The sequence below is a fragment of the Corylus avellana genome, chromosome 11 (genome assembly GCF_965113065.1).
Source record: "Corylus avellana chromosome 11, dhCorAvel1.hap1.2, whole genome shotgun sequence".
NCBI lineage: Eukaryota > Viridiplantae > Streptophyta > Magnoliopsida > Fagales > Betulaceae > Corylus > Corylus avellana.
In genome coordinates, this window is record NC_142500.1 from 915,029 (window position 1) to 1,194,289 (window position 279,261).

Consider the following 279,261-nt stretch of genomic DNA (forward strand, 5'->3'; position numbering starts at 1 on the left):
CAAAAAAATAAATAAATAAATAAATCTTTTTTTCTTTCTTATTCTGTAATGATGAACCATCTAACAGGCCTAGTGTTCCTAGCCGGTGCTCAACAGCCAAATGAAATTTAGGGTGTAAATATAATATACAGAAATGTTGTAGAACAAAGAATGATTTGACCAAATAATGTGGCACCAATTGCGATTCAAGCAATATAAATCTTTTGTCTTTTGTTTCTTTAGAAAGCACAGAGGGCTTAGCTGTCCCCAAATACTTTACTTGCATGTAACGTGCTTTGGCCACCTACTACTTTTATTTTGGTGCATAATCATCAATCAACACGCCTTAAACATATCATCAAAATTATAAGTATAAAATTAATTTCCATTATCTTTTTTTATTTTTATTTGATGCATTTCCCACATATTCTTTTATTTTACTTTATTTTAAGTATTTTAGTTGGAAGTGATCAGTTAAGTCAACCCATGGTCATAATTAGGGGATTTTTGATAAACCCATAGTCAGGATTATACAAGAAATTTACTTTAATTTTTCAATGAAATTGTTTCCCAATCATGATGATGTACTTATGTTGTATATATACACGTTAAATTATCATTTATTACAAAAATTTAAACCAGAATAAAAGTAAAAATTTAATTATTTAATTAATATTTTAACAAAACACACATAAACTCTCTAAGGGATATCATATTCCCTCCTGCCTTTTTTTTCAAAAAAAATTGTTTGGGGTATTACAACGTCTATTACAAACTTCTACAAAATGACATAACAATTCAATTTTTATGAAAATGAGTGACTCGTAAATTATCATGTCATAATTTATATTTTAGTGGTTGATATAATAAATGTTGCATTAATTGACACTATGTGTCGTATAAACTATCACATGACGACTTATCACTCAGACTGTCGCATTACTTGTAAATGACTTGTATAAAGCAAAAAACTCAGCAATCTTTTGAAAAAGCTTTTCAGATTTGCCACCCAAGTTTTCAATTTCACTTCAATCTACTAGATGCTTCCAAGTATATTTTTTTGTCTTCCAATGGTTTGCATTATATATTCTCTCTCTCCTTCAAAATTCAAATGAAATACTGACAAGCATTTGATAACAAATGCATGATATAAAGGAGGGAGAGATGCTATATTCCAAGCATTTTGATTTTTGATGTTCACTGTTTGAATTATTGAATTGTTGCCGCAGCCTGAAAATATTCAAATCACGCGCCAACCTGTTGGCCAGAGCGTCGTGCCAATTTTTCCATTATTGAAAAAAATCAAAGGGCGCCCGCATGTATACTCTGAGAATTTGTCCTTGTGGTTTTACCCATATTCCTTTAGAATATACTTTGAAGGAGCATCTGACATTATAATAAAATACTTCTCTTTATATGTCATAACAAACAAAAATAGGTTTTTTACTTTTGTTTTTTATACGTCTTTTATTGTTAGTATTGTTGTAGTTTTATGTAATGGAAGTATATGTCTGAGCCCATCAGGCCCATAAGACAGTCGGCCCGAATGCGGCTCAAAGGACTAGCAAGCTCACCAAAACCCAATTTTGTGTGAAGCATATGTCTAGGATGGAAATTTCATATCAGGCAACCATCATCTATAGAAAATAATGAATGCACCCGCTTAGAAAAGATAGTTCACCAAAGAAAGGATGATCAAATTCACGTACAATTGAATGCCAAATTAATGGTCGTTTGGACGACAATTTTCTTATGAAGACACACGACATAATGACATAAATGATGTTTAACCTATATAAGGTCAGTAAAAGGCTAGATCCAGGAATGCTCTCATGACTCATTCTCTCGTTTTTTTTCATCTATGTCTCTTATTTTTCACCTCATAACTTTAAACATCAAAGATGGCACCGCCGCCCTCATCCCCCTTTGCACGTGTCATTATGACGTTTGATTGTCTTGTAAGCATCTCAAATCGACAACTAGACATGAGTGATCACTGGTTGATTTTATGTATTAACATTTTACATTGTAACAAATAAACCATTGTAGTTTCAAGATGAACATATAAATCATTGTGATATGCCTCAATAATAAAATGGTTTTTTGGTACAAATTTCAATCAGTTTCTAACATAGCCCTTATGAAATTACAAAATTATCTTCAAATAAAACATATAAAAATGGTTTGGGTAGGGTGGAGGGGTCGGCCACCTTCAAAAATCAAATTTTGAATGTAGTTCGACCACCCTCATAATCGGGCAGAGAGGGTAGTTAAACTACACGGACCGATGTAACAATTTTCCCTTGATTTTGTTGTTATCGTTGTTCAAGATGGTCAACATATAATTCTATCAATACTTGGTTGAACATGTATGAAACCTCGATTGTTTACTTATTGCTCATGAGGGTGTTACTTTTTTAACAATATGTTTCTTATAAATTGATGTAGTAGTAGTTTATATAGTATTCAACTATAAAATTGACGTGACAATTCACTTTACACTTACTAATATCAACTACTAATATGTGAATTACCACGTAACAATTTACATGACACTCATTTTTATAAAATATAAACTGCCTTGTAAATTATATAAAAAATTATAATAAAAATTAGAGTATTATAAGCAAGAGCGAACCTAACAAAGAGAGAAAGGGCAACCCCGTGTGGCGGTGCCTAAAATTTTATTTATGGCTGGTTATTAATATGCCTACTTGTCATATCATTACCCACCCTAACAAAGAAAAGTTGTCCCTAAATTTGTATTAATTAGAGTTTTTCTTTTTTGTCTTTTTAGGTAATCCGTATTAGTTCTCAAAAAGTAGTTCAATTGAATGGGAACACACTTAATGAAGCGGAAGTCACTAGTTTGAATCTCCATCCCTCTCTTATGCGACATGTAAAAAAAAAAAAAAAAAAAAAGTAATCCGTATTAGAATCAAATGGCAATAAAAAGCTTCCTTATTTTGTAGTCAACAATTTCCCACGAATCTAGCATTACTCTACTCTGTAATCTCTTATTCTCTTATTACCAATCATTTCGTGCCACGTACAAAGATAAGTTACTGCAATTGTGTTGCTCTCTCCGCAAATGCGGCCAACACGTAACGCTTACGTGGCGTCTATCCGACACATGAACAATCACTGTGCAACTTTCCCCAGTTGCCCACATTAGCAATATTTAACAATTTCACATAAAATAACAACTAGAATCCGTTGGGTTCCACCTAAAGCTTATAGTTGGAAATTTTTTCTTACGAGAAAGAATTTTTGTTTTTTTGTATATTTAACTAGTATGAAAAATTAAAGAAAAATAATTGCGAGCTCTGATGGCAGCATGGTGACCTTTGCCTCCTACAGTGGATTTAGATGAACTCTAGCAAAAGAAAACTTTTTATCATGACCATTATGATAACACATATTTTATAGTCCTTAATCAATAATCGATACATAAGTAAAAATATAAAAAAAAAACACACAAAAATAAGTTGGACCAAAATACACTAAATTTTATGGTGATAAAATCATAAAGAGTTAACCTTCCATCTCTAGGTTTTAGTTTTGAATTCAAAAATGAATTTTGAGGCATTAAAAAGGGGTTTTGAAGCATTAGAAACGTGTTTTATAGCATTAGAAACGAGATTTGATGCATTAGAAACGGGTTTTGAGGCAGATCATGGCTTGCGGGGTTTGAGGCATTCACCGCTGGGCAGACCCGTGGGTCCGGCCAGACCGACTACAAGTTTTTGTTATCTGATTTAGTGTAATTGTTCTCACTTTTATTTCTTGTATTTTTCTTAAGTTGATGTGTCACGTAGTAATTGAAGTTGCAAAAGGGTATTATTAGGATGAATTTGATAGTAGGGGCTCTCCTCTAATAATAGTAAAGAATAAACGGTAAAAATATTATTTAAAAAATAATTATAATTTTACAAAAGAAAAACTATTTTACAAAAATTAAAACAAAATATTTTTAATTTAATCTTGTTTTTATTTTTATTGTACCAAAAAACATCATAAAATTTATGGACAAAACAAAAAAGACCTTATAAATGTATAGAACAGGATCCTCTCACATTCAAGATTAGGATTTTTAAGAAGAAATCTTAGAGCTATAAATGAAATATCTGTCCACTAACAAAAAATAATAGCAAAATATTATTTTATATTAAAAAATAATAATAATAAATAAGGGGTGGTGGTTGGCCACCCCATTGGGGGTTTCTGGACCACCCTAGTTAGGGCTGGGGCTGGGGTGGCTTCAGCCACCCTAGACTCATGGCACCACCCCCAAAGGCCAAATTTTTGTTTTTTTTTTAAAAAAAATTCATAAAAATAAAATAAAATTCGTTTGGCTATTGGAAGTGGCCGGACCACCCCCAAGAGCCACCCCGCCTCCGATGTGGGTGGCCAACCATCTTTTATTATTTTATTTTATATTTTTTTAATATAAAATAATATTTTATTATTATTTTTTTTGTTAGTAAACATGTGTCTATTTGTAGGTATTTCTAGCCATAAACTCTCGAATGCAAAATGGCCCGTAGAGAATCCTATTCCATAAATGTATATAATTCTCTCTCGACCGACGGCAGTATTAGAAGTGTATATAATTAACACTGTTTAAAGAGATCTTTTATCCGTGGAAGAACATAGCTTTTTCTCTTTCCCATCAAGGCTCTGCTCCATATAATAGACCAGAGCACAACCTTCTTTCTCTCTCTGTGTCTCTGTGATACGGTTTTTGCATAGCAAAAATGTCGAGCGGCGAAGAGCCTGTGGAGGACATGAATGGGGATTCGTTTCAGAAGTTGAATCAGAGGGTTAAGGATCGGTCTAAGGTAATTGGTAAATCTGTGAAATCTACTGGTTTTGAATCGTGGGTTGTGTTTTTTATTGGTTTTGGCGATCTGGGTCTGTTTTGTTTTGTAGAAAGTGGCTCAAACCAAGGAGATCCTGTCCAAACAGGCCGTTAAGATTGCCAAACAGGCCGAGGAACACGAAAGGTTCATTAACAAGGTGGCCTCTCCGTTTCTAAGATAATTAATTTGATGGGGTTGATTCATTGATGTTGCGATGTAAATAAACCACGTTTAATCATTTTTGGGTGTTAATATTTGGATTGGATTTTGATATCTAGGTTACTCATCTTATGGGAGTTCTCAGTTTTGGCGGGTTTTGCTTTCTATTGGGAGCGAGTGAGTATAGCTGTTTGATTGATAGAATGCACTACTACTATTGCTGTTGAAAACCTTATTTTGATTTTTTTGGTCTGTTCTTTAAATCTTCTTCATCAGGACCCCAAGATATTCGCTACGTATATTGCTTGTTTTATGTTATCTTTGTTCCTCTCCGGTGGATATACTATCGGTTCAAGAAATGGCATTACTATCTTTTGGTAAGCTTTACCATCTCTGAAGAATTTCTTGTATTGCTTAAGTGTATGTATTCATGTATTTATTGATTTGTAAAGCTTAATTGGCTCTTTCGGCAATGGAATTTTGAGTTTTGGTGGTGTCATAGTTCGATCATATTGTTACTAGAATAATTTAAAGTAAAGTGATATATTTGTGTGAAATCATGATATTGCACCCATGATTTGTACGTAGTTCAAATTGAAGGTCTGTTGCAAAGGTGATGAGAAGATCAACAAAGATTCGGGTTGAGTTACTGGGAAAAGAATTCTTGGCGTAACATTTAACAAAAAATATGCAGAAATAACTGAGTTTGATTTTTCTTTTCTTTCATTTTCCCATCGTTTGTATTGTTTCTTAACTTCATAGTAGAACTGGAAACCATATAAGAAGATAGAAAGAGGATAGGAAATACGAGAGTAATTTGTGAGGGGAGTTTGAATAAAGATTTTGGTGTAGCGGAATTTCCAAGTCTCTATGTATGTCCGTTTTACATTAGTTAGCCTCTTCATAATTTTATCTTTGCCCCCTTTAATCCAAAGCTTCTACAGATCATCTTATATACTCTTTAAGATCTCAAAATTTGAGACTGCTGTACACACATGCATACAAATTTCATTATTGAAGTACCCTAAGAAAGTTACATAATTTTTCTTGTGTCTCAGGATTTTTGCTACTATGCCAATACAATCTTCTTGGTCGACCTTCTTTTGTATCCAAGGAATGAAAAGCTTTTTCTGGTTTGTTTCTCATTTGCTGAGGTGAGCGAGTAGTCCAGGGGTCTCTGCACCTTTATGGGAAAATGATTTACTTGTCCACTTTTTATCTCATTTGGATAGTACTGCAGGGGCCGTTAGCATGGGCATTGATTGTTTGGCGCTGTAGCTTGGTTTTCAGTTCTCTTGACAAACTTGTTAGTGTCCTTATACATCTTTTACCCGGTAAGCTGAACCTTCTTTGTTTAGGTGGCCTTCTTTATATGGTACCTTTAAACAATGATGGTCTAATGATTTTATTGCGGAAAAAGAAAAAAAGACAACCAAATACAGCTACAGCTAGTCTACTGGGTTCCTCCAAAAGATAGGCAAAGTTTATGATGTATAGTACATCCCTTGCGGTGTTTATTAGTAAGTACTAAGATACCTAATGCAATGTTTTTCTTTTCAGGTATAGTTTTCTTTACCATTCGATGGTGGGATCCATCAACCTTTGCAGCCATGCACCCGGAAGGAACTTCTGGCAGAGTTTCTTGGCCGTATGTAGAAGACAAATCCTATCTTTGGACATGGCTGTTTGTGGTTCCGTTAATTGCGTATACCCTATGGCAGATTCTCTATTTTCTCATTGTCGATGTCCTGCGTCGACAAAGGCTATTAAGAGATCCTGAAGTCATGACTTCTTACAGGTAGTCAACTCTCCATCTCTCTCTCAAAGAATCCCACTATTGATCAATCATTTTTTGTATGGTTAGAACTGTTTACAAAGTTTAATTTGCTGCTTTCTTTTGTTGGATAATATTTTGCACTCCCCTTCCCCAATTCTTCTTCTGTTTTGCTGAGTTTTTGGGTTGGCAGGGAACTCTCAAAAAAAGCACAGAAAGCAAACAATCTTTGGTGGCGCTTAAGTGGTTTGCTTGGGGATCAAAATCGCTTGTTCATGTACATTGTGCTCCAAGCCATATTTACTGTAGCAACCATGGCACTCGCTGTCCCCATCTTCTTGTCATATAGATTGCATATGATTTTCCAAATTCTCAAGGTTTCTGCATCTGTGTGGTATGGTGGAAGCTTTCTGCTAGAGGTAATGCCTAGGCAGGTGATTCTCAAGGAGCAGAAGAAATCTGAGATGCACCCAACACAACAGCATGATCAATCCTCAAATGTGACGGAAAATACCATAAAAACCAGTAACTCTACTGAGACCAACCAGTCCTGACAGTTCGGTGATCTCCCAAGTAGTCACATAGACAAACTAGTCATACAGTTGATAGAACTTGTTTTGTAATAGTTTTACATGTGTGTTTTTAACAGATCAATGCTAAGGATTAGTTTGTTTAGTTCAATTTTGGGGATGTGAATAATTTTCATTTGCTATAAGCACCTTTACAGAGATTGACTAAGACTTTATTCCATGGTTGATTGGGATTGTCATATCAGTATTATGTTTGTGGGATAAAATATGATTTCTACCATTATTGTCAATATATATATATATTCAATGACATTACTTGTAAAGTAAAAGATGTTTTCCTCCATTTCAATTTATTAAATTGATATTTGTTTAGAGCATGTGTTTATATGTTCTGTTAAAAATGCATATAAGATGTCAGTATAATACTTTTTTCAATCCAATTGGAAAGAAAAGTTAGAAAACTTAGTTTGTCAATAATGGCATTCCTTTAGATTAAAACAGAACCTTACCAATAGAAAATGTCTCTTTATCTTTGTCATTAATCAAAAGATCTACTTTATTTTTTTGTCTTTACTTATTTTTTTGGGTGAATTTCAAGCTGTGACGACCCAATGTAATTTGATTATAATATTCAATTCGTGACAAAAATGCCATAACTTATGACCTGAGAACGTTAACATTGAACTCTGTACTTGTAATTTTTCTCTAAAAATTTAACAGAACTCACAAAAAAAAATGTTATTTAATAAACTCTCTGCTCGTTAAATTTAACATATGTCAAATTCTCTCCCTAAATATAAAGCAGCAAAGAAATGAAAGTTACTTAATTTTTTAATGATATTTCTCTCTTCCAAAGTGAAAGGCAAAGTGTAAAGAAGAAGAACAAATAATGGTGATGTAAATTTTGTAAATTTTTTATTGGTTTCACCAATAAAAAAACAATATTTAGTTAAAGTAAATAAATATTTAGAAAATTTGATGTTTAGTGATTTTAAAAAGTAGTTATCTAAATCAACAAAAGTAGATTTTAGAGTTAAGTTTATAAATTTTTTGAAGAGCTCAATAAAAATGCTCCGAGAAAACTAATTTGTACATAAAGTTGTACTATTTTGCTGCCATATTCACTTGTTATTCGTTATTTATTTATGATGGTGTTGGTGTTCATCCTTTTGAGAGGTTTGCGAGCTGAGACTACACAGGACAAACATGCGTGTGGAGAGACACATCTTCAATAATTCTGAGATACATATTAGAAGATTCTATCTGAAATCATAAAAAATAAAATAAAAAAATAAAAAAAGGTTATTACATCGCATTTAAAAACAAATTGCTTTCACATACAACAAATATTGGCCTATGACATGTATTTTCAGTTGCTAATTACAATAAAAACCCTCACTACAAGACCTGAAAACCCAGTAAGAAAAAATAAAATTTAAAATTTAAAATTTAAAAAGGAAAGGCCGATGCCGGTACGACAGATACCGAACGCCGATGCCCCATAAAGCTGCACATTATCACATTAATCGTGATATGGCTTCTTAACAAATACCCCTGGTGTTGATATAACGCAAGGGGAAAAATGAATTGACCCAGAAGATAAACCAAGACACCTCTGGGTTGATGGAGTATGTACTATACACATGAATGAACAAAAACAATAAGACTATATGCACATGTTTTAGCACATCGATTGATGAGTGATGTGCGGCGGATCCCACGGGCAGCGATGAGAACAAGATTTGAGTAGCCAAAACCATAATTATGACCATCACTCTGCGCGTGGAAGCAAGAACCCAAACCCCGAGTTTTCACGAATTAAGGGAGGAGGATCGATGTCGGCTATATCTACTTGTTGCATTGACTTGGAGATGTCATCCACGGAGAATGGGATGCTGCATTAATATGTATATAATGCAAGTAAACATATAATAAATTGTGGATATCAATGGAGATAGAAAATTGAATGAAAAGGGGGGGTAAAATGTAAAAACAGTACCTTGAGTCATCATCTAATAGGAACGAACTACTGACAGCATTGCTCGAGTCCTCAGTCATCATAACTCTCATGCGCGAAATAACCTGTAAAAATTAGAGAAGAGTCTGTATGACATACAAATATCTGAAAAACAGAACTTTCAGAAGCCCAAAGGCAATGAAATATGGTAAAACTAAAAACTATTCCCTGCTAGTCAAACTCAACTTACATCTGAAGACACACTGTGAGTGCCATATTTGTCATCCCAATACATTGTACTGATTCTGTATAACTGTTGTATGCTGAGCACCTGAACAAGCAGGCAAGGAGCAAGCAATAACATTGAGAAAATAACCAAGAAAAGGAACATGAATCAAAGTTCAGTATTGAGTAATTTTAGAGAGAAGAGGCACTAACAGGACAAAGTTCCTTGGTTATTTCATTCAAACTCTTCTTTGGTTTTTGATGTATGACCTGAATCGTTAAATAATTGAAAGAAAAGAGCCGGTTAGCAAATAAAAAATAATATAACAACTATGAGTTATTTGGTATGGACGGCTATACACATGAATCTTACTAGGAATCCAACAGCCTGCCTAATATGCTTCAGTTCATCCCAAGCTGAGCCTGCATACTGTAAACGAGAGGATTTCAGTAAGAGATATGAAAGAGTGCAGGGGATAAAGGTCACACAATTTTGCATAGTGCTCACTTCCTCAGTAGCCTCGTAGCACCAATGTTCTAATTCAGCCAGACCCGCTTTTACATACTCCCCATTACTAAATGAACAGCACTCGCGCCGCAAAAGAAGACTGCAGCAGGAAGGAAAATTTTGTTTTTTTTATAGGAATTGACTAGTAGCTTATGACTGCAAGATAAGACTAAATGCAATGCAAGAGAGAGAGAGACTGGACACATCTACCTGTTGAATAGCTGAACATTGATGAATGAGAATATCTGAGTGAACACTTTACGGACCAAGAACGGAGGCACCTGTGAAGCCAGACCATATTAGAGAATATTAATGTTCCATCAAAGAAAACAATTGCAGACATTCTAGGTGAAACTGCAGAACTCACATAGTTTGCTTTCATTGTCTTCAAAAAATTGTCTAAGCTTTTAACAATGCTCTGCCAATGAGCAATTAAAGCCTGCTGAGCAACGGCATTAGCTTGGGAACGCCCTTTCACTAAACTTGCCCGTGATGTCCTGGGCGCCTGTGTAATATTGAACAAACAAATGAAAACAAATATATATTTTGCTTGTTATCCTACTTGTTTCTTGTTATGCCCTCCCCTCAAGAAGTGGGATCAACACATCAAAAGTCACTATCATACCCAACCGCTTTTGGAGTGTCTGCATATATAATGCCAAGTAAGGAGATGTGCGTGTTGGTGTTGTGAGTGATTTCATGGCACAGGAAAAAAAACTCTTAATTTTCCTTTTTGTTTTGACACTTCGAGGATTTCATGAGTTGCCTCTTCATCTAAACCATGGTTTTTGACCTTCCAATAAGGACAACAGAAGTCGGGCTTTCTCCACAGCATTTTAAAAAGGGATGTCCAAAGGAATTCAAATGAATGTTTCTAATTTTGCTAATACAAGAACATGGAAATATAGTGGATATTATGTATCTACTGATATTGATGATTGCTGATCAACATAACAAGCCATCATTAGACTGCTTCAATCAGTTGCCTTGTACTGTCTAGTGAAAGTAATATAAATTGTAGCATGCACAATAAAATAATATTAGTGAAAGTAATATCAATTGTAGCATGCACAATAAAATAATATTAAGAGCTACCTGGATACATAATCCAAGTAAGGGAGAGATCTCTTTCTTCAGATTGTCTCTTATCATTCCATATATCTTCTCAAGGAAGGCAGTAAGCTGCTGCTTAAACAATAATGCTGGATACTTGGCCTCAACTTGCCGCAAGTCATCAAGTCTACCAAGCCCTCGTCCGTTGAGAAATGATGAGAGCCCAGCACTTTGAGGAGATGCCCTTAAACCCTAGAATTCACACGGAGGGAAAAGGAAAAATAGGAAAAATAAATAAGAAACGATAAGAAATAAAACCCCAGAAGAAACATTTATGAGTTTATATGATTGATTCATACTTGAGACACCCTTCCGAAAAGAGAAGATGTTGCAGTTCTCCGCCGTTGTGGAGTCAAGCTAGCTGCTCCACTTGCTTTGAGGGTGTGTTGTAGGAGAAACAATAAAGTTGATGTATTACATAACCAATAGGCTAACACATCATTGTTATCTGGGACCTTCAATAAATAAAACTCACCAGCATTAGAAACATGAAACGCTATTTTGGATAAATTTCAGCATAGAAGAGTTGAAACTTGAATATAATTCGGTAAATGGACATATACATATCTTACAAAACCGACAAAACTGAAACTTACCTCTAAGGCTGAAGCTATCGTTTGAATGATACGATCAAAAACACTAGTTCTTTCAACTTCAAACGACCTCCAGTGAAGAAGGCATTTGTATATGACACAAGCAGCAATTGGTTTGCCCGCAGAAAATCCCAAATCTTGAGATATGCATTTGACCAGAAGCTCCTGGTTCTCCTGTATCACAAAAGCAGAGTACCAAGAAACAAATCAGAAAAAGAAAAAGAAATGCCAAACAAGATTTTAACTATTCATCTGAGATACATATTGTTCACGGATGACAATGGCCACTTACCTGCTGCTTCTCATTAAGAGATTTCTGTGGTTTTTCCTCTGATTCAGGTTCACGTGCATTTGATATAGCAAGATTCATATCCTGAAACAAATAAGTGAGTCAAGTGACCATAAGAATTAACAGTTCTTCCATCCTTAAATTTTTTATTATATTATCAGAAGGAACGATGTCCTCTTACTGATGCAACCTTGGCTTCTCCATTCTGAACATTCCCATTCTCTGGTGTTCTCTGTAAAATTCAAGAAACAACACGTATGTCTATTGATTAGTATATTATAATGCAAGGAAATTATAATAAATAGTGAAAATTCCATTGATACCTGAATAATCGTAGTCTTTGATCTCACAGACAAAGCTTTCCCAGTTGGTGACATGGTCAGTGCCTGCTGTCGAAGTACTTGATTCTCCGACTCTGAATTGGAAAGTTTCTCTTCTAACCTGAATAATAATAAATATGCCAACGTCAGAAACAATTTAAAATCTTAGCAAAACAAATATGTTTATGCAGGCAAGAGACAGAAAATGGGATGCTCTTGCATGCAGATAAACATGGGATGCTCTCTCTCTCTCTCTCTCTCTCTCTCTCTCTCTCACCTGAATAATAATAAATATGCCAACTTCAGAAACAGTTTAAAATTTTAGCAAAACAAATATGTTTATGCAGGCAAGAGAGAGAATGGGATGCTCTTGTTCGAACTACGCATGGGATGCCTCTCTCTCTCTCTCTCTCTCTCTCTCTCACACACACACCTGAATAATAATAAATATGCCAACTTCAGAAACAGTTTATGCCAACTTCAGAAACAGTTTAAAATTTTAGCAAAACAAATATGTTTATGCAGGCAAGAGAGAGAATGGGATGCTCTTGCTCGAACTACACATGGGATGCTTCTCTCTCTCTCTCTCTCTCTCTCATGTGGTTCAACTAGTACTTTTAGTTTTACCCAAGGATACAGCATACAAGGCGAAAAGACCAAATAACTTGACCATAGTGGACAATTAGGATCCAACTAATGCAGCTGGACTCAACTACACAGATAGAAAAGAAGGTGGGTTGAGTCGATCAGGTATGAGGTCATTACTGTAATTACTATGATAACAATACTTGAGAACTATACAGTTTAGTTCTAACGAGTGCTTACAAACCTCTGCACGGATTCCTGAAGCTGATCCACTTTTTGTTCTGAATCTTCAAGTTTTTTAGCCAGCTCAGCATTTCTAGCCTCAGCATCCGTAGAAGCTTTCTTGGCCTCCTCTGCTGCCTGTCTTTCTGATAGGAGTAAAGCCTGCACAGTGAGCAAGGTTCATTAAGTCGGTGGAACCCACAGGTTCCATCTCTAAGTCACTCAGGTAAATAATGTTAAACGTGATAATGAGATGATGATATGATATTCAAGGAGTGGTGGAATGATTATGTCACGTGAAGAAATGAGAAGCTGTTGCATAAGAGTTGGGAAGCTAAAGGGAAAGGCAGCAGGAGCATGACAGTTAATTCTGTTAGGAGGTATTGCAGCATGTGTATAATAGAAGCTGTTATAGTAGTTGTTGGTAGTTAGTTGCAAAAGTTGTTACAGTTAGTTGTAAACAATTGTAAGCCTAATTGCCTTGACTGCTAAGCTTATATAAGGCTAGTTGAGTGCAAGAAGGGGTATCTTTTTGAGAAGTGTACAAACATTGTATGGAGATTAGCCATCTCGAATTGGCCAAGTTGTTCAATAAGAAGAAGTCATCCATTTCTCTCTCAAAGTCTCTTACTCACATTCTTTCTCTCTCATTTTCCTTTCTAATTCTGGTTTGGCAGTAACTTTCCTGTTACAAGTGGTATCAGAGCCATTTGTTTTCTTTTCATGGAAACTAGGTCAATGGGGCAGAATGCGGATTTGGTGCAGTTCAGGAAGGAGTTTAAGCAGTTGAAGGATGATATTGAAGAGAGGAATGCAAGACTGGAAAGGAAGCAGGATGATCAGTTTGCTTTTATAAGTGCAAGGCAGGATCGTTTGGAGGTGAAGTTGGATGAGAGGTTGGATCAGTTGTTGAGTTCCATTAAAGATTTGCAGAAGGGAACAGGACAGAAAGATAAAAGTGTATCTCTTAATTCTATGGAGGCCAATTTTGGTTCAACTTCAAAAGGAGGAAGGTATGCAGGAGATGGTGGAGGATTTCATACAGAAGATGGTGCAGAATTTCATGCAGGAGATGGATTCTACACTAAGTCTATTCGGTTGGAGTTTCCAAAATTTAATGGGGAGGATCCATTAAATTGGTGTTACAAGGCTGAACAGTTCTTTGATCATTATTCTACACCGGACACTCAAAAGCTGAAGATTTCTTCTTTTCATATGGAAGGTACAGCTTTAATTTGGTTTCAAGAATTACATAAGTCACATTCTTTTTCTACTTGGACTGAATTTACTCAAGCATTACAAACTAGATTTGGTATGGGGTCTTATGATGATCCAATGGAAACCTTGTCTAAATTGAAGCAAGGGGGATTTTTGGAAGAATATAAAAAACAGTTTGAAGTGCTAGCCAATAGAGTGGTTGATTTGCCTGAAGCACATAAACTGAGTTGCTTTATGGGGGGGTTAAAAGATGAAATTAGATTGGCAGTAAAGATGTTCAAACCTAAGACTTTGGTGGATGCTTATTCTTTAGCCAAAATCCAAGAGGATTATATGTTCAATTTCAGAAGGAGCACTAAACCCCAATGGAATGTACTTCCTTATAATAATGCTGCCAGGAATTTTGGGGGGGAGAATAAGACTACTGGTTTGTTGGGGGGAAAAGTCAATCTCTTTGCTCAGCAAAAGAATGTGGAGAATGTTGCTAATGGTAATATTCAGATTAAGACTAATCCTCCTGTTTACAGTAAGGCAGTGTTACCAGTGCAGAAAATTTCTAATGCTGAAATGATGGATAGAAGGAAAAAAGGCTTATGTTACACCTGTGATGCTAAGTGGAGCCGTGGCCATGTGTGTGCTTCACCGAGATTATTTTTGATTGAGGAGGTTGAAGAGAAGGTGGACAAGCTGCAAGAGGGAGAAGAGGAACCAGACCCAGGTGATTTTTTTTTAGAAGAATTTCCTGAAATTTCTTTGCATGCCATTATTGGAAATCCTACTCCTAAGACCATGAGGATTTTAGGTATGATAAAGAATCAAAAAGTAATAATTTTGATTGATTCTGGAAGCACACATAACTTTTTTGATCAAGAAAAGGTAAAAGGAATAGGAATACAGCCTGTGGTTAATGAATCTATCAAAGTGAAGGTAGCTAATGGAGATGAGATTGTGAGTCCTGGTAAATGTAAGAACACAAAGGTTAAGCTGCAAGGTTATACTTTTGTTATTGATCTTTATATTTTACCTCTGGCTGGTTGTGATATGGTACTTGGTATTCAGTGGTTGAGGACTTTAGGGCCTATATTGTGGGATTTTCTTAATCTTACTATGCAATTTGTCTATGAGGAAAGAACCTGTTTGTTGGAAGGGTTGGCTGCTAATCTGAATTTTAGTGTAGAAGATGATGAATCTTTTAAACTAAGTAGAGGTGAGAACAAGGGTGTCTTGTTGCAGCTTTTGGGTGATGAGATTAAACAGAAGCAGGGGAATGACTTTGGGAAGAATCAGAACACGAAAGTTGGTCCTATGGCTCAGTTATTGGAAGAATTTGCAGACATCTTTGCAGATCCTAAGGAGCTGCCTCCTAAAAGATCTCATGATCATGCAATTCCTTTGAAGGAGGGTGCACAGCCTGTTTCAGTGAGGCCTTACCGATACCCTTTTTATCAAAAGGAGGAGATAGAGAAGATTGTGAAGGAGTTGCTGCAATCTGGAGTGATTAGATGCAGTCAAAGCTCTTTCTCTTCTCCAGTGTTACTTGTGAGGAAGGCAGATGGCAGCTGGAGGATGTGTATGGATTATAGAGCCTTAAATCAGGTAACTATCAAGGATAAATTTCCTATACCAGTTGTAGATGAGTTGTTAGATGAATTGTGGGGAGCTAAATGGTTTTCTAAATTGGATTTGAAATCTGGTTATCATCAGATTAGGGTGGTTGAGAAAGACATCCATAAGACTGCATTCCGCACTCATGAGGGTCACTATGAGTTTTTGGTGATGCCCTTTGGCCTTACTAATGCTCCCTCTACTTTTCAAAGCCTTATGAATCATGTTTTTAAACCTTATCTCAGAAAATTCATCTTAGTTTTTTTTGATGATATTCTGGTTTTTAGTAAGGATTTGGAAACTCATAAGCAACACTTAAGAATCACTTTGGATTTGTTAAGGCAGAATCAGCTGTATGCTAGAATGTCCAAGTGTAAGTTTGGTTGTGAGGAAGTGGAGTATCTTGGTCATGTGATTTCTTCTTCAGGAGTTCAGGCTGACCATGAGAAGATTAAAGCTATGGTGGAGTGGCCCTTTCCTAAAACTCTCAAATCTTTGAGAGGATTTTTGGGACTCACTGGTTACTATAGAAAATTTATTAAAGGGTATGGATCTATTGCAGGCCCTTTGACAGCTATGTTGAAGAAAAATGCTTTTTCTTGGGAGGAATCAGCTGTTGAAGCCTTTAACAAACTCAAGGCTGCCATGACAGCAGCTCCAGTTTTAGCACTTCCTAATTTTTCCCAACCTTTTGTGATTGAATGTGATGCTAGTGGCATGGGCATTGGGGCAGTTTTAATGCAATCCAACAGGCCAATTGCGTTCTTGAGTAAAGCCTTGAAAGGGAAAGCTGTCCATATGTCCACTTATGAGAAGGAATTGTTTGCTTTAGTGACAGCTATTCAAAAGTGGAGGCCTTATTTGCTTGGGAGACCATTCATTGTTAAAACCGACCATCAAAGTCTGAAGTTTCTCTTAGAACAGAAGGTGGGCACCCCTTTTCAGCAGAAATGGATCACTAAGTTGATTGGTTATGACTTTACAGTGGAGTACAAGAAAGGAGTGGAGAATAGGGTGGCAGATGCCCTATCAAGAAGGGATGATTGGGAACCTGAGATAACATTATCTCTTCTATCCATACCTACTATTAGTTGGATAAATGATTTAAGGGCTGAGTATGAAACTGATGAGCAGCTAAAGGCTTTAATGGAACAATGGAGGACAGGAGAGTTAGATCCAAACAAGTTTCTCCTTAGGGATAAGTTGCTGTTTTATAAGAAGAGGTTATACATTGGGAGTTCTCAGGCCATAAGAGCACAAGTTTTGCATTTTGTGCATAGTGATCCAATTGCAGGCCATTCAGGGTTTGAAAAAACATTGCAAAGAGCCAAGAGGGATTTTTATTGGAAGGGGATGACTACTGATCTCAAGAAGTTTATTAGAGAGTGTGCAGTTTGTCAACAATCTAAGTATGAGAATATGTCTCCAGCTGGCTTGTTGCAGCCTCTTCCCATTCCTAGCAAAGTGTGGACTGATGTGTCTATGGATTTTGTGGAAGGACTACCAATTTCTCAAGGGAAATCAATGATCTTGGTGGTAGTAGACAGATTGTCTAAGTATGGCCATTTTATTGCTCTTTCTCATCCCTATACAGCTATTAAAGTAGCTCAAGTGTTTGTTCAAGAGGTCATCAGATTACATGGAATGCCTACTTCCATTGTTTCAGATCGAGACCCTATTTTTACTAGTGTCTTTTGGAGGGAGTTATTCAAGCTGCAGGGTACTACTTTAAAGTTTAGTACTAGTTATCATCCTCAAACTGATGGCCAAACTGAGATTGTTAATAAGTGTGTGGAGACTTATTTGAGGTGTTTTGTGCAAGAGCGGCCTAAGCAATGGTTGTCTTGGTTGCCATGGGCAGAGTATTGGTATAATACTACTTGGCATGCTTCTACTAAGATGACACCTTTTGAAGCTGTTTATGGCATTCCCCCTCCACGGTTACTCACCTACATTCCGGGGACTACAAAGTTGGATGCTGTAGATGAAGTTCTTCGATCCAGAGAGCAGATTCTGTCTTTGTTAAGGAGTAATCTGCAGCAAGCTCAACAGAGGATGAAAAGGTATGCTGATTTGAGGAGATCAGAGAGAGAATTTGAGGTAGGGCAGATGGTTTATCTAAGGCTGCAGCCCTATAGACAACAATCTGTGGTTACTAGAAGATCTTTGAAGTTATCCCCTAGGTTTTATGGTCCATTTCAGATCATTCGCAGGGTGGGGAAGGTAGCCTATGAGTTAGATCTTCCAGTGGCAGCTCGGATTCATCCAGTTTTTCATGTATCTCAGTTGAAGTTGAAGTTGGGTAACAAGAATTTTCTTATTCCTAAACTACCTCCAGTGGATGTGCATGGGGTCCCTCAGCCAGAACCCTTGAAAATTTTGGCTAGGAGGAGTAAGCAGCAAGGTCGTCGTGCAATTACTGAAATTCTAGTTCAGTGGGTTGGCCAAACTGTTGATGATGCTTCTTGGGAGGACTTGTTTGCTTTACAGCATGCTTATCCGCACCTTGTGGGCAAGGTGCTTTAGAGAGGAAGGCTATGTCACGTGAAGAAATGAGAAGCTGTTGCATAAGAGTTGGGAAGCTAAAGGGAAAGGCAGCAGGAGCATGACAGTTAATTCTGTTAGGAGGTATTGCAGCATGTGTATAATAGAAGCTGTTATAGTAGTTGTTGGTAGTTAGTTGCAAAAGTTGTTACAGTTAGTTGTAAACAATTGTAAGCCTAATTGCCTTGACTGCTAAGCTTATATAAGGCTAGTTGAGTGCAAGAAGGGGTATCTTTTTGAGAAGTGTACAAACATTGTATGGAGATTAGCCATCTCGAATTGGCCAAGTTGTTCAATAAGAAGAAGTCATCCATTTCTCTCTCAAAGTCTCTTACTCACATTCTTTCTCTCTCATTTTCCTTTCTAATTCTGGTTTGGCAGTAACTTTCCTGTTACAGATTATCACATTTTTTGGGTTCTAAGAGTCGAATATAACACTGCTAAACCACCCCTTAACCACCTGAACCAAGGGACAACAGCAATAAACCAAAAGTTGTTATTATGACTACCATTTCAACTTCATATGATTCCAAGCACACGGGAAAATGGACAGCTTGATCAACTCAAATTAAGCCAAAGAAAAGACGAAATCCACTTGTATGTACCAAGCTGAAGGTTCAAGCATGTCAAGATTGGTCACATAATTAAGTAATGCTAATTACAGAAAATTTAATTTTATGAAAGAACGAGCACTAGCTCCAGCAATTGGACCTCATAGTCACTTATCCATTAAATAGACATGTCCCTCAAGACTCATTATAACTTAGTTGTTCTAGTTTAGGAAAACAACGTTTTCATTTGTTCATTTTAGTATATAGATATCACAAATTCAAAGAACACATAGGAGGAAACCATATATATGCATCAATCATTATCATCCAAGCTAGCTGGATACCTTTAAACTCTCCACCTCAGCAGTTAAAGAATCAATCTTTCCTGTGTCTTGGACTACAACAGGAGTCTCCTTGATGACTGGAGGTGCTTCTTCAATAGCTTTCCGAGCTGCTTCTCGTTCTTGGATAACCCTGGCATTTGCTTCTTCTACTTGAATTTGCATTGCATGCAAAGTATCCTGTAACTTTGAAATTTCCTGGGCCTTTTCCTCTTCCAAATCAGTCTGTGTTCAATTTAACATAAAATTAAATCATAATGCAAGTCAGTTGTGGCGCAGATAATATCACCAATCTAGATCATACCATACTTGATGCTGAATTACAATATTAAATAAATAAATAAAAAGTTACCCTTAATCTCTTCTCAAACTGCAAACGCCATGAAAGTTCTTCCACGCGCTTTTCTAGTTTGTCTTTTGCTTCTTTAAGCGCCCCAGTTTCTCTTGCAGCCTGAATTGATTTACACCAATGGTTACCACCTGAATACATTCCTCGTACACAATTGATGAAGCATTACATCTTAAAAAATATGATACCATTTTGAGTTGTCTGAGCTCTCTCCGGGCAACCCTTTGCCTCCAACCACACTGAGTAACTAGTGCAGCCTTCTGGAGACTCTTATAATAAGAATATGCTATGTAGCAACGCAAATGAGCCTGCAATCCACCAACAAAGATCAATCACTCACTATTAATTTCTTTAACAAGTTTCACTCACTATTAATTCTATGTAGTTACTAGTTTTGCAGCATGCATATAACACTTGTGAGATCTCCTTTTCTGCACTCTAAGATAAATGTATTTGGAAGATTAGTGATGACAGGACCTGGACAATAATTGCTGCCTTAGTTTGTTTTCTGAATCTGAATTCATTGCGAGCAGTCATTGCCCTTAACCCTGTCTGCAATGTAATTGCAGACAACCACACTGTTAAGTAGGATTTCTGGACAATGTATCTTTGGAAATTCTTCTGTATTGTCAGAGCTGCCGCTTCTCGGCGTAGTTGCTCAAAGAGTTTGCGAGCCAATATACCTAATTAAAATTGAGAACGATAAAATTGGATAAAATTGGTTATAATCTAGATCTGGATTTTGATGGGCTAAAAGAAGCAGTTAATAGAATAATAATAAAATATACAAGGCGGCAAAGTGTATATATCCCTTGGTTATAAATATGGTATGTTAATATTTCTATTTAAATAATGCCATCATGACTATCTCCAGCATAATTGGAGAAAATATGTTATGACAAACTATAGAAGCTTTATGCACCATAAATAATTATCTCTCTTTACATCCCATCTTACTCTTTTTATTTTTTTCCTAAGCATTACATCCAATCTTGATTATCGAACCACCCCTCCCCCCAAAGCACACATGCAACTAACTCGCACACAAGCACATGTGCACATAAGAGTGAAAAGAAGGAAAACCATACTCCATTGATCAGATAAAAAAAATGGTTGGGTGTGGTTTGAGCTTGAGCTAATATCTGCTCAGTAAACTTTGAGCTTGGTTGATTTTGAAAGATCAGGGAAAATACTAGAGGAGGTTTTCATTGTAATGTGGTTTCAAAAGATGATTAGACATGTGGCCTTAGAAGAAGGGACAAGATATTACATTTTATAGAATTTCCAAACTAATATAAATTGCAAAGGAGAAAAAAAAGCAACTGAAGTCAAATATGTCATTAACTATGACCAGATGTTCAGAATGGACGTCCTACACAGCGTTGATTCAAAGAGAACTTGAAGATACCTCGCAAACAAGACTGCAATTGAATTGCAGCTTTGCGTAGCGCAACAAATTCCTTGCGTGCAATATATGTACGACTTTGTCTTTGAATGATTTTAGCTGCATTTCCAAGCACCTCTGATCTTCTAGCATCCAACTCAGCCATCTGACCAGCCCTTAGGAAGACTTTTGCCTTGCCTATCTGTGAAGCCAACAAAGTATGACATCGGAAATACACAGATGGCAAAATGCCTCGCACATAATGCTGATTAGTGATGAATAACTAAGCAAGACATGTATATATGAAATAGAACAAACATTTGGAAACCTCAAATTACAACTTCAACATGTGCTTCACTTTGAAAAGACATTTAGAAATCCAGTGAGATTCTTAAGACAGTGGGCCAGTTGAGTCAGGCAGCCCACCCTGACCAGCCCCTACTAGGGCAGGGACACAAGACTGAAAATCACGGTAGAAGCAAGGATGGTCCAACCCTACCTACTAGCATCAGGTAAAGGACAGGTTTGGGTCTTGGTCAATCCATGTTGGAACTCACTGTGGGTATACACTAATTTTAAGCTTTGTCTCATGGAGAATTTCAAGACTTTTTGAACTTTCATACTGTGAAGGGAAGTCACATTTTTACCGTCAAAAGTAGAACAGAAAATGGCATATGATGAATTGTTGTAAGGTATCATCTCTCTGTCACTCATTTTATTCAAGATTGACATAGGTGTTTAGCAGTGCATGCAAGGAAGGAACAGGCAATCAGATAGTAGTGTCAGAATATTTGAATAAAATCATAAACCCAGATGGGGACTGGCTCCATTGGCCCCAGGTCGTGATCTTATTTAACCCAACATTGCCTTGATGCAAGTTTCAGACAGGGATAAGTTGTCCCCGTGGCAGACAGGGTCAGGGAAGAGCCTCTTTGTCTCAACCCAACCCATAATCACATAGTAGCATCATCAAGATAAGTCACAACGAGATATGTGAATTACCTGATAACCTTTCAATCCTTTTTTATCCATAATCATCTGGCATGCAACTTTCTCATCGTGGCTGTTCATGAAGAAGTAATAAGAGATATTTCAGAAGCAATAACAGTATGTACTGAGAATAAAAGGATTTAAAGAAGAAAAGATGAAGCCAGAAAGAAAGAAAAACATGATGTGCGATTCACACTTGTTACTTAGATAAAGGTAACTAGGCAGTGGAGCCATAAAATCTAGAAAATAAAATATCTAGACTTACTTTCCTTCCAAAACTTCTGGAGCAAGAACACCAAAGCGGTGAAGAAACTCATAAAATGTTCGTCGAGTAGGATATCCAGCACAGCTAATTCTGATTGCCTCAAGAACACCCTACAAGAAATAATGTAAACAAATGAAATTTACAAACTGGACAGGATTATAAACAAAAATGTTGAGCATTGCAGGTTTCACCAAATATATATGTACAAAAAAATAAATGAAGCAAAAGGTATACTCAGATTATACTTACACCACAGCGTAATTGTTGGATAACATTGAGACTCTCAAAAATAGCAGGTTTGAGGACATTGTTGGGCTTCACACATCTGATATAATGAGGTTCTGTTGAACTCAAGGTCTCCATTAAAGATTGAAGTTGTAACTGCATTTTTGAGAACACGTCTCACTTAATTGTCAGAGAACAACAGATATCCAAAAATTTGAGTTAAGAATGTCAACTACATATTACACACTTAAATTTGATCTCAGGCATATACACAATTTAATGTATCAAGAAGTTTCCTACAACACCCACAAGCTTGAAAAGATTGTGCCACTCTATCTAGAAGTATTGTTGCATTTTGAAAATGGACTCTAAGCAACATCATGTTCATCAAGTGCGACAACATGACAATGTCATGTGCTGGCATGTTAGTCGAGTCATAATATACTCCAACAACATGACTAATTCTATTAAAAAAACACTATGTTCTAGACCAGATCCTATGGCCTTCCCTCTTATTGATTTCCATAAATATAAGTTTGTAGATAATACAAGACTATCATCCACCAACTGAGATTTACATGCTTTTGCAATAGAAATTGAAAGCTGCAAACAGGGATTTTCATTGAAAGGAAAAGGGCGAAAAGAAAAAGGCAGTGTCAAGATCATTTCAAATGAATACTAAAAAAGAGATGATATAAATAAATCTCCTGGCTGCAAGCCTCAAAAGTCATGGGACGAAAAAGTGATGAAGAAGTCAAAGGGCCACAATAAGGATATACCTAAAGTTCGGGAAATTCATCAATACTGCTTGGATTTTCTCTACCCAATATGTTACCGAAGTTATTGTCATAAAACTCTGGTCAGCATTATATTAGTATTTCTTTCTGTCCTAGCAGCTGCTAAATTGGTCTCAATTATGTATAGGCTTTATTTTGTGGGCATCCTTGGGTCAATTTTTATATGGGTCTTTTAAATCCAGTGATACATCCAAGTCCTACGGGGTGCTAGCAATCACATGCAGCCCATATGAATATTTTGAGGTAAATGAAGAAAACATTTGAAAGCCAAATAATATTGCAGGCTCCGTGACGCATCTTCTCTTGGGTCTGACGCTGCCTAAAAACCGCGGGTGTTATGCTTAAGGATCCCAACATGATACTAGGTTGATTTTCATTTTTCTGTACTTCAGCCTCAACATTGATCCTTCCCCATGAACAAACCCCTCATCTGAACATCCAAACACTGAAAGAAAAAAAATGCATGCAGAGAATTTGTGACTAACTTCTCAGTCTTAATAAATTTTGGCCATCAAAATTTGTTAGATTTTGATCGCAAACCTGCTCTTCTATGTCAGCTAAGTTTCAGAACTATACTTGATTGATTTTAGTTCTCTCTGAGATGCATGTGAGACTAGACTATCCTACGCCAATGCTATTGATTATGTTTGGTAATTGATACACTAAGCAGCCATACTTAGTGAAGGTATTCAAAATAATCTTATTGCCCACAGTTCCCCATTCCACAAAACAAATCCGAATATTATTAACTTCTATCTAGTATCTACTTTCTAATTTAGGCAGAATTTACAAGTGTGGAATAATCATTTGGACAGCGGTTGATTATGCCATTCTAGTAAAAATTTGGCACTGTTCTAAAGTCTACACAGAACGGCAGAACCTGAGATGCAGGAGTATCTTCATCTGGCATTCAAATTATCTTTAACCTTGGCCCAGCTGAATTACTTGTCACAAAGCATAGACTTCTATTTCAGGGTCATTATTTATTTTTCTTCTTTTCCTATGGATCATTAATTGAGTTAATTGCAACCCAGGGATCAATTGTAAGCCATTTGAACTTCAGCAGAATAAATTAAAGCAACACCTAATACATTAACTTAATCCAGATGCTCTGCTAGGATAAGAACAGTGATACCTTAAAGCGAGAGCCAATGGAAGAAAATTTCGATGACTTTGATGATTCCTCTGGAAGTGGAGGAAATAGACCTGCCACAAAAGAGCACTTGGATGCCGTCAACAGGTCCTGATGTTCTGCCACCACATAATCTTTGTTTTTATCGAGGAACAGATCAGCCAGATAGTTCACCTGGAAAAATAGAAATATTTAGGCAAATATCATAGCGAAATACAGATATATGGAACACATATAACAGGGAAAGTATGTTTACCTCTCCTGCATAGTGAGATATAGTAAAACTGGTACGAGAAAGCTTAGGTTTGATAAAGCGCTTGTGGTTTTTGAATGTCTGGTACAACTTCTGAGCAAATGTTTCATGTGTAGATTTAGGAAACATGCTGTGTTAAGCAACCAAACAAAAATGAGTACAAAAAAAGAAGAATTTGAATTGTGCAAACATGGCTAGAAGTGTGTGTGGATATCACCCTAATCATAATGAGACTTTCATCATAAAATCATGTAAAGATAAGAATTCAAGCCCATTGAAGTTAGAAGCAATGATGGCTAAAGTAAAATTAAATAATTAGCTGCTTACCAGGCTTCATCAAGAAGTGCAATAATTCCTCCAGGTTTCTGCAAATAAGTGAATTGGTTGTAATGAAATGATACATCAAAAGCACAAGATAAAAGTGAAACTTGGTTATAAAGAAATATAGTGCAATTGGCAGTGAGTATGACAAGCATATAAATTGTATTGAGCAAATGATATTCTTCACATGAGCAGAACCGATATAAATAAACACAATGCAGCAAGCAACAATAAAAACACCTTCTCAATCAGATCCAAAACGTCTTGGTTATCTACAAATTCTATGTAACTCCAATTGATTTCTTCTTTCGTATATTCTTCTTGTTCCATTTTGAAGACATGCTGCAAACATGCAATTACCACAAAAAAGTAAGCAGGGGTAGAAATTTATCCAGAATAGGGAGCATGAGTTATGCCAGGAGTTGCCAAACCTGATTGAAATGCTGTTGCAGTTTCTCGTTTGTAAAGTTGATACAGAACTGCTCAAAACTATTCAACATAGAAATTTGTCAGATATACAGCTAGATAAATTGCAAAGGATATTAAAATTTGATTACTTACCTGTTATGTTTAAAACTCTCAAACCCATAAATATCAAGAACTCCAATTAATGATTTTGAGTTTGGATCTTGCCCAATTGAAATGTTAATTTTGTCCACAATCCTGTAGACGATGATGAAAAACTTGTTAGAGCCCAAATACTGAGGAAACAGGATTTAAAACACATTAACTTGTTTGGTCTTTAGAAGTGTCAATTTTGTGTATTACTATTGATGATTATATCATGTTGTGGGGGCATGTGCACACAAACACAAAGGGGCAATGTTAAGGAAATCCCATTACCAATCAAACAAACGAGAATAGATGGTTTTTGCAAAGGCGTCCCTGCTGCCCAATGCAGCAACAGGATCAAGTGTTCTTGTAATAATCTCTTCTGGTGTCACCATTGCACGCTTAATCAGCGCATCTTCCAAGCTCTTGGCATCACACCTACCATACAACATAAGTCAATAAAGGTGTATGACTCCATTAATTAATCATTAAGAAAAATGCATCACAAATGAAGAAAAAGATTAAACAGGGCGTACTTAAGCAGTTCAGCTGTCACATTAAGATGGAACCTAGACGTCTCATCTTTAATGACAGAAGAGTCAATCTCCTTTCCCTTTGCAAAGTCAATATTTCCAAGATGCAGAATTGCAGCTACAACCCTAAAAATGGCATCCTGAATGGAAACTTTTATTACAAATAATCTGAATGCAATAGCAACACAAACGATTTCTTAGAATTACTGGGCAGACTGACCTGCTCTTCCTCACTGATTCCAACTATATCCATAGCCCTTCTGGTTGCAAGATATTCATGGGCATCATCCACTCCGTCCAGCTCATAGCAGGTGGATTGATTCAAGTAATGGAATGATTTAGGGTTTTCCAATTTATACCTCTCTCTATCCTGAAATTAAGAGAAACAGTGACGACAGCTTATAAATACAGTCAAGCCACTTGATTTGAGAACATGGGCACATTTCAAAAACAAAATAGAGCATAAATACCTCAGGTGGTGCCGCACAGAGAAGGTAAAAGCAATGGTAGTTTCTTTCAGGATTTGAAATTTGGCAAACACGAGATCTTTCAAGCAAATAAGTTCGTACAGCAGCCCCAGATATCCTCCCACTCTTGTCGAATTGGATCTCAACAAATTTACCAAAACGACTGTGTTGTGATACCAGGAAAACATAAAGTAAGATAAGCTCCTTTGAACAAGTTGAACTCATATAACCGACATTCATGAACAGTAACTGTATTATAGCTCAAGTACAATAATATATCAAAATAATCGCTATTTAAGAGCCCAGAGTTTCCAAATCTGGGACAGACTAGCAAGTGAAAACAATTTAACCATGAACCAATCCTTGGTCCATTAGATTCAACCACCTATGTTTTTTCCGATGCTGTTTCAGGGCAAAAGAGAAATAAGGGGGGCAGGTGAGGGGAGACAAATGACCTTTTCATCTAAACCTTCCCTAATCTCCTGATATACTAATGTAGTGACATTAGAATGCACCTCACATATTGTACGGAGGTTTAACATTTTGTTATTTTATAACTGTCAATATTCATGGGTTGTCCAACTTTTGCCATCCTTTGCGGGGAAGTTGAAGTGGTTAGTTCGCAATTTACAGTTCAGCCTCTGGACAAAGCATTAGAGAAGTGATTATTTTGACAAACCTCACATGAACAAATACTCACCTTGAGTTGTTGTTCCTAACAGTTTTGGCATTGCCAAATGCTTCAAGAACTGGATTGGACTGTACAAATTAATCGAACAGAACACATCGAGTCAGGCAACAATTCCATCCTCCAAAAATTTATCAAAGCTAGCAGATAGTTTTAGTAACTAGAGTTCTAAGCCAGAAAAAAAAATTAAAAAAATAAAATAAAATTTGTTATCTTAATCTTACTTCTAGAACTTGTTGTTCAACCGTCCGCCCTTCTACTCCAGATCGACCCCCGAGATATGCAAGATAGCGCATAAGCATCTTTGTTGTCTCAGTCTTACCAGCACCACTCTCTCCACTAACCAGAATTGAGTTGCTCTTTCCCTCATTGATCATTGCCCTGTTAAACATAAGTAAGCAACAAAAGCATTAAAACAAAAGAAAGTAATGACATCTAAGAATGTACATGTCAAATACCTGTATGCAACATCTGCAACTGCAAAAACATGAGGGCTTAGCTCTCCAAATCCAGCTCCTTTATATTGCTCCATCATGTGAGTATCATACAAATGCGGTAATCTTTGAAATGGGTTTACAGCAATCAGGATATTTCCAGTGTATGTCTGGGAAGATGGTCAAAAAATAGTATAATAAGACTATCCACAACTTTCCTCTTTTATTTGATTCAAAATCTACTTTATTACATAGTCTACAAAAGAGGGGAAGAATATGTCAAAAGTCTTACATAAATTTCATTAAGTTCATATCGAGTCGCCAAGTTATGCAAAACTCCAGGTTCATGTAAATAAGAAAGCTTTGTCATGTCATCTACACCTCCAGGAGGAGCCTCAGTGTCCTTTGGAAACACTTTTGAGATATTCGTGACAACCTGCATCATATTTTCTAGTCAGTGAAAATTATAAAACCATAGATCAGAACTGTTTATATGATATCAAATCAGACAATAACTGAATTTATTGGTACCATTCGACCCAGAAACCAATAAATTTGACACTAACAAGTGTAGTAATCAAGTTACGGTACAGGTATCTGTCATAAAAAATGCTGACACAATAACAATACTTGCATTTGGAAGTTAAGTAACACAAATTCTATGAAACAGAGCAGCTAATCTGACTCACAGTTTTCCCATTTGTGGTCTTCACATGAACTTCTTCACCATTTATTCGGAAGACTTCTCCATCAATCCATGCCAGTGATGGATCTTCAACCCATACATGAGAACCTACAATGATGTTATCTGGTCCAGCCTACAAATACAGCAAATAATACATATAAAGAAGATGCATCAATCCCAACATCAAAAAATACTCGAAAGAAGTAAAAAAATACAACTGTTCTACTAAGTATATGCATAAGGAAATAGTTGAAAGAATTAACATGAACTGGTGACAATTTTGTCTTATCCCCAAGATTTGATAGATGCCAAAGAGGTGATGAGCAAAATTAATGACCAATACATGTCATAATACCCAAAAGAGTTTACATATTTGAGAAACAGGAGTTGATTTCAAAATGTTTGAATCACAATCCAAATCACACACAGTGGAAACTGCTTGAGATAGCTATATAAAGTATTGTCTTAATCTTTTTTCTTCTTCTAGTTAGGTGTATTTCTTGTATACTCCATGTGTGCTTCGGGTGTGCCTTTGCACTTTTTAATAAATTTGCGTTTGCTTATAAAAAATAAAAATAAATAAATAAAGCGATATAAAGTATTTAATCAATAATTGTTGAACAATATCTTCAAGACACAAACACGAATAGGAGGATCAGATGAAGAACTTATCAGTGGCAAAGTAATTTCTATAGCAGATACTAATATGTTGGTCGGACTCTAACCGTATAATAACAATGGTATGAGAAACCATGAATTCTTGAACTTTTGTTTTTGTTAAAAGCCACTCTTACTTGACACAATGCTTCTTCAGCCTTGTGACCCAGCATGCATGTGAGGCATTCAAAATAAAGTAACAATTGTTACCCTTGCAATTTCAAACCACCAAAGATTATGTGAAAAGACAAGCAACTAGCAAGACTAATTGCAATCCCCAAACTTACTGATGTGGCAACATTATGGCAGACACCGCTATGGCATCCCCTATTTCATTTTCCATCATTGACATGGTAGATACCGCGAGACAACAGTTACATATCTCTGCCTCACCTACCACCCACCGCTCCCCAAGGGTTCCATTTCTTAAGTCACAAGCGTTCGATAAGTGGCAATTCCACTATCATGCACAGACACTGCTACACAATTCAAACAACTTGAACTCAAAACCCTTACTCTTGAGGCACAACCATAAAACCCCATATTTTCTTTTTAAGCAAAATGGTGAACCTAATCCCATTAATTTCAACCGTGACCTTGCCACACCAGCTCGTACCAACGTCTTGTACATGTCACATATGAAAATGATTCTCACCCTAATATCTAATTCAATCAATCTCATTTGCCTACGGCAAAGCTGAATTCAGCGCCAATCCCTTGAACTTATGCCAATCACATAGTCATGGAGTTTTAACTTCATTATTGATAAGTAGAGTGGGTTTTCTTTAATTTTCAATAGGATTTTTCTCTATTGTAATTTCTATATACTCAAATTCCACAAAGCATATACTAAACCTATAATTTCACAGTGCATGTGATGAAATATGAATGACTTTGCAACATTGCTTTAGCTTACACTTTCCCCAATAAACAAACTTCAGGAAAACAATGAAAAACAAAAAAAAAATCCTAAACTATACTAGAAATCATCGAATTTTTATACCATAATATAATTACAATAAAAATTAAACAAAATAGAGTAACTTCATGTACAAGCTCATATTCCAAACCGCCGATTCAACTCAGCCAATCAACGAGGCAAAGAAATAAACCAAACAGCCAAATGAAGAAAAACAAAAATACAGATCAATATTCTCTTTTCCTATTGCTTTGTAGTTACCATAACGATTGCAGCAAAGTAGCGATCTTCCTCTCTAACTCATCCGAGGCAGGACCGAGTCGAACAGAACCGGACTCAGTGAGTCAGATCGGACTGGTAGCTTTCAAATTTCAACGGCAATTTGAGCTGAAGAAGACGATAATTAGAAGAATACAAAGTTCTAGCGAGGTTTCGATTTTCTTTTCCCTTTCCTTGTTTTTTTTTTCGTTTTGGTTTCTCTCTCTCTCTCTCTCTCTCTTCAAGAAAATGAGGTGTGGAGGCTTATATACGAAAAGCAAGTTTGAGCTTCTTTCTGTCTCTTTCTCTCTCTAGAGCTCTTGCTGGTGTGGTGTGTGTGTGTGCCTTTCTCTCTCTAAAATTCTTTTTCTTTTTTTTTATTTATTACTTTCTCGGAGGTCAGGTGGGGACTGTTGCAAGGAGGGGCTAGTTGGACATTCGTGCTCTCCACAAACCTTGGTCGTCATGTCCAAAACCGACATTAGTGAGCTAATTAGGTACAAAAATCTGAATTTTTTTTGTGTTTTTAGGCACACGTTTGCCTATATTTACGGGACTACCCTCCTTTCTAAATAGCAACTAGGATACCGTAGACTTTGTAGTCAACGTGTGACTTCTCATATTACCTACTAAAATGTAACCGTTCAAGTGATATTTATTTTTTATAAAATGTAAATTATCGCGTAAATTTGTAAAAAAATGTGTAGTATCCTCGATATTTTTCAAAAATTAATGATATATACAACACTTTCATATCATTTTTATATAATTTTATTGATTAACACTGTCAATCAATCTTTGTATTTTTTTAATAATAGTTTATTGACAGTATCACGTCAACAAAATAGAATCAAATTGTTATTTTAGCATATCACTTTTCCAAATAGCATTACTTTTGAATTTCTAATGACACAAGCAAGTGGGTTAGAATGATTGTTGCATAGTGTTAGTAAAAAATGAAGTATTTTAATATGAAGCTAATGAACAAAAAAAAAAAAAAATCACAAAATTGTTGTACATATAAGTACTACACATAATAATCCTTCTTTTTTTTTTTCCTAGCAAGCATATGCATAATTGATGTATAGTCCTTATGATTCTTGCATTGATTATAGGAGATATGATTCCTTACAACTTTTATCTTTTTATTTTTTCTTTTAAAATGTTGAATCAAGTGGGTTACTATATTTTTATCTGTAATTTTGATGATGTTTAGATTACTGATTATCATCATATTATATTATGATTGCTTTAATTTGATTAAGCCAGCTTGAGTGACTTTTCCAAACTCTAAAGTCTAACCCATTAAGTCATGACCTTGACATTCTAATGAAGGGACACTCAACCCTTTAAATATATATATTATATATTTTCTGTTTTTTCTTGGAAGAATAATCAAGCTTCTATTAGTGGCAAGAGTCATCCACTCCATGAAAACTCTCCATCTACTATATAATGAAAAATGCTTGAAATATTTAGTTTATTTTATAAATTAATATTGCAGTTTATATTTGAATGGTTAATGTGGTAAATATCACAAGAATTATTACATTAGTTTTCAAACATGATAAATATCATGTGAACTGTTACGTTATAATCCACATTTTTGTGATATGGACCATCACGTCAGTTTGTAAATGACCGATAACACTCTTAGCAATACTCATATTTAATTCTTGACCATATTTCATCCTCAAGTTACTTTAGTTAATTGAAAAATGCTATAGAAGTCTCGTAGGTATGAATTTTTTATCAAATTACTTCCCGAAGCTTAAATATTATCGATTTATCAACTTTGACTCGTGTTCCCTTATTTTTTTAAAAAAAATATTGAATTATAAATATAAATATCAAAACGGAGGTGGTTCTAGTTTTTTTTTTTTTTTTTTTTGTATTTATGTTTGTAATATATTTTTTGATATTTATTTTTTAAAAAAATAAAAAATAAAATGATCTATTTGATAATAATTTGAACTTTAAGAAGTAAATCTATAAAATTTAAATCTGAAAATATAATTTGATTAAAAAAGAAGAAGTCATACTTCGAGGAGCTTGACCATTTTTCCCTTTTATTAAGCAAAACTCTTCATATTTATTTCCATTACTCCAGGGCATATTTGTAATTCCACATAATTCAATAAAGTTATTTCTAAATATGCTTTCCGACAAAGAAGTAAGAAAGGAATTGAAGATCTTTGGCGACGTCTACAATCCGAATCCGCCTACGATTCGCTGGCTCCTTAAATTTTTTATCTAAATATTTGGGCGCGAGGAACTTCCAGTGTAAACACTCGGACCAGATCATTATGTTTTAAGGTTATTATGATATTAGGGATTTTTAAAAAATTATATATATATATATATATATATCTTTTTACCTATTCACCGTTTATTTCCGTACAACTTTTTTGCAAATAAAATGTAGATGCAAGCCAACATATCTCTAGATATTATGTGGATTTGTTTATTGGTTCTTGAAATTTATAAATAATAATTACATTTTAATTCAATAATGATTTAAAAAGTTACATTAACTTTATGAGGATAAAAAAATAATAATACCATGATCCTAGCATTACTTTTAAAGACTAATCTAATAACTAACTCACGGTATCATATTAACAAAATGAAATAAAAATGTAATCACATTTCGTGTGGGTGGGTCAAAAAATTAATTTGAAATTCTCAACTTTCATTTCACTATCATTATACTAGACAATGTTTAACAACTTTAATTTTATTTTATATATATATATATAAAAATTAATTCAAAGACGAATGGACATTGTCGAATAAGTAATTACTTAAAGAGTAGTATAGAAACTACATTTTTATTTTACTACTATTTTACCCCATTGACGTGACGGTGACTGTTAAACGGCTCTTAATTTTTTGTAAAACAAATGCTAATTGTCACTTAGAACATTTTTAACATTCACTTTAAAATAGAAGTTTTGTTAAAATTTAGTCAGTATAACCCTTTTTTGAGTTCCAGTTGACACTTTAAAATATAAGTTTTCCTAAAATATGCTACCGTGAAAGTTTACTGTGGCAACTTGTAAGATTTTTTAAATTATTTTTTCTCTCTCCCGCTCCCTCAATAAAAATAATATTTAATTAGAGTAGAAAGTTAAAATAACTATGTGTAATGAAAAATTAATAGCTAAAATAGAAAGGTATTTTCAATAGCTAAAATAACAACTTTGCGTGAGATGCTGTACACATCACCAAAATGCTACGGCAGTGTGTTTGCTGAGTCGTTTACGTTTGGGTGTGAGTGACTAGAAGCAAGACATTTTGATTACATGGAAATGTTAAAAAAATAAAATGACAGAGAACAAAGAATGTACGACACTCCGCGCATGTGGGCGGAGTAGGCACAGATGGAATTTCCGAAATTGGCCCCAAGTTTCAACAGCACGACATGGATCTCGTCAAATTGAGACCGAAAGGAACCGTCCATAGCTTTTTAGTTTCTCTCGCTGACTAAGCGTGTTTTGCTGCTGAAGAAATTTAAGGAATCCTACGTGGCAGCATCCCATGGTGAACTTTTTACCTAAAAAAATGTTACGTACATTCTCGGCATATTTTGAATTAGAATCATTTTCGGTTTATTTAAATATTTAATGAGTATTTTTATCTTATTAAAAAGTTAAAAAATAAATTAAATATTCTAAAAATAATTCTGTTTTTATATTTTTAAATGACCACTCTCAACAAATTACCATTAAATTTGAAATTTAATAATCATTTTCGTCGCCACGGCACCACGTCATAAAGTGTGCACTTGAGGTAGGATTTCTCATTTTTAATTGCTTTGCTCTAAATAAAATTTTTAAAAAACAAAATTGCTTTGCTCGAGCATTTCAACTTCCTCGTCATTTTTCTTACATTTAAGAATTTAAACTACTTTTTGCTTTTCTATGTCAAAATACACCACAATAGCTTCATTTAATAATTTCCTATATCATTAAAATATTTATTTTTTTAATTATATCATATATATGAGAGGAGAAATAAGAGAGAATTATGAGACATGAGAGGAGAGAGGAGAGAAAAGAGATAATTGTTTTTTTTTATTTATTTTAATAATTATAAGGATTGCAATCATAATGTCTATAGTTCATTTAGGGAGTCTGCTGTATAATTTTTTTACAATTTTTTGAACATATTTTCTAAACTTAGGAAACAGACTCCCTTCTGAAAATGCTTAATGAAGGGGGAAAAGAGAGTAGGTGAGTGCTTAAATTTAATTTACAGCGCTGGAAATATTGCCTCAGTAAATAGTTTATGATTTTGAAATGTTATCTTCCCCTGGGGGATAAGCATATTCCGGATAAGTCCTTCAGCAAATTTGTTTGGATCCACCGAACATCAGGGCAAAAGATTAAAAAACAGATATTTATACATGTCGTAAATGAAAAGCAGAAATAGAAAAGGGTCTCTCCATTTTAAGTTTTTAACTTTTAAGTGAAATAGTGAGGAAGTATTTTATGGTTAATATTAACTTTTATAAAGTTAATGGTATATATATTATCACATGATAATACGATGTATATATGGTGTCATGTCATTTACAAATAACATACAACAAAACAGAAGAATCTTAATTGTACAATGGTTTATCTCTATTTCACTTTAAATGAAGAGGATCATGAATCCATGATCTCCACCAAAGGCGATAATGTTCAAGCATAAAACTAAGAATTAGCTATAAAATAATGTGAAATAATTTATCATAAAAATAGCTACTTGCTACAAAGTCATGGAGAACGAGGGAGTGGTGTTGGAATTATTTCATATCAGTTGTGGAATAGGCTGGTGGTCAGTTTATAAGTGTGAGGAAAAACTTCACCTCTTGAGCTAACTTTTGAGGTTGAGAAATATCCAAGACCACCCAACACAACAGATGGTTGGCTTGCCCATTCCACTTGGGGTGGCCAACCACTTCTAAAAATTAGAAATAATAAGCTGATCTATCATAAAAGGATAGCCGTGTCCATGGAGGCTGGAGCCCCTCCTTTAATCGGCGATAACCTTTCCTCTTATAACATGCACAACCACTATGCCAGACAGAGTATGACACTGTCTCACCGGTTATGATATAGCTCTTCTTGAAATATCATTGTCACATTGAGTTTAGAGTTCGGTTCAAGTGTGAGAGGTGATATATGATGTTACACAAGTTTACCTCCTTTACAATTACGGCAAATATCGTTATAGGCCTATTTAGTGCAGGTTTAGGTGTGCGTTTAAAGGGCCTAAAAATGTATTTAACACTCAAAAAATCTATTTTTTTTTTTTAAAAAAAAAAAAGAAGAAGTGAAACTTCAGTTTAGCCCCCTGAGCTTCCACGCGATTCGACAAACCCCAAAACTTTTAAATCTCTCACCTTGGACCCCTAAACTTTTAATTGCTCTCAATGTGGACCCCTCTATCAGATTTTAAACGTTACATAACGTTTTTACTCATAACTTTTGCATAAAATTCAAACTTTACCCTTAATTCCAAAACGTTTTTTTATTTAAAAAAAGGAAAATCATAGATATTTTGGTATTTCTAACGGCTAAAATTGACGGAAGTGGTCCACATTGAGAGCAATTGAAAGTTCAATGGTCTAAATTAAGAGATTTGAAAGTTTGGGGGGCTTGTCAAATCGCGTGGAAGTTCAGGAGGCTAAAGTGAGGTTTTTTAAAAAAAAAAAAAACACATGTTTGATAAAAATAATAGAAAACACTTTTAAGGGTCAAAAAACTTGAAAATTACAAAAATATACTTTTGACAAAAGCTTAAAAATAAAAATTTTGCTAAAAAGTAATTTTTAACTCAAAAACTTTATTTATCAAACGCAATTTCAAACATGCTATTAGACTTTTGGGTTTGATAACTCCGGAACAGACCGAACCAGCCAAATAGTAAGAGGTGGATTTTGGAAAGTATCATCACAAAAAATGAAACAAAACCACCGTCCCCTGCGACTTAATTTCTTTGATTCCATGTACGTAGCAGTTTCAAGTGGTTAAAGCTGCGTATAGATCGCTTGCACTGAGGTGGTGCATGTATGCCATGTCAAGTCAAGGGCCTCAAAACGGTGTTCATTTTTTAAAGTGATATGTCTCATTCCACTATAGCACATCTCCTCATTAAAACTCGTATCAAAGTTTTAAAAACTAATTAATTTTGGAAATATTAATTTCTCTCTCTCTAAAAATTGCTGCAATTTAATAACAATTCATTTGGAAATAAGAAGTAGGAGATCAATGCTTCCAAGGACCGATTAAGTTTTTATATTCAATATTTTATTAACATCTAATTTTCAATTGATAATTTGGTTAATCCGTTTACTCTATTTTGTGACATTATTGATTTTAGGTAGGATTTTATCAATTTTAATTTTAAAAAACTTATTTTTATAAGTAATACATGCATTTGGAAAAGAATCAAGTATTTTTATATAATTTAAGATGTGTCAATTTATCTTAAAACTTTTAGTTCTGAAAATAAATATGAACTATCAATATCATTATAGATATTATGTTTTAGGAAACACCGTTTATAAAAAGAAAATTATATTATGACTAGAATAAAATAAAATTTAAAAACCTGATTTGTGAAAGAAAATATTTCGAATTCACTTTAATTATCTAATAATTTCAACCTGCACAAAGAAAAGAAAGGCAAATTAGTTATAAATTTCTTGCTCTTAATTGTAGAAATATTTTCAAATATCAAATGAAAAATAAAAATATAAGTGTTTAATTGAGTTTTTGGTAACGGTGATGAACATATTAAATTGTTAGGATGAATTATAATTGGGGAAATTTAATTAGATCCCAAATTTGTCAATGACTGTCTGTATATGGGATAAAATACGATCCAAATCCAAAGTCAAACAGAAATAACTTGCTAATCTTGGACTTTTAAAAGTCCGTACATGGTCTGAGCAGGAGCAAAAATTGCGACGAAATCCCCAAACATCGTCGTCGTAAAAAGACAAAAATCAGTTGGCACATTAGTTCAGACAGTCCTATTAAGGCTGAAGACCAAACACGATACCCGCCGCCACCCGCTACTGCGCATCTGATTCTGATCTCACCCATCTCTCTCTGAGCCTGAGAAATGGCAACGGCTTCGGTGTTCTACTCCTCTCTTTCCTCTTTCTCTCATAAATCTAAACCGTTTTACCAAAGCCCAGCGGGCAAACAACGACCTTCGCCCACTTTTATATCCTGCACCTCCTCCACATTCGATTCCACCCCTTCGGCTCTGAAGACGCGGCGCGCCGCCGATGAGAACATCAAGGACGAGGCTCGGCGCCAGCGCGAGGACTCGAGCCGCCACGGCGAGTTCAGGGCCAAGTACGTGCCGTTCAACTCGGGGATCGACTCGCCCGAGTCGTACTCGCTCGACGAGATCGTGTACCGGAGCCAATCCGGGGGGCTGCTGGACGTGCAGCACGACATGGACGCGCTGAAGAGGTACGACGGCGCGTACTGGCGCGCGCTGTTCGACTCGCGGGTGGGGAAGACCACCTGGCCGTACGGATCGGGCGTGTGGAGCAAGAAGGAGTGGGTGCTACCGGAGATCGACCCGGACGATATCGTCTCGGCGTTCGAGGGAAACTCGAACCTCTTCTGGGCTGAGCGTTTCGGCAAACAGTTTCTGGGCATGAACGATTTGTGGGTTAAGCACTGTGGAATCAGTCATACCGGTAGCTTCAAGGACCTGGGCATGACGGTCCTGGTCAGTCAAGTGAACCGCCTCCGGAAGCTCAATCGACCGGTCTTCGGAGTGGGCTGTGCCTCTACCGGAGACACATCCGCGGCGCTCTCAGCTTACTGCGCGGCCGCGGGGATCCCCTCGATCGTGTTTTTGCCGGCCAACAAGATCTCCATCGCGCAATTGGTCCAGCCAATTGCCAACGGAGCGTTTGTGCTGAGCATCGACACGGACTTCGATGGGTGCATGAAGCTGATTCGCGAGGTCACCTCCGAATTGCCCATCTACTTGGCGAACTCGCTGAATAGTTTGCGCTTGGAGGGCCAGAAGACGGCGGCGATAGAGATTCTGCAACAGTTCGACTGGGAAGTGCCCGATTGGGTCATCGTGCCCGGTGGCAACCTGGGGAATATCTACGCTTTCTACAAGGGGTTCAAAATGTGCCAAGAATTGGGTCTCGTGGATCGGATTCCGAGGCTCGTGTGCGCTCAGGCCAAGAACGCCAACCCACTTTACTTGTACTACAAGTCAGGGTGGAAGGAGTTCAAGCCCGTGAAGGCGAACACCACCTTCGCGAGCGCTATCCAGATCGGAGACCCGGTTTCGATCGACAGAGCCGTGTATGCGCTCAAGAGCTCAAATGGGATCGTTGAGGAGGCGACGGAGCAGGAGCTCATGGACGCCATGGCGCACGCGGACTCGACGGGGATGTTCATTTGTCCGCATACTGGGGTGGCTTTGGCTGCTCTGATTAAGCTCAGGCGTAGTGGGGTTATAGCGCCGACTGATCGGACGGTGGTGGTGAGCACTGCACACGGGCTGAAGTTTACCCAGGCCAAGATCGATTATCACTCCAAGGCAATTAAGAATATGGAGTGCCGGTTCGCCAATCCCCCCGTGCAAGTGAAGGCGGACCTGGGGTCGGTCATGGATGTGCTGCAGAAGCATTTGAAGAATCCTCCCAACTAGGATTTGACCACCTTTGTGGGTAAAATGATTGAGTTCAAGCTTTTGGACCTTTGGTTGTGCAGGTTTTTTGAAAACGTTTTTTTTGTACAATGGTTTTCCCTCTGAAAATTTCCAAAGTAGCTGAAAACGTTTCGTTGGTCTAGGATGATGGATATAGGTCCCACGAATTTTACTGTTCAAATGGGACTAAATTGTTAGAGATTCTCCACCTTTTCCCCCAAATCTATGGCGGTGGCTGTTGGCCGTTGGTATGCAATATGTTGGGTGTATAGTATACACGATTCCATCATCATTGCCTTTCAACCTTTTTCCCACATGCTTGGCAGGTTGGCATGGTTTACTGTATTGACCATGTGGTGGTGTCTTTTCATTAAGTTTAATAAAGAATGGAACGTGACGATATTGTTGTAAAGAAATGATTTACAGTCATTCAGACATCACTTACAAAAGCATGTCATTGAATTGACAGAGGCTTGGGAGAATGCCTTGATCAATGATTTACCTTTGCTTTTCTTTGACAGAGATGAGAGACAAAAGGTATGTGCACTAAATGTCTAAATCCACTAAATTTCTTCGTAACTGTAGATAATAATAGATCCTCAAAAACAAAAGCAAAACAACAAATACCAAATAATAGATCCACTAAATGTCTAAATCTAAATCAAAACAAAGGATCAACAACAAAGATCCACAAAATCAAACATAGAGTTGAAGGTTGAAGCGAATTGGGTTCAAGACACGACTTCCAGACCACTCTTTCAAGACACGACTTCCACACCACTCTTTAAAGCAGCTTCAACTGTAAGATCTTGCTCTCCCTTTTTCTAGAATGTGCGTTTCAGGTAACATGGAGTGTGCTTTGTGTTTCCTAAGCATGATGTAAAAAATATGTATATAATATTGGGGTTGTGGGCGGGTGGGTCGGCTACCCAATATCCGCCCTGAATGGACGGATATTTTTAAGCCCCATCCACACGTCCGGTGTAATGGGGAAAAAAATCAAGTGCAACTCACCCAAAACGTTGAAAAGGTCCATGTTTTGATCACTGGCTGAAAGATGCCGGAAAGCAGGGTACTACCAGGATGCCCATACTCATTGCAGTTTAAAAATAAGTAACGAATAAAGTCAATCAGAGGATTAAATACCAAGTAAACCAAATATTTTCTTGAGATCAATATGATAAACAGCAGCACAATAAGTTAGTCCTAACATATAACAACACGAATCTTTGATGTCAGCACTCTCCACACTCAGGAATAATCGTAAAGTGATATGCTCTTGTCATCTGACACACTAGCAAGCCGGCCGGTTCGTACACCACTCCCCCCTGGTGGTCGAAATGCCACTCCCCAGACCTGGTCTGTATGATTACTCATGGTCTGCACAGCTGCCCTCATAGAAAGATCCCAGAGCCTCACAGTTCTGTCACTTGAGCCTGTTGCAATAGCTGCTCCATCTGGGCTTACATCCACACTCAATACCCAGCTTTCATGTCCTGACATGGCTCCAACCAGGGATTTCCCTTCAGCATCATACATGTGCACATGCATATCATCTGAGGCTGTAAAGAGTAGCCGTGGTTCAATAGGGGAGTACACCAGAGACCTCACGGGCATAAAGTGCCCTTCCAGGTGGTGTAAAAATTTGGCACGGGCTACATCAAAAATAGAAATGGTGCCATCCATTGAGCCACAAGCGAGTCGTTTCCCATCAGAACTCCAGGCAACTGATAGGACAAACTTCTTGCTCCCACTTTTATCAGAGGGCTTGGGACCTTCTGGGCGAGGAATAGGTAGAGTGGCAATCAAATCCCAAGTGGCAGTATCCCAAAGCTTGATTGATGCACTACCCCCACCAGCAACTGCTAGGGTGGAACCCTGAAAGCAAGCTACTGTTAGCATAAGTTTGAACAAATGTTCAAAAGACGATGATTGGCTTTCTAGTTTCCACTTAGATCATAAGAGTTACTAAAGAACAACACTTGTTCATCTTGTAAATAAGCGGCCACATATCTTAAGCAGATGCAATCATATCTTTAGAGTAGACAAGAAAGAGTGAAAACATTGTTTCCTAGATAGCTTAATTTCTATAAGGAGATAGAACTAATCCACTCACAAAGGCAACCCCCTCCCCCCAAAAAAACACCCAAAAGAATGCAATATGCATCCTTTGAACACCTGATCTAACATAGAGGACGTGGTTCCGATAAAATAGATTGTAATGTGTCAGAAATTATCCATGCATTTGACACCATTCATATATTTTTAAGAGCATAACAGCACACATGCTGTTTAATATCATCTTCCACCAGCTTCTCATTCTCCCCACACTATCTTCTCTCTTTTAGATATTTTAAATTGCACGGCTACTCAAGAACGGGCTGTAAGTGTTCAAGCTTCTTACAAACTGAAATTAGCAGCCTATAAATAGGAACTTAAGCTCCAAGAATTGACTGACGTGCGAGCTATCCCAAAACTCTTGGTGTGAGTGAGCAAAGCGCCAGTGCCTAGTCTCTTGTCTGGGTGAGACATCTGTCTATGTTCATTTTTCTTGTATCCTTGTTATCTAAAATGTATTCTTAAATAAGAGTTATTTTCAAATCAAGAACTATTTTGGCCACTTTTTTCCCAAGAATTTTAAACCTGTGGAGAAAACACACCTCTCCATTCAAGAACATAAAAACACACACTGGAATTCAAAGATATACGTGCAAGAAATATGTTGCTTTTCTGTACAAATGAGTCAAATGACTACTTATAGGTACACTCCCCAAACAGGTATACCTTAATCACTCAACAAAGACAACTGCACAGTACAATAGACAATTCCAACTCTCGCAGTCATGTTACACTTCTAACATTGCTGATAATACGGAACCTAAGGCCTCCAAAATCTGTCTGTAGGCTGCCCCTGTCAGTTCTCGAGGCAACTTTTAAAGGTTCACATTAGTCTAGAATGGAACTTTAAGAAGCCAGCACAGAAGATGGTGAGAACTCTAGGAAGAAAAGAAACACGGGTGACTCTCAAAATGCAAGTTAAGTTTCTGCAAAAGCAAAGGTAAATATTCCTTACAAGTTTCGGCAGACAAAAGATAGATATTTGAAAATCTGGGATGCTTAATAAGCACATATTACACAAGTTAGACCAGAAAACCAATCTACCGGTCCATCCACAATGCTCCTCTCATGAACTACTTGTAGTTAGCAACAAGGATTTGGCTTAGCTGCGGTAAAATATCTACAGCACTCCTGTAGTTTCTTTCCCATTGGAAAATTAGAAACTAAAATTGAGTCAATTTGTTGCTTGATATGGGGGAGTACAGATAAGCACCTAAGCCAAATCCAATTTTTCTGTACAGCACCTACCAACAAAACCTGAACTCCCCCATATCAAGCAACAAATTGACTAACGCTATTGCCGCCAACCAACCTTGGAAGAAAGTACACATTGGTCATCTTAAAGCACTAAGCACCAAAAGAACTACAACACCCAGAAAAGATATACAGCATTTAAGCTCAAAAAATAGGATTTGAGAAAAAAAAATTGAAATATAACTTCACATTCATAAAAATACCATCCCTTTTGAATCAGACCCCACTGAGCAAAACGTAGCACAAAGAAAGCCTAAAATCCAAAACTTTAACTCACTTCCCGTAATCTCAGCAACCAAACAAATAGAGAACAATCGAAAGAGCAAAAGGTTGATTGGTTCCATTACCTGGGGATTGAAGCGCAATTGCCAGACTTCAGAGGGTGGAGCTTCGAGAGTGGCGATGGTGGCGTTGGTGTCGACGTCGAAGACCCGAACAAAGCTGTCGAGAGAAGCCGAGGCGGCGATGAGCCCCGACGGGTGAGCCGCCACCGACGCCACCCCCAGGCAGTGGCCCGTGTTGGTGCGGTCCAGAACCAGCTCGTCGGAGCTCCAGAGCCTCACGGTCTCGTCCAGAGACCCGGTCAGTAGCAGCGCCGATCGGGTCTCGGTCGCCGGGACCCACGTGGCCGCCCACACAGAGTCATCGTGTGCGTTCTCGACGGATTTCAGGCCCGCGAGCTTCATTGCCGGTACAATAACGAACCCTAGTCCGATGCTTTCTACTGCCTTTTTGCTCTAGGAGTTGGGATTGTTTTACGCTGCACGGAATGTGAAATTCGGGCAGGTCATGGTGCCACTTATACCGGGCAGTTTTTAAGTGTTTACCCCACCTCCTCCCAGACTCTCAGTATTGGCATCCATTCCCTAAAGTTCTAACTTCTATTTAAATTTGGATTGAAATATATATATAATAGTAATTTTAGCTAATTTTACATAAGAATATGCTATAGATATTTATTGGATTTTTCTCTAATGATGGTTTTAAATGTTACCTAGTGTAAAAAAAATAAAAGTGTAGCATTCCTTTTCATGTTGACTTACGCTTTGGAATCCTCCGCCTTGACCACTAAAGAGAGAGAAAAAAAAGTACATATAACATATGATGGTAATTTTTATTGTCACGTGACTCCATCAATAAATAAGCACTTAAAATTATGTATAACAATTTAAAAAATAAAATTAAAAAAAAAACAAAAAAACAAAAAAAATTGTTTAGGCTGGGTTAGAGTAGTAGAGTATCAATCCAGATTTTAATTATTACTGAAACTCAATGTTAGTTTAGTTTACAAATAGATAAGGCCAATATGAGGTAGTTTTAGGAGATTTTATAAATTTATATAGAAATGACAAATGCATATACGTATCACAAGAAGTAATTCTACAGGTTCCTCTTGTATCCCTCCAAAAATGATGTGCCTCTTAAAATCACCATTGAGCTTGTGATTGATCATTATTGAATTTTGATAAAATGATAATTTTAAAAATCACCTAATTTTTTGAGCGACACAAGAAGAATTTGTAAAATTACTCCAAGACAAGTGGTCTAACTTTAACCACAACTGATGACTTGCCTTAAAAAATCTGTGAGATGGTGGTTCGTGTCAATGTGGTAAGTGCTAGCCCAGTAAAAAAGAGTCGTGTGGGTTAGTGGCGTAAGTCCAGTGAAATAAATTATGCATTTTCTTATGAGATTACAAATTTTTGTTTAGCACAACTTTTTATCAACTAAAAGCTTTTTTTAAAAAAAAAGTTTTTTAACGCAATTTCAACTGGACTCTAAAATGCATTATCCACAAACTATAAACACAGTTTGGAAAAACAGAAAACAGCATCCAAACAATATCTAAATTACCAAAAACATCATCTCAACCTCAAACAATACAAACTTGAATCCATGCACTGATACACTCTTAAAAGTAAGGCTCTAGGAGGTAAAGACAAAAAAAAAACATTACAACCAGAGCCAAAAGCCGATGATGATATGGGCATACATATTAAATAGTGCAGCATGCTCACTATAAAACCACAAAAGAAATTCGAGCCTGAAATCAAAAAACACAATCAGAGCCCAATAACTATTGGGACACGTGTCCCAATCTCAACGAGTCCACCTAAGCCAAATCCTACCTATACATTACAGTTTAATAAAATAAATCCATGCAAATATCAATTCAAACCCACATTTTATCTTCATTCCGGGGCTCCAAAAGGTGATAAAAAAACACAATCGGAGCTCCATCTCTTCAAATCTTTCCTGTGTACCAATCAATATATACTCTCTAAATGATATATGCTATAATGTGTGTGGAAAATTAAATTGGGCCTGAGCCCATAAGTGCCTATTGGCCAGGGCCAGGACTGAGGCCCATCTTTTCTTTCTCTCTGTAGGAATTCATCTTCTCGAGCCTCCAACCATCGCGGAGCCTAGCGATGAACGTTTCGGCCTTAACATTCACATCTGGGCTCGGGCAGAAAACCGACCCTGCACCGTCCATCGCGTTGACCGTCTCATCCAACGACTCCTTATTCGCGTCAGCGTCCCCCAGCTCAGGGGACCCACAGCGAGAGCTCTGAGCGCTCCGCACCCTAAAAGAAACCTCGGGCGCAACGAACCTCATCTCCGGCATCTTAAAAGGCGGAGGCGGAGGCAGAGGCGGCATTGGTATCACCGGAATCCGTCCCCCGACGCCGTTCACATTCTCCTCCCAGGTGTTCTCCCTTGTCGGCAACGGTGGCCGGCCGGCGGTGCTATAGCTCGAACCTCGCCGACGTGAATGTTCAGGCGGTGGAGGTGGAGCAGGAATCTTTCGCTCTGACGATCTTGAAAATCTAACCGGCGGTGGAGGAGGCGGCGGAGGCGGTGGCGTAGAGACCGAGTGAACTTTCTTTCTTTTGCTTCCCTTTCTGAACAGACTATGGAAAACGGACGGTGGAGGAGGTGGCGGCGGTGGCGGTCTGGTATGGCGAACCGGTTCAGCTGGAGACTGAACCTGTTCATCGAAGACGTTTGTCTTGATCTTGTTCCTCTTTCGCTTTCTCTGTTTGTACAGCGAATTCCAGGCCATTGCTAGCTCTTTCTTGAAACTGCTCTTACTACGCTCGCTCTTCCCGTGCTTCTGCTCCGAACGGATTCTCGCCGGCGATGGCGGCGGTATCGGTGGAGGTGGCGGAGGAGGCCTGGTTTGCGTCGATTCGGTGTCGTCGTCGTTGCGCCTAACAGTACGATACGTTCGTTTCGGTAAATGATGAACCGCCTGCGGCGGCGTCGGAGGCGGAGGTGGCGATTTCGGTGGTGGTGGTGGATGTGAAGAAGAAGAACGAAGTGCAAAGGTATCTACCGGAATTATCTTCTCGGGCTCTTCCGGTTCGTTTCGGTGTCTAAGGGACTGGTACTTGTTGATTTCGAAATCATCGAAGAACCGGAACTGGAACCGATCATCACCCGTCTCCCACAACGACTCTTGCCTCAGATCCGGGTACGAGCTGCTGCTTCTCTTCAACCGGGTCACACCGGTCGCCGGTGCCCCACTCGGAGTGTCATAGATCTTTGTTTCGGAGTACCGAAACCATTGCTGCGAAGTTGATTGCTCTCCCTCTCCTTCATTTGTTTTGTTTGAAGCACTCGAAGCATTGGCGGTTTCTTCTGGGAGTAATCCATCGTCGTTTTTTCTAGCGAAAATTCCACAAAGAATAGCGAAGAGGACGAGGAAGATGTTGAGCGAGTCCCAGCTTTTCTTAACCGTGTTGGGTCGGAGAACATGGGAGGTGAGAGAGAGAAATGGACGGACTGCGAAGAAAAGGAAAGCAAATGCGATGATCGGCACGAGAACGATGAGTAGTGGTGGGGAGAGAAGAGGAGTCGACGATGAGCGGCCACGGGGAGGCATGGAGGTGGTGGGTGGTGTGTTTGCGTTTAGTTGCAGCAGAGGTTTGAGTCCTGGGTCCTCCTGGCTTTGCTTGGGGAGAAAGACAGTGGGGTTTGGATAGCCTGGCTTTGGAAGACAGACAGAGACATTCTTTTCTGTATATAATAGAATACTCGCATTCAAACCAGATGGTGCGCGTTTTAAAGTGTAAATGTGATGCATTAGGTTGGAGTAATGCTATCCAATCACCTTTCCACTCCCTCTCAACATTTTTTTTTTTTTTTTTCTAACTAAAAAATTAATTTCTATGCACTGAATATTAATGAGACACCATATTATAGACATTGAAATGATGGAAGGAAAATAATGAGGCGGTGAATAGAATTACTCATTAGGTTGTGTTGTTAACGGGATCGGACTGGCTCAAATATAATTGTGAGAGACTTTTAATGGAGCCAACACGTCGACAATTTGAGACCTGTTCATGCACGTGAGTTTTGTGTCAAATGACCTCATGCAACCCTTTTAATGCCAAATACTCTCGACAAGAGTGATGTTAAAAACTATATTTTTATCTTACAATTATCCAATATTTCATATTAACTAGTGGCTAATTATTAATATTACAACAACATAATAAAATAAAAGTGTGATTTATAATATTACTATTATCCAAAGCAATAGCAAGCGTTGTATTTGACGGTATACTTTGAGAATAATGTTATAAGTTACTCTCGTGTCTGTCTTATGTTACTCTAAAAGTAATATAGTTTCTAAAATTATTATTAGGTTTGTAATTGATCATTATTAAATTTTAATTAAATTATGATTTTAAAACTACTTCATTTATACAGTGACATAAAAATAATAAAAGAGTTACTTTTAGAATTACCGTAAATAGATTTGGTAATATATGTTCATATTTTAAAGTCAAATGACTGGACTAAAGTGGGAGGAGTGGTGAGGTTGAAGACTGAGCTATCATGAAAACAAGAATTAAAAATGGAAAAAATATAATTTAGCCATCGAAATTATCAGCAATTTTCATTTTAACCCCATAATGTTCAAAAAATAATAAAGTAACTCACAAACTATTAACCAGTGGCAATTTGGTCACTTCGTTAGTTATTACCGTCAAATAGGATAGAAAAATTCAATACTACGTCGTTTTGATAAGGTTAACTTACTAAAATACTATTTTGGAAAAAAAAATCAATTTAAAAAATACCCCCCAAAATGAAGTTGTTTTGAGGGTAAAAAAAAAAGGTGATTTAGGGGTGGCTTGTCGGCCACCCCATAGGCCATGGGGGTGGCCGGCGAGCCACCCCCAGGCTTGTGGGGGTGGCCACCATACCTATGGGTGTGGCTGGGGGCCACCCCACAGGCCTGGGGTGGCGGGCGAGCTACCCTTAAATTACCATTTTTTTTTTTTTCTTCAAAACGACATCGTTTTTGGGGGGTATTTTTTTTAAAAAAATTTTAATGGCATTTTAGTAACTTAACTTCAAAAAATGATGTTGTGGGGCTAAAATGAAAATAATTGATAGTTTGGGGGGATTAAATTATATTTTTCCCATTAAAAATACATATTAAATGCATTTGAATCATAAATAATAATTTTTTTTTTTTTCCTTGTCATTTTTCGCCCAAGATTTACCTGTTAAAACATCTCATCAAGAATGATGCCATATTTTTCTCAAAAAGTATAATTGAGGAGTGAGGAGTTGCTCATGAACAAGATTGGAATTGTCCCTGCCTGAATTGTAGCTCAAATAATCCCCATTGCAAACCTCTATTATATTCAGTACAATTGGGACAAGCAATCTTCCAACATGTCGTTTTGTGACTTCTGTCCAAATTTGTGTTGTCGTTGTCAGAAAAAAAAAAAAAAAAAAAAAAAAAACTCGATTTTTCTATTCGAGAATAAGTTGATTACGTATACACAATCCTCCACATATGACGCTACTGTGCTCCCGTACAAAGACAATTTTTCCTGCGTTGAATTATTGGAGCGTGGCCGTAATGATTGAAATCATGAGCTTTACAACACAACACGAAGAACATGTCAAAAGGGTGAAAAATCAACACTTTTTCCCTTTTTATTATTCACACTTGTTTTTGTCTTTGGACAATTAAATATCTACGACTACTTTTATTATTAACATTACTACAATTATCATTGAGTAGTTGGCGCCTTCATATTCTCATCCCATCAATTACCTTTTTAATTCTAAAAGGTTTACGTTCTATTTGTATCCTACTATTTGTATCCTATTAAGAATGATGTGGTTATTAAAATTATTCTTTGATCAAAATTTAATAATGATCAATTATATGTTCAATGATAATTTTAATAGTCACATTATTTTTAGTAAAACACAAGTAGGCCTTCTAACATTATTCATCAATTACCCCCCAAAAAAAAAAAAATTGTTAAATTGGTTTTTAATTTTTATAGTTTGAAATCATGACAAGTAGCTCTTTATAATATGTATGTATAAACAAATAAAGAATTTTACATATTATAAAATTATATATTAAAAAAAAAAAGAAAAAAGAAGGGTTGGCATGGAATGGGGCAAGAGGGTGGGTTGCCCAACCATCTCTAAAGCCTTGAGGGTGGTTGGCCACTCTCTAGCCCAACTTTTTTTTTTTTTTTGGAAAAATTTTAAAGATGGATTTACAATTCTATAATGAACTACCATACAATTTGAAAAGACCCGTAAATTTTAAAACTTATTAATTTCACCCTTTAAATTTTCAATTTGATGTAATATATCACTTCCGTCAACTTTTTTTTACATTAAACGTGATGAAATAACCTTTATACTCTTGAAACTTTTATAAAATTCTAAATTTACTATTAATTTCAAAAAATTAAAAATTAAAGGGTAATTTGATCTTTTTAGTAGTTTGCATTAAGGTTTAATGACAAAAATTAACGGATTGGTTAATTGCATCAAATTAAAAGTTTATGAAATGAAATTAAGAGCTTTTAAAATTTGAAATTTTTTTCTCAAAACGCATAATAGTACAAGAGTTCTAAGTGAAGTTAATATATATATATATATATATATATATATATATATATTTGATACATGCCAACCAAACGAAGCTTTTGTGGGTGGGAGCATTTGGGAAGGGAAGGGCTGAAGCGTGACAAGTACTAGTCCTTCAAAATCATGGCAAAAGCACCAACCACTAACAACTTCTCTGAAGAAGAAAAAAAATAAAAATAAAAGAAAGATATAATTTGAAGGCTAGCGCTTATCTCACTCCTGTCCCACACACGGCGTCCTTTATCGCACAATTCAAAAACAAAACGACCCCATGTCTCTCAAGTCTCAACCAAACTTTCTGCAGAATGTTCTCCTTTCTATGTTGTACTCCATCTAATCACACTTTGCATACGTGGCGAAGCCAGAACTTTACCCGATTCTTATAAAAGAAACGTTCTTCACAAATTCAAAGTTTGTCCGACAAAAATAAGTGTACAAAGTGACCGTGCCACTTCATAAGACGTAATTCTTAGCCACTTAAGCTACCTAAAAAAAATAAAAAAAATTGGGTGTTAGAGCTTGAGACTAAAGGTTAATTTTGTAGCGTTATTGCAACTTGAAGTGGGGCCTTGTTTATTGGAAAATCAAATTAAAGAGTAAAGAGACAGCTAGGGCAAGGATAGCCACGAAGTGTCCTCTAAGCCTAACAAACAGCTAGCGTCACGTGAGATTGAAATTTCCCATTTCAATCGACTCCACCACAAGAATTCTCAATCATTTTCTTTAACAAAAAAAAAAAAAAAACAGATTATCCCCTAAATTCAACAATCTTACACAAAAACTAGCCGAGCACGGGGTTTTCATTTGAATTGGACAAGATTTTAATCCTAATCATTATCATAATTAGTGGGAAGCTTTCAAGTTTCAACAACCATTGGACTTTGGCAAAATCAACACTACACGAAAGGCAAGAGAAAAAAAAAAAGAAAAAAGATGCTTCTACACTCACGCAATACCTAAGCATTATGTGTGTAATAGCTATAATTTGAACCATGTACTTAAAATAAATGAATTTTTAAAAAATCATATTATTTTCTTTGGTGTCTTATCTTTGGGCCATGATACTAAGAACGCCGACATGTATGACTGTTTATGCACGCCAATTTTTTTTTTTTTTTTTTAATAATTATAATAATAAAACATTATATTTTATTATTTTAAAATATCAAATCACCCCGGCGTACATCACACCGGGCGTGATGTTTAACATCACCCCTTATCTTTACATCTATTGTCACCTCTCTTTTTATTATTGAGATGCCTCTTCTTCACAGTCAAGTGTATATCGTACTATCTATTTTGTTATTGTTTCATCGCAAAGGGTGATCAAACCACTCTCAATTGATGATGGGGTGTGATTGAATCACCTCTGACCATTGAGATTAAACTTTTCCCCCCCTTCGTTGATAACAACCGCCATTTTATTTTTTAAATTTATTTCCTTTTTCTTTTTAATTTTAAGTAATATATATGTTGATGGGATAAGAATGTACATGTGACAATATTGTATTGGTCTTACATGGCAGCCTCCACGGGTGGCTAATGGCAACCTACTCACAATTAGCGTATATTTGACATGCAATATCATAGAAAAAAAAAGTGAGATTCGAACTAATGACTTCCGTTTCATAAGACATGATCCCAAGCCAATTGAGTTACCTCTTAAAAACGAAAGCGTACAATTTTAAAAGGTTAAACTATAATTTTAAAAGTTAAATCGTGAATTTGTCAAACACATAACTGAAATTTTTTTTTTCTCTAAAATCACTATTTTTAAATGAAATCGTTGATGGAAAAGAGGCAAACATAGGACGCGAAACCATGTCTTGTTCTTTATTTACCTAAACGACGTCGCATTCTCTGTGAGAAGAGACATACTAGACCAGATTGGATAGAGCAAAACCCTAAACCCCAAAATCACTTGCGGAGCTCTCTCTCTCCCTCACAGTTAAGCTCGCAATCAGAGAGAGATGGTGTGGTTTCAGTGCGAGGATTGCGGAGAGGATCTGAAGAAGCCGAAGCTGCCAAATCACTTCAGGACTTGCTCCGCTAGCAAGGTCTTCTCTTAAAATTTCAAAAACCCCAGTGCCCTCATCCCCTGGAAAGTGTGGTTCACATAATTGCATGAACCCATAAAACAATAATCCTAACATAGGGGTTTTTGATTATGTTTGAATTGAATTCATTTTTTGTCTTGTTTTCATCGTGCAGTTTTCGTGTATTGATTGCGGGCAAACATTCGGGCAGCAGAGCGTTCAGGGCCACACGCAGTGTATTTCCGAGGCGGTGCGTCTCTCATTCACGCCTTCTCTTTGTAATTTTCAATGCGTTGATTGGATTATTTGATGGTAAAGAGATCGATTGAATCGCTAAGAAACGTAATGTATTGGTTTTTGGCTATGAATCAAATGTTACTGCCAAATGCTGGAAAGTTTGTAAATGGCCTGCTCTGTTGCTACATATGCTGTGTTTCTTTTCAAGTTACTTTGGTGTGTGTGATTACATTTCCCCACTGGGGCAGAAGATTTTTCGAAATCCTATGTGTATTAGGCTAAATTTTTCTTTTATTATTAGGAAGGAATGGGTTTCTATTTTACCTGCTACTGTTATCATATTGTTTGTCGACTTGGTTATGAGCATTGATGAATGCTACTGGATCTGGCAGGATAATGTCATTTTGTTTGTCTCTTTTTTATTTTTCAGGAGAAATATGGTCCTAAGGGCCAAGGGAAAGCTTCAAATGGTCCAACTGCCAAAGCCAACAAGGGTTCAAAGCAACAAACCGATATTGATATAAATGTTGGGTTATCTGAGCGCCCACCATGGTTCTGTAGGTGTGTTTTTATCCTTTTGATCTTATTATCCTAATTATGAGCATCTTTCTTTAATCATCAAATCAGGTAGGGGGCCTTATTCAAATGATACGTATAACTTTAACACTCCATTTCTTTAATTTCTGCACGAATCTAATTACAATGATCATCATGCGGGGTTTTCTGTGTAATAAATAATTTTAGAGAGTATTTGGAAGATTAGTAGATTCATTTTCAGACCCAACAGATGACTTGCGGCTATTCTCGTGATTGGATCTGAGTTATTGTTCCTCAAATGTATCTCTGTATTTTCAGTCTCTGTAATACCAGTGCTACTAGTAAGCAGGCCCTGCTTCTCCATGCTGAAGGAAAGAAGCACAGGGCAAAAGCCCGAGCTTTCCATGCTTCGAAACAACCGCCTAAGCAGACAGAAGAATCCAATCAAGATACAAAACTTCCAACTGGAGACACCCAAAAAGATGAACTGCTTGACAATGAACATTCAAAGGAACCGAAATTGCAAGATCTACCTGAAGCTGATACTGAGCATTACAACTCAGAAGCAGATAAAGGAACTTCACCATCAAAGAAAAAGAGAAAACTTGATGCATCTGTGAACGATAGTTCAAAGAAAAAGACCAAGGATGATATTTCAGGTGACTTAGGCAATGGGGAAGTAATTCATGGCGAAGCAAAGGAAACAAAGAGTCAGTTGAAGAACGATAAGATGGCAGAACCTAGATCAAACAAAGAACAAACCAAGAAGAAAATAAAGTGGAAGAAGTTGATCACGTCAGCCTTGAAGTCTGTATGTATCTTTAATAATAATCTCTTTATATTTCCTTTTCAATGCAACAAATTGTTCCCATCATGGTCAATTGGTCATGCATATCTCTGTTTTTTAATTTTTATTTTTATTTTTACTGTGTATACATTTCTCCTTGGCTACATGTTTTTAGTTTGCGTTGATGATGTGGCATGAAAAAAAGATCCACTGCCTATCCCACATGGGGACTAAGATACATACATAATGCAGAATACTTTCTATTACAATGAATTTTGATATTATATTTGTGCTGTTTATCAAGTACACAATTTAAGTTTACTCTCTATCTTCTGCTGGGAGGCAGAATCCTGACGGAGTCCTGAAGATGAGGAGGCTCAGAAAACTTGTTCTCAAGGCTCTACAGGAATCTGGCATAACAGAAGATGAAACCAAACTCAATGATACTCTTGAGGACAAGGTCAGCCCATCTAATGGACCATGCTTTGTGTTTATTCATTTTATGGTTTTGGTATGAGTTGAACTTGACATGGCCCTAATAATTTTATGATTTTCTTGCTTGGTGCCAGATCAATTCAAGCTCCAGATTCACCGTAGAGAACAAGTACGTCCGTCTGGTGGGCAAAGCTTGAAACACATTTTTGAGTTGCATAGAAAGGAATTCCTAGCATCTTTCGGTGTAATTTCTCCAATGCAGCCTTTGCAGGCATTTGCCTATATTACATGTAATCAAAGACTTAAGCTGGGCTGGTCCTTTTGCTCCTGGCTTCCATTTCTTGGTCTTGGTTGAGTTTTTGCTGTTATTTATATTTCTTTGTCATTTATTCTGCTAGAAAAGTTTACAGAAGAAATATTTTGATCTTCATTCTTGCCAAGAAATCAAAATTTTGTGATGTCATATAATAATCTTATAGAAGACGGTGCATTTTCTTCTTCTTCCCTTTTTTTCCCAGGAAAAAAGAAACAAAAATAGCAGCATCAAGGCAGGTCTTTCCCACTTTCTAGGAGAAGGAGAGAGGCAACTACTAACTAGTGAGAGGTGGGAATTCTACTAGCAGGGCGTCTGGAGGTGGTCCATTTTGTCGCATGGTGGGGCAAAAAAATTGGCACTTTTGTTAACTTTCTAAGATGAGGAAGAAGGGTGAGGAGGGTATTCAAGAGAGGCGTTTGTGGTTTTGTTACAATTTAAGCTTGGGTTTTGCACACGCAAACTTCCTTAAATGGCGATTGTTGCGAGATTTGAAAATGCGATTTAAAAAAACTCAATTAAGATTTTAGTAAAATTGCAGCTTAGCATTTTAAATTGTAATTTAACCTTTAAAATCGTGTGTTTTAAAAATGCATCCATTATATGCAATTTGAAAATATGTATTTTCATCATTTTCAAATCACAGTTTTTAAAATGCACTCCCAATCGGCATATTTTTTACTATTTGAATTAAAATTGTGCTTTTGGTTTAAGATATCGTAATGCCCAATGCACCATATAAGCTATCCAAACAAAGCATCACTCTATAATTGATACCAAACTGGAAAATTCTGCAAACATGTGTTCTATCTCACAATCATAACTACTAGATGAATCAACCAGGTTTTCTCCAAGAATGAACCACAAATATTTTCAGGGATCATTGGGTTGCTGTTTTAAGGAGCGGGGATGACATTCGGCCATGGATAAGGCTTCTGGAAAGCATTTATGAACCCATTGGTTTCCTTGCACGTGAACTGAGGTTTTTTGTTTTTGTTTTTTTCTATTCAATACAGGGGAGGGGTAAGGGGAAACACATGAACTGAGCTTTAAATAATCTATCATACACATTTATGAAATCTTGTGTACAGTTTACATGAAAACAATTTTTCTTGTATCTGTCCATACAAATGCAGAATATCTATAAGAGGGAAGTTTGGATTGTATCATCTAATCTCAAATTTTTGGGGAACCGCCTTGGGACTATATGTTTTTCTCATCTCTTCTGCCGTGTTATCTACATGTCCACGAAATCTCAATAATAGAGTGGCAGCGGCTAAAAGAAAAAATAAGCTGCTATGACCAACACCACAGTGAAAACCAGTGCCTGCAACGACAATAAAAATTATGCTACTTCAATATAGAGAACCTTTACACTGCAGAAAACATAAGAAAGGGTGAATATAATGCATTTTTAACAATTCTATCCAACAGCACTCACTTTAGATGTTTGATATCCTAGATTGTGACAATGTTGGGTCGATGAACTATAAAGGCTTTGTATATGTGCTAGATCCCATGTTGATTGTGTATTTTATAAGTAATTCCAAGGAGTTTCAATTATAATTTTGACTAATATTTTTAAGATAATATGCAGATATAAGTAACACTTTCTTGGGTCATGGCCTTTTTTTTAAAAAAATATATATATAAGATAGCATTTTTTTTAATAGAGGGGGAAGTGTTAAATCAACACTTATTCTAGCTTTATAGGAATGAATGAATTTAATAATTTAATTAATATTCTAACAGGAAGAGAGAATAGTTACTGCAATTGCTGAGGCTGCTAGTCCTGCTCGCTCCCTCGGATCCCTGCGGTAGTGATTTCCAAAATAGAGCATTGTCGCGTAGTACCAAAGTAGAGGGAATGCAAATCCTAAAAGAAATCTGTTACCCCAAAAAAAGCCATTAGATGAAGAAATATGCAGTTGGAGGAGAGACAAGAAACATGATATACTTACGAAAACCATCCTATCCCACAGCCGAAGCATGGAAGCGGCTTGTCGTAAAACCCAAGTTGGGAGTCTTCTGGATCTTTCATCAGGGTGTACCTGCCCTTTTCCCGGCCCACAGCATCTATTACATGTCCTACCATCACCACAAAACCTCTCACTTGTCTGGACAAAAAAATTCATAAAGAGACCAACTTGATATGAAGATTTTGTTACATCATCAATTCAGAGATCTCGCATTTGTCAGATCAAGCAGAAATTTCAATGAAAATGACACAAGCAACAAGTTTTGACAAAATTAATGCAATGAAAGTAATGAACTTTCATGTCCTGATAAATTACATAACCAGAAGTGACGAAAATAGGATCAAGCTTTTGTTTAGTTTCCCTTATCCATTCCAAAGCAAGCTTTTGTTGCTTGGCTGGCTATGAGAGAAGCTTTGTCTACAGGAGATGAGCTCTTATGGTGGGGCTATAAAGGTGATGTGCAATGTGCTTTCTGTCGGCATGGGATTGAAGATAGAGACCACTTATTTTTTTCTTGTGTAGTTTTAGTAACAAAGTACGTTATGGAGCTATCCCACCTACAAGCTGGGATGCTATTGTGTCTGTTGGGTTGCAGCAATGGAGGGGAAGAACGATGAAGGCCCACCTTTGTCATTTGGTTTATGGGTCTGCAATCTATAATATTTGGATAAATAGGAATGCACTGCATCATGGAGATCATCCAAACACAGTGGAGCAAGTCATAAAGCAGATCACGTGGGAAGTCAAAACGCGGCTTCTTGTTAAAGCAAAGTTCAAGACAAGAAAGGGGAATGAAGTACTCTGTGGTTTATGGGGTATTGATGGAGTTGTGGTGTGATTTTTCTGTACATAGATTTCTGATATACACTTGGTGTGATACTGATATAAAGTTTGTTTAGTGGGTTGGTATAGTTCTGTTTTAGTGGTTAAAGTAGCTTTAGTGATTGCTAAAGCTTTCTTCGTAATGTGATACGTTGTTTGTTATTGAAAAGTTTACTCATTCATAAATAATAATAATAAAAAAGGATTTACTTTATAAATCGATCTTTGATAGGTAAACACATATAGGTACAAATAGGATTTCTAGCAGTGGTGCCAGAACTAAATAGGAAGAATGATAAACTTAATGGAACATGGACAAAGTAGCCAAAACAAAAGGCATAATGATATATAATTCACTTAAATGGAGAGGCGCATTGACATTTACGAAGAGGATTCTCAACTTTTCTCATTATGCATTTAGTGCAAATAGGATGAATACCTTTAATTACTGAAATATATCGAGCAGATGATCTCAAAAGTTCAAGATGCTTATCAGAGGCTGATCTATCCAACTCAAGGCCATTTCTAGCAGTCTCTGCAACAAGAAGTGCAATTTATAGTTAGGACGTATAAATGTCATATTTACTATTTGTTTATTAACCATGTTCAGCATGCATCAGTAATGCTTTTAAAGAGGGCAGAAGATTCATGTAGAAAGCTCACAAACATGGTAACTTTTCATGTAGGAAGTGATGGCTTTGGGCATGTTATTTTGTGGGCAGCACAGGTGTAATGTCAAGGTAGATTAAATTAAGGCTTCAGGCACATTGCTCGTGCATATCACATCAAATACCATGATATCACAGTGTTTTTCATTTAGTTCTTATTTTTAGCATCCTGTAAATTACATGCACCCTCATCCCAGCTTATATGAGCAAAATCAAGATCTCTAAAAGGGTAAAAACATGAAGAAGAACAAAAAACAAGAAAGGACCATAGAACACGCCTAATATGTTTCCAATACAATGAATATGAGTCTATCCAATGACATGTAACAATTAGCGCAAAAATAAACAAAGACATATTATTCAGAGAACTTGAGTACTTTGATCCATTGTGCTAGAGAAGATGTATTCTGCAGGTTGAAGTCCTCTGTTCTGCTGCAGCCCTAACAGGATACCTGTTTTTCAAGTTTAAAGGAGCATTACAGATTTCATAGTATCTCAACAAATTTGTGATAATGCAATCACTCGTTCCCCAGTATGTTGGAGAAAGAACAGAAGAGCAAAATTGAAAAAATGGAATCTTGCAACTATTGGGTTGGTGCGATTAATGGCTTCACCAAACCTCTAGCATTTGTTAGACATATTGTATTCAGCAATTACATAATTGAAAACTTCATTTGTTTTTTCTTAGACATTTTACCTAAAGCGGTGCATCATTTCCATACCGCGTGTACATAACAGAAAAGTTCCACAAGGAATTTTTCCCAATGTTTGCATAACAAAATATAAACTTCACTGAAGCACAAGAAGGAAAGTGTATTCTGATGGGTTAAACATTTTCCTAATAAAAGTGTGAATCATTCCCATGAGACATGTGCGCAGCAAGGATTAGATAGTGAATGCCTAACAATGAGGTGTGCCTTCTTCTTCTTCTTCTTTCTTCCTTTCTGTGGGTGCATTAAGGAAGTTGAGTCTATTATCTATTTACAGCTTCTTAGAATTTCAGCTATACAGGCACAGCAAAAACACCACCATGCTCCAAAGTCCAATCAACACAGGGAAAAAGAGAAAAGTATTCAGAATAATAACCCCAAAGAAATTGTTTAACCATAATTTGGCCGGCAATAAAGCATAACCCTCATGCACATAGGCGCTAAAACAAAAGTGTGTGATGATGCCTATCTCATTACTATCAAGTGTATAACTAACAATAAGCCATATGTTGTCTTCTATTATTGCGTTTGGAACTTTTTCTTTCAACCTCCAGAGCATAGATTGCTGCGTAAAGAGTCAGTGCACAGAAGTGAATCTAAAAGCCTTTGCCCGTATGGTAAGCAATCAAAGGGATCAAAGATTTCAATATATGCTCTTAACCATGAAATTCCTATATAACACGGAGGACATAAATACCACAAACAATTAGAACAAATCTTATTACACCCATCAATCACTGAGCCAAAATTTCGCTAAATCACACAAAAAAACCCCATAATTCAGAACTCAATTTACACTATACCCAGAAGATTAGAACAATCATTCAATCAAAACAACCGAGAAAAAAAAAATGCACAAAAGAATGAAACTTGCCTGTCAAAAACAGGAACTGAGCAATAAAAGTTAGTTTCTTTTCTGAGCTCCTGACCTCTTCCTTCAGATCAGAAATATGGAAAAAGAAACAAAAATATGTATATTTGCAACTGGGAATAGCTTTCAAGTGACAAGCAAGGATCCCTTCAACATTAAACAAATGAAAGCTGAGCAAAATTGACCACTCCTTTGTCTCGTACACGAAATATACAATTGTTCATAATTATCAAGTTTATTCAACTCACCATTTTCTTTAGAAAATTCCCAAAAAGAAAAAAGGAAAGAAAAAAAAAAAACAAAAACAAAAGAAAATATTTTGAGGACCTGTACGTCAAGACCTCTCTTTATTGAGGTAGGTAGCTGAGCCGTGAAGTTTGATTGGGTAAAAGTGCCAAAAGACCACTATGCCCTTGTTTGACTTTCATTTTTCTTTAGAATCCTGGATTTTTATTGGTGAATGCCTCCACTGGGTGAGAAATCGTTTTCCTATTCTCTGACCCCTTTGTTGTTGCCGACTCGACAGCAAATAATTGGATTGCCAGTTCGAGAATATCCCCTATCTGCCTATCTCCAATAATATTATAATTTTCCTTTATAATTATAAATAACAGTTTAGTAATTAGCAATGTAAAGTCTATTTTTTATTTTATAATTATTTTATAATGTTGATATGACAATTATAATTCATCTTTAAATTAGCCATGATTAAAAAAAATAATTCTAAAAGTTCATTGTGAGACTGCAGTTACTAAATTATTAAATTTTCAGTAATTACTAAATTATTAAATTTGAGTAATGTTAAAGCCTATATTTTTATCTTATAATTATCTCATAATACTAACATGACAATCTTAATTAACCCTTAAATTAGTTATTGTTTAAAAAAAAATTAAAAATTAATTAAAACTAATGTATTTGAAATAATTATGAAATAGAAATATAATTTTTTAAATTACTCATAAATTTTATCTATCTAATTTTATTGCTTAACTTTTTCTCTACTAAAATATTGATACCTCTAATTTTTTAAACCTAGCCCAAAAAAAATAATACCCCTATTTTGTAATTTTTATTGGTAAGTGGGTTTTGGAAGATTCTGTCAGTCTCAATCCCTATCAGAGTGTTGTTCTTCTTAATCATATATTGAAACAATAAATTATTGTTATCATTATTGTAGAAGCAAAAGACAAACGTGTTATTTTATGAAATTGTCTTCTAATTTTTTTTTTTATTTATGTTAAAAACATGAAACAAAAGAGAAATAACCATCTATTAGAGTCGCTAGAATGAAATTATGCAATGGGTTCGAATCTCGAGCAATTTGGACCAGATAAATGCTAGGGGTTAATATATATATATATATATATATATATATATATATTTGACTTATCTCATTTTATAAATTAACTATTAAATTTATAGATTTATATGGACTCTATATAAGTTAATGATAGACCCCACAAATTTAATGATTGATTTATTAATAATAGAATAATGTTAAGTACCATCTTTTTATCTTCCTAAAATCTTCTTAAAACTGATGTAGCTTTTAAAATCACCATTAAATTTTAAGTGAATCATATTTGAATTTTGATTCAATGGTGATTTTGAAAGTCACATCAACTTTATGAGAATTTTAGGAGAATAAAAAGATGGTACCTAACATTACTCATGAGAATATGAGCTGAATATAAAAAATTTATTGACCCTACACATTTTTCATTATATAATTCACCCGGCAAAAAAAATAATTGACTGACCAAGACCTATTGGAGCTGGTGACTTTGATAAAAAGTCTTTGATATTCAGTGTTTCAATACCAAGCAATTGAATAACAAAATAAATGAAAATCTGAATCATTATCAAATGTGTCATATGATGGGGACTCTTGCCCCTTTACACCATTCATTTGGTGTGGTGCACCAAATCCAAATGTATGCATAACCCACTCGATAAGGACATCTCTCATGATGAATCCCCACATATTTGAGCCAACCTTGCTTCTTCTTCTTCTTCTTCTTCATTTTTTTTTTTTTAGAAAAAAAGAATTATTTAATTTTTTGAAGATTTTATATGCAGTTAAACATAGGACCATCAGGCAAGTAATAATTAGAGTAAAGATTGCCGTTGGCCATAATTCAACATCAACAGGGTTTGATTATATTTGATAGGTGCTTACCTTTTTTTTTTTTTTTTTTTCTTTTCTTTTCTGGTGGGCTTGCCAAGTTCAAAGCATTGGAAAAAGCTGTAACTGTTGGTGGTTGCCAAGTTGGTTTCAAAATATGGATTAAGCTTTGGGTCCGGTTGGAATTTGATTCATTGAAATTGGAATGAGAAGTGCTAGGGAGCCAAATAAATTAAAAAAAAAAAAAATTGAAACTAACGTGGCAGACCGTGAGTTACAGACAAGAGAGAAAGATTTTCATTTTTTTAATTTACAAACCATTGCTACGTCAGTTTATAAATTTGACGTCAATAATCTGTTACGGTGGCCACCCACGTTAAAAAAAAAAAGGGGGGGAAGGGGGGTGCTGGCAAAAAAAAAAGAGAAGTGTTTTTAGAAAATTTTAGAGTTACGGTGTTTTAGGAAATTTGATTCAATTCCAATAAAGAAATTTGATCATATCTATGTTGCCACCGGACCAGGCTTAAATGCGGTAGTTTTATGGTGCTGTAGTCTAAAAAAAAAAAAAAATTAAAAAATCTAAAAAAAAAAAAAAAAAGGAAAAGAAACCTTTGATTTTTCTTTTTTATTTTTCTTTTAGTTTTTTAATAGTTTCAGGTTTTTAATATTTAATAAATTTTATATTAATCATTTAAAAAAAAAAAAAATTATTGCTCAAAACGACCCCGGGTCGTTTTGGACTACAGCACCATGCGGTAGTTTAAGCCTGATCCGTTTCCACCAAACGAGAGAATAAGAATATTCCTAATAATACATATTCCAATTCTTAAGAAATCACATTTTAAATGTACCAATCGTAGCCCGGCCAAGTGTAATTTTACTCATAAAAAAAAAAAAAAAAAATTAAAAAAAAAAAAAAAAAAACCTGATATGTATATCATTGAGTCTTGATTTGAGGACAAGCAGACCACTTTTATGATTGGCGTTGGGTTGTTATGAAAAGTGGGTTTTTTAAGCAGCTGCTGATAATTGATATGCAGAATTGGTGGTTATATGGTGATTTTAATTAATTGAACCACTTTTATCATCTCCAAGCAAAGTCAAAAGTGCACTGCATCTCTCTTGCTTAGCTTGGAAGAACATTTTAGGACATAAAGAATATCTAACTTTTCTCTGTGAATATTTGGTATAAATGCATGTACTCTCCTACTGTTTTCTAATAATACGTGGATATTATTTTAAAAGAATTGAGTTAAAGAAATAAGAGCTACTTTCTTTTTTATTTTCTTTTTATTTTTTATTTTTTATAAAATAATACTCACTTAGGAATAAGAGAACACAAGAGCACAAAACATTCCCCTTTGGTATATGTGTATCAATCCGTGGAAGATTGAAAATGAATCCTTATTAACAACACATTGACTTGTTTGTTAATGTTTTTTAGAGGGTATTTTTTGTTTTAAAAAAGTATTATGACGTGACATAAAAGTAAAAGTAATTTTGACTATTTTGTAAGAGTTTTGTATCTTGAATTGTTTATTAATGTTTTTGTTTTGAAACAATAAATCAAAAGAGAGAATGAAAAAACGTTCACAAACAAAGCTGTTATGAAACAAATCTTTAAAACGGCAAGACCGCCTTATAAAATTTACCTTCACCTTAAAAAAGTCTGAGTGTCGCTTAACTCAAAGTAAAATTCTTATAATTCAATCTATGAAACTGGCATCGGTCTTAGAGTATACAATTCTCACATGTATTTTTAATAGAATTAGCAAAATATGTAATTTTCATTCACATGCATTTTTAAATACATTGATTTAATATACGGAATTGAAAAATAAAAAATAAAAAAATTTATCCCAAAAAGTTTATTTGCCGAGGCAGTACCGCAGTAGGCCCAGAGATAGGCCTGTCGAACGCTAACTGGGCTTGTTTCAAGCCCAAAACAACGTAGCCCAAGAATGGAACAGTCCAAGCCCGTAAAAGTCCCTCCACCCACACGACATTCTCCGTAGATCCACCAGTACTCTCTGGAACGCCACTTTCCGGACCCAACGTACAACCCTGCATTGCACAGGCAATGTTCGCTACTTTTCTTTCGCCTTCTTGTTCAAAGTTGGTTCTTTTTTCTGCGTGCGCGTGATTTTCAGGACAATTGAGAATGAGTTCGAACGGTAATGTCAGTGAAATCAGTGGCAGCGATCAGAATCATGGCGGCGTAATAGACATATATCCTCTGAGTTGCTACTACTTTGGATCCAAAGAAGCCAGTCCCTTTAAAGACGAGACCTTGGCCGATCGTACTCAGAGAATGAAGTCCAAGTACACCCTCCAACACACAAACTCACAATCTCTCACTCACTATGTTTGCTCAACTGGGTGTGTTTTGTTTTCATTGAATTATTGGTTTTTTTTTTTGAACTTTCTTTTGTTGTTATTTTGTTTAGCTATGCTGCTTATGGGTTGAGGACTTGTGTGAAAGCTGTGATTCTGGTTAGTCATCTAGTCTTTATCGTGATGATTTCTCTTTTGGTTTTTAATTTTATATTTTGCTTGTGCTGCTCTGTAATTTTTTTGTACTTTAATTCATCTTTTTCTTTGTTTTCATTTTGTTTCTGTATATGGGTTTAAAATTGTTTTCCGAGAGTGGCCATTTTGAGTTTTGTTGGAATAGAGGTTAACGATTTAATATTTGCTTATTAATCTCAACGATGACACCAGCTCAGCTCCTCTTAAACCACTTGCTATCTGTGATACTAGTCCTGCTTGAAGTACTTGTTGAGTATAATATCGATTCTGCCTAAAATAGTTTTTGATGTGAGATGATACGAATTATGAAACCTGCATCATTTACTGATTTGGCATTCTAGGCCCGCATAAAGGGTTGGTGTAAGACTACAAATCTAGATGGATTTGCTTGCAGAATTTTATGGTTTATATAATATAGCTCTGAGTTAGACAGACACATTATGCATATACATTTTTTTTTTTTTTTTTATTAAGTAATTTTGAGTTCTGTTCAAAATTGAATCTTTTTATTCAACTTGTTACCCTCTCAAGGTGGAGGTGACAATATGGACAATTGACATCTTTTATGAAAATTCTCTTTTCTTGATTGATAATTTTTATAATCTCTAAGGTTTCTCTTAAAATAGCATATGATTTTGACAATTTGTTTTCCATTGAGTACAAAATGATACTATAGTGAAAGGATGTGGCTGTTGTTAAATCAGGTTGAGTTGTTCAACCATCCTCATTTGTTGCTGTTGCAAGTAAGAAATTCCATCTTCAAGCTTCCTGGTGGCCGCTTAAGACCAGGTGAATCAGGTAAATTGACAGCTCATCAAATTTCATACAGGGAGGGGGAATTTCTGTTCAGTTGTCGGATATTGTTACAAGGGTTTACTGAACTAGGAACCTTTTGAATTGAATGTCCAGATATTGATGGATTGAGACGTAAGCTGTCGAGAAAGCTTTCTGTCGATGAAAGCGGTGGTGAGACTGAATGGGAGGTATCAAAGTCTTTTGAAATTTAGATTGTGTTTATATTGCAGTGTTATCATCACAGAAAGTTAATATGAATTATGAATCAATGTTAGGTGGGAGAATGCCTTGGGATGTGGTGGAGGCCTGACTTTGAAACATTACTGTATCCATACTTGCCACCTAATGTAAAAAAGCCTAAGGTAGTCGATCCGCTTAAACCACCTCCTTCGAGTTTTGATGCCATAGAGAACTTATTTCTAATGCTTTTCTTGTCTGTAGGAGTGCACAAAACTCTTTCTTGTGAGATTGCCAGTTAGTCGGAGGTTCATAGTACCTAAAAACCTAAAATTGCTGGCAGTTCCATTGTGCCAGATACATGAAAATCACAAGGTAATGAACTTCATATTCTTGCTAGACATTGATGATGTGCGATGGAGATTGAATCAGTCCATTGTGATTCACTTAGATTTGAGGCTTGTTATAGATTGCTTTCAACTCGTTTTGTATTTCTTATCACTTCTTTGAGATAAGAACTTTTTCAGATTTCAACAATTAACCAACTTTTGTGTGCTTAAATGCCATCTGAAATCCCATGATTGATATGATCTCCTTGGACATCCAACTTCGCTCTTAGATAAAGGTGAGAGCCAGGTTTGATTTGTTTCAATTGTTGCATTGCAGACATACGGACCGGTCATATCGGGCGTGCCGCAGCTGCTATCCAAATTTTCATTCAACATCATTGAATCTTAAAATCAACCTCTATATGTCAAGTATATGGGATCATGAAGAAGGATGTGTGTGAAGAAGGTTTTTTAACTGCGGCATTAATTCCATGGAATCTGGACTGGCACTTGTATATATGTTGGTTTTCTATAGTTTACCAAAGGTGGTGAAACCGCAATATAAATCTTACTTTTATGCTTTGGCGTGACTATTTTCTTCTACTATGTAAATGCCTGAATTAATGGGTATAATCGAAGTTTTGAAGATTATGGAAAGACAATAGCAGAATTACAGCTAGATTGTTGTCTATAATAGTTTTCATACTTCTAGTGTTCATGATTTTCTTGATCTTTTAACTTTTTCTTGATAGATGTTCCTCTTGTGTACTTTTTCGAGTATTTGGGTTGCACCTTTTTGCATTTAATGAAATTTGTGTACTAGAAGTCTAAATAGATGTTTCTAAGGTTTCTGAGAATGCCAGGAGCAAAAGAGCTGCATCTCCATGGTTGCTTTAGTGTTTACTCCATGGCAGGCACTCGGATGATTCCAAAACCCTTTTTTTTCCCCTCTCTTTGTAAAATATTGATTTAGGCCTCGAATTTTGTTTGATTAGGGACATCATTTTCATACATGTTAGCCAGCCCCCTTTTCCTTTTGTGAACTTTCCCCCTACTTTCCCTCAACAGGAAGTCAAGATTTTGATGGATGCTATGTGCATTACATGGTTATATATGAAAAGTCATGCTCTATACATTATGCTTCCTTTCATTGGATCATTCAGAGAAGGTGCTAACGGTAATTAGAATTGACACTGAAAGTTACAGTTGGATGTGATGGGAGAGTAAGCGCGTATGTGGTGACTGATGATGATGATGATGTTGATGATAGTTATGTGTAGGCGGCGGCTATGGTGTGTCTAGTGGTTGTGGGGGATGATAAAATGTTGATGGTGGTTGTGGCTGTAGACAGCATTTAAACCCAACTAGCTAAAGGTTATTTTGGTCATTCGCTGGTAAAAATGTAACTGGATCCGGCTAGCTACTTTAGCTCAAAAATTAGTGAGCTGCTAAAGTTTTGGCTAGCCGATATGCAAATTCAATGAAAATGTAGTTGCATCTGACTAGCTACATTAACCTAAATATTTGTGAGCTGTTAGAGGGCTCTTTACTCTTGATAAAACATCATATGACTTTGAAATGTATGTGCTTTAAAATAAAAAATAAAAAAAATGAAATAGTGCAAATATATAGTTAAATAAGAGTGTAAGATGTAAATATTTTTGAAAAGTGTGATTTTATCGAAAATTGAGAGAAATTCTGCTAAGCAAGATGTGAATGCTTGTTGACTAAAATATATTTCAGATTATGGTTATCACTTTTATTTCTTCTATCTTTTCCGTGTTCCCTCTAATTTGCCTCACATAACAATTGTAATTTCTTAGACCCCATTTCCCCATCTCCATAAAAAGGAAAATCTAAGAGCATATTCATTAGGGTAGACCAATCGCTCGTAATAGCTAAATTTGACTATTATTAGCCTTTTTTTCCCAAGTAGAATGGTCAAATGTAGATTATATTTGGTATTGGTTTCAAAAAGTTTTTTTTTTTTCTTTATAAAACCAAAAAACATGTTTTTCTTGAAACACTTAACAAGCAATTGACTTTTCAAAAAACAAACGCAACGCACTTTATTAGAGATTTCTTCGTACCTTCTTATAGGAATGTTTAGAGAAAAGATATACTTAATTTTTCAGGCATAAGGCAACTTCTTATTTATGAAAATATTAGAAGAAAAAAAAAAGAAAAAAAAGAAAAGTGGTCGCACAAGCACCTCCAACAAAGAAGCGGGGTTGTTGCCAATCATTTGTGTTGAATAAAGGTTATTGCGTGACCATTTTTGTTGGATAACCATCCCTAAATTTTAAAGGTGGCCACATTGGCACCTCTGTTTTGGTTAAAGGTGCCGATTGTGACCATTGCAATAAGACAATGGTCGCCCCAATTGGCAGGGGCTATGTGACCACCTCAACCCTATTTTATTTTTTAAAAAAAATTATTTTTATAAGCAATAATATATTTTACCAAAGTAAGCATGTTTAGTATTTTATTTACTTGAAAATACAAATTACATTTCAATAAGTTTAATAAACAAATTCTGAAGTCCACAAAAAAGAAATATATTCTTACGTGTAAACACACATATTTTCAAACCATTAATTATAAACATACACTAATAATGCTTTGCTTTTTTCCACGTCTGTCATATCATGGTTTGTACGCATTTAAATCATTACACACTTTTCTTTGCACGAGCTTAATTAATGAACAGAAAATCAACGTAACAAAGTAAAGAAAACAAAAACAATTAACAGTAATTGATCATTTTTTCTTTTTCTTTTTCTAGTCAATGCCATTAATAATTAATTTTTCCAAATTGATCATAGAACCAATGATGGAGAATAGGATCTGTCTAGTTCATTTTGGACTGAAAAATATTTAGATAATGGTCAAAAGATCTTAGGGCTATAAATTGGACATCTGTCCCACTAATATAAATAATAGGGTAAAGTTCATTTAACCACTTCAAACTACTGTTCAATTGACAATCTACCCCATAAACTATCAATTACGACAATTTATTCTCATACTAAAACAATGACAATGTGTCATCCAATGTTAACAAAATGATGAAATTACCCCTATAAAATTTTCACTAAAACAAAAATACCCTTAAAAATTTGAAAAAAAAAAATAAATTTTAGTATTTTTATTTTTATTTTAGTAAGGGTAATTTCATCATTTTGTTAAAATTCGAGGTACATGATCATTGTTTTGGTAGTTTGGGGGGTAAATTGTCGCAATCGATAGTTTAAAGGGTAAATTATCATTGAAGTGGTAGTTTGAGAAAGTTAAGTGGACTTTATCCTAAATAATAAAAAAAATATTATTTATACTTTATAAATAATTAAAAATTAAAATAATAAAATTGAAAAATATTTTATAACTAGGGAGTGATGCGGCCTAAGGTGGTCAAAGTCATCTCATGGCCCATGAAAGTAGTTCGACTACCCCCATTGGCCAAATTAAAAAAGAAAATAAAAAATAGTTTTATTTGGCCAATGGGATGGTCCTGCCACCCCAAGGCCAAACGATTTTATTTTTTATTTTTTAAGATTAGCCCTTGGGGTGGGTTTAGGATCATGACGACCACTGATGGGTTGGTTCCACCATGCATCATGCATGTCCTTGTTCAATAAAAGCGTCAGCAGTTTTGGTTGGTTCCACCATGCATCATGCATGTCCTTGTTAAGTAAAAGCGGCAACAGTTTTATCTTATTTCCTCGGGAGGAGAGTAAAAAGGGACAGACATTTCGGAGGAAAGCCGATGCACAGCAATCAACATTATTGTATCAGCTCACAGCGGGCAAAATGGATGATGGTGGGGGAGCCACGCGGCCATGCCCCCTGAGCTTAGCCAGTAGGTGCAACCAAGTTAATAGACCCTCATATTATTAATCACTCAGCCACCTTTTTGTCCAACCCGAGTTCACTGTGTCCGATGTGTTATCGTTTTTATTATAACTTCTTTACAAATTGATATAGTGATAACGCTAATCATTAACATATGAATTATGATATAGAAATTTAAATGACACTTGTCAATTTATTAACTAACGTAATTATAAATAAATTATAGTAGACGAGCCTCTTCCTAACTACTCCTAAATCATGTCGGGTTTGAGACTTATCCAAAGCATGATTAAATGTACATGGGTGTGACATTTCACTTATTTGAATTAATTATGTGGATATAATTTATTAAATCTTAAAAGAAGTACTATCATAATGAGTACAATCAAAGTATAATTAAATCGATCTTTAATATTATAATTTACATTACAAACTATGCTTAGTTGAGGCAACCTATAGATTTGAGTAAAATATTTTTAAATTCTTATGTATGATCATAATATTAAGTTATTAAATATTGATAGGCGAGTTTAGTTGCTTAAAAAATAAAAATTATATGTGTTTTTTTGGTGCTTTCTTAGTGTCATATTCGTTTAAAGTGGATATTATTTTATATAAAAAAAATTACCCTTATTTATCTCACTTAATTTTAAAAAAATAATATACACGTAAAACTGTAAAAAGAGTAATACTATGTACCATCTTTTTATCCTCTTAAATCTGATGTTGCTTTCAAAATCACCATTAAATTTTAGATGAATCATACTTGAATTTTGATCAAATGATAATTTTAAAAGCTATATTAACTTTATGAAAATAAAAAGAAGGTTTCTAACCTTACTCATAAAAAAAATACTAAAAAAACACTTAAAACATTCTCCTTATAGGAAATATTAATTGGTTTATTAACCATGAAATGATTTAGCATATGTCGCTAATTAAAGGCATTAATTACATTGTCACCATAGAGTAGGATGAAATCCCATGCTCTAGTTGTAATAGTAGTAGATATTTAATATTTTCAGAGACAGAGTGACGTGGCCCCTGTGTCCTTCCCTGAGCACCATTATTCCATGTACTTTCACCAGCATGAATGCCTGGACACGAATACGTTAGTCCTGCAAGCAGCTTTATTTAGCCCAACGGTTCATCAGTGTCTGAATCTGTGTCTTGAGATTTGAACACGTATTCATTCTCTCCTCCCTCAAATTTTTTAAAATATAAAATTCTTATATTTTAAAATTTAATGTCTTTATTACATCTAACTAACGATCTAAATAAATACAAAAATTTATGTATTAACAACACAATTAATTATAGTTTTTAACTTACCCACATGCCTTTGTAACACATAAACCACTTCTTTTATTTGAACCATTAGAAATAATGAAGGGTTCAAATTTAAAAATCTGATAATTTTATATGAGAAATGTTAGGTGTTTTTCTAGTGTTCTCATGGTATTATCCAAACTGTGATGTGCCTTTTAAAATCACTAATATATTAAAAGTCAATAATGATAATCTAAAATTCAACGATAATTTTAAAAATCACATCACAATTGAGAGGATACCAAGAGAACACTAAAAGAATACCTAACATTTTTATATTTTAAAAAATTTGAGGGGATCATAATCTCTCATCTCAACGGATTGAGATTTCCTATTATTTTAAAATCTGAATCATTCATTATATCTAACGGTCCAAGCATATGTACAAGTTTATGTTACGAAAACAAATAATTTTAATTTTTAACATGTCAAACTCAATAATACACAAAAAAAAAAAAAAAAAAAATTATATTGATTTATACCATTGGATAGAATAATCCAAATTTCATTTAGAACATTGTTGTCTATCTTTTTCAATGCCATTTTCTCGGAAAATAAAAACAAGTGCGAACGCAGACTCATCGGGCTGTTATCATGTGTTCAATGTCAATGACTCAATAGCCTAGTAGGACCAAAGACACGGTGGTCCATCGCGTTTTAAACAATTTGGCATAATGGTCTAAAGTGTGGTCTCCGGGAAGTTGCTGACCGGCCATGGTCGTCAACTCGCCCTGAGGCTCAAGTCTTTTGATTCTGTTTTGTTTTGGTTTGAAAAGTATTGTGAAGTGATGCAAAGACGAAAATTATTTTTTGTATTTTCACGAGGTTTATATGTTTGAATTGTTTGTTAATATTTTTGTTTTATAAATAATAAACAAAATAAAAATTATAATAAACAAAACCGTACTTTTCTTTAAATACAAATGACAAGCAACTCACTTTTTTATAAATGCTTCATTTTTTTCTCGAGTAATTCTCTCGTCCTCTTAATTTTTAAAATTATCATTAATAAATTGGTCAAGAGAAATTCTCAAATGTATAAAAGAGTAATGTTATGTACTTTTTTTTCTTTTTTTTTTTCTTTTTTTTTTTTTATCTTTTTAAATTTTTTTTAAAGTTGATGTGGCTTTTAAAATTATAATTAAATTTTAGATGAATCGTACTTAAATTTTGATTTAATGGTGATTTTGAAAGCCACATCAATTTTGTCCCCAAGAGATAGCTCAATCGGCTGAGACTACACTTAATGAAGTGGAGGTCACTAGTTCGAATCCTCCTCCCCCCTTTTGTGCAGACATGTCAAAAAAATAAGAAAGTCACATCAGCTTTAAAATAATAAAAAAATGATATCTAGCCTTACTCAAAATATTAATGAAAAGTTGGCTAGATTATGTAAATATTCAATTAAAAAAAAAAAAGAAGCTAAATAGTCATTGTTATTAGGTAGACAAAATTTCAAATGCACGGTCCCACCATGTAAGAACCATACATAAGATGAGATGTTCAAATGTCGTATAGTTGTTAGAAATACCTTTTTTACAAAAAAAAAATAAAAAAAATAATATATATATATTTTTTACACAAAAGAGAAAGATATTCGAACTAGTGATCTCCACTTTATTAAACATAGTCCTAACTAATTGATCTATCTCTTGAGACAAAAAAGAAAAAGAGAAATGCTAAAGGCCCAACTTTTTTGCCCAACAAAAGTTCAACTTTTACCTTTTATTTTTTTTAAAAAAAAACCAAAATGAAAAATGGAAAAAATGTCTGAAGCAACCCTATCTATTTTTGGCCTTTCTTTTATTTAGTATTTTTTTAAAAATGAAAAATAGTATTTTTCTTCATAATAATGACATTTTCTTAAAAAAAATGACATTATTATGAAAAAAATACCATTTTTCATTTTTTAAAAAATACCAAATAAAAGGAAGACAAAAAATAGATAGGGTTGCTTTAAACATTTCTTTCATTTTTTATTTTATTTTATTTTTTAAAAATAAATAAGGCAAAAGTTAGACTTTTGTTGGGCAAAAAAGTTGGATCCCTATCATTCCTCAAAGAAAAATAACTGTTCACAAACATTATACGGTAATAAAAATCCAGAAATAGTAAATTGTATAATTCTTCTTCAACTTGTTCTTTTTACTTGAATGGGGAAAAAACTTTATTCTTTTTTCTTTTCCTGAAAAGTTAAAAAAAAAAAAAAAAAAAAAAAGAAAGAAAAAGAAGAAAAGGAAAAAGATGGCGCGCGGGTAAAGGAGGAAAAGTAAACGAAAGTCCAAGTCTCATCTTCTTCCTGGATTCTTTCTGGTAATGGTGACCGCCTGACCGGTCTTCACCAACCAGCCAATAACAGCTCTAGTCTAAAGCTTTCTTATTTAAAACAATTTATTGATCTCTCTCCTCTGAAACCCTAGCTTGATTGCCATTCATATCCCTCAGCAAAGGCTCGCTACGCGAGGTAGAGAGAGAGAGAGAGAGAGAGAGAGCAGAATGAAGAAGGGAAACTTGATGCGTAACCTCAAGCTCACTCTCCCTCATCCGGATGAGGTGTCCTTGGCCAATTTCCTGTAGCTCACTCTATCTCTGCCTTTCCATAATGTTGTGTATGCGTTTTAGTGTTTCGTTTTTTGGCTTATTGTGGTTGGTTGTGGGTTCGTGGTAGGACTCAGAGCGGTACGTTTGTGGATGGAGATCTGCTCGTGAACAGGGACGGGGTTCGGATCGTCTCTCAGACCGAAGTTGAAGCAGTAAGATTTGATGTTTTGGTTTCAGTCTCTGAAATTTTTGTTTCTTTCTCAGCTCAGTGTTCTTGCATTTGATTACTGGAATATCATTCTGGGAAAAAAAGGGTATGTATGATGTTTCCTTATCTGCAATCCGGGTGTTTGGAATTTTAGCTCCTCTGTGTTCAAATTAAGCATCACTCGCATATGGGGTACTTGTGATACTTCTTTTTCTGCAATCTGTTTGAGATCCACTGGTCTGTGCGTTTCGTATTTGTCAAATAATGTGTTCAATATATGTTATGCCCTGAGTTTTTCCCTGCATGAGATTTTCTTTGTTTTTGTTTCATATTTGCAGCCACCCCCCATCCAGCCAGCAGACAACCAGTTGAGTTTAGCAGACATAGACTCGATTAAAGTTATCGGAAAAGGAGCTGGCGGAATTGTGCAATTGGTGCAGCACAAATGGACTGGCCAGTTTTTTGCATTAAAGGTAGTGGAAAATTTAACACTTATCATGATTCTTTTTTTGTTTTAATGTCATTCACCCTCTAAATTTCCAGTGAAATATCTTGTTAATGTAATTTAACAAAGTGAGTGTCCTTATCGACTTCTCCTAGTTCGGAGTTCGTGCAGTATCTACACAACTGTGTTAATTTTTTATGTCTCTTCTTTGCAAGGTAATGTGTTGAGCATTGTCACAAGCATTGCATTGGGGATCCAAAACTTATGAAGCTTGTTCAGTTGGGAATAAAGAATAGAGTAGAGAGTTTTTTAATCTATTTATAGTTCATTCATAATCTAACTCTTGTTTTATCATTTCATCATTCATCCTCTGTGTTTCCAGCCAAAGTATCCTCTTTTGCCTTATACCGTATTTTGAATTTTAGATCGAAATTTTGTTTACCCAAAAATGGATGTTCAAAAGGTTGCAAACCTTGGGCTTTACATTTTCGAGATGAGTGTTGAGATCTCTTTCTAAGCCTCCTCATATTTCTACAATCTAATGTAATCCATTTGGTTTACTTTTTTTTTTTTTTTTTTTTTTTTCTTTTTTTTAAAATAAAATAAAAATTGAAAATTTCATTAAAAGCGAAAGGCGAAACCCTGGGTAACACGAGAAGTATATAAGAGAAATACCTAGCAAGAATGAGAAAAATGAACAAGGAAATTATGAAAGCTAAGCATCAAAGGAGATAAAAAGCGCAGTTGTCCAAATATAAGGAGTATTAAAAAATAGAGCACACTCTCGTTTGCTTTTTAGTGACATCAGTGCTACATTATTTCATCCGAACTCAATGGAAACAATTTCATAGTTCTTATAGTCCATTAAAAGAATTATTTAGTTCTTCCTTTCAATCTTAATAGTTTTTGTTTTGAAATCTTGCAATGAATTTGGGCCCTAAAATAATTGCTGTTAACCAATCCTTTCAAACAGATATCTCAAATTTTACACTTCTGTTTGTTACTCTATGACACTATGAGTCAAGGTTCCTTCAACCAGCGTGAAAGGCTACTTCCATGTGGAATTGTTTATCCTTATGCTTTTGCATATTTTTGAGCCGCCCAACTATATACTGTTATTGAACATTTATGCTTGTTCTATTGTTTGCACATGTCTTCCTCACTTTCTCATCAGTTCTTATGTGTTCTCCTATGTTCAGGTCATTCAAATGAATATTGATGAGTCTTACCGCAGGCAAATTGCTCAGGAATTGAAAATTAATCAGTCAGCACAGTGTCCATATGTTGTTGTCTGTTACCAGTCTTTCTATGATAATGGTGTCATTTCAATCATCTTAGAGTACATGGATGGTGGATCTCTGTTAGATCTTTTGAAAAAGGTCAAAACAATTCCAGAGCCATATCTTGCTGCCATCTCTAAGCAGGTGGGGAATTTGAAAATCATTGACTTGTTTGGAACTCTATCTATAACAAATATCATTAAATCATGTTATTTTCCTGCTCTTCCTATTCTTCATTTTATGTAGGTTCTGAAGGGTTTGCTGTATCTTCATCATGAAAAACACGTTATCCATAGGGACTTAAAACCCTCTAATTTGTTGATAAATCATAGAGGTGATGTCAAGATTACTGACTTTGGTGTGAGTGCAATACTGGAAAGCACCTCTGGGCAGGCAAATACTTTTGTTGGCACATTCAACTATATGTCTGTGAGTAACTTAATTAACAACTCTTATGGAAGTTTTGATTTTCTCTTGTTTGTTACATTTCTGCCCCTTCTATCTGTTAATAAGCGTTCCTGTTTTTTGTATACATGGAATTTACCATTTGTTTTTGTGCAATGTGTTTTATAGCCAGAGAGAATTATTGGAGGCAGATATAACAGTAAAAGTGACATATGGAGTTTGGGACTAGTGTTGCTCGAGTGTGCAACAGGTAAATTCCCATTTCTACCACCAGAGCAGGGTGAAGGATGGACTAACTTCTATGAGCTCATGGAAGCTATTGTTGAAAAACCACCACCTTCTGCACCTTCAGATCAATTTTCTCAGCAGTTCTGCTCATTTATTTCTGCATGGTAAACATTAAATTTTGCAGTTTTCAGTAGCTAAGTTTTTTAAGAGTCTGAACAGACTTTGTTATGTTTCATTACGTGTGTGGAGAAGAAAAGAAACAAATAGGCTATTGTTCACTTGTGATGTTCATTCGTATTCATATGGCACTAGTCACGTCTGTGGTTAATGTCAAAGCTAAAGGAAATTGCATCTTACCTTCGCTGGTCTTTCATTCCCTGCCATTCCTGCCCTTTCCAAAAACAATGGAAAGAATGATCAACGAAAAAGTCTTCTTCAGCTTTCTACATTCCAATAGATTATTGATTGTTGTATTGCATGTTACTCAAGTTGGTTAACATATTTGACATTTGGGTGCTTTCTTTTTATCCTGAACTTTTGCAACTCCTGATCTTATGAGTTTATGTACCTATCTTTTGGATCTTTTGTTTATTTCAGTGTACAAAAAAATCCAGAAGATAGACAGTCAGCACATGAACTTATGGTATGTATAATCCCTGTGTCTATTTTCCATCTTTATAACAAATAAAGTAGGATGTGTGCTTAGTGATATTCCAAATCTGATGGCATTTTATTGTTGTTAAACCCAGACTCACCCTTTCATCAATATGTATGGAGACTTGGACATCGATCTCAAATCTTACTTCACCAGTGCAGGATCTCCACTTGCAACCTTATAAGACTTATCTGGTATGTCCAAGTCTTGATTTTCAATGCTGGACTTGAAAGTATACATGTCTTGATTATATGGGCTATGTTGTACTAATGAGTGTATAGACAAGCACTGAGAAATGCATGCACTGGTATGCAGTTAGCATTAGGATTCTGTTGCATCTATATTAAGGAATAAATTACTTAGTGTGATGAAGTACAATTTAGCTTTTTGTTCCCCACCCTCTTTTTTTGCTGCTTAAGAAAAAATATTTTGAACTCAAAGCTTTCTCTGATAATTCTTGAAATTAGTTTTCTTAATTGGAACCGATGAGAATTATTTTTGGGTGAGTTACATAAGTCCCCCCAGAGTTTGACAGTAGCTTTAAATCAAACCCTATATATTACTTTGAGGGAAATTTTAATGTTCCCCATCTGTACATATTTGTTAAAGAATGACAAATGGAGGGTTTGCGACTTGCACAGAGTTGCATCTAGGCAGAAAGAGACCAAGAAAACTTACGCTGTTTTGTGAAAATAATAAGGCCAAAAAGGGCTTGCAAAACTTTCTCCACTATCACTGCCAATGACCACCGGAACAATGTCCACAACTTCTTGCTTTCAACTCTCAAATGCTCTCACTCTCACAACAAATCTTAGGGCTGGCAAAAAAATTAGAAAAAATACTACCAGTAAAGAAAATCCTCCTAACAAATCTTAGGGCTGGCAAACTCCTTGCTAGCCATCAAGGTAAAAGCCTGCAAGCTGTATTTTGTAAGTAAGCCAATTCATTTTTTGCAATTTGGTTTAAAATCGCACTTTTAGCCTATTCACAATAACAAATGCACCCTTAAAGTGGCAACTTGTAAGGTACTTCAATCATGATGAAGGTAAAAAAAAAAAATTAATAGGTAAAATCCATCCATAATTGGTAGCCATCAAGGTAAAAGCCTGCAAGCTGGCTCTGGGTAACACTAACAATGCGGCAGCATTTTCAGTACAGTTCACAGGCTGCACTCTGACATCCACCATGTGCTTGCTGCACTTGCATTTTGCATCCCATGCAGTTGGGTATGGGACTAATGCTAATGAGACTAAGTATTAGCTGATTAAAGATTTGTGGAGTGAGAGTGGGTATAGAAGGATTCAAAGGAACACTGAGGTTGAGGAAGACGTTTGTGGTATTACCATGAGAGGTTTTTCTCTTTGGATGAATTTATGAAGGGTTTGTTTCTTATGAATATTGACATGCAAGCTTTTATCGTACAAAAAGAAAGGAGAATATCAAATCCTTGGATGCCGTGACCCCATCTAGGGTGGGGGTTGCTGTCATGGCTATCCCAGCAACCACCGCAACCCCCTTAACATAACCTCCACGTGACACCTTAAAATCTTAGTCCCATGTTGGAAAAATGAGTTGCCCACAATGAGTGGGTGAATTATAAAGATATTATGGGTTCTAAGTCTCACGTTGGTCCCTTACTAGGTGAGATTGGACTTTATAAGTAATTCTAGAAAGCTCTAATTGCAACTTGACTAATCATTTTAGAGTAATAACGCAGATGTTGGCTAGTGTAGATGTTGGTTAGTGCTTTCCCTAGGTACTATACCCCACCCCTTTATTAGGGGGTTTGGGGTGGTTACGACCCTCCAATAGAGGGGGCAGCCGTGACCACCCTAGAGTGTGGTAGTTGCTTAATTATGTCCCTTAAATTGGGGGTATTTTTGGCTCAAGAAATTATTCATGTGCATGTGATAGACACGTGATATTTTCCATCCAAAATCAAGCCAAATTTGATAAGGGGGGCAATTCAAAACATTTTTGTAGTTGTCGCAAGTTGTAGTTTGTAGGTGCAAGTGAGATTGGGATGGTAGTTTAAGGGATTAAAGTATAATTAACTATTGTCTTGGTCTTTTGGAAGGTTGTGGAAGTATAAAGATGTTTGAGTGGTGGGAGTCATGCTATTTACTCAAGTAGTAAGAGGTTATATATATGTTTTGAGTGCATGGAAGGTAGAGATTGTAGAGGTGGGGATGGGGGTTGCGGTGGTCATGGCAATGGAGTCTTGGTAATTATAGAGAGAATGATGGTGGGTTTGATGAAGGGACAAAGTATGGTGGAGTTGGCAAAAAGGTGAGCACTAAAAAAGGTGGAGTCGGCAATAGGTGGTGATGATGGACGAGTAGTGGATCATTGCGGAGAAAGGCGTTGGGGGGTACTTTCTCCCATTTTTTCTTTTTAAAACCAAAGTGAGCAATATGTGATTGGATCTGGGTACAGATAAAAAAAACAGTAATTAAATATAACGATTACAATCAAAATTTATGGCTGAATTGTATGGGTCATAGAGAAACTTTTGATTCCGTTTATCTATTTGGTTGATACTAACATATGATATATTCAAGTTATCCATGACGTTACTTATAAAAAAAAAAAGTTATCCATGACGTCTGGCACAACACTGTTTAATAAATCTTTTGCCTTACAGAAGCAGGGAATGATTAGATAACTAGCATTAGTCATTCTGCTTTTTGCTCTGGCCTATTTAGTATGTAGGCTGCCCAGGTAATGTGCTTGGGCACTTGCTGCCTTCCAAGTTTTTTTTTTTTTTTTTTTTTTTTTTTTTTTTTTCTCTGGATTTTCCTCACCATCTTTCACTAAAAACAAATTGTTCATATAGAGTAGGAGTGTGCAGTGCGTTTAGTGACAAATAGAGTTACCATCTGATTTGGGACTAACGAATATAATTCTTTGCTTTTGGTAGAGTTCCGACTGGCAAACGTACTAGCATATATAACAGAGAATGAAAAAAGACAGCTTGCCAGAAGTTTTGAAGACCTGGTGAATGATTTCTAGAGGTCTGTGACTGGAATAAAGGGTATCTCGAGCCCACCGGTGAGACCATTTTTAAGGATTGGCAGTCGGAGCATTCCAACCCTGTAGATTTGGAATGTGAAGAGGAAAAGTATGATAGAGTTGAGGTTTTATGATTGCAAGGAAAGGCAGTGTGCTTGTATTCTTGCCTGAATATCACAGCATGTGATCTATTGGTTAAACCTATGGAAATAATGACTACGAAATTATCCTTGAGGATGTCCTGATAAGCTTTGTCTAGAGGTGCAAATGCGTCAGCTTATGTTTGAAAACTGCAATTTTCCATTTTCATTATGTTCTAGAAACTGTCTTTTTTTCTTATATTAAAAAAATAAAAGAAGTATTTGCTTTTTTCTTTTTTGTGGGGATTAGACTGTTCTCACTGATTTTGGGCTGTTTTTACTGGTCCTGTTCTATTATTTGATTGAGAACAACATTGTCCCACCCTTTGTCAGGAGTTTTCGCACACATCTTCGCTCAAGAAGAATTTCGGTCTTAACTCGGTTTGGAAGCGTGATTGTCGAAACCAATCTTATTAGAAGGCGAATGTTAAATAATTTTCAAAATTAATATATACATATAACTTTTTTTTTTTTTTGATAAACTTGCAACTTTCATTGAATTAATCAGTTGGACAGAGCATTGAGCTCTGATACAATAATCTCATGAAAACAATCAGGTGGTTCGTGCATCCACGCCCTCTCCTCCTCCTGCTTCGCGGCCAACCTAGCTAAGACATGAGCAGCTTGATTGGTCTCTCTGCAGGCATAGACCATTTTTGAACATGGGAAAGCTGCTAACTCAGTCCGAATATCCTCCACAAGATGTCCCCTACGGCTCCAATCCGGCTCCCTGGAATTTACGCCATCTACAATAGTCTTAGCATCCCCTTCCAGGCAGACCTGCCACAGCCCCAGCTCCCTTGCCAACTGAATGGCCATTATGGCTGCCCAAGCTTCAGCAGACGATGGATCAATAGTACCTTGTTGGGAAACACACCGAGCTGCAACCAGACGTCCCAAATGATCACGGATGACTGCTCCCAAACCCACTCGATCATTTTGCTTTCCAATGGCCGCATCCCGCATCCCAATTCACCTTATGCCAACCATACGAAGGAGCCGTCCACTTACTAGGGGAAGAAACTTCCATCGCTGCCCGAGAATTATGATTCTCCGTTTGTACTTCATGAAACTCTCTCAAGGCTTCTGAGGCACTGACAAGTAAGGCAGTTGGGTGTGAGAACAAATCTTCATTTATTACCGCATTCCTCCGTAACCATATTCTGCGGGCAACAATCACAAACAATTGGAACTCTTCCTTCCCGCATCTACTTAGCATCTCTTCAGCTACCCAATTGGAACTCTTCCTTCCCGCATCTGCTTAGCATCTCTTCAGCTACCCTTAGAAAGTCAGAGTGCACGTATGAACATTTCTAAAAGTTCATGCAGCCCCCACCCCATACTTCACATGCCTAGGGCACAACCAAAGTATGTGATAGATGAATTCTTCCTCAGTCCCGCAGATAGGGTAGGTCGGGTCAGTGAGTATTTTCCGTCTTACCAGATTTAAGCACGTAGGCAATATATCTTGACAGGCCCGCCATAAGCATATTAACTCTGTTGTGCATATAACTGCAAAGCATAGTGAACTGCTTTGTGGATAATAAAAGCAATAGACATAATAAAAGCAGCAATTTTGATTTTTTGCTTTTATTATTTTTCTAACTGAACTCTATAGTATCACAAGCATCCCAGGCGAAAAAACGAAAAAGAAATGAAAGGCTGAACCATGTTACTGATTATAGTGATATTATCTCTAAAATAGTGCTAGGTTTTTCTTATAAACTTCCTTTGAGCTTTCAAGTCAATAACTATTACGGTGATGTTGTCTTTGCTTCCCTTCTGTAGAGCAAGCCTTGAGAGGTACTCTGCTGCAGCTTGTGCTGCAGGATCAACACCACCACCTCTTTCTGCAGGTAGAGCACTGCCATGCTTTTTGTGCCACACAAGGATCCTCTTTCGTGCAACATCACAGGCCTCCTCGTTTGTCATGACATCCCATAAGCCATCGCTGGCCAAAATAAGGCACTCATCCTGCTTTGCCCGAGGAACCAACATCACTTCTGGATCCGGAATAACCCATGGTTTCAAGTATCTATCACCTGAGCACCGACCATAGAGACAATCAGAATTCAGACAGATCACCTTCTTCAGCATGGAATTAGGACATCTAAATCAAAGTGGTATATTACTTTTTCCGTATTTAAACTAGGAGGAGCTTCAACTTAAACCAAATACTCATTTGCATAAATAATAGTTTCGGCTTTCCAAATAATACCGAAACTGTGCCGATGTTACGGCGTTAACAAGATGCCATTGTATAATTGACACAAGCTTATAGCAATGTCAATTTGTCTCGTGATGCCAGTCCACTCTGCTCATACATTTTCTTGCCAATCATCCACTGATGTTGCTGAGGTTGTAAAAGGCATGCCCGTGCTTAAATATGAGATTTCGGAAACATTTGAACGAGATCAAGGATTAAAGATGCATACCGATGGACCGGGAAGTTGCGAGAACGCCATGAACACGGGATCCATTCCATTGTATGACCCTGCCTCCTGCAGCTTCTATCCTTGCATATTCATCTTCTCTATTTGGCTGAAAGCAGCATGAAGGTATCCTCTTAGGAAGGGCATTCCCATTTTGAACGCCTATGAATAAGTGCAAAACTACAAAGACATGCCTTACTTTGTGATCTACTGACAATGGCATAGGTACTTTTCCACGACACAAGACTGCTCTTGAATCCCCACAATTTGCAACTACTATGTGGGTTGAACATAAAATGGCAACCACGGCAGTAGACCCAGCAGTTTCAGGGGCAATAGGTTCTTGAAAAACCTCTGATGCATCACCGTTGCTTCCATTACTGCCTCGGTGAACTTCCCCAATTTCAGCATCAGCTTTGAGAAAACAATTCAAGATGGCTTTCTTCCACAGCTCCTGCCAACTATTCCCAATGCTTCTTCCATCAGACAGGCTCACTTTTGTGATTTCTATCTCCTCCATCAAAGCCAAATGGAGACGTTCGTGGCAATAATTTGCAACCTATGAAAACAATTAAAGCCCCCTCAATGAAATCAATCAACTTTGAACAAACACACATGTATCATCTGAACATAATTAGAAGGCAAGTAGCGCAAGGCATACCTGAAAGCCACCATGTCCATCATAGACACCAAAGAAATGGGCCGTTGATTGACTTAAATGATGATTATTCATACCATTACAAACATGGTCATTCAACAGCATTTGAGTAGGAACTTGGGAAAATCGGGGCACAACTGCAACAGCATCTTCCATCTCCGGCCTCCTTCCGCGCATAGTTGTGAAACCCCAAAGGGGTGGACAAACCTGTTCAAAAACGTTTTGGCTACTAGCTCTACATATCTTCTTTTCCTGCAGCAACTCATGAGGTGCAGTAAATAATTTTGGATCAGATCCATTAGATCTAGTGCCTTCCTTACCCTCAGGATCCAACACCATTGCGGAAGGATCTTGTGCGTGCTGCACCTCAACATCCACCGTGACAATGTTATCACCTTCATTTTGAGTGACCAAATTTGATACTGTGGTTCCTCCTCCCCTGTTTTTTTCATCTTCAGATTCTGATACCACTCCAATTCCACAATGAAAATGATTACTACCGTAACCATAATTTCTACATGAAATTGACTCATAATAAGGTGGATTTGCCTTCGTTGTAGGTATTGATAACAGGGGAGTTGTGTTTGCCAGAAGCTTGAGCCCATTGATTTCCATCTGTGTTGTTACTACTGACTCATTACAGATAATATCATATCCCTTTTTTCCTTGTAGCAGAAAAACTCAAAACTTTCCAAACCCCCCAGAATAAACTACTACTCTTCAACTAGTTTATCTCAATTCTAATATGGGTTGGACATGTAAATTGCCTTTACAAGACTCACTTATTAACAAAAAGACAAGAAGAAAAAAAAAAATCTATGATCTGAAATAGAACCAACCTAGAAGCTTGTACAAAGTGCAAACAAATTGGAGCTAGGAAGCAAGGAAATTATGAACTGTTGGGAAAAAAAAAAGGGATTTAAACTTCCATTATGTGAGAATCAAATAATATACTGAACCCACATGCTAGATATATATATATATATAGACACTACAAAACCTCTGAGGCTTCTCTATCTAACCCCCAAGAACCAGTGGGAGACAGTGACTAAAATGAGATACAAATCATTTACTTCTACCACTTTAACCAACCCTTTGATCCATATAAAAAAAAAAAGGAAAAATATGAACCTGACCAGATAGATATGAGAAAAAAAAAGTCTCTGAATCTAACAAACACAAGAAAGACAGAAAAAACCACAAAAACAAAACAGAGAATCCTTGAAGAAACAGGTAACAAAGGGGTTACCTGGATCTGAGGCAACCCATTTGAGTTTCTTGCTCCTTAGTTACTTCCATGTTTCCAATAAGTCACACCACCAACTCTGTCATCACTCTCAGCACCTGCGACCTCTCATTCTAGAATCTCTCAAAACACGAAGAACTTCTGAAAAAAAAAACACTCTTTCTGAAACATTGTCAACACTTTCTGTTAAAAAAAAAAAAAAAACGAAACTACAGGCAACAAGAATGAATATGTATATGTACGAGCAGCTGTTCCTTACCGTTTCAGTACACTGCATTGAAGCGTGAGGAAGGAGAAGTGGCCAAGGAGGAGGAACCGTATAAAGCTTACAAATGCAAGAATTACGTTAATAATAAAAAGCAGAAACGCACGTGTCCAACAGGGAGATACGTATCCGATTTGTTGAGAAACACACGTAACCCCCTTCGTGGTGGGGAATTACAGAGAGCCGAATTAACTATTAGTACTCAAAAAATAAAAAAATTGAAAAAAAATAAAAAAATAAAAAAAAATAAAAAAAAAAGAAAGAGGAAAGTACACAAAGCTATTTGGGTGAAATAGAGAGAAGTGATCTCATCGTCAAGATTTTTTATTTATTTATTTATTTTTGAATTTTAATAATATTATGTCATTTAAAAATTTTAAATAACATAACAATATATATATTATTAAATTTTATTATAAGGAGTAAATATGGATGATTCCAATAATATCAGTAATTTGCACCGCAATAAACTTTACAAATAAACTAAATTGGGAAACTAATAAAAAATAAATGAGCTTAAGAGATGAAAAGTTTGTGACATGTCGTGTGGGGCATGGCTATGCACACCCTTGTATAATAGTTAAAATAATCTCATAAATAAAAATCTTCTGGAAATATCCAACTTAAAGAAATGTTTCCCACTCACAAAAAAAAAAAGAAAAAAAAAAAGAGAAATGTTTCGTGCCACGTAATCCAGATGAAATGTTACAGGAAATAATTATATAAATTTATCAATGGGCTTGTTTTTGAAAAGGACAAAAATTTTATTGGAGTAATTTCGTCATTTTTTTTTTTTTTAAATTAGGCCTATATTGTCATTGTTTTGATAATTTGTGAAGTAAATTATCGCAATTGATAGTTTAGAGAGTAAATTGTCATTGAAGTGGTAATTTGAATGACTTAAATAGACTTTACCCTTTTATTTATTCTTTTAAGTATAGATTATTTGGTTATAGAAGGGCCCATTAAGCCCAACCAAGAGGCCCTTGAAATCCAAGTAAGTCTATAGTTTTGGTCCACCACATCCCACATATAAGCTCAAGCACTAACCTCTTTCCTTTGGTGGCCGTCAACTTACCGGGATGTAAGGACTATAAAAAGGGGAAATCAACATTACAACTACACAAATTAGGAAAATTAAAAAAAAAAAAATTTTAAAAAAGTTACAACTACCCACGTTTTCTCTTCTTTACTCTCTTTTTATTGGGTTTCTTCTCTTGACTTAGACATTTCGGAGGTTGGCCCCATTTGGTCGGTATCACCTTGTAAATTTTCCTTGTTTTACAGGTGACCCCGTTGCCGACCTGACTATCCGAAATGTTGGTATCAACACATATTTTTCTTTTGGAAAAAAATATACATATCCCCCTCAAACTATCACCCCAATGATAATGTTCTCCTCAAACTATCAATTGTACCTCAAAGGACAATTGGGAAGTGTTACACTACTCTCATTCAACAGAATCGTTATACAAAATGTTTTATGCTGTGGCCTGTCCTGACCGGAAAAGGCTCGTGGCAATCCCCCGCTGGATAAATTGCAATCAACCACAGGCTGGATGAACACATCCATGCAACAGAAATTAGCAAATTACAGTGCAAAAGTGGATGTGTTTAGATGCAATAATGGAGGTAGCCCATGCTTATCACCACATTAAACGAATAAAATTGCTACTTTCTATAATATCCACACAAGTTCTGCCCCTCATTTGTTTGATTACCCTGACACATACAGGGTAAAATTCGAGCTAAAAGAATGCAGCTGAATTTACTGAAGTTCATTGAAGGCACTGATTCAGATTCTTTGGGGCCACAATCCCCTCGAATGACAAAAGCCACGAAAGCCTGCAGTCAAAAAGCCAAGGGAAATATAGGTGTCCTCATACAAATGAGACACAAAACTAGAGTACACTGGCAGAAATAAACTATTTGTTGTGATTGCTCAAAATGGATTCAGTAAAAGGCAGATATAAAGCAATGTCCTTTAAAACCACCTACCAGCATAAATGGAAAATGAGAACAAAATAAAACACTACCAGCATCATGCAGTGTTTTGAAATCTCAACTACATTAACAACATTTACTGTAATTATGAAATGGGTAAGAGAAATTATCCTTTGAAGCAAGAAACTAGTAGTTTCTGGTGAGGCAGAAGAGCCAACCATACATAAGGTGAGCCTTGAGAATGATCTGAGCATCAAGTTCAGCTACATAATTTCAAGGGATGAATCTCTCTATTTTGAGTCTAATGTCATACACCAAGCCGTAACGATACTGTGTTGCCTTAGAGCATAGAGATAAATGCCTTTAAATGAAACACAGATCAAAACTTCAAACAAATCTAAAACATGATAAGAGTTGACTAAAGGCCAGAGCTTAAAGACTTACCTCAGCCATAAAAAGCTGCTTGCAAATTAATCACATTTAGGAAGGTGACACATTCCAGGTAAAAAGTTTAACCCTGTCAAGTAATGACAATGGTCCCTGCAATCATCATGAGCTTTAGTTCAAAAATAAAATCCCAGAGTCATCATCAACTATAATGGCTTATGGGCTTTCCAGGGAAAAAAAAAAAAAAAATAAAAAAATCACAAAAACATAGCTTATCAATAGTCCAAATCAGTGGCATGACTTCTAAAGAATAAGAGGCCGAACAAATATGGGCAAGAAAAAAATTACCATCAGCTAGCCTGAGAGATTATGAAAAAATTAGAAACCTGAAAATACACCAAAAGTAACATAAAGTACGAATGAAACCAAGTGAAGAGCAAAAACCAAAAGTGTCATTTATTTGTTTGATGAAAGCCTGGCTATGATTATAATCAGATTGTTACATAGTGAAATCTACTTTCTCAAGAAAAGAATCCTTGATGAACAAAACCTAGAATGAGATAATGCATTTACCACAACTTTAACTGTAGAAGACGACAGAAGCAAATTATCCTCAAGGAATCAGAAACTGAAAGTTATGGAAAGAAGGAAATACCTCAGTACACAAGTAAGCCGGCCAGGAGAGAATGGAATAAAAAGCTGATTTTATTGGAAATATAAAATGTATGTACAAGAGGAATACAAGAGGCACTGTTCTCTCACTTGTGACAGCTACAGCCAGGATCCAGTGTTTGCTAAAGATATAATTGCTAGGACGTACTAACTTGTACCTTGAACAAAAATTTACAGTCGAAGTCACCAACTTAATACAGGAGCAAAATCCAAAACATCCGAAAGGTTCACTCGAAATCAACTTGTGCAGAGTCTACAAAAGAATTTATATAACCTAATTGTGATCCCGATAGCCAAATGACTATCCATAACGGGTCATTTCTTGACAACAGCGACTTTTTCTCGTGTGTCAATGGTATAATGAACAAGACTATACAAAGAAAGCAACTTCAAACCATCATGTTTAAGTCCGAAAGGTCATCCATTGGAATTTGAAGGCCCATGAAGTCATTATCTTGCAATGCATCATCATCAATGTTCAACCATGAACCCAGATCCTGGCCTTGTTCATCAAGATCATCAGGCACACCTAGTACATCCATTCCCGGTAGCTGTAGATGGGATAAATCAAGAGGCTCATGCTCATCCAATACATCCAAGCCATACTCATCTTTTCCCTTGACATTGCTACGTGTAGCAATTTCATTTGACTTTGATACAGAAGGCAATGCTGATTTGGGTTGCTCTGATATCTTGCCAACAAGGCCATTTACGGAAACAGATAGCTGAGTTGTCCTCTGCTTAGGTTTCGTTTTAGATTTTCTTTCCCCCTTAACATTGGATAAAGCGGGTCGACCAATTTTAGTAGTCCCATTTCTAGATAAGATCTCTCTGCTGTGTCCCTTTCCATCTCTGTCCCTCTCACTTCTCTTTCCTTTGGCACTACTTGATAGAGAACTACCAATGCCTGATGGGGCACTCGAAGTACCAATAGTGCCACCAACATCGTCAAGTAACAACTCCCTCTTCTTCACCCTGTTTGACCATGTATCTTCTCTACCACTACCAGTAGTTTGTTCAGACAAGTGATTTACAGGAGTAAGCACATCCATCGAATTAATATCCTGGTTGTCCAGATTCTGACTAAACTGTGAAGGGCTTTGCTGTGAACCCATGGAAGCTGCAAAGAAATGAAAAAACAACAATCCACAACTTAATCATGACTCATGACCACAAAACAAAAAGGACAAAAGAAATTTGCCAACTGTATAAACCCCACCAAGACCTTTTTCCAAGTGAACACATTGGAAATAAAAACACATTTTCAAAGATATACAGAGCATTAAGCAGAATGCCACTATTTTGCCCATAAGGCATCATAGGAAATACCAGAAAACCTACCTTCCAGAGAACGGATGGAGGCATATGGTTTGGTTGATTCACCCTCTGTGGTAGTATCAGCTTGTCGTGCACCATCAAGGTTGAAAGTCCCAGAAAGAAACATGTCCTTAAATAAGGGCTCGCTGAAGCAGCTCTTTCCTGTATCTTTAAATTTATGACATCGTTCTAATGTCCGTTTAACAAATGCTGAGGCAGCTTGCTTGGCAGATTTGTTACTGGAACCCTTCCCACTGGTTCCATGAGTACCCCAACAAGTCTATAAAACAACAACTGTATTAAATTCAATCTACCATGTTTCCAAATCAAACTTACAAAACAGAACTCCAGCAGCATTTAACAATATGATAGCCACGGCATGATAGCCAATTTTTTTTTTTCAATATAATCTAGACAACCTCAACTAATATTAATTTTTTAAAAAAAGGCACCAAGAAATAGTAGGAAAATACATAACTAAACATGGGATGAATATACATATCAAATACACACAGAAACCAAAGAAGAGAGAGAGTACATTTCAAACACAAGTCATCCACCAGGGTCAGTATATTCGGATCAAAAGCTGCTGCTTCGAACTTACAAAACCAGATGATACACCATTTTTGATAACAACTTTTCAACTAAACATCCATTTGTATAATTCTCAAGATTTTATTATTTTTTATTTATCCAGTAGAGGTAAGTTTGTATCTAAAGAGAAACAAAAAAAGAAGGCTCTCTATAAAAACATGTGCTTAGAGACCTTAACTGCCAGCTTTTTTAACAGATTGGCCCGTGGCTTTCTCTTAATTTTTTTCATGAATACCACTCCTCAATTGAGTCAAAGCTAAAATTTAACAATGACAAACTACTAGCAATACTCTGCGATCCAGTAGGTCTTAGGCTCAAATCTTATTGAGAAGAACAAACAAAAGGTTCCAAAAAAGAAGAAGACAGGAACAGATTTACATCCACTTATTAAGAGTAATAAATGGCACAAGCAGCACTACTAACAGTCAAGCTAGCAGCGTCTATGGGCAGTTATCCTCTCATTCTAGAAGGAGACCCATATTGCCTCCCAGGCCATAAACCATCCCAGGCTCGCCACAGATTGGCACATAAATCCAATTTTCTCCGACCTGCACAATCACCTCCTCTTCTTCAAAAGCTGGACTGCATCTAAAATTAGCAGAAGTGCTAATTCAAGAGCACATCAAGCAGCAAGATGGGCCGCTTCCCACCAAATTATTGGAAGCTTTCCCACAAATTCCTTACCTGTATTATCCTTTAGAATTAAGAATGGAAAGGATCTCCCCCTCCAGCCTGTTTCCTTTGTATTGCTCAAGAAAAAAAAATTGGCACAAGCAACACCCTCTAACCAAAACCAAGGGCCTTGGCCCATTTCAGTACACATGGTTTTCATATGGAACCAATAATAATTGTCAATGACAATCACACTTGAAGCAAATCTACAAGTAATGCAGGAAAACCATCATTAAATCTGATTTTGTTTTTAATTGCAAGCAATAGATTTGAGCCACAGTGTCCGCTTCATGATGGTTGTGTTTTACCATTAGGCCAAGACAATTGTCTATTATAAACAGCACAGTTTAGAAGTTCCTTGACACCTAAAATATATTACTTTTCCATTTTTTTTTTCTTTCTTAATGAATTTTTCCCCTTCCTCCATCTTAACGCTAAAGATTCTCATCTTCAAAAATGGAAGGGTAGTCAACAATATCTTTCCCTCTAAAAAGGAAAAATGGAAACTGATAAGATCATCCTTACTAGATAAATTTTAGGAAACTTTCCAATAGTTGATATTACTCCAGGAAATGCAGTAATATGGTACTTAATAAACCTGGATCGAAAGGCTTGAGATGCTCTCTCTTCTATTCTTTCTTCTTTTCTTCTACTATTTGCTTCTTTCTTCTGTATAGTCCAACCTTACACCTACTTAATCCAGCTCTATGCAAAATAGGTGCTTTGCATAGGGTCTAGTTCCTTTAGCACTGGAATGGCAATGGCATGAGTTGGTTGTATCAAGAGAAGTTGCATGCAAGCCGTTGACTGAGAGGTGTCACAATTTGACTCATTGGAATTCACTTAGCTTGCTCTTCATTCTATTATATAAAAAGTAGTCCTGCTCAAACTGGACTGGGATCAACCAGTAGTACATCCCACTCTTGCTCAGCGAAGGAAAACCCTTACACCTACTTTCACCCCAAATCCCTAATATCCCATCTCTAACCAAACGCCTGCTTCGAGCCCACCCTAAGTAGTTAAAGGAAGCTTTATTTTTCGTTTTAAGGGGCTGCCAAAATTAATTTTTCATTGTAGTTTTTTTCTTCTTTTCACAAAACATCATTCTAGCTCTTGGTTATGCCCAGGCAAAGTTGTTACATCAAGATTTGCATGCAAACAAAGACGACGGGAGTGATACTAAATTGAAGACAAAAGAAGGGGATGAACATTACGAAGATTACCATATACTTTTCACAGGCCATTCCAACAAGTTTGTCAAGGGCACGTTGTTCAAACTCCCTACACAAGAATACATGTTTTTGTTTACACTTGATGAACAAAAACTTCAGTGAAAGAAAGAATTTATCACGACAGAAGAATATAATTATTACTTTTCTTGGAGATCTTTCATGGCTGAGGCAGACTTCAACAGTCTATCTAGAAAGCCTTTCTTCTTGGAAACCTAATGCATCAACAAACATATTCATATGATTACTATCTTAAGAATATAATTTAGCTCAGTGCAAGAAGGAAAGTCCAGTTATAAACGAAGTCATGATACATGAAAAATGAATATTTTTTTCCCCTATCCAACTTCAAATCTTTTTTTTCATATGATCACTATCTTAAGAATAGAGTTTAGCTCAGTGCAAGAAGAAAAGTTCAGTTATAAACATCGTCATGACACATGAAAAATGAATATTCTTTTTTCATATCCAACTCCAAAGATTTTCTTTTCAATTTTTTTTTTTTACTGATAAGTACATTTCCAACTCTAAATCCTGTTCAACTAAAATAGGTATAGGCATATTTCCATTACATAAGAATATTAAATGCTAACCATAAGAGGATTGGAAGTTGAAAATGAACACAATAAAGAAAAGAGATACTCAATTTGATGTAAGGGCTTTTGTAATAGTATCAAGTACCTGTCCTTGGTACTTCTCCTCTAATCTACTGATTTCGTCACTGATTCCTTCATCCTCCATCTGTGCCATGTCAGGCTGAATAACAAACCACATGCAATAAACATTATACATAAACAGACCTTAACAACAAAGCTAAAAAAGCATGACATAAAGCATTCCAGCATCTCAAGAAAAAAGGCCTATGCACTTTTTTATGAATTGATATTACCTATCAAAGAAAAAAGAAAAAGAGAAAACCCCATAATCTTCACATTATCAACCCCCAACCCCCCCAAAAAAAAACAGAAAAGGGAAGAAGTTTCAAGGAGAGAGCGTTTTAATGATGATATCACGTGGAAACCAAACATTTGGGAAAAAAAAAAAAAGGAGCTGATAAATAAAAATGTCTACATAACTACTGACGTCAGATGTTCAACAGAACAGAGACCATAGCATATTAAAAAAAAATGTAAAGTTAGTGCGAAAGTTCTTGTAGACGTAAACTTACCACAGGTTCTGGAAAAATACCAACACTTCGAACTTCCAGGAGAAGTTTTTCATTTATCTGCATATTATCATACTGAAATTCTGAACATGCCATGTTAGGCATCAATGGTTGGTCCGAATGTAAGCCATTTGGAGAAAGACCAAAGCTTGAGTTCATCCCTGTGCTTAGGATGTCCACTAAATTGCTTTCAGGTTCATCATGCTCTGCCTTCCCAGTTATCCTATAACCATTAAAAGCAGTAGGCCCAGCAAACTGAAAGCTAACCAGTGACTGGTGATTCAAACTATTTGGTTCCAACTCTCCATCCAGCTCAAATTCAGTTCCATAGTCATTATATTTGAGGTCTGCATTTCCATTACTACAATCCTCTTCTGATATTAGAGCTGCTATGAGTCTCTGACATAAGGGAATCAGACTATGATCCCCTGTGCCCGGTACTAACTGTTCTGCAAGTAGTTCGATGCTTGTTGTTTCAGTAGCAAGCCCCATCTCTTTTTCTTGTTCAATCAACCCAAATCCATTAGGAACAGTATTGCAACCAACAACATTAGAATGAACTAGGGTTGGCGTAGGGGCAATGGAATCAAGATTTCCCTACCGATAAAACAAAAAAGAAAAAGAAAAGAAAATTAGAATAGGTCAAAAACATGATAGGATTTTGCCTAAGAAAACAGTGATACTCCTCAGTCTTGAACTCTATACATCAAAAAAATCATAATTTAATTTCCACTGATAAGAAACCATGAAATTCATTGAAAAGGCAAGTATGTTACTCCAACCCACATCCACAATAGAAATTTTTTCAAAAAATGGTACTTAAGTGACAAAGGAATATCATACTGGCTGAAAAGGTGACACTTAAACATGTGGCTATTATGCTTCAAATTCCAAACATTGGGACCAACATCCTAAGAATGGGCACTGTCAGGCATAATACAACCTTGATGCAGTGATACAACTTCAAACGATGAAACAAAGAAGCAAGAAATAGATAGATAAAAAAGGAGATAAAAAGTCAAAAATAAGCAAAATATAAAGAGCTCCAACTCAATAGAAAACGATTTAAACGTCTTTTTTTAAATTCTATTTGAATTTCCTATCATCAACGAAAATTGTATCCACAGCACAATCCTATGATCATATAAAAAGATCTAAGGGTAGATATTTCATCTACCAAAATCAACCACAATGTAAGAATTACTTTATAATATATTTTTTTGGTAAGTATCAAATTGCACGATTTACTAAAGTGAGTTACATAGGACAGCCTTTCTATCAGTCAGTTTATAGTTTCCTTAGTAGAAATAGGTGGTGGGTTATAGTTTTAGAGAAAACTGGGTGCTGGAAATTTTCTGGCATTAACAAATTAGAGATTTTAAGGTATGTTTGGAATGGATAGTTGCGGTCAAAAGGTTGAGAACAAATCGAGGGTTGAGGGTTTCAAAGGTATGGCAGAATGGATATGGATTGGGGTTGAAAAGGAAGAAAATGGAGAAGAATATTGAATCCAGGGGAATGAACAGTGCATGTGAATAGTAATGTGAACATAACCAAGGAAAAGAGAAGAGAAGAAAGAGTCTAGACATACAAGTCTTCCATAAACCAAAGTACTCAATTTCTATTATTCAATTCTCGCTTACTTGAGCACGATGACACACCAATATAGACTCTAGATCATAACTTCTTCTAATGGGACTAGAACTCCACTTCTTTTTGTTAAGTAATGTATATACAATCAAAGAGTAGAGGGTCGCAACCAGGGAGTACACAAGAAAACCACTAAATTATAGAGACAGGAAAATTTAATTCTAAAAACTCCGAAAAATTAGAAACAGTCACACTACCACTCTCCATAAATACAAAGTTTGTAGCATCATCCTCTTCATTTCTAACAATCCATTCTCACAATCGTCAAAGTTCCTTGCGTTCCGCTCTCTCCAAAGACACCACATCAAACACAAAGAAGCCAGCCCCCATATGTTCAAAGCATTACGGTTGCCCAACTGCCCCCTCCAACTTCCCAACAAATCCCTCACCCTGTGAGACATAACCCAAGCAACACCAAACAACTAGAGAAGTGCACTCCACAACTCTGTAGCAACCTCACAATGAAGGAGTAAATGATCTATTGACTCTCCACCTTTCTTACATATACAGCACCACTCCGTCACAATAATATTCCTCTTTCCTAAATTATCCAAGTTAATATTTGTCCTAAAGTCGCCATCCACACAAAGAACGCCACTTGCGACGGACTAGAACTCTACTTCGACTAGTAAACAAACTCCAAATAAGTATCCATCAAGTCAAGGGGATCGCTTCCTTAGTATTTCAATTTGTTAACATATGAGATCATGCTGCCAACTTATCGATACCACATTTTTAACACAATAATGATCGCAACATCAGTCTGTGAGACAAGATTAATATATCTCATGTAGTCTTTAGAACTAGAAAAGGTGGGCCATTACTTGTTGCTTTAAGAAAGCAATGTCTGCATCAGATATATAACCAAAAAACAGCTCCATCTGCCTCCAAAAAGAGCTGGAAAGGGCACGAGCTGCAGTGACAAACAAATCAATTAACCCAAAAACTACAAGTATTTTAGAAGTAAGATGGATTCAAAATTCAGTGAGAACATTACCATGATTAATAACAGCATTTGCAGCAGCCAATAGCTCCTCATGTCCATCATCTGACCCAACTAAACAAGACAAACCAAAATTGATTAGCATAGGAAAAAGTAACCATAGAAAATCAAGGGTTCATAAATATTTTCTAAGAAGTTTGTAGTTCAACTACCGAGAAAATCTGCTGCTGCATTTATCGCTGTATGCTTTTGACGCGGATAGGCTTTACGGTCAGAAAGTTTCCTAGTTGGTGGACGACCTGCCTTGCTGAATAAAAGATTTCATAAAACTATTAGATTTTAATCCATGTGGCCCGAGACTACAAAATGGGATATAAATTTGTTAGACAACCAGCAAAATGCATGTAGGACAAAAATGTTTGACCTTTCAGTCTTATCAAAACCAAGTCTTGCACTTCTGAGCTGTTTTGCTGTTCCCACATTGCCAAGCTTCTCAACTGTCATTGGCATGAGAGATCTTGTGGAAGTAAAACCTCGCCCAGTCCTCCCTTGCCTCCGAACACCATCTCCAAGCTCTTCCCCAGCAACTGGCTTATTCTTTCTTGATGGTAGGACCAGAGAGGACACTTTTGTTACATTCTGTCCAGCTTTCTCATCTATCTCATCAGATTTTCTGCACTTATCTCTGGATTTAGTTTCCACAGCCCCTGACTCCTCGCTTTCAGATAAGGTGGCTGAAGACAACGGATCACTTTTTAATTTCACTTGCTGAGGAGAACTTCCAGGCATGCGTTTGGCAAATCCCAACCCAATGTCATTACCAGTAACATCAGACCCAGTATCCAGATTAGGAGTTTCATCATTACTCGAAACAATAGGAACACGATTTGTTCGTCTTGCAGTACGGGAGGTCTTCTGTTGGCTAGCCCAGTGAACAACAGGCGGGGATGAAGACCGTGTTGATGTCATGCGTTTGCGATTATTGACTCCAACAGCAGCAGGGGGCTTGTTTGTACAATTAGAAATCTCCCAATCATTCTGAACATTTGCTCTATGGACAACAGGGGACAACTTGGGTGCAACGCCTGAACCTGATCTCGGAGCCCGGACAGATGCATTCATTTTCGTGTTTGAGGTAGGACTAGCAGAATTAAAATCATCCCGAACATTTGTCCTGAGCGCCGCAAAAAATAAAGAGAATGTAAATAAATATACGATTTTATCATTAAGAAAACAAAAACAAAAGGAATCAGAGTAAAAGGAGCTTTCATTAGTAAACTGAAGGCTAACATAATAGAAAAAGGAAAGCAATTATAATATTGTTAAGTGGATGAAATTACTAAAAACAAACTTGAAAATTAAGGATGCTGTACATACTTATTGACGGTTCTAACATTCACCCTTTCCTTATCTGATCCAATAGGACGATCTCTCCTATCATTTGTAAGGGAATTATTCTCGGGGTCAGTCCTAGGGATGGAGGAACGCATGCCCAAGCCAGTCTGTTGCGAGATACCATCTGATTTTCCAACTCCAACAGCTCCATTAAGGACTCCTGGCCTATATAGAGATACATATCAATATCACCTCTTAGATGACAAACTACAAATGATAATTGTCAAAACACAAATTAATTCAAGTTTGTTTCACAAAGGTTAGAGCCAAATGTTCAAAGGAACAACACTTGAAGCAGAGACCCTAATATCTAAATTTCCCCTACACTTAATTTTGTCTTCATTTAAGGCAAACCTTTTTCCCTCTATACAATTAGGCGAAAGCCTTGAGGAAAGAACAATTTCATTCTTCACAATTCAAATTATGTGTTGAATTCTATTCCCAGAATGTTAACCAATCACCATTGCTTCCAAAGAGCCACAACATCTAAACAGAGATTTACTAGGACAATGCTTTAACAATATGGCATAATAGACCAAGTCAGTTTCTGATTTGAAAAATAAAAAAGGAATACTTTAAGTTTAAGAAATTGTAAATATATTTTCCTGCACTTCAGTAAATTTGAAGTGTCATATGAACCACGGCTACATCCTATGGCAATAGTTCAGGCACCTCAAGCATTGAGGTGTAACCATAGGTAATTTAATCATTAATATCAAGCATTGAGGTGCTTTCCTTGACCTCGAGGGTAGCCTATATAAGGATAATACAGCATTATATGAAGACACATACAGAAAACGTAATAAATGAATTGAATATAAAAGAATGGACAAAAGTTCACCATATACGTGTGTCATTACTTCCCCTATTCTACCCCCTTGTCTTCTTAATCAATTACTACTATAAAAAATATGCTAATTGATATTTTTTTACTAGTCTTATTGTAAAAAAGTATAAGAATAATATACTTTTCAATAACAGCCTCAGAAGCATAAAATAGAAGCTCTAACCCTTTTGAAAGTCTAGATTTCCTAATAAGAATAAGAATAATATATAAGGGGGGAAAGGCAAAAAGGAAAAATATTATTTTGATAAGTAAAAGAAATAAAGATCGTAGAAAAGAAATAAATAATGAAATTGCAGTATAAAGAACATCGTCTTCATTATCAATCCTATCTAGCACCACAATATTCTCACAGAAGCCTTGAACATATTGTCATGAGTTCTTCAACTATGACCAGTTCTGGAGTTTTAATATTAGTCAGTAAAGGCTCATAATGATTATAAAGGCCAACTGTGCCCTACAGAGGGCTATGTTCCAATGTTTCTTCCTAGGAAAAAAATAAATAAATCCTACAACAAAATGGCAACTAAACATACCAGCACTGCCAAGTGGATGCATTTAATAGATGCTATTGTGCTAAGGGTTCAAATAGACACTATGGATAAATGCATGAATAGACGTAAGAAGTCATACCTGAAACCATGGGATTCATTACTTAATCTTGACCGGGCATCAGCGACAGGCCTTTGCTGTATTCCCTGTTTAGGTTCCCGGTAGCCATCAATTGGTTTATTTGACAATGTACTTGGAGAAACATCTGGCTTTATCCCAGAACGCTTCTTCTTCATTTTTGACTTCTCCCAACCATCAACACCAATAGGTAATGTTCGATCCTCAGCCTGAACTGCACCACCATTTGCAATCCTTAGCATTTCCCTCTCCCTATCTACAACCCCAGATGGCCTGACAAGAGCATTACTCCGCACATCCATCTAGATTTAAAAGAATACAGACAATGTGCATGTTAGACATAAAGTTGGGTACACCAAATATACATTTTTAAAGCAAAAAAGTCCATTAGAACAACAAATATATAATATAACAACAATAGGAACAGTATAGCCTAATAGGTGCACATATAAATTCATGCAATCACATGTACATATAAACTCGAGAACTACAAAGTAAATAAGACACCTGATAAAACCAAACTAAATAAAATTATATAAAGAACAATAAGTATCATATGCTCTCACCTAATCTGGAAAATAACAAAAAGAAATCAAACTAAGTGATAATCGTAAAAGGAAAAATTAACTGAAAGAGAGCTTCCATGTACAAAAGAATCATATCCGCACCGATAACCATATTGCCATCTTGCCATCCGGTGCTTGTCAAAAAGCAAAAAGCCAAACACACACACACATACAGAGAGAGAGAGAGAGAGAGAGAGAGAGAGAGAGAACAGGAAGCACAATGAAAAAATAAAATAGTTTTTGCAAGTTAATTAAATGAGATATTCATCCCAAGTTACATACTCTCACATCCACCAAAGAAGTTCGAGTGCGCTTGTTTGGGACAGCATTTTTAGTCCGTTCTTCTGGTTTTTGCTGCTCAAGTTCAAAACCACTGGTGACGGTGTGACTCTGAATTCCGATTTTACCTACATTTGGCCCTTGGACTGACCGATCACTTGACAACACACCAGACCGGTCACTAGAAAAACTTTCTGATCGAGATCTCTTCTTTGACAGTATGCTTGGGAAGCATTTGTTGAAGACACATAAGGATTCATCGAAAATTTTCACCCGTGCCCTGCTAAATATTACAGTGTTATAACTAGTTACAACTTCAATCTAAAATGCAAAGTATATGAAGAACTACCTCGCCTTAACATGGCTTTCATGAAGACAAGCCTTTACTCGTTTGATTTCCTCTGGTAACGGAGATGGTAGCTGCTTGCCTTTTGAAGAACTGGATGGAGAATCATCTGGTGAAACGCCTAGTAAACCACCCACGTAACGTTTAAATTCCACTTGACGACTAGACTTATGCTCTGTAACCAGTGTCTTCGGATCAAAACGCAAGCATTGGAAGAAGTTCACTACATCTCCTTGTGTTACTGCAGAACTGCTTCTCAACATGTTCGGGAGAGAAGATAGAATTGGATTCTCCATGCTCTCACGAAAGCTACCTGATCTGTCCAATGGACCAGCAATGTGGGATCCACGCTGCCCACTGGTGTACAATGGTCTATCTGGACTACCAGAAGGCATATCAAATTTGCTAGATGTTGCCATTGCATTAGTTTCCACTCATCCTCTGTGTCACAAACCCAGAAAACATAGTGGTGCATGACAAAGTTGTAGTACTATAGCACATAAAGGCGAAATTAATGCAAATATTTACAATGACCGCCTGATCCAGAGAATGCTCCTGCAATGGTGAAAACAAATCCACATCCAAATTACATGACATGTAGGGGGTTCACATCTTAAGTTCCTCAATGATAAAGATATAACTTGAAACAAGAAGTAGATTTGAGGTTCAAATGAACCACCAAATGTTCATTGCAGAAAATGTTTGAGCATGCACTGTGTGAGCCCAAGTAAAAAATTAGAAAAAAAAAATGTCTTTGTGAATAAGAGCAATAACAAAAAGCATAGAGCTCCTAAAATCTATGATATCACCCAGTTTCACACCTTCATGATCCAAAACAGAAGGGACTACAATATCCTCCACAGATATCTGGATTCTGTTTTTTTTTCCTATAGATTATAGAATTTGTCAAATTTTTAAAGTGGATGGATGGGAAATCCGAAAAGTAAATAAATAAATAAATAAAACCAATAAATAAAAATAATAAAAATAAATAAAGGAACACAGGAGCGTGCCGACACACACACACAACAAATAAAGAGATTGCTAATGGACTCCCAAAAAATAAATAAATAAAACCAGCACTCGTCTTCTTAGCATTCAGCTGATTGCCAGAAAAGGGTACTTCCGTACTTTCATAAACAAAGAAGGTTCAAATTAAGCAAATCCTTGAAACTGCTATGTATTACTTCGTTTTCAGTTGGTGTACCTCTAGCCTCTAACAAATTCATCTCTTCTAAATTTTCTTGTACTGCCACTTTTTCATCTAGATGCACTCTTTGCTATGCACTTTTTTTAAGCGTATATAACTTGTTATCCATGCATTGCAAATCAACTCAAAATTGACTCATAATCTAAGCGATTTCATAGTCTTTGCAAACTTGTTTGAAGATTTTGTCAATCAAAGTAAGTTAACATATTCAAAAAACTAACAAGCTTATTATTAAATACCATGCTATCAAGCTCCTAAAATTTGTCTTGTCCCTGAGTAGGAACAAGCAAAAAAGTGCCACAAAACTAATATCCCAGAAAACTTAAGCAACTACCTCCTCGTAAAATTATCTTTGCAGCGATTCTCTATAATGCAAACCTGTTGTCATCAATATTAAATTTGTTACAACTAGTGTAAAATATTACTGAGTTCAGACATGGCGACTTACATGCTGCATTGATAACAAAGGAAATCAGAACCCGGACTCCAATCTTGAACTGTTTTATAATGAGATATAGCAAATTTACAATCCCCACACCCCCACCCCCTTGGTCAAGGAGAGCATAAATAGATCAAGAATAACAAACCATTGTGCATTTGATTAATGTTAGTCACATAATAAAATTCAGCTATGGCTCACCCTCTTAGCCCTTAATCTCAGCTCCTTAAATATAATTGGCAATTAACTAAGTTCAAAAACACCAAAATGACCAGAACCAAAATTACAATTGCCTGCACCCAACCAATGGCTGCAATTGTACTACCACAATTGACATGGCGGGTCATACCATTAATTTTGAAAGCTACCTTGCAACATCAGTTGGCACATACTTTCTCTAAAAAACAGTCGGTATGAGTAGCAATTTTGTTAATGATCTTTCCTCATTTGAAAAACAAGTTCACTTCCTAAGTTATCATTCACCATTCAAATCACGCCCAATGAGGGCACAAGAAAATTTTCCTACATTTTCTCTATCTGTGATTGTTTAAATTCCTCCGTTTCCTAAAATCATTCTAATATAGTTTCAAAATAAAATTAAATACTCTTGAAGTTTTAAACCACTGTCTTCTTTTCAAATTTTCGATATTTTTTTCTCAATCTGAGTTCATTTAAAAAAAAATCGCAAACCAAAAAAGGAAACCCTAGGAATTAAATCAACAGGAAACCCCAGAAATCGAACCAAAAAAATCTGCCTTCAATTACCCAACAAGAAAAATTAGAAAAAAAAAATGAAACCCTAGAAGTTAAATCAGCACATATTAAAATACACATAAATTTGTATACCTTTTCAATTGGGGTATCAGTGTCGATGCTTTTTCTCGCGTGCGACGACTCTGAGATTTGGAGATTCAATAACTGGTTCCGAATTGGGTATTTTGGGGTTAGTACGAGTTGGAGCTCGAAATCGAAGGTTCGTACAAAGCCATGGAGGACGAAGCACCCTGTGTTTTGATCGGCAACGAAATTGGCTATACCGAAGTTACCGTTATGCCCATGCTTTGTTTTGATGAGGATTTAAGAGTGGGTTTTGGAGTGGGGGCATAAATGGAAGTGAAAAGTTGAGCCGGCTCGATCAGCTTAGAGTTTGTATGTGATATTGTGATTATAACTATTTTGATTATATGACTACGAAGATCATCAGACGATGTTTGCCGATGTGAGAGGTAAAAATCATAGTCTGATTTTTTTTTTTTTTTTTTTTTTTTTGTCATGAGATAAATATTTCATTTAAAATACAAAATATACAAATAAGGGATGGAGAGCCCAAAAATTATCCAAAAATAGTCAATATAATGTCAAAAAAATTTTAAAAAACACAAACAAATTGGAAATGAGTCAAACAACGGCCCATTGACTAAGAAAGTTGCTGGTTTGCTAATGCTTTTTAAAATGTTTTTTTTTTTTTTTTTTTAATATGATGTAATATAAATGTACAAATAACTTTGTGTTGAGTTATTTGAAGTAGTCTTAAAAAGCACTAGCGAACGAGTCTAAATAGTCCAAAGGTTGACTTGCTTTAAATGACATTTACATACTTACAACGACGGTAGAAAATCTTAGTTATCTTAGCGAAAAATATTACACTGAAATCAACTAACTTAAAATCAATGAAGAGAAACTCCACTACAATAGCCGATAAGAGAGGTGTTCAACAATTACTGTGCAGGAAAAATCAATTCTTGTTGTTTGAATTTTTTGTAATAAGCAATGCAAGTTGTGTTGTCTATTACCAAGACTAATTAGTTACATAAAAATGTAGGGTGAGAATTATTAATCCTCTAGATTTTAAAATTTTGATTGTTAAGTTGATTTTTTTTTTTTTTTTTTTTTTTGAGAATTATAGTGTCATAATTCAAGTATAGTTTGAGAATTATATAGGAAATATAAAAAATTATTATCAATGTAAACAAGTACATTCAATTTTATTGAAAAAAAAATCTACATAAAGTTAAGAGTAATGCTACACATAATTAATAATAGTTGGTATAGCTATATATAAAATTATCTTAATCAGTTTTCCTATTATACAATATACAGTCAAAATCGTGTACAATTATGCTTATTATGAGTATATACTTTCAATAATCATTGACTTTGAAAATCTTAACATTCCAACAAGCTCTGAAAACGAAGTCATAAAAGCAGAAAAATGGAAAGTGATGGCTTGGTTGTGATTGTAGAAACAAGGAAATTGATGTGGTTTCATTAGTATATGCACACAAAAAATGGCTTTGATGATAGCAACGGACTTCCATGGTTGTTATGGTGCTAAATTAACCTTTTTAATCTAAATTGATTAGGTTTATGGATTGGCCATAGTCATATTTATATAAATGTTTCATGTTGTACTTATGGAAATAGTAATTAAGATATTGGTTTGAAATCTGCTCGGCAAATTTCACACTGAGGAGGACTTGAAATCGCTAAGAATACTGGCTTAGAAGCCCGTCGGGGTGAGCCAGCAAGGGATACCTATGATATTTAAGTCAATTGAAAACTTTTTAAAATGAAAAACCCTTCTTCCTTGAGAGGAATCAGTTATGGAATTAATGTGTTTGTTTCGAATGAATGAATAGAGTGCGTACCTCTTATTTCCTCTGGTAGAAGGTCATTTCTATTTTGTACTACTCTGAGATGTTGTCTTCCGACTGAATTACACATGCAAGGCCACCGGCTTTGATAAAAGGTGTCCCCAATAACCCTTCTTTGTCACAAGCTAGGTGGAATTAAATGCCAACTATCCTTGTGACAGGATGATCGCGGTGCTCTCATACCATCTTTGGCATGGATTCTTAAAGAAAGTTGCTAACACATTGAGGTTTGAACCATTTTAAGTAACTGGAGTGCTTGGACACTTTGCATTATAAAATGATTCTTTTGCAACTGCCCAAATAACGTTGTTAGACCAATCTGAGCCTAGGCCGGTCAATACCCAAAATGGGCTACCTGACTCAGACCAAGGGAGATAACATATAGACATTTTAGGCATAAATGAAAAGGATAGTAAGATTTAAAAGTAATGTGATAACAATAACATAAAAAAACAAGTACAACTTAATTAGGTCATTGGAGCTAGTCTTTTGATTGTCAATTATAAAACATTTCCACAAGTGCAAAACCATAATAACTCTCAACAAAAAGATAACAAGACATTGTCCATGCATTAGAAAATGCCTAAAGTAAGAGAAATCATGGAATAAAATAGCTTTCTTAAGCCCGTTAGACGGAATATGATTCTTTCTATTTAAAGTGAAATAGAGATAAATCATTTTATAGTTTAGATTGGATTTCACATATATAATGGTATATATGTTGCCACATACCGAATATGTTATCTTGTTATTTAAAATTTTTAAATGACATGGTACCATATACACGGTTAGATGTAACAAAACAAATTTTAGATCGTGAAATAAAATGAAGAGTATCACGATTGTTGTCATTGGTTCTTGTAATAATGATCGGTGTATGTTGTTTCTTACAAAAAAAGCCCATATATTTTAATACTTTTGATTCAAAAAAATTAGTATTAACTTTTAGAATTTCACACAAGATTTCAAATAATATATGATGCATTATGTACTTTCCTATGAAATTGAAAATATTTATTTATATTTTTAGCAATTTGAATGAGACATAGATTTGTTGTATTTTGGGATCCCTCCTCCTTCCTTTGCCCTCTTTTAGCAAAGGTATGTGAGAGAGGCCCCCCTTCCCTCGCAAAGGCTCCCCTATTTGGATAAGGAAGACCCTCTCACTATTCTTTTGATATTAGCCTTACTCCCTCTTCTTAGGATAGATAATAAAAGATATACCGACTTCTTTGGATGGGATCAAGTCTTTAGAGCCCCAAATCAAATTTGGGCTAGCTTAGGCTCCCACTATTTCATCTTGAAATCCTATATAAAATAGGATCCTCTCAATTTCATTTGAAATGAACAATACTCATATCACGATCAGGATTTAAAGTTGATGCATCTAACAGTGTATATGACACCTTGTAATTTTTTTTTTTTTAAAAAAAAAGAAGTGCCAACATGACATCATGTACACCCAAGGGCGGAACTAGAACGTTTTGTTTCGGGGGCAAAATTTTTTTAAAAAATTATTGAGGTGACAAAAGTTAATTTTTTAAAGGTATATTTAGAAAAAAATTTAAAAAAATGGGGACCACCCTATGGCTTGGGGGGTTTCTCCCCCCCCCCCCCCCAAGCCAAGGGGTGTATACACCGTTAGATGAACAAACTTTAAATACCATTAATTTCATTTGAAATAAAGAGAATCTTTGTCTATTTCACTGTTTTCACATAATAGCACAATCTCCATCAAGTGAAATGGAAATGAACTATTTTATAGATCATATTAATTTTCACAGGTTTAATAATCTATATGTTGCTACGCTCATTAAAACTTTTAAATGACATGACAACATATACACCAATAAACGCAACATAATAAGTGAAATGAAAATGAGTCATTTCATTGTTAGAATTTAATATTACTATATTTAACAGTGTAGATGATGCCACATGATAAATATGTTTGCGTTCCACTCAAAAAATTTAAATGGTGTATCATCACTTACACCATTAGATACAACATTAAATCTTGATCATAAAATGACTAATCTCCATTTCACTTCCTTGTCCGTTAAGGAAATAAAAAAGACATAATGATTACATAACATTTCTACAAGACCTTATTCCTCAATCTTTGGAAACAACAACTTGATTTCATATTTTGCTCACTAGGCTGTCCATACATACAATACCAGTTATCAGAAGGTTTATCTTCAATACAGCCATGAAAGCATTTCACAGCTTCCTAGACTATCATGAAGAACAAAACAAAACTGAAAAAGCATAGAAAAAGGCCAGCAACTGCCACAAGCGAAGGCATGAGTATGCCAACCTGGGTAGTCAGGACCAGAATATGGCTTAAAAATTCCTACCTGATGCAAAAACTTCCAATTAGAACTACTACTCATGCTACAAACCAACCTACCAAGGGCCATTCCTGAAGTTCCTCACCTGTACACTTAGAAGTCCTGCAACACTATGCCAGTCAAGTTCATTTATAATGCAGAAACGGGCAAAACCTGACCCAAAAATAAGCAGGTATACCCACCAGGGCCACCATCTTCGTAAGAGGGCTCGACTATCCGTTCCACGAGAAGCTTTACATGGTAAGGGTTGGCTGCTCTTCACTGTGACATGGCATCCTCTGATGACACAAGCACATTAGTTTCTAGGTCGTCAGCAGAGTAGTCCACTCCAGAATCACCTAGCAAGGAACATCATCCATTAAAAACCACTACTCAATATGATAAACAAAAAAGGAAAAAAAAGAAGAAAAAAAAAGAAGAGAGAGAGTTCGTAATGCTAGCAGTGGATTGTGATCTATTACTGTGGGAAGAGTCGGTGGATGACCGCTTTGGTGAAGTGCTCCCCTTCAAATCTACAAAAGTTTAATAAACTAAAAAGGATCAGTGTCGGCCATGATAAAGGTACACAAGCAGATCTATCAAAATCAGAGTCTGTGGATCATTATGCATGACACATAAATACAGGCTGCAATACCATTTGCACGTAGCACTTGCTATTTTTGACATAATGGAAAAAGAAATATTAATAACAAGATCAGACAGATCTTAAGCAAGACTGGGATGTAAGTTAATTAACGAAACCATGATGATGCAAGCCTGCCTCATCCTAAGAGAATACCTTTACCCAGAATTCTTTTTTAACCTTCCGTGTTAAATTTTCAGGGCAAGTTAATATGGTTGTTTGGAACATTGAACATATAAAACTTCCAAGTGTGAAGTCTTGTCAGATAGGCCAATGATTTTATAGTTTCTGGCTCATGTGCAGTGCACAAGCATCATTTAGGCAAATAATGTTTTTTTTAGATAAGTAGTAAACCAATCTCATTAAAAGCGTAAAGCGCTCCTTAGTACACATAAAATATACAAAAGGAACCACCTAGCTTGCATGGGCAAAACAAACAAGGAAGTCACTATAACTATTTAGGCAAATAATGTTTTACAACTAGTTAACCAACTCTTACAAGAAAATGTAAATACCAAGTAGAAGAAGTAGCAAAGTGTAATAGAGAGGGAAATGAAAAAGTTGGGAGAAATTTATGCTGAAGTAGAAAGAAGTTCCCATACCAAAAGAATTATGCATCCCTTTGACAGCCTCAAAGTTCTTGTACGTATAACCAACAAAATTGAGATCTTTAGGAGTCAAAAGCATCTGTCAACAAAGTTATTGATAATATAAGATGCCTTATTCATCCAAAAATATATATAAAAAAAGTAAGATGCCTTGCTATAAAGTACACCACATAGCGTTAAGTCAGAACATATTAGAGTCAGCTTGATTTTATCATATGGATACTGACGAAATAAATAAATTTCTTAAGTGGATAGGCAACATTAGTTGACGAAGTTATGATGTAGGCTAAGGTATAGATGCACTGGAGTCTAAGGATTGAATATATGTCCATCAAGTCAGAACAGATGGATTACAAATTTAGCCCAAAATTCCATGTCCTTATTCTGAATACTGTTAATTGTATATTCTTAGTGCTCTCCTTTTTTTTCTTTTTTCTTTTTTAATAAAAGGAGTACATAATGCCAAGAAGAAATCTATATCAGGCAAAATTGGAAAGTTTAAATCGCCAATTTTTGAAATAGGCAATTTCAGAAAATTGGGGACCTAACCAAACTATTATATGGAGTCAATTTTAGGTTCTATTAGCACAATTTCAAATTCTTATCATAACTCATAGCATGACCACTCTTTGTTCTGTTTAAATTGATAAATATTACTCTCCAATGTTCTGTCACACACAATGGAGCCATCTGATTTTGTAAAATATAAAATCGCATACTTCTTACATGCACGTGATGTTTGGACAATATTGCCAGAATAACTAGAAAAAGATCATTTTTTGGTTAGTTTCATGCTTTTCATTTTATCAACTTCCTGATACTCTTTCATTTATCTATATATTCCAAACTCATACTTCACTCCTACCTAAGAAGTCTAGTTACTGTCGTTGGTTCAACTACATTTTGGGTGATGTTTTGGTTCTTTGACGTAATTGAGAAATACTTACAAACAAACAACATGAATAAATTACTTAATTTATGCCAATTAGGTTTTCATCATTCTCTCTGCCAAAAGATTGCATACCTTCCTTGTTGGTCCGGATCCACGTCTTGATGGTGTAGGAGGATCTACCTATAGGAATTAGAGGATTTGTCATGGCTATGGTACATGAAAGGTGTCATACCGGACATAAGTAAAGATCTAGAAAATCCATTTAAATGGAATAAAAAAGCAATCAAATATCATAAACATGTTGAAAAAAAAAAAAAAAAAAATTAAGGACAACTGCCAGTTACTTTTCACTTACATAATTGCTTAATTATAATGTTTGAATACCAAATTCATTAGGAACCCAACCAGCATGAGCACATATCATAAATTTTAAACAAATTTGCAAAGGCAGGTCTCCAGTTTGGAAATTTACTAATTTTAATTACATAAAACAGAATATTCTCATTAAAAAAAAAGGTTTCATTACCTTAGAAGCTGAGTAAATAATCCAAATCTTAATTTTTTTAAAAGAAAAAAAAAAATCCAATGTTTTTAAAAATGGAACATAAAATCCTAGTATACAGAGATATATTGACCTCACATATGCCTACACATCTATATATGTCAACTTCATATATCGCCAAGGAAACCGCAAAAAGAAAAGTTCTATCCTTTTTATTATCAAGGATAGAAAAACCCTTGTCTCATTTAACATGTAACTAGAAATAAATACATTAAATTGAAAGTCAAATACAACCAATGGTCTTTTACCAATGATCAAGGGTGGTAACACCTTTACCTCATCAAATTTCATAAAATTTTGTGTATCAAGTTCCCCATTAACTTCTGGTTTAAACGCTGCCTCCATTTCATAGAGTTTGTCCCATACCACATCTTTGAACCAGGGATGTGCCTGACAATGTTTCATTAATAATACTTTTTAGTTACAATAATATTGGAATGAAAAATTTAACGTAGTGCAGTAAATAAAAGAAAATTAAGCATACTTTAATTTGGTCTGCCCCTCCAGTGCCAAGCCTATGTTCAACATCACAAAGCAATCTACAGATCAGATCCTTCGCTTCAGGTGTCAATCTCACCTCCGGAAATTTTAAATGATTTTTCCAATGCACAATCTAACATACATTAACCAATATGTCAATTATAAAATACCAAATAACCTTAAAATGACTAACTTTCCGCAATAATTAACAAAACTAACAATGCATTACAAACTTCTATAGAATCAATCAAGAGAAATTCTAGATGCTCTAAAAAATATAAAGGACTAGGGTTTGGGGTTGGGGTCCAGAATTTGTTGATGCTTAATTGTGCCATCTTAGGAAAATGACTTTGGCGTTATGTGCAAAAAAAAAAGGAGAGAGTAATGGTTGACACTAAATTTGACGGTTCATGGGGTGGGTGGTGTTCCAATGAACCACTTGGGTTGCATGAGGTAGTTTTATGGAATAATATCAAGAGGCATTGGGGGTTGTTTGCAAGTCACACCAGATTTGAGGTAGGAGAAGGTGCCAAGGTGAGTTTCTGGCATGATGGACAAGGCCCTTAAGGAGACTTTTCCAGGTTTATTTGGTATTGGTTGCGTTAAAGATGCTTATGTAGCGGCTCACTTGGAGCTTTTTGGTAGGTCTAATCAATGAAACGTAAGCTTTATTAGAGATGCTCATGATTAGGAGGTTGATGTTTTCGCCTCTTTTTTAATTTGTTGTACTCAGTTAGAGTAAGATGGGAAGGTGAAGACAAGCTTTGGTGGATCCCCTCTAAAAAAGGTTGTTTGTTGTTAGCTCCTTCTATAAGGTCCTTGTTTGTACTGGTGGCATTCCTTTTACTTTGAAGAGTATTTGGTGGATCAAGGTTCTATTAAGAGTAGCTTTCTTCACTTGGTTGGCGACCCTAAGAAAAGTTCTTACCATGGACAATCTTAGGAAGAAGCATGTCATTGTAGTTGATTGGTGTTGCATGCATAAGAGAGATGGGGAGTCAGTGGACCATCTTCTTTTCCATTGTGAGGTAGCTAGTGCATTATAAAGCGCACTTTTAAGCCGTTTTGGGCTCTTTTGGTTATGCCTAGAAGAGTAGTTGATTTGTATGCTTGTTGGTGAACGGGAGGTAACTCTCATAGTGCTGTTGTGTAGAATATGGTGCCTTCTTGTCTTTTGAGGTATCTCTGGAAGGAACGTAATGATAGATGTTTGAAGGACCGGAGATGTCTTTTTTTTTTTTAATACTCTGCATACTTGGACAACTACGTTGGTGCTAAGCTTTCATTAATTCTTTGTTCTCTTTTTTTTGCTAGTTAGTTGTTTCTCTTATATACTTCCTATGTACTTAGGTTACGCCTTCAGCTTTTTAATGATATTTCAATTACTTATCAAAGATGAAAAAAATAAAAAGACTAGGAGAAGGAACACCAAAGCAAATAAGGGAAAACATCTAATGAACGGCTCAAAGGTACAAAGAGGAGCAGATAAAAAAGAACACATGAGAGGAAAGCATCATGAAAAATGACGAGGGCCTACCACCGTTCAAAATAGGATAACCCGAAAGCTAATTAGACATCACATGTTTGAGCTCAAAAGTTATAATCAAACAAGTACTCATAGCAAATTAACCTTTCTGCAAGTTGTCACTGGATCATCAGAATAAAATGGGGGATATCCAACAAGCATCTCATACATTATTGCACCAAGTGACCACCTGCAACCAGGCAACTGGATAAGAATTCATGAAAGGATTAAACAAAGAACTCCATTTTACTCATAAAAAAAAGGTGGGAAAAATCTATGTAGTATGTGTGCCTCTCTCTCTCTCTCTTAGTATGTATGTGTTGTCCCCACAATGATATATAAAACCTGTCTTCAACCACCAAAACTCAACCATAAAGAAGAACATGTAGTATTAGTCAGACAATTATAAAATGGTTTTTTCAGTTTTTTAATTGTGAGGCCATATCCAACTCTTTCTAGACAGTGCAAGAAACAATGTAAAGTAGAATCTGCCAACATTTTGGACCTGATCATAATTTAAGGTACAAAATGCTGGTGTAGAGCACAATAACTGATTCCACAATATTCTCACACCCCATCTTATGTCTTAATTACTTCTAGTGCTTTAGCATACATCAAAGTAGATGGTTATCAAATGCCGAATTACCAAAGTTCATGGCCACTTTGACAATTAACACCAACTCTTTCGAAAACATTACTTTGATTTTGGTTGAAACTTTAAATGCTATTCATCAACAGGTTTACAACTGGTGCATCTTACAAAACATAGTTCAATTTCAAATAAATGTGTTTTGCTTCTTAGAACAGATCTTTACTGACAAAACACACAGTGTACCATTTTTCAGCTACTACTGCAACCCCATAACACAGCATTGTGAAGTGAAACAGAATAACTGTTGCATTCACTCATTAACATAAGAACAAAATTCAATACAGAGAAAATATACAGACACCAATCACGTTGTATGAATTTCACGAAAGTGCCATCCCTTTTTATAAACCACTTACCAGTCACACTCCAAGCCATATCCTTTCTTTAACAATACTTCAGGAGCAATATAATCTGGGGTGCCAACTGTTGAATATGCCTGTAATTAAAACAAGAAAAAATATATAAGACAGCATGAAAGCAAATACCTTTAAGAAATTTATTTTTTAGAATAAAAACATGCAATTATATAACTACAACACTCATGTAACACAACTTAGATCTTCAATGAGTTAGTAACCAATCCAATGACCAAGACAATAACAATGTGTGCTGTGTTCTAAGCACTGAAAATAACCAATACGAGAAAGATTTTGCAGATAGATACAAAGCCTACCAAGATCAGTATGTTCCTTCGAAAACCTCATTATTTTTCTTATATCAATAACATTTCATTGGGCCATCGTTTCTCAAGCATATGCAGTCTCAGAATTTCATGTTATTCTTCTTTTAATATCAAATATTGTATCTATAACTTTACACACATGAATTAGAAAAATCAAAACTGTAAACATGTTTTGCCTGCACATATTCAGGTATGAGATATAGCGAAATGCCACTTCTGTACAACACTGAAAATTGATATTTTCCTACCAATTTCCTCCTGTTTATCTGCCAATGCTGAAGTTGTTCAAGGGGGCTTTTCCAACGCCTCCCAGTTTTAGTATCTGGAAAGCATCCATCAATATCCATTGTATCATTCAAGTTCTCATCATCCAGGACTTCATTTTCATTTATAGAAGATAAATTGGAGCAGTCAAGAGGCTTGCAGAGGCCAAAATCAGAGAGCTTCATGTGACCATTTTTATCCAACAGGAGGTTGTCAGGTTTTATATCTCTGTAAAAATCATGGTCGCCAAAGCAAAATGAAAGTCACACTTATACCAAGTCAAAATTGTAATCCGCGTAAAGACTCTACAGTTCCTACTAACTACATTGGAAAAAATGTCGCCAACAGGAGACTACCAACCTGTGAACGTAGTTATGTCTATGAATAGACTCTATGGCCAGAACACTTTGAGCAATGTAAAATCTAGCAACAGTTTCGGTCAAAGTTTCTTCTCTCATGAGCAAAGTCATCATGTCACCACCAGGAAGATATTCCATAATTAGATACAAGAATTCAGCATCTTGAAAGGAATAATAGAGTTTCACAATGAAATGACTGGCAACTTCTGCAAGCAAATTTCTTTCAGCTCTAACATGTTCAACCTATGTTGTAAATAGACAATCAGTTAGTGTAAACAAATTTATGCAACTAGTATATGAAGTTACTTTGTAGGAACTATGGAAACATTGGGGAAAAAAAAAATCTTCAGAATTATTTGACCAGGACCAGGACAATCATGCTTGTTGCATAAGGGCTCAAACTACAATAACATTCACCCTCTTCAAGCAGAAAAGCAGCATAAGAACAAGGAGCGCCTACCACCACCTTAAAATTTCACAAATTGTACTAAACGTTTAACCTAGGAAAGAACATCTAGTTATTGATGATGACAAAGAGGAAACTATATCTCATATATCCTAGTTTTAAAGTATGTAGCAATTAAGCACCCCCCCCCCCCCCCCAAAAAAACCCAAATCTATTTCCTCATCTCTCCCAAGAATGCATAAATATAAAGCAATGAAAGCAAGTGAAACAGGAAGGAAAACTGACCCTTTACCAGGTCAATTTGTTTGCCAATCCAGCGTTGTACAGAAAAGAGACTAATTGGACAGTTCAACTATCTCTATGATCACCAAAAGCAGTTAAGAATGGCCAATCTTACAAACTTTATAAAGCTCAAAATTTTATTGCAAGGCAAAGTAGAGGAAACACAGAGCCCACAGCATTCTTTAAGTAAATTTAACAGTACTAGGAAATGAGACAGTTAATGCTGTGAAAATAAATATGCAAGTCTCATATATATTAAGTGGCAGAATGGTCTAAAGAGTACAACATGAAAGTTTAAGTACGCTTCTTAAAATAAGTTAAAAATAAATTTTAAGAATGCCAGATCTCACCTGCCCCCTGCTGAGCATTTCTGATTTCTTTAACTTTTTCATGGCATAAATATTGCCTGATTTCTTCTCCTGACACAGCCTAACCTGTAAAAGATTAATTCATAAGCATCCAATATTGAATAGAAGCTAGAAAAATGTAGAAAAACACCCCAGGACAAATGAATCAAATAACCAGTACATTCTAACCAAAAGCAACTCAAGGCAGTTGAAAATCCAGTCAGGAAAAACAAGATAACAGGGTCAACATTGTCATAAATGCCTAAATGGCAATGTTGGATATCCAGTCAAAATGTACCAAAGAATGTGAAGTACAACTGACAATTTTGGTGGAGATACAAGAAAGATTGAGGAGGAACAAGAACTAGTTTTTTTTTTTTTAAGTAATCAAGGTATCATTAAAAGTGTAAGGCACCCCAAGTACACAGGAAGCATACACGAAAAAAACAAGAAAATCATGAAAATTTAGGAAGAGGAACGAAAACTATAGTAAGCTGCTCAACATTACTTTTACAATTTTTTGTTGTTTTCGCCAGTCAAATTGTACTTTAATGATGGTTTCTATCTAATTTTTCCTATCTAAGAGAATGTAGGTTCTTGCTCAAGTTTAAATAAGAAGCCCTGACTGTCTTCAATGGAAGACAGTGTTCAGGCCAGTTAATATAATTGCAATTCAATTTCCAAGAGACATTTGTGTCCTCCCTAAAATAGGAATTTACCCATCTCAACTATATGTTGGGACTCGTGCAGTCCAAGTTCAATGCATTGACCCATCTCAATTATAAGTTGGGTTCCATCAACCTCCTCTTTCACCCAAAACTCTTCAAGAAACAAAATATCATAGCCTTCACCTTGATCTTTATTGCGGACTATAAGCTTACGGACACCACCAGCACCTCAATTAAGCCATCACTACCTATTGCCTTGAAGAGCACCAGTACCATGCCCCTCCAAAACCTCCACCAACATCATGTCAGAACCGTGTAGGGGCCATCATGCATCTACACCATGCTCACCATGGCTACCAATGATTTGTCCTCCCACCTCTACTTTCATCAATGCTATCACTACCTCCTAAAATGCATTACTACCAATACTTCCCCCAGCATAACATCATCACCAATGTCATTGACAATACCTCCATCACCATCATGCCCTGCCCTGCCCTGCCCTGCCCTCCAACTGTCACCACCAAAGTACTTCCACCATGGCTGCCTCCACCTCCACCTTTGCTTCATGGCAGATTTTCATTTATTATGTATAAAGATCTCTCTGAGAAGTGGCTTTGCCTTTGGCAGTACATCTCAAGTCTCATTAAAGAGGCTCTAAAGTAAATCAGATTCTAGACTTTCTTGAGATGGTGAACCACTAAAAGATTGCTATTATAATTTTTCTTACGGAAAAAAGCTTATTAGGATCTCTTAGTTACACCTTAGTTCCATTCCTATATATTAGTACCTTAGGATTTACCTTTATTCCTGATGGGGTTGATTAGTGGAAAAGTCAAATTATTTTGAAATAATTAGATTGTTTTTACATATAAAGGTATCATGTTATTTTTTTTAGACATCACTCCCTTTTAAGACAATAATTCACAGATATAATATAAACCAAGCTTAACACTGTACACAAGACTGATAAGCTTATAGACAATCTTTTCAAATGTTAACATGTTATGCGACAATAAAGTTACATGGACGTCTCTAACCTCTCCAAAGGCCCCTCTCCCAATTATGGTCAGAAGGTCAAAGTCATCAACACAAATCTTGTGCCTTTTAAGTCGCATATAATGGGTCTCTTTGCGCTCTAAATCCTTCAGTAGGTTGATTTGTTCCTCTTGTGACACATCTGAAGATGCCAACGTCTTCTCCAACACCGAGCGCCTGCAAAGAATAAAATTAAAATAGGAAACATAACAATCAAACGCTAAACAAGAAAATTCATCCTCTAATAAGTATTAGTTTTGCTCAGAGAACAAGGACTGAAACTTTTTTTTGATAAGGGGTGGGATTCGATTTGTTGACCTCCACTTCATGAGGCATGGTCTCTAGCCGATAGAACAAGGACTAACATTTTAAAGCATAGAAGAACAAATCACAAGATTCGCAATGCAATACAAGTGTCTGTCCATGTGCACATATGCACGTGTGCATGTATGAAGCAAGAAGACCAGAATATCCGACAAATAAAGTGCCTAGCAAACATGAGGGGCAATTTGGAAATGAGGCATGAGGGATCCATCATGGAAATAACAAGAGAAGACAAGCATCTATACTTGAATCCCAAAAGTCCATGCCCATGAGCTTTGGAAAGATAAAAAATAAGCCTTGTTCTACAAAGTGCAACGAAGTCGTAAGGATAGTTTTTGGCACTGTTGGTTCTATTAATTTGGCACCATTTGTTTTCATTTTCACAATAACTTAATTTGTTTCCTATTATATCTCATCCATAACATTTAACTTAATTAGATTATAACAAACCCTTTACAGAATTTATTCTGAATAAAGACTCACTGATAAATACATTATGGGATTCAGAACCATTGTTAGACAGCTGAAAAGTAGAATCTCTTCTAACTACTTTGAAAAGCCCTTGCGCATCCAAATTAGAGTTTTTAGCTATACCTTTCACCTTTGATATTTAAGGGGATGACCACTTTCATTAGCTCATAGTTTTGATATTATAGAATGTCACAATTGTCAATATCAGGTATACTTATGAAATTCTCTCAAAGCAATTCGAAAAAAGTTTAACATTCAGAGTCCCACCTCACTAATGGCCTTCTAGCCTAGTGGTACTTCTCCAGTTCTCCTCTCATTTAGAAAGGAGGTTCACCGTCCAACAAAGTGGATAATAATAAGGGAGATATGGGATTTTTCTATTGATTGGAGGGGGGGGGGGGGGGGGGGGGAGGGAGATGGATTTGCAAATAAATGTTATCCACCCCCCACAAAAGCTAGACCACATTAATCGCGAATTTCATTACAAAACCATTTTCCTTTTACGATCAAAACTCTAACTTCAACCATAACAAACCCAGAACACAGCCCAGTCTCTCATAGCTCAGAAGATGACAAGATTAAACCGCCACCAACGCCTAAGAATTAAAATTTCACTCTCTCTCTCTCGCTTGTTGGCTAAGCACATAACATCTCAGTTACAAACATAACATATTGAGCACAAAATCACCATGTTCCAAAATCAACCAAATATTGGTTAGCAGACCAAAAAACGAAATGGAAGATCTTGGAATTAATAAGAAACAAATGGAGGAAAACCCAAAACGGTACCTCTCCTTGCGTTCCTGGATGTGCTTCATCTGAGCCTTGTAGTGGTTTTCGATGAACTGCTTGGCCGCAGCCACCCTCTCCATGGTCAAGCTTGACCCCACCGTCCCCTCCTCCTCCGCCACGGGCCGCACCCCGTCCTCCTCCGCCTCCTGATGGTTCTCCATACCCCCTCTCTCAAAACGCTCTCTCTCTCTCTCTTTCTCTAAATATTGCTTGGGTCTGTGTATGTGTGTGAATTTTGATGATGGTGACAACGAAGCAACACCCAGAGGACCTTAAAAAAAAACAAAAGACAGTCTCTTTTTCTTCCTTCAACGTCTATTTTGTCTGTCTGACACGTGGGGACAGTGGATTGGTGTGTCTCAGGGCTTCCAACAGTTGGACTTGGGCGACCCTGACCAACTCCAGTTATTAACGTGGGCCACTGTTCATTGCAGCCTTATCACACGGTTTGAAATCGTCGATGTTTTCCATATTAAATCTCTGGCTGATCGAACAGTCTGTAGGCTGTGTAATACTACCATTAATGGGCCTAACTCCTGTGTTTCTTTCATTATAGGATCGGTCTGAAGCAAACGTCATCCATGAGATCAACCATAAAAATAAAAATAAATTATAGAACTTGAACGGTGATTGTGTCAAAGTAAAGTAGTTCATTATACAAGAACACGCAATAATGGAACATATGATTTTTTTTTTCTTCTGAGCGAACCATATGATTTGGGAAACTATCAAATTGGTTGTTATTAATATGATATTAAAAATTATTATTAAATTTTGGATCGAATAATTCATGATATATTAATAGAAATTTGTATTATCACATCACAAAATAAACACTTAAAAGTACATGTAATATTTATTGTAATAAGACCAATAAATTGTCTAACTTGTATTTTGATTGTGTCTAACATGACAGTATTATTTGGATAGTCCAATTAATTTGTAAATTTACGTAATATTTATCACGCTAACTACTATACATTGTCACCTAGACTGAGATGTTAGATTGCAAGGAGGGGAGAAAACTAATTGTAGCAGTGTCCTAGTCTCAACTTTCAGAAATATTGCATAAGTATGCATAACATAAAACCAGAAGTAACAAATGATCTTCTGAAGGTAGAACGAGAAGGAAAGAAGATAATCTAGACAGATGACTATGTTAATTTTGCTCAGCATTAATCATCTTTAACACCATGTGCCTTGCATGCTCTGCAACTCAATCAGCTTCAAGGAGGGTGAATGTAAGCTGAAGTGTGCAGCTGCTACTTCAAGGTTGAGATTTCATTCAGATCTTCAAATCTTCAGACAAAACTATGAAACAGAATGGAGAACTTCCATACATATGATGGTTTGGCAGATTTTTTTAGAAGCCCCTGTTTTGGGAATAGAACTCCCAAAACGCATAAGTGCAGAAACCCCAATTGGTGCCAGACAGAAACAGTGCAGAGACCATAAAATTTGCTATTCACCTCACATATATTCTTAGCAGCCAACTAAGGATCTACAATATATGGAGAGGAATGCTACTCTTTACTATCCATTTATCATAATTATTTATACCGAATTTCAAACGAAAAAATAAAAGAAAAGTCTCTTAAAACACGCTACCAATTAAATGAATGCGAAGAGTAATACTTTTCATGTATGAAAACAACTTTTGCAGACCAAGTTAACATTTGGTACTCAATTGATTGAGTCAATCACTTTCTAGACTCCCCTATAAATGCCAAGAAAAGGTTAGTTGACGTCAAAAGATCATAAAGGAAACGGTGTGCTTAGCTCAGGGAACAATGGGTCAAATGCTGTGGGGCAAAAGAAAAGAAGCCTGGAATCGAAGCGCGTTGCCATCAAACACAAAAAGTAAGGCAAATTCAAACAGCAACAGGGGGCTGTAACATCAAAAAATGGGGGCTCTGATCTGATGTACCCTAAAGAACAACTCTGTCAAACCTAGCTAGTTATAAGGGCCCTGCAAATCTCTAATGAAGGATTGATAAGGCAAGATGCTTATATATAAATATATAGTACCAGCTTGTATCAGAAACAGATGGAGATCAGAGTGTTTAGTAAAAACTATCAATCTATTTATTATTAGAGGGTCAAAAATATATTTTACACAAACCCATTCTTATTGTACGAATATGACTATAACAAGCCATAGCCAAAAAATGAATGACAAAAATCAGAGTACAAGAACTATAACAAACCCAGATCAACTATAACAAACCCAGATCAACTATAACGAGTGCCTGCCTGCCCATGGTGTAACAAATCGTGAGCAATCTGATCTCTAGCCTGTATCGAACTCGCAGACCTCAAACCATTTTCAGCGACCATTTCGTCATCAAAAAGCTCAAATTTCAGCTCCGGATCAATCTCTTCATTTCTCATCTCACAGATGTTGTGTAGGACACAGCAAGCCCCAAGAACCATAGGCAATTCTTGGAGTTTCACCTCTGTCCTCTTCTGCAAGCAAGACCACCTCCCTTTCAACCTCGCAAACGCATCCTTGGCAACCTTCTGAACCTCCAAAGTCTTCTCGTTGAAAGCGTGCTGACACCAAGTGAGGTTCTGGTGGGCGTAAGGAACCAAAACCCAGTCGGTGAGAGGGTACCCGGAATTCCCAACAACCCAAACGTCCTTCAAGAGCCCCATCTGGACCCTCTGGCTCAGAGCAGAGTTCTCCAACACCTCGTCGTCGGGCATCGAACCGGGCCAACCAATGCAAACATCGGTGAACACTCCCTTCGGATCAACAACTCCTTGAACCGTTATCGAGTAAGAGCTCTTTTGGTTCCTCTCCGTATGCCTCTTGTTGAAATAAGCAGCCACATTCACCTTCGGCGCGATGATAGGAACATGGGTCGTGTACATCGACCCACCAACGTTGGGTATCCCTGAAACTGATTTGAATTCGTCCTTAATCACCCTCATTCTGTTCTCGTCAGGCCACTGAACATACTTGGGCATTAGGACATTCCGAATCGCTGTGCAAACTTCAAGTACGAGCTTGTGACAAGTTGATATACCCAACCCGAACCGCTTCGACACGAGCCGTAGAGGCTCACCGGTGGCCAATCTCCACACGCAAACCGCCACGCGTTGGCGAACAGGGATAGCGTCGCGAAGCATCGTGTTCTTCTTCGTGACGACAGATTCGAGCTCGTCGCAGATCATGTTGAACGTGGCCTTGCTCATACGAAACGCGCGGCGAAATTCTTCGTCTGGGAAGTCTGGGTGGTTGTGCTGATCCCACCAGTCCTTGGACCGGTCCTTCACCCAGAGCCGACGGTGGTGCTGTTGCGGCGGACTGTTCGATCCGGCATTTCCCGCCGCAACAGCGGCGGCGGCGGTGGATGCGGAAGTGGAGCGGCGGGCCCGCTTAGTCCTCACGGTGTCCAAATTGTCGACATCAGCGTAATGATTTTGGAGTTGGGAATAATACTCGGTCGTAGCTTGAATCTTTTGCTCGTGGTTAGCCTCGAAGAGGGACTTATCTTGCTGAGTCTCCATGACCCACCGTTCTTGTTCTCGCTCTTGGTTCTCCTGCTCATCCAACAAGATGATCGAAGTGAGAATGTCCCTCAACGCGGTCTTCGTCGTTTCCTCCTTATCGCTAACATCGTCGTCCTTTCTTTGCCTTTTTTTGGGGTTAGCGTTCACATTGAAATTCTCCTCCATATCTTGGAACAAACTGTAGAAATGTGAACAATCTTCTTGACTAAGAAATGGGGAAGAGCTAATTTCCATCACCAAGTGTCAGAGAGAGAGGGAGAGAAAGTGTATGATGAAAGGTCTGAACAAGAGAATGTGAACACGAGTTGATTTGAATTTGGTTAGACCGGTGGAATATGGGGATATATATATCCGGGCAAGGAAGCGTGTGCGGAGGTGTGAACGCGCTGTGTGTAAGGCTTTGACGGTGACTTGACTTTGGAGATAATTTGGATCCATCCGGAGGCTTACGCGGTCGGAGAGCTGATGGTTTTTGTGGGGTTTAATCAACACGTTGGCAAAAAGTGGAAGGATGTGGAGAAGTTTCGCTTTTGGACGGTGAAGTAAGGAAGGGAGAGGGAAAGAGCCGCCTCCTAAAAGTGATGAAGAGTAAAGGGGAATATTTATCTTAAAGAAGCTCTGAGAATCAGTCTATTAATTTACAACAACCCTTTTATTTATCTTATTTCTCTTTCTATGGAAAACTTTAAATTAAATTTGGACCGTTAAAAAAATTATAGTACATATAAGAGCACATAATTTTTAATATTTTTTAATTAGTATATGAGAAACACATGGGTTTGTAATAAAATTATTATTATTATATATATATATCACATGCTCATAAGATACATAGCAATATTATAAAAAGGGTTTGAATAAATTTCTTAGATAAAATTTATGTCCTATTCAAAATGGGTTGAAAAATAGTATTTCAATTCAATCTATTAAATTAATATATGTTAAGGACGCCATTATTATAAATTCATATGAGAATCATATATTTTAAATTATATATCAATTTAATAAACTAAACTGCACAAAATTCCTCCAATACCATTTCTAGGAAAATTTTTATCTTTTATAAAAATGTTATTTCTATAGTATTCGGCTGCTAACAACTTTTGTTGGCCAAATGTCCATGAGTTCCCCAAAGAAAAATGTATTTGCACTAGAAGCCTTCAACTTGTTCTTAGAATGTTTTCTTCTTGTCCACTTGATGAAACCACTGATTGACATTTTTCATTAATTAATTCCATTAGTGAGCACGACTATGACTGTATTACATTAAATTGACATATTATTTATATCTTTCCAATTTTTCGAGAATAATCAAACTACATTAAATTGTAGGTCGGACAAGCCCAGGACCATGCATCTTAATTAAAATAAATACTCACAATCTCTTAATTATACCACAAACAATCATTAACAACAACACAATCTCCATTAAATCAACACATCAAACCACAACTTCAAAATATTTATACAACACTCACATAACCCACACACTTGCTACTTTATTTGTTAATATTTTTTTTTTTTTCCCTATTTTTCATGGCATTTGTTTATTCTCAAGTATTACACAACCTATCTCGAGCCTCCTTGAGTGTTGAACCCAGCTGCTCAAGACAGATGGGTCGTATAGTCCACTTTCTTAAGTTGTTTAGATTTCTATGAAATTTGAGTCACTTAATTGTAGTAAATCTCAATCATCATAAATAAGATATGAAATTTATGGAAAATTATTGGGGTACTATGTATTTCATTATGGTACTATTACTCACGTGGAAGTGAAAAATTAAGCGATACAAATTTTCAAATAAATTTAATTGTTTAGTGATTAACATGGTAAATGTCACATAAACTACCATGTTAGTTTGTAAGGAACTTATAATTAAAGATGTAATATTCTTAGCAACACTCGAGATTTATAGCTGATTATGACAACTGAAACATATCAAAATAAATATTCCAACCTTAACAATCACTTTTAACATTTTGAGTACAAATGATTTTCTTAAAACATGCATTTGAAATTCGCAGATTCTAGGATTTGAATTAAAGATTAATGGCTTATGGTAGGGTTGAGCGTCAGTCGGTAATGTCGGTTTCGGTAGAAAATTTTTATTTTCGCCTTTCGAATCGACAATGTCGGTAAAGTCGATTATTTCACCAATTTATTCCTCCAAATTTTATTTTATTTCACATTTTGAACCGAATGGCGGTCGGTAAAGCCGGTGTCAGTAATGTCAGTATGTGGAAAAGTGGCAAATTTGTCGGTAAAGTCGATAGGTAAAGTCGGTTCAATTAAAAAACCTCTTCCGCCTATTGAACCGAAAAATTATATATAAAAAAAAAATAATCATGCCGCCTATTGAACCAAAAAATTCAGAATAAACAAAATCATGCCGCCTACCGTCCTCCATCTAGTCGGTAACGGTCGGAATTCGGTTAGTCAGTAATTTGCTCAGCCCTAACTTATGGCATACTCAATGAATAAACCCCGCAAAGTGAGCTTCATTGATCCATTTGGTTAGCCCAAGCAAGCCCACTTTCAATAAGCTCTCTAGACCGACTTAACACAACCAAGCCCAAATAGACGGCCGCACAAACGATAGAGAGATGTCGAGTCCACAATAGTTGGATGATTGCCACTTGGACTCCTAAGGCCCATTAGTTCTCGACGGCAAAGGAACGTTTGCATATAATAGAGGGAGGGTCATGTAATGAAATCAATTATCACATGGACCCTCCCCCCTACCCAACCAAGCGTAGAAAAACACTTACTCACGAGATACACACTATTTTATTACCGTGCATAACAATGATAAACAATATAATCGAAAAGAGAGAGAGATTAAGAGAGAGTCGAGACACAAATTTAACGTGGTTCAGCAATGTGTCTACGTCCATAGAGAGTGCAGCTGTATTTTAATATCAATAATTCATTGTTACATCATAACATATATATAGAAAAACCCAAAACCCTAATTGTACTAGCGTATTTTGAAAATTCTCAAAATACCCCGTACGTGAACATCGCAACTCCACTCCCGTCCACTTAACCTTTTACTAGTGTTCTAATATGAGCCACTAGTTTCAACACATCATTATGGCCAAAACACCTTTCTTCTACTAATATTGATTTAAGCATTGGAGTGGCCCTTATTGGATCACGATTTGACACTTTTGCTTAATTTTCCTTCTCTTCACATGTTCTCTCAATTAAAAATTTAGCGTGCAATAAACTGATTATTCGGCTCCATTATAATTATAAAACTCACAATATTTGTTTTAAAACAAGATATTTACTATTTGCCATGAAGTGAGTCAAAGATATATATCTCATTTGACTAAACTAATTAATAGAAGTGCATTAATGCACGAGAAGGACCAAACAAAAATAAATGTTAGCTACTACCGCGTGTAGCATACCAATATTGTCAAATGTCAACCCTTTGACACCCACGTTTATCAACATTTTTGATTGCGACCCCTCGAATCATTTTTTGGCAATTTATCAAAACATTCCTATCACAATTATTGTACAAACAATGATAGGGTGGTTGTAAGTTGTAACCCTTTTTTTTTTTTTGAAAAATCAAATTTAGTCTTTTAAGTTCTCAAGTTATTTCAAATTAGTCTATGAATTTTTAATTTTGACAATTAAGTCCTTAAATTTCTCTTTAATCTAATTTTAAATACTCAATTTATCATATGATGAATTAACAATGTGCTATGTCACGTGAGTTGGTTGATGTCACTACATGTATTACGTGACACATTTGAGTGATGATAAATATCACGCCGGGCGTGCATGACGACTGATTTAATATTTTAAAATATTAAAATATAATATTTTAATATTTTAATTATAAAAAATAAAAAATTTAGCCGGTCGTACACGGCGTGATATGAATCATCACTCGACACATTTACTTTAAATTTGATATATATATATAGAGAGAAGGGGGGGTCAACTACTCTTCATTTGGTGGGAGGATTGCCCCTCAACAGATGAGGGGTGGTGATGGGCCACTCTTGTAATGGGCGGCCTTCGATCAGGCTTCTAACACATTAGGCCTAAATTTTATTTGAACAAGTGGCTTTCATATTTATTTATTTATTTTTAGGTCACTCATATTACTTCTTCAGGCCCATAATGATGTGAATCTGTGATCCTTGCTGATTGTACCCAAAAGGACAAGGGATCTCAAAATATCAAGGTTATGTTTGGTACGAGTATTATAAAAAATAAATAGCTGTTATTAAAAATTGAAAAAGTGGAATGGACAACTCATTATTTTTACAGGTTTTCTCTATTTTTCATTACATCTTAAAAGAAAAAGGGACGCGAGCGTGAGTGCATAGTACTTCATGCTGGTGTAAATAGTAACTAAAAAAATATTAAAAGGTGTTGAATAAGAAACTTTTGATTACTGTTTACATTAGCGTGAGGTATTGTCACTTTGACGTGCGTAATATCACCGCTCTTTAAAGAATCATCAAAACTACAGCTGTGATTTGGAATACAGTCCTCTTTATTTTAAATGAAATAAAATGAAAAATTCAAAGTTAATATATTTAACTGTTTATATAAAGTAAATGTTAGGATGTAGGCATTAGATGTAGGAAGTTTACATTCTAACAATTAGAAATGAGTGGTTAATAAATAATAATAAATATCCTGAGCCAAGAACAATTTATTTATTATTTCTGGATGAAAATTGCGAGCCAGGAAAAGGAAGGAGACGAGTGGTTAAGTAATTATTGGCTTCTGGGTTCACCAAAAAAGAAAAAAAAAAAAAAAACATCAATAGGGAAAACCCAGGTGAGCTGCTACTCTTCCATGGCTTCTCTTCTCAGTGTACCACCCACTGCTCCTCTGCGACACAAGGTGATTTTGTCATTTCACTGTCTGAAAGTCTCTCACCAATTCTTCCTTTTTATAGCTTTTTAAGCTGCAACAAATCGATGATTTTCTTGTTTTATATTTGGCTGATTTAGGGTAGAGCTCAATTTTTTTTTGGGGGGTAATCATAGCGCAAAAGGTCATAAATAGAGAAAACTCATCTGGGTTTTGTTTTTGGGGTTAAGGTTGTTGCTGGGAATTTTAGCAGTCTCATTTCTGAGTCAAATTGGTCTTTGGGTTTTGACTCCATCTTTTGTAATGGTTACAGTAGGTAGTGGGCAGGGAATGGTGCCATCGACGTAACCAAACAGATTGCCACCTTTAAGATGAGGGACAATTTGAGGAAGCCAAGTAGGATAATTGTCTTGAGTGAGCTTAATGGGATTGAAATTTTTGAAGGTTATAATGGTAGAAGTTGAGGGAACGGTGGAAGCCATGAGAGGGGAGGTTTGCGGAAGAGAAGAGGAAAAACCAGGAAAAATAAAATAAAAAAAATTGACGTTAGTCTGTTGGAGCTCTGATACCATGTGTAATCTCAAGAATATCTGATGTGCTACCTTACCTTCAATTGGTATAGGCAGTTTGTATATATAGAGAGAATCGGTTTACAATGTTACTGCAAGATTGTTACATACTTGCTTCTAGGATTACAATTCTATCTTGAACTATTTACAAACAATATTATCTCATCTAAAGAGGTTGTATTTAAACATTCCTCTTATCTTGTATATCTTGAATATTTGAATTCAAAATTGTTGATGAGGGATTATCCTTTACAGATAATAATGAAAAGGAGAAATTTCAGATTGTTGCACCTCTTCCGTTTGCTGTTGATATTTCACTAATACATAATAGAGGTATTTTAGGATTAAAATACTTAGAGATAATATAGAATTAGAGATAATATTATCATTAGAAGTAATTTATTTCTTGATTTGAGAGGTGTTAGGGTTCTTCGAACTACAACTTCCTTCCACTTCCATTGCAGGTGAATCGTGTGGGCGTCATCATACCACACAAAAGTTACCAGACTAGTGTGAGGAATGGGAGATTGCATGGGCTTAGTTTGGTGACAAAAGCTAAGATGGCTGTTGAAGGAGACGTACTCGAGCAAGAGTCAGTTGGTGCCAATGATAAAAGTGGTAATTCTTCTTTTCATATTCCAGCAAAAAGGTTGATAGTAAATATAGATTATTATCCACCAAAAAGGTTGATTTGTTTTTCTTTTGGCTGCTATTGCTTCAGATTATGGAGTTGTGAGTGTTCACCATGTTGGAATTCTCTGTGAAAACCTTGAAAGGTCGCTTGAATTCTATCAGAATCTTCTGGGTATGTTATGTTATTTTTCCATGCTAATGTTTGCTTGATATGCTCTGTTTAATAGGAGAAGATAATTTTGACAGTTTTTTTTTTTTTTTTTTTTCAATTGTAAATTAGGTCTGGAAATAAATGAGGCCAGGCCAGATGATAAGCTCCCTTACAGAGGTGCTTGGTTGTGGGTGGGTTCTGAGATGATTCATCTGATGGAGCTACCCAATCCTGACCCCTTAACCGGACGAGCTGAACATGGCGGCCGAGATCGTCATACTTGTATTGCAATTAGGGATGTTTCTAAGCTGAAAGCAATCCTTGATAAAGCTGGTAAGTTTTACTTTTCTCAAGTTTGTCAGCTTTTCCTAGTAAAACAATGTCACCATATAGTAGAGTTTTGAAAAAGTGAGCTTTTAAAATAGAAAAAAAAAATGTGACCTTTTAGCTAAAAATAGAGCAAATTTGTTAAGCCGGATTTGAATGCGCTGATGCAAAAGGGAGGGGTTCACAAAAAACAAAAGACGACGCTTGGTTGCAGCTCTCTTTGGCTAACAGATCAGCACAGAAGTTAACTCTGTGCCAGTGTTGGATTGAGGCAAAAAGGGTGGGCTTGGGATGACTTGGACATCTTGAGTTCGATTCCGCACTATAAGCTTCTTTAGAATACCTGATACACGGTTATAGCGGATGGGTTGTATATCTGGAGTTTACTTCCCAAAAGCTATTAAAAATAAATAAAAAATTACGATTATCAATCTCAGAGGGGGGGTTAGGACTGCTTGGGCATCCAGTTCAACTTGAAGTTGTCAGATTCCAAGATCAGTGCCAATGAAAGACCCTTCCTTAAAGTTTAAACCCCCATAGTTCAGCTGCTATGCATGTTGTTACTCCAATGTGAAAGGAGAACCCTTAACCCATTCCCATTGTAATCTCCTAGAATTCCCTGCACCCATCCAGGGTTCCCCTTTAGCTGGCCAATCGGTGTTAAAAGTTTGAAGGTATTTAAAGAATGCGTATTTTTTGTTCACTATGTTTTGCAGGTATTACCTACACACTTAGCCGTTCTGGGAGGCCAGCAATCTTTACACGAGATCCAGATGCAAATGCTCTAGAATTTACCCAAGTGGAATGACTGAAATATTTAAACAGATGCAGCAGGAGCTTGTAATATCAGCCAAAACTACATGTACAGATAATTGAATAACTTAAATAAATGTAACCTACAATGGTTTTGTAAGCCATTGGTGTTGAAATTGCTATATATACAGAGTAATGGGAATTATATGAGCCAAACCAGCTTGTTCAGCAGAACATATAAACATATTTCCAAGGTGGGGCAGACTTAGCTAGAATACCATCATTATCTTGTAATTGGTATCAGAAAACATGAAGATAAGGTAAATGGTAACCGGAAGAATTCAATGGATTCTTGTAATCTAGGCACGTGAAAATGTCACACGTGACCTCCACTCCTGAATGGCAGAACGTAATGTATGGTTTGGAGTCAACGTAAGATGGTGGAGGCTAAGCTGTGTCACTGGTGATACATTATGTTTCTTGAGCCATGCCTTGATTGCTTCATACTCGTAAGTAAAACCATCAGCAGCAATGTGTGGGTCATGCATGATTTCCTGCGTTATGCATGGAGGAAAGCAGTACATGATGAGATGCATGCATACTCTCACATAACAAAGTTTATGAATCAAAACCTATCTAATAAAGGGCAGTTTTTTACCTGTAAGATTGGACAGAAGTAGTGGTTTGGTGCATAAATATTATCGCTTTCTACTTTCAAACTTCCATTTGCAAGTTCACTAAGTCTTTTGAGGACTGGCAGAACTTCGGTATCAAGATCTGGTCTATCCCTGCATCTGGGTTCTGAACACTTGAGAGCAATTCGAGCTAATTCCTCCGTTTCAGCCAACGGCCAATCTCTGATCGACTTATCTAGAATGTCAGGAAAGGAGCCGTTTGTAATGGCATTTTCAACAATCGATAGAAGCCGATTTGGTTGTCGACCTGTTAACAATTGGAGGGTCATGACTGCAAAGGCATATAAATCTGATTTGGGTCGGATGGTTCCTGTTCTCAGATACTCTGGGTCCATGTAGCAGAATGTGCCAGCAATGATTGAGTCTCTGTATTCCGTGATGTTGTCAGGCACAACATCATTAAGGAGTTTAGCGAGCCCAACATCCCCAATTTTGCTCACATAATTTCTGCCTAACAAGATATTACCTGGTTTTAAATCTCGATGAACAATTGGCTTTGAGTTATGTAAGAATGCAAGTCCACAACCTATTTCAAAAACCGACTGGAACCGAACAAACCAAGGAAGTGGCGGTTTTCCATTTCGGTGGAAAATATAATCCTCCAAACTTCCATTTTCCAAATATTCATAGACCAGGGAACCATTCTCAGGACAGGCTCCAAGCAACAAAACCACGTTGGGATGGCGTAGCTGGCTTAGGACTTCAATCTGCAAAGAATTGGGAGAAAACATAAGGAAACGCTTGCATCATAATTGCAGCAACAAGCCAAGATTTAGGAAATTCAGTACCAAAGTAATTTGCAATTGAGTATTCATTGGAAAATGCCATGAAAAGCACAGGTTACCAAATTCAACAGGAGTTCTATGATTAATTAGTAAGTCATTTGAGAATCAGTTTGACTGGTGGCATTCCCAGTATGATACAAGGTTAAAAAAAGGGGCGTAAAAGAAAACTGAAAAAAAAAAAAAAAAAAAAGAAGAAGCATGTAACAGGAGGGTGTGCCCGCAAAGGATTCAAATGGAGACAACCTATCTCGGCTAACTACTTAGTTTCACACTGTTTCACTGGGGGGAGGGGAGGGAAAGGAAAAGAAAGGGAACATAGGGGTTTTCCTATGTTTGGTTGGGTGGAATGGGAGGGAAGTGGAGGGAGATCAAAGGTATTCCCTCCCCCTCCTGGACCAACATTTTGTTTCCACCCAAATGCAAGGAAGAGAAGACAGAAATACCATGTTGCAATGTTTAATTGTTGTAGGGCCCACAAAACAATCTCCTTTCTCTCCCATTTCCTAGACAATCAAACTCCATCTCCTTAAGGGAAAATAACATTCCCTTCCTTCCCCTTCCCCCTTCTTTCTTTCCTTTAGCTTCTTTCCCCCTATTGCAAGCAAACATAGGTTAGGCAATTTTAGGGAGCTCAATGGACAATGTGGGGAGATTTCCCTGATATTCATGATATTGTAAGGATATTTGACTTGGAATAAATCACAGAGGATCCTGAACACAGTGAGTTTTTGCACACTTTAATTTCTGAAACAAATTCAAGAACTTCAACAAAGTACCCAAGATAGTAGACAGACAGGAGAGATCAATTTGTTTAGAAACATAACTGTGACTGAAATTTGAAAAGGATTACAAGCAAAAGGTACCTCTTTCAGAAACTCCTCTTTCTTGCCAACGGCGTCATGGCTTAGAACCTTAACAGCTACTGGGGTGTGATTAAGAGTGCACTTGTAAACTTTTCCATATCCACCTTCACCAATCACATTATCCTGAGAGAAGAATTCCGTTGCTACCTCTATTTCATTTCTAGTATATCTTCTGTACCTCATGTCATTAGAGAATAGTGAATCAACAATTCTCTGTTTCTCTATGGACTCTTTGAGGGCATTCCATTCAGCTATCTGCCTTTCATAAGACTCTTTAGCCAGTAAGCGTTTTGCCTCTTCAACCTCACTTATAGCTTCCAAATACTTAGCTTTCTCTTCAGCAGCAATTTTCCTCAAAGTTTCTTCTCTTTCCAGGGTGGCATTCACTCTTCTAGCATCTTCAAGGCATTCAGTAGAAAGTAACTCGACCTGCAAATCGAAGAACCAGTGGTAAAAGGGTCCATGGTATGTGATGTGAGATAGTCCTAACTTCTTCTCCAAGATCCTTTTTATAGGTTCACTATAAATCTGCAAATTCGCTAACATAATACAAAATTTTGGATGTCAAGTATACTAATGTGATTTTGAAATATATTACAAACCGGGTTAATACATAAAAGAAATCCTAAAATACTGATTTTTCATTTAAGTTTGAAACCCTACATACCTACAGATCTTTGGAACACCATAGAATGATCAAACTCACACAATATTATTATTTAATAATTATTATTTTGCTAAGAGATCGCACTCTTACTTTGTTTTTTGCATGAACCAGCTCTTCACACGCTCGTTTGTACATGGTGATGGTATTTTGAATTTCTAGTCGCAGTTCTTCTTCTTCAGCCTGCACATCTGACTACACAAAAGGCACTTCATATTATACCCAAACAAAGAAAAAATCTACAATAGAATATGCAAGTGTTCTAAATTTCTCAAAAATATTTTACCTGCTCCATTTTTGTAGAGAAGGAATTGCAGCACTTAATAGTACTAGTTTCAAAATCATCTCCAAAGTTGTGATAATTCCTTTCCTGAACTACACTGGCATTTCTTAAAGAATCAATATGTGTTGATGCTAGAGAGTTTAAGTAACTAAGCTGTGACATTGATTCTCTGCAGTTGTAGTGAACTTCCGGTTCTACAGAAGGAGAATGAAGCCCCGACATTTGTTCATTAATGTCACTAGAACCTTCTCCATATACTCTTTGAGTATGCATTTCACTATTAGAATTGGTCTCTGTAAGAGGAACAGAAAATAAAATAAAATTAAAGACATGACAAATTTGTTGCCTGAAATAGCATGCACTTACAACTTACCACTAGTTGATGAGGTATCAGCTGGATTTTTGACGGTTTTGTCTCTAGATACAATATAAATATCACAACTGCCTGTAGCACATCTCAGAACATCTGCTGGTACCGCTGGTCCCTTTACGCTCCTAAAAGAAATTGTGATAAATCTCAGAAGTAGCACCAAAACAGTTGACGTAGCCAAAACTTGCAAATCAATTTGTGCTTCTACATATAACCTTATAAACTCTCATGATTAAAACCCTCCTGATAAGTTATTGTGCACTCTTACAAGCAAAGAAGCAGCATATGTACTAGACTAACATAGTTTCTAACACTGATATCTTCTCTTGAGTTCTACAGGTGTTCTTAGGTTGCACCCTCTGGTGTCCCCAACAAAACTGATATTACTCGTAGAAAATAGCACAACACTGTTTTCACTATTAGATATCACAGATAGATATATTTCTAACCCTATAGATTAGAAGTATCATAAACATTTAAGAAAAAGAATGCATGGTACTTGGAGTAAGAACGATACCATACCTCCTAACGAAATTTGAGGAGCAGGAGCCAAACACCAAACTCTTAATCCCTGATTCAGATATATATCTAAGAAGTGCAGAAGCGGGATCATCATCTTCCAGCAGCAAAGTTTCCATCTACAGTAAGTTACACAATAACATTCATGCTTCCTCACAAGCTGAACATGAACAGAACCTATGTTGGAGAGACGACGAGCTCACCTTATTTGTCTTGCATAGTTTCTTAAATGGCACAAAGATTTCTTCAAAATTTGCTTTCACGTCCTCCATGTACATTGCTACCACACTCTCATCCAGTTCTTCAATAGGGGTACGCTCTCCCGCTGTAGAAAACACGAACCCGACGCGGTAACATTGAATTAACTCACCATAGCACATCTTATGAGTTATCAAAATCAGTGTCCAATTTCTAACACCTTTCGACCTATGATCACCTAGAGTGTCCAATTTCTAACACCTTTCACTTGTGATAGTGCTGAGGTAATGAATATAATCCATTTAATTAAGAATATCAGTAATGATTTTAAGAACTACACCGCAGAGTTATCCTAAAAAACCTAGAGGATTCTGATCCATTACCTACCTACTTTGTATTTTTCTTAGGGGAATTTGGTTAATTTCAAAAAAAATAGTAGCCATATAGCATCTTGGAAAATTCACCTTAGCAGAAGTACGTCATGATATTTAGCACAATCTGGTACACATTTTAATTTCCTCAGGTCTTTAATACTGAAATATCTAGTTTCCCTTCTTTTCTCACATTTTCTTAGCAGCCAAGCAAAGCCTTCTAAACAATTAATCCAAGAAAATCAGCGGAATATAGGACTTAATCAAGCTGACAAGGAAAACATTAGAATCTTACAATACATTTCGGTTGAAGTGAAAAACTCCCAAGTTTTCATTTTTCACAACACTTACTCGGCAACCGAACAGAGTCAGAAAGAAAGAAAGAAAAAGTACTTGGAGTTGGGATTGAGGTGATTTTAGGCATGACGTGGACTAAGATAAACCGATCAGCTTGGGGCATGAGATTCTCCACCGCCCACCGAACGGCGCGTCGGCTTCCCTTGCCTCCTCCGCCGCCGACGCTGCCGTTCACGGCAACTGCCACGGACGTCATCGTTTCGTCGCCGAGTCAACGCCACCGCAAGGCCCAGGTGGAGCTGTAACAAACAAAAATAATTGAGTTCGAGAGGAGCTTTTGAAGTTAAACAGATAGATCTTAAGGCTGTCTTCGTGGACTGGGAAGTTCGCTCTCGGCTGACTTGGCAATGATAGGGAATTTTTTGTTTTTATTTTTATTTTTTTTTTCCCTAAAAAAAATAAAAAAATCTGAACCGTTGGAAACTATCTTTATGCATTTAAGAATATTTTATGTCTTGTATTGCTGGTAAATATTTTTGTTTGAAAATAAAAAATAATTTTTTTTTTTTTAACAAATATAAGCTCATAATTTTGGAAGAGCACTACCCAAATTGCATAGCTCCTATATATCTTCTTTGTTCAATTATTTTGAGAAATATAAAAAAGAGAAGAAGAAAAAAAAAAACTCACTTAACTAAGCCACCAAAATTTGAAAGAAAAAAAACGTTCTAGGAATTTTTGAAGTATGACTTTTTCTTAAAGTATTAATTGTGATAAAAATAGATCATTTCGCCTTCCTTTCGTTAATTTTATAATCATTATTCTAATAATTCCCGTTTAGTTATTATGCATTTTCATCAGGCTTATCAACATTACACTCAATTTTTCATTTTAATTTATGATTTTGAAGCGAGAAGTTACATATTTCACACTCGTTAACGTGACTTATTTTAAATGGCTTCCCATGTCAACCATATAAAAAATTAAAAAAAAAAAAAAACAAAATAAAGTCACTTAAACAAGCAACTTGATCAACTGATGTGAAATATATATTTTTAAAAAATTAGCAGCTCTAATCATATGATGACACGTGCCAATAAGTTATATAAAAAAAAAGAACAAGTCTAGCCGTTTTATTATGAGAAAATTAAAATAAAAAAAATAAAATAAAAAAAATTTATTGTGCAATTGTGTAAAAGAGTAACAATAAATAAAATAGTTCCCAAGAGGTAGCTTAATCAATTAGGACCACGCCTAATGAAGCGGAAGTTACTAGTTCGAATCCTCCTCCTCCCTCTTATGCGGACATTTAAAAAAAATAAATAAATAAATAAAAAATAATGAGAGAAGAAAAGGAAAAGGTAATCGCACTTCCTTGATCCTTCAATGGAGAAAGGAAGGATGTTCCATTGAAGATTTCTTGTAAACATATTGCTTTTGATGCTTTGAAGCTATTGCGTATTGGTCCAAATAATCAAAACGATGACGCCGTGCAGATTTCTTGGAAGGTCCAACATGTCGGCCAATCAAACTGATTTTCCATGTTTCCCGGTTCGCCGCCCTCCAGATAGAAAACAGAACATATAGTAACGGTGGATCGATATGGACCCTGATCAATTATTTAACAAATATAAGAAAAATGCAACAGACAATTGAAAAATTAAAAAAAAAAACATAAATGCATATTTACGAAGGAATGTTATTTATGGGTACGTAAATAAATTAAAGACTAGGAAAAAAAAAAATCAATCATATATATATATATATATATATATATATATATATGTCAAAACTTCATTATAATAAGGAAGTCGAAAAACAGAAAATTAACAAGGTATTTTCATCTATATATATCTTGAAGAAGGATCTACCGATATATATATATATATATATATATAGTTGGTGCAGAGTGTAGAAAGAGATTAGAGAAGGAGAGGTGGGGTGGTGGGTACGCGACAGATAGAGAGTAAGCACACAGAGCTTCAAGCGTTGAGAGTCCACGCAAGAAAAAACACTTTGAGTGCTCACTCTCTTCTGTCACCTTCCCAAAATTTCCATACAAACCCGTATATATGAAATATTGATACGATCATTTTTGGTTGCACCAGAGAATAATATATATATATATATATATATATATATATATATATATATAAGCCTTCTTCCAAGCACGATAGCTTGCCCAAAGCAGCGGGATGATCATTTTCGCCATGGAAACAAAGAAAGAAAGAAACTTTGATTTGATTGTGTGAAAGGATGGTGGTTTCCACTACTTAATTTATAGAAAGTGGGAAGAGGTGGAGAAGTGTTCAATAATTATAACGGAATATATGTGGCTTAAACCAATCCAAGTATAATAACAAACCGACTGAAATTTCCTTATAACCGATATGAATGAAATTTTAACCTAACCGGTATAAGGATGGTGGTTTCCACTACTTAATTTATAGAAAGTGGGAAGAGGCGGAGAAGTGTTCAATAATTATAATGGAATATATGTGGTTTAAACCTATCTAAGTATAATAACAAACCGACTGAAATTTCCTCCTAACCGGTATAGAGGAAATATCTTCCAACTTATTTAAAATAATGTAAGTATTTATAAACATTTAAAACGTTAGTCTAAAATAGTAAACTGTTATTAATGACCTTACTCATTTAATTTGCGTTTTAAATGTTTATAAACACTTGACATTATTTTAAATGGGTTGGATGATATTTCCTTCATATTGGTTTGAAAGAAATTTCTGTCCATAACAAACATTGACGAGGACGAATAATATGTTGTTCATTGACACCGTGCGTGGCCTTTACCTCTTATTGACCTCCCTCTTTACTAGTTTAACAATATTAACTTCCCGTAAACTTGGGTTTTTTGTCATGGCGTTACAAAGTTTATAGTATACACAGCGTAATTAAGTAGTCATATACAGTTGAAAAGGTGACCGTTTACCATATACCAACAATGCTTGTCATTTGAATTATTACAATTTTTATTATAAATTGACGTGGCAATCTACACATCACTTATTATACAATCATTCAATTGATGTAGCAATCAGTCTATGTGGCACCAGGGCTTCCACTTCACCGTCTCAGCCCGCCTTATTTGTTGCTGCCTTTGCACCAACAGCGCCAACCATCCCGTCTCCTCATAATTTTCGTTTGTAAACATGGTAAGTGTCATATAGTCTGCTATATTGATTTACAAGTAAAGTATAGTAAAAATTGTAGTATTTGTAGCAACACTTGTATAATAAAATTTATTGAGCTTGAGTTGAGTGAAGAGAATTTTGACAATTGTTAATGTTATTGGGCTTGCCTTCTTTGAATCACAGGCTATGGAATATTAGTTTCCATTATGGCTGTCGTTTTAGAAGAAGAATAATAATAGAAGGAAATTTTTGTTACGCTTGAATTAGGAAACATCAAAACAAAAAATAAAAAATAAAAACCCTCCAAAATACATGGCAAACAAAGCTAATTTGCTATGTCGGAATCATTCACAAATGTGAATTTGACAAAGTCTAAGCGACAATATAGTAAACGACGAATGTTGCGCCCCAAAAAGAGATTTTTTTTTTTTTTTCTAATACCCCAAAAAGAGATTACTATGGGAGAAAGGAGCATATGGTATATATGCTTTTTGTTATTAAACAAAACACTGTGCCCACATCCATTGAAATTGGTCACAGAAATCACTATGAAAAAGGAAAGGTGGAAAGACGTCATGCCTTTTTTACATTGCCTTGTATTGAGTATGTTAAGTCTTGTTTGTTTTTTCTTAGATTTGATGCTCCTCTAGGACCTCCACGTGTATGATATATTAAGGTAATTGAAAGTCAAAAGAGCATTTTAAGCATTAAACAATACTCAGATTCGTAACCCTAAAAGCTAATAATCAATCGAATTATCATATTGAGGGGAATGAAATGCTAAATTCTCTTTAGTTTTGTTAGTTTATGCCTCTGATTTTTTTTATTTTTTTTGAAATAATATTATATTTTACCTACTTGTGTTTGTGTTAGCGTAATCTCTACTGCATCCAACAATCTCGGCAAATCTCGGTGGTTCGTTTGACTACTTCTTTGAGATTGGGTCCTATCTCGGTAGAAGGGGATGCTCTCCTTGTTATTTTAGCTATTAATGGCCCTGCCCTTTTTTTTTTTTTTTTTTTCTTAGTCTTTTGCAAACTATATTTCTGATATTAGTTTAACTCTTTCTTCCTTTTAAGGTTGGAATGCTTTAAAAGTGTCTCGATGTGCCAATTTTAGGGCACATACTTTAGTTAAATGGGCCACTTCCAATCATGTTTTTTTAAGTATTCTCACAGAATTTCCCATTTTCTCTTTCATTCGAATCAGAAATTAGAAAAATCCTCTCCTATAACCATTTTCCTTATTCAATTAAAAAAAAAAAGAAACTCGGCAAATATCTGTTTTCTCACTATATTTATATCCAACACTTGGTGTATAATGTATATGAAGTGTGGCGAAATATTATCTATTGATTTTAAAGTTTTGAAGACCAAATTGAAATTTCTCAAACACACACACATAAATATTGTATTTATAGACTTTAGGAAAGACAGAAATTGAAACTCCAAACAACCTCGAACCAAGTCATACTATATGTAGGACTTTTATCCTCATTTTATCTCTATAACTTTTAAAATCACCATTAAATTTTTGGGATTAATCGATCATTATTGAATTTTGATCAAATGATAATTTTAAAAATCACGTCACCTTTGAGAGGACAAAAGAGAACATAAGTATTCGGTATAGCGTAGCTCGCCTGGAACCTCATTGGGCAGACCTATTCCAAGCACAGCACTATCACCTGGATGGCCCTCAATTCGAATTGGCAGATGTTATCCCTACACCGCGAGTCTCTGTTAGCTTTGCGTGCTTGAAGTCTCTGCTTTTAGAGCAGCTATAAGGATAGCTATATTAATGCATAACATAACCCCTTGGAACTCTGCTTTCATGAACAAAAAGCACGAAATATATACGTGTAATGTGAAGCTTGAGATATGGGTGCAAAAGAACTCTAACAATCATCTCATCCGTGTATATACATACGAACACCTAACAATTTTCAAAAACTGGGTGGGCTCCTAATGTTGTCTACATTATATACATATTCTTTTAATATAACCTAACAAGGGGGGTAAACAAGAAAATTAAAAGGATACAAACTATAGGGTAAGATAGGTTCTTATCATGGTTGCTCCAGTAGGATCAGAAAGAAGATGTCTGATAAGGCACATTCTCAAATCATTCGATGCTATAACAAACATATAAAAGGCAAACAATACGAGGTCAGCTGAAGAGAGGGTGGAGCCAAGAAATCCCTGCCACATCCTGCAAGTAGAACAGATCATCAATTATACCATACACCAATTAAAAAACCCAAGCGTGTCAAACTTATCTTCAACAATTTTTTTTTTTTTTTTTTTAATGACGAAAAATCCCTTCAAGGCAAGGCTCCTTAGAGACCCATCTCTATCGGGTAAATTCCGAATACACGACTAAACTGGCAAGAACTATGTATTAGGTAATTGAGGAGACTCGAATAGTCGACTTCGTGGTATTACACTGAACAAGCGACCATTCAAGTTAACCCTTACGGGCATATTGTAAGTTCTAGTAGAGAAGGAAATTAAGTTCGCCATTTCATCTTTGAACAATTAAGTCAGCAATATCTCCCACCAACATTTTTTGATATCCTATAATAAAAAAAAAAAATTCTTGGTACTAATAAACTGCCGCTAGTCTCACAAGCTTAAATTGATGAGAAATTGCGAACTTAATCATTTAATATTACTTTTAATATTCTTTCTTATGTGTGGGTTCAAACTTTCCTCAAGATTTTTTTTTACTTTAAATGAAAGGTGCATATAAGACTACTTGTTTTGATATAATAATAAACTATAAGTTGTCACAAAGGCTTAAACAAGTAAACAAATGATGAAATTAATCATTTAACCATTACTAGCTACTTAATTACCAAAATTAGGTCAAGGACATTATAGCATTCAAAGGTTCAAAATGATCATATCTGGATATAGTCCCCTTAGAAGTCCTTGACAATCATAATCTGAGAAGCACATCAAGTAGCTCTTTTCTGTGTAAATCAATCATTAACTAAATAATTTTAACTCAAACTGCAGCATGAACACACATTTATCACTGGCATTACTAGTATTGCAAGTTGACCTCATAAACCATCAGTAGCATAGATGGTCAGTGCTCACTAGCATTACTATTCCTCTCAAGACTATAACAAACGCCCAGAGACTAGCATTCCAGTGACTCTCACTTCGACTACCACCTCAATTACGATGAAGATGCCCCTTCAAGCTTATCTTGGAAGCCATAGAATACACAAGACTCAATTCAAGTTGAAAATAATAAATCTAATTGCTTGCTATCCTTACTCCTTTAAATATAGCGATTATGAAGTATATGGAGTGGAAGGAAGCAAGTGCTGTCTCCTTTCTGTACACTTGGAACAGGAATTTTGTAGCTAACCCCAAGAACCTGGAGCACAGGCTTTATCGAGTTCTATGCATATGCATTACATAAACGTATGTACAACACATGCTATGTGTGTGTGTCTATATATATATATCATCAACTGAGACATCTGCATCATTCTAGGAAGACTCATATAGAAACACTTGTAAAAATATCTACTAGACAAATGATAGGATCATACCAATTGGGTAACCGGAAGAACGTACGGAAGAATGTCCTAATGCCCTCAATATCCAGTTGCACAATCAGCGCTAGTCCAAAGAGAAAGAATGCCCTCTGGCGTTTTCTTTCTTGTGGCCAAAGGGAGTTCCAAGCTGAAATGGAAATATAAAGAAATAATAAAATACAAATGATGAATCACTAACCAAATCTCATAGAATATGCCTGTAAGAAAAGGGTAAACCATTATAACAGTTTACAAGCTTCATAAAATGGACACAAGTCTCAGAAGCAAGGGAAGCAAAAACATACCGGAAGAAAGATATGGACTTCCTTTTCAGAAGTGCAATTCTAAATGAAAGCACAATAGATTACTTCAACGAGTTACTAATATAGTTTGTAAGCAAACATGCTCAGATCCATAAATAAAATGTAGCCAATCGCTCTCATGTTATAAGAACTTATAAATATTTTATGACTTATATATATATGACCTAAAGAGTCACTCGTGTGAGGTATCTCTCTAGGAAATATAAGGTATTCTGCAAGCAATAGGCTCTCCAAGTACCAACTGGAAGGCCAGAAGCCTAGAAACATGAATTGCTAAAACAAGCAGGAAGGGGAAAAATTTCTCTGCAGCCCTGAAAATCTGAGGCCCAAAAAAATCATGAAGGTGTAAATGTACAAAGTATGGAAATGAGTTAAATCGACCTGAAAGAATGATTTTTACCACTAAATAAAGAATGTTCTCCCCCACCTCCCCACCCGGGACACCCAAAAAAATCTCCACTTACATACCTTGCATTGAGATGTTCCCATTATATTTGTCACGACTAAGAGTATCTGTAGAATGACCATGCGTCAAAATATTTGCAATTACGGAAGCATATTTTGGAGCTTCTGACAGAGATCTCACAACTGAATACCCTGTTTAGTGAAGGTAGAAATATAAGCCCATTTAGTTTAAATAGATTAAATAACAACATTGTCAAATTCATCTATTTCCTTACCTGTGGCTGGATGCACCATACTGGCAGCAGAACCAAATGCAAGGTTTTTTTGCTCTGTATTTGGTAAGGATCCGCCAACTGGGATATATGACCATTCCTGCAAAAAGATCGTAAAATTATGCCCTTAATCCTATAGAAGTAAAAAATATGCATCTTGAGAGTGCGATTTGGTAGTAGTTGCAAGAATCTTGATTTATAAAACAGGAATATTGCCAAATCCAAAGCACTTCGTTTATAAAATATAAGCATTGAGCATGCAAAATCCTTATCAAAATGTTTCTTAAAGTATCTGATTAGAATGTTTTTTTCAAAATATGTTAATCAGGTTAATACTGATATGGCAAGTAATATGGGAGACAGAATGTGATTCCATTTTATGTTAATTCCACAAATCCACTTCAGTTGTTATATTGTTTAGCTAGAATAAGTAAATTTCTGTTATAAAATTACACAACTTAAAACACTATTGGGGATGGTACATGCTATCATGCACATAAAGATGGGAAATTATATGTAATACAACAAGCAGTTTTCTTTTCCTGAACAAAATATGCAGACATGATTGGTCTACTATATGGTGGTGGCATGAAGCCACGTACTGGCATTAGATAAAAAAAGATAAGATAAATATGTTCATTCGTCTAATTAAAAATTTGAGCACCAGAGTTTGGCCACAAATATTACCTCTTCATAAGTTTTTATAATTCGGATCCCCATTGTCTGTAACCTTGACAAGAGTTTTTCCTTCAATAAATTGAAGGGCATTGCATCTTTTGAAGCCAGACAAGTTTCCTGCAATTCACTTTCTCTAAATACCTTACACATAATTCTGACAAGTGATGTAATAAACAGAACTGAAATACATTGAGTAAACCTCAAAGAACACTCTTGTTGGAGACATGGGCATAGCATAAAGAAATGTCGGATATTCTGCCTCTACATATGGAACTTTTTGTTTCATGTACTCTCTGTAGTCCATGAAAACCATAAGGCTGGGATCATATGGATTGTTTTCTACCTGAAATTGTAAGAATTGACAGAGCTAAGAAAAACAAGCGACAGGATATGAGGAACTTTTTGTAACAAGCAGATAGATGTGGGAAGATCTACAATGAATACAATAATTCATATAGTACAATCTACATTCCTACCTCAACCTCCACACCATAAGCCGTTTGGACAGACACCTTTGGACCACCCACCTCATACTGCAACAATTTCCCTGAAGCTGCCCCTGACGCAACAGTGGCAAGCCTATAACACCATGTTAGAAGTTTGAAACAAGGTACAACAGCAAAATTAAAGATCTTCATTTATTCCACATTAAGCACATAAAAGTAAGAATATCCCATTGTACCTGCAGGGAACAACAATATCGTTTTCACAGGCCACAAGGCTGTGGCCATTAGTAGCTTCAACAATCCTTTCCACTCTGGAACTAAGATATGAAACACCTGACTCGACACACCTAGGGAAATTAATATGTATCATATATCTATAGAATACCATATCAATGAGTACTAGAATAACACAACATAAATCATAGTGAGAAGAAATTGCAACCTGTCTTACCTTCTTAACAACTCCTCATGGAGCAAATGTCGACTTACACGTCCATAGGCACGACCAATCATAATGGGATCATTGTCATCAAGATACACAATGGTATCCCGCCAAACATGTTCAATACACCCTTCAAGGCCAAGATCTGAAAACAGAATAAAGCAGGTTGAACTTAGATATGGATGCAACCACGTTTTGAGAGTGTTAAATATATTGTTAATATATTGGAGAGCGGAAGAATGAGAGAGAGCAGAAGAATATAATGGACTACATTGTATATTCTCTTCAATATAACAGAGAGTTTTGCCAAATCCACTCCACTCCACTCCATAGATAGTGAACACAGATTCTTGTTTCATATTCCATTCCTTTCGGTCAAAAACACAGGCTGCTGGTGGGGCAGGGAGAATGGCTTCTTCCGCTTTACAACCGGAATAAGGAACCTTAGAATTAAACTTGATGTATAGAGCTCTCCAGTAACATGAATGTCCTAATCTCCTAGATTGGGAGTGAAATAATGATAAGTACTAACTTAATTTTTTTTTTTTAAAAAAAAAAAAAAATCATTGTTTCAGAAAGGGCACATTTAAACATAGCTAGCTAATTTAAAATTTCCATGGTGAGAAAAAATATATAAGAACGCTTGGCGACAGTAACTGAATATGGTAGATAGACGAGAGACAATTTGGAATAAAACAGCCCACCTCGGAATTTGCTCTATTGGAAACGGCTATGTGCATATAATCAAAAGTTGGTGTTCCTATTCACATTCACTAACAAACAACATTGTAGATAAAAGAGGTGCTTCTTTGTTAGACAAAAAATGGTACCTTTAAATTCATCCTCCCACACGCCATAATTATTTGTAAAAGGGAGATCTGGACCAATAAGTCCAACTTTTAGTCCTAACTTGGCTGACTCTGCAGCCAGAGCAAGCCCAGCTGGACCACAACCGATCACCACCAAATCCAGTACATTCTCCCCTATTGATATAGCTGGCAACTGCAATAATAGTTCACAGTACTTAAGTTGATGATCAAAAAGATACAACAAACTAATTAACATCAAATCAGGCTAGAAGTAAAACATGAAACTAGAAACGTAAATCATATAAATAAAAATGCTAGAAATATAGAAAAGAGTTTACTTCCATTTTTTGAACAAACTGACTAACGCGCCACACGTGAAATTTTATATTTAATGTTGAAACAACAATTAAACAAAAGGCTTAAGCTTATGAGTTTGTACCCAATTATTTTATATTTGTTAAATTACAATTGTCCCAAAGGCTTAAGCTTTAATACTGATAAAGAACATGAATTTAATTATTTAATTGATACTTTCACAATATCAACCACTCTGTTGTGACTATTATATATCGGAGGTGGGACTTAACTAATTAGAACAAGTGTTAACTCCAACAAATAAGCTTTGTCGAAGTGGTGTTCTTTATTTTAGCTATTTTGTTTTCTTTTATTATTATTATTTTAACTACCTACTTACATCTGATTCTCTATATTAGGTATCCACTTTTATTGTTTCATTTAAATATCCTTTCTCAAAGATTAGGAGAGAGAATGTCATAGATTAAAAAATACTTTGATTTTATATTTTATGAGCCATTCACTCACCAAATATTTGTCCAAATTACTTAGTGGAATGCAACTCCTTTTTGTTCCAATTTTAGCATCCTGGCTAGCCAAAATGACATTTGGCTACCCGGATGAGAATGCTAGAATCCAATAACTTTTCATTACACAAACTTTTCAGTCCGTCACAACCAAATTCATCTAATATGTAGTTCATGTAACACACAAAAGAAAAAAACTCATATATCTTCAAAACCCTACCACGCACCAGAATTTCTGATTTTGCAAGTCTGAATGTGCATGAAAACAAACATAAGAAAAACTAACATGTACACTTACCTTATCCGCGAGCTTAGACTGCTTTTCCATGAGCTTGCTCTGCTGCATTTGGACAAAGAGGAGCTCGGACCCACCGGCCTTGACATAGTCTTCGTCGTCAGCGAAACCTTCTTTGAAATCGACGGCCACGCAGCTCTCGCTCCCCGCACTCGCGCTCACCCGAACAAAATGGCGGTACAAACCGCACCGGCGAAACAAAGGTTGTTTTCTGGTCAGCGTTATTCCCGGCGACCTCAGAGCAGGCCAAAACGGCACCGTCATTGACGCGAAGTTTCGAGCTCCGAGTCCAAGGCACTCCATCTCTGACTTGTTGATTCTTTCTTCCTTTGTTCCTTCACGAGCCTGGCATTGACTGCGCCCTCACCGTGTGCTTTGAACGCTTGCTGAGAGTGAAATGAGAAGAAATAATGGGATTATCAGAGTCTCTCTCTCTCTCTCTCTCTTCTTCTTCTTCTTCTCTTTTCCGTGTTCGAAACTCTGTTTTGGAGATAACAGAGTGAGCTTGGGGATAGGGAAGGGTGTTTATATGGTGAATTAGATTTGCTGAGCTGCACAACTGCCATTGGTAAGCCGACACGTGGGATGGGAGGATTGGCTGGATCTCCGTATAGCCAATTAGCCACCCTTATCAAAAACGAGTCGTTTTCGCTTCCGGACCTCCTTGCGTGGCATTTTTTTGGGATATTGCGTTCCGGATCCGTACGGGTTCGTCACCTTGCCAATCATAAACGACTCCTTCGCGGCCATAGTCGCTTCCCGCAGGTTTTTATTTTTTTATTTTTTTATTTTTTAACATAAGAGAAAGAGAGGAGAGATTCGAACTAGTGACCACTATTTCATTAGGCGTAATTTATAACTGATTGAGCTTTTCGCAAGTTCTACAATACTGTAATGTTACACAAATTTTATTTTTATAAATTTATAAATTTAATATATCAACCCTAAATTTGTAAAATCACGTAAATCTCATACAAATTCAATAATGAGTTGATTACTACTATATAAATTGTTGAAAAATAATAAATTTTCTCATTCATCAATTTGCAAAGGCGAAATTTTCAATGTTGGAAATGAGAATCTTGAGTTCAACTTATTTTCATTTGCGTTTGGCCAGAGGCAGAGCTATGAATTAAGGGGCAACATTAGAATAATAAAATTATATTTTTATTTTATAATATATAAAAACATGATGAATACAAATTAAAATATTTTATTATTAAATTTTTATAACACAAAAATATGTCTTCATAATATAAAATACTTATCATTTATATATAAGGCCTATATGACCCATCTTTTTATTGAATGCTTATCCTTTAAATTTTGCTATCTTTTTGTTCACCTAAATTTACTGTCCTTCAAATACGCAACCCCGCAAGAGAAAGTATAGAAAATAGCATTTATATAGACAATGAAAATTGAAAAATATTTTTATTGAAAAAATATTTATATTGTTTTGTTACTAGACAATGAAAAATCTAGAGACCTACTAAACTATGATCATGTTTAAAATTGTATTAGAAAATATAACTTTTGTCCATAAAATTTTATTAGAAAGTTCTACCATAATGTGATTTAAATTTTTTTTAAAAAAATAATAATAATGGTAGTGAGAATTTAGGAGGTGTTAGGCTGCATGGAGACACACAACATACTTTTTGGAGAGATTATAACTGACAAAAACCCAACAAAAGAATAACTAAAAAAATAATAATGTGATTGGAGGTTGCTGCCTAGACTACAAGACACACTCTTTTCTTTATATTAAGAGGAGAAGTGCTAAAGAGTTAGAGAGAATTGTTCATAATTTTTATAAAATGATGTAGCAAAATTTTAAAATGAAAATTATGAGTGGCTGAAATTCTGCCACGCCAGTTTGGAAAAAATTATGAACAATTCTTTTTGAGTCTCTAGTACTTATCTGTGAAGCCACCTCACCTACTTCATATTCCGGGAAATGTTAGGCATTCTTCTAGTGTTCTCATGGTGTCCTCTTAATTGTGATTGGCTTTTAAAATTATCGTTGAATTTGAGATTATCATTATTGACTTTTAATTTATTGATAATTTTAAAAGTCATATCACAGTTGAGAGAACACTAAAAAAACACTAGAATAAGCATTTTCCTCCCTATCCCTTATTAATCTACACCTCACCATATGTAATTAATGTTTCCACCTACTCAAGAGACTTTAGCGATACCTCAGTATCGGATCCTCTAGATACTTCACGCAGCCACAAACCAACAAGCAACGACACTTCAAAAATTCCAATGAGATGCCAGGAAGACGGGCAAGCCAAAAGGAGTCAAGAGACTTTAGTCTTTAGCAATACCTCAGTACCGGATCCTCTAGATACTTCCCGCAGCCACAAACCAACAAGCAACGACACTTCAAAAATTCCAATGAGATGCCAGGATGACAGGGGCAAGCCAAAAGGAGGAGGAGGAGGACAGGAAGAGGGGCTATGGCTTTAAAATTTTAAAAACTACCTTCTAAATTTTTGTTTTCAAAATTTTTGAAGGGGTGCGCCCGCCCGTAAGTATCTTCGCCATTGCATTTGGCCCGCGAAACAATGAGACATGTTACACAATTATATTTTTTATAAATTCAATAGATTAATCATTAGATATGTGAATTCATGTGAATCTCATATAAACTTAATGATAGATTCATCCATTTATTATGAAAAATTGTTGAAAATAAATGAATTTTATCATTTATTCTACTACACAATTATATTTTTTGTGTAGTAGATAATGATGTGTTTTCACTAAAAAAAGAAGAAGATAATTAAGTGGTTTTTTTTAATTAAAATAAAAAACGTCCCATGTTAAATACCGAATAGCTATTTTATCAAATATTTAATTGCATTTTAAAAAAATATTATTAATTATGTTTTGAAATTGCTATTTTTTTTATAACAAAAAAAAATCACATCCTATGAGTTCACTAGCTATAGAGAAAGTTTTAAGAAAAATAATAACTTTCAAAGTAGCCAAAATAAATAAATTCCAAAAGCGAATACTGAGAAAAAAAAATTGAAGACATATATTGAAGAATCAGTTGATCATATATCGTATTTCAAGCCAATAAAACTTGTAAACGGGTGAAAATCTAGAACTGTTAACCGCTTTCAACCGCTAACTATTAGGCGATTAGTGGTTAGCGGTTATTGAGTTTTTGAAAACCGCCACTAACTACTAGGCGATTAGTGGTTAGCAGTTATCGAGTTTTTGAAAACCGCTTATATATATATAGTTTTATTATATATATTTATTTGTATATTGTGTACAAAACTACAAGTGAAGTGATGATTTACAATAATTATTGTAATTTTATTTGTATTATATGTTGTGTAGATTCGTAGAATGTGACCAACAAAGATTTTGGTATATAGCTAATTTTAATGCTAAAATGACCATGAAAGGAAATTGTTTAAAGTGAGCCCAAAATCGGCCAATAAAAGGCAAAAAAAAAAAAAAAAAAAACGGTTATTTGGATGCGGTTAACCGTTAACAAGGTGGTTAACCGCCTAGCGTTTAGCGGAGGCGGTTAGTAAAATTTACTAACCTCCTAAGCAGTTGTGGTTATTAATTTTAGCCACTAACCGCTAACCGTAACCGTCTTTTCACCCCTAAACATAAGTGAAAGAAAGCAATTACGAGTTAGGTTGAAAAAGGCAATTGCATAGGAATTCACAAAAAAGTGGTTGTGTAAAAATAATGTGTACTTGGAGCCCCTCATCTTTTTATGGAGTATTTTCTTGTGTGATGGTTGTTTTGAGGGATTAGGATCCCCTTTCATTATCGAGAGAATTGGAGAATCTCTAATTTGTAATCATGGCCATTCATTTTTATCCAACAATCCATATGATGCCACGTGTCCCACTTAAATTAAATAATAAAATATTAATTATTTTTTAAAAAAATTAAAATTAAAATCAAATAAAAAAAAAGGTAGGGTGGCCGGCCACCTCCTCTAGGGTGGCTGAAGCTACCCCTAGGCCCTTGAGATGGCCAGGGCCAACAAAATTTCAAATTTATTTTTATTATTATTATTTTTTTATTTTTTTATTTGGCCCTTGGGCAGTTGGGGGTGGCCGAAGCCACCCTCATGGCCCAAGGACCAAACCCAATTTAATTAATCGTAGATTATGTTAATTTATTAAAGTAGTATGACAAGACAAAGTAACGGATTCCGTTAAGTTACTAAACGAAAATTGATTTTAGAGAGTAAACTGTCATTTTGGCCTACCCTGAGGACCTATAAATTATTTTTTATATCACATAGAGTGATTTATAATTTAGGCCAACTATAGAGACCTATAAATTATTTGTTATACCACATAAAGTGATTTATATATATATATATATTTGACATGTCCACACAAGGAAAGGGGGAGGGGAGATTCGAACTAATGACCTCCGCTTCATTAGGCGTGGTCCACAGCCGATTGAACTACCCATTGGAAACAAAGTGATTTATAATTTAAGCCAACCACATAGACCAATTTTACATTTATTCCAATTTATTATTTAGACCATACTCTATTAGGCAATTATTCCCATGTGCCACAAAAATATTAGGATGTTAGGGTACACGTGGCCCAATTAGGATCTTTTGTATACGTTTATTTCTTAGACGAGTACGCATTTTGCCCATGTCGTAATTGGTCCTCACTTGCTTGTACTGTTGCTTGCCAAAGGGGCCTTATTAGGCCAATCCCCAACAGGAGGGCTCCTGCATTGCAATAACCTTAGGAATTAGGATAGGAAAATGATTGAGTATCACAATTTAGAACTCTTGTATTGCTTAAGAAATTTGTATAGTTCCACGATAATAATACTCTTAAGTATACTTTTTTTTTTTGATATGTTCATACCAGTGGGAAGGGAGGATTCGAATTAGTGACTACCGCTTCATGAGGCGTGATCTCTAGTCGATTGAGCTATCTCTTAAGGACTCATAAGGACATATTTGATGCATATTAATAGATCAAGGAATATAATAACTATTATGTTATTTGATTGGGCCGCTATTATTAGGAATGACTATTTATATGGAATAACTTTTTATTTTTTATTTTTTTGTGCAAAAAAAGAAAAGAAAAAATTAGAGTTAAAATGTTTTAGAAAATTCAGTTAAAATATGATTCAGTTTTAGTTAGAAAATTTGGCTGGTCATTTTATTCCAACTTCTAATATTCATAATTTATCCGATTTAATCCCCCATGACATGGCAAGCTCTGATTGGAAAAAATGACGAGGGGTCAATACGGTGCCGTTTCATGGTAGTTCAATATCGTTGAAAGCGCCACGAGCAACCCTGGAAACCAAACTGATACCAGAGTCAGAGCACAGAAAATTAGGCTTTGGCAGCAGGACACCGAGAGAGAGCGAGAGATAGAGAGACATGGGAAACCCGAAACAAAAGTGGACATCGGAGGAAGAAGAAGCGCTACGGGCGGGAGTGGCCAAGCACGGCACTGGAAAATGGAAGGACATCCAGAGAGACCCTGAGTTCAATCCCTTTCTCTCTTCTCGCTCCAACATTGATCTCAAGGTCTTTCTCTCCATCTCTTCCTCTGTCTACACGTAGTATGTATGTATTTGTTTATGTGTGTATGTGGGTTTGCATAGCTGGTTTTCATGAACACGCAAAACCCAGAATTTTGAGTAACTACAAGAAATGAACGAGTCTTTATGATTCGTAAGCTGTAGGACTGAATGTTATTCTTAATTTTGGAATTTTATATTTGAACCCAGAAGAGATTTGTATAGGTTTCGATAAACCCACAAAACCCACAAATTTTGAGTAACTGCAAGAAAACAGCGTCCCTTTCTGATTCATAAGCTATAGGAATGAATGTTGTTCTTGATTTTGGCCTTGTATATTTGAACCCAGAAGAGATTTGTGCAAGTAATATAGCCTGCCTTCATAGTATATGAAAACCATCGAACTGGCATCGTTGGTTGTTAATTTAGGGAGTTTTTATGCTGAGCTTGAAGATTTTTGACTGGTAATGACTATGAAAATCACTGGGAACCGATTTACTCTTCATTGAATAAGCTACCAAGTAGTTCCTTTCAGTGCTATTAGTTGATCATAACTTGTATCAACATTCACAATGTTCGTATTTAAGTTTACCCTTTTTCTAGTGGGTTTCCTTATGATTAATGATCAGTGTGGAAATACACCATGATGATTATTTGAGGATTTGACATGTAAGGAAGTGATGTGGACCATGTAGAAAGTTGGTTTAGTTCATTGACATAAGGTGAAGTCTCTATTTTTTTCTTCTCGGCAATGCAACATCTGACTGACTGGGATGCAATGTTAAACTTCTTTCTTTCATTCCCCTTTTTGCTTTATAAATTAAGACCCATTTATCATGGATCTTAATCTCTCTCTCTTTCTATTACTTTCGGCCAATGAATGAGCTATGCAACCTTGAATTTGAGGTGTGTTGGCTGAAAATTTTTACTGTATCTGTGAAAAAATGGTAAACCTCTAGGTCATAAAATCTAAATGAGATGATTAGCCCATCGAATCAAGTTAGAGAGCACCGGTGTTGTGAGTTATCATGGTATTTCAGATGTTTGGGCTAAAGTGGGTTATGCTTAGACAAGTGGTGGATCTTTTGGCGAGTTGGAATAGAAGGGTCGGCCGGAATGATATCAGTATTGTTTGGAATGCAATTCCTCCTTTTTAATGTGGTGCATTTGGAGAGAAAGGAACGCTTGAAACTTCGATGATCGAGAGAGAATGAGCACTGATCTACGGACTTGTTTTCTTAAATCTGTATTTGAGTAGATCTCTTCTACTGCCTTTCTCCATGTCTCTAGCTATGCTATTTTTGTTCTCTTTTGTCTCACTCTTGATTGCTGGGTGTTTCTCTTGTACTTCTAGTGTACTTGGTTGCGCCCTTGTGCTTTTAATGAATTTCCTTTACTTATTAAAAAAAAAAAAGAAAAAAAAGAAGAAGCTAATTTGCACAAGCCCAGCCATGGAAGCTTGTTTTATAAATCATTTTTATTGATGGAGAGGTTGCAAAAGGAGAGGAACCATATCTTGAACTGGCAATTGAGAATCAGATCTGGTTTCTGTTCAGTTGGCTACATCCGGTAAGTTTAGATATAGCTCACTTCATAGTTGTTACAACCCTCAGAGTCACTGCCTGCTGGACTCTTGCTGACGCAATGATTGTAGATGTTACAACATGGTTCCCTCCCCCTCACCTATTGTGTATTTTGAGGGCATTATTGAGTTTATGTGATGGGCAAGTCTGTACTCCATAGTTTACAACGAGTCATTGAGGTTATGCTATAGTTCAGAACGCAGTGCAACCATATAGTGTAATTGTTTGTGCATTTCAGTTAATTTAACTTCTGCACTACCCACTGGAATTAGGGGTGAAAATCTAGAACCGCTTACCGCTAATCACTTTTGAAAGCGGTTATTAGCGGTTAGCGGTTATTGGGTTTTTGAAAGCCGCTAACCGCTTTTTTTAAATATATATGTAGCTTTATTATATCTATATTTCATATAATATATTTATTTGTATATTTCATATAATATATATAGTTTTATTATATATATTTATTTGTATGTTGTGTACAAGACTACAAGTGAAGTGATGATTTACAATAATTGTTGTAATTTTATTTGTATTATATGTTGTGTAGATTCGTAGAAGGTGACCAAAAAGGATTTTGGTATATAGCAATTTTTAATGCTAAAATGGCAATGAAAAGGAAAAAAGAAATTGTTTAAAGTGAGCAAAAAACGTTCAAAATGAGCCCAAAACCGGCCAAAAAAAAAAAAAGCCCAATAAAAGGCCCAAAAAAAGCGGTTATCCGGATGCGGTTAACCGCTAACCGGGCGGTTAACCGCCTAGTGGTTAGCGGAGGCGGTTAGTAAAATTTACTAACCGCCTAAGCGGTTGAATTTTACTAACCGCAACTGCCTTTTCATCCCTAACTTGAATGAAGCTTCATTTCATAATTTAAAAGGAAGGGGTGTGGGGGGGAGTAGATGCCACTAATGTGGTATCACAACATGTATTTATTGCGGCAAATATTTTGTGTGTGCTATATGCTCTCATTGTTTTCTGCTTGAATAGGATAAATGGAGGAATTTGAGTGTTAGCGCCAATGGCCAAGGCCCCCGGGAAAAATCACGGACACCAAAAACAAAACTTAACCAGGAGGCTCCCGCTACTCCATCATCCATTGCACAGACCCCCACTGCAGCTCCAGTTGCACATGATGCTGTGGCTGATCCAAATATGGATGATTCTTCAAAGAGCTTAATGGATGGAAAAAATGCTTCAAGGTATGGCACCTAGTTTTCTCTTTCCTTTGCTGCCAATAAGTTTCTTATGCCTTTTATTTTCGTATCCAAAAAATTATGCAGGTAACTCCATGATGCTGTATGGTATACTATGAAGTTTTCACTGCATATATTTGCATATCTGCTGAGTGATTGGAATTTTTCTGAATGTCAAAAGGTGAGGAATGATGAGTGGGAAACACGGGTTTGCAATATGGAAGAAGACAGCTTTTTAGAATCTTATAAATTCCTGCAAGCATTGTGATAGGATGGTTGGTTAACAAGTCGGGGGGAAAGGGTATGCAGTAAATGTATCTTGAAGCCAAAGACTCTTGTTTCAATTGACCGGTAGATATGAGATGGCAACCATTTGCTTAAAACTATAAGACAGTCCTTCCTTTAAGCATATAAGGTTGTTTGTCATCAGTTATCCAAAAATAACTTGCTGCATTCAGTGTTTTGAAATAGTTATGTATGTAACTTCTATATGGACAAGAGTTATTATATCTTGATCCCTCACTTTAAGAACCTATGTGGTCTCTTGCCCGCAATTAATGTGCATGGATTCATGACGTGCTTTGTTAAATATCCCTATTGAAAGAACCTCTATTCAATGAAAATAATTCTAAATGAGGCACGAATGAAAGGCCTGTAGCTAATTGTTGTGTGTACTGTGGATGTGTTATGTGGTAAATTTGCACATTGATGCAATTGTACAGAATGGCATGATCCGGGTTTGCTTTGCATTCCGTGGGCTTATTTACATCCTCTTCCTAGAATAATATATGATGATGATGTTTGTTTAGACTCAGTCACAAGTTATACTCTATATTTCCCATCCATTCAAGCCCATCTATCAGTCACACCTTTTTAAGGATCAGAGGAATCCTGTGCAAGTAATCACCAAGAGGTCTCATTTCAGAAAATATGTTGATGAAAATTAGAAAAAATTTTCCTTTTGCTTTTCTCAAAACAATTTAAGTGGTAACTCATGATATATGAAACCCATGCACACAGTCATAAAACAGAAAGACTTCCTTATATGTCTACAGTTGGTATGCAGTGTCTTGTTCCAACTTTCAATAATTCCCAAGAGCCTTACATTCCCCTATTATGTTTTTAGCTTCACTTTTCTCAATCGTTTTCCTGTTATGTTTAACATATTCCATCATTTGTGACCAGGTACAATGAAATGATTTTTGAAGCACTTTCAACCTCGAAAGAGCCAAATGGACTGGAGACTGGTAAAATTGTTAGCTTTATTGAGGTATGATTCATTTTTTCCCTGTATATCATTGTTAGTTAATACATCATGGAGGAACTTATTAATTTGGTTTACAAAGAAATATCTCTAAGATTCTGCTGATGCCAAAACTTTATGTAGGCTTATGACAAAAGGAAATGAATAGAGGCAGCTGCTATATTTTCTCTCATTAAACTCAAGTTTCAAAATAGAATTGAATTTCACTGGTACACAACATATCCAACTCCAAAGTTTGCACGAAAACTTAAAGAAAATTTTGATTTTAGAAAATCTCAGGTCTAAGTACCACTGGACATTTTCTCTTTAATTCAGGTTAAAAAAATAATAATTTCTGAAAACATGTAAAATTCATGCTTAACACATGCAAGACAAATGGGAACTGGCGTTCCTAATGGTGGATGGGTGAGTAACGCATAAGAACCTGCTGTTGGGAGGAGGTGTTAATATTCTTTAGCTTCTATGTCACATTTTAATCACCATTACTCCACTTGTTAAGTTTGGGAGAAATGATGAATGTCCTTTTTCCTTAATATTATGGCAGCAAAGGCATGAGGTTCCACAGAATTTTAGGAGGTTGTTAAGTACAAGGTTGAGAAGGCTGGTTGCACAAGACAAACTTGAAAAGGTGATTGGGTTTATGCTTTTCAATGCAGATTATTCATTAATTATTCTACACCATGAATATTTCTCTTGCTGGCTCACATCATATATATATATATATATATATAAACAATACAATTTCAAATTGGCTGGTGTATACTTCTAGTGCATTGTGCTCAAAGTGTAATGTAATGTTGGATTTGCCATTTGGTCAATATGACTGCTTTAATTTACTTTTCATCCCTTAAGAACTGATCTATTGCAAGACCAAGCTATTCATTTGCTTCAGTGCCCAGCTAACTAGGCTTATTTATTTGGTTCCTTCATTATGAACACTTATTATTTCTGAAGATCAATGAGGAACTTGAGAAGATTTGGGTCATCATTATTTCCTAGTCATTCAAGTTCCTCTCAGGTCTTGGGAACTAAGAGCTAGAGATTGCGTTGTGAAACTTGTTTTCACAAGTTATTGTTACGAAATATAGGATGAGAACTAGTTTACCCAAACAAATTGAATATCAAGGTTATGAACATAAATTTTGGACTATTTATATTCATTTGTTATCGTTAAACCCCCATTGTTGTGACCCTTACTTACCGAAGTAGGGAGCAAGTGCATGTTGCACAAGTGGATGGAGAATTGCTATGTATGGTGAGAAGTTTGTGTTTTTTTTTTTTTTTTTTTTTTTCCGGTCTATGCAGTGTTCCATGTATTGAATAACATCCACTAGTAGCGGTGGGCATCGACTCAATCAGGTTGGAAATGCCTACCCTCCGACTTTCAACCTGACGGAGGTTGCAAGTCTGAGTTTCCTTCTGAGCTGACCTGCACCTCAGGGGGGTGCCGAGCTGGGCTGCACTGACAAGGGTTTTGACTTTAAAGAAATAGAGGAATCAGAGAGATTGAGGGAACAGAGGGAACGAAAAGAGAGGGAAAGCACCTGTGAAAGTTTGAGGTGTGCTAGGTCTTCTGAAAAGAAAGTATTTATATAAAGATGTTAAGTTGGGTCAGAAGCCGAAAAATGGCACCTACAACCGACATCTAACCTGAGACGTGTCAGAAGCCGACCAATCAGGTCGGGGGGCACTGATGACATTAGAAATGGAAACAAGTCGTTATAGCAGAAGGGAAGACCATGGCCCTATTACCGCTAGGGTAACCTAAAATGGTTAAATATATGAAGTTGAATTATCTTATGATCAAAATGCAGGTCCAAAACTGTTACAAGATGAAAAGTGATGCCTCATCTGGGACACCCGGGACACCCACCGCAAAGGCTGGTGATACAGTAGAAGAAGCAGCGGAGGCTGCTGCCTACAAGATTGCTGAAGCCGAAAACAAATCTTTTGTGGCAGCTGAAGCAGTTAAGGAGGCAGAGAGGATTTCAGAGATAGCTGAAGACACAGATTCGCTGTTGCAGTTGGCGAAAGAGATTTTCGAGAAATGTAACATCCAAAGTCCTGATTTTTCAGTGCTTTTGCCATAAACTTTCCACTTTCTTTAACTCTATTTCCATTCTTGACAGGTTCACGAGGTGAAATTGTGCTTATGGCATAACCAAACTGGAGGCATGACACCCCCTGATTAGAATTTGTAAATTTAGATTGTTGTATTTTCCCAGAGCAATTGAACTAGTTGGTTTTATACTGGCTGCTTAATAATGAAAACTGTAGCTATTCAGACTGGCCCTGGTGATGGGAGAACTCATAAGCTGTCCTGTCTGTCAGTCATTACAGGTTTGTTTTCTGTAATTTTGTCATTTCAGTCAATGGTAAGGCGCTGATTTGTTAAAGAGGGAGGAGAGGCAATCATAGAATCTTCTCCTTTTATTTTATTTTTAATTTTTTTAATTTGTTCAATTGTTCTTTGTTTTCTTAATTTCCATTTCATACACACAGCACTATGGGAGGAAGAAAGTCTACTACCGAACTTGTTCTACAAGCTGCAATTGCACTTTAGCTTCTACCCATCTAAAATCTCTAAAATGAGTAATGCTATATATCGCACTAGTATCTCATTATTATTATTTCACTATATTGATGTGGCAATGTGAATCTATCATTAATTAATTTATTTATTTTTCTCTACAAGGGCCCATCCAAAGGTATATTTGGCAGTATACCATCAGAATAGTGGGATAGTAGTGGAATGTTAGTGTGATATAACATTAGACCCCGTTTGGTTTGCGGAATGGATATTCCATTTGGAAAATGAACAGGTATTACTGAGAGTAAAAGATGTTGGAATTGAATGATTATTCATATTATTTAGTTTGGTAGCAACACATATTTTATAATTGAAATTGAACTGAAATTACTAAAAATTCCATTTAATTTCTAATTTTTTCAAAACTCAATTTTTTTTAAAAAAAGAAAAGAAAAGAAAAAAAAAAAGGTTAACATGTGGTGGCCGACCATCCCACAGTGACCGGCAACCCACAAGGGCCACAACATGCACCGGTGATGGCGCGGCCACCCCCAAAGGGCCTTGCAGGTCCTCCGGGGCAGCGCCACCCCCCAAGGCCTTCTGTGACTAGCCATCCACATGATATATATATAAAGTTTGAGAGAGAAAAAACAAATGGAATTTGAGAAAACCTTATCATTTCCCTCAAAAATAGTTATTCCTCTAATTTTTTAGATGAATAGTTATTCCTGTGTGATGAATTAGTGATTCACACGGAAATAACCATTCCTAGAAATAGATCTTTACCAAACAAAAAAAATAACTATTCCACAAGAATAGCTTTTCCATTCTAAGGTTATATTCCTCGAACTAAACGGGCCCTCATTCTTTTAAAATTTAGGAAGAACCCAATGTCACCGTTAGTTCCTCCAATTTTGCGATATAGTATATATTTTTTTTCAAGAGAAACGACATATTCTAAGCATGCATGCATAACCAAATACCCATATGTGAAAGGAAAATGCTTGTTGTTCTAATTTTTACCATAATCTTTTACAAAATTTACATGCGTAGTATATTAATAATAATAAAAAATTATGTAACAAAATTTTATAAATAAATTCAATTATTTAATAATTAATGTGATAAATGGTATATTATCATATAAGTTTGTAATAAAATTTAATAGACCTCGATTGGGTTTGCGATTTTTTTATATTCTATTGAACTAAATTTCAAATTGCGAATATCAAAGAGAAAAAAGAGTTAAAATTATGTTTGGGTTGTTTGAAGAATATAAAATTTTAAATAAAGTTAAAAAATTTTGAGTCGAGTGTTAGGAATATCAAATCAACTAAAAAAGAGAAAAAGGTTGAAAAGAATTGAGAATAATTGTCTTCCCAAACAAGCAATAATATCTCTACGAACACTTGATGTGAAATATGTAAGAACATATTAAAATAAGGGAAAACTTCACTTTGGTCTCCTAAACTTTCATCCGATTTTACAAACCCTGAATTTTCAATCTCTCATTTTGGACCTCTGAACTTTCAATTACTCTCAATTACAACTCTTCTATTAATTTTAGCAGTTAAAAATACAAAAAATACTAAAATGTTCTTGATTTTCATTTTTTCAAAAATAAAAAAAAGGTTTTCGAAGTTGAAATTTTATACAAAAGGCAGGGGTATAAACGTCATGTAACATTTAAAATCTGATGGAAGAGTTCATATTGAGAGTAATTGAAGGTTTAAGAGTTTAAAATGAGAGATTTAAAAATTCATAAATAATTTGTAAAATAGAGCAGAAGTTACGGAGGTAATGTGAAGTTTTCGTTAAAATAAAGAAGACACAAGTTTCATCAAGACGACAAGTTGAGCTATAAAGTCGAAAATCTTCGCCATTATTAAACGTAACGGTCGCACTTCTTAGCTCATATCCTGGTGTTCTCAGTGAAGCTTCACAAAGTTTCACAGAGCCCAAACAAACCACAATGTGCGGAGACGCGACGAACTGGGACGAAGATGCATACAGGGAAAGCATATTGAAGGAGAGGGAGATCCGAACCCGAACCGTTTTCCGGACGGTTTGGGGACCCTCCCAAAACCCTAACCCGGACACCATCGTCGTGGCTTCCAGTGACGGCTTGCTGGCCTCCTACTCCATCTCCTCCTGCATTTCCAAGCTCGTGAGTCATTTATTTTTTACCGTGTCTCATTTCAACAGAATTTGCAGTGAACTAAATTTTATTTACCTCTTTTTTTGGTTTGCAGCAATTGGGTCTTAGCAATACAAAGGCACAACAGTAAGTATGAATTGCTATACATGATGGTTGGTTGCTCTGCGATTATGCGAAACACGCATACTAAATTCCCGTTTTAAACCAAAATCGCCGGAAGTGTCGATGGGAAAACGTGCGTTTTGCCTGGCCAAACTCTCTTTTAAAAATAAAATCGTAAAAGTATCCCATTTGGGTGGCCGTTTAAAAAAATTGCGCTTTATAAAGTTGAACAAATTCAAACAGACACAAACTCCTTCGCTAGTATTTTCATTATCTATGGTTTGAAACCAAACAGAAACTAACTCCTTGACAAGTATTTTCATTGAGACTATAATATTAACTATTTTCATTGAGACTCGAATTGAGACTATAATATTGGATTTTTGTAGCTTGTTAGTGGCTGAACCAGAATGGTTTCTGCAAGGGCATGATGGACCTGTATATGATATCAAATTCTATGGTGAGGATGAAGATGCCTTGTTGCTAAGGTATGTGTGTGGCCACTTTGAAGTTTCAGAAAATAGCAATGCTGCATCTTGCGTCTTATATGATTTTTTGCTGTTTAACAAATTACAATATTAATGTGGAATGCGTTTGCACGAGCTGTGTTGCATTACTGTGTTATGAGCTCTACAGTCATTTTGGTTCCTAGAACAATGGTTTATGTGCATTGAAGTGGCATAGCAAAACTTGTTTTAGTTACTATTGAGATGATAATAGATACAAGCTCATGGTGGACTGGTTTTTTCGTAATTGTTAATTTATTAGTAGAAACATTTTAGCATTTCTGTTCTTATCAACGCTTTAACAGTTTGGTCGGATGGTTTGTCCTTGATATTCTGGTGTGCGATTTTTGTTTTTCTTGATGATTTTGTACCCTTGCAGGAAATATAATTACACACACACACGCACACACACACACTAAAAGTCTAAGAGTGTCAATGTTCTTTGGACATGTTACCTTTGTTTGGTTGCCCTAGCTGTAGAATGAAAATTATGACTGCATATATTTGCTTCATGTTAGGCTGATTCATAAATTTAGGTGTAAGTGAGTTGAAGTGCTCAGCAGGAGCATGCTTGTTTGTAGGCCCTCCAATAATTTAGTGATTTCTTGGATTTATTATGTCCATGCTTATTTTGTATTTTTACTACAAGATGCAGAGTCTTACATGTGAATTAGATTAGATACAAGTAGAGAATATAATACACATGCACAAAACACGTCTACACCTGGACACAAATAATTCTTACCTGTAAGTTGATCTAAATGAAAATGAAGCGTTGGTATGGTGTTAACATATCTGACTATATGAGTATTTTCATGTAGTTGTGGTGATGATGGTCGGATTCGGGGATGGAGGTGGAAGGAATTTTTAAGCTCAGATTTGCCCATTCCTTTGCAAGGTAATAAACATGTGAATTCTCTTATTGGTTCTAAAAAAATTGTACATCAAATAGGTATAAACTGATATTTGTACCTATTTTAGCATGTGTAAATACTATTCTTTCATTCCCCTTTCCCCCTTCCCCGTATTGAATAGAAAGAAAAAAAACTACTTTTCTTTCATTCTTTATAGTTTTACTCAGATCACCAGAAATATAGGTTGATGAAATTCTTTTTTTAAAAAACTGATCAGGATATTCTCAATTTAAGCAATTCAATTTTGTCAGACTCTTATACTGTTGGTCTTAACTAAGGGTATCATGGAGGCATTTGTACATTGGTAGAAGTTCAAATCCCAATGTTTAACGATAGAAAGGTCATAAACTTCAGTCTCTCTAGAAGTGTCAAAAGTATTTATAGGTTATTCAGAGTATTTGAAACCATTTATTTTTTCCTCAAGGGACCTGTATTTTTCTTTTACAGACAGGAATGTGATTCAGGGACATACATATGAATGATGTGGTAGGCTTTAGCCTTGGCCCCAAATGGAACTAAGTTATACTTACACCATGTCTATGTAAAGGGATTATGTAAAGTAATAATATGTAAGGTTGCTTCAAATTGCCAATTGGCATATGCTTCTTAGAAGATACTGTTGAATTGAAAAGACAATATTCAAATATTGTAATGCATTTTGTCCGCTTCTGTTACATAGAGTCGAATATGGCCATTTTGACTTCCTAAAGCTTTTATATCATTTTAAGATTACCATCTAGGGTGCCTGCGTTTTGCTAAGTAACTTTCTGCTTCCTAGTTGTGGATTGTTTGCTTCAACTTTTATTATTCAATAATTTTTATGTATTACTTTTGTGTTTAGGGATATATATATATATATATGTTTAAACTCTCTCTCTCTCTCTCTCTCTCTCTCTCTACAGGGAACCACATTAAGCCAGTACTTGACCTGGCAAATCCTCAACATAAGTGAGTTATATATACGCTTGTCTATGTCAGTTCTGTCCATTCTACCACACATATATATATATATATATATATATATATATATATATATATATATATATATATATATATATATATATATTCGTTTTCTCCCTATATATTACCAACTTAGTTCCATTTTTTGTGTTATTTTTGTCTTCTAGAGGTCCTTGGGGGTCTCTTTCTCCAATCCCCGAGAATAATGCCATTGCTGTTAATATGCAGGTCTGTGATCTCTTCTATTCTTTTGTTATTTGTAACCTTCCCCTTAGATTTGTTGCAATGTATATCTATCTATTTATGAAGGAGTCTGTATTTATATCATATCTTGTACTGTAGGGGGGATCTATTTTTTCAGCTTCTGGTGATTCTTGTGCATATTGCTGGGATGTGGTACGTATCTTTTCAAGGTGAATATATTGCTAATCTAAGGGAGTTTTCAACTCGGAAACAATTAAGAATTTTATTCCCTTTAGATGATTTAGAGTGTTCTTGATTTATTTTTCAAGCTGATGTAATTTCTGCGTGAATGTTATTGGTATTTTTCAGGAAACTGGTAAAATCAAAGTAGTCTTCAAGGGGCATTCAGATTACTTGCATTGTATAGTAGCCCGAAACTCTGTCAATCAGGTGGGGGTCCTTTCTTTTTTCTTGATGATGATCATTTTCCTTCATTAGTTAACTTGTCCTCAACTATGGAAATTGGTATGAAGGCTCCATTTATAATGTTTTAACACTTACGTATGTTGGTTGGTGTCATACATAGGAAAACAAAAGGCACTTGTAAGAAATAGAAAAGGGAGCAAACTAGTTACAAGCAAAGAATTTAAAAGGACTGTCAAAAGGAAGGGAGGGGGTTGGACTATGAGATACAACTAACTGAAAAAGTTGATGAAGCATCTAAACAATCCTCCGTCAAGAATTCTATATATGGCCTAAATCCGTAAGTCAAATTATCATAGGCTGATCATTGCAAGATAGTCAAGGAATTATAGTCTTAGTTCCTTACTATACAATAAGGAGGCCTTTCTTTGTATGCATCATGTGTACTAGGGCTGCATCCCTTTGCTCTCATTAATGAAATGTATTATTTATCAAAAAAAAAAAAAAAAAAAGTTCCTTACTATACAATTTGAGATACTGCTAGGTTTAATACCAAGGATAGTGTTTTCCTCCAACCGGGCTGGGCAGTTATATCTTACCTAAATCCGCAAGCCAAATTATCATAGGCTGATCATTGCAAGATGGTGAAGGAATTATAGTATTAGTTCCTTACTATACAATTTGAGATACTGCTAGGTTTGATACTAAGGATAGTGTTTTCCTCCAACCGGGGTGGGCAACATATGTATGCACATTTACTTTTGAAAATCTTGCCTGAGGTGGCAGATTGTTGTCACTGGTTATTCATAGAGTTTTATAATAATAATTTTTTTTGTTCAGTCTCTTAAAAGTGGAAATCTGCAGATAAAACATTTCCTTTATTTTCATCTAACCACTACCCTGGTTTTAAACCTAATCAGATGAATGATTGTTTTCTAGTTTTCATTTTTCAACCTATTTTTTAGGGGGCATTAGTTTATGTGCTTTGTGTGTAATTTGTCATCGCAATTAACAATAATATAGCACAGCACATTTGAAGGAAAAGATGCACTGCAGGATTTCTCTTACATTTTTTAATTTTTAATTTTTAATTTTAATTATTTTATTTTTATTTTTTTTATATTTTCAGATTATAACTGGTTCAGAGGATGGGACTGCACGGATATGGGGTAAAACTAATTCTCCTAATCTTCAATAGTTTAAAATTTATGCAGAATTTATTCAGATTTTTTTTTGTAGGTCTCTGTAATATTGTTGTGGAATTCTTTTTTTTTTTTAACTATAAATTACTATTTACACTGTTTATTATAATTAGAGTGATAATGCCAGTTGCTTCTGTATGTGGTGTTACCTAGACTGCAGAAGTGGAAAATGTATTCAAGTAATTGATCCGGCAGAGAATACAGAGGTGAAAGGTTTCTTCTCATGTGTTAGTTGCATTGCTCTTGATGGAAGTGAGAGCTGGTTGGTAAGTTTTTACCTGATATGACTTATCAAAAAAAGGTTTTTACGTGGTATGGATGTAATATCTTTTTTTCTTTTCTTTTTGTTCTTTGTTTATACCCATCATTATATAAGTATTCTGATTTTTAGTTTGATGAAAGATTCATATTTTATCCTTAAATAAAGCTCATTTTTATGTCTATGGTTGTTTGTCATTAGTGTATAAAGAATTATGGTGATCTGTGTAACTGTGTTTGATACTTGACATCTGGTGGTCAAGAAACTCTTTCAGCAATTACAAGCTTATATTATTTTCTCCTACTCAATTTTCAATTCAGTTGTCACATAAGGAAGCAAGTTATAATTGTGAGATTGTAATTTGAACGGCAAAGCATTATTGATTGATAATGCTCATATTATAATGCTACATCTGAGTTATAGGCGAAATTGATGAAAAAAAAGATACATTTGGTATAAAGATTTATCATTTCGAGTCAAGAATAATTCTCTTATTACAGTTGGCTTATGGTATGAACTAACTCATCAATGCTTATCTTCATAGGCTTGTGGCAGTGGTCGGAGTTTATCCATTTGGAACCTTCCCTCTTCGGAGCGTGTTTCAAGGATATCAACCCATACTTCCATGCAGGATGTATTATTTGATGATAATCAAGTAAGTTTTTTTTTTTTTTGGGGGGGGGGGGGTGGTGATAGTAATTGGTGGGAACCTTTTGTTTCTAAGTTTAATCCTGGTGTTCCTGCTCGACCAAGAAAAAAAAAAAAAAAAGAACAAAATTCAACTTGGTGGTATGTCATTTGAAGGTCCAATATCCATTTTGATTTTCCAAAGGATGTAATAGGACGACTTCTTATTTATTTTATCAGAGCAGCTTTTATTACAGTATCTGTCTGTAATTGATTGGTCCTAGAACATAGTGTTGCTCAAATAAAAGGTGCTTGGGACTTAAGTTTCAGAAGTGAATCAGTTCATTTTAAACAGCTGCAAAGCCAGGAATTTTCCCTTGTTTTTGGGTTTGGGGTTTAATATGTTATTAGGGTTTCCACAAACTTTTCAACAATTTTTCTCAACCCAACTGGATAGGTTGAATAGCCAGAAACACTGGAAAATGCAAGCATTGTCTTCTCATGCTTTATTAAACAGTGTGATAATATATATATATATAAAAGAGGTCTGCAGCGAGACCTAATTTAACAGATGAGGCACCAAGAATCAAAAGCAAACTATATTATCGCCCCTTGTTTTAAGCGATTGCCAATTGGTATTTCTAAGTTGATCTGTTAATTTCCAGTTGTCCTGCTTGATTGAGGTCTTATCACAAATAGTTTCTAGTTTTGTATATTGTGGATCTCTTTGGCATGCTCACAATTTGCCTCCCCCATGTCCCTACATCTTTTGCTTCTTATCACATCTGCACTTTCAACTATTCTCCTTCTCAGCTGTTGTGGTTGAATTTGATTAGTGATTGCTGCTGCTATTTTAACAGTAAGCATTTAATTACCCCTATGTGTTTGAGGTTTTCCATATATGTTGTGATTGAACTGTCATTTCTTAGACTTTTCTCCTGCTAATATTTTTCCAGTTACCTTCTGATATTTGACTTCCATTTTCTCCCATTAAGATGTGATTGAGCTTATTAAGAAAAAATAACACAGATTTTAGCTGTTGGAGCAGAACCTTTTCTTAATCGTTTTGACATAAATGGGGCGATTCTTTCACAAATACAATGTGCTCCTCTGTCAGCATTTTCTGTCTCCATACATCCTTCAGGGGTATGTTCTGATTTAATCTCCTTTTTCCTTAATGTTTATGGGTATATTTCTCTGAAGATTTTAAATTTCTGTGATTGTTAATTATTGATATAAACTTTGGTTCTCACCTTCTATTTGTTTCATTAGTATTGTCAATATTTATCACTGGTAAATGATACAGCTTGTATCCTTGCTCTTGATGCCAATGAGTTTTAGCTCAAATGGTACTTCCTTTATTTGTAGCAAGGTGGAGGGTGAGGTTGTGGGTTCATGTCCTACCGGGTGCTTGTGTAACTTACCAACTAAAAAAAAAAAATCCCTGTTCTTGATAAAAGATGCAGCTTAATAGAGTGAGGAGAGGCAATCATAGAATCATCTCCTTTTATTCTATTTTTTGTTTTTTATTTTTTATTTGTTCTTGTTTTCTTAATTTCCATTTCTGATACACAGAGCACTGTATTATAAGAATCTTTTTACGAAAACAACTCTTTGGCGGCCCAAGTTAGATGGTTTGGAGTTTCCCTCACTAGATGCTGGTGAAGCGAATTGGTTCGAGGGGCCGTTTCAAGAGGAAGAAGTCCATCAGGCGTTGCTTAGTATGGATGGTGACAAAGATTTGGGACCGGATGGTTTCGCTATTGCCTTTTTCCAACTGTATTGGGTGATGGTGAATGACAATCTCATGTGCGTTTTCCATAATTTTCATGAGCATGATCTGTTCGAGAAGATCCTTAATGCTATTTTCATTTCCCTTATCCCCAAAAAGATTGGGCAGTTGGAAGGGATTTTAGACCAATCAGCCTATTGGGGAGTGTCTATAAGATTTTGGCTATGGTTCTTGCTATTAGAATGAAACCGGTGCTAGGTTTGCATATTTCTAATAATCATAATGCTTTTGTGGAGGGAAGACAAATTCTTAATTCAGTTCTTATAGATGAATGCCTGAACAGAAGACTGAAATATGGAATTCCTGGAGTGATATGCAATCTGGACTTGGAAGAGGCTTATGATCATGTCAATTGGGAGTTCCTATCCTATCTACTAGGGTGCCTTGGTTTTGGGTGAAAATGGAGGAAGTGGATTTCCGCCTGTATCTCTACAGCCTGTTTCTCTATTTTGATCATTGCCATGGAGGCTCTAAGTAGGACTAGAGCTACGAGCGGTGGCTATTTAGTAGGATTCCATGTCGACCTCCATAATGCAGCCTCTTTGGAGATCTCTCATCTTCTTTTTGCAGATAATACTCTTATTATGTGTGATATAGACCAAGATTAGATTCGTAATTTGGGACATATCCTCCTTTGTTTTGAGGCTATTTCGGGTTTGTAGATCAATCTCCATAAGTCATAATTAGTAGTAGTGGGCCATGTACTGAATCAGGAAGAATTGGCTTACATTCTGAATTGTAGCATTTCTTTCCTGCCATTGAAATGTCTTGGTCTCCCCCTGGGTGCTCCCTTCAAGTCAAAAGCAATTTGGGATGGGGTAGTGGAGACAATGGAAAGAAGATTGGCTAGTTGGAAGAAGATTTATTTGTCTCGTGTGGGCTGTCTTACCCTTATTAGGAGCACGGTTTCCAGCCAGCCTACATATTTTTCCCCTTTTCCCCTTACCAATTGGTATAGCTAGTAGATGCATTCTACTGAACTTCTTTGGGATGGTTTTGATGGTGACTATGCTCCATTTTGTTAACTGGATGACTCTCCCTAGTTCCTAGAGGAGGTTTGGGTGTGAAAGTCTTAGGCCGTTTAATAAAGTTTTACTGGGTAAATGGCTTTGGAAATTCGCTCATGAAGAAATTCTTTATGGAGGCAGGTGATTGTTGAGAAGTATGGGATCTAGAGAGAGGGCTGGAGTTCTGAGGAAATTCGAGCAGCATATGGGGTGGGTCTTTGGAGAAATATTAGGAATGGCAGGTGTCTCTCGAACTTGGTCTCCTAAAGAATAGGGGATGGTTCTCACCTTTGTTTTTGGCACGATGTGTGGTGCGGAGAAGTAAATTTTAAGTCCTTATTCCCAAAACTCTCCTCTATAGCTCGGGACAAAGAAGCTTTAGTGTCTGCTCATTGTGTTTAACATTTTTATATTCAGTTACACAAAACTAAAGAAGCACTCTACTGTAAAAGCAAACAAAAAAGAAAATGAACCGATATTGAACTTCTGATTCAGGTCAAATCTGGTTCTCTCCCATTTGAAAATATTTACTGTTTCTTGGTATTTGTTAATGTTTGGCCAAGTCAAGAAAGAAGCACGCTCAAATCACAGAATAGTTTTGACTCCTTATGTTTATGCTCAACCTAATTCTCATGTTGCTGAACCCACTTGTTACAGGTTGCGGCAGTTGGAGGTTATGGGGGCCTTGTAGATGTTATCTCACAGTTTGGAAGCCACCTTTGCACATTTCGCTGCAGATGTATATAATATAACTCGAGCTTATTGATCTGTTTCAGTTTTAGATGCATGTTTGACAAAAATAGGTGAGTAGCCTGCAAAAGGATTTAGAGGTCAATGGGTGGCAAGCATCCATTTTACATTTTGAGTTCTTTGTGAGGGTTGCCAAAGAACCCTGCCCTGGTCAAATTTTGCTAGAACAATGTAATATGTTGTATCATACCTATTAGCGTCTGTTATTTAAGCAGCACGATTGGTGAAACTGCAGAAGCTTAGTTTTTATTTTTATTTTTATTTTTTTGGGATTATGTGATTTTCTTTCTTGAGAACTTCAGGTATTTGCTAAAGAGATGTTATATAAACGTTGCTAACTTGCTAATGTGGCACTGCCAAGCAGCCTTTGGATCAGTCTTAAAAACAAAAAATTCAAGGTCTGATTGGTAGTGTTATATCTGTAAGTGAGATAAAAGTGTGGTGTATAGCATTCCTCTTCGCTTAAACTCAATTACTATAGTAGTTTTGCCTGAAAACTTGTACCATTAGCTGATATCAAACTATGTTAGAATTTTCGTTATTTTATAGTATTGTAATTCCTATTTGGGATTCTCACTTATTTGATTGTCCAAATTTCACAGAAATTTGAGCAACTTAAGAGGGTAAGAGGGGGGTCGCAGGTTTACTTGTCTTGAGCAACCTAAATTCATTGGATTGTAAATTCTTTTATGAATCCTAATCCTCTAGGATTATGACATTGGGCAGCATATCTATTGTGTTATTCTTGAAACTAGTTTGCAAGTATAATACTAATTATTCTACGATTGGAGATCTTATTCTAAACTTCGTCCATTTTCATTAAGATTATATATCTTAAACTTAAAGTATATCTATTCTTTCTTTATTTCTGAATCTTATAATATATACTAAAACAATTACAAAAAAAAAAAAAAAGAAAAAAAAAAAAGAAAAAAAGAAAAAAAAGGAGTTAATGAGGTTGCATTCTAATCTAATTGACTACTCCTATTTGGGTTTAGTTTGATTAATCAAACACCATTCCTGATTGTTGAAACTAATGGAAATTATTAAACAATTTAATCAATATGGAGTGGTTTAAATGTGATGAATTTGATTTCATAGAATATTTTATTTGCCCTATCATTCTAAGACTTCAAAATAAGGAACATATATAATCAAGCTGCCGTGAGACATTAGTACGAGTGATTTATCCGTGGGAATTGATTCTTAATCTTAACCAAGCCGACTTGGCAATTTCAAATAAAATGGCATTTGCTAATTATCAAAGTTGAAAACAAAAGTAATTAAACAAAAAAGGAAAAGTATGCTATATACAGTTTAATTAATAAGTATATATATATATATATATTTTAATTATTATAATCTTAAGTGCGAAGATGGCATTAGCTCTGGGCTTGGGCTTGAAGCCCATCTGATCTAAAACCTACCCCTATAAGTAGCACAAAAGCAGGGGCAAATCCGGGAACAGGAAAAACACCGACCCTTCCAAAGGCATAATCCTACTATATTTTATTATTTCTCTATCTCATCCTCGCTCACTCTCACTTTCCAGGAAAACTTTTTTAGCTATCGTTCCTCAACTCCCCGCGGTGTAGATCCGAGGAGTTTGGGAAAGCCTGATTCCTTCTCAAAAACAAACTAAGCTCTCTTCGAAATTTCACTTTTCAACGATCGACAGGTCTCTCTCTCTCTCTCTTCGATCCGACTGTTGATTTTGATCTGAATTTCACGTTTATATCAGAAATTCTTTGTAAGATCTGTTTTTGTTTTTTTTCCTTCGTATTCGATCTGTTGCTTATGATTTAGATATTGCGGTTTTGATTATTCGATCGGCACGTAGGTGTTGATTATTCGATCTTTTGAAAATTGATTCGTCGAGTTATCGGTTACTCCTTTAATGTTTCTGATGCTAGTCATAACAATTTTGGGTTTTGATGTCGTTATGTTTGATTGCCGAGAAAGCGGAGGAGAAAATAAAGAGATTTTTTTTTTGGTAGATTTTTCTTTTGTTTTGTCGTGTTCTCTGAATTTTCAGAGGAAGAGTCTCTTTCAATAAATTAGTGTGTTTTGCTAATCCGAGAAAAAAAAAAAATTGTATTATCTTTATGTATAAGATGCAACCAAAGAGAGCATGAACTTCTTTGCATTATATTCCATCTAATTAACGTGTACGCTACGTTTCTATATAGGGTTAGGTTTATGACTCACTTTATTTTATTTTATTTATTTTTTTTAATCCACTTTATTTTTTATTAGACTTTGTATGAGCTAAAAGCCTAAAACTGCTGATGCTATGCCTCTTTCTCATTTTAATATGGTGTTTCCGTGTGAGTATAATTTATTTGAATCATAAATTGATGGATTTTTTTTTTGGCAAATATTTTTAATGAAGCTAATGCTTTGAAGAGTTGTTAGTTTATTCGATTATTCTCATAGAGCACTAGAAACCTGAAATTTTGGTAAAATCACTTTTTCTTTTAAAAAAATGTTTTGGTTTATCATGTTTGCTGGATGGAGCAAAGATAAAAAAATAAAAAATACAAAGAAATTTTGTTTGAACATTGGAAAACCTGAAATTTTTTTTGTGACATTGTTGGGTCACTTTGTAAACAGTACTAGAATTGTGTTGCACTAGATTTTTACGGCTTCTGGTTTTCTCTTGCGAGTGCACACACATGAACATATTTAGCACTTTTGATTTTGAATATTCACTTAAGGTGTACATATAGATGGTGATATTTTTCAATGGAATATTGTTGTACCTTTTGCAGCCATGGCTTCATCAGAGGGGTCTCAATTTGATGCTCGTCAGTTTGATACCAAAATGAATGAGTTGTAAGAGTTTTGCACCATTGTCTTTCCTTTTTCTAGATTACTTGTTTGGATGTTAGCCACATGAGTGAGTTTATTTGCGATTGGATGCTAATTTCATCTGTTTTGTTTGATGAATCAATGGCTACAGACTTTCAGCTGATGGACAGGATTTCTTTACATCATATGATGAGGTTTATGATAGTTTTGACGCAATGGGATTGCAAGAGAATCTTCTCAGGGGAATTTATGCTTATGGTAGATCTAACATGCTTTCATATATTTATTTTTCCTAGTATTACGTTACATAGTGATGAATTATTGCATGAGATTTCTTGCTTTAATAAATATTGAGAGTTTTGGTCTTGCAAGTTTGAATTAGACTTTTTATATCTCAACTACAAGAATTGAAGAGCTGATGTAGCTCTATTGTTGGTTTGTATGAGAACTTGTGAGTGGTTGGGGGAACATTTAATTTTTTTTTTTTTATTGATTTGTTTATGAAGTATTAGTCTGTTCATTTTTTACCCAACCAGTGTATGCTTAAGTGTTTAAGTTGGATGTTTTCTTGTCTAGGTTTCGAAAAACCCTCAGCTATTCAGCAAAGGGGAATTGTTCCTTTCTGCAAGGGTCTTGATGTTATTCAACAGGCTCAGTCTGGAACTGGGAAGACAGCAACTTTCTGCTCTGGTATCTTGCAACAACTTGATTACAGTTTAATGGAATGCCAGGCATTGGTTCTGGCACCCACTAGAGAGCTTGCTCAACAGATTGAGAAGGTTATGCGGGCACTTGGAGACTATCTTGGTGTAAGAGTACATGCTTGTGTTGGTGGAACAAGTGTTCGTGAAGACCAACGTATTCTGTCCAGTGGGGTTCATGTTGTTGTTGGCACTCCTGGTCGCGTGTTTGACATGCTGCGAAGGCAGTCACTTCGTCCTGATTGCATCAGGATGTTTGTATTGGATGAGGCAGATGAAATGCTTTCCCGGGGTTTCAAGGATCAGGTCCTTTTTTCATTCTCTCTCTTCTTCTTTTCTTTTTATATCCAATATGTTTGTGTCTGATGGTTTTGATACATACTTGCCTCTCAATTAATCATTCATTTTAACTAATCGAGCTGTAACTTTTATGTAAAATTTTCCTAAACCTCTAATTGTAACCCATTTAATCAATCAATTTAAGTCAGCTTTGTCTGGGAAGAAAACTCTTTAATGGTACTATAGTTGATCTAATCTTGATTGTTCTTGCTATCAGATCTATGATATTTTCCAGCTTCTACCATCAAAGATTCAGGTTGGGGTATTCTCTGCCACAATGCCACCTGAGGCCCTTGAGATTACAAGGAAGTTCATGAATAAACCTGTTAGAATTCTGGTGAAGCGTGATGAGCTCACCCTGGAGGGTATAAAGCAGTTTTATGTCAATGTTGACAAGGAGGAATGGAAACTTGAGACACTCTGTGATCTTTATGAAACCTTGGCCATTACCCAGAGTGTTATTTTTGTGAACACCAGGCGCAAGGTTGATTGGCTCACTGACAAGATGCGGGGCCGTGACCACACAGTCTCAGCCACCCATGGAGATATGGACCAGAACACAAGAGACATTATCATGCGTGAATTTCGTTCCGGATCCTCTCGTGTCCTTATAACTACCGATCTTTTGGCCCGTGGTATCGATGTCCAGCAAGTGTCGCTTGTTATAAATTACGATCTCCCAACACAGCCAGAGAACTATCTCCACCGTATTGGACGTAGTGGACGGTTTGGGAGGAAGGGTGTCGCCATCAACTTCGTAACAAAGGATGACGAGAGGATGCTGTTTGACATTCAGAAGTTTTATAATGTCGTAGTTGAGGAGCTGCCGTCAAATGTTGCCGATCTCCTCTAATGAGATTTTTTTTGCCTATTTAGTAGAGAGTTGTTTTCTGTTTGGTAAGTTTCTCTTTTCATTTTCCAAGTCTTGTCTTATAGGTCTGATGTTTTTATTTTAAGAAGCTTGAATTTCTTACTGTCTTAAGTGGTACTTGCAATGTAGAATCCATAATTTTGCCTGATCTGTTGTGATTCTCGTATGTATTTCTAATATAAGGCAGTTCAATTTTGTCGTCTTTTTTTTTTTTTTTTTTTTTGAAGTTTAATATGCTTTGTTTCGTAACTCTATCCCATCATATTAATGTGATTTCGTCGGTTTACCCTATTTAACTTTTACCGATTATATCTCTCTTTCTTTCTTGCTTTCTCATCCGCATCCCTTTTGCATTACGAGAACAAAAATAGTAATGCAAAATATTTTGAAAAAACGTGGCTGGGTAATTTAAAATTTATTTGGACAACTATTTCTTTCTCATCCTCATCCTTTCACCTAACTGGGAAAGTTGAGATATTTTTCTTCTTCTAGAAAAGAAAAGAAAAGAAAATAGAAAGACAATTAATTGTATGTCGGTTACACTTAACACGATGCAATCTCCTTAAAAAGTTTGATTACTTGACGTAATGTCTCGTTCAATTAGAATCTCCCGCAGACAGATGCCAAGTAAGTCAACGGTTTATTAGATGCCTAGTCCGATTAAAAAACCATTTTGTTTTGTTTGGTGCGTACCATGAAATTTAATTTATTATTCCATACGGGTCAATCCCAATCTCGTTTCTTTGCTGCTCTCGTGCTTTAAATGAAGCTTCCGCTGGACCCCCTTCAAGTTCCGTAAAATGGTCAAATTTGTATCTTCCTCATGACGGCTTTGTTTCCCCATTTCCTGCACATCATGCCTTCCTTATTAAGGAAGTTTGGTACTGCAATTTCCAAGATTGTAAGTGCAATGATAAATCAAATCATTCAATATCTACTGTTTGGAATTATCTCTTTAAAAAACTACGATTTGAAAAATGTAAAAAAATTTGTATTTTCAAATCCTAAGTAAATTTGTAAAGTTACCTTTCAACTGAGCCCTTAGAAAATGATAAAATACGAACAATTGTTTATCAAATTGGATCGACGGTTTTTTTTTTTTTTTTTTTTTTCAATTTAGACTATTAATTTAACATGAGTTCAAATTACATATAATTCTCAAATATATTTTTAATAGAGCATATAATTTTATGAGAATTACATATATTTTGAACACGTGTTAGTTTAATAAATTTAATTTAAGGAAATTCTTCCATCTAATTTTTGTGAAAAACTTCGTCCATAAAGTATAATATGATATTATACATTCGTCTAATTCCGTTCGATTTAACAGACAATTTTTTCTAGTTGGTTTGGTTTGTAACAAATCTTAAAGTGCAAGGGGGTAAATTGTTAAAATTGAAAGTGAAAAGATTAGATTGACACCTACATCAAAGGCAAGGATGATGTTTGTTATTTTCCCTACTATTTTAAATTAAAAAATCTCCTAAATTTATTACTTTTCACTTTATTGTACAAGACTATTTAACCTACCTAATATAATAATTTATAAAATTCTATCAGCATACTTTTGCATCTATTAGGCGTAGATGATGACTATGTTAAAATTGTATTCTTCTTTCTTTTTAAATAAGAATATTATCCGAACACAAAATATCTACACGAAAATTAAAAAAAGAAAATAAAATCAAAACACCCTAGCAAGCAACTACCAACACGTTCGACGCCAACCGCAAGAAAACACTGCCCCACCGCTCTTTCTCTCGGTTTCTTTCGCTCTCATTCATTATTATTATTATTATTATTATTATTTTGCGTTTAATATGTAAATTAATAATATTTAAAGAAAGAATTGCCAATAGATAGACGGTCCCACAGGCTCATCGCCACTTGACGAAATTTCGTGCATTTTGCCATTCTGAGTCATTAGTATAATCTCTCTTCATTTTCCCTGTTTGCATGAACTCTTTATCTCTCTCGCTTTCACTGTGTCGCTCTGTCAGTGCAATTGGCTTACCATAATTCTCTCTCTGCAATTCGCTCTCTTTGTCTGTTTAGTTTCGTTTACCTTATCAGTAAGCGCAATACAATACGATACGATACGATACGGTTTCCGGCAATGGCGATTTCCGGTACGGCTGAAAGCACAGGCACCACCGCCACCACCGCCACCATGCCTCACGGCGGTTCGGATCTTCGAAGACGACATAACGCCACCGCAACCACGGAAGTGTCTGATTCAAATTCTAAAACGACGGATCCGGATTCCGATAACTCGGTGAGAGAATCTGTCAGAGTCAGAGATTCGAGCACCGACGAGTCCCTGGCCCGGAAGAGCTGCGAGGACGACGGGAGTAGGAGCGAGGTTGTAATTGAATCGGCGAATCCTGTGACTAATGGAAACGACGGCTGTGAGAAGATTGCGAACGGTGAGGATCGGAGAACGGATTTCGCGGCGGTGAAGCTCGCGTATCGGCCATCAGTTCCGGCTCACCGTAGAATAAAGGAGAGTCCTCTTAGCTCCGACGCAATCTTCAGACAGGTAGGTCCCGCTGCTTTAGCCGTTTTTTTTTTTTTCTAATTTGTTAACTTTTTTGACGCATATATTGCTGATCAGAGATTAGAATGCCTTCTTGAAAGTTCGGAACTTGTTCAAAAATTTTAACTTTGGGAGAAACAGCTAGTTTTTTTTTTTTTATTTTTTTTTATCGAATTTCGGTCCACAATTAGTATTGGTTGAATGATGAGTATGAAAATGAAATCCCTTTGTTAGTTGGAAATGGATGTTTATTGCAAAAAAAAAAAAAAAAATTAGTGACGTTGCCTTTTACGGGGTTGTTAACCGATAAGTGTTATGAATATTGTGCAATTCGACCCTAATTATTTATAAATTTTATGCAGAGCCATGCAGGTCTCTTTAATCTCTGTATAGTAGTGCTTGTTGCTGTAAACAGCAGACTAATCATTGAGAATCTTATGAAGGTATGTGTGCTTCCGTCTTTAGGTAACTTTAGTTGGATGGTGATCACATCTGTTTACTTGTGCATCATCATGCCCCTATCAGTTATTTTTACTTGCTGATTCTTTAATTTTATTGCAGTATGGTTGGTTAATTAAGACTGGTTTTTGGTTTAGTTCGAGATCATTGAGAGATTGGCCCCTTCTTATGTGTTGGTAATGATTCCTTAACTTTTGCTTGTATTTGCTATAGGATGAACTACTTATTGCATATTTCGTTTGGGTTTTATATGTCCAATGAGCATCTGATTGTTTATTCTCCTTATATTGCTTTCAGTCTTACACTCCCGATATTTCCAGCTGCTGCCTTCGTAGTGGAAAAATTAGTACAGTGGAAGTATATATCTGAACCTGTAAGTGATTCAAGTTTAATTAATGCAAATCAACAGCTTTTCTTACTTTACATGAAAATGACTTGGAGCGATGGAAATTTTCTTGTCATTTGGATACTTGAGGTTACTTCTTGTATATTGTAAGTTGCAGTGTAGGAGTATGCAAAACCCTTCAAGAGAATAACATGCTGCGCAACTAAAAAGCGAAATTTTGATTACTAAAAAAAAAAAAAAAAAAGAATAACATGCTATGTTGAGGTACTGGTATCCTCAAAATTAACTTCTACTTTAATGCTACAGGTTGTTCTTTTACTTCATTTTATCATTACCACGGCGGCACTTTTGTATCCAGTTTTTGTTATTCTAAGGTAAGTTTTAACCTTTATTTATTTTTCATTTAGACTTTTATTCAATTTTAAACATAATTTAGTTTTTGGTGTTTTTGTTAGACTATTAATAGTCATTTGGGAAGCATAACCTTTTATTGGTGTGAACAATGCCAAAGAATTATGCTTGTATTGTATGAATGGATGCTCAAGTTTTTCACTCCATAGAATTAATGTTTATATAAGGAAAATTGCACATGTAGGAACTTTTCCTTGGTCATTCCATTGACAAGGATATTGTGGAAATTTCTTAATTGATTTATGACTTTAAACTGTGCAGGTGCGATTCTGTAGTTTTATCAGGTGTCACCTTGATGCTATTTGCTTGCATTGTATGGTTAAAATTGGTGTCTTATACGCATACAAACTATGATATGAGAGCGCTGGCAAAATCGATTGATAAGGTAAAGGAAATTCCCTTGAAAAGTCCATAGATGATTAGTGTAGATTGAAGTTTCCTGCTAAACAAAATATGCAAGTATTGAAGAAAGGAAGATAGAAAGTGTTTTGATGTTTATGCTTAGACGAAATTCGGTAGGTTTCTTTGATGAAACTTAGTAGTTACGAAGGTGAAATTACATGCTAAATATATCTTGGTAGTAAGTTGGTTATTTAGAAAAATAGACCATGCAAGTATTAGCACAGTAATCCTTGGTTCCCTTTATTTTATTTCTTCACCATCACAACATTTTTTTGGGATAAGTCACCATCACAACTTTTTCAAAACTCGTTATGTATGTGCTTTATTAGAATAAAAAACCAGTTGGTATTCCTCTCTCTTCCTTTCTTCTGCAATGGATATTTAATCTCCTGAAGATGTAGGGGTGATGAACGAAGGTTTGTTTTCTATTTATTCACTGTGTCCCTGCTTTGGTGCTAGGGGGATGTCCTGCCCAATTCTCTGAATACCGATTATCCTTACAGTGTTAGCTTCAAGAGTTTGGCTTACTTCATGGTTGCTCCAACCTTATGTTACCAGGTAATTGCACTTCAAGTGTTGTAGTTATTATAGTATACCGATACTCAGGTTGAGCCATTTTTGTACAGCTATTTCATGATATTTACTTCCTTTCTGACTTTTTGGAGTATTTGTTACATGTACAAGGCATTTTTGTGTTCTTCATGCACAACAATGGTGTCTGGTGATATATCTCTGAATGGGTTTATCAGTTGACTCTCCATTCAGAAATTTTGTGAGACATCCCCGTTATAAAGTATGGAGAAATCCTTATACAATGCGAGTTATATGGTGTCTGGATGTTGTTTAGGTGTGTGCATATCTTGCATTGTTTGAAATGTTATTTAGCTGGTCTTATATATTACGAATCCTACAACTCATGCACTATATTCTATCTTTCCAAGATGAGATCATCAAATGATCGAATCATGACAAAAATATCTAATTAAAGTTGAATTGTCATATGAACATTTATAAGTTTGTTTTATATAATATATCTGGTGTTTGGTTAACTAGATACCTTGACTGAAATCTAAACCAATTTAAATTGGTTATCATACTTTTGAACCTAGAGCAACCAACACAGGTGTGTGTGTTTGTTGGTTTGTGTCAGTCCTCAGGTTTAACTGGTCCAGACTGCACCTGTTGTGAGCATACCGTTTTAATTGGAGCCATGTTTCAATATGTTGTAGTTTGTCGAAAATTGTATCTCTGTGGTGGTATTCTCAGTCACTTTCTTTTTGTTAGCTATTATGCTGGTTATTCTTTCCTGTCTGCTGCCTTCCTAATCCTTTTATACTAGTAAGTGCTCGTCTGAAGTTTATCTTCACATAATATCATATCATCAGCTTCGACTTATCAAAAAAAAAAAAAAAAAGTGTTTACAGTATTGCACCTTCTTAACTCGGTATACGGAAGTGATTTCTCCATAAATCCTGTTTCTGTATTTGCATTTCTGTAAAACTCACTTAAGTCAAATCGTGTAATTTCTTTGTTTGCTGAACGTATGAAGTTCTTATCATTTAGTAGCGGCATTCTTTGACCTTCATATTGATGTATTATCATTATAGACAAGCTATCCTCGTACGGCATGCATTCGAAAGAGTTGGGTGGTTCGTCAACTAGTGAAGTTGATAATATTTACAGGAGTTATGGGATTCATAATAGAACAAGTAAGTAGCTGTTACTAATTTGAAACTAGAACTCTTTGCTCTTTCTTTTCTTTGGAAAAATTGCTTGAGATATTCTGACATGACTTTGTTGGTACAATCCTGCAGTATATTAATCCTATTGTCAAGAATTCCCAACATCCCTTGAAAGGGAACCTTCTATATGCCATTGAGAGGGTTTTGAAGCTTTCAGTTCCAAATTTATATGTGTGGCTTTGCATGTTCTACTGCTTTTTTCACCTCTGGTGTGTCAACTCTTCTTTATTTCGTGAAGGCATATATTTCATTATAAGCTTTTAATTTCTGAGGATCTTATTATTTTTGAGATAATCTTATGCTTTGGTGAAGCCTGCATTTTTAGGTTAAATATACTGGCTGAACTTCTTCGATTTGGTGATCGTGAGTTTTACAAAGATTGGTGGAATGCAAAGACAGTTGAAGAGGTAGGTCTTATATCTTGCAATATGTGTTACTTAGGTTTTGTATTTCAATAAGCCTATGCTGAAGAGAACTTATAATCTATTTGCGTTTCTTGCATGAATCTCACGGTTCTGTGCCTACCATCAGTATTGGAGATTGTGGAATATGGTAAGCTTCTTTTCTCAAAATTCAGTTTTTGTGGAACTAGTTAGGTATGTAGTTTATCATTGTCACTTAATTCTCTTTTTAGCTCTTCTTTCTGTTCTAGAACGTCCATACCCATAGGTTGCAAATTCCAAGTTATATATTCATTTCTTATGATGTTCTTATGTTGAATTTATGAATTTATATACATATGAAAACGAGCTAGTTCTTGAATGTCTAATTCTTTAATCCCTTGTAGTCTAAGATTTTGAATATGTGAAAATGTTGAACCGTCAGTTTAGTATGTTCATGAAAGGAACTATTTGAAAAGTTCTAAGTGGTTTTTTGGTTTTTGAAAAAAGCTGTTTTGTAACTTTTTGCCTGAGGTTGTGATACTGGTTTCATGATGTACAAACATGCTAAAGAAAAGCAAGTAAAGTATATTACTGATCAGATTCATTTTCATTTCAGCCTGTTCATAAGTGGATGGTTCGTCATATCTACTTTCCATGCCTGCGAAATGGGATACCAAAGGTAATTGACCAATCTCACCTTATATTGTAAGCAATGCTTGATGAATGCATCTTGGCATGAAAGATCTTTTTACTACATTGTTGGGTTAATCTATGTCGTCTCTGTAATTTTTTTCATTGTCATTATCTGTCAGGAAATTTTTTGTTCTCTTAGGAGAAAAGTGCATGATAGTAGATCTGTTATCTATTCCTCCCAGTTTCCTAGTCATTTTTCCAAGGCAATTCATAGATACATCCTTTAATATATGTACTAACCTCCCTTGTTGATCTTTGTTTTTCAACATTAACATCCCTTTGAATTTCACGTGATTAAACTAGGTTAAGACATCATACAACTGTACAGACACGTTAAAACTTAAAAAGAATGTATATATACCAACCTCTGTTCTTCTAAGCTTCAATAAAGTAATGACCTTGTAATGGTGATCATGACAATTTTTGCATTCATTTATATTGTTATAATTATAACTAAAACTTTTGTAACTTGCCCCAGCATTAATTTAATGCTCTTGGTCCCACCTGTTTATACTTCATAATCTTGAACTAATTTGTCTTTATTTAATTATTTGTTTCTGATTTAGGGAGTTGCCATTCTAATTGCCTTCTTTGTGTCTGCCATATTCCATGAGGTGCGTTGCTTCTCTTTTTATTTTTATTTTTGTTTCCAGTTGTATTTCAAATAACAAGTCTATCTTTCAGCCCTTTGTGGTACCAGAAGCAGATTGCAATAGGCTATTTATTATTTGTACGTGGTAGCAATTGGCATCTAGTATATGCAATAGATAATAATGGTCTTGCTCCCATCTTTTTATTTTTTATTTTTTGGGCACGGTTACTAAAGTTATTCCTTGCGTAAAATATGTATAATATTTTATTTGTTGTGCTTCATCTTTGGAAAGAGAGGGAAGTTGCAACTATACAGCGTATACACAGTATCGTGACTCGTTGACTAGGCATGGTTTTGAGATATGTCGTACGGTAAAATCATCACAAATCATAGTAGGAATTTAGGAACCAAACCAAGAGCTAGCTATTTTCACCCAGGAAAAGATCTGTAATCAGAAATTTGGCTTTTATGTCAAATTTCTGACATCTGGCAATAACACAAATGCTGATATCAACCTACCAACCTCAGCTTGAAGGGCAAAGTTGTCCTATTTTTCTTGCTTAATTGTCAGGTTTCTGGCGGTTAAGCAGACATGTTTTGAGAAGGAAAGAAGAGAAAATTTGTAAAAATAGTGGGGCATTGAGTAAGTGAGAAGGGTAGGACAATGTTGCATTGCCACAATATGACCACGCACATTTAGAAATGAAAGTAACCAAACTTTTGAAGTTAGAACTTCCATCATGGTGATCTGCTGCAGGAATCACCACCGCGATGTCATTTGACTCTGATTTTCGCTGTAGGTTTTATTACCCCATTCATGTGGTCACGCACTTTCTATTCGTGGTCAAAGAAGCTTGTCAAAAATAAATTACTCGCAATTTATATATATATATTTTTTATGAAATAATAGTTTATGCTGTTGTCTACACCCCAATCTGAATCTCCAAATGATTTACTTGATTAATTATTGCAGTGCTTCAATCACATCAATTTACTTTTATGGGAACTTAATCTTGTTTAATTTATCTGCAGCTCTGCATAGCTGTTCCATGCCACATATTCAAGTTGTGGGCTTTTATTGGAATTATGTGTCAGGTAAAAATATTAAAGTCATTGGCCTTTCTGATCGAAGATGGTACATCCAAATAGGAACTGCCATAAAACAAAAACAGAAAAAGAAAAAAGATACTAATTTCAATTTTCATAGACTTAGACATGTGCCATTATAGCAAGAATTGTTTCTGGAAATGAGATTAATGATAATTGTTGCTCTTTGTGTTCTTTGTTTTTTCTTTAATAGGTTCCCTTGGTTCTGATTACCAATTACCTGCAAAATAAGTTCAGAAACTCTATGGTATGTAGTTTTTAGGAATAATAATTTTATTCAACCTTATTTTAGCCCATCCATTTTTTTAACACCCAATTTCTTATGCCAAACTTTATTTTTTAATTCACTTGATTTTTTTTTTTTTTTTGTTCTTTTCTTTTACGCCAGGTGGGAAACATGATCTTCTGGTTCTTTTTCTGTATTCTTGGTCAACCCATGTGTGTGCTTCTATACTACCATGACTTGATGAACCGTAAAGGGAAGACTGAATAAACTATCATTCCCTTGTTGTCTCTCGGTGTACCGGTAAGATTACTGCCACGTGGCATCCTGCTGATCTGGGTTGAGTTTTATTTCATTGCCATTTGTAATGCCCACTTCAGTTGGGGGAGGAGGGGGGGAGGGTGTGATTTCATCATGAGCTATATACATTTCTTGTGATTCCTACTGGTCTAGGAGCAATTTTGAGAGTTAATGCAATAGCAATGAGTTGTGCCACAGTTGTAGTAATGGTTTATTATGTTGTTCAATTATTAATGCCAAAATTGTAAATGATACAGATTCAAAATAGTCTTGGGTTTCTGCCTTTTCTCTATTGCTCTTCCTCAGAAACGTATAACCTGCAAACTTGGATAATTGGAATTCTGAATTGAAGATGAAATGTATTCAATATATCATCTCTTTCATAAAGGGCAACAAATAAGCTATCTGCTAGAAAGTTATTCAAAGATTTCTTCCCAAGTGACATTTTATGAATTTTTTTTTTTGAGAAAGTACACTTCTCCCTTGAACTGACACTCAATTTGCCACCCTCTCAAATTACCAAGCACTTTCAATTTGTCTCCTCTCCGTTACGGAAAATGAATTGCATGATTCAAATTGTGCATTGCATTTAAAGTTTATATATATATATATACACAGATTACTGTAGAAGGTGACTCATGGCCTAGCCGTGGGGAACAAGATCCTTTTTGCTTTTGCCTTTTTACTTTTTGATGGGACAAAAATATTCTTCTACTATAACTAATTAGATATTATTCAGTTCAAATGAAATGGAGAACATCATAATTCTAGCCGTATGTCTATGTGGAAGGAGACCTAAGACTTAGTCATGGGTCTAAATGGCTAAAGATCCACGGCCATGGATCTCCAGCTTGATTGTGGGTCTCTACGGAAGGAGACCCAACGTTAGAAGAGGCTGTGCATTTTTTTTAATCTTTTTAATGTATGGATAAATTTATATTTTCACATAAATGATAGGGGGTGTAATATCTATTTTTATTTTTTTATCACGCAATGAATTTTTTTATTAAGGTCAACAGAAATTGGGCAAACTGAAAATGTTAAGTAGTAGGTCGATTGTCACTTTCTAATTACAGGTAGTGATTGCAAATGATGGGTCAGTTGGAGGAATGCGTGCCTCATGAATCATCCCTACTCTCTTTTGACCTAAAATTGTTAACACAATCTAGAGCCTCGCTATTTTGACCCGAATTTGAGGTTACCATAAATAAAATTAGTCAAAGCTTATCAACTATGCCAATATTGAGTAAAAACTTTTTAATATAATTGGTGGGAATCGGATTTCGCTCAATTTCTTGGTCATTATGAAGGGTGCATTATCATTGTAGTTGCCTTTATCAAAGTCGATGCGAGTTGCACGCCAAGGAGCCTCAAACTTTTTGACTTCAATATGCTTTGGGCTCCATAATTTATTTATGCAATAATGCAAGCTCGTTGTACGAGAAAAGCTTTTTCGCATTCATACTAGGGAATATATATATATATATATATATTAACAAAAATTTAAAACATAAAACACTCGGTACTATTTGCATTCTTACCAAAACTATTTTTTAAGTTATTTTGGTGGGTTTGATGAAAAATCCTTAAAACCTTCATTTTCAGCCTTACCAATTTGACTCAAAATTCACTCGCCAAATGAATAAACAAACTTTTTTAAAAATATATTCAAATAGAATAGTGAAAGTGAATTATTAAAATAGTTAGGTTGTAGGGAATGTTCTAAAAAAATGAATAGTTAAAATAGAGAAAAATATATTTTAGTTATTTTGGTGAATAAAATTTAGTGATACTGCTAATAATACTCTCACAAAATAGTTTAAAACATTTTTTCAAGAAATAAAAATTAAAAACACCCTCAAACAAACTCATTATTTTCAAAATCATTAATTAACAATTTAAAACATAAACATAATTTTCAAATATAAAGCGCTTCTCACATTTTTTTTCAAATTAAAACAAATAGTGTCTATTTTAGGTGGGTTTTCCAACATGGTAATCAAACCTGGGGCACGAATACAATTCATTCCTATTGCAAAACGACAAATTTTCCAAAAAAGAGAGAGAGAGAGAGAGAGAGATAGCAAGGACAAGGAGAGAGGGCAGGTTAATTGCTCACGTGACATGTATTACGTGGTTGAATTTCAGTGGTCGATCCATGTGAAAGGGTTGTAGAATCATCCACAGAGAATAAAAACCCCCGTCCTTGATATCCCCCTTATAGCTATCTATCACCACCACCGACGCTGACGCGGTGATCACACCGTTCTAGTTAGTAGCGCCCCATGGTCCAAACTCCCATTACCTTAAAGATAGAGAGTTGAGTTTTCCTTTCAAGATTGATTACTAGAGAGAGAGAGAGAGAGAGAGAGAGAGGAGATCCATCAAGTGGGGCCCGGGCCGGCTGACGATGGAAGATTTCAGATCCAAATCGTGGGGTGATGGAAGGATGGAGATGGAGAGGTATGGTGATCATGGCGGGATGGGACCTACCACATCTGGGATCAGTGGTATGCAAGATCTCAGGTGCTACAGCGCTTCCTATGCAACCTCGGCACACCCGAGCCAAACCCAGGTGGGAAATGATGCAAAGTTCAAGAAGGGGAAGTCGGCAAATGGGTCTGCTTCTAAGAGCTGGAGCTTCAATGACCCGGAGATGCAGAGGAAGAAGAGGGTGGCAAGCTATAAGGTGTACACGGTGGAAGGGAAGGTCAAAGGGTCTCTGAGGAAGACTTTCAGGTGGCTTAAGGACAGGTACTCCAGAATGGTGCATGGGTTGTAGTAACTTCTTGCTGTGTTTTTAGCTTCTTCAATTCACCTTCTCTACTGCGTTCAACTACTATTCGAGCTATCTGAGTGGTTTGTTTATTTATTTATGGACTGAAAATATTAGAATTTTCCCAACAAAAATTGTTGATGAATAATTGTTGCAATGCATTGTATATTACTATATATTAGTTAGGGTACGGTTTAGAAATGATTGATTCTAACGAAGCCTTTTCATTTTTCAATGATTTTTGTGTTGGGTTTGTAATGTTGGGGATGATATGATCGGATACAAGCTCTATTGGGGAGGGGATGCATTGCCTCCTGAATTCCTTTGCTCTATATCACCGTTTGAATTAGCGGTTTTAAATCCCAAGAGATAGCTCAATCGGCTAGGACCACGCCTAATGAAGCGGAGGTCACTAGTTGAAATCTCCCTCCCCTTCTTATGCTGACATGTAAAAAAAATAAAAAAGAATTAGCGGTTTTAAAACGTGATGTTTGAAAAATTAACATTTCAAAAGGCTATTAATGCAAGAGCAATTAATGGTTGTGCTAGTAGTTTTTTTTTCTCTTTTTCAGTTCTTGTTTTTTTAAAAATATATATATATATATATATATATATATATATATTAGATTAACGACTAATTTTTATTGTCAAATCATCTAATTTATAATTTATATTGCCAAATCATCTAATTTTTATTGTCAAATCATCTAATTTATAATTTATATTGCCAAATCATCTAATTTTATATGACAATTAAATAAGAGTATTAAATAGCTGTACTTTAAAAGAAATAAATTTTTTAAAAAATTTAAGTTAAAACAATTGGATTACAATTTCAATTGTAATTCTTACCTTTCAAATCGAGCATTTTAAAAAGAGCACGAAACTGTTATTGTTTTAAATACTTTTAAATCCCTATTTTTTTTAAATGACACTATTCGTAATTTTGTAGAAACAAGATTGGCATTCAAAACAACGCGACCAAATGCGCTCGAAGTTTGCGCAAGAGGTTTGTTTTATATATATATTACATCTCCCGTTGCTATCAAGCTTGGCCTAAAAAGGGCTAAAGCCTAAAACAGATCATTGTTATTGATACTTGTCAGTTGTAACAGGTTCAGGTTTATATGCCCTATAATGTATACACTATTTAGAGTGCTACCCAGCAGTTTTGTAAAGTTTGTTTTTGTTTACTTCTAAGGTCCGACATTCCCCAATCATTCAAAGCCCTTGAGAGATAAGAACATAAATTTGAATGAAATTTCTGGGAATTCAACACTACCTAAAGAGAAATACTTGATACAAAAAGGATATACATATATATATCACATAAAAAAATGAATAAAAAAAAATTAAGTTGAAAAGGGGGGGAAATACAAATGAATCAAGAAAACACAGTATCATCTTGAAATCTACAGGCATAACAAGAAATTCAGTTAGAGGAACAGCTACGTGTGCTTCATCAAGAAAAAAGAAAAAAGAAAGATGCTGCGACCTTCTCCATTTGTTCCCTTCCACGCAATTACTTAAACCTGCATCTGTGCTCAGCATAATGTGTATAAATTTGACAAATACAAAAACAGGAAGAAAAAAAAAAAAAAGGGAAAAGGAAAGAGCCTAGAGAGAATATGAACACATCGGCCAATTTACAGTGCCAAGTTTTGGCCTACAAGTCGTACCAACATTGTAAGGCATCATAAAATCAACAAAATGATCACAGACATCAGGGATAAAAAGTTGTAACGCAGTAGCCAGAATGGAGAAGCCATACGAACATAACCTGAGCTTTATAGACAGCCGTGCCCGGAAAAGTTCAGATGAGTGCAAATCCAAACCCAGAATGCCCTGAGTTTCAAGTCCCAACAACTCAACTCCAACTTCCTTCACAACTCAACTCCAAGCAAACCTATATTCTACCGCACGCATAATATCAGCCCACCAGTAAATTCGTGCTTTCACAAGAATGCACCAAGGTGAGCATTTAATACTGAAACCTCTCTTATCAATTGTCCAACTGCAGGGTCTCAATGCCCCTGAGGGTACTTTCATAGTTCCGAGTGGTATTTCTCCCAGATGTAAGCCTGGGGTCTGAAGATCCAACTGGCAAAGTTCTTTGTGCACTTGAAATTCTGCGTGCTGCGCCAGGGCTTGCCTCAGTAGTACGAGAGTGATGGGGATCTGACTCACTATCAACAAATGCATCACGGCTGCTTGAAACAGCAGCTCGCCTTGATGATCCACTTGGCCGGCTCAAAACATTGGAGTTTGATAGCTGCGTGTTCCAAGTATAGAGTGCATTAAGTGTAAGATAGAATGTGAACCAAAGGGACAGTAAAATTTTACAAGAAAAACCATACGAATATCATATTTTCTATTATGCAATATGTCATGCATTAAAGTGAGGGGAAAAAGTAGTAAACTGGTCAGCTTAAGCTTTAACCTATGAGATCGAAACAGGCTTTAAACAACTGATGCAATAATTCAAACAGTTCGGACAAAGTTACAACTCGACAGCAACTGTAACAACTCAAGAAAAGACCTAGTCACATTTGCGCTATTACTCTAAAAAGAATATTCAAGTTGCAATTAAAACTCACTAAAATCACTTAAAATGCCCATCGCTAGCAAGGAACAAATATGGGACTTAGCACCATGAATACATTTATAATCAACCCGCCCAATGAGACTAACTTTTCAAGGTGACACAATATTCCTCACTCAAATCCCCGATGTCTTCATCATGGCCCATGTTATGTAGTGCCTTAACGTTATATGATGTTACTAAATTACTTTAATATTGGTAATGACCTAAGAACAATGCTAGCCACATCAGCGCTATTACTTCAAAAAGACTAGTCAAGTTGCAATTGGAACTCCCTATAATCACTTATAAAGCCAAGTCACGTCTAGTAAGAAACTAATGTAAGACTTGGTACCCAGGAACACTTTTATAATCCACCCACCCAATATAGGATTAATTGTCTACAATGTCATAGCAACCTATCACAGCATTCAGTGAACCAGAGTGGGGGAGAAAAGCCTATGACTTGTGCTAATTTAAAATGGCATCGCAGAAGATAAATAAGAACAGGGAACTATCCAAGTTTGGATGACAATTAAAACTTAGGCACGTTAGAAGGAGATTATACATTCCAATCAACTCACCATAGTATCATTAGATATTGCAGAATCATTAACAACTGGACTTCTCTGCCTTGAAAAATTTCCAAGATTTAAAGCTGGTCCTGATATTCTCCGCCGTGAAGAATCCATTGAAGACAAACCAGCTGCTCGCCCTTCATCCCCACCTGCAATAAAGTAGGATAAGTAAGCAGCATAAACCCAAGTTCACACTGGAGAAGTATACAGCCTCTATTTAAAGCTCAAAGGATAATCAACAGAAATCAGAAAACTAATACCAAAAGGAAACATGGAAAAAGGTAAGAGACAGTCCGATATGATAAAAAGAAGCAGCCAGAAGATATCCTTATATAGCAAGCAAAGAATAGCAAGAGAAGAACCTAATGACAAGACCACCGCTTTTGAGAAACTAACAGCAGTATTGCTAGATGTAATGAAGAAACTATACATGAGAGAATAAGGTTTATTGATATCAATATAATGAGCAACACTTCAAAAAATACCTGTCTGTCTATCAACATTGGCAATAGCAGGGGGCATTCCAGAACTAGTCCCAGCACCAGGAGCCTAACAAAAACGGGCATTACAAAATGCATTTAATGCTGATGAAAAGACAACTAAAATATCACTTACAATGGTACGTGATGGAGGAGTGGCTAGCTGTGATTGCTGATACTTCAAAATGGTCCAGTCAAACACATAATCAAACTGGAAGCCTGTACAAAGACCAAAAAGAGCAATGAGAAGATGGAATACTAATGCTATTCTATCTAGGTTTCAAACAAACTTACAACAATAAAAACCTAGCTTCCAAACAAGTTAGCAGAGACCAGCATAGATGCCTTGCAAATATAAAGCTGTGTTAAATTGAATGAAATCTCTTTTAGAGGAAAATAAAATCAAACCTTCACGGATAAAAAGGTCACGAAATATTCTTTTCAGATAAGCATAATCTGGTTTGTCATCAAATCGAAGAGAACGACAATAGTGAAAGTATGATGCAAATTCCGTTGGATAACCCCGACACAAGGCCTGAAAGAAGCATTAAGTACACCATTTACAATTTGCAGAAGCTGGACATAGAGATTGGATGCAGCCACCTTTTACAAACAACCAACCTCAATCGAAGTAGAAACTTTCTTTTCACTGATCTTGTCATACTTCTGTTTCTTAGTTCCTGCTTTCAGTCCCTGCCAAGGAAGACTATAAAGGAAAGGGGAATCACTAAAGTATGAATAGAAACCAGTGCAAGAAACAAAGGAAGGACACAGAGCAACAATCACCTTCCTCTTAAGAAGTACATAAGGACATATCCAAGAGATTCCAAATCATCCCTCCGGCTTTGCTCTATTGAGTCCAAAATAACAAGAAAGAAAGAACCATTATTATGAAATCCTGAGAGGACACTAACTCGAAGGGCCAAGCTTTAGAAAGAACACCAAGAGCAAAATGACAAGACAAAACATACCTATACCAAGGTGAGTGTTCATGCTTGCATATCTAGCGGTTCCAGTCAAATTCTTGTTTTCTCTGCAAAGTGCATGACCAAAACACAACAAACAGTTGGCTTGTCAAAATTACCATATTTGATAAGGGCTTGCCATCAGAGTGGACATATATGAAGACCGGGGTAGGCCCCAGGTTTGGAATTTGTATTAAATATACTGCAAAAAATACTAATTTTTTAAGAAAAACAATTATTTTCTGTCTTTTATTTTGCTTATATTTTCTTTTTTTTGATAAGTTATTTTGCTTATATTTTCTTAACACTCAATAAATACTAATTTTATTTTTTATATGTTGATTTAATCTTTAATCTTAATATACTTTTCATCTATTTTTTGGTTCCCTGTTTTATTATATATTTCTCCTTCATACTTTGGCCCCGTTCAATATAAATTCCTAGTTCCGTCCCTGCTTGCCATCATTCAAGTGCTATCCACAGATTGATATGAAAAAAAAAAAAAAAAACTAAATAGAAAGAAAAGGTTAGATGAGATGCTGGCTGGCTCAGATACTTTTCTAATTCTATCAAAACTAGGAAAGGAAAACGAGACAAGGTTCTAGAGTGCTGCGCAATGAAACAGAGTCAAGAATTTTCTTGTCATCAAATATCTAATTACCACCCAACCACCATTAAAATCATCCTTTTACTTCACAAATCGTACTCATATAACACCTAAATTTCACCTTGCCAATGCTATAGGAACAAAAGAAACAAACTTTTAAGTCCATAAAATTTAACATATTTAAACCAACATAGAATAATCCGTAAATGTTCTTTTAAAGAAAGTGGTAGCAATAACAACGTAGTTGGTTTATGTTAATACGAAAGCCCCCCAAAAAAATATTGATATCTAAGAATGTCATTTGCAAATATAAAACTTTTTACTTACCATCCCATACTTATTCAGCTTAAGACTAAACCATAAACAGATATAGGTTTGAGCTATGAAATAAGTTAACAAATGTTTAAGCGTGTTTGTGCAAGAGAGTACAGCACATGGAAACAAACTCTCGTAGCAAGAACGAGAAAAGAAGATGGGCAAGACGCAACACAAATTATGAGCTAAAAGCCCCAAAGCTAAAAATAGATTAATAGTACTACTACAAAAATATGCCTTCTAAAAGAGGATATAAGAGGTTCAATAACTATTTTCATAAATTACTGATGGTGCTTGTCGAAAAAGAATTAACTGATCTATGGCAGGAAAAGGAACGACCAGATACAAACAAAACATATAAATTCTTAGCACACATTTAATAGTTGATGTCGAGAAGAACATGGGTTAAAAAAGGTGGGAAAAAGGGGGCAGAGAGAATGAATTCTCAAGGTTAGATAAAACTCCAGGGGTTCAGAATTAAACCAAGCAAACTATACCACAGAGCACAAAGGTGCTTTGAATGCAGATAATTAAGAAGGTCATTGTTGTTCTAGTAGTCAACCATGCAAACTATGATATTTCTTCCCCAATCTTTTTCAGCATACCACAACACACAGAGAAATGGATCAAAATCCCACCTTAAAAACACACACCCCAGCAAAAAGGAGATATTACACATGCATGCCTCTCACCTGTAAGGAATGTGCTGATGGGTTGAACTATCTCTATATTTCTTAGCAAGACCAAAGTCAATGACGTAGACCTACATGAAGTAAATAGCAATTTTCATATCAAGATCAATATCCTGAAAGAAATAAATAGAATTAAATATATAAAATTTGGAACAGTGACCTGATTTGCACGCCTCCCCAAGCCCATAAGAAAATTGTCAGGCTTGATATCTCGATGTAGAAATGATTTAGAATGAACAAATTCAACACGGTTGATCTGAAAAAAAAAAATCAAAAAAAATTTTAAAAAAAATTTTAAAAAAAAAATGGCACAGATTGATGAATTACAGAGAAGCATACTAATTAATCCGGCCCTGTGCATGAAGTATAGGGAACCTACCATTTGATCGGCAAGCATAAGAACTGTCTTCAAAGAAAGCTTCCTACTGCAGAAGTTAAAAAGATCTTCAAGACTAGGTCCAAGCAAATCCATCACCAAAACATTATAGTCTCCTTCCACTCCAAACCATCTCACATTTGGAATTCCAGCTGCCAAGACCAAAATTGAGTTGTAATAAAAAGTGATAACAGATGAAACACAAAAACTTGAAACAAAACTCCAAAAATTGAATGATAAAAAGGACCAGTTGACCACAAAGTTGAGAAGTTTCATTACTTCCTCCCTGCAAGAGTCTGTACAACTTTGATTCGTAGAGCAGCTGAGGATGCTTTGTCTTGACGTTTTCCTGAATGTAAGAAACAGCATCAGTATCTTAAGAACAAAAATGAATCCAATCCGCATTGCAAAGAGCAAACATTAACGTAGGCAAATTTTTGGGCCTACAGAGGAAATTCATATGCAGGTATATGTCAAAGATTTCAACTGATAACATCAAACCACTTAAAGTACGGCGTTAAACTGTGGCAAATGGATCATGTTATTTAACAATGCTCCTTACCAATTCTCAGTTGTCAAAATCAAATGGAACATATAATTAATTACAATAATCCAACTTTCAAAAGCTCTATCTCGGTCTACCTTTCTCGCTAAATTTCTTCTTTTTGGAAGAAAACAACACAGGCTCAACAACCGTAACAAAGACCGAAAGCGATATCTGCTAATTTATAGAGACTGATGATCTCTGAAAGCCCAAAAAGCAAGGGGTCCAATAATCAGCTTATAGGCCGCAGAGTGCTAAAATTAGAAGCCCTCGCAGCATCTTAACCTGATAAGAGTAACCATACCACCCCCTTTTTTGTCAAAGAAAGTGACGCCTTATAGCATTTAACCGAATGGGAAACCATATGCTTCAGCCTGCATTGATCACTGGACCCTTCGTTGAAGATAAACGCACTTCAAACCCATATAAAGTTTTTTCCATAAACAGATTGTATCCATTGGGCAAACATAGATTCGATTATGCTACGATTTCCAACAGAACTGGACACCTCTCCAGAATCCATCTCATAACTCTTTCTCTGACCAAATATTCACTACATTCCACGGCAGAAATAACATTCAAATAAATCATCCAGAGCAGAAATTAATTTCAACATTCACATAATAGAAACAACCAAAAAAAAAAGCATCAAATGGAAATACAAATAAAAGTAACAAATTGCAGAAAGTCATGAATTTACATAAACGTGATCATTGATCAGGTCAACAATACTCACAAGCTTAATTGCAACGTCTTCGTTAGTCTGAATATTAGTACCTACACCAAAATTTCCAATTACCTATTACACTCCGAAACACCATATTATCAGAAAAATACAAAATCAAAGACAACAACAAACATACCGAGATAGATCTCGCCGAACGAGCCGCTTCCGATCTTCCGGCCCAGCCGAAACCTATTCCCTACGCGATGCTCCATTCACAACGAAAACCCTATCTACAACTTAAAAACCTAATTTAGAAAGAAAAAAAAAATGAATCCAAAAAATCTTAACGCCGAGAAAGCACAATACTCTGCGCCGATTCAAAGCAGGGAGGAAATTTTACGGAGAAAAAACGAATTGAAGATCTAGGGTTAGAAAACGCTGTCGTGGCAATTCCCTTTTGGGGTTAATTCTAGGGTTAGGTTAAAAGAAGGTTTGGGTAACAAGAATGGAAAAAGAAAGTGAGAGACATATTCGTGTTTGATATTTTTTCTTCCTATGGCATTGTTGTGGTGCTTCTTTTGATCCAATGGGAGCAAGGACTTTGAACGACGACAATCTGCGCTAAATGCTTCTTCACTTAATTTTCTTTTGTTTCTTGGATTTTTTTTTCTTTTTACACTTTTTTGGGAAAATGCTTGTGCACGCGTGTTCAGTACGCGTGACGAAAGTGCGCTCTCCGATAGTAGGTGGGGACAGAGAAGCTTTTCGCCGGTGTGAGTGGGGTCCGTGTCGCGTGTGTTTATCCACCAAATTGGAGCGTACATGTCACGTAATCTAATTGCGTGGTCTTACTTTTTTTTTTAAAAAAAAAAAATTTCATATCAAATAAAAGAGAAAAGAAAAGAATTAATGATCCCCGCCTCATCAGACATGGTCATAATCAATTGGACAATGCCCCGTAACGACAACTCGTATTTTATTCTTCTTCAAATGTAGGGCCATTAGTCTGAATTCCAATAATAAAAAATGGATTAATATTAAAAACAAAATTAAAAATGTTCTATCATGCAGATTTTTTTTAATTTTAATTACTACTTTCAAATTAATTTGTTAAATTTTTTATAGAATAACTATGCAAAAATGAAGAATGCTTGTGTGATAATATCTTAATTAACAAATATTTAGAGCATTGGAATAAGTGAAATAGTAAAAATATATTTTAAGGTTAAAATTTTATTTTATTTTATTGTATCTAATGGTGGTGTAAATTATATTACGTCATTTAAAATGATTAATTCTATATTCATAAGTGGGCATCATGCTCCATCATAAAAATTAGGGTTAATAACTTTTTTGGTACCTGAGTTTTGAGATTTTTTTAATTTTTTCTCCTATGTTTTAAAACATGACAAAACTAATATCTTAAATTTTGGAAAAAACTAAATCACCACCTCCAGTTTAAAAAATTTTGTGGGAGTGGCTGAACCACCCCCACCTTAGGGGAGGCTGAGCCACCCACAAGGCCGGTTTGGGGGTGGTTTCGGCCACCCCTTTTTGGCCCTTGGGGGTAACCAAGCCACCGAGCCACCCCCGATATAATTTTTCAAATTGAAAGTGATGATTCGGTATTTTCCAAAATCTTAGCTATTAATTTTGTCATGTTTTAAAACATAGGGAAAAAAATTAAAAAATCTCAAAATCCAGGTATCAAAAAAGTTATTAACCCTAAAAATTTAGTAAAAAAACCTAAACAACGTTTTTGTGAATTTTTTCTTTTTTGCACCAAAAAAAAAAAAAAAAAGGAAAACAATATACCCTTTGTCAAGTGTCAACGGTTACTCAAAACATACATATTACAATAACTAGTCAATGTTCGTAATTATGCAATTTCATAACTGCGAAGGAGGGTGTAACGTTCATATTTATTTATATTTATTTATCTTACAAAATAAGTGATAAAAATTTGATAAATGCAACGAAAGATCTAACGTTCATAAAAAAATAATGATAGAAAAAGAAAAAGAGAAATGTGCGTAGCACTCCCAAGTAATAAAAAAAATATTAAATAATTGATAATTGATTTAGAGTGTCAAGCCAACTTTGTGGGACAATTATAAAATAAAAATATAATTTCTTAGGTTACAAAAAAAAAAAAAAAAATGATAAATGCAAAGAAAGGAGGTTCTATGTACATTGTCTTGTTAACCTTCCGTTAAGAAAATTTATGATCTCATTTATGCTCCTATTTACAATTGGACTATTATAAAGTTTCTAGAATTAAAATATTTTAATTGAAAAGTGATAGTTCAATGATCAAATTGAAAACATTTACAAATTAAAGGGACCGAAAATATATATAGGGGAAAGTCTTCCTCCAATTACTCATAATTCAGTTTATCAAACTGACATATATTTTTAGAGCACATCATTTTCATATATAATAATCAAATATTCTAAAAACATCATAAGCTGAATTGAGAAAATTCCTCCACTCGAATTTTAAGAAAATCTCTCTCCATGTATGTAATAAAAAAAATAAAAAATAAAAACTAATTTCATCAATAATAAGGAATAACGATGTGAGTTTATAAATACTCGAACCGTATTTTTCGATGAGTTTGAGACACGTACTTATGAAAACCCTCTCCACCCATTGACTTTCAAAAACTACCAAAAATCGTCAATAATTAGCAAAAGTCATTCCGTCAATTTTTTAAAACTTTTTTTTTAAAAAAAAAAAATCCTCTCAAAAGAAATATCATATAACAATTTTCATTTTTATATCACATCAAAAAATATATATATTTTTTAAATGTTATAATTATATTAATAATATTAATAACAACATTGAACAAATGTAATAAATCCATGTTATCTGTCTTTGTATGGATGGAAATGGTTAGGAAAATGAAGCCTACAATTTCTCGATTTGAAAGTTTACTCAAGTCTTAAATTAATCAAATTTAAAATTGGGATTAAAAAACAAATTCATGTAAAACACGTGGGGTTATAAAATATTTTTACTTAAATTTATGGTTTATTTCCTTATATTCTATGGACAAACTTTGCAGGGCCTTATCCAGATAAAGTATGTAAACAATCATTGCTGAACAGCTAAAAACACTTTAAATAAAATAAACTTATCTTAAGGTTTGGTTTATAGGCAATTGTTGAAATCATAATACCAAGATTAGGCTGGCCACCTGCTCCCAACACTCCTACCACTCCACCTTCTTCCTCATGTAGCCAATCCAGAGAATTGATAATATCTGACATGACAGGTGACCCTAGTGTCCCATAGGTCATTGGATTAAACATTAACTATATCAAATTTTTTTTTTTTTTGTTTTTTTTTTGACATTTTGTTTTATTTCATTAATAAAAGATTAAGAGCATAAAATTCTTATATTATAAAGCGTAAAACTCTGATAAATTATAGCAAAAAATTATAAAGTTATAAAATCATTAGATACAATCAAAAAATTCTTGCAATCAAGTATTATATATGACTTTAGCTTCTGCTAACCTATATACAATTACAGTTATAAAATAAATTTGTTATAAGCAGACTAAATCTAACACAGATCACCGATCTATTCCTCCTCAGCCTAAAAGGTCAGAAAAACAACTCACGTCCTCAACCCAAAGACCAGGACAAAACTAACCCAAAAAAAAAAAATAATAATAAACTAAACTAAACTAAAAACTAGCTTATATTATATTTGTCACATTCTGTTCACACAAAAAAAAAAAAAATTAAGATTCATAGATTATGGACATTTAATTAGTACATAATTTTTACATTTTATGCAGCATGACAGATCATATGCATAAAGACATTAATATTATTTTTATATATTAATTGTTTAAAAGAGGGCATTGTAGTCAATCAGAGAATAAAGATAGATTTAAAAAGTTCAGAACTCTAAACTACATTTCCTCGGCTTCACATTCTGAAAAAAAGAAAAAAAAAAGCCGAGTATTTTCTGCACACGCGCCTTTGAACTTTTGCATTTGTTCAAGGATTAAAGAAAGAAGTGCCACACTTGCATTTCCACCCTTCAGGCACGTAATTGGCATATTGAACTCCTATATGATCAGTGGTTGCGGGTGTTTGAATGGGATAACAAGGAATGCAGCCTTCACATTTGTGCCGACAGCTTGGTGGGCTTGACCCCAGCCTACTGACTTCTCCTTCAATGCATCCAAGCCCCTTGAGAGAAAAACCAAGATTAAGCTAGGAGACATACCGATACAGCCCGTATTTTGTGAGTGTGTGGGGGGTTGGGATTGGCTGCCATTCCCTTCTCGGATTGCAGTATATCCGACTGCAATTGTGAGAGACTCGACATGCCCATTTGCTTGAACAGGTGCTCTAACACGTGGGTCCATTTCTACTTCTCACAATTTCTTGTCTTGTGTGTGCAATTAGGACCGACAATTATTGAAAATTGTGATTCATGTGTGCAAGCGAGTGGAATTGGAATTCCTGCACATGGGGTGCCTTAATTCACGAGGCTTCGTACAAAACGAGACCCCGGATAGTCTAAATTGTTAGCAATTTGATCTTACGGGCAGGGATCTCCATCCCATCCGTGAGTGTGGATGTGACTGAGAGAATGTGGGAGAGAGAGAGAGAGAGACCTGTTTTGAGTCACAGGCAGCTTGAGGGAAATGTGGAATTTGGCCTGTTACATAAAGTACATAAATTAAGAAACATAATAGTGGGAGCTGTAGTTGTACCAAAACGAGAAACAGACAAGGTCTAGAAATCAAACAATTGAAAATCAAATGATAAGAAATGATGTTCCGAGCACCAGATGGAAATATCATTTACGACAAAAGGTTAAAAGGTAGGGAGTATACGAATTTGGTAGCAAGACTAGAAAAGGCATATGAATAGCTAACCTTGTGAAAGAGCAGCATCATGTGAGCCCAAGGGCCTGCTTGTTACTGAAAGACAGGTCATTATCTGCAGAACAGCCACCAGGAAAGCACACCTTCTTTTCTTCATCTTTCTTACAATCCCAAATGATGATGATGATGATCTTTTTATCTTATAAAAGAGAGAGAGGGGTGGGTTTGAGTCACTCCCTTCAAGTCACTCACTTCAAGAGGCCAAATCAAAACTGGTACAAGAGAAGACAAAAAATACAGGAGCTTCCCAATCCCAACATACAGAAGCCAGAAGCTACCTCCAAGGCCTCTCTCTGTGCTGTCTAGGAGGAGAGTTTACTTCCCAAGCAAGTCAATTCTGCCTTCATATCAAACAAAATAGAGTGCAACAACAATTTTATTTTATTTATCTTGTCTCTTTTCACTACTCACCTTGAAACTGTATGATAAAAAAATTAAAACTAGAAATATTTGCTTCTAATATTTGAAGTTTTGGACGCATTTGTTAAATTACTAGTTATTCTAAAAACTTAAGCTGATAAGAAGAGGTTAATTTAATCACTTAATCATTAAATTAATACTTTATCTCACGTGTGAGTTCAAACTTTCTTTTAATAGGTGAGGCTCAACACGTGAAATATTTAATTAAAATTAAAGGTAAATTGACGGAGTCAAATTCGATCCCAACACCTTTGACTCTGATACCATATTAAACTATCAATTATTCAAAAAACTTAAGCCAGTAGAAAAATGTAAATTTAATCACTTAATCATTAAGTTTACAACATTCACTTCATTGTTTAATACTCTCTCTTTCCTGTCCGCCAACAACAAACCATGCTCAGAGCCCCTTACTACATAATGTGGACGTCCTAAGTTACTCTATAGCATCTTCAAAAGATTAGCTAAATGTCTAATAATTGAACTTTTGGTGTAACATAATTAATCTTTGTATCCCAAATATGTCCAACACTTTTATCATCCATTTACCAATAGTTTTTCTAAATTATTGTTTTAAAAGCATAAAATCCCTAGAGAGAAAAATATTAGGTGGAATCCAAATAAGCCAAAGTACATTTGGTTGGGTCAAATCGCAAAGATGAGTTGAATGTTGATGGGGAACACATTTGCCTCTTGAAGATGGATGGTAGTGATTGGTGATGGTGATTACACAGAAGGACAGGCAATTGGGTGTCCTCCCCTCTGATGACCAATCTCAATCAGTAGAGTGCAGACTCCCATTATTATCTCATCACTATTTTCACTTATTTTAAGCAGTTAATTGAATGAGCTTATGAAGCTCGATTAAAAGTGGAAAAACGGACCACAGCCAATCAGCCATGGACCCCTACTCTTGGAACAACTTAAATAACCTCTCTGCAACTTTGACTGGACAGTTTACTCATATTTGCACATCTGCACTTGTGCTTTACTTATTTGCAATACTTGGGGGCCTACTTGGCAAATATTTATTCTATTTTAATCTCATTTCTTTAAATTAACAATTAACTTTCTTCACCTTTTTCTTATAATCACCAGCTATGGTCCTACTGGAGATTGGTGTTGGAAGTGCTGCTTGTTCTTTGGGCAAATGGGATGGTCTACAGACCTCCAAAGCTCCCGTTATTAACCGAATTGATAAGAAGGATTTGATAGTAATTAAGGCTCCATTTAAGTTACTATTTAGTGGACAATAACTATAGCAAAAATTTATTGATGTAAGAAAAAGGTAAGAATGCTTAGCATGAAAAGGTTAAAAAAAAAAAAAAAAATTTGTTTTGTAGTAATTTTTTTTTTTTTTTTTGGTAAGTAATGTTTATATATCAAAAGCGCAAAGGGGTGCAACCCTAGTATACAGAGAGTATACAAGGGAAACGTCTAACTAAAAGAAGCGAAAAGAACAAGAAAATCAAGATAGCTAATCACTAAGGGAGCGAGCCAAACAGCTGTTCAAATATAAAGCGTATAGAAGAAGAAGACCATGAGTTCCTCCAAAGATCTTTCAGAATCCTCAAAGCATCTCTCGTTCCTTTCTAACCATAAACACCACACAATGGATAATAGAACCATGTTTTGTAGTATTTTTTTTTTATTTAAATAGTAATAAAAAGTTATTTATGTGATGTAAAAAATAAAAATGTTAGAAGTTAAATTTTTTAGATTTTCAATAAGTGGATCTTGCCAAACAGTGCCTAAGAATGTTTCACTATAACCCTCTAGAGTGCTTATTGTTGCGTTCCAATGGGTGATTGAGTGATTCGATCAGTCACTGTAGACTCTGGTCCAGTCTTCCATGGTCTACTTCACCTCTAGTCTTTTATTATTATTCAAATAATTTTTTAATTTTTTTTTTACTTTTCCATATAAAATCTTTTAAAATTTTATTTTTAGTTTATATTACATCAATCATTTTTAAACTAAAAATCACATACCAAATCCATTACCAAACGGGATTTATATTTATTTTACTTATTTTATGATGTAAAAAGTTTTCAGATGCGCTTAACAAGAGTGAGATTAGGTTTCCGAGTTCTAGAAACCTAGTCTCGCATTTTGAGTTGTTTATGTTATAAGTAAAATGATTAATTTTTTAAAAAATAGTAATTAAACATAATATCAAAATAGCAATTATAAATTCGAACTCTATCTCCGTCACCAGTCAAGTGAGTAAAAGACATATGTGGACTTTCTTTTATTAGAAGCCCAAATTAGTTTAATTTTAGTCCGTAAATTGCAGTGAATCAGGATACAAAGTTCTCATACCAATCGTGACTTATTGGAAAATGTTAAAGAAAATGAAAAGCAACAAAGGAGAACTATAATAGAATGATGTTGTGTCACTTGAGACTTGTATTATTACTTCAACTTTGTGTTTTACAAGAAAAAACAATGAAATCCAACCCAAATTACAGATGCCAAAATTGGGAGGATAAAAAAACCTATTTGGCTCACTTAAGCCCTGTAAAAAAAATGAAGCAATAAAAATATAAAATAAATAAATTAAACATTAAAAATCAAAGGGGGGAAAAAAATCATGTTAGTCCCTTTGTCCCCTAATTTGCTAGAAAAGACTCCACATTGTGGGCACTAGAAGTGCCCTTGGTTCCACTAGTTTTGAACCATTGTTAAGTAACAATTTGTAGCTCGAATTGTTAGCAATTTTTGTAGCAAATGTGAGAGAATTCTCGTAAAATTCATTTGCCCTAACTGGAGAATGAGCAGCTCAAAACCCGTTCAGGCAAGTGGGTCCTTTAAAAATTCTCTCATATTTACTATCTGACTCGTTAACGATCCAAACACTCTCTCTATCCATTGACCCAAGCCATTGAATCACCTTTGGTGAATTGGCTTAACTAGATGCAGTAATTGTGGTCCTCGGACTAGGGTGTCCCATGAATGAAAGTCTAGGGGAGACCCGGACCTTCGGACTGGGCCGTGGAGAAGGAATTGGGCCGTAGTTACCGACAGACCCAGAAGGCACCTTAGGCGATAGGTTGACTTGTTCCAGTGCTCTCGATTGTAGCGCAGCAGGGTAGTCCCGGACGCACCCAATGCGGGGCCCAGCGCCTGTGCTCCACTTGCAAGATAAGGGCTTGCCCACGGGAAAGACCCGTGCATCCGCATTGGCATCATTAGCACTCTTATTTTCTTCTTGATGAGCGGTCGTGATCGTAGCCTGCTCCTCCGCTTTGCCATCTACATCAATTGTATTTTCAAAGTCTGATTCTGTAGATCTAGAACGACCCATAATCGATTCTGATTTTGGTTCATCAGTGACCTTAAATGAAAGGCTGTCATCATCAATTGCATACCTCTGCATATGAAAAAAGTAAAGATCAGATCAGATCAGAATCAGCTATTTTGCACCGTTGGATGAAAGTTACATGGTAAGATAATATGCACAAAACGTACCTTAACATTGGTAAGATCCACATGGTGCTCTTGAAGGAAGCTAACGAATTCCCTGAAGTTCTCCTCTGTAGGGTGATAATGACCACTGTACGGCCAAATGGCCTCAAGAAGGCCCTGATGGGCAACTAATCTTCCGGCTGCAGTTGTGGCACCCCCGGCTAGAAAGCTGGAATGTTGAAACGAGCCTTTCTTCTTCTGACCCACATACAAAGATCTGGTTGTGCTGAGGACGAATATCCACTTAGAGCCTTCTATGGTTTCCAAGGGCTCTCCATTTGTCCGATACAAAAGCTTTCCATTTTCAACTATCACCTCATATGCTTCCCTTTCTTTCTGAAATGCCCACATCAAAATTAAAGATACATTAGTTACATGACAAACTTCTATGCATGCAAGAGTTGCTCGTCAATTAAAGTTATGGCATCGTTCAGAAATACAACTTACAGGTCCGAGATATTCGATGCATTGGCGTTGTAGAACGATCCTCAGGCACTTCTCGAGATTTATTTCCTTGCCATCTCCTACATCCAACCTTCATTTCAGAAAGTAACAAGTTAGGAAATATTACAAAGGGGAAGTTTGCTTATTGATAAATTGGTCCTATTTGCCCCTGTGGGTGGCTTAATAGAACAACACCAAACTTGAGTTGAGTTGGTGAAATTTTTTTCTAATTCAGCCTATTAAATTGAGATTTATATTTTTCAAGCGCATTTTTTTTATAGGATTAACACATCGAATAAGCTTGAATTCACATATTTTAAAGGAAAATGAATAAGACAAATTTTTCTTAACATATTTTAAAGGAAAACTTTGGTCTTTTTAGAATTCACTAATCAAGTTGTGCATGTGAAACAAAACATAAGACTCCAAGGAGCTCTCTGTTCTTAGTTTCCAACGGTGACAGAGCAACCAAATTAACAAAGTAAGCATAGTGATCAAGGGGTTTTACTCACCAATAGAAGAAAGGTTGAACGCTCTCGCTCTTAAACCAGATATCATAGTATAAGTGTAGATTGTGCCCGTACCGATGGCGTGGATCAATCTGTAGAAAGAAAAAGAAAAAAATCGTATAAGTATAGGCAAGTAGAAAATCTTTACAGCTACAATCTAAGGGGGTAAAAGCATCAAAAAAGGGAATATGAGGACTCACAGCTTCAAGCCAGTGTTGGAGGGCTAGTTTTTGAGCCTTCTCATCCTTGGACAAGCCCTTTCCCACCTATATAATTAGCAACTCTCATCAATATCCAAATAATTTTCCAATATGGGAAAGAAGAATAAGGGCATTTAGAGAACATAAAGGTGTAAAAAAAGTGTACCCTGGCTGCTCTAGTCCTTGCCCTCGCCCACCTTGAGACAGCAGTTTCTGGTTTCTCAACATTGAAGAATGACACAGAACTCTGTTTGAGAGCTAGAGAGTCAAATGCCTTCCACCTGCATTGTTATATGTGTAGAAATGTGTTAGAAAATATATCAAACACATATGAAACATCAAATGGTTAAACAATGGTAACAGACTAACCAAAGCTCCTCCACCACTACTGCACAATCTGCAAGGTTTCTTCGAGTTCGGTAACTCTTGTAGACTTTTTGGACCTTAACCGCGGCAGCATCAAGCTCACTAACGGGTCTGGGAGAAAAAAATATTGTTGGTTCGGGTAGAAAGAGTGTGGGAATTGGCTTATGTTTCAACCCGTTTTCGAAGCTGAAAGTATCCGAACCCGAGTTCTCCCTGCCTTGAACAAGATTCTTGAATGACAAACTCCTTTCAAGCACAACATTTTCGGGTTTGCAATCTCTCAAGCAGTTTATGTTGTTGTTGGTGGTCATCTTATTACACCCATTTGCGAGGGACATGGTTTTTTCTGAATCTGTTTTCTTAAAGCTGTCTGTTCTCAATGCCACACCTCTCCCTTTCGGAGATAAACCGATGTTGTACGCCAAACCCATTGATTTGAAAGCACCAAGAAACTCAATTTGTGGGAAGCCAACCCAGCCCCTGCTCAAAATGATTAAGAAATCCATATTAGACCACAGAGGAATCATGAACAAGACAGAGAAATGGGTTCGACATGCAAAAGCCACACAACAAACAGAGAAAGAAAGAGGCAAACTGCTATTCTTGTACCATCAAAACTAAACCATATATCAGAACCCAACATCGAAAGGTTTAATGATTATGAACCTACCTTCAATAGGTTTCCACTTTCCACGATATCCTTTTGTTTTTGCAGTCAATTCCAACCAAATTCTGAAAAGATGAATCAAACACCAAAGTGCAAGACGCTATGACTCTCAGTAGTTCCCGTTGCCTGGCTTATATATACGTTAAAGGAAACAACTTTTCCACGTGACCTTCAAATACGCGTCAGAAATTGGAAAAAAACGAACAGAAAAAAAGAAAAAAGTAAAGTAGGATACTTTGGGATTGGGGTGTGATATATTCAATGGTTTGTTTTCTTGGTTCAAAGCCACGAGTGCTTTGATAGAGTCAAAGATTGATCCTTTGAACACCATTATACAAATTGGAGCTTTATAGCGTTTTCATTTCCCCACGGTATGGACCATTGCAGGGGGGGCTAGAGATGGAGATGGGCGGTCAAAGAAAGTACCCTTGCCACGCTTCCACGAAAAACCCACAACTTGCCTTTCGCCAAACGTAGCCCAAACTTTGGTTTTCGTGTCTCTCAATCTCAACCATCAACAACTCTTGTGGGTAATGGCTTCGGTCACGCCTGCGACTCTTCAAGTTAATGCAGCCCTTTGTTGCATAGTGTTGCATTTTCTATGTTTGTTTTCTCATCTTCTATGGACTTTTCCTTTGGAGCCCCCACCCCCAAAAAAATGTGGTTACGAAAATACCCTTTTGACATTTATAACTACTTGCAAATGCCACGTGATTTACCAAGTTAATAAGCATTCTAAATTAAGATTAGTTTGAGCTTGCGATTTGGAAATATGATTTTAAAAAATCGTAGTTTAAGCGTTTGGTAAAATCATATTTTGGCTTTTAAATTATGCATTTTCAAATCATAATTTTTGAAAGACAGTTCCAAACACGTAAGTTTCTGAGATTTAGTCTAAAATTATACTTTTTGTCTGAGATCGTAATTCCAAATGCATTCATTCTTAGGGCACATTTAGAATCGTATTGAAAAATAAACTTTTAAAGTGAAAAATTATTGACTGCAAAAAAGTCAAATAAATGCTCAGAATTTTTACTAAGCAAACTAATTTTTTATTTCACAAATTTTTAAATACTGAAAACACTTTTTAATATTTATAATACAATCCCTGTCGACATGGTGGAGATGTTTGTGGTCAATAGGATAAACCATTATTATTTATGGTTGATATTTCCCAACAGAGAAAGAAAGAGGCAAGCTGCATACTAGGTGGGTCAAAATCAACAGAGATTTGTCAAAAATCGAGACCATCGATGCGTGTTTGATTTGATTGGCATTAGAACTTTGCACTTTCTCTAGATTAGACGTTTAATTAGGAGTGCTTTCCATTGGAAAAATATAAAATTAAGTGTTTAATCTGGCTTTTGACTATGGGTAACAAATCTAATTCATATATTAATAAAAAATTGTTTGATTCAAATTGATAAAATAAAATAACATGAATAAGAATGATGTGTTACATAAATAAGCAATAGGGATTAGGGAATATTGATTTTGGATATGATGAAATTATGAGGAAAATAACAATTACTCTCTTCTAGCTACACCCAATTTGAAATGCTTCTATACCCCCACAAGGCACAAACTACTATAACTTTTCAATATGCATGTTTTGTTTTGTCGTAAAAAAATAAAAATGACTACATTTTTAAAAAAAAAAATATATATATATATATATATATATATAGATTCAAGAAGAAAAAAAAAAAGGTCTGAGGGGCTGTTGAACCGCCACATGGCCTTGAGCTGGTTTGACCAGGTCGGCCCTTCTTCCATTTTTGCTTCTTTTTTTTTAGGTTTTTTAACTTTTTAATTTTTATTAAATATATTTTTGTCATTTGATGCATATTGCAATTTTTTGATAGTTTAGGAAAATATTAATGCAATATTTAGTTCGGGGGACATTGTAAATTGTGTTAATTTAAAAAAGATATGTATACTTTTTTTATATAAAAAAATACATGTAGCTTATCACAATTAATATTAAAATCTATAATATAAACCATGATTTAATTGAGATTGATACTTAAGTGAATTGAATTCCCTAGACTCTTACTTACAAACATACCTAAAGACAAGTCATGGCTACTAGCCTACTATAGCTATAAGGCTACATGAAAAAACACAATGAACACTTGCCATCTTTGTCTAATGCATCATTGCATTGCATTTATGGGTGTTTGCCTATAAATGTTTGAAAACATATAAACATATTTGAAGGATAATATTCAATTTCTCATCATCTTGTTCCCCCACTACCCTTTCAACCGAAGATGGTCAAGCATCACTTCCCAGTTCCCATAAGACGTGTCTCACTGTTCTTTCCACGGTTGCAAGTCTACATCAACTTTGAATGTAACGTTTTATGCGTTGATCACACGTCTCAAGCCATTGAGATGGCGAGCATGAACCCTTCACATTTTTGGAAAATGCATGGCTCCGGCCGGCAAACTCTTTCCTTTTTTCTTTTTCTTTTTCTTTTTTTTTCTTCTTTTTTTTTAAAATGATTATTATAGTATTTATGTTACGATAATAAATATTTTACATTTTATATATATAAAATGTAATCATACTCGTGGCCACTCATATGGCTTGAAAATGTAATCATAAGTAATTACATTTTAAAAGTTACTGAAAGATGGTTTTTAAACGTGAATTATACTCGTGGTTTGTGTCAAAACTAGCCACCACGTTGAGTATGAGATCGGGTGCAACCTGTCGACTATGGAATCGAAGGAATTGCAGCTTTGTGGTTGAGTCACAGAAATAGTAAAAAAATGTTATCATCAGATTAATGCCGATAGAGTGGATCATCATGGACACTGGCGACAAAGTGTAGTTGTATATTACGATCCTAAGTGTCCCACATGACTTAAATACAACCTTAACCATGTGTGTATAATCTCTCAAGCATCATTTCCTTACAAGTCAGTTTCCAATTGTGAGTTTTTCTCAATGTTTGTATTATTTTATTACAATTTCCTTACAAACTCATGTGTTATTGTGTTAGTACTTCACATTTTAGTGACTACAATAATAAGTTACAAAATTGACTACCACGTTAATTTGTAAACACGATAAATGTAACATATATAGATGGTCACATGCCAATTTATATTTTAGTAACTAGCATTATAAATATCATATCGGTCGTCACATTAATTTGTAATAAACATGTAGTTTGATTAGGAATATAATTAAAGTATTGTTGATGCAATTTTTTGTCCACAATACAGCTTGTCAGCAATTTTTCTTCACTACTGGGCTGAGAAGGAGATTCATGTACATCTATGGTATATCTACAAAATAAGAGCACGGTCAGAGGTCTCTAGTTGCTAGTTGAGGTACCGAAGACCCTCCGATATTCAAGTTAGCGTCTCATATACAAGTAAAAATATATACCTATAATATGCCCCCAAATACTCAATAATTTGTGTATAGTGAGATGTGTGAAAGAGAATAAGATAGACAGGGACGGAGCCAGAAAATTCTATGGAAGGGGGCCAGCCAAATTTTTTTCTCGGTTTTTTAAAATTTTTTTATTAAAAAAAATTATTTTGGTTGTTTTTTATGAACTAAAGACTATTATAAAGGCCAAAAAAAGTGGACATTTGAAAGTAAGGACCAAAAAAAAAAAAAAAAAAAAACGTAGTGGATATGGGCCAACAAAATTAAAAATAGGGCCAAAAATTTTTATTGGATATGGCCAAAAAATTTAAAAATAGGGCCAATTTTTTTTTTTTTGGAAGGGGCCAAATGACTAAAATTAAAACTTTAATTTTTTTATTATTTTTTTAACTTATAATTTTTTTTTCCTTATTTTGGGGGGGACCATGGCCCACCCCGGTCCCCCCCTCCCTCCGTCTCTGAAGATAGATATAAGGGGGAGAGAAGAGTTTAGAGTCTCCCGGAGAAAAGACCGAGTGAGAGACTAAGTTAAGGAGAAAGACGGACATTTCTCATTTTATAAGTCAATGGTGACACGTGTCACAATATGAGTGACCAATGGTAAAATGATAAATAAACCCAAATAGATGGACATATTTTTTCCCCAACAATACTTGTTGACACTTAGACTTGCGTTATTGACACACATTTAATAGAGTGGAAGTCGTCAACGTGATTGAGGGAGAGCAAAATTAAACAAATTCAACGCGTTCCGTTCATGGTGCTATCTTATGAATTTTCATGTAATTTTGAGGTGTTTGTAGACGATTCAATCTGTCATATTATTGGATAAAAGAGTACGTAGAAAATCTATCCCCAAAACTTCAAGGAAAAGGGGATATGGGCATTTAAGGAAATCCACTCTAGCTTGACATTTTCCAATGTCCCTATTTCCGCCACAGCTGTCACGGCAGTTGACCGTTCATAATGACCACGTGTACTACTTGGTCGTTTGCGTGGTTTGAGCTCCCGTCCACTGTTGGGAGGGCCATGCCTCGTCGTTTTCACCATCGGTTCAATTATTGAACAATAGAGGCCCACTTGGTTAATGGTGTCTCCTTGCTTCCTGCACCGGCCCATACTCCCCGTCATGTATATCATTCCAAGTGTTAGAGACATTGAGATGGCAAAATTAAGAAGAAAAAAAATATAAAAAATTAAGGTGGCTTTATATCTATCAATCTATTGATTAAATAATGAAGTTTAGAGTCAATTTTAGCTTGAAAGACAAAGAGTCAAAGAGGAGCTTGAATCACATATAGAATTCGCTTCTCCAAATAAGTTTTGGGTTACTCAAATCACTTATTTGAACAGATGGGTTTCATATAAGCTCTCTTACAATTGCTGTCAAATTGTTACTAATTTGAGCAATAAATTGCTAGGAATTACATTTTCGTTATTTCGTGCTTGGCTAATTCAAACTTGGACAAAAGAGCGAATTTGAAGCGTGTGCATTGGAGGCAGAAGATTATGGTCGCCCATGAAAGCGTGTGAGATAGTAAAGAGTAATGCCATTGCCAATGGATGATCAGTCAACAATTGTTGAGTCCAACATGGGATCCTCAGGCTCCTTAGACTTTAGTGATTTATTTTTTTAGGAAGGTAGCCTTGTGGTTGCTAAAGGATTTTCGGTAATTGGCTACATCGATATTAAATCACTAATTAAATTTAATGACTTTTGCAAACATGTTTATTTTGTAAGGACTAATTTGTTATTTTCAAATAATGATAGGAATGGTCGCACTACCACCTCTTTTTTCCATTTTATGTGATAAAACTTATATATAAGAAAAAGAAAAAGAAAAGAGACCTACCAAATGGGGCATTAAAGAAGAAATTAAAAGGCAAAGGGAACCAAGATGAGCATAACCAGTGGTTGACGAGTCCAATTTGCCGCCTCAGACCAAAAGTTTGGTGAACTGTTCACTTGGATTGGATGCACAAAATATCAACAACTTGGACAATTCCCATTGCTTTTTTTGAATGCCTTATAGAATTCATGTAAAATTCACGTTCCATTCCATGATATGTTTTTGAATTTGACATTCCCATTGAATACTGTATGCCGTTGAACATTCATCAATTAAAAAAATATATATATATATTGCAATTTATTTTTTCCACCAAATACAATGCTGGATTTAATCATCTCATGAAAATATAAAATAAATCAGCAAATATTATTATATGTTCATTACGTGTGAACGATGAGACTTGGGCCGCTTTTGTTCTTGAAATTTAAATATTTCTTTTATTGGTCGTGATGACCAAAAACTTTCTTCTTTTTGCTCACGTAGAATTTGTTTTGGTCCGAGTTCTATAGAATATTCAAACTTCGTCTTCTTACTCAGGGCTAAGTTTGGGCCTGATTTGCAGATTGGACAGGGTGGGACAGTATGTTTCCAACTACATGAAATTTGAGTCATTGGGCCACATGCCTAATAAAGATGAGGCTCATCTCTTATAACTTCAATTATATTTCCCATAAAATGAGTTGGAAAAATTCCCTCAATCCAACTTGTAAGAAAATTCTGTCAAGATAAGAGGAAGTAATACCGATGTTTAATATAGAAGCATGTATGATAAAGGTTATATTGAATATTTCAATGTAACATATTAGGGTTTTAATTGGAAACAATATGTGTAAGTGGTGTATAGTAAAAAATTAGTGACTTGTTAATGTAGATATAAATACATTGTCGAATATCTAGATTTCTAGTAATTTGTTGTTTGGTTTGCTAGTAATCTAGACAACAGAATGTTGGGAATCTCCATCCCACTACCGAAACTATTAAATTTTGTATGTATTACTTTTTCTTCATCGGTTGCAGATTGGACAAGTTAGGACCAGTGGCAATTTATATTTGTGTGTCAAGTTTGAGTATGTCGATATATTAGAATTCTATATAGGCCAACCATAACTTACTAATTTCGTGTTGAGTTTGTGTCAGATTCGCTAGTCATGTAAAAATATTTGTTAGCCCTTAATGTCATGTGTTAGGTTTATATCGTATCGAAACATGGGTATAAGACTACATAGATCAACTATAACCTAGCTCATTTAATTAATGAGTCAGACTCTTAACTATAACCTATTAATTTCATGTTGGGTAGGCTACATACCCTTATTTGTAGGACTAAGCAAAATGGCCACTTGTCACCTTAATGATGATAATGCCCTTCGTAAAAAAATGAAAATTACTGACATTTCAACGATAGAAGAAAATAAGATTTTTTCTAGTTATTATATTTGAAAGGCATTTTTGATTCAATATATATATATATAAAGACAAAAATATCATTCAAATATAAAGAATTGGATGCATCTAGTTCCCGATAGACGAGCTAGTAGGCGGAAATGCCTTTATTGACCCCGAGACCCTACTTGTCCAGAATTAAATGAAAAGCTCTTAAGTGGTGACACCTGGCCGAATGCAAGGTTCACAAAACTTTATACTTGCAGCTGATCCAACCCGAGATGCTGGAGTGGGCCAAAAGCTGCTTTGTCCAATCTGGCATACGGACGATCTCAATCCCACGTGTTGATTGGCAATTTGGTACTCTATATATATTCTTGGCGTCCTCGGACTGCTTTGATTCGACGCATACTTCCATAACATCCTACGCAAGCCTGAACCTCTGTGCCCACGAACTCAGATGGCCGAATCCAAACCCGACCCAACAACACAATCTCTCTCAGGTACCATTTTTTTTTTCTCATTCTCATACTGTTCCTTGTGCTGGGCTTGATTTTCTCGGGGTTGGAAATGAAAATCTGGAACGTTAGGCGAAATGGGGATCCGTGTTTGGTTGTGTTGAATATCCCATGTTTGCCTAATTTACACTTTTTATTGAATCAAATTGTGCATATATGTTTCTTTAACTGGTTTATTTTAGTCTGTCTTTAATGGGTTTTCTTTCTCAAATCCTTTCATGATTGATTATAGTAGTAAAGTTTGGAAGCAAGAATAGGGGTGGCATACGCGAACCGGTGTTTGTAAACAAAATGAAAGTATCGGTTTGAGAGTTCATTTGAAAATTTGAAAAAATCTAAGTTGAAAGAAAAGGTGGAAGTACAATTTTAAACGCCAAACGGTAATTTTATCAAAGATTTACATGTCATACACATGTAGGAATTTGTCTTATCTTTGTTTGGTAGCAGATAAAGAAGTAAAAGCACCGAATTTGTTTGAAAGAGCAAAGGAAGAGATTGAAGCAATTTTGCACTCTGAGAAATCTCCTCATCACCACAAGGAAACTCATGGCAAGCGAAATGACATAGATGAGAACACCCCATTAGACGATGTTAGAGCTCCAAATGTGTTTGAGAGAGCAAAAGAGGAGTTTGAGGCTCTCGTTGAAGCCATCCATCCCAAGAAAGAGTCTCCAAACCATGAAAGAAGGTTAGAATTCACTAGTTCTCAATGGGATTAAAATCAAGGAGTTAAGATTAGATTTTCGACATGCTTTGATTGCTTTCTCAGTGTTTTTTGATATTTAATTGCAGGGATGAAACTACAAAGACACAGTCCAAGCAGAGTGAAGCAGATTCTCTATCAGGTAAAATCTTTTTTGAAATGTTGTTTACACTGTACAAGTTAATGTGACAAGGTCAGTATAGAAAGCAGATTCATGGCTTTGCCATTTTTATGGTTTTTTGTTCTGTAATTGTTTGCTTGGCATTCCTTAGTTTCTCATTCTTTCAAATTTGCCATTATCATTTTGCAAAGCCTTTTCTCTAAACACCGTAGTTGATGGAAATTGATGTGAAAAAAAAAAAAAAGAATATTTGGTATAATAAAGTGAAAAAGTGGTATGGACAAGTAAAATAGTTTTGTTTTGTAATAATTTTTTTTATTTGAATAATAATAAAAGGTGAATGATGTGATATAAAAAGTGAAAAAATTTAAAATGTTTTGATGTTGATTTTTTTTTTTTTTAAAAAAAATTGTTATTTAATCTCATCTCCCAAACTGAAAAAATTGAAAAAGTGAAAAAAGTAAAAAAAAATTACATTTAATCTGATCTCCCAAACTTACATCCCATTTACACTTCGACCTCTACACTTATGACTCGCTGCAACTTGAACATTGTGAGTTGCACCGTGGGTCAAATTTAGTTGTTATTTGGATGGAAAACATTTCACGTAACTACCACTTGCGTTTCCGTTATTTTGAAGTTACCAATTTACCTTTACTGTGAAACTGCACAGTTTTTTTTTTTTCTTTAAACATTTTTCTTTGGCAAGTACAAAGGTTTCACCTTTTGTCAATTGTTATAATTAATGAATTACTTTGCACAAAAAATTCAAGTTTCATCGTATTAATTTTTTTTCATGTCCAAGAAATTTATGTTGATTTCTTTTTTTCTTTCCATACACATTGTATACCAATAGCTCGAGGTGGTCACTGTTTCTGTTTCTATTCTATGTATACTTTGCTGCTCTCATTAATAGGAATTGTCAGACTATTTCTACCATTCTTTATATTCAGCAATGATCACACCATGTCTTCTTAATTGGCTTCATATTGTTTGTGTGAAGACTTCAAAGCCTACACCTAGTCTTCTTAATTGGATGCTTTTATATTGGCAGAGAACAACGTTAAGGAGCCCAATTTTATTGACAGAACTAAGAAAAAGATTGAAGCAATTACACACCATCATCATAAAGAAACTCATGGAAATATTGATGAGAAAACCCCAATATATGATGTGAAAGCTCCAAATGTTTTTGAAAGAGCAAAAGAAGAAATTGAAGCTGTTATTGAATCAGTTCATCCAAAGAAAGAAAAAGGTGATTCTGTTTCGTCACCACATAAAGAAGGTGGATTCGGGTTCTCTATTGGAAGAACATTGGAAAAAGTTTGCTCTCGTCAGGATAGTGTGAGAGATTAATGGTGAATTATGGCAAACTTTTTGGTTCTACTTGTTTGCTTTTTATTTACAGACCATGTTGTATAAATCTTGTGCGATTGGGTTATTTTTATTTTGTTCTTTTCTATTTCTTCGAAGATTATAGACAAATACAAATACATTATAGACATGAATCATGCTTTTAAGCCGTTTTCACTGCTCATTCCCTCATTCAAAGACATGAATTTATTGTTTACTTTCTCATTGTTGAATTCGTTTCATTCTTAGAATGTATTTCTACTGAATTTTTCTGGATTTTCTTTGTCAAATTGTTTGAGTAAATATTCAGATCGATTTGGTTTTAGCAAAGAGTGCTAGTAGTATGTATTGGACACCTATTTTGGTTTGTTTTTCTGGTTGGACAACTGTACACCATGCTACAGTATAATACTCTTGTACAGAAAGATGCATAGGACTGCTTTTGTATCAAAAGAGTTTTTTCAATCAATACACAAGAATGGGTGCGCACTGCGAGTTGACACATCTCCTAATCTTTGAGGCAATCCAGCTGCGGAAGAGTTGGAGTTAACGTTGCTGGTGGATGTATGAAATGGCAGCAGTTAAATGACAATCCACTGTGAGGCAGGGGTTGTTGATTGCAAGGATAACCACAAACAAGGGAGTCTCCTTCCAAATGAAGACGTTTTTGTGTACTTGTGGCTTGTGAGGCTGGCAGGTTCATTGCCAGCAAGGCTGTTTGGGCTTCTTCTGAGTCAACTTCCTGCTGAGGTAGGCGTTTGGCGTAGGCTGCAAACATGTCGCCTTCATCATTACTCAGGACAACGGCGGCTACGGTAAAGGAAGGCCTGTCTAGGGATGGAGGTAGAGTTTAGTATGGGTAGAGACCAAAGAGCCAATAAATTATATTCTTAGGGACCAATATGCCAAAAAAAAAAGAAAAAAAGAAAAAAGCCCTTATAATTTTTTATTTTTTATTTTTATTATTTTTTCTTGTGAGTTGGTAGGGGTGTAAAAACCGATTACCGGTTAGGATAACCGGGTACCAACTGGTAATCGGTCGGTTATACAATAACCTAGTAACCGGTTCCAGTTCCAGTTTCAGTTTTTTAAAATAAAAAACCGAGTACTCTGATTTCGGTTCCCTATTTTGGATAATAATCAAGAACCGAAACCAAATTTACACCCCTATGAGTTGAGGGGTGGCCATGACCTATATGGGCCACCCCCTTCATTCGCCCTTGCCTACTCCAATTATTATGTCAAAATTACCTTTAAAGTGATCAAGGGGTTTCAATCTTCGGGCCTTGAGGTGGTCAATCTCAACTCTCAAGGCATCTTTGTGGGCCCAAAAGGATTTTTTTGGCTTCCTTCAAGATGGTGGGAATATCGAATTAGGATCCTCTCTGGTTCAAATGAACGTGAAAAATATTCAGTTAATTATATTGGAGGAGTGTTTTTGTCTAATCAAAAACTAAAAAAATAAAAATACCCATCAAATATAACTAATTAGATACTCTCTCATTCATCTCAAACAAAATTCCAAACAAAATTCCAAACATGCATTAAATAGAAGATAGATAAACCACTCCACGCATGCGTGGTTAGTTTTGCAAGTTGCAACCGGCAGTCACTTTCAAATACGTACGTACTTTTAAAGTAGATTACTTTAAATTTCCTAACTCGTCTCTAAGTTTATCTACTCATATTTTATTATAAAAAAGAATACGTGAAATTTCAAGTATTTTCCACTTGCAAGTTGCAGCCATATTAATATTCAATTTGTTTAGAGCATATTATTAAAATAAAAGAGAAAACAAATGTGTTAGGTGACGGTTAATGAAAGGGCCATTAATGATTAACCTCTTAGATTTTTTCCCTTATAACTACCCACCAACTTGCAAAATGAATCTGTTTATTATAAATAGATTTGTTGTTTCCAACTTTGCTGGACCTCAATGATTATTTGAAAGAACATGAAAAAGTTATTTCATGGTCTAATTGGAGTTCTAAAACAATTATTTTTCTCTTGAAAATGTTTTTCAATGTATTGCTTCTTCGGAAATGAGCGACCGTTGTCAACTTTTGGTGGAGGTCTGATAATTTGAGAACGAGAAGTTCAAAAGTCAAAAAATAGTTTACGATTTTAAAAAGGTAAATTATTTGACGGAAATTAAAAGAAAAACTGTTTTATTTATTTTCAAACTTCTGGAAGGTAAAAAAAATTAAGAAGTTAAAAGAGTAATTTCCTTTGATCTATTTATCTATACGTCTCCTGCTTGGTAGGCCGGGAAATGGGATGGCAAATTGACAACGATAACTGGGTGAAGGCAATGACAAAAAGCGAAAACGGCTTCGACGGGAATTCAGCTACAGGCCCTCTCACTTATAACCGTTTTACGACACGTCGGATTTAAGAAGTATATTATTATTTTTTTCTCCATCTGGTGCTAGCCGGGTAAAGTGACGTCCCGGCAGAACAGGGTCAAGGTTAGTGGGCCATAGCTTTTGGATAAAAGTCTCATCCTCTACCGTGATATTTTATTTTGGACCGTCCATCATAAATGAAATTCCAGATCAAATAAGAAATTAAAGATTTATTTATTTTTTTTATTTTTTAAGTGGTGGTATGGTGGATTTTGAGGAAGGGTGATTATGCGGTTAATGGTTAAAACTGCTAATTGTAACATTTTAAGCGGTTAGTACATTTTACTAAACCGCTTCCGTTAACTGCTTTTTTGAGCTTTCTTTTTTAGCCAAATTCGAAAATTAAGCTTTTTTGGGTTCACTTTATTTTTTTTTTTTTTTATTTTTTTTTGCATTTTGGTCCAATTTTCAGTTTTGGGCTTATTTTGCATTTATGTATATATATAGCGGTTAGTGGTTTTCAAAAACCCACTAACCACTAACTGCTTTTAAAAGTGGTTAGTGCAATTAGCAGTTAAAGTGATTAATAAAAATCGCATAAACACTCCTAATTTTGAGATCGCCACTACCTCGAAATGGTGGTTCCGAGATAGTCACACCACCTTTAGAGCCATTGAATGTAGGGACGGAAGAATATAGGGGGGGAGGGGGGGAACACAAGGAATTTTTTATTACTTTTTTAAGGTTAAAAAAATAAATTTTACCTTATAATTTTTTTTTTTGCCCATTGTCACCAACCCACTATTTTTTTTTTTTTTTTTGGCTCATAGCTCCTACCCATACAAATCTCTACCTCCATCACTGATTGGAAGGTGGTCGCGATCACTCCTAAGCTAGTTTTCACCGCCATTTTTATTTTGTTGTTATGATTTAGACCGTTCATTTAATCATAATCTTTTAATGAACAATTCAAAATCAAAAATCATCCATAAGTAGAATTAAACTTATGAAACAATATTATGAAAAAAAGAAGATATTATTTCTTCCAAATTTACTCATTTTTTTGAGAGTTGAAGCAAAATAACGGTCCTGATTAGTGATGTACGGACGAAAATCCCAGTTTTTCTGACCTTACATTGGATTTTGGAATATGACACAAAAACGGCAAGTCGTATATTTTACATACAAAAGTCTCCAACTAATTTTCACTTCGTCACCCATCTTCTCTCAGCCGACTCTCGCTTCTGACTTTCTCTCTCGCTCTCTGCAAATTCACGCCAAAAATTCATGGCTTTTCGTCTCAGACGCCAAACATAGTCTAGATTCCCTCTATTTCCCTGCAAATCAATCACTCTGATTCTCCCACTTTTCGTTTATCCAAAGATCTCTCTCTATCAATATCAATGCCTTTCCATTTCACATAGTCTCTCTCTGTCTCTGTATGTGTGATGGATAATAGATTCGGTTTCTCGGATTCGAACGAACTCAGCAATAGCAGCAGCATATGCTCCGTGGCGACTAACGCCGAAACCCTCTCCTCCGAGCCATCACCGGCTCCGGATATCTCTGCCCTTCGCCGACTCTCTGAGAATCTCGAATCGATCTTCGTCTCGCCCGGCTCGGACCACTTCGCCGACGCCAAGATCGTCCTCAGTAGTACTACTACTAATGGCCGCGAAGTCCCAATACACCGTTGCATTCTCGCGGCGAGGAGTCCTTTCTTCAAGAGCTTGTTCTCCGGTTCCTCTCCGGCGGCGAAATGCGGCGAGTTCGAACTTAAGGAGCTAGCGAGAGATTACGAGGTCGGGTTCGATGCGCTAGAGGCGGTCTTGGCTTATCTGTACAGTGGCAAGGTGAAGCCTCTGCCTAAAGATGTATGCGTTTGCGTTGACGAAGATTGCCCCCACGAGGCATGCAGGCCCGCCGTGGATTTCATGGTCGAGGTGCTCTATGCCTCGTTCACATTCCAGATTTCTGAGCTGATAGCTCTTTATCAGGTAAGAGTAGCACTAGCACACGCTAACAGCTTGAATATTTGTGATCAAAGCAGGAATTTTAACCAAATAGTTTATTTGAATGTTTCACATAGCACCCCAGGTTGAAAGCCTTCAATTTCTTAGAATTGTGGGATTAATGAAAAGACTGATATTTGTCTGAAATCCTTGAAACATGTAGAGCCACCGATTAGTAATTAGCTGAATGCGAAAATTGCTAGCAAGCCATTTCTGAGAGGATTGTTTATGGCTTTTAGACTAATGGACTGTGAAGCATTCAGCTTAATCAAGGTATGGCTGGGCGGTGATGTTGTTGTTGTTGGGTCTGTGTCCTGTGCTATGACTTTGGCATAAATGTGATATACATACCTAGAATTCTCTTATTGGTGATCATGTTCCCACCAAAAAGGGCCGCCAAGTTCTTACTAACTCATGCCCCAATTGTCTCGGTTATATTGTTGGGTTCTCTTGTGTGTTGTTTTAATGCAGGTAGCACCTCGCTTTTGGACTTTCTCTTCCCTCAGATTGATGCATCTAGTAAATTTATTCCGTTTCCTTATTACTTTTAACATTACAACTATAAATTTGAATGTTCTAGATTCTTATCACTTTTATAACATGAGACATGGTTAGGTTATGCTTATAGTTACTGCTAATAGGAAATAATTGCTGCTTCAGTTTTCCGCATTTTTTATCCCTATGGGTATTATGTTTTGATTCTTTTCTGAATATTTTGTTAACTTGTCTTTGATTGTAGAGGCAACTACTAGGCATTCTTGAAAAGGTTGCAATAGATGACATTTTGGTGGTTCTATCTGTTGCAAACATGTGTGGTAAAGCATGTGAAAGATTGCTGGCAGGGTGTATTGAGATTATTGTCAAATCTGATGTTGACATTGTTACTCTTGATAAAGCCCTTCCCCAACATATTGTCAAACAAATCATGGATTCACGAAAGGAACTTGGCTTGTACACGCTTGAAAGCAATAGTTTTCCAGATAAACATGTAAAGAGAATACATAGGGCCCTGGACTCGGATGACGTTGAATTAGTCAGAATGCTACTAAAAGAGGGTCATACTAATCTAGATGATGCATTTGCTCTCCACTATGCGGTGGCATACTGTGATGCAAAGACCACAACCGAGCTTCTTGATTTTGCTCTTGCTGATGTTAACCATAGGAATTTGAGGGGCTACACCGTGTTGCATGTTGCTGCGATGAGGAAAGAACCTAAGATCATAGTATCCCTCCTAACAAAGGGAGCCAGACCAACGGATCTTACATCGGATGGTAGAAAAGCAATTCAGATCTCAAAGCGGCTCACAAAGGCCATGGACTATTATAAGTCCACTGAGCAAGGAAAAGCTTCTCCCAAGGATCGGTTATGTATAGAGATATTGGAGCAAGCAGAAAGAAGAGATCCATTGCTAGGAGAGGCTTCTCATTCTCTTGCTATGGCTGGCGATGATCTCCGTATGAAATTGTTGTACCTTGAAAATAGAGGTTAGTTGCCCATTTGGTCCAAATTTCTGCTTTATTGTCATTTGTGTTCCTTAGCTGTTCATAGTCTTTTTTCTTCAAATATATCTACAGTTCAGCATAGAAGATTTAACTTGGTGTCTTTTATACTTTCATTTCTTCTTTTTAGTTTGAACTTCCTTTCTTTGTTCTAGAAAATCGTCAAGAAGCTTGGTGTTTTTATATCCCTTGGTTTTGCATGTGATACATCAGACACATTGTTGCAGTTCCAGCTGATCTATTATAAGTTTGCAAGACAATTTTCCGTAGCCTCTACGAGATGGTAGTAATGAGCATAAAAAAGATAGTTTTTTAAAGGCTTTTACTGGGGGGCATAAAATGCATGTACTCTTTAAACATCGTAATCGTCCAACCAGCCATTCACAGTCAATAATAAATCTTGATTCCTATCAGTTAGCTGAAGCAGAGTTCTGGTTGTTTAGATAGAGAATAAAATTTTCTTGACATGAATGGGAGGACTTCCCTTGTTTTCAACTCCAATGGGAGTAGTAATTTACTATTATTTTTCTCTGCCAGGTTTGGTTAAGGTAATATGTATCAGGAATTGGCTACTGCTTCTCCATCTTGATAATCTTTGAAAGTAAACTCTTACACTTGATAATAATTATTTTCAGAGCATTAACAGGACAGAGTTATGGCACTAAAATATTTCCATGTTTTGTGCTAACATAGTCTTTCTGTTAAACCTTTTTCTGTAGCCCGTTAAACCTTTTTTATTCCTTTCGAAATTATATGTGAAAGACATAGTTGTTGTTTTTTCCTGTTTCTTGGTATTAAATAGTTCTCCACATATGCATCTTATGCTATTTTATGTTGGTCTTGATGACTCTTTCATCAACAGTTTATTGGTATTACGTTTAAATGATTTAAGAAACCATGTCTTTCTGTTAGAAAGAAATGCTTAATTTTAATGTACTTAACGGCATTGTGTGATGATAGTCACCCGTATGTGTTATCTTTATAGTATAAGATACAACTAGTTACTTGTAGTGTGATTTGAAGGAGGCAGAGCATTTGTCATATTGAGCTTGTGATATGTATAACCATTGGATTTTTTAGGGATGCAATAACTGGTATCCAGGTGCTTATACAAGGGTGTGTTTCTTTTGAAGAACATGCAGCTGCTGTTTAGGGATTCTTGCCTTCATCCCAATTCTTTGCTTCCTTCATTCCATTTATCACCTTCCTATTTCTTTGTGATAAATCTGCTAGTTGAAGTAAGGCAAAATATTACCACCATTCCTGTACTATTTTTGTTGTCTTCACCCCAGGCTAGCTGAAAGATATTAGAATTTCAATAGAAAATTTGGAGGATTGTTCGTATATTTACTATCATGACACCAGAGACTGAGATTTTTTTTTTCTTCTTTTTATTTAGAGCTACCTAGTAGCGAATGATCCCTTGAATCATTACAGTATTCTGGTTGTTATAAAGAGGCTCTTGGTTAAATCCATAATCTGTTGTTTGAAGCAGTTTATCATGATTATGGTATTTATTGATTAATTCTTAACAGTTGGACTGGCAAAACTTCTATTCCCCATGGAAGCAAAAGTTGCAATGGATATTGCCCAAGTTGATGGCACTTCTGAGTTTCCATTGGGCATGAAGTCTAAGAGTAACGCCCAGAGAACAACTGTTGACTTAAATGAGGCGCCTTTCAGAATCCAAGAGGAGCATCTGCATAGGATGAGAGCACTCTCTAAAACTGGTAATGGTTCCTCACATAAATACATGCACCTCCAATAATTATATCTTTTGTTTCATTTTAACATCAAAAGATTTGTTAAATCAGCCCTTGCAAAAACTCACCTGGATGGACGGGTTTTCTAGGCTGATGTGCCCTTTCATATTGGAACTTTACAAGATTTATATTTTCTAGATGTTATATTTGAAATAAATTTGTGAGATTGTTAGCTTTCTGTCATTAATTATAATGTTTCTTACAAAATTTCTAATCTAATTTAAATTTCGCCTTTAGGAATCAATTTCTTAAAGGATGCTATGGTTTCCTAATCTTCCCTCACAAAAGAAGTACCTAATTTTTATTTTTTGCTAAACCAAATACATGCCACTTCTGAACGATGGCAGAGAACCAATATCTTGAGATTTCTTTTTTCATTTTCATTTTTGTCTTTAAAGATGAATCTCATAGAAGTTTTATATTCATTGCTATCCTTTTTTCTGTCCTTCATACAAGGGATAACCTCTTGTCGAGTCTCTTAAGGTATATGGAAGCAGAAAAATTATATTGCTTAATGTGCCTGATTTTCTCTTCCTTAATATGAGCAGTGGAGCTTGGAAAACGCTTCTTCCCTCGTTGCTCAGAAGTCCTTAATAAGATAATGGATGCTGACGATATATCACAACTGGCATACTTGGGGAATGACAGTGCAGAGGAGAGACACTTGAAGAAACAAAGGTATATGGAACTCCAAGAAGTTCTAAATAAGGCGTTCAATGAAGATAAGCAGGAGTTTGGTAGGTGTGCTATGTCATCCTCGGCATCTTCCACATCCAGAGGGATGGTGAAGCCTAATGGTAAGCACACCATCAACAAATAAATAGTCAGATAAAAAGATGCAAAATACCTCTTTTTTCTTCTTGGTTTCTCATCTCCTTTTTTTTTTTTTTTTCCCCTCGTTTCTGTGTCATATGTGTATGTATTAAATTGATTATAGGCAGAGGGGGACTGTGATTGTTATCATTGTTATCTACTTATCTTAATTGCATTACAGATTTGGAGTGATGACATGGCTTGCCTTCTTCCTTCTTTGCTTTTTTCTTTCAGTATTGCGATGGGACGTGATCACGTAAGGCAGCCCCATACGAGAGCTTGTCCGAGCACTTGCCCGAATAGATGGGGCTTGGACAAACTTTCATATGGACTGTCTTATTGCACAGGATTAAGATTCCGAATTATATGTAATTTGGCTTTGAATGTAACGTGGGTACCAATTTTTTTCTATTCGAGTCTAGAATTTTTAGGAGAGATCAATCTCCTTTATCTTTTGGTCTGCTTATTGTTGGTTAGAAAAGTTCCAGCAAGGTCTAGATTTGGCACTAGTCAAAGAGCTCATTTCCAGACTTTTCTTTAAGCCCGTATTTGCTTCTTTAGGCAACAATCTAAATCCCACTTTAAGTCACATCTTGCACTTTACCAAGAGACCCACCAACTATATCAAATACAGGAGTGCTTTTGTCGCCAAACGTGGCGCCATTTTGAGCACAGATGGATTTGCTTGAACTTTCTGGTGAAGATAGGCTTTGTTTGGCGAAGTTTTTTCCTTACCCACCGTAGTTAATGGAGATTTATGTGAAAAAAAAAAAAGAAAAAAGAATATTAAGTATAAAAAAGTAAAAAAAAATTGTTTTGTAGTTTTTTTTTTTTAATTTGAATAATAATAAAAAGTGAATAATATGATATAAAAAGTAAAAAAAGTTAAAATGTTTTGATGTTGATTTTTTTGAAAAATGATCATAAACAGTAACAAATGACTTTTATCAAGAATAGCTCACGGATTCAGCTGACATTGCAAATTAAGTAGTGGATTGGAATATTGCATATTAGGTTATAGATTTAGAGGTAAGCGTAATTTTCCTAAAAATAATTAAGTGAATATTATTTGTCAACAGACTTAAGCAGGTAAGCGTCTTTAATCCAATATTGCATATGTAGCATCACAATAGCCACAGGAGTGACGTTGGTGCCCCTAATTATCAAAGCAAGGGACTCCTTTTTGGTGAAAATAAACTTCTCATCTTACACTGTTTAGTCATTAGATTAACTCTTTAAAAGAAAAAATAATAATAATAAATTTTACTGATACATGATTTCAACTAAACATAAAAATCTACTAAATAACATTACTTCATTAAAACCTCTGCTAAATACTATTTTAAATGAAAATAAATAATAAATTATAAAACCGAGATTGGAACTCATAATTTCAGCTCTATACTGTGTCAAATTAACATTTATCCCAAAAAATTACACAGAAAGAAATTAATAAATTTAATAATTTAACAGGAAGCTTCTAACACCATGCATCCAATCTAAGGTATTTATGTTATAAGTCAGACCAAGCTGTGCAATCGTGGTTCAGCAGTAAGAATTTTTACAAGAAAAAGGAGCAAACAACATATTAAAAAAAAAAAAAAAAAGTAGATAGAAAATATGAACATGTGTGATAAACGATCATGCCACTGCCGCCTCTGTGCTCAATGGATTAGGAGACCCGTCTTTATCCTTGAGCTCCTCTTCGCGATTGAAGCAGCAATGGCCTCTAATTAAACATACTCCTGCAGCCTGCCTATGTACCTGTATATATAATATTATCACAAAACTGATCAAAGCATCGCCCCAATACAACTAGTTGGCTCCACCAGTCCACTCACAAATCCACCCCAGTAATCTGGTGGCTTGGCAATCAAATCCTCCAACTCCGAATAGAATTTAGAGTCATTCAGAGCCAACTCTTCGTCGATAATGGAGTTGTCCGCCAGCAGTTTCTCCGACATGACATGGTAAACAGACGGCATGTCTGGGCTAGTGCCGACTTCAGGCATCACATTGACCTTCCGATCCTGCAGAGGACTGCACAGCACGTCGTCCATGGGAGCTGGAAAGGGTGTTTGTATCGGGCGGATATCCGCCGCCTCTTGCAAGATTTCAGAGAGATCGGATAGGTTGATTGTCATCTCTCCGTGAGGTAATTGGCTTCTGCCATTCACAGTTTTGGTGGTGTCAATGGCCTCATGAGGCAATCTACGTCTCTTGCCATACTCAACCCCATCAAGCTCTCTCTTCTGCTTTCTCTTCTGGATTAATTGCTGCACACAGCTGGGGCTTTTGACGACTTTGGTGAGGAAAAGAAGCATCTGTTGATGCCGACATTCTGCGCCTCGAATGCGATCTTCGACGGCAGTCATCTGATTCTGTGAGTCCTCTTGCTGCTGTCTCAGCTTCAGGATTTCCACTTTCAACACATTGTGATCCTTCTTCAGACTCTCAAGCTCTGCCTCCAACCCGGCCGGTTTTGTCAAATTGACACTCACCACTCCTTGCTGCTGCTTGCTGAACCGGCTTCTCCTCTTGATGTTCTTCAGCAAATGCTTCTTCCCCCTCTTGAACCCTTCGTTTGCAAACTTCCATTTGTCCGTGTCAATCTTCTTGAAACCCTTCACCCATTTCACACCACCAAAACCCCATCAACATTAACACAACAAAGAGCAAACTTGTAAGCACAGTAAACTTCAAAATTTCTAGCAAGGAACCAATGACACAATCTTCCAAGCCTACGCAAAGAAATATAAAAACTTTAAAGCAATTTTACCACGTATTCCAATAAGAAAACCATTCAATGGTTAGAATATACATTACAAATTATCAAATTAAAATTCCATTTAACATTATTTCAAGGTTTAAAAGCCCAGAATAAATGGTGATTTAACACCAACCAACCGACTTCAAAAGTTCAGCAAGGACAACCATTACAGAAACCAACAAACCCTGTTGAAATCGTTTCATTAAAGAAGAAAAAAAATCAAAACTTGGTTTTAGAAAACATTACTCACATAAGTATTGAGCTGTCGAATGAAGCTGGAGAAGTTCCTGTGCTTGAAATACTGAGGAAGCAGCTCTTGAGCGAACACATGCTCGTCCCACACCGTGAAGCTGTCCCGGGTCTCACTCCACGACACCACTCTATCGGTCTCCGGGTCCTCAACCATCTCGAATATCTTCTTCAGAAACGGCGCCGGACCCGGCTCTTGCAGCCCCTCCATCGGCTTCGGCACCGCCTCCGAAGACGACGAAGACGAAGGTCCATTCCCACCACCGCCACCGCCACCAGAACCATTTCCAATCTCTTCAGCACCCACTTCATCCTCTTCTTCTTCTTTTATATGTGCCACCTGGATGGCCTCAACGGTGTCATTTGATTCACAGGCCTGGTTTCTCGGTGCGGTGGATGAAGATGAAGAAGAGGACCTACCATCAAACGGCGCCGTTCTTTCTTCCTCTTCCTCCTCTTCTTCTTCTACTACTTCTACTTTTACTGTGACTTGTTCTTTCATTGGCTTCTTCCCACCCTCACCTTCGCTTTCAGTGACCATTATCATCAGTCTGCCAAAAATGGCGTTCGCTCTGTGAGAGAGAGAGAGAGAGATTGTTTTTACAGTGACAGAGAGCGACCGATTTGTCAGAAAGGCGAGAGAGTGCTGCCTCTTGGCGTATGAGTCTATTTTGAGGAAGTGGGTGGATCGCCACGTTTCACTGCTTTTGAAGTTTTTGCCATTTGTAGCTATTATGTGGACCGGACCTCCTGTCCCCACCTAATCCGAGCCCCTCAACTTTCTAGAAACTTCTAAATGACCCCTCTTTCTTTTCTTTATTATATTTGTGCAGCGCCAGGATCTCCAAGCAAAAATAGGGGACTGTCTAACCATGGCCTTGGGACCCATCTATTCTCGTAAAGGCCTTTAATCTCGTGATGGAATCGTACCCGTTGGATTTTTTTACTTTCCTTTCTGATTGTTTACAAGCGTTGTGCATAGACTACGAGGTATGAATTTGTTCCTAGGGTTTTGATTTACGTAATTTATTTCCTGACATTAGTCACATTTATATTTGTGATAAATCAAATATTTCACTAAAAGAAAATTATTTATTATATAACATCTACATTATTTTGCCATATTTATTCTCGTCTTGTGATGAAAAAGTAGTTAAATCATCGATTATTTTAAATTTTATAAAAAATAGTATATTTAATTATTTAATTAATATATTAATACCTTTTAATTAAGAGTTCAAATTCTCTCTTAATAAATAAGATTTAGCAAGTAAAATATTTAATAAAAATAATAAGTAAATTGTAGTTTTTTAAATTTTAATTTAATAAAAAATTGATAAATTTAATCATTTAAATAATACTTTAACAAAATTTAAATTCCACTCAAGTTTTCAATTAGTGTTAATGTGCAAAGGTTAAGAAAGTCGCCATTACAAAAAATTTGGTCATTAGTGACAAAACTTTATATCACATAATTAAATTTATTAGAATTAATAAAAAAAAATATAATACTAAAAAATTAAATAAAATTGGTTAAAATTATCATATAAGCTTTATAAAATTATTCTGAGATAAAAATATAATATATAAATTACTTTTATTATATACTTTATCATTAGGTTAAGAAATACTAAGAGAGATCTTAGTTTTAATTAAAATTAAATTTGTTAAAATTAAGATATGTGTTTTTTTTTTTTTTTTTAATGTCATGAGATACGTGTTCCAATTCCCATTAAAAACAACTTAATTGTCTTTAATGATGACGATCGACCGTGAATTTGAGCGGTTGCGGCGCCGGCGATAATTAATCGTCATTGCGTGGAACAACGCCTGGCGTTCAACTTCATTCTTTTGATTTTATCTCCACGGAAGCAAGTAAGGATTTGGGGCGTTGGATCTTCTCGTGACAATTTGGAACGGTCAAGATGATGCGGTTACTCGGTCTCGGGCTTTTGTCGGTTCCTCATCTGCATGGACGCCACGCGTCATGCTTAAATCCATCCAAGCGTTCGACTGCCCTTTGCAAGTAATGCTTGGCGCCCAAGGAAAAAATCCGGGGGAAATCCGGAGTTGCTGACATCAGCCCATTTATTATTAAAAAAAAAAAAACAAAATGGAGACTAAAAAAATATGCTAGGCCGGTTCCTTCTCTTTTTCTCCAGCCGCTTCTCTCCCTTTCTCCGTCATCAACCGGTTCTCTCCCTCACTCCCTCTCTCTCTCTCTCTCTCTCTCTCTCCCTCTTTCTTTCTTTCTTTCTCAGACGCATCTCTCCATCTCTCCCTCTCGCTCTCTCTCCAGTGCTCTGAGCACTATTATCTGGTGACGGTGACGACGAAGACGCACGCCGGCGGGGTTGTCTCCGGTGGGGGTTTTCTTGCTCAGCAAACGCCGGCGATTTGACTCCGGCTCCAGCGCTCTCAACAGATCCGGCGGTTGGGCTCCGACAACGGCGGTTTGGTTCCTGCCAGGTGAGACCAACTTCAACTTCAACGGCGGTGACCAATCACCACCGCCGACAAGCGGAGGCGTCAAATGCGAATATTTGAATGTGATACATTCGACACATTGCTGCGGTTGCAGCTGATCTATTCTAAGTTTGCAAGACAATTTTCCGTAGCCTCTACGAGATGGTAATAATGAGCACAAAAAGATAGTTTTTTTAAAAGGCTTTTACTGGGTGGCGGGGCATAAAATGCATGTACTAGTCTTTAAGCAATATCGTAATCATCCAACCAGCCATTCACAGTCGATAATAAATCTTGATTCCTATCAGTTAGCTGAGGCAGAGTTCTGGTTGTTTAGATAGAGAATAAAATTTTCTTGACATGAATGAGAGGACAATTCCCCTGTTTTCAACTCCAATGGGAGTAGTAATTTACAATTATTTTTCTCTGCCAGGTTTGGGTAAGGTAATATGTATCAGCACTTGGCTACTGCTTCTCCATCTTGATAATCTTTGAAAGGAAACTTCTACACTTTGATAATATTAATTTTCAGAGCATTAGCAGGACAGAGTTATTGCACTAAAATATTTCCATGTTTTTTGCCAACATAGTCTTTCGGTTAACCTTTTTCTGTAGGCCGTTAAACCATTTTTATTCCTCTGGAAGTATATATGTGAAAGACATAGTTGCTTTTTCTTGTTTCTTGGTATTATATATATACTTCTCCACATATTACTTATCAAAAAAATATATACTTCTCCACATATTGTGGCATCTTATGCTATTCCATGTTGGTCTTGATGACTCTTTCATCAAAAGTTTATTGGTATTACGTTTAAATGATTTAAGAAAACATGTCTTTCTGTTGGAAAGAAATGCTTAATTTTAATGTACTTAAAGGCATTGTGTGATGATAGTTACAAGTATGTGTTATCTTTAGAGTATAAGATACCACTAGCTAGGTACTTATAGTATGATTCGAAGGAGGCAGAGCATTTTTCATATTGACCTTGTGATATGTATAACCATTAAATTTTTTAGGGATGCAATAACTGGTATCCAGGTGCTTATACATGGGTGTGTTTCTTTGGAGGATATGGAAGCAGAAAATTTGGAGGATTGTTCAATAGAAAATTTGGAGGATTGTTTGTATATTTACTATCATGATACCAAAGAATGAGATTTTCTTTTTCTTTTTATTTAGAGCTACCTATTAGCTAATGATCCCTTGAAGCATTACAGTGTTCTGGTTATTATAAAGAGGCTCTTGGTTAAATCCATAATCTGTTGTTTGAAACAGTTTATCATGATTATGCTATTTATTGATTAATTCTTGACAGTGGGACTGGCAAAACTTCTATTCATCCCCATGGAAGCAAAAGTTGCAATGCCCAAGTTGATTGTTATATTTTCTAGTTACATTTGAAATTAATTTGTGAGATTGTTAGCTTTATGTCATTAATTATAATGTTTCTTACAAAATTTCTAATCTAATTTAAATTTCGTCTTTAGGAATCAATTTCTGAAATTAAGGATGCTATGGTTTCCTAATCTTCCCTCACAAAAGAAGAAGTACCTAATATTTATTTTTTGCTAAACCAAATACAGAGAACCAATACAACATCATCTTAATTGAGATTTCTTTTTCATTTTCATTTTTGTCTTTAAAGATGAATCTCATAGAAGTTGTATATTCATTGCAATCCTCTAAAGTATATGGAAGCAGAAAATTACATTGTTTATTGTGCCTAATTTTCTCTTCTTTAATACGAGCAGTGGAACTTGGAAGTCCTTAATAAGATAATGGATGCTGACGAGATATCGCAACGAGTATAATTGGGGAATGACAGTCCAGAGGAGAGACACTTGAAGAAACAAAGGTATATGGAACTCCAACAAGTTCTAAATAAGGCGTTCATTGAAGATAAGTAGGAGTTTGATAGGGGGGGAGCTGGGATAGACTCTCACATAAGATGCCTTAATGTACAGAATCAGATTGAGGGAACCCATTTTTTCTATTTGCGTCTAGATTTTTTTTTTTTTTTTTGAGTACAGCAGAAAACAACAAACAACAGAGGAACCGAAAAAACTGAACAAAAACAAATTAAGAAAGCGATAGAGACCGGAGGATCCTTTCCACTAGTAATTAGGAACCGAGAGAGAAGGAAAGGCGTAACAGGGAATGCAGGTAGAGAATTTTTTAGCTGTGGCATAACGTGCCGCATAATCGGCGTAGAAGGGTGACCTTAGTTTTCCAAAATGAAGATGCTATGATAGAGTCGATAGTATTTGAGATAATAGAGGAAATTTGCCAATTTTGAGAAATGCTGGGCTGCTGAGAAGCCAGAATAACTTGTGAATCACCTTCCAAAAAAATTTACCATGATGGAGCGAAGCCGCTAAAGATACTGCCAATTAAACTGGAAGGGTTTCTCCATAAATAGGCAAACAGGTCAAACTGACTTGAGAAATCATCTGAAGAATAGAGCCACCGCTACTTGAACAGAAAAAGTATCTCTAAATCAAAATTTATTTTGAACCAATCATAGGAGGAGGGATCCATGATTCTTCTATGAAAGAAGATTGATTTTTCCATGCATGAAAATGCTCCAAAGCACTTTTGTTGATATGGGCAGAAATAGTACGAGCAGCAACATTTTTGCCATCATGAAAGGCTTTAATTCGGTAGGACCATAAGAGATCACACTCTACTCTACTGAAGCAAAACTTTGGAATTTATGATGCTCAGCAGCTGGGATGGCTAGAGACAAACTAGGAGAGAGAATCACATTTATCCAATCAACCAAAGTAGGAGAGCCAATCACATTTATCGGATCAACCATATTTGAAAAATTCAGCTTGATATTGTAGAGAATCCAAGGCATTTTGCATAAAGGACAATAGTTGGAGGAGTTGTACGTGAAAAATATCGCATTCAATCTAGTGGCGGACCCACGTTATCTCCTTTTATCTTTTACTTTTAGTCTGGCTTTGGACCCGGGGGGGACCCACGTTGCAAGGTAAGGGGGCCGTCTGGCAAGCCATAATTTTTTTTTTTTTTTGAGCTTCTTCTAACTATAGCAGTTTTATACTTTTATATGAAGGTCCCTGACTCCCTGCAAAGTTTTGTGTTTGGCCCACCCAACAATTTTTGTAAGGCAAAGTCAGCAGGCTTTAGAAACAAAACAAGATTTCATCTCTCAAATTTGAAGCTATCTCGGTATTCAATGCCCCTATGCATCAAAAACTGTGCTTCTGATGATTCGACAATAATGCAGTAAGATAGTAAGATTGGCTTGAATTTGTCTATAAAATAGGAAAAAAAAGAAAAAAGAAAAAAAAAGAAGGAAAGTCCAGTTAACTTATCATACTATCACTCTCAATGATAATCTACCCTCTAAACTATCAATTGCGACAATTTATCCCCAAAATTATTAAAACAATGACAATGTATTCCTTAATACTAACAAAATGACAAAATTACTCCTACAAAATTTTCAATAAGACAAAAATATCCTTAAAATTTTGAAGAAAAAAAAAAAAAATTTAGTATTTTTGTTTTTATTTTAGTAAGGGTAATTTCATTATTTTGTTAAAATTAGGGGTACATTGCCATTATTTTGGTAGTTTGGGAGGTAAATTGTCACAATTGATAATTTAGGGGGTAGATTATCACTAGGGTGGTAGTTTAAGGGAGTTAAAGTGGACTTTACCAAAAAAAAAATTGATGAGGCATGCTTCTGCTCAATCCGATAATAATGCAGTAAGATTGACTTGAAGTTGTTCATAAAAAATAAAAATAACAAAATATAATTCCACTATAACTAACTAGATATTATTCAGTTGATTTGAAATGAAGAGGATTCTGTTTCGACGAGGCCAAGGTGCTCCGTCACCATGCTTTAATGTGTTTTTTAAAATCTACTTTTAGCTAAAATTTAATTAAATTTTATAAGGGGAAAATGCCTTTTATTTTTGTGAAGTTTCATCATATTTGTAATTTGGACTCTAATGTTTAGATCGCATAGGTGATAGTTAAATTATAAAAAGTAAAGAATAGAGAGTATGCTCTTATCATGCAAGCTTCTTATGGGGAGAAACTAGAAAGTTTTATTTTCAAGCAGGTGAACCTCGGAAGTTGCTCTTTTCTTGTTTGGTGCCAACAATTTTAACAAAATGTTACAGATTCCTACTTTCCTACAATAAATTATGTTTCAACTTTCAAGATGCCATAGTATGCAACATAAATACAATAAATAATTTGTTGTCTTTAGTTTCGTGGTAATTAGAAAATGCCAGCACTCAGCAGGGTCTAGATTTGTCACTAGTCAAGAGCTCATTTCCACACACTCTAAAACCAGCTTTAAGTTCTATTTTGTTGTTTTTTTAATTGAATGAGGGAAAAAGGTTCTAAGAGAGGGTCATTTTCATTCATGGTCCGAATGAAAGAGAGAATAGGAGACTCTGTGGAAATGCTTTCAAAAACATGATTGGAAGCAGCTCATTTAACTAAACATGTGCCCCAAAGTTGAAACATCGAGAGATTTTTAAAGCACTCTAATTTAAAAAAAAAAGATAAGGTTAAACTAATATTTGAAATACAATTAGCAAAAAACCAAGAATGAAAAAGAGGCGGGTTGTTCATAGCCAATACCACAATCTTCCAAAGATAGACATCTAAGACTCAAAGAGACAGTTAAACAAACAGCGAAAAGAGCTGCAAAAGCTTTACCATGCAAAACATCAAGCTTCACCCTAAACCAACTTTAAGCTCTTAATTTGCTTCTTAAAAAGGCAACAATCAAAAACTCATTTTGCTTGTATTGGGTTTTCTAGATTATGTTATTTGTTGTAACCTCTTTTGATTAGAAGTCAAAAATAAAATAAAACTCACTTTAAGTCACATCTCGCACCTGGACAAGAGATGTGGCGCGATTTTGAGCACCAGGGTCAGATGGATTTACAAGATCTTTCTAGTGAAGATAGTACTAAAAATAATCAACTAACTATTATTTGTCAAAAGACTTGAGCATTTCTAATCCAATCTAAGGTAGGTATATCTACTCTAGTATATATATATATAAGGGCACGTGTCGCTGAAATGATCGAAGAAATATTACATCACAAACCAGACTTGGATTTTCACAACACGTACAGTAGACGATTACATAAAACCCACCAAACCAACCGTTATTTACAATAAATCAAACCCTGACAATAGCCGATTCACCCCTTTTAGTTTTATGTTTTGCTCTTGTTTTTTTTTTTTTCCTGTAACTTTCTTAAAATAATAATAATTAGACTATAAAATGTAAATTTTTTTAGGTAAATATTAAAGAATAGAGAGGAGAAAGTGTATTTTTCAAGCAGATTGAACCTCGGAAGTTGCTAACGCGCACAAGCTGTTTCCTTGTTTGGTGACAACAATTTCAACAAAATGTTACAAATTCCTACAACACAAATACAATAAAATAATTTGTTGTCTTTAGTTTCGGACGCTCCAGTTGGTTAGAAAGTGGTAGCAGGGTCTAGATTTGTCACTAGTCAACAGCTAGCTCATTCCCATTTCCACACTCTAAAACCAACTTTAAGTCACATCTCTCTCGCACCTTCCTGCTGGTATTGGGTTTATAGTATTATTATGTTATCTGTTGTAATATCTTTTGATTCGTTTCTGTTAAAAAAAATAATAAAACCCACTTTAAGTCACATCTCGCACCTAGCTAGACAAGAGAACCACCAACCATATCAATAAATATATAGGAGTGCTTTAGATTTTGTTCATTAGTGTCTTTGTTTTGTTTTTAGAGGGTGCTCCAATATTCATGTCACTGAGAAAAAAGTAAAAAAAAAAAAACAACAACAACATTCTTTCGTTTACTAAATGGATTAATGAGGTTTTCATATTTGTTTAGTGAATTGAACTTTTTTTTTATTTTGTTTACAAAAGCCGATTTTTACAAGATAGATAAAGGAGCACACAACATTATAAAAGACGAAAAAGAAAATTGAAGTAGATCGATAGGAGACCCCTCGATATCTCCACACGATTGAAAGAGGAAAAGAGCCATGGCCTGTAATACAATTCCAGTTGGCTCAATAATCAGGTGGGCTGGCAATCAAATCCTCCAACTCGGAATAGAATTTAGAGTCATCAACACCAAACTCTTGGTCGATAATGGAGTGATCCGCCAGCAGCTTGTCCGACATGACATGGTAAACAGAAGAGTTGTTGTCTTCAGGCGCCGTAACATTGAGCTGAAGTGGAGTGTCGTCCATGGGAGCTGGGAAGGGTGTTGGCAAGATTTCAGAGAGATTGATTGTCATGTCTCCCTGGGGAAATTGGTTTCTGCTGCCATTCACACTTTTGCTGGCCGCCTCACGAGGCATTAATCTACGACGTCTCTTGCCAAAGTACTCAGCCGCTCTCTTTTGCTTTCTCTTCTGAATTAAATATTGCTGCATACAGATGGGGCTTTTGGCGACTAATTTGGTGAGGAAAAGAAGCATCTTTTGTTGCCTACACTCTGCGCCTCGAATGCGATCTTCCACGGCACTCATCTGATTCTTTGACTCCTCTTGCTGCTGTCTCAGCTTCAGGATTTCTACATTCAACACATTGTGATCCTTCTTCAGACTCTCAAGCTCACTCTCCAACCCGCCCGGTTTCGCCAAATTGATACTGGTTATTATCACTTCTTGCTGCTGCTTGCTCAACCGGCTTCTCCTCTTGATGTTCTTCAGCAAATGCATCTTCCCTCTCTGAAACCCTTCGTTTGCAAACTTCCATTTATGCGTGTCAATCTTCTTGAAACCCTTCAGTACCCATTTCACACCACCAAAACCCCATCATCAACAACACAACAACCAAACTTGTAAGCACAAGCAGTAAACTTCAAAATTTCTTTATGTTAAATAATTAATGTCAACTTCTTCCGACAAATTAAAGGGTAAGCAAAAAAGGTCTATTTCATTGAAGATTTCATTATACACTTTGTAATTTTATTTTAATAGCAACCGACCTTAAAAGCTCAACAAGCTAGGATGGATGGATGGATCCGGATTGTATGCGGTAGTTTTCACCGCCGCAAACTACACAGACACAATAAATAAAAGAGACCCACTTGGAGGAATGCTTCTATGCATTTTTTTATTTTTTTTATTTTGAAAAAATCAAGATGCACTTGGAAGAGATGGTGAGGAGATGGTATTGAGAATGAAAAGAAGAATATCTCTTACACAAAACAACAAACCCTGTTGAAATCTTTTCATTAAATTAATAAAAAAAACACTTGGGTTTTTAGAAAACATTACTCACGTAAGTGTTGAGCTGTCGAATGAAGCTGGAGAAGTTCCTGTGCTTGAAATACTGAGGAAGCAGCTCTTGAGCGAACACATGCTCGTCCCACACCGTGAAGCTGTCCTGGGTCTCACTCCACGACACCACTCTATCGGTCTCCGGGTCCTCCACCATCTCGAATGTCTTCTTCAGAAACGGCGGCGGACCCGGCTCTTGCAGCCCCTCCATCGGCTCCGGCTCCGGCACCGCCTCCGACGACGACGAAGACCAAGGTCCATTCCCACCAGAACCATTTCCAATCTCTTCAACACCCACTAATTCCTCCTCCTCTTCTTCTTCTTCTTCTTTTATATGGACCACCTGGATGACCTCAACGGTATCGTTTGATTCAAAGGCCTGGTTTCTCAGGGCAGTGGTTGAAGATGAACAAGAGGACCCACCATCAAACAGAGCCGTTCTTTCTTCTTCTTCTTCCTCCTCTTCTTCTTCTTCTTCTATTTCTTTTACTTCTACTTTTACTGTGACTTGTTCTTTCCTTGGCTTCTTCCCACCCCCACCTTCACTTTCAGCGACCATTATTATCAGTCGTCGCTGAGAGAGAGATTGAGTTTATTTATACACGCTTAACAGTCACACAGAGCAATCGATTTGTCAGAAATAATTGCAGAGAGAGAGAGAGAGGGAGAGAGTACTGCTACCTCTGGGTCTGGGGTGTGTAAATTTACAGTGTGAGTCTATTTTGAGGAAGTGCTGCATCGCCACGTTTCACTGCTTTTGAAGTTTTTGCCATTTGTAGGCTGTAGCTATTATGTGGACCAGAGACCTCAAGTCCCCACCTAATCCGAGCCCCTCAACTTTCTAGAAACTTCTAAATGGCCCCTAATTCTTTATTATATTTGTTCAGAGCCGGGATCTTGAAGCAAAAATAGGGGACAGTCCAGCTTTCACCATGGTGACCAATCTAAAGCATTTCAGAGTGGGACCCGGTTAACCATTTTTTTTTAATTTTTAATTTTATTTCCTATTCCATTACCAAGGTCGAGGACCAGTAAGAACATTCCACGTAAACTATTTAACTCTTTAAATAAAAGTTAAATTTAAAAAAATATATTAAATAATTACTTTTAAAATAAATTAAATATTAAATTTACTATTTCTTCTTTTATTTTAGTACAATATTATTATTGTTCTTAATTTTTAATATATAAACTTAAAAAATTAAATAATTTTTACTTTTTTACTTGTTTAAAAGTCTTATTGATTAAAGTTAAATTAAAAATAAAGTAGAGAGTTTGTAAGAGCACTCATACAAGCATCATCAAAATCATTTTTCGGTTATTTTAGTAAGGCAATTTAATGAAAATGGCTTAAATCTTCACTTTTCAGACTTACCATTTTAACCAAAATAAAATTGTGAGTGAACAGTTTACTCACCTATTAATTAAACAAATAATTTATCTCTCTCCCATTTTTACTTTTCGTTTCTCTCTTTTTTTTTTTGTCTTTTTCTTTTCCTTTTCTCTATAGGCCTTTCTCCATTATCTTTTTCTTCTCTCACCCATTCAGCGTTTAGCGTCATTTCTCTCCACCATTTCGCCCCCGCAAGCCACTTCCCCCACAATCTGGGTGGTTTGTGGGGGCAAAATGGTATTGGGACACATTCACTCTTAACAAATCCTAACAAGGACATTGTGGATTTGGGGGCGATTTGGTTTGGAACACATTCACTCTCTCCCATGTGCATCTCACATGTTATTAAAAAAAATGGCACATGTCGTAAAAATACTCCTACCAACCTCATCAAAATAGTAATTTTGGTTTGGTGAATAAACAATACTCACTAAAGATAGTGAATGTTATTATCTTTCTATATAAGAATTGGGTTGTCCTTTTTAATGGACTCTTTGTTTGTTTGTTTTTTTGTTGATGAAAAAAAACTATACCTTGTAGGAAAAATATCTTATATAGATGACATTGAATTCAAACTTATCTTACTTTTATTTTGTTGTAAATAGGAGTGCATTACTAATATACAAAGCCTTGCAAGGCTTTTTTTAGAGCAAGAATTAATTATTCGGTTAAGAGCTACATTGGTTGATGGACGTGGAGAACCTCGTCAAAGATTAAACATTACAACTGTTCAAGAGCCACCAAACGAAGATGAATCAATTTCCACAACCTAGGGATTCGTAGCTTTGTCTACTCCTTTCACCAACTAAATTGCAAAGTGATGTATTTTGAAACAAATTTTAGTATCAAGTAGTCATGTAAGATGAAGATAAATAAATGCATTTTTAAAAAATGAAACTCTTGATAAAAACAACTTGTGCTAATTGTAGTAGCTAATAATTTGGTAGGATCAAGTTAGTTGCATGCTTGGATGGTGACATGCTTTTGGTAGTATTTATGTACAAGTTATTAGGACCGTTGAAAGAAAAATGTAAAAGTAAATAGCCTATTATGGTGATAAATCATACATGCATGCTTTTAAAGTTTTGCTATTAATGGCAATATGATTTATTATGAACTTTATAACTTTTCGAGGTATATGATACATTATAATAAAGAAATATTGAACATGAATGTGATATCCTTTGATTTGAAGTAACAACATATGTGTGCTATGTAAATTAACTCTTTGTTTTTTTTTGGTATATCATATTTACTTAATTTATAGTTTTACTTTATTTGTTTAGAAAATTCAATCCAATAAACATTTTTCAATAATTTAGATATTAAATATATTTTCTAATATAATATATACATATCAATTATAATATTAACAATTATAGTAATACATAACACAGAGAACCAAGCACGTGTATTGCACGTGCCATCCACACAAGTATTGCTAAAAAACTTTGAGCAAAAAATTATTTTTTGATTTTATGAATAAAAAGCTTATTTACAAAAGTGAAGAGAAGCCTTTTGGAAGGAAAATTATTTTTGGTTAACTCGACAACATGCCACATTTTTAATACATAGCATTTTCAAGCGTTTCAATGCTTAAAAATGACATAAATTACGTAATTTGAGAATCTTGTAGGAATCCTGATCTTTTACAACACGCTAGAGAATATGTAGAGGTGCATGTACTACTTAGTTTACCCAGGCAACCTAATTCATTCCAAAGTGAAGCACAAGTTCGACAATTACAGGAAGAGAAGAGTTTCCAAAGTATTTCTATGCCGTGGCAGCATCATAAAGAGTGACAAGGCCATAGGCCCTGCATATTACACTAGTGTGGCCCATCTTGTTTGAGTTATAATCAAATATTGCCTGCCAAGATCACTGCAACGAATTGGTTTGACAAGTTACTCTAAGGCAGATGAAGCTTCCTTTGCACCCTTTTTCCCTTTTTGCATAATGTTTTGGGTAAGTGAGGAAGCTTCGTTGTTCATCTGCGAGTGCAATAGCAACCCAGTTTGACGCCAATGATCGAACCTCTCTAACCAGTTGGATGGATTTAAAGACATAGGAGTAATTGCAACCTGAAGTGCCAAAGGGAACCATAGAATCAGCAATCAAGGACAAGAGATTCACAAGAAGACGATAAACAAAGAGGTTGCAACTCACAAATCCATCTTCAAGTGCTCTGTAATCTAGATCCTCATCCACATGTTCCTGCTCCTTTTCTACGAACTGCAAACATAAATATAATCACTGCTCATAAAAACTGGTCTTTCAAACAATTGAATTAAGTAGGATAGTGCAGCAATGTAAAGGAAGTGAGTTCCACAACAAATATTACCCAGGGGTTTATTTGATAAAACTTTTTGGCTCTGATGTGACGTAAACATGAAAATAGTTTTAAGTATTTTGTTAATGTTTTTTGTTTGGAGTTGTTTGTTAATACTTTTGAATTTTTTTTTTTGCTAAAAAAGTATTACCAAATGAGCCCCTCTTTTTCAGAAATCGTTATCAAACGAGGTCACAATTTACTTTTTCCTCTCCTCCCTGCCATCCCAAAACATAGATAACGAGTAAAGAGATTTGGCTGCTACTGCAAAGTCATGTCGTTAATTTGTACCTCTAAGCGGAAGTATTTCTTCACAGTTTTTTGGGAATTGCATTTTCCTGCTACTCCAACTGATTCAATCTCCACATTCTTCCGATGTGAGTTCAAACGACGTGCTGCACCCTAAGAATTTCGGAGGATATGCCTTTTCAGAATGACAACATAAATATACCCAAAAATTAAAACTATTGTAGCATTATGGTATCAAACACGAAGAACTCACAGCAGCAGAGGCATCTCGGCTGAGCTGTGCCAGCTTCATACCAAGGCTTTGCTGATTGGACATGAAATGGCCAGCAGAGGGATGTCTGTTTGCTGACACAGCTTGCCAGCTTAGAGAGGACCTCCATAGACTCTGCCTGGTCACCTTGAAGCCCTGTCAAACAAAAGTATAGCCCAGATAAATAAACCATATAATTGCAACTAGAAAGCACTCGAATATCACCCGAGCAAATGTGATGACTCATTGAAATGCTTGTGAGACAAAAATGGAATGACTTCAGCCCACTGAACATCCCGGCACTCTAAAATTCCACAGACATGTGACCCATCTAAGAACAGGAGGTCCTTGGCCAGGGCAATATAAGCCTAAATATTTGTACAAAAACATTCACAAGACTGCAAATAAGCTTCCATTTTTGTTTTATTTAATCATCCTTTATCAATTTTATCCTGACCTGGCGCCTAAGCCTAATCTCACATAATGCTTTGAATCCGTATTCCTCAGTTACGTATTAAGAATAAAACAAGAAGAGAAACGTAAGCATATACTCTCATCATACTTAAGATCATGACGTTGGCTCTCTTTAAAGGGTATCAATATCACTTGCTACATACGCCTATTTTGGACATCTACTTCATTGATCTATCTAAATATGACTTCGATTATATTTCCAAAAGGGAGCTTGACTAACAATACAATCTCAAGAGTTGAAGGAAAGCGAAATGTGCCATGGAAAGTTTGCAAAATTTTTTAACTTCTTCCATTGACCACTGACCATCTGTATCTGCCCAAATTACAATACTTGCACACAATCCAAAAACATAGCAGCACAAGAAGCAAACCTTGTTTGTCAAAGGACAACTGGGAATCTCAATATTCAGCAAGAAACTTTTTGGGAAAGTTCCTTTCTCAATATCTCTTACGGTCGCATGTATTAATGGCAAACAAACAACGACTGCATCCTTCAAATCACTCTCACAGCTCACCTCCTTCTTCCTGAAAGAGACTTTGACATATAATATACTCGATAGATACCCATTAAAGTGCGCAGGGAGGGGAAGAAATGCCAAAAAAAAAGCAGCGGAACCAATAAGAAACAAGAGCCAGAAAACACAATCACCAGTTCAATGATATACAAAGAGATGGTACACCACAAATCAGTGCCTCTCTAGCTCCAGCAACAGCCCCAGAGTAGAACCTAAGTCATGGGAACTCAACAAACATCAGCGCTCAAAGCAATAAAATGCGATATATATAGCAAACCCATAGCATCAAAACTGTCAGCTGAATTACTTTTCAGTGGCAAATCGAAACTTTGAAAAAACAAAAAACAAATAATTACTTACATGTTGTTACCACAACTTGATCCCTTGTTTACTCCACTAATGACCTGAAAATAAAAATACAGGATAGAAGGAATAATCGGTGCTCAAAATATAAACAAGCATCTCAAAAAGTACAGATTCTAAATGCATACCAAAACAGGCTTTGACCAAGAAAACAATGCCCCAGATAAAGCTAAAGATACACAATCAGCAGGGCTTCCTGATCATATGAAAATTAACAATCAAAGCACATTTCATTCTAATTCCAGTATAATACGATAATAGCTACAGCTCCTGAAAATTAACAAACAGTACACAATGATCAATGTGAGCCTTCGAATTACCAGAAACTTCAAACGCAGTGGCACCACAGAGTTCAACGGAACACGCAGAAAGCGTCTCCCGAATCGTCACCGAGTGACCGGACACCGATCTATCCCTGCACCGAGCCAAATTCATATCACTAAACATGAGCATATTCGTTTCCTTTTATTTTGAATATGGCAGCAACTACTGAGGAAGCAGGAATATATAAGAAAAGGCAATGAAGTAAATTTCAGCTAATTTTGCTGGACTCTTTTGAGAAAAATAATATAAAAGGAAAAAAAAAAAAAAGAGTTGCGAGCTTTTCTTTTCGCACACTTTCTCAGCAACCAAACGTAGGGATCAAAGCGGAAAATAGAGAGGAAAATGGCTGTAAGAAACCGATGATTGGGAAGGCCGTGAATCACACTAAGCTAAAATCACATTACCAAACATGAGCTTCACATTATAGCTAAAAAAGATTAACTAGGTCTGCCGTAGAAAAAGAAAAGAAAATTTCATTTCGGAAGCTTCTTTTTTCCCACACTTTCTCGGCAACCAAACGAAGGGATAAACGTGGAAAATATAAAGAGAAAAAAAAGAAAAAGAAAAAGGAAATGGCTATGAGGAACCGACGATTGGGGAGCGCACACGTGGACGTCAAAGCGACCGTCCCGAACGAGAGCTTCGACGAGGAATGTGAGACCAGGAGACTCTACTCCTTCCCCGTTGGTCACCAACACCACCGGCTTCGCGCAATCGCTCTCCGTTTTCGACGCGTCAGCTTCGGTTGGCTTGTGGACTTTGTGGGACTGGCATTCTACGGCGTCGTTTTTTCTGGCGATCAGAACTTGCTGAAGATTGGAGATCAGAGTCGGAGGCATGAAGTTGTTCCCCACAGAGGTCGCCATTTGAGAAGATGGGAGAGTGCGTGAGATTTTGCTTCGCGGAGAATTATATATATAGTAGTGCGAGTACTAGGGTGTCCTACGTGGCAAGGTTCGGGGAAGATTGAGAGCAATTAGCTACTAATTTGAGGAGAGATTGCGAGAGAGTTTTAAGCGGGATTTACGGCGATTAGCTAGCAATTTGAATAGTTACCGCTCGTTTTAAGTGAAAAAGTGGTGAGTATAAACTTTGGGCAACTAATAACTGCGAATCTTCGTTCAGTTGGACCTTTAATTAAAGCTGAATAAAAGAAAATTAGGTAAAGTCTACTTAATCTCTTCAAATTATCATTCCAATAAGATAAAATTATCGTTAATGCTAGCAAAATGACAAAATTACCTCTATAGAAATTTCAATAAGACAAAAATAACCTTAAAATTTTGAAAAAAAAAATTAAATTTTAGTATTTTTGTTTTTATTTTAGTTAGGGTAATTTCGTCATTTTGTTAAAATTAGAGATATATTGTCATTGTTTCGGTAATTTGGAGGGTAAATTGTCACAATTGATAATTTGTGGTATAGTTTAAAGGGGTTAAGTGGACTTTACCCAATAAAATTTTAACCTCCCAATTACATGCTAACATATATCAACAAATAGTAAAAAAGTTATAACTTTATAGCATTTTTCAACTTGACTATAATAGAGCGTTGTTATGGAGTAATGTTATATATCTATACCATATGGAGTAATGTTATATATCTATACCATATTGTCCTATATGGAGAAAGTTTTCCTCCAAACTGGATTAGAAGAATTTCCTTCAACCTACTCTATAAAAATGACATGTGTCTCTTTTTTTAATAATATGTAAGATTCACATAAGTTTTTACTAAAATTTATTCAAACTTTGTCCCTATTATTAAAAAAAACATGTGCATCTCACATGTTCAAGGGACACATGTCAATTTTATAGAATAGGTTAAAGAAAATTCCTCCAACTCAGTTTGGAGGAAAACTTTGTCCTATTTATATTAATAACAAATTCTTAGATTTAATTTCTTTCTTTTTTATTTTTTAACGAGAAATAATAATAATCATTTTTCATCACATCTTTTTCCCATTTTTGAATTTGTAGAACCTACATATGGATCCCACAAATTTAATGATAAATTTGTAAAAAGAATATGTGGAAAATGAGATGAAGAACAATATGTAATATAACTCCTTAAAAGTTTGGGTCTACATCTGTTCAAATCTTTTGGATCAGGGTTGGGACGGATCATAAACCTGCTAAACCTATATGACCATCGTTGATATGCAAAATCTTGATAAAATGAAAAATTATGGATTCAATTATAATATTTCATTACGCTTGATAATAGAGTTTTTAGGTAATATATGTAAAGTGAATATGATCATACGCAAACATTACGTAGCTTAGAGCCATCACGTGTCTTCAAATATAAATCAAACATATAAAGTATTCAACCGAATCTAAACTTGTGCCTTAATTTAATCTAAACTTTTAGCAGCAAAGTTTTTTACTATGAGGCTTAAAAAAAAAAAACAGAAAACCTCTAAAGTGAAGTTACATAGAGATTGGACCTTTCTTCATCGTTCAGTTATTATAAAGGAATATGTTTGAAATACAATAACTTTTACTGTAATTTATTTACAAACTTACATTATAATTTATATTTTATGAAAATAAATGGTACTTGAACTGTTTTTAATGGATGACATGATAATTGCCACATGGCCTATCACATCACTAATGTTACAGAAATTATTAGATCAATTTACAACAAACTTATAATAAAAATTAGTATTTTTTTTTTTTTTTTTTTTTGAACTCCCAACTACACTCAATTATGAAATGGGAGGGATTTTGCAATACAAGGTCACATGAGAGCAGAACTCTCCATGTGTGAGTTGCTTGATATTGTAGTCAAAATCAATTTCGTACGAGCGTGGTCGGGACACCTAACCTAGCCATTCATGATACCCATTGATTTCGCTGTCACATTACTTTTAGATATGGGCCCCTGAACATTATAACACAGATTCCTGCGAAAATGGAGGGGTGTTAGGTCACTCTGATCACTATTACAAGCATAAGAAAGCAATGATTTTGTTTGCAACTCCATGTGGTGTTATTCCTTAACAAGGTTGAATGTTTTTTTTGGTTTTTTACTATAAATTTCTTACAAATTAATGTGAAACCGTATGTAGCACTTATCAAATTTATAAACTAACGTCATATTTGTCACTAAAATGTGAACGGTAACATGACAATTCACGCCAAACATTTTCATAAACATACGAGTTTACAAAGAATTGTAAAAACTGCAATAGCCCAAGCTTTTTCCTTAGGTGATGATGCTAAAGTGAAGCCAAAGTTCAAATTCAGTGTTGTGGGTCATAATAGATATAGTATAAAGAAAGAAAAGTGAGGATAATCACAACTGTTTTAACATCATTAAGTTTGACTAGGAAGAAGAAAATCATGTAGATTGGAACAAAAATTCAAATAGCTTGAAGCATTTCAAACAAATTTGAATATTGTTAAAAAACCTTTTTGACGTATCAATCACGAATCTTTTCCTCTTACCTTTATGTTTTGGACAATGATCATAGTTTTTTCCATGATAGTAACAGCACTACTCAAAATGCTCGACAAGGTCAGCAACTCGAAAGGAATGGCCATCCAATAAGCCCAGATTACGGCCCACATACACCACAGATAGTCCCACACCGAGCAAACTTCAAACACAACCTATGCCTTCGTCCAAACCAAAAGCGAGAGCCAAGCGCTACTACATAGAATATTCCATGAATTTCTATGATGCATAATCGTTTCACATGAATTGCAAGCACAGAAAAGCCTGATAGATGTATAATTCAACTCAGTACTACAGACTACACGCCACAAATCATACTAAATTCGTTACCCAATTTGAAGGCAACATTAATTAATGGATTTACTTTTTTTTATTTTTTTTTATTTTGTAGTCTTTATCAGATCCAATACTTCTGCAACAATATTGGAATAGAATCATCTCAACTGTATACATCACGCCATTTAGAATTTTTAAATGATGTCATTTCAAGTGAAATAGAGAAAATCATAATCCAATAGTACAAACTCGAAGACATTGTCATGCAAGACGACAAGCAATTGAAGAAAGTTTGAAGAGAGAGAGAAGAAGCTGAGAAGAGAAGAGAGGAAAAGAAGCACAAGAGAAGGGAGAAATCAGAAGAGGGAAGACGACAACAGTCGATATTTTCTGTATTTCATCAAAACTAATTATCACAGTAGAATATTATGCTTAAATAGTCTAGGATTAAACCCTAACCCTAACTCTAGTGCTACTTGGGCTGACATCCCACTAAAATAACATAAAGCCCAAAATTTGAAAAATAAGATAACCGATGTAAAAAATAAATAACAAAAGTGCCCATAATAATATCTTTAGCTCTCAATCACCCAACCACAAGGTCATGGACTAGGTATCCTTTGATGTGGTCGGTGGTTTGTGTCCCATCACATTGTCACAAAATAATGCACGGATATCTTTTAGGGGTTCTGATTGTTGAAAGGATATGCATGACCAAACAAACACTCCGAAAATCATGTTCATAGAACAAATTGAGAAGAAAATTATTCTTACCAAAAACTCCTATTAGTATATTATGCTTTAAAATATATAACTCCTATAAGTGTTTAGTCATCTAAGTTGACTGTTTTGAGAAGACTAGACTGGTGGTTGTCCACCTTCAACATCATGGATACTTCACTAACATAGTTGAGCACTACACTCTTACACACCTCATCCTGCATGACTAATACGCATGGATTTCAATATCTAAGCGTTGGATCTTCAATCTAACAACCTCATTAACTTACCCTAATTCGAAATTTACATTGAACCTATGGAAGTCCTCCTTTTTTTTTAAAAAAAAAAAATTAGAATATTCACCGAAGTAATAAATTGACTGAGATTTTCTATGGATCTAACATACACCTGTAATATTTGGAAGAGCAGCAAAGAGCATTCGAAAAAGCAACCTGAATAAGTAGCTGCAAAGGCCTTCCCAATAAAAAAAGAACCTGCAAGGACTTGGCATCTGTAACTTGATCATCAAGATCCCATCGCAAGTTGGCCGTCTGAAAACAGATCACAAGGGTGACAAAGGTGGATATTTTCCATAAAACCATCACAGCGGTCATCTGCTTTTGCCCTTTAACAGCAGTAATAAAGTTAGAATCAAGATGAAGCCATGACAACAAGCAAGATTGCAAGTGACAAGAAGATAAACAATTACCAGAGCCTCAACTTTAAGATGATAGTCACATGTGACTGGCTTTTCTATAGAACTGGTTTATAATATCTCAAAGAATAAAATCAATCTGAAATCCCTTCAAAGCAAAGATCTCAAGCGATCATAATCAATGAACTTCACAATCACAATGCAGCCATTCCATCTACATTTGAAATTTCAAAAAAGAAAAATCCTCTAGTTAGTTTTTGCCGGTTAACTATCACACCAATTAAAGGCAATAAAAACATCAATATAAAATGCAAACTACACCTGATTGACGGCTTCTGGAAATAAGCTGAAAAAATACAACATTGTGCCACTGAAGGACAAAAGAGAAAGCATGAACTATTAAATGTCTTTTCCTCAATACTGCTGTGTTTTACTCGAACTGATCAGACATCAAAGCCACAGCCCGACCACATTGGGGTTTGGCTACCACTAAGGGTTTTATTCTTTACTTTTTACTACCACCACTAGACAAGAAGTCCAAAATTTTTGAAGCTTTTGCCAAATCATTCTGGCAACTTCTAGTGATATTACTAGTACCTTCCTTACCAACATCAAGAGCACCGACAGACCGATTCATTTTCATCTTTGATTCATACTTTGTTGCAAATAGTATCAATGAGTGTGCCTTCTGAGCTGAGTTTGGTGCATCTTTGTATTTCACAGATGCTAAGCCGTCTGATGATTGACCGGAAGCAAGTGGAGAAGCTGGCAGCCTCAATGAGAATACACTTGAGTTTTGAGATTTAACACCTGCAGTTTGTCCCTCTAGAACGGCTCCATCAATACCAATATCGCAACTGGAAGGGAAGCTGGCCTTTCTCTTACTACTAGAATGATCTACCGAGGTATTTCCCAAAGACAAAAAGTTCATTCCCTGTCGTGTACCTTCAGGTTGTGTCTTCTTTATCATCTCATTCAAATTTTGAGTTGTCTTTGATGCACTTGGGCTTGTCTGGTTACCAACTTTGATGCTAACATCAATATTTGGAGACGAGCTAGCTTGTTTCTGCAAATTTAAATTGTCAGCTAAAGTTAATTTGGTACTACTGCCCCTGTTTGAATGCAAGCTAGCCACTTTTTTAGTAACAGAATCGTCCAATGGACCTTTGCCAAAGGAGAGAAAATTTATTCCCTTTGGTACCACACATGGCGAAGTTCTCTTTGGAGTCTCATCCATTTTTTGAAATGTGTCTGATATACTTGGGACCGCCTGATTCCCAACTTTGGCACCCTCATTCCCACTTGGAGAGGACCTCCCTTGTTTAAGCATAGTAGAATTGACCACTGCAGATTTCTCAGCAGTGAGGATGCGGCTAATTCCTTTTGGTACAAGTGCAGGTGGTTTCACTAGAGTCTTCACATTCGTGTGAGGATGTGCTCCCACAGAGTTGGACAAGGCATCAACATTCTGCAGGGAGCTATTGGTAACATTCAGTTGCATCTTAATATTTGTATTACCTGGCAAGGATGGATACTTCAACTCAGGTTTGAAATCATTCGAAGCAGTTCTTGAATCTTCCATGGTTGGTATCTGAGATGAGAGTAGCTAATGTGAAAAGGCAACTCAACTTCTTGAGCATTAAACCCAAATACTTGGGGAAATATTTACTTATTTATTTAGTTTTTTTGAGGAAGAAAATAGTAGTTAATAAACATGAAATACAGTGTGATGTATTCTTGAACAAAAAGGGTACAGTATTTCAAGACATTAAAAGACCCAAAAGGCACAGAACAAGAAGGTACCTTGTGTGAAAACATACAAGCATCACCTCTGCTGCAGAAACCTTTAACAAAATTGTCACAGGGATACTTAGAAAGCTGATGATCAAATGGACAGGCATCCCCTTTCATGCATGAGTGACGTGCAAAATGACAGCAGGGCTGCAACAACAGAATGGGAGAGAGAGAGTGTTAAGCCATTCAAGAGATGTTACTGAGGTAGCACAAATTTGCTTTACTACACATATACATTGACCATTGAACTAGAATCAGACAACAGATGCTTATCCCATGTAATTAGCAATAGGAAACAACCAATTAAATCCTTTAATCAGACTAAACTCCAGCTAACTACAGCTACTCAGCCTAAATAGCAACTATAGTTTTATCAAACTATTAACCAGGGTAGAATGCAGATAGTAGCATCTTAAGAAAGCATAAGTAAAAAGAGTATACCGTGGATTTTGTCAAAGGTACTGTATCATGTGAAAATTGGCACTTGTCACCCTGTGAAACAAAGATGATAAATGATTGTATGAGTAGATGTCTAAACAAAAAACACCATAGGTACTTATCCAAAAAAAAAAGGAAAGAAAAGAAAAGAAAATCCACGGGGAAATAGATCGTCTGAAGCAAGGCAATAACATGTTTAGACAATTATGTGACACAAATTAATTGGAAATTTGGGGGAGGGGGGAGGGGGGAAGGGTAAGGGGATAAAAAAGGGGTTCATTTGCTACATCTAGATGCTCTGGAACAGAAACTATTTGTTAAACTCTTGTCACAAATTATTTTCAGTTGATGGTATTATAGGGTATGCCCGGCGACAGAAAATGATGCTCCTTTTATTATCTTTTGAGCTAAATTAGTCCATACAGGAGACAAAAGGGCGGCAAAAGACATGTTTACTGAAACAGAAGGTTCAATATCAGATTTGAAAGACCCATAAGGGTAACCAGAAAGAAATAAACAATCACCATAAAGCCAAGAGTTCAACAACCAGAGAATTATACTTCTCTATGAGACGTAAATAGCTACCCTCTTGCATGCATGAAAACCAGGCAATACTTGAGAGTCAGAAATAAAAGCCAGCCCAAAATTCAGAGCTTGGGAAACAAGTAAAATCATTCCCTCCCCCAGCAAGAATTTGAATTTGATCCAGAGAAGCTTGAAATGGGCAAAAATTTAGATTTTTTTTAACAAAAATTGTCAGGAGACGTCACAAGAACATAACCCAAACAAGATCATAATGAACCTAATCCTATTTTAGAGATGATTGTTGTAACTGCAGACCCAAGCAACTAGTAAAAATAAATGTATGCATGATTATGATATAAACATCAGAGTGCACCTTTGCTGCATGGCAAGGGTAAAGTGAAACTACAAGCAATTCAATAATCAGTATATATATATATATATAGGGAACGTTGTAGAACCTGGCGGCACCTTCCCTTGAGATAATGGCGGCAATATGTCACAGTTTTTGGCTTCGATACTGGATGCAATTTCAACCTTTTAACACCAAGCTCTCTGTTCTTTTCTGCTCGTTTCTTTCGTTCTTTGTGCTGCAGAATATGATTGTCATAAACAAGTTGATTAAACACTTCAAAAGAAGATAGAATTGCATTCCATGCGTACTTGGTAAATTTGGAATTGAAAAATGTTTAAATTAATCTTTCAAATGACTGTTGAGGAATACCAAGTTGATACAGTCTAAAATCTCTTTCAGTGACAAAGGACGATAAAAAAACCTTCATAAAAGAACACACACATACACCAAATGCATTGAAGCAGTAGAGGAAACATAGAGACATAAAATACCTTTTTCTTTGCTTTACTTTCTTTAGAAAGAGACCGCTTTTTCTTTTTGCAGGAACTAGCATCTTGCTGCAGCTGACACATATCAAATCAAAAGGGTTACATGAGAACAAACACCATAATTTCAATAACTTCCTAATTTTTCAGAACTCTAAAACATTTCTGGAAAGAGTTATGAAGAAAGAGTCTGCATCACACACTTGCATGTGGGTCTTCGTGAAGGGGGTTTATGTGCTTGAGAGAGAGAAAGATAGAGATATTTTGCAATCAACCGTTGTGGTGTTGATCAGTTATGGTAAAAAAAAAAAAAAAAATCACTTACCAAAGAAAGGGTCAATGCACACGCAAAGTCACTTTGGCCACAATGAGATGAATGATGGAGTTCTAAGAAAAACCATGACTAACTCCAATTATTGTGACAATAAAAAGGGAGAGAGAAAAAAAAACAAAAAACACTTCAACTTCATTGGATCTCAAGACCATGCTTGTGTGTGTGTGTGTGTGTGTGTGTGTGTGTGTGTGTGAAACACACATTTAAAATACTCAAGTCATGATACCAAGTTTCCTCTTCTACCACATTTAAAATACTCAATTCTGGAAAATGAGCCAACTCTTTCTTTCTTTCTTTCTTTCTTTCTTTATTTTTATTTTTATCTATATCATTCAGTACAAGTAACAGAGTGTTGTGAAAATGAATATACTTTGAACAAAGGCAGCATATCCATATATAATCACAGAGACAACTCATACAACCAAAAGAAAATAGACAATGCCAACAGATATTGGTTCATAAAAATATTAAAGCTTCCCATGAAGAAGTGCAAAACATTATTATTTCAAATAATAAAAAAAATGCAAATCAAAATCATACCACTTCTGTAGATGTGATTCCATGGGAACCAGTTGTATTTTTCTCTGATATTTGGCCATGCAAGTCTAGATTATTAGGACAAGCTGGTGGCCAACCAGCACCCTCCTTGGTTCCTCCATCTTTTAGCAAAAGGTCTTCCCTATAAGCCTTTTTAGCTCTCATATATTTTTCATGAACAACAGCTTCAGGTCTAGATGCCATCTTGTTTCCATTACTAATCTCTGGTCCAACTTCTCTACTAGTATTGGGATTGTCGTGTGTGTCCACTTTCAAAGAAGTGAACTCAAAACTTTTTTTGTTTGCTCCATTCTGGTCATCATTAAGGAACTCTTTTTTATCAAATATATCTGGAGATACTTGCATCTCATCTACGTTCTTCTCCTCTGACACCATAGCATCTTCTACAGGCATATCCAATGACATGTCATAAGTTCCATAGTCGCCAGAAATTTCACCTTCCTCAATGTCTCCACCTTCAGCCATGTGATTGGGAGATTCCAATGAGTCACTATTACCAACTGATTTCTCCAATTCTCTCTTGGTTGAATTAGTTTTCGGCAACAAACTTTCTTCTTCCATATTCTCCCTTGGTTTTGGAGGTTCCCCGGTCATCTCTTTATCTAACGATACACTGGGGGCTTCAGAAATCTTTTGATTTGAGCATTCTCCCTCCTCAGTTTCTGCATTCTCGGCAATAGGAATAGGGAAATCCATTACCCAGCCGGAAGAAACCGGCTTCTCCACTTCCATGTCCGCCTGCTGCATTTTGTGCTCTCCACACAACGAAGTAGTCTTCAATGACAAGCTGTTGTCTTTGCCACTCCCTCTTGGATCTAGAACTTCACCGATCACATTCTCATCTAGAACTTCATCGCCTTTCATAATATGCTCCAACTCGTCCATTAACATTTTTTCCATACAACACCTTTTATCTTGGAAGCCAGTCCCTTCATCGCTCTCATCCAACACCACATCCATCGGTTCCAACACATCCTCGCTTTCTTCTATGGCCAATATTCTCTCTATATCTATCACTACATGTTGTGCATCACCAAACACTCCTCCATCTTCAGCCCCAATGGCTTCACAACTCTCATCAGACACTGCCTCTTTCCGAGTTGCCAAATTTTGGCACTCCATTCTATCAGGACCGATCAATTCAACACTCTCACACTCTTCTTTCCCGGTCGCTCGCGCCACTTCATCGCTGCCATGATCTTCAAAGCAAAGAAACAACATCAGTAACAATGAGAACAGCGCGATTAAGACTGAGATTAGCAAAGAAGTACTGTTCAGATTCCTACTCTTGATTAGTAATTAGGCACTGTTTGTTAAATTCAAAAAATTACTCACTAGGTACTTTGTGAATGACATTTGAAATAACTTTGCTTGCTTTCACGAGGAAAAACCAAAGCAAATTCACAATTTTCAAGACCAACCAAACAACGCCTAAACAATTCAATTACTCAGAAGCCAAAAAGCATTGCGAAATATAGAGCAAGAAACCCTACGAGTCCTGCAAATAACAGTAAATAAAACGGCGATGTACTTCGAATAATACTACCTGGATTTAGCTCCTGAGGTGCAAATTGGGCAGCGTGAGAGCTGTGCGACTTGTCGTAGCAATGGGAAAGAATTCGAGCCAGCGTGTAGTAAGTTTCACTCTTGAGCGGCGACCGACGGCGAGTGAAAGAGAAATGAGTCTCTGAGGGTTTTGGGGTTTCAATCTGTGCACTCTCCATCGTTACCAAGAAAAGAGAAAAACGACTTCAATCTTCTTTCTTATGATAATAATAAGAAACGCCGGGAAAGGCTTCGAGTCTTTCACAGCAATGCTAACCGACTTGCAAAGCGGCTGAGGCGTTTCGTAGGGGAAGGTTGGACTCGAGTTTCGAGAGATGTCCTAAACGGTACTGTTTCTAACAGACTTATTTTTCCTGCTTTTCTGAAACGCTGTCGTTTACTTGCACCGCCAAATTAAACTCAATGGGCCTTTTGATCGAATGAGGTGAAACAATGGCACAAAATTCCCCTCTTTTCGGTATTTGGGTGAAAAGTCATATCCTACTTAGAGTTTGTTTAGAATTCATTTTAGAAATATAATTTTTAAGTTAAAAATAGTTTTTTAGTAAAATTTTTATTTTTAAGTTTTTGTTAAAAGTACATTTTTGTCATTTTTAAACTTTTTGGACCCTTAAAAGGTTTTTAATGTTTTTACCAGACAAATACTTTTTTCTTCAAACGAACTTTTTGAGTGTTAAAAGTATTTTTAAGCCTCTCAAACGCAATTTTAAATAGGCCCTTAGTTTGGCAACGGTTTTTAGAGTAGTGTTTTTTTTTTTTTTTTTTTTTTTTTTTAGCAAAAATGTAAAATTATTAACAAATAATTCAAAAATAAAATACTCATAAATTTTTTTAATTTTTTTTTTGTCACATCATAACAAAAAACCAAAAAAAAAAAAAAATTATCTAATTTTTTTTGGTAATTACAAGGTAACTGTCCCCCAAATTACAATGTAATTTTGTGTAATTTTGGTTCATAAACCATGCGGGAGGGGAAATAAAAGATTAATTGATGAAGAGGTTGGGTGAGTGAAAAGTTTGATAATTTTCCTAATTCATGTATTTAGGGTTTATGACTGTGGATTCAATTTTTTTAACTATTATTTTAGGGTTATGCTGTAAGGATTACAAATTTATGAATAAGCATTTAATATTGAAATCATATATGAATGCATTATTATAATTCTTTCCCTCATAATTGGATTGAATTTTATATTTTTAATGATTAGACTTGTATTCACTCAAACTAATTCAGCTACAAAATTTCACAATGGTTGTCGTCTTTACCAGTTGGGACTCTTCATTGGATCCTTTTGCCGTTTGTTACCGCCTTATGCGGCTCTTAAAAATGCCCGACTAGTTTATATTTATTTTATAATCATAAATAAAACTATTGCTTGCTGTTTATTTGTTTATTTGTACCGTCTCTTTCATTTGGCTATGTTATTGGGGTGTCCACCCCTTTATTGTTGTTCAATCCTTATAACCTGTTCCCGTATTTGAATATTAAAAATGAAAAAAAAAAAAAAAAAAAACTACAAAATTTCAAGATTTTATAAGATAGCTTTGTGATGGATTCTTAAAACCCTACTTCTTGGTTTTAATCAAATGATTTAAATTTTATGTATGTATTTTCGGTCTTCAGAGAATTATCAAAATCATATTATTTTAAGAATATCAACTACTTAGAATTGTGATTCCTCATTTCAAAAAATAAAAATAAAAATTGTGATTCCTATATTTCAATTCAACAAAATTTTCCTCTAAATTGGAGTGGATTACAACCGAACCGAAACACTTGATTCTTACATTTATTTTAATTGAACAATTTACAATTAGGTACTTTAAGAATAAAGGTCAGTTTAATAAATTGGTTTCTAACCAAATATTTTTTTTATTTAAAGATTAAAAAAAATGAAAATTCAAGTTGAAGGGATATAGTTTTTCTCAAAATTGGGTTGAAGAACTTTCTCTAAATCAATATAAATGACATAAGTCTATTTGCATGTGAGATGCACATGCATTTTTAAATAATCACATGTATTTTTAATAAATTTTATTTCAACTTTGTCATTACTATTAAAAATTTTAAAAAGTTAGGGATACCAAATCTTTTAGTAAAATATGGATACCAAAATGATGTGGAGCTTATTCATTTTGATATTCATTTATTGGTAAAAAGTTGGTACCCATAACATTTTATTAAGGATGTGTTTGACACTATAATTTTGTAGATAAAAAGTGCGGTTTTAAACTAAATTGTAACAAATGGATCCTTTGGAATGATGTTTTTAAAAAATTGCGATTTTAAAAACGTAGAAAATATTTGTTTTCAAAATTGCTACACTTAACTACGTTTTTTTAAATTATATTTTTCAAGTTGCACATTTTTAAAATGTTATTTTGAAATTGTAAATTTAAATAAACGCTAAAATTTATAAATATATCTCAATTCTCACATGGATCGAAGAAAAAGCTCATTTCCATGGTGAAGGGCATTAACTTGTCTAGGATGTTGTTACCAAAAAAAAAAAAAAAAAAAAGGAAAAATTACAGTTTACCCCTCTAAAGTTGACAACGTTTTTCAATTCGAACACTAAAGTTTCAATTTTTGCAATCCACTCCCACAAAGTTTCATTTTTTTTTTTTCAATTTGACAAATATTATCCCAAAATTCTCATATTGCCCATAATTTTTATTTATTTATTTTTATTTTTTATGAAAAGATAAATAAATTTGGGTATGCAAAAATGGTCAAATGACCAAAAGGGGTGGCCCTTTTCTTTTTTTCTTTTTTTTTTAAAAATTTGTTATTAAAAAAAAAAAAAATTAGGGGCAAAATGGAAAGTTTTGGGTACAATTGGTCAAATTGCAAAAATTTAGAACTTTGGGGGTGGATTGCAAAAATTGAAACTTTAGTATTCGAATTGAAAAACGCTGCCAATTTTAGAGAGATAAATTGTAATTTTTCAAAAAAAAAAAAAAAAAAAAAAACTTGTCTAGTATGCATATGGTTCCATTTCGAAGTTTCTGGGCTTGCAAATGCAGCCCAACACCTTTTCCTCAATATTAAAAAATAAAGAAAAAAAAAATAAAATTAAAGCTAAGCGGTGCCCCTGTGATAAAGAGAGCAGGTTTTAAAAAGAGAGGCTAGGGTTTTAGCTTTCCATTGCTTCCATCTCTTCTTCGACCCTCGCAGCTCTAATAGCCAAACAATGAGCAACGAAAAGGACAACTTCAATATGTCCGATCTCAATGCCGGTAATCTCTACTTCTACGAAACCCTAATCTCTCTCTTTTTGTCTTTGATTGTTGTGCATCTTATATGATAATCTGCCTTTTGCTTTTGGCCATTTTATGTACGAAGCTCTCAACGAGGAGGATCGAGCGGGCCTCGTTAATGCTCTCAAGGTTAGTGAACTATTGCATAGATGTCTCTGTTTGGTTGCTTAGAATCCAACGGGAAATGAAGAGGGAGCTTCAATTTGTACGGATGTTCTTTTTTCAATTAAGCATTTTAGCTGGTTGTTGATTGGACTCTCTTGTGCAGGAAATTTTTTTCTCTGTCATCTTATCTTTGCGTTTAGGGTTTGATTTGCTGATGATGTTAGGGTTTCGTGGTGTTTTGTGCAGAATAAGATTCAGTCTCTGGCTGGGCAGCACTCCGATTTGCTAGAGAGTCTATCTCCGAAAGTCAGGAGGCGTGTCGAGGTTCTCAAAGAGATCCAGGCATGTCTATGTTCTTGTGCTTGTGCATTCAACTTTCTTTGGTGGAAGTGGTTTATTAAACTATGATGTGATATTGTTTATTAAATTGTGAGTATATTCGTTTAGAAAATGCATGATTTGTTGTTGTGAGAGAATGCAAATAGGCTTTGATTCAATTTAAGTTAATTAAGCATGGAACAGATCTCGAAGTTGTTTTGTGTTAGGGGTAGGTTTAGCAAAATTTTGAGTGTATCCAGAGCATGCAAGTCTGTCACAAACAAATGGCACTTGCGTGTGATTCACATAAAATGATATTGCCATAAGAACTAACACGTTGCAAAATTATGCACAATGTCTAGGATCATTGAACTCCATACTAGGATATAAGACACTGGAAAAATCTAACTCCAGTTCAGTATTCATATTTTTTTTCTTGTTTTCAACATACTCAAATTGAGGAAGTCCAATTGAGCTAAGTATATCGGTGAGTCTCTCTATGAAGACCTTGTTGCTCTTTCAGAACATAGCAATGGGCAATTAATACATCTAAAAGATCCCTCCTGCTGCTTTCTACTGAAATGTGTTGCATTTCTGATTTTCATACAAACTTTTAGTACTATCGAATCTCAAGTTTTTCTATGAGACTGCTTTTATTATTGTTGTTTCATACATCATGTAATAAATTACATGAACATGCCTTTTGTCTTATGCGGTGTTGTGTTTTTGCTTTACTTGATCTATTCATATCATAAAATATAGAGTTTTTTAATTTTTTTTCTAATTACAGAGCCACCATGATGAATTGGAGGCAAAATTTTTTGAGGAGAGAGCTGCTCTTGAAGCCAAATATCAAAAGTTGTATCAACCACTATACACCAAGGTATCATACTGGTCTATATTCTGCACTAAGGACGAGAGTTGGTCGGGCTCTCTCTCTGTCTCTCTCACACACACTTCATGCTCCTTGTTGTCCATTCTTTTTTAGGTGAAAATGTTGTGAAAAATGAAGAAAGAATTTGTAGAATATTTTTGTTGTTGCATTCTGTACTTGCAATTTGTTACTGAGGCCTATAGTTAGGCCCCTATGAGACATGCCTCCATGTTATTGAACCAAGCCAATTGCTTGTATTTCACCATGCTTAGTGCCTTGGATGCTGACTTCCTTTTAATTACTCTGAAAGTAATTGATAAGTGGTCATCTTTTTAACATATTTATCAATTTTACTAAATACTTGCAGCGATATGAGATTGTAAATGCTGTTGTTGAAGCTGAAGGAGTTACAGATGATGCTGCAAAGGAAGGAGAGGATAAAGCTGATGAAGGTACCTTCTTGAAATTAAACCAAGACTGGAGAAATTATTTTTGGATGGCAAAGTTATTTAAAGAAGATGTTCCAATCCTTGTATACATGGATGGTAGTGTTGTTTAGATTGCCCGTTTCTAATTTTTCTGAGTTTTTGCAGTTTGGTTCTTCTTTTTCCATATTAAATGTGGTTCTCTTTTATACTTCTTGTGTACTAGAGTTGCGCCCCTTTGTGCTTTTAATTAATTTGAATTAGTTATCATGAAAAAAAAATTGGGGGTGGGATTCATTGTAGCTTGATGCTGAATTACATGTTCATGCAGAGAAAGGAGTTCCTGATTTCTGGCTCACTGCAATGAAAAATAATGAAGTGCTAGCTGAGGAGGTTAGTATGGTGTATAATAATTTATTGTATTTGATGCTTCTATAAGACTATGTCAAATTGTGGTTTCCTTTTTTCATGCAATCAGATAACTGAGCGTGATGAAGGAGCTCTGAAATATCTCAAAGATATTAAGTGGTCTAGGATAGACAATCCGAAGGGGTTCAAGCTTGAGTTTTTCTTTGACACCAATCCATATTTCAAGAACTCTGTGTTGACAAAGACATATCACATGATTGATGAAGATGAACCTATTTTAGAGAAAGCGATTGGGTAACTTTGGATCCTACCTTGCTATTTTGCTGAATTTTTTTTTCAGACTTCATAGTTTGATTATTTTATAGGCTTGTTTACAACAATTATTTGATTGGTCCTTGTTGCCTTTTAGGACGGAAATTGAATGGCATGCAGGAAAATGCTTGACACAGAAGCTCCTTAAGAAGAAGCCTAAGAAGGGATCAAAGAATGCCAAGCCAATTACTAAAACTGAAAGTTGTGAGAGTTTCTTCAACTTTTTCAGTCCACCTCAAGTCCCTGAGGATGATGAAGATATTGAAGAAGATGCTGTATGACCAACATCACAACATCTTGAGAAATGGTTGATGATAATTGACTTTTGATTGTGTTTGACGTTAGTTTTGATTTTTTTGGTCAGGCTGAGGAGCTGCAAAATCAAATGGAACAAGATTATGACATTGGGTGAGTATGTCTTTTTTCGTTTTAAATGGAAATGCTGTTCAAGCTCTGTGGCTATAGTGGTGAACTGAAATCTTAAAGTCACCATATGAAGTATTCTTGTATTTCATACTATAGGTCAACTATTCGAGACAAGATCATCCCCCATGCTGTGTCATGGTTTACGGGGGAGGCTATTCAGGAAGATGAGTTTGGAGACATAGAGGATGATGATGAAGATGATGATGTTGAAGAGGATGATGATGATGAAGAGGATGAGGAAGATGAAGAAGATGATGATGACGACGATGAAGATGAAGATGAAAGCAAGACCAAAAAGAAGGCAAGTGTTTAAGCAATTTGGATTTGCGAGAATTTATTTCTAATTTTTGCTTTAAAAACTGGTACTAATGATTATTTGTTAAATTGGTTTGGAATGTTTCTGCAGTCATCAGCTGGACACAAGGTGTGATACCTGTTTTCCCATCCCCCCTCTTTTCCCCTGGGTGCCCTTTTCAGAAGAATATAAAACTATTCCCAATTGCTCTTATTTTTCTTTTCTTTGTTTATTGCATTTAATTTAACCAGAATTTCCTAATCACTTATGGTGTTATAATCTGTAGAAGAGTGGAAGAACACAAGCTGCAGATGGTCAGCAGGGCGAGCGCCCTCCAGAATGCAAGCAACAGTAGACTAGAAGAGTTTGTTGTAGCAAATGTTAAATGCATGAGAGTTGTGATGGGGTCACTGCAATGTTGATCAAAAAGGGGTTTTCTGGCGATTTTGGATGGTTCCTTTTACTCCTATATTTTTTTTTCCCTTATGTCATATGATGAATGATTTTTAGCCTTTTTTCTCCTTTTTGTTCATGTTGGTTTGAAGAGACTGGTTTTTACATTAATGAGAGATGTGCTATGATTTGTTGATGCATGTAATGGTCATTTGAATGTGAATGATTCCAGAAACTCTTCTAGTATATATCTATGTTTTTGTATTATCCAAGCAAACAAAAACATAGATATGTCTTTGTAGTCCTTGTGTTCTGATTGCTCTCATGTTCTCTTGAATGGTTTGACCTGTTGCTGAGCTAGCATTATGTTTTCAACATTTTGCGACTAATTGTGTGATCGACTGTTGTGGGTGGTTAGACTAGTCTAGCAAGTCGTCGATGTTGAAATTCTATATGGTGTTAATTCTGTTTTAGTCTCCTAGTAATATTCTGTGCATGTCAAAATCTCCCGATGCGATGCCTACTATTTTGACTTGGAAAGACATCAGTCTTGGTCTTGCTATTTTTGTCGGCATTGTTTTTTCTACTAATTCCTTGAGTTGTTGAGATGCTGCTCGTACAACCGTCTTACACTCGTGACAGTTCATATTATATGAAAGATAAATGATACACACCTTCTCTACACTTTTAGGTGCATGCTTCTTGATGTGACAGTATAAAAATTATTATTAGATTTTGATTTTGACACGTCAAGGACTGCACTTAAAAGTGTGAAAATGAGAATATGTGTACGTTTTCCTTTCATGAAAATGATGTTTTTGTTTTTGTTTTTTTGTTTTTGTTTTTTCCTATTCATGAAAATGAGGGTTCATGTGGCAGTTTATTAAACTAAAGTTGTGTCCTAGTTAGGGGTGGGTGTGGGGGAATCGGTGACGGTAGTCGGTAATTTCACCGACTTCATCTTGACTAAGTTTATTTCGACCGTTACCATCACCGATTATTCGGTGACGGTAATGGTTGGTAACCTATTAGAGAGAGAGAGCTTTGTGGGATGGAGAGGTCCAGTTGGTCTATTTTTCGTCGCTTGCTTCGCTGGCTGGCAAATCACAAACTAGAAAGCTGGTTCTTCGAGATGAGATGATGGGCTGCTGGATGACAGCCTTACGTGGTAATGGATGACATATCAAGTTGGTGAAATTTATATTCTTAGTTTATAAAATGAATTGGAAAATTTTAAATTAAAAAGAAAAAAAAAAAGTGAGAGAGAGGCTCGAGCAGGCAAGGGCCATGTTTTATTAGGTTCCTTACATCCCCTTTCCAAATTACAAAGGATAGGAGGAATTGGGTGAAATTCCCAATTTTAAGAAACCACGGTCCAAAAAAGTTCTACCAATAAAGATAAAGCTATTTGTTTAGGGAGCACATCATTTACTCAAGCGCTCTGCGCTCATACTCCATGTAAAGCTGCATTGACTCTTTTTCAAGCAGAAAAAGTTTAGGATTGTAGGGCCTTTTGCTGATGATCAATTCAACCTTTGATAAAAAGACATCATATGTGGCTGTTAGATACTAACGTTGCTTCATGTCACATCCAATCATATAGTGACATGTGGCATAACAAATGAGTCATGCCATGTTAGAAATTCCAAATTATTTAAAAATGAGTAAGGTTATATACTACACTTTTATCTTACTTTATTGATGTGACACTATCAATTAGTCATTGTTAAAAAAAAAAAAAAAAATTTAATAACTGATCAACAATGTGAGCTAAAAGTGTGGGGGGTAGCTCAATCGGCTGTGAACCACGCCTCATGACGCGGATGTCACTAATTCGAATTCTCCCTTCTCTTACCCTTGTGTGGATATGCCCCCAAAAAAAAAAAAGGTGTGGTATATAACATATCTCTTTAAACATTAGTAGTCAATGACAACTAATGCTACATATCACACAAACATCCTATAAATATCTCGCAAAGCTGACGTGATAAGAGTCTAATAACTATTTGATCAACCATTGTTAAAAGAAATATTCAATGGTTACTAGACCTGGCCACATCAATTTTTTTAAAGATATTTGTGAAATTTAAGTGTAATATGTAGCATTACTCATCATCCCATCAATTTTTTCTAAAGATATTTGTGAAATTTACATGTAGTATGTAGCATTATTGAAATTTACGTATTTATCTCAATGGGTTTTTACCATTTTCTTTATTATACCTATCAGCCCAAGAATGGTGGGCCCTTGAATATTCCAGGCTTAAAAATGAGGCCCACAGTTCCAATACAGCACATACGGCCCAAACAGCCCAATTTATTCACTCTGCAATAAACTCACACTCAGTGACTCACAAAAGGGAGGGAAACGGGAAACCAAACCAAAAACCCTAAAAACCAGAGACTCTCTGTCTTCTCTTCTCTTCTTTTTGTTTCTCATACTTGCACGTGCATGGAGAGGCATATTTGTGACAGTTAAGTTTCTGTTCAGTTTATCTCTTTTTTATTTCGATTCCGAAGAAGCTGTCTTCTGGGGGTGGAGGGTACCCGTCTATGGCGAGGCTTCTTCGGAGCGCTTCCTTTCTAAAACGCTCTCTGTTCGTTCCAGAGGTTACTCTCTCCATCCATTTGTTAGAGCTTTTCTTTTTTAATGTTTGTTTTGGGACCCTGTTGCTTTTACACCCTGTTTGGTCACCAAGAAAGTTTAGGACTGTTTCAGAAATGGAAGTTTGTAAACTAAGTTTTTGGACCCAAAAACACGATTATCTCCATTCAACGGAGCATATTGCAGCTGGCTGGCTCAATGGAGTTGAGTTAGCTTGTTTCCAAGAAACAAAAACAGAAGTGCTTGCAATAGTTTCTTGTTTTTTAAACCCTTTCTGGGCTTTCATTTTCCGGGCAATCAAATGGGAAAGTAGAAATATGGGCATGTCTTTTTTCTGTGTTTGTTTATCTCAAGAAAATGTATGTTTTGTATAAATATTTTTTCAGGGTCTTATATGCTTCTTCTATAGTTTATGTGTTTCGTGCATTTGTAATTAACTCATTTTAGCTGATTATTTATTTGTCAAATCTGTGCAGGGCTTTAGGACAGGGATATTGGGGACATCTTTTCAGTTTCGCGACTTCGCTAGTAAAGGTGCTGAAAGTACTTTGCTTGACAAAAGCATAGTTTGGGAGTTCTGAAATTTATGATTTTGTTGTCAATACTGTTGTGTAACTCTATTTCCATGTTTTGGCATGTTATAAGAGACATGAGTCAATCAACATGTAATTAAATTTCTGGTTTTCAATTACCATGCTGTATGATAATGAATAATGTGCAGTGTAATTTATCTTGGTAGTATGGTTAGATGCAACATGTAAGATAGATTTGATTCTGTCTGCTGTTGTAAAATCTGAGTGAATGTAATATAGAATTAGCATTTTCAACTTTGTTGCATGTCTTGATAAGTGGATCGTTAACAATCTCAGTTTCTATCTTCCTGAAGGTAGAAAGAAGTCTAAGTCAGATGGAAGCGAGTCCAGCGAAGATAACATTTCGAAGAAAGATTTGGCCCTACAACAAGCCCTGGATCAGATTACATCCTCATTTGGAAAGGAATCTATTATGTGGCTTGGTCTGTCATCCCCTTCATGGCATGTCCCAGTGGTATCCACAGGTTCTTTTGCTCTGGATACAGCACTGGGGACTGGTGGACTTCCAAAGGTATCAGCTCTGTTCCATGAAAATTCGTGGAACTTGACCTTCTTCAGTTTAATTCAATTTTCCTTGTCTAATGCAAATTATTTAGGTTGCTGGGAATTTAAAAAAAAAAGGTTTTGGGTGGTTTGCTGGTTTTGTTTCTTATGTTGTTTTCAGCCCTTTTCCTTTTAGTGACTGTACGCTAATTATTGATCTTATTCTTTCATTTTCTGCCACTGTTATATTTTCCTTTCAGTCACCTAAGTTAGAAACCTCTTTACTTTAAGTTAAATATTATGTTACATATTTCACTTATATATGTATAATATTTGTTTTACATACACAGATATTTTTATGTATATAATGCATATATCTATGAGTGGATATGTATTTCGTGTGAGCATAAGGATGGAAATAGACAGAGAACAGACTGTTTATTTCACCTGTGTGATATGTTTCGGCTGCACATAATATGCCTTTATCGGATCTCTGTAGGGACGTGTTGTGGAGATATATGGGCCGGAGGCTTCTGGGAAAACTACTCTTGCTCTACATGTAATTGCTGAAGCACAAAAGGAAGGAGGTCATTCTTATATGTTTTTGTAGTTACTTTTTCTAGCTTCATCACTAATAATAACTGGGTAAAAGGACATCTGTTACTATACGTCACTACAATAGTTTAAGCAACATATTTTATATTTGTGAGTTTGGGTTAGTGGGTGCGAGTGTGCTTTTATGTTTGTTTTTACAGAACATGATAAAGTCTGTTTGAAGGACGTTTTCTTTTTAAATCTCCTGATTCTGTGCAGATAGTTTCTCCATATATTGGTTTAACTGTTAGTTGGGTGGTGCATTCCATTTGACGCTATCTATCCTGGCCTCCACCACCGATCTCAATTTTAGCTTTTTGCTAATTGTTTTGTTAAAAAAAAGGGCTCGTTTCATTGATTAGATTGTTATATTTTAATAGCAAGCATAGGTTGTCCTATTATATCATCATTTTGATCTATAAAGTGGATACTCAAACAAAAAACACAATGGTTTTTAGGAAGATATTATGCATTATAAGATATTCTGGGTTTGCATTCTCATACATTAATAATGAAGAATCCATATCAACCATGCACAGATATAATAGTAATACTGTTGGTGAACTTTTGATTATTGTTTCCTTTTCAAAGAATTTTTCTATAGCTTCTTTAAGGGAAATTGAGTTTGTTTCATGCCATTTCTATGCAGGTTACTGTGTGTTCGTTGATGCTGAGCATGCTCTGGATCCAGCACTGGCCCAAACTATTGGGGTGAAAACTGACAAGTTACTTCTCTCGCAACCAGATTGTGGTGAACAAGCTCTCAGTCTTGTGGACACTTTAATCCGAAGTGGTTCAGTCGATGTTGTTGTTGTTGACAGTGTAAGTTTGGTGCTCAATTGGCTCGAGCTTATTTTGCTTGGTATTCAAGATCTTTGTTGGCAGTATTCAAATTCATTGTTGGTAGCTGCACAAATGTGCTTATTACTTTCTTGCAAAATCTTTTTAGGATGCCATATTCTTCTCCTCTCTCTAACTACGTATTCTGTGATTCCCTTATCATCTAATTAGGCTTTTTTGAAAGATCTTCTTGCTACTTGCATTTTGTAGCAACATATGTGGCATAAGCACACATGATGGGTTACTTTTTTTTTGTTCATTTTCAAGTTGTTAGCTGCTGTTTAATGTTCTGCTCCGACATTAATAGCTCTATTTCTGGTGGCAGGTAGCAGCCCTTGTGCCTAAAGGTGAGCTCGATGGCGAGATGGGTGATGCTCACATGGCGATGCAGGCTAGATTGATGAGCCAGGCACTTCGCAAGTTGAGCCACTCTTTATCACTATCACAGACTATATTGATATTTATAAATCAGGTATCACTTTTGGTTATACTATCACAGGCACAGCCTGTTGTTGTATTATTTTGATGGCTGAGCTTGAGATGAGAGGCATGTGTATAATTGCTCTTGGGCTGAGCATCTTCTGAGGTGCAGTAAATGGAATGAGCTTGGGTTAGCCTTGGACCTGGTCAGCCTGGACCAATATTTTTTTTGTACTATTTTTTGTTGTTCAACCGGGCATTCCCAACTTAATGTAATTTTATTCTTTGTTAATTATAGGGGCTGGTTTGGAATTTACATGTCTGATGCCTTTGATGTAAATTGTATTGTGTTTAGGGTTTGACTAAGATTACTTCTTAAAAAAAGAAAAAAAAAAGTATGTATGATGTGTCCTCATAAAAGCAGTTTGATTGTCCTGATTTCTCAATGGCAGATAATCATGTCTGTTTTATGGTGAGACCTCCCTAATTTGATTTATGTATCTCCAGGTAAGAGCGAAGCTTTCTACGTTTGGAGGATTTGGTGGGCCCACTGAAGTTACCTGTGGTGGTAATGCCTTGAAATTCTATGCTTCAGTGCGCCTAAATATTAGGAGAATAGGGCTTGTCAAGAAGGGTGAAGAGGTATGACATTTCATCCATTTGTTTCACTCTTGAATTTGAACGTTGTATTTGTAGGGGCTGTTGTGATATCTATCATGTATACTCTATCTGCATGTGTAGTTGAACTCATTTGATGGGCTTGAAATGGGCTATTCTAATTTCTTAGGGTCCATTTGGTTTAGCAGTTTTAAAGCGTGCGGTTTCAAAAATAGTGATTTCAAAACGTTATTAATGAAACACTATTTTTAAAAATGCAGTCAAGCGATAGGTAAGATCACAGTTTGGCCTTTAAAATCGTGCGTTTTTAAAATCCCACCCCCTTGCTTGCGATTTGAACCTTTTTTTTTTTTTTTTTTTTTTTTTTCATGTTTTAAAACTACCATTTTTTTCAGACGCACTCCCAAACAAGATGCTTTCCGCGATTTTGTTCAAAAACATACTTTTGACCGACAAAATCGTAGGGCGGGCCAAATGGACTTAACTTATATATGCAGTCATTTTTCATGTTGAAATTCTCTTTCCACAATTAATGGCCTTTGAACCTTAGGCTTGAATCATGTATACTTGAGTTTTGTCACCAGTCATTAGTCATGTTTGTGGTGAGTCCTTAAAATGTTAATGGATTTGGAATTTTCTGTCTTCTCAACTCTTGTACTCCCAGCTACTTGAACAAATTTGTCCTTTATTGGTGATTGGGGATGTAAAAACTTCTATTACAGCGAGAAACAATCAAAAGGATTTGATGCTATGCTGTGTAACTTGCGTGCAGTATGATATCTCATGTGATATTCCTCTTACTATCATATTGAGCGAACCGTGTTTTAGTAGATCTTGATCTTTCTTTCCAATCCCCTCATCTACAAAACATGGGGAAGGCTGAAGACTCTAATTTAACAGTCCTTGATTAAATGGGTTTCATTTTGGTACATTTTCTTGATCCGTGCATCCTGATGACGTTGTTTTGCTTTGCAGACTATAGGAAGCCAAGTTATTGTGAAGATTGTGAAAAACAAGCTTGCCCCTCCATTTAAAACTGTCCAATTTGAGCTCGAGTTTGGCAAGGGCATATGTCGGGAAGCAGAGCTCATAGACTTGGGAGTAAAATACAAATTTTTCTCAAAGTCTGGCTCATTTTACAAGTATAATGACCAGAATTTCCATGGCAAGGATGCGTTTAAGAAGTTTCTGGCTGAAAATGAAAGTGTAAGAGATGAAATTACAGTAAAGCTCAGGGAGAAGCTGCTTTATGCTGAGACACAAAAGGAACCTGAAACAGGGGCAATGAATGGAGATCTTAAAGAAGAACCCGATTCTACTGATGAAGAAACAGTCACTGCTGTTGAAGCCTAAGTGTACATGTGAGCTTGAAGCACGGTTGGAGGTCTTTCCTCTTTTTATCTGCCGACAGGGTTGATCATTCCCTGTGATATACAATTGCCTTCTCCGGGTTGATTGGTGGTACGTTCTTTTTTTGTGGGCACAGCTTGGTTTTAATATTGGGAGAGGTCTTTGAATCAGAATCACATGCAACTGTTTCTTATGGTCAAATGTTGAGGTTCTCAACGACAGTCCTGTAAAATAGATTTGTTTATAGGTTTAATATACTAAGCAACATGTATCGAATGGAATTTTTGTTGGTTCAGAAGGAGCAAGTTGGAAGGAGAGCAATTTGTCCAATTGTTAATCATATCCATAGGTACAATTTGTGTCTAGGTTGGTGTTCTTACATTTATCATTGGATTGTTTCTTGAGAGGCTGTTGGTGCTTACTAGTCCAAACTGAAAGAGCCGTAAGACTATCTTATTCCTTCCTAATTCCTATGAACATGTTCCAATTTGACATCTTTGAACTCTCTCTCTTGAAGTCCCATCCAAAAAACCAAAAAGAAAAATAAGAAAAATGAAGTAAGATGAGTTCAGTTGCTCTGGATTCTATTTCTAGCAATGATACAGGTTTGCATGAGGAAGTTGAATTTTATGATGCATTGGGTTCTTCTTCTTCTTCTTGATTCATCTTTTTTTCTTCACCTGCCCAATGTTGCATGGGTTCAATACCACGTTTGGTAGAGATTCTTGAGAGTCACGGGTGAGAAAACTAGGGAGAAAGGGGAAATTCCTTGAAGGATCAAACAACAATTTCTAGCGGTGGGATCCACTAGCTTATTGAGATATGAACACAAGGAAATGTCATAGTACGGGGGACCAAAAAGGGGGGATGAAAGAAACCGAGAATTTGCACACATAGACTCTTTGGTTCAGTGTATTGGGACTCTTCCTTTTAGGAGCCTAAATCATGACAACTTTCTTCTTTAATTTCATTCTACTTTTTTGTCCCCTTAAAACATTTCTATATATGGGAATAATCTGGAAAATATAAGACGTTGGAAGGATCCGAGAAAGGTCCTGGTACAAGCTTTGGTCCGACAGTCTAAATAGCATCGCTAATGGATTATACAATTCAATTTTGAATTTATTATGTCGTGTGTTGAGCTCAAGTCGGGTTGAGGCATGGCTATAAGACTATGTAAGTTAAACCATAACTTGACTTATTTAATTAAATGAGTCAAACCACTAAATCACAACTCGTTAATTTTGTGTTGAGTTTGTGTCGGATTTTTGAATTGTGTCAAAAAATGTCAAACTCTAACCAACTGAATTGCAGTTTGATCTGGGTAGATAATGAGAAAGGGCTTTAATAAAGTTGACTTGCCTAAATAGGTTGGTCTTACGTCTCGAAATATCTAAATATTTCTTTCCAAAAGTGGATCCCATCATGCCTCCCTCCTCTTTTTAGTTGCATGAATTAGCTACAATTCAATCACATCTCAATTAAGTTGTGTTGCATATCCATGTAATGGTATGGTTGTGATTGAAGGAAATTAATGCTAGATGGCTACAGTAATAATGAAATATCACGAAAATTGCAATTATACTCTTAAAATGCAGCTTTCTCCATAAATGTTCATCTTGAATCTTGATGGTTGCAAAAAGAAATGGTCACGATGATTGATTGCATCCTAAACTAACAACATTGACTTGTCCGATCCCTTTTCCCACTTACAAACCCAGTTGCAACCATAGAGACCGTTTCCTATTTCAACTATTCAACTTTCGAATTACTTCATGTGAATAATGTTTCCATATATATATATATATATATTCAGTTTTCATTCATCAAGAAAAGAAAATTCCAACATTTGAAGTACTGGGTCAACAAATTTCATTTTATTGCTTTATTGCTTTTTTATCTTACAATTAATGTTGATGTGGCACTGTGAACTAATTATTAAATTTTTTTATATATATATATATATATATATATATATTGATCAAAAAGTTAATTAGAACGCCACATCAACATCATAAGATAATATGATATAAAAATATGATATCTTGTATTACCCAATTAAAATAGAACATTTTGACCTAATCATATTGCTAGTCCTTTTTTTTCCCTTCCTTTCTCTTTTCTCTTTCCCTTTCACCCCATAAAAGCATTCTCAATGAAAAAGTCAAATATTACTTGTATCTATAATGGCTCTTCAAATGTTTAAAAAACCCTCTATATTGGATTAGCCAAAAGAAAATGTAAAATAGATATATATTTGATTAGAAGAGTTAAAAAAAAGTTAAATGTAGCAACATTTTTTAAGAGAGTCATTTTATTTTTTTATTGTTTCTCTCATCTGTTTTCTCTTTTTCCCAAATCTTTTCCTACTTTTTCTCTGCATGTTATCTTTTTCCCAAAACTTTTTCTATTTTTTCTTACATGTTCTTTTTTTTCCAAAACTTTTCTCAATTTTAATAATATTTAAATGATATAGATAAAAATCTAGCTAATCGGATGTAGGTGCATTTAAAAATTCATTAGCTAAACTAGATAAAAATAAGTTTTGAGAAGCTATTTTGCATAAAAATTTGGCTCCTCCATTGAAAATGCTCTAAGAATTTGATTCAAATAAATAAAGAGTAATGCTATTTGTCACATCATGCCACCAAAATAAATGGCTTTCTTTTTTGCTTTTTTTTTTTTTCTTCGAAAAACTAATATAAAAATTTACTTAAAACATCGGGTGTCATAAATAAATAAATAAATACATTAACGGTATACCCTGTCTAACAGATAGGAAGATTAATAAAGAAAAAAGAAAGAAAGAAAGAATGACCAAAACCATTGCCTTGACTCTTGAGCAAAGTAACTCAGCCACAACAATTTCTCAGACGTTGAAAGTCAAAAACGCCGTCTCTAAAGTCTCCATCGTTTTCGTTTTAGTGAAAAAGCTAAACTAGCGTGGCCCATTGTCCATATGACAACATCATGGTCTAGCTAGCTAATCCATAGGCTTAGTGATACATGACGCAAACAAAAGGATACTGCATGGGACAACAAAAGACACGTAGTTTTTTTTTTTTTTTTTTTTAGGAAAAAATGTAAAATTAGTCATTGTAGTTTACTTGATTTACAATTAGCTCTATATAGTATCAAAATAAACTCAAAGGTCTTTGAGGTATGCCAAAAAAATAATTTAGTCCATACAGTCAAATTTTGTCGACTAATTTAACATATTTCGTTAGTGTGACACTGATTTAAATAGGACAGGTATCACAATTTTATTGGCTTTGACGTTTCACGCTATCAGGATCTGTTAAGTTAGTGAACAAAATTTGGCTGTAGGGACTAAATTATTTTTTTGGTATACTTCAGGGACCTTTTTTTTTTTTTTTTTTGACATGTTCGCATAAAGAGGGGGAGGAGGATTCGAACTAGTAACCTCTACTTCATTAAGTGTGGTCCTAGCCGATTGAGCTACCTCTTGGGACCTATGAGTTTATTTTGATGTCACAATAAGTGAATTGCAAATCAAGTAAATCACATGGACTAATTTTACAAATTTTTCCTTTTTTTTTTAAAAAAAAATTGAAATTATCCTCTACATTCAATGTAATGTAAATAAGAAAGAGCTCCAATAAAATTCATTTGGGTTTTCAAATAAGGCAAGAGAATTTCATGTAGCCCCTTCTCAATTGACGGCCAGAATTGGGGGTCCCAGCTGAGGCTTTTTCAAGTGTTAAAGAGACAAAAATAATGGGAGATAAAGAAAGAAACCTATCTATTCTGTGGTTTGGTGAGAAATATTGAAAAAAGGTTAAGTTTTGACGATGGACAACCTTTGAATTAATACATCCATGAATCTTTGTTGGATTCGCTTTCATGGTCTCCTTATAAAATTACAGTCAAAATGGGCGACACATAAATCGTACAAGAAACATATATATATATATATAGTTTATTCTAGAACACACAAAATTGAAATTATAAACAAAACGTTATATATATATATATATATATATATATGAATATGTATGTGGTTAGGATACCAATACAATAATCCAAAATGTTATGCCAAAACGGCGTCGTACATTAAATGCTTAGATATAGGGGTTGGCTCTCAAAACTGTGTGCTACTGATGCACTAATCACGAAATCTAATATTATTTTATGAACCCGAAATTGATGGCTGAGATTGACTGAGAAAGAGGAAAAGCAACCATTGATAACGACCGGAAGCCGCAACAGAATAAATCCGGCGGCCATATTAATCGAATTGTCATGATTGTACAAAGTCTCCAACAACCCTTCTCACTGCTTCCTGGAAGGCAGACTCGTCCCATTCATTTCCCTGCCAACAATGAATTCAAACCACATGAATTATATAAAAGTCTATTATCGCTTTTTCAAATTAATTAACATTAATCAAATGTTAAATTGCCATCTAAATTTGTAATAGAAATATTATTAATTGTAAGAAAAGATATTGTAGTACCCCAAATATTATTATTTTTTTCAATACCCTTTTGATTTTCTTTAATTTATTTGATAAGCTAGCCATCATATATATCTTGTAAAAACATGATCACTTTCATGCTAGCTAGGGTAATCATATATACCTATATATCTTCACAAAATAACTTTTTTAATCAAAATATATATAAACCTAGCTCCTATTTAATTTGGGTCTATCTTAAAATTTACATACCTCGATTCTCAATCTCATGGTTATGCGATTAGTGGAGGTTGATTCTAATATCCGGGTTGTGGTCTCCATGGACACCAAGCTTACATTCTCAACCTGCTTCAGGAATTCCAAAATGCGAATCACCATATCAACCATTTGGCATTCTCCTCTTATAATCACTTGCAAATTAACTGTTCTCTCTTCTGATGTTGATTCTGGGACGTGTGAAATCCGAACCATGGGACTTTGATCACTTGAGGAGCTGGTTTCCTCTTCATGATGATCAGCTTCTTTTGCAGCCAATTGCTGCGCCTCCAATTGCTGGTTTCTTCGAGTAAGCTCTTCGTTTTGAGCTTTCAAAGAACTCAAATACTCCTTTGTTGTGGTCAGCAGCGATGCTTTGTCTCTCTATTTGATCCAAAAAAAAAAAAAAAAAAATTATAATTTTGATCAAGGTGGGGTTTGTAACAATATACTGGTACGTACAAAACAGAATGAGAATAACATAAAAAGATAAATGAATCACATTGATCCGAGTCTCACGGATCAACAATGGAGTTTTGGTAGAGTTTTTCATGCCTCCAAAAAAACACATTTTTCATCAATCATAATCCTAATAACCTGATTAACTAATACATATACTTATAAAGAGAGAGAGAGATTTAATGCATTGTCATTTGAGAAATACTATTTAATATACGGTTATAAGTACCTTTGTTCCTGGAGGAAGTAGTGATCTCAATGCCTGAAAGCTTTCATTGAGTTTCTCACGCCTTTTGCGCTCTGAGATCATATGGTGAAGCTGAGTGGAGGTGGGGCGCGTGGCTTGCATACGTTCATGGAGTCTCAAAAAATTTAAGTCTCTAAAGAAAGCAAATGATCTCTTCAGCATGCTTTGGTTGCAAACATTGGCTCCCATCTGGGTTCTTGGTCCTAAAGCTGAAGTGTAGCTCTTGAATGCACCAGCCTTTGAATTTACCCGATGGCTGTAAGGTAAATTTTGGTGGGGTTGATGCGATGATGAAGAAGAAGCTGAAGAAGTTGAAGATAGAACGGCGAGGATGGCTCTTGCCATTGCAGCATTTTCAGTCTCTGGAGCTGGGAATTGAATGTTTCGACTTCTTGCAAACGCCTGCATTGCTTGTTGGTGTGGACTTGTTGTTGTTGTTGTTGTTGTTGTTGTTAATGGGAGTACTTGATGCAGTAGAGGATTAATCTCTCCGAGGGTTTCTGGAAAGTGGGAAGTGGTTGGAATGTTGAAGAGAAGGGATGAGGAGTCAGGGCTATCCATGGAAAGTGATCTCAAGGAAGATGAAGATGATGATAGTGGGTTTTGTTCCTGTCTCAAAAGGGCCTCTCTAAATGGGGAAAATTGCTGAGAGAAATCTTCAGGAAACCAGCTCCTCATTTCCTTTTCAATGTCGAGCTGGCAAAATATCATTTTCACTCACAAAGAAAACTAGATAATGCTAGAAGATTTCTTATATAAAACATGTGATAATGGGTTAATTAATTTCTTACCTGAGACGACACATTGGACAAACCTATCTCAATCTCTCCACTCTTGCACCCCATAAAAATTGCAGTCTGCAATCAATAAACAAACACAAATCTTTAATATCTTTCACTATTTTTATAATGAACTTATAAGAACAAGAAAAAGATTCAGAGAATTAAAGGTAATTCGGCCAATGGCCTAATACATAGTTGTTATGTTAAATATATCAAATATAAAGCTTTAAGAAACATCGATCACCACAAACCTTAATCCTCGCTTCCTGTGAAAAAACAAGCATAGAAAGAATGAATTTAGCTAACAAAACTTGGAATATTCATGGTCTCAATTAATCAACAAAATGCAATTATATATATATATATATGTACCTGATAGAATTGTCGCTGAACTTCAGTCCTTGCCAGTCTTTGAAGATTCAATTCTGGCAACTCTATATAGGGATGACTATTCTTGAAAGCGAGTCCTGGAACGAATCTGGTATCCAAAACAAAAACCCACTTGAAGCGATTATATACATACATATGGGGAACATGTTTTGATAAATCCAACATGGCAACATCATCACAATTACTAGCTAGTTATCATTTCTTACTCATTTTCCACGGGAAAAACAGATAGCAGGTACTCATCAAAAAATCTCCTAGCCAGACTCCCAGAAGAAGAGCTTGGTTGGGTGTTTTCTTCGTAAAAGAATCCATCCTTGATGTATAAACAGCTGCAAAGATCAACAAACATGTTAGCCAGCTGCCACAAGAATAGAGAAAGAGAGAAAGAGATGAGTAGTAGACAGTAGTACTATATGTAGTGCATATAGATATATATACTTGGTGGGGCGAGCATATTGCCAGAGGCATATGTAAGTAGAGCCAATAGACTGCATTATCAAGCTGAAGAAGTTGGCGCGGCCGCTTTCATCAAGCAGGAAGATGGAGTCCATAAGGGGTGTATTGGCGGCTACAAATGGTGTATGACTGATCCCTCTGGACCTCCTCTATGCCGCCCTTTTTATGTGGTTTGATTATGCCCCTGCCTTTGTATTCTGGGGCTGCAAGCTGCTTCATTTGAAAAGGTTGCATGTTTTTGAGACACAGAAGGTAGCAGCAGGATCATTAAATTGATCATAGGGGGAGGTGTTTGAAAAGCATGCGCAGTGGTAGGGAAGAAGGAAGAAAGAAATAAAGAAGAAGAGGGGTTATAATACAGATGGTGTGTGTGGGGGATAGGTTGAAACAAGAGGGAAAACCCCACCAAAATAATAAGGACAAGAGAATTTTCTTTGCCTTTGGTAAGTGCGAACTTGAAAAGTAGTAGTGGTGAGAGGAAACACAACAAAATAAGGGTGAAAAAAAGAGTGAGAACAGAAAAGAAAAGTAGTAGAGAGAGAGACAGAGAGACAGAGAGATAGCAGCCAGGCAAGGGAAAGTTAGAAAAGTAGTGGTCAAAGTCGACCCTCGCGAGGGTTTGAAACAGGGTCAAGGGAGGAAGGCAGAATGTCGTTTTCCTTCTTTCAATTTTATTTATTTTTTTTTTACTTAATTTTTTTATTCTGCTCAACTTCGATCTCTCCTTATAATATTTGGGGAAGAATAATAATTTCAATTATTAGATTTTTTTTATTTATTTTTTATTTTTTATAGAATCCTCATGCAATAAAACGTACCCCATGGCGCGGTTGATAGATGCAGAAATTATCAAGAGGATGTAGTAAAACCTTGACCTTTTCATCATTAACTTATGAGAAAAATTAAACTTAGTCTCTACGTTTTGATGATGGGATTTCAATTTAGTATTTTTAATTTTTAATTTTGATAATTAGGATTACAAATATATCATTTAGCCCAATCTACTATCTAATTAATTAATGATATGTCATGTCAGACCAATCAATTAGTGTCACATAATTTTTTTTTTTTTTAAATCGTGTCACATAATTTTTGGTTTGACAGATTATGTGCTTATTGTACATGTCATGCTTATTATTTCCCTTGCCTGGCTTGCTATTTTTTCCTTTATACTTTATTTTTTCATTTTTGAACTATTGATATAGGAACAAAGATTTTAATATGTTTTAATCTATAAGGATTAAACTAAAATTAAGGGTCTCATGTACGTGTTTAATTTGTTTGAATGTTTTATGAGATTTTTTTGTTTGTTTGTGTGATTTACTCGAATTTGTAGCATTTTGGAAGTGTTTTTCTTCTTTTTAGGGTAAATGAAGGAAGAAATTTATTTGATTATTGTAAATAAAAGGAATAGAAACCCTTTCGATTACAATATAGAGATTTTTGCTAACTTTCTATTAATGCTTTGATAATTACTTTGTGTTTTATATATTTATGCAGTGTCTTTTTATTGAAAGAATAGTGATAGATTTTTTACACGCCTTTTTAAAATTACAATGAAGAATCTCGCTCATAGCAGGAGTTATGAGCTAGTTAATTTAAATTACAAATATACCATAAACAAAAATATTTAAAATATTTTTTTAAAAAAAAAAAAAAAGGAAAGAGAGGGTGGCCGACCATCACTAACTAATGAGAAGGGCTACAGGCTACCTCTTACCGGATGAGGGGTGGCGGCCCCTCTTTTGTGAGGGGCAATGGGGTACTTACCCCTCTCTGTGAGGGGTGGCCTCCTATCACCAAGGGGTGGTCGTCCCTCTCAGTGAGGATTTGTGGGCATCCGGAGCTCGAGTGAAATTTTTCCAATGACTTCAAAGAACACTTGGGGGGAGGGGGAGGGGGGAGTGAATCTATGTTTTCTCAATTATCTCAACAATCGCAGATAATTTAAAATAAACTACACACAAAGTGACCAAAATTAATCAAAGCATAAAACTAAGCAAATACGAGAATTTTGGTTACGAAATTGAAACATTTTGAAAAACACTTCAAAAGTAACTCAAAGTCTATTGAAAATCAAGCACTACAAAGTTTGTATAGTTCTTTGAAAAACAAGGAGTTTAAGTACAAGTCAGATTCAGGAATTAAATAGAAATCACTTTTGGAAGGCGGCATTGAGACCGGCCAGTAAATAATTTGTTCGAACGCGACTAGGATTTTAATTAATAATTGGGTTTTATGGCTTATTTGGGATTGCGTTTGAAATACTTAAAAGTGTTTTTAATACTCAAAAAGTCCGTTTGTAAAAAAAAAAAAAAAAAAAAAAAAGTACTCGTTTGATAAAAAAAATAAGTGTTTTTAAGGGTCTAAAAAGCCTAAAAATTACCAAAAAAAAAAAAAAAAAAACTCTTTCGGCAAAAGCTTAAAAATGAAGCTATTTTTTACTTAAATATTATATTTCTCAAACGAAATCTCAAACATGATCTTACTCTTTTTTAATGAATGGATTTATTAAGGACAAAAGAAGTAAGTATATATAGAGAAGAGCTACAATTCCACAAAGAGAGTTAGAAGAAATTAGCAGCAACTAAATTGGCCTTGCATATATGTTTAATTTATTCTTCACATAACCCATTTTACCGTTGTTCAATTTCGAAAAAATTTGAGTGATTCGTTTAATGGGGAGATTAGAGGGAAGGGTAACTTAATTAAGCAGATTTATATTAAATGTTAATTAGCTCAAAGTTTGAAATTTAAGATTGGTGGGCGGAGTTTCTCAGTTTGACGTTGTCCCCCTTTGAGCAAATCTTCTGGCACATACTAGAACTTGACCGACGATCCTCTTGAGCAGCTCAGCTAGCGATTACTCTTAGATTGACTCGTACCTCGGTCGTATGAACCCGCGCATTCACATTACGATGGAACCCTTCATTAATTAAGATCACGTGGCTTCTCGAACAACTTCCTTAATCCTTTCCTTTAAAGTTTAAACAACTTTATTTTTTATTTTTTTAAGAGAAAAGTCTAAACAACGTGGTGCCTTTAACTGCTCTTGTAAACTACATTCCATCTTAGTACTCTCGTCTCATTGAGAAATGATAAAAATGATTATTTGTTCGATCTTTCACTTATTTTTTTTTTTATAGTGAAGGAAAGAATTCGAGTAATTTTAGATGGTCTATTTATGTTTTACTAAGAATGATGTGACTATTAAAATCACTATTAAACTTGTGATTAATCATTATTGAATTTTGATCAAAGGGTAATTTTAATAGCCACATCATTTTTAGTGGGACACAGGTAGGTCACCTAGAATTACTCGATGAATCCACTATTGAATTTGTGTAGATTCAGATGAATTCACAAATCTAATGGTTGATCCATTAAATTTGCAAAAAAGAGATAGCTGAAAGATTGTTAAGATAATTATGTGTAACGCTTTTATCTCATTGGGCTAATGTGACAGTGTCATGTGCTCTTCAACCCTCTATATTATTATTTTTTTATAACAATGGTTGATTCAATAGTTGATGGGTACTGACGTACTGTCACATCAACCCATTAAAATAATGTGATATTTTAAACCCATGAAAGATGGTTAAGATAAATGATGTGTAACGCTTTTATCTCATTGGGCCAATGTGATAGTGCCATGTGCTATTCAACCCTCTATATTATTATTTTTTTATAACAATGGTTGATTCAATAACTGATGAGTACTGATGTACTGTCACATCAACCCATTAAAATAATGTGATATAGAAGTGTAATATATAGCATTACTCAAAAAACAAAGACATGTTCTATAAAAAAGATTGACAATTCAACCTAAATAGCATTACTCTAATTGGAATGTAATTCATATTTCATCATTTGGTATGTATGAGATGCGTAATTTTAGAACAATCTTGTTTTTGAGCAAAAGTAATGTTATTTAGTATATTATTATACGATTGTCATACCACTGGGATGACATTGTAGTGAAAATTAGTTCAGGATTTTTCTTTTTATAAGCCCTTACTGATGATTTAATGATTGATTTTCACTGTCACGTAATTCGAGTTATATGACAATAGTATATCAGTCTACTAAATAACATTTATCTTTCAGTAAATCAAGCTAGGAACATTTAATTTTGCTTTTAGATTCAACTAAACTTTATGAGAGATAAAATTAGTGATGTTAAAATATTAATTAAATGTTTAAATTTATAATTTTCTATCTGCTTAGGTTTGTGGAATAAGTGATAATTTAAATATTTTACGTATCACTTGGTGAGGTGAAGTTTGAGCCGGCATATATTCAAGATAATATTAAAATATTAATTAAATAATTAAATTGATCATTTACCTTTAAGTTAAGTTTTTGGGATAAATAATATTCTTATTTATTTTCATAGACTATTCTATAAATATATTTTCTTTTCATTTTCAATTGTCTATGCAAAAATTCAAAAGAAAAAAAAAAAAAAAAAAGTGAAAAAACTATAATCCTAAATCAGTCAGACTACCTTTATTGTGATTCATAAGAGAAGGCTGAGAAGCACAGACAGATTAATTAGGATATACATAAAAAAGAACAATAATATATATTGGATGGTCAATTATATTATCTATTTAAATTTGCCTCACCTTCTTAGTTTTTTTCAATTTGGTCAGACTCTTGCATCTTGTCCTTTTTGTTTTCCACTTGCTGAAAGCACATGTCATGAGGGACAGTGTTGAAATCTAGTCTTCCCTTTGCATGGTCGATATTAGACGTTTTTTCGGTTGGTTTATTTCAGTCGTTCTCTAGCTATATATCCACTTGGCATCTTGTTTTATGTTTTTTTTTTTTTTTTTTTTTTCGCAGGTAACACTATGTCATGTGACGTAACACTATGTCATGTGACAGCTATGAGAAATGTAAACACAATGTGAAAGCCATTAAAAAAAGTACTCCTGTATGAAAGTTGAATTGAATCCAGGAATTTGTTGTTTGAATTATTAGTAATTTGAAAATTAAATGTAGGGAAACTTCTATAGAGTCCTGGCCTTACAAGTGGGTGAGATGTTCGAAACGTGTTTGAATAGGTGGGTTTTATTGAAACTCTTTAGATTGCAACAAAATTGCTGAAAATCTCTATATGTGAAATCTACGATCCTCACTCAAGATTTGATCGAATTGTAGGCAATTTGTGTTACCAAACAAAAGAGGACAAGTGCAGAGCCCACCTGTCTCATATAGGTAAACCCCAAATCTCGAGCTGTTCAAAACAAGTGGGCTTTCCATTTGGAGACTACCCGAACTGCATACAATGCGGTCAGTGAATTGCGGGCAATCCATATCTCTTAACTTGGGCCGCTTAAACCTAACCTTATCCAAAGCCAAATTGAAAGTCTCACAAGCTTGAACGAATCCTGCACAGTCAGTATGGACTTGGGCTAAATCTAACACACGTTTGGTAGTTTTGGGCTTCAGATTGGTCGGGGCAGCGGAGTTTGTATGTTTTATTGAAAGGACCGAACCTAGTCGGCAACCGAACTGATCCAAATCAACCTCAATTTTGTGATATGTTTGTGTTTAATTATTTTTCTTTGGTTGGAATTTTGTGATACGTTTATGGCATAGAATGGTACTATTTTGTTAATTTTGACACCATTTTGTTAGGATTTAACAAAAAAATCTAACATAGAAGTGATATTGTGTTTAAGGGAAATATCTAATGGAATGTAAATTGAAAAAATTGAAAATTTAATATACTAAATTTAAATTGAGAGTTTTTAAAATTTAAAAGGATAATTGTAAAAATATTGAAAGTTGAGAGGAGTTAAATGAAGTTTTCCAAAAATTAGAACTTATTGTGAAAATAAAAAAGGGAAAGTTTCTAATAAATTTTTGAGTCAACGCATAAAAACAAAAAAAACTCTGAACGTTTTTTTTATAAAAAATTTGTAGTCAATGAGTTAATCGAAAAGATGTCATAAGACATTTTATTCCAAATGTCTAACGTTCGTCATTAACTCTAAAAACTCACTGTTTTGCCACGTCAACTTTTTTCACCTCACCTTTAAATATTAATTTAATTAAAAAATCAAATCTATAAAAAAAAAAAAAGAAAAAAAAAATGAAGGCATAACCAGTGTTGAGGTTGCCACTCCCAAACCCACCATGGGGTAGTGTTAGGGTGGCTTGCAAGCCACCCCAAACCACCGCTTGCCACCTGCAAACCCACCATGGGGTGGTGTTGGGGTGGGGCACCTCACACCCCTCACCCACTGGGGTGGCTGCTCATGGTTGGTTTGGAGATGACAGCTCCACGTTGGCTACTACTACAAATTTTTTTTATTTTAGATTTGATTTTTTTAATTACATTAATAAAAAATTAATATTTTAAAGTGATAAGAAAAAAAAGCTAATGTGCAAAACAGTGAATTTTGAGAGTAAATGACAGGGTTTAGACATTTTGAAGAAATATAACGGAAAGACTTGCGACCTTTTTTCTAGTGGAGACTAAAAATTCAGAGCTTTTTTTTTTTTACGCATCGGCTGATTCGGCTCAAGGATTTATTAGAAACTTCCCCAATAAAAAATTACTACGGTAATGAGTTGTAAACGTTTGGTTTCGTAACGCATCATCTCCTATATAGACCGACACACATAGAAGAGTGAGCAGCATAGCCGTAAGGGACATTCTCTCGCTTCAGCAATGGAAAGCCTTGTATGCAATCGCCATGCAGTGCGCCCAAACTCACTATTTCTCAGAAAGCCCCATTCAACGAGATTTTCTTTTAACCGGGTGCGCATGATCTCCCCAGGCGATGATCTCTCCAGGAGAACCTTGAGAATGGCCCTGCAGCCTGCACAGAACCCGGGTAACAGAGTTCAGCATCTCTGTTATGGATATCTATATATGTGCATGTATATATATGCCCGCGCGTGTGTGTGTATGTGCGTTTGAGATTCTTTTCTTGGCGTTTTGGGGGTATGATCAAGCTCGTGTATGAGAAACAAGTGAAGTTAAGCACGAACACTCTGCAAATGATAGCAAATGCATGGATTTAGATAATAAGGAATGTTTATATGCCGTACCAATGATTGTAGCCAATGGTTTTCTAGAATTTTTGTGACGGTAAAGATGAATCTCAAAGCATTAAAGAAAAGAAATGAGATTAATGAAACACCCAGAGATAGGATGGTCTTTGTGCTTCAAACAAGCTTCTATGAATTGAGTCTGATGTGGGTTTCCTGAAAATCAATAGAAATGCTACTTTCTTTTGTGGAGATGCCTTCAACATTCCATAATTAAGTTTTATGTGATGCTCTTTAAGGGTTAAGGACTTAACCAAATCAGTATCCAATAGTCTTAGTGTACTTTGGATCAGTGGTTAGGCTCTTAACAATTGGTATCAAATACCACATTACGGATTCGAGTCACAGAAGAGCAGACTGTTGGATTAAAATATCTTGATATTATGTATGTGAATAGTGCATAGTGTATAGTCATTGAATGGTGATAGGTGAGTAGAATCGCCGAAAGAGAAAGGACTATTATCGGGTCAGAATCCAACCGCATTAGGGCTTTTGGATTAATGTTAGGCGTTAAGATTGTATTTGCGATGTTTTTTTTGTTGAAACAAGATGTGCGTTTGATGGATTCGGACTTTGGGGATTTGATATATGTTGGCTAAGAATGTTGGTTTATGAGTTGGTCATGTTTAGCTAAAGTTTGGTTTCTTTTTAAATCTTGATCTGGGTTTTAGATGAAAGCTTTGAAGTTAATGAGACAACATTCGCTCTGACAATGCATTTTTGGTTCCTGAAATTTGGCCTTACTTCAATTTTGTCCCTAAAATATAGAAAATTTTAATTTCACCCTTGAACAATTTAAAAGGTAAGAATGTCGTTCTTCCTCCATCAACCCTTATTTAAAATGTGCAACTGATAGAAGGAAGAACGACATTGATACCTTTTAGGTTATTCAGGAACAAAGTTGAAATCTTTTAAATTTCAGGGATGAAAATTCAACCTGAATCAAATTTCAAGGATCAAAATCGTTTTTCAGTGAACAAATTTATTACTGATTATGTATTTGTTTCAGTGGTTCAGCAGAAAGTCATAATACCAAACAAATATGGAGAAAAACTTGTGGGCGTATTGCATGAAACTGAATCTTCTGAGGTTGTAATCTTATGCCACGGATTTCGGTCCACAAAGGTTGGTGTTTGTAATGTGCAAAGTGGTTCCTTTTTTCATTCCATTTTCATTAATTTTTTCCTCTTTCCAGTTTGATTAACTTCTCCCATAATATGTTCCCAAAAAATAATTATGCTATGTGGTTTATTATTCCTGTTTTTTTTTTTTCCACAAGATTTTTGATAGTTGGATGTAGCTATGTAAATGTGTGTAAATTTCATAAATACATAGGCATTGATCATAACTTGGCTTCATTGTGGGGGAAAAGTTTTAGAGCTTATGTTTTTTCACCTCCAGGAAAATAATATATTGGTGAACCTCGCTGTTGCATTGGAAAAGGAAGGAATCAGTGCCTTCCGTTTCGACTTCGCTGGAAATGGGTAAGCTGGTAGAATTACAGGATGTAAACACCTGGACTTTACATACTTTTATGTGGTTTATGCAGGACAAAATAGTTACTATAGTAATAGAAGGCATTATAACTTGCAATGGTGGATTATTTAATACTGTGATATAACAGGTAGCTGACTGCAAATTCTGAGCTTCCAGTTAGTGAGATTCTTAGCTGGTTTCATCAATTACAAGAGTATCTAGCAGTAACTCTCAAGATAATCCAAGAATCATATGGAATTGTACCCTTGCCTTCAGCCATTTTTTTTAATCAAATTAAAACCTAGTCCACACCACAGGGGTTGCAGAACAGCCTCATAAAAATGCCTAAACTTGGAATCCATCAGTCTTAATTTAATGATTTGAGGTCTAAGTAAGAATTATTTTTTATCCTACACTTCTTGTGCCATGGTTATCAATGCTCTTCTACATGAATACTAGAAAAATCCTAATCAAATGAGAAGCCATTTGGTCATCGTTGAGTATGTATGTGAAACATTTGTAGGGTTGTCTGTACGGTAGCATATAACTTGCTTGTATCGATTTTGAATTTGTTATTGTAGTACTCTGGTTTAGTGACTAGTCTAAGTGAAATTCTTGTCATTTTTCTTAATGAAAGAATTATTTGGATTTATTATTTAT

The 279,261-nt window shown here is 35.6% G+C and overlaps 35 protein-coding genes across 46 annotated transcripts in view; 16 read left to right on the plus strand and 19 right to left on the minus strand.

Moving 5' to 3' along the window:
- The first annotated feature begins 4,557 nt into the window (after nt 1-4,557).
- On the plus strand, nt 4,558-7,548 carry LOC132165223 (glycerophosphocholine acyltransferase 1). Its single transcript, XM_088511738.1, has 8 exons — nt 4,558-4,820; nt 4,912-4,998; nt 5,120-5,177; nt 5,277-5,377; nt 6,059-6,154; nt 6,241-6,334; nt 6,561-6,798; nt 6,968-7,548. Exons 1-8 carry the CDS (start codon nt 4,737-4,739, stop codon nt 7,326-7,328), a joined length of 1,119 nt encoding a protein of 372 aa, XP_088367864.1. The 5' UTR covers nt 4,558-4,736; the 3' UTR covers nt 7,329-7,548.
- Nucleotides 7,549-8,762: 1,214 nt separating this feature from the next.
- LOC132166074 (myosin-17) lies at nt 8,763-30,598 on the minus strand. The gene is made up of 39 exons (XM_059576826.2): nt 30,288-30,598; nt 28,455-28,583; nt 28,058-28,201; nt 27,790-27,935; nt 27,556-27,712; nt 27,344-27,402; nt 26,647-26,806; nt 26,397-26,546; nt 26,180-26,316; nt 25,935-26,081; nt 25,653-25,754; nt 25,523-25,580; nt 25,332-25,433; nt 25,098-25,135; nt 24,774-24,900; nt 24,521-24,691; nt 22,613-22,744; nt 22,364-22,473; nt 22,111-22,171; nt 21,133-21,310; nt 20,202-20,407; nt 19,913-20,032; nt 19,728-19,826; nt 19,379-19,600; nt 13,139-13,278; nt 12,313-12,430; nt 12,171-12,221; nt 11,993-12,073; nt 11,704-11,874; nt 11,407-11,562; nt 11,090-11,299; nt 10,362-10,499; nt 10,205-10,275; nt 9,995-10,094; nt 9,860-9,916; nt 9,700-9,756; nt 9,512-9,592; nt 9,304-9,386; nt 8,763-9,199 (listed from the first exon to the last, which is right to left on the minus strand). The coding sequence occupies exons 1-39, from the start codon at nt 30,288-30,290 to the stop codon at nt 9,076-9,078; spliced, it is 4,596 nt and encodes a 1,531-aa protein (XP_059432809.1). The 5' UTR covers nt 30,291-30,598; the 3' UTR covers nt 8,763-9,075.
- A 6,569-nt stretch (nt 30,599-37,167) lies between these two features.
- Nucleotides 37,168-39,224, plus strand: LOC132165529 (threonine synthase 1, chloroplastic). Its single transcript, XM_059576139.2, has one exon. It carries the CDS (start codon nt 37,404-37,406, stop codon nt 38,970-38,972), a length of 1,569 nt encoding a protein of 522 aa, XP_059432122.2. The 5' UTR covers nt 37,168-37,403; the 3' UTR covers nt 38,973-39,224.
- Nucleotides 39,225-40,095: 871 nt separating this feature from the next.
- On the minus strand, nt 40,096-43,184 carry VIP3 (Transducin/WD40 repeat-like superfamily protein). Its single transcript, XM_059576454.2, has 2 exons — nt 42,692-43,184; nt 40,096-40,850 (listed from the first exon to the last, which is right to left on the minus strand). The coding sequence occupies exons 1-2, from the start codon at nt 43,028-43,030 to the stop codon at nt 40,224-40,226; spliced, it is 966 nt and encodes a 321-aa protein (XP_059432437.2). The 5' UTR covers nt 43,031-43,184; the 3' UTR covers nt 40,096-40,223.
- A 1,069-nt stretch (nt 43,185-44,253) lies between these two features.
- Nucleotides 44,254-46,401, minus strand: LOC132165222 (hydroxyproline-rich glycoprotein family protein). Its single transcript, XM_059575709.2, has one exon. The coding sequence runs from the start codon at nt 46,231-46,233 to the stop codon at nt 44,686-44,688; it is 1,548 nt and encodes a 515-aa protein (XP_059431692.2). The 5' UTR covers nt 46,234-46,401; the 3' UTR covers nt 44,254-44,685.
- A 4,728-nt stretch (nt 46,402-51,129) lies between these two features.
- Nucleotides 51,130-53,731, plus strand: LOC132166020 (zinc ion binding protein). Its single transcript, XM_059576757.2, has 6 exons — nt 51,130-51,328; nt 51,483-51,557; nt 51,975-52,105; nt 52,400-52,892; nt 53,215-53,328; nt 53,438-53,731. The coding sequence occupies exons 1-6, from the start codon at nt 51,242-51,244 to the stop codon at nt 53,498-53,500; spliced, it is 963 nt and encodes a 320-aa protein (XP_059432740.2). The 5' UTR covers nt 51,130-51,241; the 3' UTR covers nt 53,501-53,731.
- A 928-nt stretch (nt 53,732-54,659) lies between these two features.
- Nucleotides 54,660-58,953, minus strand: LOC132166385 (60S ribosomal L18a-like protein). The gene is made up of 6 exons (XM_059577189.2): nt 58,670-58,953; nt 57,463-57,537; nt 56,857-56,952; nt 55,578-55,704; nt 55,386-55,503; nt 54,660-54,943 (listed from the first exon to the last, which is right to left on the minus strand). The coding sequence occupies exons 2-6, from the start codon at nt 57,470-57,472 to the stop codon at nt 54,893-54,895; spliced, it is 402 nt and encodes a 133-aa protein (XP_059433172.1). The 5' UTR covers nt 57,473-57,537; nt 58,670-58,953; the 3' UTR covers nt 54,660-54,892.
- Nucleotides 58,954-62,823: 3,870 nt separating this feature from the next.
- On the plus strand, nt 62,824-65,340 carry CFIM-25 (homolog of CFIM-25). The gene is made up of 7 exons (XM_059576777.2): nt 62,824-63,116; nt 63,242-63,287; nt 64,028-64,121; nt 64,233-64,306; nt 64,394-64,480; nt 64,560-64,670; nt 64,962-65,340. Exons 1-7 carry the CDS (start codon nt 62,956-62,958, stop codon nt 65,031-65,033), a joined length of 645 nt encoding a protein of 214 aa, XP_059432760.1. The 5' UTR covers nt 62,824-62,955; the 3' UTR covers nt 65,034-65,340.
- Nucleotides 65,341-72,062: 6,722 nt separating this feature from the next.
- On the plus strand, nt 72,063-80,598 carry MKK2 (MAP kinase kinase 2). 2 transcript variants are annotated; one of them, XM_059575720.2, is made up of 9 exons: nt 72,063-72,378; nt 72,474-72,558; nt 72,893-73,027; nt 74,199-74,423; nt 74,526-74,708; nt 74,853-75,076; nt 75,510-75,555; nt 75,662-75,761; nt 80,508-80,598. In XM_059575720.2, exons 1-8 carry the CDS (start codon nt 72,302-72,304, stop codon nt 75,749-75,751), a joined length of 1,065 nt encoding a protein of 354 aa, XP_059431703.2. In that variant the 5' UTR covers nt 72,063-72,301; the 3' UTR covers nt 75,752-75,761; nt 80,508-80,598. The 2 variants fall into 2 exon arrangements, with proteins under 2 accessions (XP_059431703.2, XP_059431702.2); XM_059575719.2 differs by lacking the exon at nt 80,508-80,598 and adding an exon at nt 78,488-78,948 and having other exon boundaries at nt 72,065-72,378.
- On the minus strand, nt 79,224-79,685 carry LOC148582970 (uncharacterized). The gene has a single exon (XM_088511751.1). It carries the CDS (start codon nt 79,683-79,685, stop codon nt 79,224-79,226), a length of 462 nt encoding a protein of 153 aa, XP_088367877.1.
- ABI2 (Protein phosphatase 2C family protein) lies at nt 80,372-83,042 on the minus strand. The gene is made up of 4 exons (XM_059575718.2): nt 81,813-83,042; nt 81,351-81,710; nt 81,155-81,260; nt 80,372-80,761 (listed from the first exon to the last, which is right to left on the minus strand). Exons 1-4 carry the CDS (start codon nt 82,422-82,424, stop codon nt 80,427-80,429), a joined length of 1,413 nt encoding a protein of 470 aa, XP_059431701.2. The 5' UTR covers nt 82,425-83,042; the 3' UTR covers nt 80,372-80,426.
- Nucleotides 83,043-86,338: 3,296 nt separating this feature from the next.
- On the minus strand, nt 86,339-100,642 carry LOC132165276 (uncharacterized). Of its 2 annotated transcripts, none has more exons than XM_059575770.2 (15): nt 100,449-100,642; nt 97,957-98,508; nt 97,611-97,887; nt 96,766-97,064; nt 95,271-95,453; nt 94,318-95,067; nt 94,106-94,200; nt 93,948-94,007; nt 93,775-93,863; nt 91,304-91,897; nt 90,817-90,891; nt 90,280-90,350; nt 90,130-90,187; nt 87,665-87,920; nt 86,339-87,443 (listed from the first exon to the last, which is right to left on the minus strand). In XM_059575770.2, the coding sequence occupies exons 2-15, from the start codon at nt 98,370-98,372 to the stop codon at nt 86,713-86,715; spliced, it is 3,954 nt and encodes a 1,317-aa protein (XP_059431753.1). In that variant the 5' UTR covers nt 98,373-98,508; nt 100,449-100,642; the 3' UTR covers nt 86,339-86,712. The 2 variants fall into 2 exon arrangements, with proteins under 2 accessions (XP_059431753.1, XP_059431752.1); XM_059575769.2 differs by having other exon boundaries at nt 97,611-97,890.
- A 4,183-nt stretch (nt 100,643-104,825) lies between these two features.
- On the minus strand, nt 104,826-115,816 carry LOC132165385 (AGC (cAMP-dependent, cGMP-dependent and protein kinase C) kinase family protein). The gene is made up of 13 exons (XM_059575919.2): nt 115,582-115,816; nt 114,000-114,174; nt 112,295-112,378; nt 111,258-111,499; nt 110,882-111,125; nt 110,308-110,387; nt 109,405-109,489; nt 107,779-107,907; nt 107,571-107,684; nt 106,865-106,912; nt 105,835-105,919; nt 105,072-105,122; nt 104,826-104,948 (listed from the first exon to the last, which is right to left on the minus strand). Exons 1-13 carry the CDS (start codon nt 115,743-115,745, stop codon nt 104,869-104,871), a joined length of 1,581 nt encoding a protein of 526 aa, XP_059431902.2. The 5' UTR covers nt 115,746-115,816; the 3' UTR covers nt 104,826-104,868.
- Nucleotides 115,817-117,686: 1,870 nt separating this feature from the next.
- On the minus strand, nt 117,687-119,574 carry LOC132165798 (nuclease). The gene has a single exon (XM_059576483.2). It carries the CDS (start codon nt 119,332-119,334, stop codon nt 117,817-117,819), a length of 1,518 nt encoding a protein of 505 aa, XP_059432466.2. The 5' UTR covers nt 119,335-119,574; the 3' UTR covers nt 117,687-117,816.
- Nucleotides 119,575-123,814: 4,240 nt separating this feature from the next.
- LOC132165386 (Lactoylglutathione lyase / glyoxalase I family protein) lies at nt 123,815-126,566 on the plus strand. Its single transcript, XM_059575921.2, has 5 exons — nt 123,815-123,979; nt 124,983-125,136; nt 125,240-125,323; nt 125,432-125,635; nt 126,346-126,566. The coding sequence occupies exons 1-5, from the start codon at nt 123,932-123,934 to the stop codon at nt 126,435-126,437; spliced, it is 582 nt and encodes a 193-aa protein (XP_059431904.1). The 5' UTR covers nt 123,815-123,931; the 3' UTR covers nt 126,438-126,566.
- Nucleotides 126,476-131,772, minus strand: LOC132165383 (U-box domain-containing protein 34). The gene is made up of 9 exons (XM_059575917.2): nt 131,524-131,772; nt 130,765-130,886; nt 130,565-130,680; nt 130,046-130,167; nt 129,676-129,965; nt 129,483-129,584; nt 128,726-129,154; nt 127,041-127,784; nt 126,476-126,936 (listed from the first exon to the last, which is right to left on the minus strand). The coding sequence occupies exons 1-9, from the start codon at nt 131,681-131,683 to the stop codon at nt 126,742-126,744; spliced, it is 2,280 nt and encodes a 759-aa protein (XP_059431900.2). The 5' UTR covers nt 131,684-131,772; the 3' UTR covers nt 126,476-126,741.
- A 4,691-nt stretch (nt 131,773-136,463) lies between these two features.
- LUT2 (Lycopene beta/epsilon cyclase protein) lies at nt 136,464-143,109 on the minus strand. Its single transcript, XM_059575918.2, has 11 exons — nt 142,630-143,109; nt 141,532-141,703; nt 140,711-140,846; nt 140,496-140,606; nt 140,290-140,392; nt 140,013-140,156; nt 139,823-139,930; nt 139,139-139,235; nt 138,927-139,055; nt 138,151-138,283; nt 136,464-136,793 (listed from the first exon to the last, which is right to left on the minus strand). The coding sequence occupies exons 1-11, from the start codon at nt 142,927-142,929 to the stop codon at nt 136,628-136,630; spliced, it is 1,599 nt and encodes a 532-aa protein (XP_059431901.2). The 5' UTR covers nt 142,930-143,109; the 3' UTR covers nt 136,464-136,627.
- A 4,892-nt stretch (nt 143,110-148,001) lies between these two features.
- LOC132165660 (telomere repeat-binding factor 4) lies at nt 148,002-154,685 on the plus strand. The gene is made up of 6 exons (XM_059576313.2): nt 148,002-148,192; nt 150,753-150,964; nt 152,144-152,228; nt 152,767-152,850; nt 154,037-154,271; nt 154,352-154,685. The coding sequence occupies exons 1-6, from the start codon at nt 148,043-148,045 to the stop codon at nt 154,381-154,383; spliced, it is 798 nt and encodes a 265-aa protein (XP_059432296.1). The 5' UTR covers nt 148,002-148,042; the 3' UTR covers nt 154,384-154,685.
- Nucleotides 154,686-156,649: 1,964 nt separating this feature from the next.
- On the plus strand, nt 156,650-165,865 carry DWA1 (DWD (DDB1-binding WD40 protein) hypersensitive to ABA 1). The gene is made up of 13 exons (XM_088511492.1): nt 156,650-156,919; nt 157,005-157,036; nt 157,402-157,500; nt 158,340-158,416; nt 159,335-159,380; nt 159,560-159,620; nt 159,735-159,788; nt 159,945-160,025; nt 161,128-161,167; nt 161,354-161,466; nt 162,004-162,114; nt 163,116-163,232; nt 165,543-165,865. The coding sequence occupies exons 1-13, from the start codon at nt 156,725-156,727 to the stop codon at nt 165,630-165,632; spliced, it is 1,116 nt and encodes a 371-aa protein (XP_088367618.1). The 5' UTR covers nt 156,650-156,724; the 3' UTR covers nt 165,633-165,865.
- A 1,259-nt stretch (nt 165,866-167,124) lies between these two features.
- Nucleotides 167,125-170,552, plus strand: LOC148582971 (eukaryotic initiation factor 4A-15-like). Of its 2 annotated transcripts, none has more exons than XM_088511491.1 (5): nt 167,125-167,385; nt 168,407-168,470; nt 168,598-168,704; nt 169,023-169,453; nt 169,704-170,552. In XM_088511491.1, exons 2-5 carry the CDS (start codon nt 168,409-168,411, stop codon nt 170,337-170,339), a joined length of 1,236 nt encoding a protein of 411 aa, XP_088367617.1. In that variant the 5' UTR covers nt 167,125-167,385; nt 168,407-168,408; the 3' UTR covers nt 170,340-170,552. The 2 variants fall into 2 exon arrangements, with proteins under 2 accessions (XP_088367617.1, XP_088367616.1); XM_088511490.1 differs by having other exon boundaries at nt 167,125-167,313.
- A 1,697-nt stretch (nt 170,553-172,249) lies between these two features.
- Nucleotides 172,250-179,846, plus strand: TAG1 (membrane bound O-acyl transferase (MBOAT) family protein). Its single transcript, XM_059576246.2, has 16 exons — nt 172,250-172,899; nt 173,259-173,339; nt 173,458-173,531; nt 173,653-173,728; nt 174,008-174,075; nt 174,374-174,497; nt 174,974-175,072; nt 176,122-176,223; nt 176,329-176,465; nt 176,582-176,663; nt 176,788-176,808; nt 177,256-177,318; nt 177,899-177,946; nt 178,957-179,019; nt 179,225-179,278; nt 179,420-179,846. The coding sequence occupies exons 1-16, from the start codon at nt 172,477-172,479 to the stop codon at nt 179,522-179,524; spliced, it is 1,620 nt and encodes a 539-aa protein (XP_059432229.2). The 5' UTR covers nt 172,250-172,476; the 3' UTR covers nt 179,525-179,846.
- Nucleotides 179,847-181,788: 1,942 nt separating this feature from the next.
- On the plus strand, nt 181,789-182,565 carry LOC132166324 (DUF3511 domain protein (DUF3511)). The gene has a single exon (XM_059577126.2). The coding sequence runs from the start codon at nt 181,965-181,967 to the stop codon at nt 182,334-182,336; it is 372 nt and encodes a 123-aa protein (XP_059433109.1). The 5' UTR covers nt 181,789-181,964; the 3' UTR covers nt 182,337-182,565.
- A 1,145-nt stretch (nt 182,566-183,710) lies between these two features.
- On the minus strand, nt 183,711-190,782 carry CKL12 (casein kinase I-like 12). Its single transcript, XM_059576247.2, has 14 exons — nt 190,331-190,782; nt 190,204-190,244; nt 189,203-189,272; nt 188,927-189,075; nt 188,708-188,803; nt 188,548-188,618; nt 186,940-187,001; nt 186,755-186,818; nt 186,590-186,674; nt 186,377-186,503; nt 186,105-186,187; nt 185,975-186,038; nt 185,496-185,638; nt 183,711-184,602 (listed from the first exon to the last, which is right to left on the minus strand). The coding sequence occupies exons 1-14, from the start codon at nt 190,404-190,406 to the stop codon at nt 184,333-184,335; spliced, it is 1,401 nt and encodes a 466-aa protein (XP_059432230.1). The 5' UTR covers nt 190,407-190,782; the 3' UTR covers nt 183,711-184,332.
- A 3,232-nt stretch (nt 190,783-194,014) lies between these two features.
- Nucleotides 194,015-195,386, minus strand: LOC132166503 (EPIDERMAL PATTERNING FACTOR-like protein 1). The gene is made up of 3 exons (XM_059577327.2): nt 195,043-195,386; nt 194,779-194,822; nt 194,015-194,347 (listed from the first exon to the last, which is right to left on the minus strand). The coding sequence occupies exons 1-3, from the start codon at nt 195,146-195,148 to the stop codon at nt 194,153-194,155; spliced, it is 345 nt and encodes a 114-aa protein (XP_059433310.1). The 5' UTR covers nt 195,149-195,386; the 3' UTR covers nt 194,015-194,152.
- A 2,491-nt stretch (nt 195,387-197,877) lies between these two features.
- Nucleotides 197,878-201,216, minus strand: LOC132165624 (calmodulin-binding family protein). 3 transcript variants are annotated; one of them, XM_059576263.2, is made up of 7 exons: nt 201,129-201,216; nt 200,462-200,938; nt 200,259-200,373; nt 199,896-200,158; nt 199,387-199,474; nt 198,943-199,275; nt 197,878-198,844 (listed from the first exon to the last, which is right to left on the minus strand). In XM_059576263.2, the coding sequence occupies exons 2-7, from the start codon at nt 200,887-200,889 to the stop codon at nt 198,380-198,382; spliced, it is 1,692 nt and encodes a 563-aa protein (XP_059432246.2). In that variant the 5' UTR covers nt 200,890-200,938; nt 201,129-201,216; the 3' UTR covers nt 197,878-198,379. The 3 variants fall into 3 exon arrangements, with proteins under 3 accessions (XP_059432246.2, XP_059432247.2, XP_059432245.2); XM_059576264.2 differs by lacking the exon at nt 201,129-201,216 and having other exon boundaries at nt 199,896-199,984; nt 200,093-200,158; nt 200,462-201,030; XM_059576262.2 differs by lacking the exon at nt 201,129-201,216 and having other exon boundaries at nt 200,462-201,030.
- A 6,966-nt stretch (nt 201,217-208,182) lies between these two features.
- LOC132166788 (DEAD-box ATP-dependent RNA helicase) lies at nt 208,183-210,609 on the plus strand. Of its 2 annotated transcripts, none has more exons than XM_059577674.2 (4): nt 208,183-208,272; nt 208,732-208,975; nt 209,080-209,132; nt 210,166-210,609. In XM_059577674.2, exons 1-4 carry the CDS (start codon nt 208,230-208,232, stop codon nt 210,465-210,467), a joined length of 642 nt encoding a protein of 213 aa, XP_059433657.2. In that variant the 5' UTR covers nt 208,183-208,229; the 3' UTR covers nt 210,468-210,609. The 2 variants fall into 2 exon arrangements, with proteins under 2 accessions (XP_059433657.2, XP_059433658.2); XM_059577675.2 differs by having other exon boundaries at nt 208,735-208,975.
- Nucleotides 210,610-214,037: 3,428 nt separating this feature from the next.
- NPR1 (regulatory protein (NPR1)) lies at nt 214,038-219,092 on the plus strand. The gene is made up of 4 exons (XM_059577489.2): nt 214,038-214,807; nt 215,562-216,309; nt 217,860-218,054; nt 218,636-219,092. Exons 1-4 carry the CDS (start codon nt 214,259-214,261, stop codon nt 218,905-218,907), a joined length of 1,764 nt encoding a protein of 587 aa, XP_059433472.1. The 5' UTR covers nt 214,038-214,258; the 3' UTR covers nt 218,908-219,092.
- Nucleotides 219,093-220,392: 1,300 nt separating this feature from the next.
- On the minus strand, nt 220,393-222,562 carry LOC132165730 (heat shock factor protein HSF30). Its single transcript, XM_059576405.2, has 2 exons — nt 221,921-222,562; nt 220,393-221,524 (listed from the first exon to the last, which is right to left on the minus strand). The coding sequence occupies exons 1-2, from the start codon at nt 222,464-222,466 to the stop codon at nt 220,694-220,696; spliced, it is 1,377 nt and encodes a 458-aa protein (XP_059432388.2). The 5' UTR covers nt 222,467-222,562; the 3' UTR covers nt 220,393-220,693.
- Nucleotides 222,563-230,249: 7,687 nt separating this feature from the next.
- Nucleotides 230,250-232,365, minus strand: LOC132165729 (heat stress transcription factor A-7b). Its single transcript, XM_059576404.2, has 2 exons — nt 231,683-232,365; nt 230,250-231,180 (listed from the first exon to the last, which is right to left on the minus strand). The coding sequence occupies exons 1-2, from the start codon at nt 232,238-232,240 to the stop codon at nt 230,461-230,463; spliced, it is 1,278 nt and encodes a 425-aa protein (XP_059432387.2). The 5' UTR covers nt 232,241-232,365; the 3' UTR covers nt 230,250-230,460.
- A 2,354-nt stretch (nt 232,366-234,719) lies between these two features.
- On the minus strand, nt 234,720-238,457 carry LOC132165395 (uncharacterized). The gene is made up of 10 exons (XM_059575936.2): nt 238,170-238,457; nt 237,575-237,669; nt 237,383-237,450; nt 237,252-237,295; nt 237,026-237,103; nt 236,748-236,901; nt 235,906-236,058; nt 235,695-235,805; nt 235,241-235,306; nt 234,720-235,155 (listed from the first exon to the last, which is right to left on the minus strand). Exons 1-10 carry the CDS (start codon nt 238,442-238,444, stop codon nt 234,979-234,981), a joined length of 1,221 nt encoding a protein of 406 aa, XP_059431919.2. The 5' UTR covers nt 238,445-238,457; the 3' UTR covers nt 234,720-234,978.
- Nucleotides 238,458-240,289: 1,832 nt separating this feature from the next.
- Nucleotides 240,290-249,041, minus strand: EMB1789 (CCCH-type zinc finger family protein). Of its 6 annotated transcripts, XM_059575929.2 has the most exons (11): nt 248,727-249,041; nt 247,163-248,379; nt 246,295-246,366; nt 245,910-246,038; nt 244,930-244,980; nt 244,498-244,635; nt 243,016-244,285; nt 242,749-242,908; nt 242,492-242,664; nt 241,034-241,307; nt 240,290-240,489 (listed from the first exon to the last, which is right to left on the minus strand). In XM_059575929.2, the coding sequence occupies exons 1-7, from the start codon at nt 248,902-248,904 to the stop codon at nt 243,200-243,202; spliced, it is 2,871 nt and encodes a 956-aa protein (XP_059431912.2). In that variant the 5' UTR covers nt 248,905-249,041; the 3' UTR covers nt 240,290-240,489; nt 241,034-241,307; nt 242,492-242,664; nt 242,749-242,908; nt 243,016-243,199. The 6 variants fall into 6 exon arrangements, with proteins under 6 accessions (XP_059431912.2, XP_059431918.2, XP_059431917.2 ...); XM_059575935.2 differs by lacking the exon at nt 240,290-240,489 and having other exon boundaries at nt 240,841-241,307; nt 246,295-246,360; XM_059575934.2 differs by lacking the exon at nt 240,290-240,489 and having other exon boundaries at nt 240,841-241,307; nt 242,492-242,653.
- Nucleotides 249,042-251,848: 2,807 nt separating this feature from the next.
- Nucleotides 251,849-255,724, plus strand: NAP1;3 (nucleosome assembly protein 1;3). Its single transcript, XM_059575927.2, has 12 exons — nt 251,849-251,986; nt 252,093-252,136; nt 252,359-252,454; nt 253,221-253,313; nt 253,672-253,756; nt 254,061-254,122; nt 254,208-254,392; nt 254,508-254,685; nt 254,775-254,818; nt 254,933-255,137; nt 255,243-255,260; nt 255,418-255,724. Exons 1-12 carry the CDS (start codon nt 251,941-251,943, stop codon nt 255,484-255,486), a joined length of 1,125 nt encoding a protein of 374 aa, XP_059431910.1. The 5' UTR covers nt 251,849-251,940; the 3' UTR covers nt 255,487-255,724.
- Nucleotides 255,725-257,933: 2,209 nt separating this feature from the next.
- RECA2 (recA DNA recombination family protein) lies at nt 257,934-263,428 on the plus strand. The gene is made up of 8 exons (XM_059575926.2): nt 257,934-258,134; nt 258,606-258,663; nt 259,016-259,233; nt 259,705-259,792; nt 260,449-260,621; nt 260,965-261,111; nt 261,567-261,701; nt 262,653-263,428. The coding sequence occupies exons 1-8, from the start codon at nt 258,078-258,080 to the stop codon at nt 263,028-263,030; spliced, it is 1,254 nt and encodes a 417-aa protein (XP_059431909.2). The 5' UTR covers nt 257,934-258,077; the 3' UTR covers nt 263,031-263,428.
- Nucleotides 263,429-267,099: 3,671 nt separating this feature from the next.
- Nucleotides 267,100-270,356, minus strand: LOC132166497 (basic helix-loop-helix (bHLH) DNA-binding family protein). The gene is made up of 8 exons (XM_059577321.2): nt 270,037-270,356; nt 269,805-269,927; nt 269,581-269,686; nt 269,460-269,474; nt 269,218-269,283; nt 268,409-269,122; nt 267,718-268,104; nt 267,100-267,360 (listed from the first exon to the last, which is right to left on the minus strand). Exons 1-8 carry the CDS (start codon nt 270,147-270,149, stop codon nt 267,289-267,291), a joined length of 1,596 nt encoding a protein of 531 aa, XP_059433304.2. The 5' UTR covers nt 270,150-270,356; the 3' UTR covers nt 267,100-267,288.
- Nucleotides 270,357-276,742: 6,386 nt separating this feature from the next.
- Nucleotides 276,743-279,261, plus strand: part of LOC132165219 (uncharacterized) — a 4,082-nt gene continuing 1,563 nt past the window's right edge. The window contains exons 1-3 of the mRNA XM_059575705.2: nt 276,743-276,908; nt 278,135-278,250; nt 278,527-278,609. Of these exons, the coding sequence (XP_059431688.2) occupies nt 276,743-276,908; nt 278,135-278,250; nt 278,527-278,609 (365 nt within the window). The remainder of the gene's footprint in view (nt 276,909-278,134; nt 278,251-278,526; nt 278,610-279,261) is intronic.

Excerpts from the sequence above, each read along its gene's own strand:
- LOC132165222 (XM_059575709.2), bottom strand. The coding sequence starts at position 46,233 with ATGCCTCCCCGTGGCCGCTCATCGTCGACTCCTCTTCTCTCCCCACCA.
- LOC132166385 (XM_059577189.2), bottom strand. Across the intron at positions 55,705-56,856 it reads ATATATTTCAGTAATTAAAG|GACATGTAATAGATGCTGTG; the intron begins GTATTCATCCTA and ends TGGTGATGGTAG. Across the intron at positions 54,944-55,385 it reads TAGCAGCCTCAGCAATTGCA|GCACTGGTTTTCACTGTGGT; the intron begins GTAACTATTCTC and ends TTGTCGTTGCAG.
- ABI2 (XM_059575718.2), bottom strand. The coding sequence starts at position 82,424 with ATGGAAATCAATGGGCTCAAGCTTCTGGCAAACACAACTCCCCTGTTA. Across the intron at positions 81,261-81,350 it reads CATTGTCAGTAGATCACAAA|CCAAATAGAGAAGATGAATA; the intron begins GTAAGGCATGTC and ends TGCTGCTTTCAG. Across the intron at positions 80,762-81,154 it reads CGCAACTTCCCGGTCCATCG|GTGATAGATACTTGAAACCA; the intron begins GTATGCATCTTT and ends GTCGGTGCTCAG.
- LOC132166788 (XM_059577674.2), top strand. The coding sequence starts at position 208,230 with ATGGCCGAATCCAAACCCGACCCAACAACACAATCTCTCTCAG. Across the intron at positions 208,273-208,731 it reads AACAACACAATCTCTCTCAG|CAGATAAAGAAGTAAAAGCA; the intron begins GTACCATTTTTT and ends TTTGTTTGGTAG. Across the intron at positions 208,976-209,079 it reads TCTCCAAACCATGAAAGAAG|GGATGAAACTACAAAGACAC; the intron begins GTTAGAATTCAC and ends ATTTAATTGCAG.
- LOC132166503 (XM_059577327.2), bottom strand. The coding sequence starts at position 195,148 with ATGAAGAAAAGAAGGTGTGCTTTCCTGGTGGCTGTTCTGCAGATAATG. Across the intron at positions 194,823-195,042 it reads TGATGCTGCTCTTTCACAAG|GCCAAATTCCACATTTCCCT; the intron begins GTTAGCTATTCA and ends TTTATGTAACAG. Across the intron at positions 194,348-194,778 it reads CTGCCTGTGACTCAAAACAG|GGGCTTGGATGCATTGAAGG; the intron begins GTCTCTCTCTCT and ends TTTTCTCTCAAG.
- CFIM-25 (XM_059576777.2), top strand. The coding sequence starts at position 62,956 with ATGAGTTCGAACGGTAATGTCAGTGAAATCAGTGGCAGCGATCAGAAT. Across the intron at positions 63,117-63,241 it reads ACTCAGAGAATGAAGTCCAA|CTATGCTGCTTATGGGTTGA; the intron begins GTACACCCTCCA and ends TATTTTGTTTAG. Across the intron at positions 64,307-64,393 it reads GTGGTGAGACTGAATGGGAG|GTGGGAGAATGCCTTGGGAT; the intron begins GTATCAAAGTCT and ends AATCAATGTTAG.
- LOC132166020 (XM_059576757.2), top strand. The coding sequence starts at position 51,242 with ATGGTGTGGTTTCAGTGCGAGGATTGCGGAGAGGATCTGAAGAAGCCG. Across the intron at positions 52,893-53,214 it reads TCACGTCAGCCTTGAAGTCT|AATCCTGACGGAGTCCTGAA; the intron begins GTATGTATCTTT and ends GCTGGGAGGCAG. Across the intron at positions 53,329-53,437 it reads ATGATACTCTTGAGGACAAG|ATCAATTCAAGCTCCAGATT; the intron begins GTCAGCCCATCT and ends GCTTGGTGCCAG.
- EMB1789 (XM_059575929.2), bottom strand. The coding sequence starts at position 248,904 with ATGGAGAGTGCACAGATTGAAACCCCAAAACCCTCAGAGACTCATTTC. Across the intron at positions 248,380-248,726 it reads ACCTCAGGAGCTAAATCCAG|ATCATGGCAGCGATGAAGTG; the intron begins GTAGTATTATTC and ends TTTGCTTTGAAG. Across the intron at positions 246,039-246,294 it reads AAAGTAAAGCAAAGAAAAAG|CACAAAGAACGAAAGAAACG; the intron begins GTATTTTATGTC and ends CATATTCTGCAG.
- RECA2 (XM_059575926.2), top strand. The coding sequence starts at position 258,078 with ATGGCGAGGCTTCTTCGGAGCGCTTCCTTTCTAAAACGCTCTCTGTTC. Across the intron at positions 261,112-261,566 it reads TATTGATATTTATAAATCAG|GTAAGAGCGAAGCTTTCTAC; the intron begins GTATCACTTTTG and ends ATGTATCTCCAG. Across the intron at positions 261,702-262,652 it reads TTGTCAAGAAGGGTGAAGAG|ACTATAGGAAGCCAAGTTAT; the intron begins GTATGACATTTC and ends TTTGCTTTGCAG.
- LUT2 (XM_059575918.2), bottom strand. The coding sequence starts at position 142,929 with ATGGAGTGCCTTGGACTCGGAGCTCGAAACTTCGCGTCAATGACGGTG. Across the intron at positions 140,607-140,710 it reads CATGAGGAGTTGTTAAGAAG|GTGTGTCGAGTCAGGTGTTT; the intron begins GTAAGACAGGTT and ends TAATTTCCCTAG. Across the intron at positions 136,794-138,150 it reads TTCTTCCGGTTACCCAATTG|GATGTGGCAGGGATTTCTTG; the intron begins GTATGATCCTAT and ends TTCTACTTGCAG.
- DWA1 (XM_088511492.1), top strand. The coding sequence starts at position 156,725 with ATGTGCGGAGACGCGACGAACTGGGACGAAGATGCATACAGGGAAAGC. Across the intron at positions 158,417-159,334 it reads TTTGCCCATTCCTTTGCAAG|GGAACCACATTAAGCCAGTA; the intron begins GTAATAAACATG and ends CTCTCTCTACAG. Across the intron at positions 163,233-165,542 it reads TCTCCATACATCCTTCAGGG|GTTGCGGCAGTTGGAGGTTA; the intron begins GTATGTTCTGAT and ends CACTTGTTACAG.
- LOC132166497 (XM_059577321.2), bottom strand. The coding sequence starts at position 270,149 with ATGGACTCCATCTTCCTGCTTGATGAAAGCGGCCGCGCCAACTTCTTC. Across the intron at positions 269,928-270,036 it reads CAATATGCTCGCCCCACCAA|CTGTTTATACATCAAGGATG; the intron begins GTATATATATCT and ends TGATCTTTGCAG. Across the intron at positions 269,123-269,217 it reads TGTCCAATGTGTCGTCTCAG|CTCGACATTGAAAAGGAAAT; the intron begins GTAAGAAATTAA and ends ATATTTTGCCAG.
- VIP3 (XM_059576454.2), bottom strand. The coding sequence starts at position 43,030 with ATGAAGCTCGCGGGCCTGAAATCCGTCGAGAACGCACACGATGACTCT. Across the intron at positions 40,851-42,691 it reads AATTGCGCTTCAATCCCCAG|GGTTCCACCCTAGCAGTTGC; the intron begins GTAATGGAACCA and ends GCTTGCTTTCAG.
- LOC132165529 (XM_059576139.2), top strand. The coding sequence starts at position 37,404 with ATGGCAACGGCTTCGGTGTTCTACTCCTCTCTTTCCTCTTTCTCTCAT.
- LOC132165729 (XM_059576404.2), bottom strand. The coding sequence starts at position 232,240 with ATGGTCGCTGAAAGTGAAGGTGGGGGTGGGAAGAAGCCAAGGAAAGAA. Across the intron at positions 231,181-231,682 it reads TTCGACAGCTCAACACTTAC|GGTTTCAAGAAGATTGACAC; the intron begins GTGAGTAATGTT and ends TGGGTACTGAAG.
- LOC132165383 (XM_059575917.2), bottom strand. The coding sequence starts at position 131,683 with ATGACGTCCGTGGCAGTTGCCGTGAACGGCAGCGTCGGCGGCGGAGGA. Across the intron at positions 130,887-131,523 it reads CACCTCAATCCCAACTCCAA|CGGGAGAGCGTACCCCTATT; the intron begins GTACTTTTTCTT and ends TGTTTTCTACAG. Across the intron at positions 129,155-129,482 it reads TGGTTCATGCAAAAAACAAA|GTCGAGTTACTTTCTACTGA; the intron begins GTAAGAGTGCGA and ends TTCGATTTGCAG.
- LOC148582971 (XM_088511491.1), top strand. The coding sequence starts at position 168,409 with ATGGCTTCATCAGAGGGGTCTCAATTTGATGCTCGTCAGTTTGATACC. Across the intron at positions 168,471-168,597 it reads GATACCAAAATGAATGAGTT|ACTTTCAGCTGATGGACAGG; the intron begins GTAAGAGTTTTG and ends CAATGGCTACAG. Across the intron at positions 169,454-169,703 it reads CCCGGGGTTTCAAGGATCAG|ATCTATGATATTTTCCAGCT; the intron begins GTCCTTTTTTCA and ends TCTTGCTATCAG.
- LOC132165660 (XM_059576313.2), top strand. The coding sequence starts at position 148,043 with ATGGGAAACCCGAAACAAAAGTGGACATCGGAGGAAGAAGAAGCGCTA. Across the intron at positions 150,965-152,143 it reads GATGGAAAAAATGCTTCAAG|GTACAATGAAATGATTTTTG; the intron begins GTATGGCACCTA and ends ATTTGTGACCAG. Across the intron at positions 152,229-152,766 it reads AAATTGTTAGCTTTATTGAG|CAAAGGCATGAGGTTCCACA; the intron begins GTATGATTCATT and ends ATATTATGGCAG.
- LOC132166074 (XM_059576826.2), bottom strand. Across the intron at positions 26,807-27,343 it reads GTTAGGAACAACAACTCAAG|TCGTTTTGGTAAATTTGTTG; the intron begins GTGAGTATTTGT and ends ATCACAACACAG. Across the intron at positions 10,095-10,204 it reads AATGTTCAGCTATTCAACAG|TCTTCTTTTGCGGCGCGAGT; the intron begins GTAGATGTGTCC and ends TTCCTGCTGCAG.
- LOC132165385 (XM_059575919.2), bottom strand. The coding sequence starts at position 115,745 with ATGGAGAACCATCAGGAGGCGGAGGAGGACGGGGTGCGGCCCGTGGCG. Across the intron at positions 112,379-113,999 it reads GGAGAGGGGCCTTTGGAGAG|GTTAGGCTGTGTCAGGAGAA; the intron begins GTTAGAGACGTC and ends AATCTTTTACAG. Across the intron at positions 111,500-112,294 it reads AAATGCTCAGCAGGGGGCAG|GTTGAACATGTTAGAGCTGA; the intron begins GTGAGATCTGGC and ends TTTACAACATAG.
- LOC132165386 (XM_059575921.2), top strand. The coding sequence starts at position 123,932 with ATGGCTTCTCTTCTCAGTGTACCACCCACTGCTCCTCTGCGACACAAG. Across the intron at positions 125,324-125,431 it reads ATTCTATCAGAATCTTCTGG|GTCTGGAAATAAATGAGGCC; the intron begins GTATGTTATGTT and ends ATTGTAAATTAG. Across the intron at positions 125,636-126,345 it reads AGCAATCCTTGATAAAGCTG|GTATTACCTACACACTTAGC; the intron begins GTAAGTTTTACT and ends TATGTTTTGCAG.
- LOC132166324 (XM_059577126.2), top strand. The coding sequence starts at position 181,965 with ATGGAAGATTTCAGATCCAAATCGTGGGGTGATGGAAGGATGGAGATG.
- LOC148582970 (XM_088511751.1), bottom strand. The coding sequence starts at position 79,685 with ATGCGGGATGCGGCCATTGGAAAGCAAAATGATCGAGTGGGTTTGGGA.
- LOC132165798 (XM_059576483.2), bottom strand. The coding sequence starts at position 119,334 with ATGGAAATTAGCTCTTCCCCATTTCTTAGTCAAGAAGATTGTTCACAT.
- CKL12 (XM_059576247.2), bottom strand. The coding sequence starts at position 190,406 with ATGGAGCATCGCGTAGGGAATAGGTTTCGGCTGGGCCGGAAGATCGGA. Across the intron at positions 185,639-185,974 it reads CAATGTTGATAGACAGACAG|GTGGGGATGAAGGGCGAGCA; the intron begins GTATTTTTTGAA and ends ACTTTATTGCAG. Across the intron at positions 184,603-185,495 it reads CAATATCTAATGATACTATG|CTATCAAACTCCAATGTTTT; the intron begins GTGAGTTGATTG and ends TGGAACACGCAG.
- LOC132165276 (XM_059575769.2), bottom strand. The coding sequence starts at position 98,372 with ATGGCAACATCTAGCAAATTTGATATGCCTTCTGGTAGTCCAGATAGA. Across the intron at positions 95,068-95,270 it reads AATGTTAGAACCGTCAATAA|GACAAATGTTCGGGATGATT; the intron begins GTATGTACAGCA and ends TGCGGCGCTCAG. Across the intron at positions 90,892-91,303 it reads GTATTTTTCCAGAACCTGTG|CCTGACATGGCACAGATGGA; the intron begins GTAAGTTTACGT and ends TTTGTTATTCAG.
- LOC132165624 (XM_059576262.2), bottom strand. The coding sequence starts at position 200,985 with ATGATTCCTCTGTGGTCTAATATGGATTTCTTAATCATTTTGAGCAGG. Across the intron at positions 200,374-200,461 it reads GTAGTGGTGGAGGAGCTTTG|GTGGAAGGCATTTGACTCTC; the intron begins GTTAGTCTGTTA and ends ATAACAATGCAG. Across the intron at positions 200,159-200,258 it reads CAAGGACTAGAGCAGCCAGG|GTGGGAAAGGGCTTGTCCAA; the intron begins GTACACTTTTTT and ends CTAATTATATAG.
- LOC132165730 (XM_059576405.2), bottom strand. The coding sequence starts at position 222,466 with ATGATAATGGTCACTGAAAGCGAAGGTGAGGGTGGGAAGAAGCCAATG. Across the intron at positions 221,525-221,920 it reads TTCGACAGCTCAATACTTAT|GGTTTCAAGAAGATTGACAC; the intron begins GTGAGTAATGTT and ends AAATGGGTGAAG.
- LOC132165395 (XM_059575936.2), bottom strand. The coding sequence starts at position 238,444 with ATGGCGACCTCTGTGGGGAACAACTTCATGCCTCCGACTCTGATCTCC. Across the intron at positions 236,902-237,025 it reads CTTTGTATATCATTGAACTG|GAAGAAGGAGGTGAGCTGTG; the intron begins GTGATTGTGTTT and ends AGTCTCTTTCAG. Across the intron at positions 235,156-235,240 it reads GAGCACTTGAAGATGGATTT|GTTGCAATTACTCCTATGTC; the intron begins GTGAGTTGCAAC and ends TTGGCACTTCAG.
- LOC132165223 (XM_088511738.1), top strand. The coding sequence starts at position 4,737 with ATGTCGAGCGGCGAAGAGCCTGTGGAGGACATGAATGGGGATTCGTTT. Across the intron at positions 5,178-5,276 it reads TTGCTTTCTATTGGGAGCGA|GACCCCAAGATATTCGCTAC; the intron begins GTGAGTATAGCT and ends CTTCTTCATCAG. Across the intron at positions 6,155-6,240 it reads TTTGTTTCTCATTTGCTGAG|GGGCCGTTAGCATGGGCATT; the intron begins GTGAGCGAGTAG and ends ATAGTACTGCAG.
- MKK2 (XM_059575720.2), top strand. The coding sequence starts at position 72,302 with ATGAAGAAGGGAAACTTGATGCGTAACCTCAAGCTCACTCTCCCTCAT. Across the intron at positions 73,028-74,198 it reads GCCAGTTTTTTGCATTAAAG|GTCATTCAAATGAATATTGA; the intron begins GTAGTGGAAAAT and ends TCCTATGTTCAG. Across the intron at positions 75,556-75,661 it reads AGTCAGCACATGAACTTATG|ACTCACCCTTTCATCAATAT; the intron begins GTATGTATAATC and ends TGTTAAACCCAG.
- NPR1 (XM_059577489.2), top strand. The coding sequence starts at position 214,259 with ATGGATAATAGATTCGGTTTCTCGGATTCGAACGAACTCAGCAATAGC. Across the intron at positions 214,808-215,561 it reads AGCTGATAGCTCTTTATCAG|AGGCAACTACTAGGCATTCT; the intron begins GTAAGAGTAGCA and ends CTTTGATTGTAG. Across the intron at positions 216,310-217,859 it reads GTTGTACCTTGAAAATAGAG|TTGGACTGGCAAAACTTCTA; the intron begins GTTAGTTGCCCA and ends AATTCTTAACAG.
- TAG1 (XM_059576246.2), top strand. The coding sequence starts at position 172,477 with ATGGCGATTTCCGGTACGGCTGAAAGCACAGGCACCACCGCCACCACC. Across the intron at positions 173,729-174,007 it reads GGAAGTATATATCTGAACCT|GTTGTTCTTTTACTTCATTT; the intron begins GTAAGTGATTCA and ends TTAATGCTACAG. Across the intron at positions 177,319-177,898 it reads TGCGAAATGGGATACCAAAG|GGAGTTGCCATTCTAATTGC; the intron begins GTAATTGACCAA and ends TTTCTGATTTAG.